The following is a 288,358-nucleotide window of genomic DNA, read 5'->3' as shown; positions in this document are numbered from 1 at the left end:
TCAGCCAGCCCTGGGTGGCAACCTGGTTCCATCACTCACGCCCAGCTGTGGGATCTCGGGCAAATCTCTCAGTGTGTCTGAGCCTCATTTCCTCCCTTGTTAACTAGGATGCTGAGGCCTTCCCCCGATCAGGCTGCCGTGAAGGTGAAGTGAGAGACAGCAGGTCACGTGCCTGACATAGAGCCTGCCTGGCACTGAGGGTGACCGCTGAGTATTGGTCCTGATCTCCCTCCATCCTCCACTGCGCCCACTTCTCTGCCTGGGAGACACCTACTTGTTTTTCTATGGCACATTCTTTGAAAAGTTTTCCCTGGATTCCCCTAACCCTTACCCCAAGGAGAACTAGTCACTCCCTCCTTTTATCTCCCATAGCCTTTTGCAACACCTTACTGAGGTCCAAGGTCACAGCGACATAAACATGTGTGTCTCTCCCAAGGTGGAAATTCTTGCATTCATCCTTTTATCTTCAGGGCCCAGAACACAGTGGTGCTCTGTGCATTCATTTGGTGAATGAATGAGTGAAGGCCTGGGCTCCCCAGAACTCAGAGACACCCTTCATTTTTCTAGGACCCTTGTCTCGTACCCCCAATTGCCCCAGAAGAGGAGTGGAAGGAAAACAGGCATCAGGCTTTCGTCCCTTTAGACGTGTGGTGCTTTTACACATGTGATCCAGTGCCATGACGTCTGCTCCGGGGTAGAAGGCCCAGCAGTTGCTGCAGCCGCATCTGCCACCCCGATCTAATGGGGGCTGTCCATCCCAAAGGAAGGAGAGGCATGCTCTTCCTGCAGGGTCATTATGCATGAAAAATTAAGGCGTCAAGCAGGAAGCTTAGCTCAGTACTCATGAGATAAACACGCATACCTCGTCCGCACAGATTGAGCACCCTGGCTCCTGTCGGCCTGGTGGGACCAGGGAGGCTGGCCTCAGACGGCAGGCCCTGTGGCTCAGCAGAAAATACCTGCAACTGAGGCTTGCAGGGGTAGGAGAGACGGGGTTCAAATCCCAGCTCTGTCACTTGAGGTTGTGCAAACCTGAGCCAACCTCCTCACATTTCTGAACTTCCATTTGTTCGTCAGTAAGATGGAGATAAAGAGAACTCTCGAGAAAGACCACTGTGAGGATTAAATAAGGTAACGTAGGTCCCTGGCCCTTTTGCTGCTCCCAAACCATCTGGGTCTCAGATCTGTGACCACTGCTCTAGCAGTTACATTGTTCCATAAAGTAAATAACTGAACTTGTTCACTGCCTTTCTGGACCCTTAAGGAATATTATTGGAGTTTGGAAAATGACAAAATGTAGGTGCTGGGCAGCTGCTAGTTTCACTGACTGGGCAGTAAACACCAATCCTAATAATAGTAGAGCTAACAGATGAGCATTTCACGCGTGTCAGGGACTGTCCTAAGCATTTTACACACATTCATTCGTTTAATCTCGTCGACAATACTGTGAGGCTGATGTATTATTTTCCCCATTTTACAGAGGGAGAAATTGAGGCCCAGAGAGGTTGAGCAACACGCGCGGTTATACAGCTGGTTAGTGGCAGAGTTGGGGTTTAAACTCAACTGGTCACACACCACAGCCTGTGCTCTGAACCATGAGGCTCTCCTGCCTGGAAGTGGCTCATTGCGCTTTACCAAGCCGATGGCATTTACGGCTCTGACTGCTGTAGCAAACGACCACAGAATACCCGGTGCTCGGGGAGCACTTACCGTGCAGGACACACCTTGCTGAGACTTTTCTTTGAATTGTTCCAACAGTCTTATGAGACCAGGACTATTATTTGGATCTTCTAGATGAGGAAACCCAGATACAGTGAAGGCAAGGATCCCTTCCAAAGTGACACAGAGAATGGGTGGCGGAGTTGAGATCTGAAATTCAGCAGAAACCAAACTTAACCTTCACCCAGGTTATTACAAGTAGAGGATGGTGTGGGTGCATGAGTATTTGAAACTGACCAAGCTTAAGTCCCGGATGTCAGTTACTACTCAACTGCTATAACTCAAGTCCAGGACACTGAGCAGTGCATCTGTCCAGACCTCACAGCTCTCCCCTGCTCCCCAGCAGCCGCTTGAGGTCGGGGCTCCTTCCTGATCCCCTGCAGTTCCTCCTGCATGGCCTTCAGCCTCATACCCCTCCTCCCCTTAACCAGAGGCTCTCCCTGGGGCAGGACTTAGCCACCTGGGTCCACAGCCTCCAGCAGGGCCTTTGGTTGGAATTCAGGAGGTCAGAGAAATTGGAAGGGAAAATTACATCTCTGTGCTCACTGATCTTAACTGAAATCAGGCATTTCCTTTAGTTGTAGGTCACCCATGGAAATAACTGATAAATTCCTTATCACTTTATATAGTTCCAATGGTATTTCCAGAATACCATTCACACCTATCATCACTTTGAAATTATGGTGCTTATTAGACCTGCCGTTGCATCTTCTTATTTAGTGCCTTAATAAAGAAGCATGTATATTGCTAAACTATAAATGTGTTTTTGATACTATTTTAAATATAACTAGTACACTTTGTAATCTGTGTATTTTTGTCCTGTGCCTTGAAAACAATATCCCCAAAAGGAGTCTATAGGCTTCAGTAGACTTCCAGAGTCCCTGGTTCATGAAATATTTATAGCAATACTTTGAGATAGGACTCTATTATTGTCTCTTACAATTCCCATTATATTGAAGAGAAAACTCAGGCACAGAGAGGGCAGGAAAACTGCCCAAGGACACACAGCCAGTAGGTGAAGAGCAAGGATTAGAATCCAAGGCAATCTATGTCAAAGCCTGCCCTCTTGGCCAGCACTTTGGGTCAGGTCCCCTAAGCCCCCTTGCAGGCCTCCAGACCATCCCTCCATCTGGCACTTTCTTCACTGGAATGTAATTATTGCTTTATCTCCTGGCAATCCCTGAAGGACCCTTGAGGGCTGGGACTGGTTTCATTCATCTCTGAATCCCTGGAAACTAACCCAACACTCAGCCCAGAAAATGTTCCGAATAAAAGGTTTGAATGAATGTGTCTCCAACCCATAAAGCCTCATACATGGTTGGTGCAAAGACCCTTTTTTTCCTGACAGAATTTTACAGCATTAAAAAAAAAAAAACCACCCAAATAATTTGTCCACATTTTATAATGACATTATTACAGAGTCGTACATTTTTAGAGCACTTTTGATGTTGCCAACAATTTTTATATCCCTTTGACTTGAACCTCAAGAGTAAATTAGTCTGGACAGGGATGAGGAACTTAGTTTCACAGAGAAGTCAACGGAGGCTCCAGGCAGTAAAGCACAAGGCTGAAGGGCATAGGCTGCGGAGGCCGGCGGTGGCCCGGGTTCAAGCCCAGCTCCACCACTCACTCCCTGGCTGACCTCCTGCAAGAGCCTCAAATCTCTGAGCCCAGTGGTCTCATCCATAGAATGGGTCAGTAATAGCTACCTTATGGAATTGTTGTTAGGATTACCAGAGAGGATGGGTACCGTTTAGAACGAGTTTCTGGAACACTGTCAGGACACAGTAAACTGTAGCTCTCCTCCAATACCAGTGGAAGATGTTCCAGTGCTGGCATTATCACAGGGCTAATGTGTGTGAGATCGCACACTGTGGTGGCATTAGAACTGGATTCTGGTTCTGGCTCAGCCACATGCCTGGAACAAGATTCTAAACTTCTCTGGAACTTATTTTCCTGATGTGCAAAATGAGGAGGCAGGATGGGGTCAGGTGCAGGGGCTCACAATTCCTTCTTCACCTGTGCACAATCCATTAGAAAGTCCAGTTTACTTATTTTTTTAATGTATATTTTATTTTATTTTTGACCACACTGCGTGACTTGCGAGATGTTAGTTCCCTGACCAGGGATTGAATCTGCGGCCTCGGTAGTGAAAGCACGGTCCTAACCACTGGACAAACAGGGAATTCCCTAGAAAGTTCAGGTTAGAGAGAGGGTGGGATCCCTTGCCCTGAGCCCCGAGGAGCTTTTGGGGCACTGCTTGAAGACAGAACAACTGGTTTAGCCACAGGTCAGCACCAGGGAGAATGAGGGCAGGATTAGGCCTGTAGGCTTGTTTCCTTTGGGGTGTGTGTGTGTGTGTGTGTGTGTGTGTGTGTGATGTGAGAGGTGAGAGGAGTTAGCGGATTTCAGTGTCTTTAGATGGGGTCCCCCTCTAGAAGGTAACCGAGTTTGATCCACGTTCAAGCTTCTCCAACCCAACTCTTGCAGTGTATAATTCTTTAAGGAGAGGCAGAATCTCCCCCATTCATCCTCCACTGCAGCCCCCTTCCCAGCCCTGATCTGCTTCCTTCTTCCCCCCCAACCTCTTATGATTATGAGCCTTAGAGACTCCCGCTAGCATAACACTGCTGCAAAGGGCTGACTACCCAGGGCCTCTCTGCCAAGGGGCTCTCTTGGGAGCCAGCCTTGACCAGAACTGGTGGAAGCCTGTCCTGTAGTTGCATCCATGAGCCCCCATATAAACGGCCTCCTGAACTTTATATTGTTAACCGTGACAGGGGAGACCAGAAGTGTGGGAGAGGAGAAGGGGGTCATCCCAGGCCATAACAATACTGGAGAAAACCTATTGAATAGACCTACTTCCCCAAATGACTTTCCTCGTGCAAAATTGTCTTCTATCATTGCTGGAAAAAAGGTTTTTAAAAGAGGTTAACATGTGATTTAATGAATATGGTGTAATAATGTTCCTTGTATCAAATTAAAATTCTAAGATGGCCACATGAAACAAGTGCATTTTGAGTATCCAACGTTATGCATTATTATTATTGGGCTGCTTGATTGCCCTACATACTTGGGAATGAAAGAAACAGCTCCAAGTCCTGCATTTGAATTGGTAAGCATCACCTTCAGAAAGCAAATCTGAGCAGACCAGGAGTGGGCCCACCCAGCTAAGAAAGGTCCTGGGATATTAAGAAATAACTTTATAATAAAGCAGAGGTATAATGGAGCAGAGAGACAACAGCACTGGTTTCGTGGGCACAGCAGATAACAAGGGGTATGTCTGAGTCTGGATTCTAGTGGCTTTATCCTTTCGCTATGCTACTTTAGGCAAGTCACTTCACCTTTCTGAGCCTCCGTTTCTTCACAGTGTTATTTAGTCTGGATAAAGGACTGTTGTGAGTGTAGGACCACTGTGTTGTTGAGCTGGTGTGAAGATAAGTTGAGGTTATAGATGTGAAAGCACTTTGTAAAGTATGGGCCATTGAGTTCCAGGATTGAAGATAACTGAAAGATCTTATGTTGATTTCTTCCTTATTCCCACCCCTCCCCCACTTCTGAAGCCCAGCTGCTGTCTATAATATTTAATAAGAGTAAGCCACATTTATTTAGCACTTACTAAGGGCCAGGTGTTATTTCACTCAGTTCCAGTGTAACTTTATAAGTATTATTATTAACTCCATTTTATAGACTAGGAAACAGAGGCTCAAAATGGCTCGTAAGCTGCCCAAGGTCACAGGACCAGTAAGTGGCAGGGATTTTTTTTTTTTTTTAATGTAGTGGAAAGAGCACCGGTGTGAAGGCAGCTTAGGGTTTGAATTCCAGGGCTTATGCTCTCTGTGGCCTGGGCAGGTTACTTTTTTTAAAAAAATTAATTAACTAATTTATTTATTTATGGCTGTGTTGGGCCTTCGTTTCTGTGCGAGGACTTTCTCTAGTTGCGGCAAGTGGGGGCCACTCCTCATCGCGGTGCGCAGGCCTCTCACTATCGCGGCCTCTCTTGTTGCGGAGCACAGGCTCCAGATGCGCAGGCTCAGTAGTTGTGGCTCACGGGCTTAGTTGCTCCGCGGCGTGTGGGATCTTCCCAGACCGGGGCTCGAACCCGTGTCCCCTGCATTGGCAGGCAGATTCTCAACCACTGCGCCACCAGGGAAGCCCCAGTGGCAGGGATTTAAACCCAAGTCTTTCTGACTCTAAAACCTCTTAGTTCTTAGGCTGTATTTGCCTCTAAATATGCCTGACAAGCTGCTTCCAAACTGTGCTTGAATACCTCCAAGGAAGAGGGGCTCACTCACCCCTGTTCCCATCCGCACAGTCAGTGCTCTCCCCGACACATAAAGCATTATTGCGGTGATCTGTAAAACAGAGCGATTGGAGAGGATGCTTGCTTAAGATCTATTCCAGAAACATCATTTTAAGAGCACGTGCATTTACAGACAAATTCAGCCTGGCTACAGAAGAAAGGATTAAAAATCTGTATGAAAATGGAACACAGCGAGTAAGAGGTGTGTGTGAATGGGGGCAATTAATCCTCTTTTGCCAATCGCTGTAAAAAAAAAAAACATTGGCTGGACAGGAGGCATTTATTCCCTGCAGACACATAGTGTGATTTTGAAATATCTCCACAGAAGGAAAGATGACTGAGGAAATACAAATCTAATAAATGTGCAGGGCAAAAGAAAAAAGGGGCTTCCATAAAAGGATTTCTAAACCATATCAAAGGCTTGTGAGGTCAGGGAGGGCTGTCGGAACATTACCAATTAGAGCTAAATGGGAAACCGGCTTAAATCTCAAAATTAAAGATGAAGAGCAGCAATTAACCTGTCTTCTAACAGCAAACGCAGCCCTTAATGCTCAGGGTAATTTAATATTTCAAAATCATGACCACAAGCATCTAAGGCTCCTGTTCAACAATATAACATGGACAATAAAAGGCTCAGCAGGACTTTGGCTAGCATGGGTGAGATGGCACAGGGATAATGCCGGTCCAGGGTGACTCTGAAGTCACAATGGCACAGACACAGTTAGAACTCACCCCAGGACATGAGTCCACAAGGCTCGGCTCTGTTTTGCGAAGACCCATTCTCTGGCCAGCAGGAACCTTTTGATTTGTGTTTCTTGTGTTTCTTGGGCTTTAATAGGGTGGATTGTGCTGATGTGAGTGGGCACACATGACGTACACCCACCGTGCTCAGAGGGTCCACAGACTATTCCAGTGGATTTCTCTAAAGCAATGTTCTTACCCTTGGGGAGCTTTGAAAATGCCTTACCCCAGGGCCTTCACACAGACCAGAAGGCCGGGGCATCAGTATTTTCTAAGGCTCCCGGTTAATTTTCATTGGTACCCAGGGCTGAGAACTGCTGCTCTGAAAGATTGTGGGCCCAACAAAGAAGAGAAAGTGGATGTTTGCAACATGGTCAAGCCTTGATTAGACTCCAACCAACGGGACGGCACCTGATATACTGACCGTGAGCTGTGCAGATGAGAAAATGGGTCCACGGAAAATTTTCCAACAGGCAGGCAGGAAAATAGGGAGCTAAATAGGACAACCACATAGAGTTCAGCCCCTGACAGTCTCAGAGCATAAAATCTACGGCTGAGAGTCTGGGTTTCCTTGCTGCCAATGGATATTTGTGGCCACTCCGAATGTGCGAGGCCCCAGTGAGTGGCTGGCCTTCCACAAGAAGGATGAAGCTGAAACGCCCCGCCGGAGGGCTCCAAGCCCCGGGGCCTGGTCCCCAGCCAGCTTCCCCTTCCTTCTTCATTGCCTGGGTGACAGCATGGGGCGCTGGGAAGGTCACCAGCTCTGCAGACAGATGGACTCCACCGATGCCCAGAGACACCATGAGAGTGATCTTGGGCAAGGAGCTCCACTCTCTGAGCGTGCACAGTTTCCTCATTTATGAAATGCAGGTAATAATAGGACTCACAGGCGTGGTGTGAGGAGTGCATGAGATCAGCTATGAGAGCCCTCAGCGTGGTGCCCGGCACGCTAGGCCACACATACGCGAGGCACCGCAGAACACCCCTTCATGGACCCTCTTGCCACATGGACCAGGTATGTGCCCTTCCGTGTACCACCCCACGCTTCCCGTCTCCATGCTTTTGCCCAGCCAGGTCCCTCCTCCTGGAGCACCTTTCCTCCTCATCCCTTCCTGTCCAATCCTACATTATTTGCCCTGAGGCTGCATTAGGCTCCACCTCTTTTCTCCTTTTGTACCTTCCTCATCCCAGAATTTTAGGTTTTAAACCCTCCAGTGGGACTGTTCTCTCCTCTGACCATTTACCTGGGCCCCTACTCTGCAATGACCATCGTCTTCCTGATACACACCATCACTCTCACCTACACTGAGAATTCCCCTGGGATAACATCTGTGATGTTTCATCCCCCGGAGGACAGTGTGGAGTCCCAGAAGAAGTGTGGGCTTTGGTACCCAATCTTCTCCACAAGCCTAGGAGGTAGGTCCTACTATTATTCCCACTTTACAGATGAGGAAACTGAGGTGTAGGTTAAGTCACTTGCCTCAAGTCAAATAGCTAGTTCATGAGTGGGACCCAAATCCAGCAGCCTGGCTCCAGAGTCCTGGCTCTTAGCCACTTTGGGATATATCCTTGCAGAGTGAGATTCGCCCTGTGCATGAGAATGAATAGGAGGGAGGGAGGACCAAGGAGACTGGGAGGTGGAGACACTGTGAGTTCTAGCTGGAGCAGGGAGGCCTGTCACCAGCATCAGGGGGCCTCAAGGTAGACACAGGAGCACTGAGTTTCCCTTTCCATTCCCGTCAGTGTGAACCACCAGGGGGACAGGGTCAGAGGCCATTGGTCAAGCATCCAGTCTGGAGTGACACCCACTGGAGCCCAGAGACTGCCCAGCCCTCCTCCAACCCACCCCAAACCCTTCCCCCAACCAGAGGGAAGGGGCCCCGGACATCTAGAGTGATGGGGGTGGTGACATGAAGGGGAGGACCACACCCTGACCAAGGCCAGACCGGAAAGAAGAAAGCCCCTGTCCAGCAGGGTGGCCGTGGGACACAAGCAGGGACGCACCGTGTGGTCAGTGATTCTGTGGGCCAGAGCTCTGCTACAACACCCTCCGCCGTCGTCCTCCCTCCGTTCTCACGGCCGGGCTCCGACAGCCTCCCCCGATGCCCCGGCCGTGCTCCTCTTGACCGCGGCCCTCCACACATCTCTGTAACAGCACTGCCCGCCCAGTGTTATGCTTACTCCCATGGCCTGTTTTACCCTCTGGGCTGTGCTCTTCCTGAGGACGGGTCTGCTCTGCTCATCCCTACCTCCCCCGTGTCAGCGCAGTCGGGCCTCAATAAGCCACGGCCGGCGGCATGGATGGTACTTTCCGTTGGTCAGCTGGGCCTGCTGATTCAGATCACCTTGACCTGAGGGGCACAGGAATCCTGAGACCCGGCCCGGCCCCTGTGTACCCCCTTCCCAGTGTCTCCTGGCTCCATCATAGTCATTAGTTGTGGGGTCATGGGTTAACTTCTCTGAGCCTCCATTTCCCCATCTGTAGAAGGCAGCAATCACACTTGCCTTCCCGAGCCATCCCAGGATATAATGAGCTACCACTTAGCAGGGGCTTGCACAGGCCTGGCAAGAGAGACCCTGGGCAGTCACCGGTTCCCTGCTGGGTCTTCCCTCCCAAACTGCCATAAGCGAGTGGCTTCCATTTGGCCCTGCTGGTGTCCCTCTCGCAGTTTCTGGGTGCAGGGCTCCAGGCCCATCCTGCAGGCCCCCTCTCCCAGCCCCCTTCACTATGAGGGGCGTGAGAATTAAGCCCAGCCCTTATGGGTGTCCCTGGACCCCTGCAGCGGGACTCAATTCCTCCACGGGCCCCCCCGCCCAGTGAGGGCCCTTTGCCGCCCCACTGTCACCTCCTCCAGGAAGGCTGGCTTCTTGGAAGGGCATCCAGGGAGGGGGACACCTGGGCAGAACCCCAAACTGCTGCTGCTGGTGGCCAGGTGCTCCCGTCCTGCTCTGAACCCCAGCAAAGCTCCTGAGGGGCCTCCGAGCTACAGCCCCAGTGGCTGGAACCACTCCTGTGTGGAAACAGGCAGCACAGACAAAACCAGAACAGGGACAGATTGGAAACTCAGAGCGGCTTTAGGCCCAGGAACCCAATGTTCAGAACAGAGCGCAGAGCAGGCTCGGCTCCACAGAGCGGGGAGGGAAAGCATTTGTCTTTTTTCTTTTCCCAAGCCAAACAGAAGCAGTTTTTTTCCAGGGCTTGGCCTCCTCACCAGTTAATGGATATAGGTCTGCTTCTGCCACCTATAACCTTAGAAAAAGCAAAAGGACACAAAACTCAACAAGGTGTTTTTCCAATTCCCAGGACAGCCCCTTGGGGCTTGTTTTTTTTTTTTTTTTTTTTTTAATTAACATCTTTATTGAAGTATAATTGCCTTACAATGGTGTGTTAGCTTCTGCTTTATAACAAAGTGAATCACCATACATATACAATATGTTCCCATCTCTCTTCCCTCTTGCATCTCCCTCCCCCCCACCCTCCCCATCCCACCCCTCCAGGTGGTCACAAAGCACAGAGCTGATCTCCCCGTGCCATGCGGCCGCCTCCCACTAGTTATCTATTTTACATTTGGTAGTGTATATATGTCCATGACACTCTCCCACCCTGTCACATCTCACCCCACCCCCTCCCCACATCCCCAAGTCCACTCTCCAGCAGGTCTGCGTCTCCACTCTTGGGGCTTGTTTTTACATTCACAAATTCCTTCTGTCTTCATGGCAACACAGAGGTAGGTGAAGATGATTGTTTTCCTTGTCTAATAGATGACTAACTGGAAGCTTAGAGAGGCTAAGTGACTTGTCCCTGGTGACCCAGCTAGCGAGGGCTGGGCTGGAATTTAAACCCATCTCTCCACCAACCAGGAATTTTCCCATTGTGTCCTGGGGGTTCTGGGGGTTCTGGGGGAGGGGAAGGGAGTTGCCGGGAAGAAGAAGGAGCAGTTTTGGGTTGCAGTGATTGCTCACACAGATCAGAGCCCTTGAAAGGCTGTCCAGAAAGCAGGAAGCGCGGGACGGGAGGAGATGCAATATTCACACATGGGTTAATTTCTGTTCCTGTTACACATTAGAGATATTTTTCCTCTGACATATCAATTGGGCTTCCACATAAGATTTCATTTGAAGAAAGGGATAAACAGCTTATAAATAATTGGAAACCAGTGCACCGAACCAAGTCAGGTCTGCGGCTTGTGCCTGCTGTATTGGTTTGTGATGAGGTGATTTTCTGCACGATGGTGTAACAATAAACTTAAAGATCTAGAGAGGAGGCTGCATGGTGGAGGAGAAGGTCCGCATGAGTTGGGTAGGGGCAGGGCCTCTTCACTGAATTTGAATTTAAAATCTTTAGCTATTAAAAAGTGGGCAAGAGTCCCCTAGATGTTGGCCAGACCCAAGCAGCCACTTCCCAGGACAAAGCTCAGGGGAAGGTTTTGTAAGATTTGGGCTGCGAGGCGTGGCCCTCCAGGCAGGTCAGCTCCCTAGCCCCTGCCCATGTCTCTGAGCTCCTGGCCGGGCTAAGAGGCAGAACTGGTACCAGCCAACACCCAGCCATTGAGCCCTGACCCTCAGGCAGTGGGTAACGGGGTTTCCCTCATCCAAGCAAAACACCTCAGACTCCTTGGGCACCTCGGGTCAGCTGGGCAGATGATCTGGCAAGGCAACTTAAGAAGTTCAAGGAAGTCTCTGAAGTTGCTCAGACATCTGCAGAGGCTAAAACAGCAATTTCCTCTCGGTGGCTGGACATGGCGTTCCCAGAGGAACACGTGGCCCCCAGGTGCCCGTGGGTAGCCCCTGTCGCTCCTGACCCTTTTCCTGCTGCCTGACCTGCTCCAGAGCTGATGGTTCACACAGCAGGAAGGACCAGGGCCAGAGTCACCGAGATCAATAAGGCATGGTCCCTGCCCCTGAAGATCAGGGGCCATGCCAGGAACATCTGTCCCACCAGCCAGTGGCTCCTGGAAGTAATGACTATAGTAATGAGTACAGTAATGACTACAATTTATTGAAGTCATTTGTATGCATTACCTCATTGAATTATCATTACCCTCCAATGTAAGGTGAGTCCTGTTTCTAGCTCCATTTAACAGATGAGGAGACTGAGATACAGAGAGTTTAACTCAAACAGTAAGTAAAAGAATGGAGACTTGAATCCAAGTCAGAGGCCCAACCTTTACTCTTGACCAAGCTCCACTGTCCAGACCCAGGGTGTCTGGAGTGAGACCCCACCCCCACCAAGTCCATATGTCTTAGTTTCTCTACATCAGACATTCTCAGTGGGGGCAATGTCATCCCCAAGCGGGCAACAATTGAATTGCAGGAGGTTGCAAAAAATTTACTTTTTTACATATAAAGCACACATATGGATACATCATATACCGGTAGGATTAAAAATTAATGTGGAGTGCAGTTAAGAACTAAGTGCCTGGAATATAATAGGTGCTCAGTAAATGGTCACTCCCTCCTTTTGCTGCCCACTGGAGCCAAATGTGAATTGGTCCCACTGGGAGCTTTTGTGTATCAGCCCCAGTCTCCACCTAGTCCCACCCAGCTCCCCCTTCCGTCCTTCAGCCCTTGAGGCTGAGACCCTGGCATGCTCCAAGCCCGAGTCTGCACCCAGTAGGACCCGAGTTCATTCCCAACACCCCTGGTTCCTCCTTGGAAACCCCAGCTCCCCAGAGTTCCCTGTTGGGACTTGTTATAGGTTAAACAGGTACAGGCTTAGCTCAGCTCAAATGAAACTTGAACACTTTAGGTCGTTGTTGTCAATTCTCCCAACACAGGGAAAAAGGTAATTGTCAATTAACAAGCCCATCAACTGAGGCGGGAGGAAAATCAATAACATGGACCAATACAGAGCGTTCTAATGCCAGTCAGGATTCCAGGAACCGGAGACTTTCAAATAGGTACATGGAGTAATTGGCTTCTCCCTTGTGACCCATCCCGCGGACTCTACAACTCTCCAATTAACATGTACCATTGACAGACACACAATTATTTGGGTTCACTGTGCCCCAGCCAGTGTTTGTTCAATCAGAACTTGCAAATACGTGGGAAGTGCACAGAATAGCAAATGCAGGATGGCTCTGGGGGAAGCCAAACAGTGAGTGGGTCTTAAAGGAACCCTGGACTTGGGATTTCTCTTTCAGAGAGCTGCCCTGAGTCTCAGCTCTGATGCTGGCTCAACCCCCCATTCTGGCCAGTCCCTAACTAGACCTGTCCCCGTCCCCACTGACAAACTCAAAGGGGGTTGCCCATGACTTAGAAGGTATTTTCCCCTCCAGTCTAACAGAGAGGAGACCATCCCACTCCCAGTCCCATTAAATAGCTGGGTCTGTGCCTATACACAGGAGGCTCCTTCTGCCTGGAAGATCATTCTGACCCATCCATAACAGCCTCTACATCCTCAGAGATTTTTCCTGGACCTCCCTAGGCTAGTTCTGGGGCCCTTCCCCCATTCAGCCATAGCACCACGGGCTCACTTTGATCTTAGTACTTACACCATTGGGTTACCCCACTGATTTGTCTCCCGGTTTCCCCTCACAAAAGAGTAAGCCATTTGATGTCAGAGACTGTCATTCATTCTAAACATCAGCACTTAACATAGAAGGTGCTTAGTAAACGGTTGTTGAATGGATGGATGGGTAGGTAGTGTAAAAGTGAGTGGGCAAGTGGATGGATGGATTTGTGGGTACATGGCACAGGTAGGGAAAGAGATAACTGGTTGGGAATGAAGATGGGTGAGAGGGTAGAGGATAAGTGGAGGGCATGCATTGGGTTGGGTGGAGAGAGTGGGAGGGTAGGTGGGTGGTGGATGGAAGGATGGGTAAAAACTCTAATGAGGGGTTGGATGGATAGTATGTGGGTAAGTATTTAAGGCCATTTAAAAGTGCAGTGTTTAGGTGTGTGGGTTCTGAAGCCAGATCTCTTGGGTTGAATCTTAGCCCTGGTATTTCCTGGCTGTAGGGCCATGAGCAAATGAATCATTCTCTTTGGGCCTCAGTTTTCTTATCTGTAAAGTGGAAATAAGAAGAGACCTCTTAAGCTTGCTGTGAGGACTAAATTATACCTATGAAAAACTTAAAACAGTGACTGGCACAAAAAAGGACTGAATAAACATTAGCCACTATAATTTTTACTATTATCATTATTACTATTAATAAGATGAGAAGTGAATGGATGCATGGAAGGATGGATGAATGTGCAGATGGTTGGGTGGATGGATAGACGGAGGGATGATTTGACAGGAGAATGGGTAGATGGATGAGTTAATGCATGTATAGATGGGTGATGGATGAATGGATGGATGGTGAGGGAGGGAGAGAATGGAAAGAGGGATGGATAGAGGAATGGATCTCTGTGCCAAGGGTAGTGGATGGAGTTGTTGCATGGGAAGCCCCCCTCTGAACTCACCCCGAAGGTATCAGAGACTGCTGTCTACTGAACTCTCTCCACTTATCCAAGTTTAATTGTTCCCACTGGGAAGTCCTACTGGATTCCTCATTCCCAAACACACAGGCCAGCTCCTGGTATGGTTCTTGATAATTCACAAATGCAAGCTGTCTCTCTCTGAGGGTCCTCCTGGTACTGATCAGCTGAAAACTCATAGAGCCATGCCCCACAGCTCAGACTGATTCTCCTCCTAAATGCTGACACCCCATGAGCCTGGTCTGAATGTGCTGGAAGTCCAAGTTTGAACCCGAGGGAGCAGGATACAGCTTTGCCTCTATCACTCCGTATTACTTTTAGGTCATGTAATTGCCCGCAGACTCCCAGGCAATTGAAGGAATTGACTGAGCATCTACTATGTACCAGACTCTTGGCCCTTATTATCATATTTAATCCTTATTACAACCCCAGAAGGTAGAGTGTAATTATCTCTGTTTTACCCACAGAGTCAAGGACTCACAGTCACAGAGATTAAGTGGAAGAGTGAGGGTTTGAACCTGGGTCTCGTACTCCAAAGCCCAGCTCTTTCTACAATCCCAGCCTTCTTGGGGTCCTCAGAAGGTCTCACCCCCATTTCCAGGGTGCATACAAACTGCTGCTTGGGGACAAAAGCTGGAACTGTGCCACAATTCTAGACAAAACAAAAAATGCCTTCTAGGGATAAAATCATATTTCTTATTGATTTTATGTTAGAACAACTTGGCCGGAAGACATTCTGTTTATCAGTTTAAAGAGTTCAACTATCACCCTCTCCCCCTAAACCTACTCCATATGATGGTGATGGACATGAACATATATCCCCTTTAGTTGCCAAGGATACCACTCTCTGGTGTGTTATCTCCCCAGTGGAAGTGGTCCTTGTACTGGTAAAGTGGGTGAATCAGCTCTTCTCTGCCCTGTCTCATGGGTTGACGGCTAATCCTGAAATTAGCTTCAGTCGTGACCCACTCTCAGGGCTTCTGAGGCCTTAATGGGACTCTTGAGGACCAAAGACCCTCAGAAATCATGGGTGAATCCTGAACTGTTGAATTCCAGGCACTGTGCCAGCCAGGTGCCTCTCACATTGTCTCATGTATAGAGTCTAATACACCTTCTGGCCAGGCAGAGCCTCCTCCCTGAGCAAGACTAGAGACTCTTTGAGGTAATTATTAAATATCTAAAAATTTGGAGTGCTATATGATGTTCAGAGCACCATGTCACCAGATCCTCAAGATAGCCCCAATACAAAAAAGAAAATTATAGACCTGTCTCACTTATGAACTTAAGCAGGAAAATTCTAAATGAAATATTAGCTAATGGGATTCAGCAATACATTTTTAAAAATACATCATGATCAAGTAAGGAGTAACTCAGGAATTCAAGGTTAGTTCAATATCAGAAAATTTATTATATAATACAGCATACTAACAGATTAAAGGAGAAAAATCAGAGGATCATCTCAAAAGATGCAGAATGCACTTAATAAAATTCAACACATATTCATGATTTAAAAAAACAAAAACAAAAATTCTTGGAAAAGTAGGAAAAGAAGGGAATTTTCCTAATCTGATCAAGTGTATCTACATTAAAAAAAAAGTAAGCAAACATTGTACTCAATTATAAAGTTTTAGGCATAGGTCCACTAAAGTCAGGAACAAGATAAAGATGCCCTCTATCACTGATTCTGTTCAACATTGAACTAGAGACCCTAATCAGTGCAATCAGAAAGAAAACATAAGCAAATTGCATATGAATTGGAAAGAAGGAAACATAACCGTCTTTACATTTCTATATAGAAAATCCCAAAGAAAACACAGTCTTCTAGAATGAGTAAGAGAGTTCGCTATGGTTGCCCAGTATAAGTTCAATATCTAGATATCAGTTGTATTTCCATTCACTTCCAATAACCAATTCAAAGCTCTAATAGGGCTGGGGACTTGGAGGGTGGAGGGTAGAGCCCCAAATAGAAAAGAAGAGAAGATGCTTCAGCTGAAGACCAGGCTTAGCGTGATGCAATTGCCATTATTTCTTCATGGAACCCATCCTGCAGAATATCTGTTCAGGTGTTGTGGAGTGTTAAACCTTAGCTGGGTTTTGGCCAGGAGTCCCCATTCCTGGCAGAGTGCTCTAACCTTGCTGAGGATGTGGGGCATCTGAAGTCAGTCAATCAATGTCACGATACATCTTTTTAGCATAACTGCCAGCCAGAAACTAGGAAACGCTCCCTCAGTTTTTGCTTGGAGGCTGCTTTGTGGAAGTTAACTTGCTCCTGGCCCTTTTCAGCCCTCTTCTCACTGAATCACAGGGTTTTAGCAATGCGAGGGAATCCAGAAGCTATGTCCTTCGTCACTGGAGAAGTTGAAGCACAAAGTAGTGAGGTGACCAACCCAAGTTCCTATAGCCAGGAGCAGCAGAGCCTGGATTACCCATCCATCCACCCATCCATCCATCCATCCTTCCATCCACATATACGTGCATGTGACCCCTTCAATACACACGCACACCCACCAAGTGCTAGGCACTATGCTAAATCCTGGGGTAACCGTTGTGAGTAAGACAGACCCCATCCCTGATCTCTTAAACTGCACAGTCCTGAAGAAAAGACAGCCATGAACAAACACATTGCATTAATAAAATGTGCACAAAAAAGAAATTAAATGACCCAGAATGAAAACTGTGAGAGTTGTGAAGGAGACATTCATGGTGCTGGGAGGCATTGCGGGGGCAGTCAGACGTTGCTCCAAGATGGGCTTAACATATAAGCTGTGACCCAAAGAAGCCTCCACTAAAAGACAAACAAACAAACCAAGCTGTAATAGAAAAAAAAAAAGACTCCTTTGAAAATAGCAAGCCAACCTGAAAGATACCTGGGGATAAATCTAGCAAAAGATGGGCCTGACTTTTATGGAGAAATTTATAAAGCATTACAGAAGGAAATAAAAGAGCTGGGAAGACTGAGGGGACGATGGGAAATGAGGAGGAGGGAGAAAAGGCAGGCAGGAGGGCTCCCCGATGCCCACGCCAGGTGGACTCTGTATGCACTGAGATAAAAGTCAATGGAAAAAGCAAAGAACAATTTGGATTCTGGACTCTGGGCTCTTGAGGAAGATTTTCTTTCCGGTAATGGGCTGTACTTTCATGCCTGCTTGTTACAAGCATAGCTAATGCACAGGCGATTTTGTAACCAGCTTTCTTCCCACTTAACAATATAGCGTGGATATTTCCCATATCATTAAATAGCATTTGATGAAAAACCATAAGAACGGTTCCCCAAGGCAGACAAGCATGGGTGTTTCCTCTATTCCAGAGATGAAGAGGACCCGGAGGGGTGGAGGAAGGAGGCTAACATTCGTGCAGCATCTATTACATGCCATCTAATTCTCACACCACACTGGGATACAGAGCTTTTCCCTTCATCTTGCAAAGGAGGAAAAGGGGGGCAGGGTGCAGGTTCCAGCTGCTCGGTCACAGGGCCGGGACTTGAACCTGGGTCTCCAGGAGTCTTGGCTCTGTGCTCTTTCCCAAGCTGAGGGAGCGGACACACCATGCCAGTCCTTCTTTGTCTCCCTTAGAGTGCTGTCACCCTGCTGGGTGAATGGACGCTTGTTCAGTCACTCAACACGTGAGTGAAGAGGGTCTACTCTGCCTGGCATTGTGCTAAAACTGGGGATGCAGCGGGGAACGAAACCAAGATCCCGCCTAAGGTTCCTAGGACTGATACAATCAATTACCACAAGCTTGGCAGCTTAAGACAAGGGAAATTTATTGTCTCGTAGCTCTGGAGGCAAGCACTCTGAAGTCAAGGTGTTGGCAGGGTCTTGCTCCCACTGCAGGCTCTAGGGGAGAACCTTCCTTGTCTCTTCCAGCTTCTGGTGGCTCCTGGAATCTCTTGATTTTTCCCAGCATCACCTCCTCTCTGCCTCCATTTTCATGTGGGCTTCTTCCCGGTGTCTCCATGCCTCAAATCTCTCTCTCTTTTCTCGGATGTGGCATCAATCATTGGATTTAGGGTCCACCCTAATTCCAGAATGATTTCGTCTCGAGACCCTTAACTTAATTATATTTGTAAAGACTGTTTCCAGATAAGGTCAAATCCCAGCTATAGGGGTCAGGACTTGGACATATCTTTTGGGGAGACAAAATTCAACTCATTACACAGACCCACATTCTAGTGGAGGGAAATGAAGCACAAGTAAATATATAGCATGTTAGATGGCAAGAAGTGCTATGCCAAAGAGGGGGGAGAAGAGAGAAAGAAGACAGAATACGTGGGGGAGGGCGTTGCCGTTCTAAATGGATGCTTAGGGCATCCATTTAGATGGATGGTAACATTTGAAGCAATGATGTGAAGGTGGTGACAGAAAAAGCCATCTGCTTGGAAGGTGTTCCAGGGAGAAAGAATAGCAAGTTTAAAAAGCCCCAGGGAGAGAAGAGATCTGGAAAGAATCAAGCACGGAGAAGAGAAGGAGGGAGGAAGTCCAAGCAGTCGTGGGACCAGCACCAGGGAGGGTCTGTGGAGCTTGGTTACTCCAAGTGAGATGGGGCCACTGCAGGGTTTGGAGTCGAGGTTGATATAACTGGCGTGGAGACCAGTGAGGAGGCAACTATAAAAATCTGGACGAGAGAGGCTGACTTGGACCGGGGTGGCAGGAGTGGGGGTGGGGAGGGTTGGTGGGGTTCCGGGTACCTTTTGGAGGTAAGGTCAACAGGATTTCCTGACAGATGTGAAATCTGCAAAAAAGAGAGGAGTCCAGATAACAGCAAGGTGTTTTGGTCTGAGCAACTCAAGGATGGAGTTGCCATTAACTGAGTTGGAGAAAGTCTGCGGGTGGGGCAGAATTGTGGGAATGATTAGGACCTGAGTTGTGGATGTACTGAGTGTGAAGTGTCAGTTAAGAAGAGACGCTGGTTGGGGAGTCGGATATTTGAAGCTGGGGTTTGGGACAAGGTCTGGTCTGGAGCTAGAAAGGTGGGCGTGGTCAGCCAAGAGACACAGTTTAAAGTCACCCCAGCATGAAGAGACTGAAGAGGGGAACCAACAAGGGAGGCGGGAAGGCATGACCAGTGAGGTGGGAAGAAAGCCCGGGAGGTACGGCACCTTGGAAACCAAACGAAGAATGATTTCAAGAGGAGGAGGTGATCAATTATGTCAAACGCTGCTGCCGGGTCAAGGGAGATGAGTGCAGGGGAGTGGCTCTTGGGGTCTTAGAGGTCTTTGGGGTCTTTACTGAGAGCAGTTCCACTGGAGTGGTGGGGTGGAAGCTGATTGGAGCGGGATTAAAGGGAGTGCAGGAAAGAAACTGGAGAGAGCCCACAGAGACAGCTTTCATAGTGTTCTGATGAAAAGAGGAAGAGGGAAATGAAATAGTACCAGAGAAAGGAGTGAGGTTCAGAGATGTTTTATAATTTTTTAGGAAGGGAGAAATAACAGCCTGTTTGTATGCTGGTGGCAGTGATCCAGCAGAGAGCGGAAATTGGCTACAGAGGATAAAACAGAAAATCTCCGAACGATGTGCTCCAGGGAGCCAGAGTGGGTGGGATCCGGGACACAGAGAGGGGTGGCCTTAGACTCAGAGACAGTCCGTGCTGGTAATGGGGGGAGAGGGGGAGGCAGAGGGCTCGGGCTCGTGTGCTGGAAAGTGGGTACATGGGAGGCAGGAGCTTGTGGAAAGTCTCTTTTTCGATCGCTTTTATTTTCTAAGGGAACCAAAGTAAGACCTTCTGCTGAGGATGGGGATGGAGGAGGAAGTGCTGGGGGTCTGAGGCAAGAGGAGATGGCGGGTCTAGGAGAGGGGATAGGGGAACGTGATGGGGAAATAAATAACTCGATCACAGGTAGCATCAAGGGCCCGCTTGAGAGTTGTTTTCTATGTGCTGGTTGGAAGAATAAGTGAATGAAAGAGTGATTTTGAGATCCACGAGGACAGGAAACCCTCTCCTTTTTTTTTTTTTCTTTTTCTAAACATCTTTATTGGAGTATAATTGCTTTACAATGGTGTGTTAGTTTCTGCTTTATAAAAAGTGAATCAGTTATACATATACATATGTTCCCATATCTCTTCCCTCTTGCATCTCCCTCCCTCCCACTCTCCCTATCCCACCCCTCTAGGTGGTCACAAAGCACTGAGCTGATCTCCCTGTGCTATGAGGTTGCTTCGCACTAGCTATCTATTTTACATTTGGTAGTGTATATATGTCTATGCCACTTTCTCACCCTGTCACATCTTACCCCTCCCCCTCCCCATATCCTCAAGTCCATTCTCTAGTAGGTCTGTGTCTTTATTCCCGTCTTGCCACTAGGTTCTTCATGACCTTTATTTTCCCTTAGATTCCATATATATGTGTTAGCATACTGTATTTGTTTTTCTCTTTCTGACTTACTTCACTCTGTATGACAGACTCTAACTCCATCCACCTCACTACAAATACCTCCATTTCGTTTCTTTATATGGCTGAGTGATATTCCATTGTATATATGTGCCACATCTTCTTTATCCATTCATCTGATGATGGACACTTAGGTTGCTTCCATGTCCTGGCTATTGTAAATAGAGCTGCAATGAACATTTTGGTACATGACTCTTTTTGAATTATGGTTTTCTCAGGGTATATGCCCAGTAGTGGGATTGCTGGGTCATATGGTAGTACTATTTTTAGTTTTTAAAGGAACCTCCATACTGTTCTCCATAGTGGCTGTATCAATTTACATTCCCACCAACAGTGCAAGAGGGTTCCCTTTTCTCCACACCCTCTCCAGCATTTATTGTTTCTAGATTTTTTGATGATGGCCATTCTGACTGGTGTGAGATAATATCTCATTGTAGTTTTGATTTGCATTTCTCTAATTATTAATGATGTTGAGCATTCTTTCATGTGTTTGTTGGCAATCTGTATAGGTTCTTTGGAGAAATGTCTATTTAGGTCTTCTGTCCATTTTTGGATTGGGTTGTTTGTTTTTTTCATATCGAGCTGCATGAGCTGCTTGTAAATCTTGCAGATTAATCCTTTGTCAGTTGCTTCATTTGCAAATATTTTCTCCCATTCTGAGGGTTGTCTTTTGGTCTTGTTTATAGTTTCCTTTGCTGTGCAAAAGCTTTTAAGTTTCATTAGGTCCCATTTGTTTATTTGTGTTTTTATTTCCATTTCTCTAGGAGCTGGGTCAAAAAGGATCTTGCTGTGATTTATGTCATAGAGTGTTCTGCCTATGTTTTCCTCTAAGAGTTTGATAGTGTCTGGCCTTACACTTAGGTCTTTAATCCATTTTGAGTTTATTTTTGTGTATGGTGTCAGGGAGTGTTCTAATTTCATACTTTTACATGTATCTGTCCAATTTTTCCAGCACCACTTATTGAAGAGGCTGTCTTTTCTCCACTGTATATGCTTGCCTCCTTTATCAATGATAAGGTGACCATATGTGCGTGGGTTTATCTCTGGGCTTTCTATCCTGTTCCATTGATCTATATTTCTGTTTTTGTGCCAGTACCAAACTGTCTTGATTACTGTAGCTTTGTAATATAGTCTGATGTCAGGGAGCCTGATTCCTCCAGCTCCATTTTTCGTTCTCAAGATTGCTTTGGCGAAACCCTCTCCTTTGATCACTGCTATATATGTTTCCAGCCCCCAGCACACAACATGGCGCTTGATTCACGTTTATTCATGATTGAACAGGTGAACAAGCATGTGACTGGCGAAAGGAAGGGGCTGTTCTGTTTGAGAGTGTTTTTCTCTTGACCACAATAATCTCCTCTTAGAAGATGGAGTGAGACCCTGGGCAGCTGTAAGACCCATGGCACCAGCGATCTTGCAAGAAGTTAATTACCTCTGGGGTGTTTCTCCTTTCTGTTCTTCGTGGTGGAGAGTGAGCCTTTGTTCCTGGCAACCTCAATTAGCTCCTGCTTCTCCTGAGTTCCCCTCCTTGACTAGAAGACTGATGCTGTGGTCGCCAGCCTGTTTCTGGGCAAGTGAGGTAGCCTGGCTTTCCCTGAGGCTAACCCACCCTCTCAGACCCGAGACACCGCTTGTACTGGGTGTGCTCAGGGATGACAGCAAGATGGTGCCTGACCCCTCCTACTCCATCCCCGTGGATCAATGGTTTGGACAGTGAGGGACTGACCTGGGCTCACTCCGAAGCCCAGGCTCCAGGCCCCGCCCACAGTCCTCCCCACCCCTGAGGAAGCTCCTCTCCTGGGCTCTTCCCCCAAGGCAACCAGGTCCTGCCTGGGCATCTGCTTCTTCAGCACCTTGGGCAGCAGTTCCCATCCTGTCCAGACAGGGGGCCTTTGACCAAACACACTGGGGCTAAACCCCAGGAAGAGTCTGGGGGGTGGGTCTCCAGCATCTGTAGTTTAAAAAGTTCTCCAGGTGTTTTTGAAACACAGTCATGATTGAGAACCACTTCATCATCCATAAAATACCTTTTTCATTATGAGTAAAAAGCAAAGCAGTGTGGACACTATTTATCCAGCAGTCATGATGTGTCCAGAACGTTAGTTATACCTTCTTTAACCTCCATAGCTGTTCTATGAGGTAGGTATCATTAGTCCCATTTTACAGATGGGGAAGCAGGTTCAAAGAGGTGAATGAACTTGCCCTTGGGTATTGAGCTGGTAAGTGGCAGAGCAAGGGTTTGAACCCAGATCCATATGCCTCCAAGGTAGCTTCCCATCTGTACCTGGCACGTGGTGGGCCTTTATTCACAGGGGCTATTTATCTGTCTTCTATCAAGTATATAGATAATGATAATCCCAGGCAGAAAGAGTGAAGTGGGTTTTTTACTGGACTATAGACATAGTCGTATAGTGGTCAGATAGATGATGTAGTCCATCCTACCTGGAAGGTGTGAGGAGGGCTTTGTGAAGGAGGGGAGAGAGTATTTGAACTGGGAATTTAGGAGCCACTGAAGGCCTAGGAGGAGGAAAGGGATGTGATCAGAGCCAGACGAATCAAATTGGGGGAGGAAAGGAGAACAGGCGGTAGGGAGACCAGTTGGGAGCCTACTGCATGGAGAGGCTACTGCAATGGTGCAGGCGGAGAAGAGGGGACAGGCAGGAGTCCAGCTGCAAACAGGCCAGCAGAAGGCATACAGGGCAGGCCCCTGTGCCTGGTTGCCTCTCTGCTGGAAAGCCAAGCTGTTTTCACAAGGCAGCTGGAAGCGCTCTTGGCCAATCTCATCTCCAAACGACAGCATTTCATTATCATTTTAGCTTTTCTTGGGCTTCATCAAAGGCTACGAGTGTCTTGAAAAAGAGAAGCATCTCTTTCCTCAGGTGAGGGGAAAACACGCCAGAGCTTTCTCTTCTAATATAACCTAGACAAGGAGATGCAGCTGAACTTGGCAGAGCCTGCTGGAGAAGGCTAATAGACTCGACGAGAAGAGAATTATAGGAAGAGACAGCTCCAGAGGGTGGTGGGGTAGGGAGAGAAAGAGGCCCTAGGACTGCCAGCCCCAGGTGGGCGCATAGGGAGCTGGGATCAGTGTCGGCAGGAGAAGTAGCCCCAGGGCCTGGCTGGGCTCAGCTTCTCACCCGGCTAGAAGCTTCTCCATCCGAAGAGCAGAGACATAAGACCCCTCGCCCCCAGCATCCTCTTGGTGGCTTTCCAGTGATCCCATTAATTATGGAGGCTGAGGGACTAGAATGGAATCCATAGCGTTTCCTGCATGGGAGTTCTCCGTGGGGGAGGATGGAAATGACCTAGAAACATTTTGCCAGGAAAAAACCAACCAACCAACCCACGCAGCTTTGACACTCCCACCAGAGGCGGGGAAGGGGGCGGAGGCTCTCATGTGTATATGCGGTGCTGTAAAATATCATCTCAGGCAGTTAGCTGTCCCATGGAACATTTGGCTTAGACCACGGTGCTTTGCGTTTATAAAATCAGGTTATTTTCCTTCTGCCTTTCATAAAAACCAGCACTGGTCTCCGACTCACAGGCTCAAAACAGCCTGCGCTGGTTGCAGAGGCCAGGAATTCAGCGGTGGCACAGGCTGGAACTGTTCTCAAATAGGAAATCGAAGACTGGGAGACAAAGGAGGGGAGAGGGAGGGGGAAGGGAAGGCAGAGCAGGAAATAGATGCCGAGTTAATGTTCAGCCAGGACTGAGGCTGGCTCCTGGGTGCCCCTGAAAGGCTTCTCAGACCCAGGAGCGAGGAGGGCAGGGCGTCGGCCCCCCACCGGCACCACCAGGCTGCTCGTCCCAGCTCCTGAGTTTTAGGCCTTTGCCCTGTCGCGCTGAGCGAGGGGCTGTCACCTCCACTGGGAGGGTGCCATCACTCACAGTTGATATGGTGGCAGCAGGGCTGCGGGTCAGCTGGGGCTGTGGAGGCAGGGCTGGTGGGGGCAGAGGCCAGGGGAGACCAGGGGAGGCTGCTGAGAGAGGTGTTCCGTGTTCTGACTTGCCTCTCTCTCCCCCTGCCCTCCTTTGCTTTGTCTTCCTTTTTCTATCTTCCTTTGAGTCTCTGGCTCATTTGATCTCGTTGCCTCTGTCATTCTTTGTCTCCACCCCTCTTCTTCTGAATCTCTGACTCTCTGAAGAAAAATGGCTGAACTTGTTAAACCAGAGACCAAACACCCCAAAGGGCCGGATGTATGAGAAGGGAGCACGGCTTTCACCTCTGGGCTCTTCCTCTGCCGCGCAGTGGGTTCCCGTGGAGAGGAAGGGCAGGGAGGGAATGGGGGTGGCTGAGAAAATCGATGCAAACCATGTCATTTTCCAGGTCTGGTGACAGGGGCTGGAGGGCTGAGAAGGGCAGGGAAACCGAGTAGGGCCAGACACTGGCTCCAACCAAGGCCGGACAACTAGTGTGGCCACCACCCTGCAGGAGGAAGCAGCCTGGGACAGGCCACGATGCCCCAGTGAAGTCAGGAGGCGCTGAAGCTGCAGCCTGACAACCAGCGGGACCCCTCTGCCTTTGCATGGAGTGAAACGGGGCATTTCTGGGGGTGAAGCACAAGGACAGAAGGACAAGGAAAGAAGGCGCCAGAAGTAGGGGCGTTAGGAATGTCATTTCATCAATCCTCCTAACTGCCCCGTGAGGGGTATTCTTCTCATCCTAAAGGTCAGGGAGGCTCAGACAGGTCACGGACTGTGTCCAATGCACCCAGCTGGGAGGAGCAGGGCCAGTTCCTCGGCCTGGGCTTTTTCTAGTAGTACTTCTTCCTGTAGCTGATGGAAACCCAGCCCGTGGTAGGTTCAGAGTAAAGGCAATCAGGTGAGGATGAGCCCAAAGGCGGGGAAGATGGAGGGAGGAGGGGGAAGGGAGGAAAATGCTGTGGAGACTTGTGTCAAGAGACCTGTCCTCCAGAGCTCACCTTTCAGAGGCCGCTCGGGAATGCAGTTCATTGTGCCCATGTCCATTTTGAGAGGTGGAAATGTTCTGTTGCTCTGAGGAAAGCAGAGGGGGGAGGAGGGAAGAACTGACAGAGGGAGACAGAGAGAGGGAAGCAGAGTCTTTCCCGCTTTCTCCCGCGCCGTCCTCCCCTCCCTGGAATGCGGGCTTGTGGGCAGCCAGGACAGACAGAAGACAACATTTACTGAGCCTATTATGTGCCTGTGCTATGCTAGGTGTGGTCACAGAGGCGCTCTTTTCACTGTCATAACACCTTCGTCCTTATTTTACAGAGAAGTAAACTGAGGCACAGAGAGGTTGAGCAATTTGCTCAAGATCACACAGTTAGTAAGTGGCAGAGCCAGAGCTGACCCCCTCTATTTTCCATGGCCCCAAGCTCTGTCTTTCTGTCTCTCTCTCTCATTTCCAAGCATGGAGCTGGGGGCAGGTGGTCAGGGTGAAGGAACACATCAGCCAATCTACTCAGCCCCTAGGCTGGTTGGGAACAGCAGAGCCTGAGCCAGGCCTGCTGGGGCGGTGCCCACCACTGGGAGAGGAGGAGACAAATGACAGAGCCAGCCCAGGGGCAGCCCAAGCCGCCTCCTTCCCGGCACCCCGTGCAGTCCAATGAACTATAATTTGTAATAGCGGCAGGCCTGTCTGGGCCCCTCCTTGGCCGGCTGGAGGAGCAGGCTGTGCCGGGCATCTTCTCCAGGGAGCGGGACCGAGGTCACGCGTGGCCGTGGCAGGCGGGGCGGCTGAGCGTGGGAGGGCTCTGCAGTGGGCAGGGCCCCAGCGAGTCTGTGCTACAGTCCCCGGCTGAGAGCTGTACGCCTTCCTACCCTGGGCTAGGATGCAGGGTGTGCTTTGGGCCCCCAACCCCATGGGCTGGAGGGACAAAGTGGGAGCTTCCACAGCTCCACCTGGACAGGCTCCGAGAGGGAGAGGGTACCATCTGTGAGGGGTGCAGAGAGCCAGACGAGCAGCTGGCTCCAGGCAGGCCCGAGGCACATGTTCCTTGCACCTCCATGTGAGCTGACATCTGACCCTGAGACATTCGTGTGACGTAGTGGCACTCACCACGTGGCTCTAACATGAGCCCGTCGCGTAGCGCTAACATATGGCTGCTATACCCCTAGCATCACGCCCAGCCCGAGCGACATGCACCCAACTCTGACACGCTGGTAAGAATGAAACTCGAATATGTGCTCCTGACATTCAACGCTGTTTATTTCACCCATGACTTATATATGGCTCTCACCTATGTTAAAAATTTTGGAACCAATTTTTCAAAATCAGGAGATTCACGTACAAATTGGAAGCTCTGGCTCTCTCGGGTGCCTGTTCCCACGGGGCTACACTGGCTGATGCTGAGCATGGCGCCCCCTCCAGGCAGGGCAGGGCTCTCACGGCTGACCAGGAACTCTGCCCTGCCCACTTCTCTCATTCCCACTGCCCTCTGGCCCCGCAAAGCCCAGGGCCTGGGGTCTGGGTCTACCACATGCCTGTGGTGGCCCCCATAACACAATCCTTCTGGTCCTTGACAAAAATGCAGCCACTTCCTAGCTCAGGAAAGGATGGAGGCAGACTGCTACAAGCTAGGAAGCCTTATCCTGGGTCCTTCATTACTATCACTCTGCAGATGAAAGATGATGTATTTCTCCAAGGGACACCCGATTGGACATGCAGAGCCTGTCATGGTAACAGATGGAGTCCCCATTTCCTGCCCCTGAGCTGCCAGGGAAGCCTCTTGGCCTGTCCATCATGCTCAGAGAGTCAGATCAGGCCATCCTGGGCCTAAGGAGGTGGTTGCCATGGGAACCAGGGTTGGGGCTGGGCTGAGGAAGGCACGGTCTTATCCCTTCCCAGGTTGCATCTCCTTTTTCACTTCTGCTTCAAGGAATGTTTGTTGAGCACCAGTGATGTGCCAGGCCCTGTATGAGAAATGGAAAGGGGACTAAGATTCAGACCCTTGCCTTAAGAAACTCATGGTCCGATAAATTAGGAGCTTGGGATACACACTACTGCATATAAAATAGATAAGCAACAAGGACCTACTATATAGCACAGAGAACTACATTCAGTATCTTGTAATAACCTATAATGAGAAAGAATTGGAAAAAGTTATATACACATATATATGTATATATATAACTGATTCACTTTGCTGTACACCTGAAACTAACACAACATTGTAAATCAACTATACTTCAATCAAAAAGAAAGAAAGAAAGAAAGAAACACATGGTTCAAGGAAGAGACAAGAACAGACCACATGTGCCCACACAGCCTGGCTGGCTTTACAGTTCAAGGTCAGGGAGAAGCCCAAGTCGAGCGCTGAGGTTGAGAAAAGCCCTTCAGCGGGGGCAAAATCAGGATGATTTCATGGGGAGTGTGGCTTTTGAGTTGGGCCTTGAAATGTTTCACTAGGGAGAGGGGGTGAGAGAGGGTGTTTGGGCAGGGGCTGGGAATCGGGGGAGGGAGAACAGGAGAAAGGTGTGGAGGTAGGCAAGTACGGGGTAGGGAGGGCCCATCTGGCTACAGGAGCATGTTCAAAGGGGCTGATCTGCAGGATGTTAAGATCCTCCCTGGTCAGATACATATGGGGAAGATTGGGTTCATTTCCAGGAAGGCGTAGCGAATACAGAATCTTCCAAGTTTATTTGCCCACAGGCCCTCCCTCTGCCCCCTCTCTTTATATTTGCAGCTGGGGGAGCACCCACTGGGTAGGGGAAGGGGGTGGCAGAGGAGGTAACGTGCAGAAGCCTGGAAAGGAGGCAAAGCCAGGTCGTGCAGGGCCTCGGGTGCCAGGTAGCAGCTTTGCTCTGCAGGAAATGGGAACATGAAAGGTTTCTAGGCAGAAGGTGACATTAGCAGGTTTGCTAACGTTTTAGAAAGATCAGGGACCACTGGAAGAGGAAGAAGAGCAAGGAAGGGGGGTGAAAGGGGAGGGGATGAGGAAGAAGGCTTCGGCCCTGGACCAGCAAGAGGACGGGAGAGTGACAAGGTAGGTGGCAGTGGACGTGCGGAGGGGCTGGAAGGGAGAAGCATTTGCTGGCATCTCCGTGGGGTGGCAGGGCTTGCTGGCTTTCCTCGGGGAGGAGAGTGGCCAGTGGTTCCCTTCTTAGCGATGTGGAGCATTCCAAGCCTCTGAGAAAGCTGGCCACCCGCATGGGAGAGGCATCCTCCAAGGCAGGGGAGCCCGCGTTCTCTGCGGGAACGGAAAAGCCAACAAGAAGGACGCCCTAGTTGTGCGTACTTGAACTCCTGTACCTCCATCTCTTCAACTGAAAAGGGGATAGAGACAAACTGGGGTGCGGGGTGGCTTCGAGGGTCAAGGAGCCGTGTAGCACCTTGTAGATATTCAGGGAAAGTTATTCCCACGATGCTCAGGACAGCGGCTTCTTAGGAGCTAAGGTTCTGGAGTGGGGCAGATTTGGGATCACACTTTAGCTTTACTCTGTGCTAACTGCATGGCCTTGACCAAGTCACCTCCTCCGTAAACCTCAGCCTCCTCATCTGAAAACAGGGCCAATCACAGTATTCCCCTTGGGAGTGGTAAGGATTAAGTGAGAGATTGCACTATCGTATAAGGTGCTAAATGGTGCCTGACGCAGTAAGCGCTCAATAAATATTAGCTATTATTAATTTTTAATATTAATGAAGAGTTATACTATTTGTCATTAAAGTCCAATTTGGATTTATATTACAGAACTTTTAAATGCGGTTGTATTACTTTCAGGTACAAACAGTGACCCCTGTTGGGCTACTGCAATATTGGCAAGGAGAGTCTTTGGGGGCTGCCTTAGCCCCTTTGGGCTGCTATTATAGAACACCACAGACTGGGTGGCTTACAAGTAACAGAAGTTTATTTCTGACAGTTTTGGAGGCTGGGAGGTCCAGGCTCAAGATGCTGGCAGATGCAGCCTCTGGTGAGGTCCCGCATCCTGGTTCATAGATGGTGCCTTCTAGCTTTAAACTCACAGCGGGGAGGGGGCAAGGGATCTCTTCCGGGTCTCATTTATAAGGGCACTAATCCCTAAAGGCCCACCTCCTAATACCATCAGAATGGGCATTAGGGTTCAATCTATGAATTTGCAGGGGGACACGGACATTCAGTCCAGGGGTCTATGTTAATCAATGGATAATAATAATTTGAAATGAATGACTCATTCCTATATCTTAAAAGGTGCTTCTCAAGTGCTTAAAAGTTTCTCCTGTTGGGGGCTTCCCTGGTGGCGCAGTGGTTGAGAATCTGCCTGCCAATGCAGGGGACACGGATTCGAGCCCTGGTCTGGGAAGATCCCACATGCCGCGGAGCAACTAGGCCCGTGAGCCACAACTACTGAGCCTGCGCATCTGGAGCGTGTGCTCCGCAACAAGAGAGGCCGCGATAGTGAGAGGCCCGCGCACCGCGATGAAGAGTGGACCCCACTTGCCGCAACTAGAGAAAGCCCTTGCACAGGAACGAAGACCCAACACAGCCATAAATAAATAAATAAATAAATAAATAAAAGTTTCTCCTGTTACATAGTTCCAGTGAGCCCTTAGAATATGGACCCCTATGCTTACTTGCTGCTCGGGGCTCTTTAGGGAGTAGTAGGGCCAAGGTCCAGGTCTGGCCCAGAGTCATCACCAGCCAGGAATGAGTGTCAGGCAGGAGAGGGGCTGAGGAAAGGCCCGACCTCTGACAGCATCGTTCAGAAAAAGGAGCAGACTGAGGTCAGGGGAACCCCAGTGGCCTCTTCCTGGCAGCCAGGGACAGGGCCAGAGTTCGTGGCTCCACTCCCTGAGTGATGAAAGCACGAGGGACCTGGGGTCACCCACCAGCCAAGCCTCCAGCCGCCTGCTCCTGGTGAACTGGAGTTTCCTGCAGGTCCCTCTGCTAGCTTTCCACTAGATTCCATTCTTGCTTCCTTCAGAGCAGCAGAATCATAGGTGGGTACCTTGTCACCCGGCTAGACTACCCTTCTTGGCCCTCTTTGCAGTAAGGTCAAGTTCTTGCCAATGGGATGTCAGCCAAAGTGATGTGTGCTTCATCTGAGGCAGAGCCTTTAAGACAATAGGCCCACCTCCTCCTTGATCTCCTCCCCCTGCCCCCCCCCAGCATCAACCAGGACATGGCTGACACCCAGCCTCACCCATGAAAATCTACACAACCCTAGGGAATGGTGGGGAAACAAGATAGAAGGAATCTGAGTCTCCAAACGACTGAGTTCGGTGATCTACCCGCCCAAAGCTTTACCAAAAAAAGAGAAAGAAATTTCTTTGTTCTTTATGGTACTGGGTTTTGGGGCAGGGGGGATGGGAGAGAGTTTCTTTGTCATAGCAGCTTAGCTTCCTCTAACTAATACAAGGAACTTCCAATAAATATGACAGAAAAGAATAAGAAAGTGCAAGGCAAGTCATTTCTGAATCTGGGACCATTGGTGTCCCTTCTATAAAACAGAGCTAACATCCAGTATTACCAGTTTACGTCTAGTATTTTTCATTGAACTTCGACCATATGTCCAGGATAAAAGGAAAGGTAGGGATACAAAGAAATAGAAAACAACAAAAATCTTCCAACTCCTTGACCCATCCTAGTAGGGCCTAGCTCACCTTGACCAGTCTCACGACACACCCGTGTCCCGGTTTCACAGGGTCCACACACTTTCTCCAAACAGGCTGTGAACTTTAAAGGCTCTAGGCCTCTGCTCAAGCTGTATGCTCCACTGGAATGCCCTTTCCCTTCTTCCTTGCTGGTGAAATGCCCCTCATCCTTCCAGACTTCCTCTGGGGTACAGTTAGATCTTCCTCGCTGGGTCATATTACCAGGAAGGTGCACATCCCTCTGGTTTCTTTTTAGGTAATAATCAATTTCCAACTTTCAACTACTAAACTTTGAATGTCCAGTACTGAGTGCAAGTCCTGGTAAAGAACAAGTGCTCAGAAATGTGCACTCATCTGACAAACACTGATGAGGCCCCGTACTAAGGATAAGAGGCACAGTCGTGAAGAAAACATACACCTCTGCCCTCAGGCAGCTTATATTCTAGTGGGGAAAACAGACATTAAACACACACACACACAAGCCAATATATAATTACACATAGTGATGACTGATGTAAGGAAACAAACAAGACATGGGACTAGAACACCATGGCTGATGATGGCTTTTCAATGGGATGTCAGGGCACGCCTCCCTGAGGAAGTGCCACTTAGGCCAAGACTTCAAGGGAATGGGCACTGGGGAGGTGAAGGAGGGTGTCTGGGGTGGGAATGGTGCTCTAGGCAGAAGCCACAGTATGTACAAATGCTCAGAGTCAGGAAAGAGCTCCATGTGTGATTTGTGGATAATGAATGGGGGAGCGTGGCAGGAGATGGGGCCGGGCAGCGTGAGGATTTGGGGTTTTCTCTGCTGAGCACCCAGCAGCCATGGAAGGGCTTTAGGTAGAGGAGTGACCCTCTGTGGCTTCCATCAGCAAGAAAGGAGGTTACCGCAATGGTCCAAGCCCAACAGGGTGGAGCTTTGGACTCAGGAAGTGGCCATGGTGGAGGAGAGAGGTGGGCAGGGGGGTGTTATGGGAACAAAATTGAGGTACTGGATGTGGCAGTTAAGGGAGGAGTTTTCTGGAAGAGGGGAAGGATGGATGGAAGAGAACAAGGAAGGGAAGAGGGCTTGCGTCTTCAAGAAATGTATCTGGCAATCAGTTGGAGCTATAACTGATGGTGTGTCGGGAAAGCTGGATGACAGGGCAGAGTTTGCAAGAGAACGATACCATTGGCCCCTTTAAACAAGTGCTGTCAATAGCCGGGTGAGGGGGAACGGAATTTGTGAAAGACTCAGGCCTGTAAAGAATGGAAACAACCTGCACATCCATCACTAGGGGACTGGTTAAATAAATTCAGGGTCTCTTTATAACAGATGGTGTAACTATATGGATGGATACGGAACTGTCTCCAAGACTTACTGTGAAAAAACAAGGCACAGACAGTGGGCATTGCACGTGACCATTTGTATTGATATTAGAGAGGGGGAAATGTATGAATATAAATATACAAATATAAAATATAAATATATTCTCTTCTGGAATAAAAATAGACTATCTCTTAGAAGTACCCAAGAAACTGAAAACATTGGTTGCCTCCAGGAAGGAAAACAAGAGTAGAGAGAGACTTTTCACTCTTTATCTTTTTGTGCCTTTTGGGTTTTCAACCATGAGAATGAATTAACTATTAAACAATTAATAATTATTATTAAAGAATATGTTCCGGCTTAAAGATTAAACAGCTGTTACACAACATGTATAGATCTAAGGAGCTGCTGTCATGGAGGACTTCTGCCTGCTCTGACGAGGCCCCACCGATTACTTCCCCTCCACCCCCCATTGCCTCACTCCCACTCTCTGGTGCTGGGGACACAGCAGTGAGCTAGGGGACTCCTGGCTCTTTGCCTTCCTGTCCTATAAACCCAGGTGTAAAGTAGGACTCTGGTACCAGTCTCAGGGTTCTACAGCTTTGATTGGTGCTATTAAAATTGATTTTCTTTTCTTGAAATCACCTAATATACAGAAAATATATGGTCAGTTCCACAGCAGCAAATAGCCTAAATCAACACACTCCAAGGTCAGAATCCCAAAGCAAAAAGTTTCCACTGAAAACAGTACCACGTGTCACCCACGGGAGCAAACCCCCTTGTGCCCTTGGGAGCCCAAACCTGGTGAACCCAGGGAGGACCCAGCCCCTGCTGGGGAGCCCCCAGAATTCTGCACATGGGTGGCCCCTAATGGACCAGTAATGGGTCCTGGTGCCCAGTCCAGAACAGGGCAAGGCACGAGATGGGAGAGGAGGAACGTGCGACATGATCTGCAGGACCCAGAGCTGAATGAAAAGGAGAGGTCCCTGCTCAAGAATTCGTAGAGATTCCAAGATGGCGAGAACAGAGCATTAAAGCAAGCACAGGGCCCCATGTGACTATACAAGTCCCACACCTACAAAGCTGGTCTTGCAACCACGCTCCAGGGTAGGCAACCCAGAGGAGGCTCAGATGAGGTTGAGAGAGACACCTGGGGCCACAGGCACCTTAGTGGAGGCACCAGGATTTGAACCCAGGTAAAGGTCATGCTTCTTGCACACACTGCCCCCTAACAATAGTAATCACTGTCACAGGCACTCACTCCATGCAGGGCCCTGTTCTCAACACTATCCACGTATTTGTTTAATGCACACAACCACCTGCTATGTATATTAGTATCTCTGTTTTTACAGATAAGGATGTAAGCACAGAGAAGTGAAGTAACTTTTCCAAGGACACACAGCTAGTGAATGGCAGAACAAGGGTTCAGGTCCAGGGGGTCTGACCCCCAAAGCCCACTCTCACCGCCACACTCTCCTGGGAGAGGTGGTTCAGGGGTTCAGGGGGCTGAAATCAACCCAGCCATCCAGAGTGGGTGGGTCAGACTTGGGAGCAGAGCAGAAGAGGCCAGAGAGGGCTTTCCTGTGACCGGTTTCTAGATTTGTCTGGGACCACTCAGGAAGTGCTGCATCATCGCCACAGGCCCATCGTGCAGGTCCTAAACACTCTGTTTATAGGAAAACGGGCAGCCACATCTTCACTGATGGCCTCAGGCTGATGGGACAGCAGCTTGCAAAGAGGAGGGAAAAGGTAACGGAAAATGCCGAGGGAAGCTTGAATGTTTATTCCTGTTCCAGTGTTTCTCCCATGAGGACAGGCGGTGACTAACACCAGGGAGAAAAGTCCCCACTCCTCCCACAAGTGGCATCTCTATGCAATGGACACATGAGCCTGCCCAGCCCACAGGCACTTGCATGTCCTTGCCGGGGCAATGGGACACTGCAGAGGGGTGAGGAGGAGTGGGCATCTGGCAGGTTAGGGCAGGAAACCGGCCTTTAATAACCTGTGGCTAATGGGAAAAACAGTGCTTTCGTGGGAGGCATGGTGGACCCCAGAGAAGCAAGAATTAGACTGGCTAAATCCTCTCTCTCTCTCATCACAGTTCTGTGGGAGCCCTGAGCTGTGTTTACCACATGGTTCATCACATCCTCACCCAAAACTTGAGGAATAACTACGTTAGTATTCCCATTTTATCAATGGGGAGGCTGATACCCTTGAAACAGTAAGTAACCTGTCCAAGAACACCCAGACGACAAGGGCCAGAGCTGGGATTCCAAGACCGGTCTGTCTGACTCCAGTGAGTGAGTGGGTAACCACCGTGTTATGCCACCACACTAGGTCACCTGGGCAAGTTTCCACTTCTGCATCTGAACCTGAGGGCTGAGTAGCTACAGCACGTGGAATTGTGTGAAAGCTAAAATAAGACACTGTATGGAGAGCTCCTAGCACGGCAGCTGGTTTATAGTAAGTGCTCAAGAAATGAGCTGCAGAAAAGAGCCTGCTTGGTTTCAGGCTAGTCAAACCTCCCATATTGGGTATGAATCCACTTGTAGCAGGTTGTATGATTTTATTTTATCTCAGACACCCAGAGTTTGGACCTTAAGCTTCAGCACACTAATGGATGTAAATGAGATGCAAATTAAGCTGTCCTCGGATATTCAGGAAACCAGCTACTGTGACTATAGCTCTCTCTTCTTCTTCTTCTGGAGATCAAGGGGATGGGCTGTCTCTGAAGACAAGCCAATGCTCACATCTGTCTGAGTTACTGGTCATCACCAGTAAATGGCATCTCCAAGCACTTACCATAGCAGAGGTGCTTTCAGGGCCCGATTCTGGGCATCTCCTTTTCTCTCTGTGCTCTTTCAGGAGCCAGGTCCTCACAGGTCTTCATCAGACCCACTGAGAAGATATGGTGAAATTTCCTCTTACTCAGGACTCAGTGACTGAGAACCACTCCAAATGGTTAGCCCTGCTGGAAGTGTTCACACGACAAGGGAAATTAGCACAACCACAGGGGTAGATGGAGCTCTGCATAGTAGGATGAGATGCAGAGAGGCAGTATGTTAACGTCATGCAAATGCCTAGAGGTAACGTGCACAACGAAATCAGGTGGGTGGAAGGAAAGCACCAGCACAGCCCAAGGACCCTCAATGTGTGGAAGCAGTAGGATCTGGGGTGAAGGTGAGCACTTGCCCTGTGTCCAGCTGGCCTCCCCCACTATGCAGGAGCTGCAGGCCCAGAGAGCCTGGTCTTTCCAAGGAAGCTGTACATCTTGGCTTTGAATTTGACATTCTTCATTTCTGGTTCAATTTGTTGTAATACCATTAAGCTTAACAAAAGTTTGAGGTTTTCTGACTCATGGGCCTCCTGTTTATAGAACCTCTTATATGAGTGGTTCTCAACCTTCCCTGGGGTCATGGGACCTTTGAAACCACGATGAATAAACTCAAAAGGAAAGCCATGGTACGAGAAGATAGTTGCAACTCATATAACTGCAAAGGACTGGTGTCTAGAATATATTAATACAAGAACAAACCAAAAGTCCAATATGAATCAATCATAAAAAAAAAACATACAACTCAATGGAAAAATGGGTAATAGACCAGAACTGTGCTTTACAGAAAGGAAACCTGGATGGCCAATAAATATACAAAAAGTGCTCACTCTTACTGATCATTGAAGAAATACAAATTAAATAAAATTACCAATACACACACACACACACACACACACACACACACCAGATTGGCAAAAATCAAAATGCCTGACGATAAGGACAACAGTGAGATGTGGAGGAAACGGAACTCTCATCCACTGCTGAGGGGAATGTAAATTGGAAAAACACTCTGGAAAAGAATCTGGCACCGTCTGCTAAAGCTGAATGTGCATACACCCCATGACCCAACAATCCCTTTCCAGTTACTTTCCTTACACAAACTCCTGCATGCGTGTAAGACAATGTCCACAGAACATTATTCATAAAAGTCAAATCCTGGAACTCTCCCTCTTTTCCAGAAACCGGTGGGCTGTGGCTGAGTTACGCAATGCAAGACAACAGAGCAACGGAGCAAACGTCCGGGTTCACACACGACCTCAAGGATCGCAAAAACAATGTCATGTGGCCCTCGGGATGCAAGTCCGAATATTCACCTTCAAAGTTCAAAGACAGGCAAGACCAAACAAGATGTTGTTTAGGAATAGGTTCATAGGTGGGAAAACTATAGAGAAAGCCAGGGAATGATAATTTTTTAAAAAATCAGGAGAGTCGTTACCTCTTGGGGGAGGAAGGTGGTAGAGTTAAAGCAGGGCTCACTGGGGCGTCTAGGATACTGACAGTGTTTCTGAAAGGAGAGAATTGGTACACAACAGTTGTTCCATTGTTCTTTCCATTATAGAGTACACTTTGTATATTCCTCTTTGTGTATATTTCATCACCAAATAAACATAAAAATCAATCTTCCTTCTTTCTGCCATTTAAAAAAAAAAGATCTGATGAAATGTAGGGATCCTTTTTCCAGAACTATGAAAAACCACCCAAGTGTTCCATCTCAGTGCAGAGGGCTCAGAGAGCCCTTCGAGGTCCTCTGTAGGAAGAGCTCACATATGCTGCTACAGCTGATTCACACAACCGTCATCCCAGGAGGTGGGTAGCCATCCTTATTCCACCAGCGCAGCGATGCAGCTCAGGCTGCAGCATGGAAGGCAATGTTCCAGTGCTGGCAGAGCCAAGCCGGCACCCCTAAAGAGGAACTCTCCACATCTGCACGGCCTCCCACCTCCAGCCTCAGGACCCTTCCCTCCCTTCCTGGAGCCTTTCCAGCTCCCAGATCCTAGCAACCCCGTTGCCTCCTCAGGGCAGCAGCTTCGGCCGGCATCCCTACTTGCTGGGTCTTCTGCAACCCCCCAAATCTCAATCCTTTGGGGGAGAGAGAAGTATGGAAACACCAGAAGGTAGCTAATTGCTCGTGTTACAAAGAGTAATCTTGCTTTTTAAACCTTAGGAGGATAATGATCTGTTTTTGGTGTATTAAAGTTTAATTGTTTAAATGGGGGAATAAAAATCAACTTCTAAACAGGGGAGCCTAGGAGAACAGACTTCCTAGAGAAGCAACACTGTGAGGCAGGGGAAGAAGACTCACCATGTGGCTTGGGGAAGCCACTTATTGTCTGTGGGCCTCAGTTGCTCACCTGTTCAGTGGAGAAGTTGGGCTTCTAGAAGATGCCTGAGAAATTTCCAGCCCTGACATCCCAGGGCTCTAACTACCGGCTTTACTTGCTCCCTTCTGGAATTATATGAGACAAGAAAGGTCTTCCTCATCACAGTCCGGTGCCTGGCACGTGGTAGATGCCGACTAATAAAGTTGTGGACCTGTACTCTACGTGCTCCCTATTCCTCGCAGGGCTTATCCCAGACACAGGCCTTCAGCCGGCCCTTGACATTGCTTTCCTCATCTATAAAATGGAGAGAATATCTATAAAATGGGAATAGGGCCCATGTGAGTTATAAAGAATGTGAAAGCCCTTCCCCAGTGCCTAGGACATATTACGTTCCATCTGGTTCGTTCCTATCTTTCCTTGTCCTTCTTCCTTGGCCACCTGAAATAGTGCCTCTGTTCTGGCTGAGCTCACATTCCCCCAGCACACACAGAAGCTGCTCCATCCCTGAGTCCCACCACCATCCCACTGGATGGCCCAGGCCGTGGGGAGGCAGGTCCCCATGCTGTACTACAGGTATGAATGGAATGCTAAGCCTCTCCACCCCCAAGAGGTCCTAGGAGCCTCTGTTTGTTAGACATGGTTCCCAGAGCTTGTGGGGCCCCAGTACAGTACCAACTGCAAACCTCCCTCCCTTGGGGCCAAAGCCCACAGATGTTGAGTTAAAAGTGAGGGCAAGGGACTTCCCTGGTGGCTCAGTGGTTAAGAATCCGCCTGCCAATGCAGGGGACACAGGTTCGATCCCTGGTCCGGGAAGACCCCACATGTCGCAGAGCAATTAAGCCCGTGCGCCACAGCTACTGAGCCTGCGCTCTACAGCCCACAAGCCACAACTGCTGAGCCCGCGTGACACAACTACTGAAGCCTGCACGCCTAGAGCCCATACTCTGCAACAAAAGAAGCCACTGCAATGAGAAGCCCATGCACCGCAAAGAAGAATAGCTCCTGCTTGCCACAACTAGAGAAAGCCAGCGAGCAGCAACGAAGACCCAGTGCAGCCGAAAGTAAATAAATAAATTTATTTAAAAAAAAAAAGCAAGGGCAATAAATCCATCTAGTAAATGAAACACACTGTAATGGATCTATCAAGTTCCTTGAAGTGTAAAGAAAAATGAAATAATGAAACAAAGAAACGAACAAAAAAGCAAGAGCAATTCTGACTGGAGAGTGGTTCTTTTGAGGTGTTGGTTATCAGGGGAGGTCAAAAGAGGGGGTCTGGGGGAGAAGGACAGAGAGAGGAGAGAGCAGGACAAAAGAGGAGGAAGAAGAAGGGCGGGAGGCAAAGAGGTGGAGAGAAGAAAAGGGGGTAGAGGGAGACAGAACGTAGGAAGAGAAAAGGTAATTTCGGGTCCTGGTGCTAAGAGCTTTGAATAAATTGGATTTGGCATCAGCAGCTTGCCTTGGCTTCTCTGTCTGATTTGGTCTGGGTGAGGAGGCAGGGGTCAAGACTGTGAATCCACACTGACCTTCAGATAAGCTGATTGTTGGCTAGAGCTGCCCACCGCGTCACTCACACTCAAGAGGAGACACACACGCAATCTCTTGGGGGCGCAGACTGCCGAATGGGGAAGGGGGGGCGGCTGCATTCCTAGACTGAAGGTCACAGCTCCTGCCAGGTGGCCCTCCCCACAGAGACCTGGGGGTGGTACCCGGAACCACTGTCACCCAGGGCACTGAACTGTCCCTTGAGATTTCCCTGCATCCCACCCAGATCTTCGTGAACAGTCCCTTTATTAAAGTCTCCTCCAGTTACCCAATTTGAGTGAGAGCCCTGTCTCCTGCTGGGACCCACCTGAAATAAGCACACAGTTAGTGATCCTCAAGTCAGCCCTGCCTCCAGGTTTTCCCATTTCCAGATAAGGAAACTGAGCCCAGAAGCTCAGAGAGGGGAAGTGACTCGTCTGGGGTTGCAGAGCTGCTAACGGAGAAGCTGGAGTTGGAACCTGCATCTACTGGTCCCCAACCTGGCATCTTTATATAACTCTGGTTTCCTAACCAGAGACAGACACAGACACAGAGACAGAGGTCCAGCAATGGAGGACCAGGCCAGAGGTCAGGAAGCTCAAAAGCTAACACTGTCACCACCCACCTGGGTCCTCTCTAAGCTGGAACCTCAGAGGCAGCTGGAAACCTACCTTCCTCACGTCCCAAAGTCCTGTCAATTCATTCCATCAAAATGTCTCTGTGAAATCTTCCATCTCCACTGCCAGTGTCCTATTAGCCTCTTCCTCATTCCCTCCTGCTTGGACACAGCCAAAGCCTCCTGCCACCATCAGCCTCACTACAGTGGGACGGATCTTTCTAGAATGCCTACCTCACTTTGACATTTCTTCCTAGAATCTGTCTCTGCTTCTTCACTGCCTATGGGATAAAGTCCAGACTCCTTGGAATCAAAACCCTTCCCAGCCTGGCCTCTGCCGACCTCCCCCAGCGGCCTCCTGACTACCCCACAGGGCAGTCACCAGAACATCTGCAGTTATGCACGTGCCCTGCTTTCCCACCTCCGGGCCTGTGCACAGACTGTCTCCTCTACCGGGAGCGCCCTTCCAAGTTCTCTGTTCCGGGTAAACTCCCATTTCTCTTTCAAGATCAAGCTGAAGCGTGATTAAGAGGAGGGTCTCCTTAGTTCCCGCTCCACCACCACTTCCCTCGCCTCACCCTAACAGCCCCACCCACCAGACCATCTCCCCCACTATTGTCCCCAGAATCTTTCTTCCTGCCTCTGATACAGCATTTTTTTCTGCTATGTCAAAAATCCCTCTGGGAGTGAACCCTGGCAATAAATCTAAAATTAACCATGGATTTCTTTATGCCACATAATAATTGCTATTGTGCCTTTCCCCCTTGCTGTTCCATGAACTTCTGAGGGCAGGGATGTATCTCTATGGCCCCAGGTCAAGGCCTGAACCCTAGCAGTGCTCAGTACATCTTGCTGACTAAGCCACTAAGATGAATGATCCCCGACTGTATGAATAAGGAGTCTTTGGACCTGAGGCTGCTGTGTGGTCTGGGGCAAGTCCCTGAACCTCTCTGCTCCCATTTCCTCTTCTGGAAGTCTGAGTAGTAAGACCTGCCACTTGCTCATAAACATATAACTACCCTTTTCCTCTCCTTCCTCAGAGCTCAAGCCTTCTCCCAAGTGCTACAGCACTTTATGTTTTATGTTTATCCAGAGCCTTCTTTTAAATTCTCCTCTTTGAGTTTCCCTAAGTCCTCCTGCAGTTGATTTATTTATGCTCAGAGGAGAGCTTGTTGGATCACAGAGGTGCCGCTGGCAGAGCCTGGGAGCCCCCATGCATGCCCATAAGAGTTCTCTCATCCATAAAGGATTCTGGCTCCTAAGCAAGCATGATGGGCCATGAGAACACACAGGCCTTCTTGGTACCCACAGGCATATGACGGCATCCCGGACTAAGACCCCGAGCTCTGTGGAAACCCAGCCGGGGGAGATCCTGGACAGCACCCCACCTCTTCATAGAATCATCAGGCAGCGTTTGGGGTGACAAACATCATTCTCCTCTTGTGATACACTTTTCCCTGTTTCCACCCCTGCCCCCCACCTCCCCCAGTCTTCCAATAAAGGTGCTGCCCCTCCCTGAGGCAGAAGTCATCCAGAAGCAAGGCTGTGTGAAATATCAGGCTGGTGGCGGACACCCCCTGGGAAGACCTGTCCTCCCCTGCTGCCTCATTATAGCAAGCTTTCTCACACACTGCCTCCGATTCACAGATCCCAGGAAGCCATCCACTTACAGTAACGTGACTTATGATTTATGGTTATGATTATGATTCCCTTCTCCCCCCTCCCTTTTTTTTTGGCAAAACATCTGATTTAATGGGGAAAACGCTATTCAGAGGAGCTGTGGGCTGTAAAAATGCAATAGCAGGGAAAAAATGCTGCTAATGGTCTCTCCTACTAACAGCTACAGAGATCAGCTCTCAGGGCTGAAACAGAGGCTTCTCAGGAACTGGCCTGTGACATTCCTGCCAGTGGCTGAGAGAGACCCAGGCTCAGCCCCAGCCTGGTATGGTGGCCCAGGAGTCTGGGACTCCCTCTAAGGCCTGTCTCTGCCTCCTAGCCAGCCCATGCCTTTCATCACCTCCTGGCCCCCACTGTCAGTGATGGGAGGGGGCAGGGACCCTAGACTCTGGGGCCAATAGCCTCTTGCCAGGGTCCTTGGCTAAAGGAGACAGCCAGCAACTGCTGCCAGGGCTTTCAAGCCTACCTCTTTCCTCCAATTACAAGATGAACAATCCTGACCTAGAGGTGCTTTTACCTACTTTAACTCCTCTGAGCAGCCTGGGGTGATGGGAGCCCTGCTGGGTAGCACCCAGGATGCCTGGGTTCCGGGACTTGCTATATGACCCTGGGCAAGTCCCTTCCCCTTCTGGGTTTGCTTCTCTGTAACATGAGGCAGCTGGACAAGATCTCAGGGGCTTCTGGGTAAGCGGGGTAAGCAGTATGATGCCTATGCTCTCTTCATTGGAATATGAGCTCCACGAGGGCAGGATTCTCTTACCTGCTGTGCGTCCAGCACATAAAGTATAACACCTGTCACCTGGAAGTCATTCAAAAAATATTTGATGTATGAATTCTGCAGAGCAGCAAACTGACGGCCTGAAGGCTCAGGGGCAGAGGTTTCGGAAGGAACTCAGAGCAACTCAGAGGTCCCAGCTGAGGTAAGAGCTTTTCCAGGGTTCCCCGGATCCGCGACCTACCCCCTCTTCCCCCATAGGAATCGCCTTCATTTTGCTTGAAAGAAAGTCACATTCCTGGGGCTGATGCTCCCAGCCTCAGGTCTGCCAGTGGGGTTGCGTCCCCATGATTCCTGCTTCCCACGTCCTATCGAGAGGCAGGCCTGGCGCGTGGGCTTGCGGCTCAGGCCCTGGGGGCTGCTGCGTCCCTTCTAAGAGGCTCAGTCCTGACTTCAGGAGTCAGTTGTTCCGAGCCCATGTCTGGATGGGCCTCTTGAAGCTCTGGCTGCCTCGGCAAGCAGAGAGCAAATGGGCAGTTTCCAAAATCCAAATCTTTGGCCTTTGATGGTTGAAGGTCAGGATGGATAAATGGACTAAGGAGACCTCAGGACAAGGGAGGTTATGAGGCCAGGGGCCTCGACTGGATGGGCCTTAAGTGTCCTGCTGCCCCATGTGTGCCAGCTCGAGGGAGCTGCAGTGACCTGAAGGGCCTAAAGGAGAGCGCAGAGGACCTAACAGCCTTCTCCAGACCCAGCTAGTCTTCTCCCCTCCCCACGCCGACAAGCTCCACCCCCCAGTGTCCAGGCATCACTTGGCAGAGGCGGGTCAGGCTCTCCCTTCATCCAGGCCTCTCCCCTGCGCTCTGGTAATTGGAGGCTTGCCTCTTCTGCTCCTCCCTGTAATGTGTCAGAAATCAAACTCAACATCTCCCCCCAAACCTGGTCCTTCCAGGGGCTCAAGACGAGGCTGTGGGGAATCTTCATAGGCTCCTCCCTCCCCTTCATTTCCTGCCTCCAATGCCCCGTGAAGCCCTGTGGATTCTGTCTCTTATTCACCCTCAGTGGGCCCCTCCTCTCCATCACACTGCTATTGCCCCTCTGCTGGCTCTATCCCCCTCTCCTGCCTCCATCCCCCATCTCCTGTTTCCGTTCCCCCTCTGCCGGTTCCGTCCCCCCTCTCCTGGTTCCGTCCCCCCTCTCCTGGTTCCATCACCCCGCTCCTGGTTCCATCACCCCGCTCCTGGTTCCGTCCCCCCTCTGCTGGTTCCATCCCCCCTCTCTTGGTTCCATCCCCCCTCTCTTGGTTCCATCACCCCTCTCCTAGTTCCATCACCCCTCTCCTGGTTCCATACCCTCTCTCTTGGTTCCATCACCCCTCTCCTGGTTCCACCCCCCTCTCCCGGTTCCATCACCCCTCTCCCGGTTCCATACCCCCTCTCCCGGTTCCGTCTCCCCTCTCCCGGTTCCGTCCCCCCTCTCCTGGTTCCGTCACCCCGCTCCTGGTTCCGTCCCCCCTCTCCTGGTTCCATCACCCCTCTCCTGGTTCCATACCCTCTCTCTTGGTTCCATCCCCCCTCTCTTGGTTCCATCACCCCTCTCCTAGTTCCATCACCCCTCTGCTGGTTCCATCCCCCCTCTCTTGGTTCTGTCCCCCCTCTGCTGGTTCCGTCCCCCGTCTCCTGGTTCCATCACCCCTCTCCTGGTTCCATCACCCCTCTGCTAGAGAACTTCCTGTCAAGCCCTTCCCGGTGGCCTCTGCCACTCCAGTCTGGCTCTTTCACCAATGAGGGACCTGAGGGCAGTCCTCCAGCTGAGATCCTTTTCTGAGGGGGATGAGAGTGTGGGTGGGGAGGCTGCTGAGGCAGGGACAGTACTCAGAGGCGGGTGTGAGGCACGAAGGTCGTCTTGTTCTCCACAGCCAAGGTAGGAGTGGATTGGAGAGAAGGGAGGAAATGGAGGATGAGGGAGGGACCTCAGAGGCCCACCCTAGACCACCTGGCCAGCCCAGCTTGAGAGGATCTGTACCTTCCTCTGCCCTCACACAGGGAGCTCCAGGGGCCCTGTGAGGCCTGGGCGCCAGTTTGCAAAGCCCAGAGGGAGAAAGGTTGCTGCCTCATCCCTGCATTCGGAGAAACAGTCGGGTCTTTGTAGCAATCACTTGTTCACGACTGTCTCAAATTCTACTGGTGGAAACACCGTAATTGAACGGGCTGCAACAGGAGAATGCTTATGACAGGACAGCGAGGGAAGAGAACAGATGGCAAAGTGGCACATTCATTCCGGCTATAGCCACTTAATAGGCTCCCCCAGCCCCGCTCCCCCAGCCCCACCCGTGGAAGGGGTTTGGCCAACAAAAATGCTGTTTCTGGGCAGCCTTTTCCTGCAGGGTTCTTTAATATTCTTGCTGCACTGTGCTTTTGTTTTTGTTTTTAAATGGTGTTTGGACCTTCCTGAAGCTGTGACAACCTTCCAGCCTCTTTTGCAAACTCTAAAAGTGACTTTGGGGGAAGAAGAGGTGGAAACAGGGCAGAGTTGGGTTTCAGTAGAGAAGCGGCTGAGGCCCAGAGTGAGTAAATACATGAGATGGCGAGAGCTCCTCCACCTCCTGTTTGCACCGGGGTGCAAGTTGGCACTGAGTTAGGATTCCCGAAGGGGAGAGTTGGGGAGATGGTGGCTACATCCCTAACCTAACTCCAGGGGCCTCATGGTGCCGGGCTGCCAGGGCAGGGGCCTCCTCGGGGCCAGCCTCGTGACAGATGATGGCTTTCCTATGTCAGGGGTGACAGCCAGTGGGAAGGGAGGACCCTGCCTAATTGCTTTTAATTTTAAAATCCTGATTTTACTAAAGGAATCTCCCACCATAGTTCCCTAACTATCCCAGGGGCTCAGGGAGAGGAAGAGACGCCTTCCTCTCCGGGAATAAAATCATATTCCCACAGAGGTGCCGTCAGGACTCTGAAGGGAAGGGTGTAGCCGCTCACCCAGGGATCCCAGAGCTCTGACTAGCATCTCCGAGAATGAGACTTGCCCCTGGGGGACACGTGGAGCCACCCAGGACAGGAGGCAGGTCCCCTCTGTGACCAGATAACCTGGGGCCAAATCCTGGCTCCTGGAAGCCAGGGAACCTCTCTGAGCAAAGTGTCCTCATCTGTAAAATGGGGCTGCTAGCTCCTGGCCTGACCACCTTCCAGGAGCCTTGTGAGGCTATCGAATATGAGCATGATGTGACAGTGCTTTGGCGGTGGTTAAAACTTGTGTGCTGTCAGCAGGGTTTGTTCCTCTGCAACCGGCAGGCTCTGCTCGCCAAAAATTGCAGTGTTTGTGAAATTTGCACCAGTCAGGTGCACGTGGCCTCAGATTCTAGTTTGTTTCCCTCTGCCGGGGTAAGGGTAGAGGACATGGGGGTGTCCTGGCAAAGGCTGCAGACAATCTGGGCTTTGCGGTGGGGGGGAGGATTGATCACCAACCACCACAAATAAATGACAAAAAATGTCATTTTGATCATTTCTTCTGTGCCATGCACTTTACATCCAATATCTTTTCTAATCCTCACCACAACCCTATGGCAAAGAAACTATGCTTTTTCAAATGGGGACATTGAGGCACAGAGTGACTCAGTAACTACCTGCAGGTCACACAGCTGGGATGGGATCCCAGGACTGTCTGAGTCTGGAGGCCACACCCTCCACCACTAGGCAAACTGCCTCTCTGATTGGACAGTGGCCCTGGTGACCCACAGGGAAGAGGACACCAGGTGCTGCTCTATCTCTTCAAGGAGAGTGCAAAGATCAAAGAGGCTGTGCGGCAGATATAATCACTGTATCAGTTAGCTGCTGCCGTGTAACAAACCATCCCCCAAATTAGTGGCTTAAAGCGATAGCCATTTGTTACTGCTCACAATCTACAGTTTGGCTGGGCGACTCTTCTGTTCTCTGTGGTGAGGCGCAGGCTGGGAGAGGACCCTGCTGTCCTTGGCTGTAGGCTGATCTGGGATGCCTTGATGCTTCTCCACAGGTCTCTCAAATCCTTCCAGCAAACTAGCCGAGCACATTCTTATGACAAAGGCAGAGGAGCAAGAGGGACATGGAAATACAAGTGCTTTTTCAAGCCCTGCTTGCGTCAAGGTTGCTGCTGTTTCATTGGCCAAAACGAGTCACAGCCATGCCAGAGTCAGCGTGGGAGGACGCTACCCAAGGGCAAATGAAGAAACCAAGGCCAGGGGAGGCCAAGGCCACCCACTCGTAAATATCAGAGCTGTCAGGATTCTGAGGCCAGGATCCTTAACTTGGGGTCTGTGAACTTGGGTGGGAAAGAAATACAACTTTATGTTCACTCACCTCTAACTGAAATTTAGCATTTCCTTCAAGTGTGAATGTTAAGTAACATACCAGTTATATTAACAGCACCTCTGACTTTGTCACCAGTCAAAATCACAGATATTTTCATGTCACGCTACACTTGTGGCAGGTATCCTGAAATATCGTCCGTGCTCATTACTGCTTTGAAAGTACAGTGGTTATGACACCTGATGTTAGGTCTCGTCATGTAATGCGTTAATAAAGAAGCACATACATTGCCATCGCCCAATTTAAAATTGTTTGATAACTTCTTTTTTTTAAACGAATAAAATTGGCTTGTTTTGTAATCGTGAATATTTTATGCATTTAAAAACACTGATCTGAGAAAGAGCCCACAGCCCTGACCAAACAGTCACAGGGATCATGGCACAGAAAAGGGTAAGACACTCTGCCCCCAGCCTGGGCTCCTAACCCCTGGCTCATCTTTCCTTTTCCTCCTGAGCTCAGCAGAGTGAGAAGCTTGGACTAGCCTGGGGGTTTGGCACACTCGGGCGAGGCCTGCCTCTCTCTTTCTCTCCCTGTCCAACTCTCCCCCGCCCTTTCCTATCCCTCGGCCATGCAGGAGTTAAACGGCCAGTTCTCTGGAGAACCCACTCTTCCCTTTTACAACCAAGTCAGGTTTGTGCCGATTTCCAGGCACCAATTATGGGCCAGCTCTCTCAGACCAATTAAAATGTGCAGGTGCAATAATGTCGACATCAACAGTCTGAGGTTATCTCAGCAGATATTTTTCATGAAATATTTATAAGAGACTCTGGCGATGTTAACCCCTTCCGTGACCATGCCTCCCCTCTCAGGCAGGGCCCTCACCAGTGGAGTGAGAGCCTGCGGAGAATGAAGGCAGAGAGGTGCCCAGAATCCTGCAGTGATGCGGGGAGCGGGCGCTGAGAATGCCCGGGAGGGTGGGCGGGGAAAAGGACTTCTCTGAAGGTGTTTAAAAAAAACAGAATCCATAGAATTAGGCTAATCAAGTGGCTGGTGTTCTGGAGAGCGCCCATGTGGGTTCCAGAAGACCCAGGTTTTAGTCCGGACTCTGCCATGCACTTGCTGTGTGACCCCAGGCAAGCGAGTCACTTGGCCTCTCTGGGCCTCCATGTCATCATCTGTAAATGGAAGGAAACAGCCCCACCCGGTACACCTCACATAGCTGCGGTGGAAAGTACACAGCAGAGCAAATGGGAGAGGCTTTGGAAAGAGTTCCTGCCTGCAGGAGCTTCTTTCAAGGGGCTCTGGCTCCCGAAGCAGGTGACCTGGGCTCTTCAGCTACCAAGAGTGGGATGTCGATGGCACGAAGTGAGCGTTGATGAAATGTTTGTGGAATGAATGCATGACCAGATTTGACCACTTTCTAGCTCTGTGACTGGCTGTTAAGGTCTGTCAGCTTCAGTCTCCTTGCCTGTAGTAGGGGCTCCAGGTCCCAATCCCTCAGGGTCGTCCTGGGGACGAGTAAAGACACTAGCTCTTTGTGAAGCGGAAAGACTTCCCCCGCTTATAAGGGTAGTGTCTGTGAGACTGGACAAGCTTCCTCAGGACCCTCCAAGGAGGGTCTCATTATCCAGCAGAGACAGAGCTGCCAGATGGGGCTGACGGTAATACTGGCCCCGTTTTGCCTGCCTCCCTGTCTCCTTGAAGGAAATGCTAAATTTCAGTTAGAGGTGAGTGAACATAAAGTTGTATTTCTTTCCCACCCAAGTTCACAGACCCCAAGTTAGGGATCCTGGCCTCAGAGCCTGACAGCTCTGATATTTACTAGTGGGTGGCCTTGGCCTCCCCTGGCCTTGGTTTCTTCACTTGTAAAGTGGGCTTGGGAGGTGGGCTGAGTGGGCTTTAAAAACTGCTCTGCCACTTGGGTGTGCCTGGGGAAGTGGCCGGGCCTCACTAAACCTCACTGGCTGCAGAGTGGGGCTCCTGGCAGTACTGTCCTCAGGCTGCTCTGGGGCTGGCCGAGATAGTGCAGGCAAAGTGCCCAGCAGAGGAGCTCAGTATGTGGTAGCAACCCCAGGGTGAACCTGGTGCTTTGACGTTCAACCCAGGCTGCCCAGAGGCAGATGGGAAGCCTGTGTCTCCCCCACCAGACCTCGAATGCTCAATACGCTCAATCTACTGTCCCGTGTGCATCTACTGTCCTGGCCTCTGTTGCTTCCTGCCATCGCCCAAAGAGGGTCCTGAACTCTGGAACACATCATCTCCAGAGTAGGGCTGCTCTGGGACATTTTCAAGTCAGTACCCACCAGGCAGCTGTGATGGAGAAGCCAGACAGGCCCATGTGGTGACTGGCACGTCCCTGCCTTGGGTGGAAGTGCCACCTTTAGGATTGTAAATAAGTTCCCAGCTCTCCCACGGCATGTGCAGTGATGTCACCTCCCCTCCCGCTCCCCGTGCCTGCTGAGGGGCCTCATGTTCGAGCATGAGGCCTCACCCCGACTCTGTGCTAGTAATGGGGAGGCCGGACCGTCCTCCAAACAGACAACCCCTTTAGGTCAGTAAGGTGGGAGCAGTGGCTGACCTCGGCCCCCTGGCCCTCTCTGGGCCTCTGCCTAGACACAGAAGGTAGAGGGGCATCTCCTGTTTTGTAGTGTCAGGGAAGGTTGCCATGGCTACCTGGCTGTTCTGAATCCCATCCAGCCCAAGCCCCACCCCCTTCCTTGACTGGCAGGTGCAGAGCTGAACAACAGCCCCTCCGCGTCCTCCTCTGCTCTTAGGTGCAAAGGCATCCAGAGCCCTCTGGAAGGGAACCCCCCCATCCCCGATCCTGGGGGAACCCTCCATTCCCCAGGAGACCCCTCTTCCTCTGGGATTTGCTGTGGGCCCAGCGGCGGAAGCCATCCTCTCATTTTGGAGGCACGTAGGGCCCATTAGTGCCAAAGTGAGCAGAGAGAGGGTGCCTCGGGGGAGCCGTGGTTGTGGGGCTGAGATGGGGGGGTGGAAACATCCGTGGGGAGCGCATCCTGCAGGTCCAGGCTGGGTAACCGCGGGGGGACAAGAGGGAACGGATGGGCAGGGGGCAGAGGGCCAATGGCCCCTCTTCTGCCTGACCGAGTGGCCCTGCCCCTGCCCCAGGCCCCTGCTCCCCGGCTCCCCTCAGTCCCTCTGGAAGAAGTTAAAGGGGAGCCAGCGGGCCTGAACGCCTGCTCTGTGCCAGTTACTGTGCCTTGCTTTATGGACACAACCCCACGCCATGTCACAGTGACTCTCTGAGGTGGCAGGAGTGCTGTCTGAGCCCCATTTTACAAACAGGAAACTGAGGCTCAGAGAGGTTAAGTGATTTGCTTAAGGTCACGGAGCTAGGAAGTGGCAGCAGCAGAATTCAAACCCAGGCCTCCCTGATATATGAGGCCTCCGTGAACTTCCCACTCCGAACCTGACCCTCAGAAGCCTGCCTACCAGTAACTGAGATGTGTCTGTGTGCCAGGCAGCGTTCTGGGCTCCGCAGGTCTCACACCTCCTTAGATCCCCATGGATGCTCTACTTTAGAGCCCAGCGTCACACAGCCTGGAGTGGGAATTGAACCTGATTTGTCCACCTCCAAAAACAATGATCTTAGTTCAATTCAACCAATGTTAATTAAGCATCTACTATGTGCCCAGCCTAGACCTAGTGGGGCTATGGCAGTAAACAAAAACAAGACACCCCAGCCCACCCCACCCCCGCCCTGGGGAGCTTACTTTCTAAGTGGGAGAACAGACAAAAACAATAGAAAAAGGTAAATCACCTAATATATTAGAAGGTGGTAAGTGCTGGGGAGAAAGTCGAGCAGAGTAAGGGCGGGTGGGTGAGCCCGGAGTGGGGTAGGAGGGGGACAGTATTAAAGACAGCAGACAGAGGAGACCCCAGTGAGAAGGTGACATGTTAGCAAAGGCTTGAAAGAGTTGAGGAAGTGAGCCAGGTGTATAGCAGCACCTGGTACATAATAGGTGCTTAGTAAATATTTGCTGAAAGAAGGAACAAATCCCAGGATCCACAGGTGGAGAGGTAGTTGCAAGCTATTCATAAATAGTAACAGTTACAACACATCAGCTAACATGCTGCTCCCCTCGGCATTCTGCAGACTTTATTTATGGCGTGTGTGGACGCGGCATGGCATTCTATGCTCACTAACTGTTTGTGGACTTAAAGATGAAAGGCATGCAGGCCCGGAGGGAATGCCTAGTGCATCGCCTGGGACCAGCTCTGGTGTGAGCTCCTCCCCCAAGACAGCTCAATCCTGCGCTCTCTGCGACTCCTGACTTTTCTGTAAGGGGGAAAACTGCCAACCACAGACATGCGTGCTGGGCAGAGACCTGTGGGCAGGCCAGACGGGCTGGGGTGGCGGAGTAGGTGATTGTGGCTTTGTGGTTGGGAGCTGATCAAGGGGCCAGGCCCCTGGCTCTGAAATGGGACCCGGGTTCCTCTCAAGCCTGCTCAGGACATTTCAGCACCGCGTGGCACACTGTTTGCTGAGAGGCGAGCCGAGATGGTATTTCTGAGGCTAATGCCCAGCAAGATGTGGGCAGGGGCATGGGGGTTGGAACATTATCTGCAGACTCGGCTCGCAGGGGAAATCCTGATAGTGCTGCAAAAGTAAACTCTGCTTTCCTATAATTAGATACATATTTATTTTAAAAGGTTATAATTTCCTACCGGTTTGCTGCTTGGTAAATACAGAGTTTATTTTATTTTATTTTTTCCTTAACTGCAGCTCAGGAAAAACAAATCCAGGTTTGGACTTGAATAGGGATGTCATGATGATCCTGGGCAGCAGTTTTCTTCCAAACCCCAGCAAAGCCAAGAGCGAGATGGGATGGAGCTGGAGTCAGTTTGGGGTAAACAAGATGTGGGGGGCAGGCAGAAGGGTCAGAAAGAGGCCTGGGTGTAACTGGAGTGACATCATTACTGCCCTGCAATTCCCTCCTCTGTGCTTTCACTCCTGCATCCCCCTCTGCCTGGAATGCCTTTCTTTCTCCATAGCTGCATGTCTAAATCCTACCGATCAGGACTTCCCTGGTGGCGCAGTGGTTAAGAATCTGCCTGCCAATGCAGGGGACACGGGTTCCAGCCCTGGTCGGGGAAGATCCCACATGCCGCGGAGCAACTAAGCCCGTGCGCCACAACCACTGAGCCTGAGCTCTAGAGCCCGCAAGCCACAACTACTGAGCTCACGTGCCACAACTACTGAAGCCCGCATGCCCTAGAGCCCGTGCGCCGCAACAAGAGAAGCCACCGCAATGAGAAGCCCGCGCACCGCGACAAAGAGTAGCCCCCGCTCGCCACAACTAGAGAATGCCCGCACGCAGCAACGAAGACCCAATGAAGACAAAAAAAAAAATTCCTACCTATCAATACATGGATGAAAGGCTGCCTCCTCTGGGAAGCCATCCTGGATTCCCCTGCTTGCTGAGAGCTGTCTTTAGCCTGATTTCCCACAGCCCGTCCTCAACTCATCTAAGGCAGCTGTCACAGTACATTGTGGTTACTTGGTGCTGTGGGTTGAACTGTGTCCCCTCTCAAAAAGATGCATATTGAAGTCCTAACCCCTGGTTCCTGTAAATGTGACCTTATTTGGAAATTGGGTCTTGGCAGATGGAGCTAGTTAAGAAGAGGTCATATTCAGTTTGGGGGGAGGGCCTAATCTAGTATGACTGGCATCTTTATAAGAAAAAGAGGAGAGACACAGAGACAGACTCACACGGAGAGCGCCATGTGACAACAGACGCAGAGACTGGACCGATGCAGCTGCAAGCCAAGGATTTCACAGCCTCCACCGGAAGCTAGGAAGAGGCAGGGTAGGATTCTACCCAGAGTCTCGGAGGGATCATGGCTCTGCTGACACCTTGATTTTATTTTATTTTATTTTATTTTATTTTATTTTTAATTGAATTATGGTTGATTTACAAGAACTCCAGTGTACACGTTGATTTTAGATTTCCAGCCTCGTGCACAGTGAGAGGATAAATTTATGTTGTTTTAATCCATTCAGTTTACGTTACTTTCTTATAGTAGGCCTAGAAAACTAATACCCTGGGGTATAGGCCTTTTCTTTCTCCTGGAAAGTTCCCTACTGTAACACAGCGTGGCACAGTATCTGTGCTCAATTAACACTGACTGATGAGTGAATGGTTGGATGGCTGTCTCTCTGGAGAGGAGGATCCACATCTGGCTGGTCTTTGTGTTCCCAAATGCCTCGTATGGACCAAGGTACTGGCCTAGTTCAGGTCCCTGTGGCCTCCAGTCTGGGTCACCACAGTAGACTCCCAACCGGCCTCCCTGCCTCCACTCTTGTCGTCCAGCCACTTCCTCCAGCTTCGCTGAACTCTTAGGTCATTCCAAACGGATTGGTCTTTCCAGTCTCTGGGCCTTTGCCCATGCTGTGCCCTTGGCCTAGAGTGGCTGCCCCCTCCCCCCACAACCCGCCATCCACCAGGAAAAGCCCCACCCGTCTTTCAAGCTCCCCTGCACTTTCTGTGTGTTCTGTCTCTAGGATAGCTCCTTTCAACCTGGGTTACAGTTACCTGTTTCCTTGTCTGTCCATCCTGCTGGCCTGTTAGTATTTTGAGGTGAAAGATCCTTTATTTCCCATCTCCGTGTCCCTGTGCCTTCCCACAGAGGAGGGGCTGGTGGGTGCCTGAGGGCTCAATGAGGGTATGAATCTGGGCTAAGTGGCAAGAGGAATGGTCCTCCCTTGTCTTAGGGAGCTTGTGAGATGATTTTCACATCTGCCCCACTCCCTTCCAGGGCTTGGGGTCCTAAAGGACTGGGAGGCTTGTGGGGAGACCTGATGGGCAGAGCTGGAAGGAGCTCTAGAGCGGCTTCCTGGTTGCCCTTCTCAGGTCTGAGATGAGGGAGCAAGATCAGAGGAAAGGAGGAGGCTTGTCCCTGCCCATGGGGCCATGTGCCCAAAGCCCCAAGATTTGCCTGGAGCCTCTGGTGTGCTTACTTAATAAGACTCTTCAGCATTAAGGGCTAGAACTGGGGGATCTGATGGGGAAAAGAAGGAAGGAGAAGAGAACTTAAGTCCTTCAAGAGGAGATGAGAACTCAGACTTACAACACCTACACGTGCCAGGCCCTGGGTGAGCTGCTTTGACACTTTATCTAGAATTCTCAGCACAGCCCTAAGAGGCAGGTACTATTTGCAGATGAAGGAACTGAGGCTCAGTTGCCCCAAGTCCCACAGCTGGTAGAGCTGGGATTTGAACCTAAGCCCACCTGGTCCAAAGCTATGAGCTTTCTACTACACTGTGTTGTCTCCTCTATGAAGGGCACTAGAATTGGCCTCAGAGGTGGCCAGTCCAAAGGGGCAGCAAACCCTATGTTCTCAGATGCCTGGAGAACATCTTGTAATTTGGGTTTTTCAAAATGGAAGAGAAGGTTCTGGGGTCCTCAGGGCCTTGAGGAAGCTCTTTTTTCCACTGGGGCAGTTAAGTCAAGTGGAGGAGGGTAAGGATACAGGCTAGGGGCACAAACTTGGAGGATTCCATCCACAGCATGATGGGGCCACCACGAGAGGCTAACACAGAGGTCACATTAATGGGGGTGCAGTGTCCAGAAGGAGGGAGGTGATTATTCTGCTAGGCCTTGCAGGGGCCAAACAATGGTCTGAGCAGGGTCCACTCCTGGGACCTCACACTGAGAGAGACACTGCCTGGTGAGGGAGCTGGGTATTTTTCACCCAGAGAAGACACAGCAGGAAATGAGAACTGTCATCAATACCTCAAGGGCTCTCCAGTGGATGAGCAATTAGACAGATTCCTTCTGGTTCTAAGAGCTGGAGCGAGGACCAGCAGCTGGAAGGTATGGGAAGCCAGACTTCACGTGTTTCCTATTAAAACACAAGGGGCTCCTTTGATGGGAATAAGATCTCTATCACAGGAGTCATTCAAGTGAGATGGCAAAAAGATGAGTCAGCATGAAATTATGAGTTGGACCAGGTGCCTCACCACAGATGATGAGAATGTCTGGCCTCAGGAGATGCTCATAACTTTACTCTCATTATGATATTTTCTATGGTAATACATTAAGTACTTGCTAAAAAGTCAGAGGCCCTGGTTTCTTGAATCAGGCATTTCCCTTGATAGAGAGGTCTGAGAATCTGCATTTTAAGGTGATTCTGATATGCAACCAGGTTTGAAGGTCACGTCTATGAGGTCATGGGGGCAGCAACATCCCTCAACCCCTTCCCCCAATTCACATTATAGAGATGCTCAGTGTCTCCCACTCAGCCCCTCAGCCCCTCAGGCCTTCAGCCCCAGGCCTGATCTGCTGCAGGCCAAGGGGTGTTGACTGGCTGAGGCAGAGTTTACGCCGGGTTGCTGGTTCTTTTCCATCATGATCCTCTAGGGAAGAAGGAACCTGGTCTGTAATATATACAGGGTGGGGAGAGGCATCTCTGAGGCCTGGACTATTTCTCTGGTATGTTTGCCAATAATAGGGGGTGGTGGTTAATTATATGTGTCAACTTGGCTGGGCCATGGTGCCCAGATATGGGGTCCAACATCATTCTGGATGTTTCTGTGAAGGTATTTTCAGATGATATTCATGTTTTTTAAGTTGGTGGATTTTGAGCAGATTGCCCTCCATAATGTGGGTGGGCCTCATCCAATCAGGTGAAGACCTGAATAGAACAAAAGACTGACCTCCCCCAAGCCAGAGGGAATTCTGTAGCAGACAGCCTTCCAACTTGAATCACATCATTGGCTCTTCTCTTGGTCTCTAGCCTATTGACCCATCCTGTAGGTTTTGGACTTGCCAGCCTTCATAATCATGTGAGCCAATTCCTTTAAATAAATCTAGTATATGTACGTATGTATATGTGTATACACACACACACACACACACACACACACACACACACACACACCCCAACCATGATACCTGGTGGTGTAATATATATATACACACATACGCACATTCACACACACCTTGTTGGCTCTATTTCTCTGGAGAATCATGACTGAAACACAGGGCGACAGACCAAGGCAATCAACAGAGGCATCCCACAGAGCCGAGCTCCCTGGGCACCAGGAACTGCCAGGCATAGAGGCGGCACAGAGAATGCGAAAGCTCATTCTGCCAAAACCATTTCCCTCTGCTCTGAAGTCGGTTTCAGAAACGCAGGGCGCTGGCAGGCAGGGAGATTATATGAAGTTCCTCAGAACATTCTCGGGAAATGCAGAGTGAAGCCAAGCCAGAAACTCAGTAATTGGGGAGCCGGCAGGTGGTCTGGGACAGCTGATTGAGAGCGCATGCCTTAACCTGTCCAGACACAGGAGGGGATGCAAAAAGTGGGGGAGGGAGGGAGGGAGCCTCCAGAGAACTTGGAAAAACTAGATAGAGACAGAGACCCACAGAGGCCAGCTCCCAAATCACCCCGAGAATCGAGGTGAGGAAAGTTCACAGAGAATCTTCCCAAGCCTTTGAGATCCCAGACTCTCAAATCAAAAAGACCTAGGGGGTCATCCAGTCCAGCCCTCTGCCTCCAGACTGGAGAGCTGGCAGCCCAGGCCAGTGGGACCCCTATATTGGGAGTATTTGCAAAGAATATCAGGGAGGAAGAGAGGAAAGAGGGGAATCGTGATGACATGATGACCATGACCTTAGCAGGTTTTGAGCACCCAGTGGGTCGCAGGCACTGACCTCAGAGCTCTCCAAGCACCATCCCGTTGAATATGGACAGTAATAATACGCAGTATATACTATTCCTGTGCCCGTTTTACAGATGAGGAGAGTAAGGCCCTGGTAAAGTAACACCCAGGTAGAAAGTGAAAGAACGGAAATTCACACCCAGATCAGCCTGATTCCAAAGCCCTGTTCTTAATCACCAAGGAAGGAAGAAGAAAAATGGGTGGAGGGGAAGAAAAAGAGCGGAATTCTGCCACTTTATGAATAAGGGCCCAGGCCCAGAAAGGACAAATAACCTTCCTGGGGTCTTGAAGCTGGTGGTGCAGGCTTGATGTGAAGGTTGCAGAGCTGGACTAGGGGCCAAATAGGAAAAGATGCGGGAAGGAGGGCCCCAGGCCTGGCTGGTCCACCAAGCCCAGCAAGTGTGTTCTCAGACCCCAGAGAAGGACTCCTGCTAAATCTCCCTCCTGACAACCCTGGCATTCTACCTTTTGTGGCCTTCTTCTCCTGGATTTCTTTTTGAAGTATTGATACAAACACCCCAGAGAGGCATGGCACTTTGGGGTCCAGCTCGAACACCTTCAGCAGGGGTGCATCTATCTGGTAACTTTTTACAAATGTCTCTGGCACCCGGAGGTAAAAAAAATTAGCCCAACTTCAGGCTACCCCTTGAACGTAAGTGTAGGCAGTAAGTCAGAGCAAGATCCACAGAGAGGGCAGCCTGGGGAGAAGGGGAAGTAGCAGGAAGGGGCTGTCACAGGTGCCTGGTGGTATCCCCTGGCTCCTCAGATCTGCATTCCCTAAACTAAATGCCATCCTTCCTCCCCAGACCTCATCTTCTACCTGGCCGACGGCACTGAGATTCTGGGAGTCATCCCCGATTTGCTTCTCTCCCTCCCCCATCCTGCCAACAACTGTGTCCTGCCGATTCTACCTCCTAGACTGACCTAGAATCCTACTTCTCATCCCTCCCCTGCTACCACCTAGTCTAAGCCATCACTTCTTACCCGGACTAATGCTACCACCTTCTACCTGGTCTCCCTGCTTCACCTGTTGCCTTGCACCCGTCCATTTTCACTCAATAGCCAAGTGGTCTTTTTAAAACACTAAAACCCTTTCCATGGTGCTCCGCTATCTGCAGGACAAAGCCCAGACTGCTGAGCAGCGCTTACTAGGTCCTCTGTTATCTGACAGCTACCCACTTGCCTGATCCCACCTCCTGCCACTGCCCAGGACACTCTCCACTCCAGCCATCTAAGCTCACTGGGGTTCCCTCACCTGCTCTCCTGCACCTCCCTGCTTTTGCATGTGCTGTTCCACCCCCTAGGTTTCTCCCTCTTCCCCATCCCCTTGCCCTTTTGTGGAGCCCACCGTTTAAGAGGTAAGCCAGGCATCATCGCTTCTGGGAAGTCTTCCGGGATCCCCCCCCACCCCCGCCCCTACAGCAGGCAGATGGCCTGGCCTCTCGGCATTCAAGGCAGTCTGCACGTTCCTCCACACTGTTTTTAATTATGCGTTGACTTGTCTGTCTCAGCTAGACTGTGAGCATGTGAGCTCTTTAAGTAATACAGGGATTGTATCTTTCTCATCACCAGTGACTAGCTCTGGTTCTGCCATGTAATTAGAGTTCGACGAGCATCTCCGAAATGAAGGCAGGTGTATAAGACGCCATAATGCCAGGTAGAAGGTGGTCAGAGATGAGGTTATGATGAGAGGTACAAGGGAGAAAAAGGGGTTGATTCTAAGTCTTTCTGGAAGTGCTGGTATTGGAGAGGGGTCCCAAAGCACAAGCAGGGTTTCAACAAGCAGAGATGGGAAGACAAGAGGGAACTGGGGGCTCTGCTAACCGTTTGTATAAACACAAATGTCAATGCTGACATTGCAGGCTCAGAGGCAGGTCCGAGACCCAACCTTAGCATCCAGTCCACAGGTGTCTCTGACCTCGCCCTTCCAGCCGTGACAGTAGGGGATCCGGATCCCCAAGGCGGACTGCTTTTCCTTTGGGCCACTGGAAAAAGCAATACATTTGGGCCTTTAAACAGCTTGGCCAGATTCTCCATTGTCCTGATTTGCCTTTATTCACAATGCAGCTTGGTCTCACTCAGCACTCTTTTCTATTTCCTTGTTATATCCTCTATGGGCCCATGGCCTGCAAGTGGCTGGAAGGGAACCAGAGCCTCAGGGCAGTCAGGGTTCAGGAAGACTCAGTGGCTGAGCCTTTCCTGTCGCTTGGGACCCTCTGCTCTTTGGGGCTATGTGGATACGGGTGGTAAGACAAGTTTCTGTGCTAAGAAGAGTATTTGGACATCTTGACAAGGTCTCTATATTAACCAGGAACTTGAACGAGTGTCGCCAGAAACCCACAAACAAGAAGGCATATTTTTTCCCCAATTGGTTGTTCGTATTCAGGAAGCTGGCTGTGGGCTGGGAGTTAGCACACATGCGTGCAAGTCGAAGCCAGGCAATCATGCCCCTTGGCTGACTGGCACTGGGAGCTTAGCTGAGCAGAGGCTCACCTGGTGCCCAGGAGCACAGGATCAAGAGATTTGCTTTGCTGGCAGTTCAGCTGTGCTTTTGATTAAGCAACAAAAAAAAATGTAAAAAGCAAAACCAACAACAAAACAGAGAAGAAAAGTTATTCAAGGTGAAATGGTTAAGTTGGGGGGACTTCCGATGTCTGAGAAACCAGAGCATGCTGCTTTTGGAACCCACCCACTCTTGGGAACAAGAAGGGGGTGGGTGAAGAGGAAGGGAAAAGAGAGGGAGGGAGGGATGGACTCTTCTGGAGACCTAGATGCTAAGCACCGGGCTTTGCCTAAATTGAGAGGCCAAGGGGCAGAGTGGTTAAGATAGTGGGATGCCAGAGCCAGTCCATCTGGGCTCAAAATCTGGCTCTGTCCTCTCCAACTCTGTGTCCTTGGACTCTGCTTAACCATTCTGAGTCTTTTTCCTCAGTAGTGAAATACAGGTTGTTATGAAGATTAAATGAGCAAATACATATAAAGAGTTTAGAACTCAACCTGGCACATAGTACGTGTTCCCTAACTGTAGGCTATTATGATTATATTAACTTGTTTAATCTTAACCGTAACCTATGAGGTATATGCTTTTATTCTCCTTGGTTCTCAGATCGGGACAGACTCAGAGAGAGAAATTCCCTGCCCAGGTCACACAGCTGGTAAGAGGCAGGGATGGAACCAACTCCAAGCTGGACAACCTCCTTACACCTGTGGTGGGAGCCTCCTGCTCCACCGCTGACTCTGGCTGATGACAGGACTCGTCCTGGCTCCCGAGATCTCAGTCCCATAACGGAGGCCCCATTCACCCCCAACACATGACCCCACATGATGGGGTCCGTGGAACACAGTGGGTCTTCCTTGGTGAACCCCTCCCTCTATTCTCCTCACAGATGTAGGAATCATGGACCAGAAGGGATCACGGGAGCATCCTGCGGACCTTCCTTCTCACCTGGGATGACAGAGCAGTGGGCTGAGAGTCAACAGATTTGGGTTCCAGCCCCAGCTCTGCCACTAACCCGATGGGTGACCTTGGGTAAGTCACTTTCCCCCTCCCTAAAATGAAGGAGTTGGATTCAACCATCCTGAGCTCTCTGAGACTCTATGTTTACACTTTCGAGGATCAATGTCACATCTCACATAATAAGATGAAAAAGTGAGTGCTTCAGACAGTTGACCACAATCAGATAACCCATCTGTTAAGTGCCCCTTGGAAGCACATCCATTTAGGACATACCATCAATTCAATGCGCTTTGGGAAGAGTTAGGAGAGCAGGGAGAGAACCACTGCTTACTTTGTACACCCCGGATTTGATGCTTCCCCACTCGAGAGCTCATGTAATCCCCCCACTGCAGCCCGGACACACAGGCACTGTTGGTGATGTCGTTTTACAAAGGAGGCAACTGAGACTCACAGAAGTCAGGTCAAACCAGTAGAGATGACCTTTGAACCCATAGATTTCTGACTCTAGATCCATGCTCCTTACAAGATTCCAAGCAAACCAAAACTTGCAAGCAAACACATGACTTCACTTTTTTGTTCTTTTTTAAGCAGCTTGCTATTCTTCCACAATCTCCCCTCCACCTGCAAAGCAGGAACCGAGATCCAGTTCATATTTTACCGCCCCCAATCCTGGCTGCCCTGGAACAAAACAGTCTGATCAGGGCCTGGAAAGCTTGAGTCTGAATGTCCAGCACATGGCCGGTTGGTGTCTTCTGAAGTCAGCCAAGCTGGAGCGTGCCTGGGGGCTGAACGATCATGTCCCTGGTGTCGCAGAACTCACCCCTCATGTGTTTCCCATCTTCCACGGTCCTCCTGTCTTATCTGGGTTCCTTCTTTGCAGGCAGTTTACCAGATATCCGCATCAACCGCGTCCGGTGTATCTGGCCTGGTCCTCCGTCCACCGGTGGGGGTGGGGGGGAGCCACTGCCCCTTCCTGCCCCTCCTTGGGCAGCAGAGCACCCAGTGTCTTCCAGGCAGAGTTGGGGGCTTTGGAGTCAGGCATGCCTGGGCCCACAGCCTGGCTGTCTGCCTTTTATTGATCATGGGATTCTGGCAAATCACCTCAGTCTTCTGGGCCGCACCTTTTACGTTTGAAAAATGAGGGGACTATTGCCTCTTAAGAGTGATATACAGATTAAGGTGCACAGTGCTTTAGATCCAGCTTTGGTGGAAGCACCAGAGGGGCTGCTGGGAGGGAGGAAGGGCGAGGATACGGGGGTGAGGGGCAGGGCCCATTGGCGCCCCACCCGTCCCACCGGAGCAGCTCCCCTGGTGTGTCTGGTTTAAGTGGCAGGTTTGGCTTGTGAATTTGGTTGGAGGAAAGGGTGATGCAGCTGAAAGTATAAAATTCGCGGCTGTAGTTATTTCGTGGAGGTGCTGGGCACCCAGCGAGCACTTTATAAATGTTAGCGCTCTCCCCTTTCCTTCCTCTTGCCCCCATCATTTTCTCCCGCTGGATTCGTTATTCAGTGGCTCAGCTAAAAAGCGAACCCAAATGAATGGAGAGAAGGCAGCAGCGGGAAGAGTACGGAGTGCTTTCAAAATATCATCACCCTGGGGGGAAGTCCACTGTCGGGGGTCGGGATGCGGGTCAAGGAGGCTGTGACCCAAACACAACAAATCATGTCACAGACCCCACAGCAGCTCCACACCAAGGGCCTCCTGCCTGCGATGAGCCCCAGAAAAACACCGGCGCAGACCCCTGCTCCGCCCCCAAGCCATTCACAATAGGCTTTCCTCCTCCTCTCCTGAAGGGAGGACCCACAGGGAAACAGAGAGATGTGAAGATGTGTGAAGGGGCCCAGGAGGTGGGGAGGCCCGAGTGAGCTGGCCTGGCTGCGTCTTTCAAATGCGCAGGGTATACTGGACCGTAAGGGCTCCATGAAAGAAGAGAACCTGCCATCAACCGGGCATAGTTTGCACAGATGCTCTGAAAACACAGACCCGCTCCAGAGAGCAGCTCCGCAACTGGAGCCACAGCGCCACCTTCAGGCATACATCCACCTTGCATTTTCCCTGCAAAACCACTTCTGGGCTCCAGGGAATATGCTGGGGGCTCAAATCCAATACGCTAATCCTGCAAGATGTTGTGTTGCTGATATGCTGAGACAGATGAGCTTGGAGTGGGAAGAAAGGTCATTGCTAACAAGTATATTGATGCCAGGATGTCGGGACCGTGCTCCAGGCAGAAACTGGCAGAACTGGAAGCCAACCTTCCATCTTAGAGACAGGGAAACTGAGGCTCACAGACCTGCCCTCAGTTACCTGGTGAGTTGCAGGCAGAGCTAGGACCTGAACACAGGCTCTTAAGCATCCCATGCCTCTCAACTCGGATGGCTGTTTACCTGTTAATTCCACAACAACTTCGCCGTGTAAGAGATAGCTGCCATGAGCCTGCAACACACACTACAGAGCGGTTTCTTCTCACTCTGAAGGACCAGAAGACGAGGCTGAGGATGCAGCTTCAGATAAGCATCAGAATGTGGGCTCCATGGAGCCCGAAGAGAGGCCTCTGCTCTCATAATGGATGTGAAGGGGTTTCATTCATAGGAGTCACCTACCTTCCTACACACCCTCACACGCAGCCTCTCCATCTGGCAAACTCCTCCTCCCTTTCATGACCTACTCACAAACTGCTGTCTTGTGAGGCCTTCTCTGACCCATTCTCCATGCCAGTGGAAGCCATCATTCCTGCCTTGTGCCACCCCTGTACCTGCCTGAGACATTGCTCATTGGAGGGATGCCCCTGTATTAGGACGATTTGTGTGTCTATTTATCTAGATGGGGAATTCTGGCCAGGAGCCAGATCTTATTCTTCCCTGTGTCTCCAAAGCCCAGCCAGAGCCAGGCACAGAACAGGCAGGTACTAAAAAAGTGATGGATGATGGATGGATGAATGGATGGATGGAGGATGGATGGATGGATGGATGGAGGATGGGTGGATGGACTGGAAATGGGGTAAGTCTAATGGATGGGGTAGCGCTCTTTAATATCCTAGAACAGTAATGGCATCTGTTCTAAGGAGACACACATCTAAGAGCTTCTGTTTCTACGCCAACGCCAAAAAAGCATAACTGCAGATGTACATGTGAAGAGGAGTGGTGTGTTGACATCACCTGTTAGCCCCTCCTTCTAACTACCTCTTTCTCCTGGTGCCCCAGGGAACCTGGTAGAATTCAGACAGAGATTATGGAGGTATAGTTCCTGGGATGCCTGTACCAGAATCACCTGGAGAGGTCATTAAAATGCAGGTTCCTGGGCCCTGCCCTCAGGGATTCTGACTCAGTAAGTCTGGGGCAGGGCCTGGGTATCTGAATGTTTAATTAGCCTCACCCAGGTGATTCTGATGCATAGGTAAGTTTGGCCACCACTCACTAAAGAGGAACAGCATACAGGGACATGCCAGGAATTGCCTTTGCTGACTGGCCCATCCAGAGAGGTTGAAAAATTGACCTGAAGTCCCACAGATATTAAATGGCAGGAAGTGCCTGGAGAGTCCTCTGACACCTAGAGGCCTAGAGGGAAGGAAGGGCCTCTGACTCCTCCCACCCCCACCCCTAAACCTGGCCCCAGCCTGAGGAGGCTGGACACTCGCTGAAAGGATGGCCTTCCCCTACCCCACAGGCCGCCGTGAGTAGGGCCTGCCTTGTGCTCTGTCCCCTCGCAAAGCCCAGAGTGGCAGGGTTTACCCCGTGTTTACCAAGGCATAGAAGCCAGCAGCTGTTTTCAGTGTCTGTTTCTACCTAAACAGAGCTGTCACTCCCAAACACGGGTTCTGCCAGCAAACATGCCCAGACCTGGAACGCTAGCCCCAGTTGTGTTCAGGCTGGAAAGAGCTTAAGGATGATGACAGAACCAGAAGATCGTTCTGGACCCGGGAATGGCCAAACATCCTGGCAACTCTAAGTGGGCAAGCAGCCCTCCCAGGCCAGCTGGGGAGCTCCTCTGGAAGGAGGGGAAAGGGCCCATTGGAAGGCAAAAGAAAACATACAGCATCACCCAAACCCCTGCTTCTCCCTGTGTTCCAACAGGACCTACTCTCCGGCCATACTGGGCCTTTTGTTGAGCACCTACTATGTGCCAGGCCCTATATTTGGTGCCTTACTGTTTTGGTTCATCCTCACAATAACTCTCAGGAAACAGAGAATATCGTTATGCCAGTTTCACATATAAGGAAACTAAGACCCAGAAAGATAAAGTGACTTGCCCAGATCCTGAGCTGGTCAGACTAGTTGCAGAGTCAGAACTTCAGTTCAGGTTCCTCTGCTTTCTTCCAGGTTCCCTTGCTGCCAGCTGTGTTACTCCCCACGTACAGCCCAGGCTGTCCGGCCTCCCTGCCTCTGTCCATGCTGCCCCCCCAATCCAGAACACCTTGCCCCCGACAGCCACTGACCATCACCCTCCTGCTTCTTCAGACCCAAGTCACAGGCCGCTTCTTCCCCAAAGCCCTCCTGGATCCCATCTCCCATCAGAGTAGAGAAGTTAATTGCTACCTTCCCATAGCACATTGCCAGACTAGTATACAGCTGCATTTTCATCTGCCTTATAATCGCTGATTTCCATGACAATCTCCCTAAATCTAAGTCTCCAACCCCGTCCCCCCCACCCCCCAGATCCTGCCCACTACAGCCCTGCCCCAGGGCCGAACTCAGTCTTTTTCCCTCATCAGGCTGTCCCTTTGGTGAATCACAAGTTCCACCGCCCACATGTAGACTGAGTTCAGGTGCCCCCGCCACCACCCTGGCCAGCAGCTGCCGTCACCATTGAGGGCAATGCAGTCCATTGGAGGTCTAATGGAGGAGCACTGAATTCTAAGCTAGAAGACCTAGGTGTGAGACTTGGCTCTGAAACTCATTCACCATGCGGCTTTGGCTGAGCCACTGGGCCTCAAGCTCCATCTGTAGAACGTGTGGGTGGATGGAAGAGATGATCTCTCTGTTCCGTGGCTCTGTCAAGCACTGACTGTGCATTGAATGGAGCATCCCCTCTGGGGCATCTGCATCCTTATCAAGGATGTAATCCATTGAGCCCTCAGAGAGGCCATGGGGTGCCTACCTGATGGAGACGAAGGCAGGCTCAGCCGGAGCAGGTGGTTCTCACTGCGAGTGAGAAGAGACAAATTCGGGTGCGCCAGCTGAAGGGCCTTGCGTCCCAGGAAAGGAAGGTGGAACTGATGCTGTGGGTGCTGGCCCCTCGCAGGCAAGGACAGGGAAGTGGAGGTTGGGACCACTCAGCTGGCACTGGTGTGGGGGGTGATGGGAAGGGAGCTTTGCCCTCCCTTAGACACCACTCAAGAGGCTGCTCGCTGTAGGAAGCCTGGTTGTCAAGAGACCAGGTGCTGGGCCAGCATAAGTGGCAGCAGGATTGAGTAGGGAGAAATTCTGGAAACATCTCAAGAATCTCTAGGACCCAGTGACACCAGCATGCGGCAGGGAGGAAAAAAGGAAGCAAAAAGATGGCCCAGAGGTTTGATCCTGGGGTGGTGAGGTCTGGAGAGTGATGGGCAGACAAACCCGTCGAGGAACAGGATGAGGGCCTGGGAGGCTGGTGCTGAGGGGAGAGGGAGGGGCCCAGGACAGAAGACCCGGCTTCCAGTCTCCTCTACTGCCCTTTACCTTGAGCAGGTCACTGTTCCAGTCTGAGCCTGTTTTGTCATCAGAGAAATGGGGGGAAGAATCCTGCTTACCTGACAAGGACGATGTGAGGCTTTCAGGCACCAAGGTATGTATGGTGCCTTGCATGGTAAGGCACTCGTAAACAGTGATGAGTTCGCCACCCACTTGTATTCCACAGTGTAACAATAATAGCTGGCATTTATTGATCACCTGCCATATGTGCCAGGCGATGTGATAAGTAATCTGTTTATCATGATCTGAACTCTTCTTCCCCCAAACTCTACAAGACCCCTTGCATTTTGTGGATGGTATACTGAGGATCAGAGAAATTAGACAACTTTCCCCAAATCCCACAGCTGGAAAGGGGCAGTCACCGTCACCAAGCTTTAGTCAGCACCTAACAGGTCCAGCTGGAGCACAAAGGGTGTAAAACCTGGCTTAGGTCTTCAAGGTACCTCATGGCAGCTACCAGCCTACAGAGGAACAGAGCTTTAAATATTTGTTCTGGAATTCTATTCTCTCTGCTGTGAATGTTGCTAGACAGGGGACAAATATCTCCTGGCTTGACTCTCTGCGAGCTGGGCACTGGAAAAGGATGTCAAGCCCTGAGACCATTGTTCACGATCGGCGGCTGCACCCGCCTGCCCGCCTTTTATCCAACTTCTCTGGGTGCTATTATTCAGCCCTCACCAGGAGCTGCAAAGCAGTTAATTACAGAAGTATAATCCCCTTCGTCACAAAGAGCTGATCTTCTAGGGTTGCGAGAAGATAAGATTTATGCCTCTTTCAATTCCTTTATTCTCTCATCAACATAGATTCATATTTCAGTTTCCCGCATCGGAAACAAAAAGGAAACCTGCTCAGCCCACTGCTGCTGGAGAGAGATAAATTAGGCTACACAAAGAGCCAGTCCTATAAACTCAATCTCTTTCCCTTCCTTTCATGTTGGTGATTATAAACAGAGTCAAGGGCAGTTGAAATATATTCCTCTGCCTGCCTGCCTGCCTCGTCCTACTCAAAGAGAGGAGACAAGCGCGGCGATAACAATCCGATGGTACCAGGGAAAGAGGGGTGCGGGCTCCCGCACGATCTGACACCGGCCTGGTGAGCAGATCGGATAGAAAGACCTTTGTTTCCTGCCACTCCCTGGTCACAAAATTGTTTCGAAAGGCCACAGAGAGAAGCTGGACGCTGGGCCACTGTGAATGCTTTCATTTTCTTGATGGCAACATGTGCGATGCTATTTGCTCAAAAGAAAGGGCCTTGCGATTTGGCGGCCCACGTGGCGGGACGGTGCCAGGGCCCCCGGCCAGTTTTAGTAATGCAGACACAGGTCGGCCAGCGGATCAGACCGCAGAACAAGGCCAGTTTTAGCAGCCCTGAGGAACAGATTCCAGGCTCTTCAGAGAAGAAAAAGCCCACTTACTGAGAGCAGTCCCCAGCGAAATGATATTATCCTTCTACAGAGCAATCGGGGTGGGTTATTTTGATCACTGGCATTGCCTTTGCACTGCTTGTGTTGCGTTTTTGGGCTTCGCTGGAGTTACTAACTGTCGAGGGCTCCGCTGGCATGGGAGGAACAGGGGGACCACAGAAATGAACTGATTTGCCCAAGGAAACAGAGCAAGTTGGTGGCAGAACTGGGGATGACAGAGGTTCTGATGGTAACAATTGACCAGGCACTTACTGCAGGGTGCCAGGCACTTGCCAACTCCCAGAGTCCCCGTGCCAAACTGCCACTCGATGCCGCCTCGATGTGCTCCTTTCAGGCGTCCTGACTCTCCTCAGAGGCTTTTCAAAAAGTTTCTGATTGGGGGAAGGGAAAATCTAATTTTTGAAAGATCAGAAAGGGAGAAAGGGAAGAAAAGAAACTGAAAAACAACAGCCAAGTTGGTCTCTGCAATAAATGTCATCCCACAAGATGCAAGACAAGAGTCTTTAATAGACTTGGAGATTCAATTATCCCTTTATATTTCCAGCAGGCTGGTCGTCGTCTCAATCATTCTTTCACTGTAAACACACCCTAATTCACAAATAGAATATAAAACAAATCATGTTTGAAAGCTGTGTCGCTTCTGAGCCACACACACCTCGTCCCCGGCTCCCAAGGGAAGAAGGTTAATAAAAGGCTTGGGCACTGTCTCCAGTTCAAAGCCTGGGGCCCGTCTCACAGATGGCTAGGAAGTGCGCTAGGAGGCTGAGGCTGAATCAGTCTTTTCCATTCTGGGGCTTTTAATGGCTGTTTGCCTCTCTGCTCCCAGATACCCTCCCTCAAGCCTCCAGAGGAAGGATAGCAACTCCTGCCTCTGTCTGGATCATTCCGATTATTTTTTCCAGAAGCCTTTCCAAGTGTGACATCGCAGGTGAATGCCAACACTGTCGATTCTCTAACAGCTGCCAGGGGAAGGACACGGCCCACCCAGCCCCGGTTTTCTGGGAAGCCTGGCCTTTCTATGGGGCTGCACCTGCCTCGCCAAGAGGGGTGTCCCAACCCTGCACAGCGCCTACCTGTCACCTAGCTCCTGAATGAACTTCCCTTCTCATTCCATTCCTCTCCAGTGTTTTTCTTTCTTCAGCTTTCATCATTTTTTTTAAGTTATAAAAGTAATACCTGCTCTTTGTAATACATTATTCAGTTGAGTTGTGTAAAGCAGAGGTTTCCTCATTCTTCTATGACCCAATTCCACGTTCCTGAGTAGCCAGTTACCAACAGACTCATGTGTGTCCCTCCACATATTTCTTTTCGTTCATGTAGATGTTAAAGATTACCCTGAACCCAATTTTTGCCTTTTTTTGCAAATATGGGATCAAACCATATATATTTCTCTACAACTTACTATTTAGAATTAACAAAAGAGACTGGACATCTTTTCAGGTCAATACAGAGATGCTGGGTTCATTCTGTTTAATAAGGTTGCATGCATGAGATTACGTAGATGGCTGTACCATAACTTTCCAAGCCATCCTAGAACCCTTGGCTCTTCCAGATATTATGTCTCCTGGATATCGTGATATTATATCATGCCTACCCATCCTATCTATGAAAGCCATGGCTTCCCTCCATCTATAAACTGTCCATCTTTGGCAAGGCCCTTTCCAGGCTGGCCCAGCCTTAGGGAGAGAACTCCTTACTCATATGATGTTACCAGAAGCAGTCCCTGCCAAGGGAGTCCTGGCCTTTCAGGCTGGACTCAGACAGAATTATAAAAGCGGGTTTCACTGCCATGAAATCTGGACTTCCTTTCGTCAATGAAAAAAACATAAAAGTATAACTAAACCTTTAAGACGTCACGAGCAGGCATGAAAAAATACTACACGTAGTCCTAGACATGACTACAATACCCACCAGAAAGACTTCAGAAAACAATCCCTGAGAACACAAAAAGAGGCTGTTTACCAAAGAACGATTTTTATAATGCTCTTGCTGCATTTTATTAGAGCGGGAAGAGGCCTGCAGTGGAGAAGGCTACAGAAGATTTCTGTGCTCATTGAAACTGAATGCTAAAACAGCCTGGGTCTGAAACGCTTCAAAACTGGAAGTAAATTCTCAGAGGCAAACTGCTTTTCTGGAGCTCTTTTATGGAAGTCACATTCAAACAGTTTTAGAAATCAAAATGAAATCTCACAAAATGTCTTAAGAGTTTGTATCCTTAGAACTAGTGATTTTTTTTTTTTTCTGGGACTCTATCCCAAAGAAATAATCAGCAATGCCAGCAAAGATACAAGTCAAAGGATGTTTATCCCAGCATTACTTATAATGAAAAATAGAAAACAAGCAAAATGGTCTACAACAGGGAAACGTAATACTGCACAGCTATTTAAAAAGATGTGTACAAAGGGTTGAATATTACGAATAAATGCTTATGTTATGATGTTAAGTAAAAAAGAGGGATAAACTGTATATTAAAACTGTGCAAAAATATACATAGAAAACACTGGAAGGAAAAACATCCACCTATTAACACTGGTTATCCCTGGGTGATAGAACGATGTGTTATTTTTCTCCCTCTTCTCTTATACTTTTATAAAAAATTTATAAACTTTTCTAAAATGAGCCTGCATTATTTTTATAATGGACTAAATTAAATAGTCTTAAACCACACACAAGATAGAACTGACTCTACTATTTTGGGGATCACGGGGTGGTATGTATGAGAAGAGATGGGTGTGGCTAAAGTTAAGGGTTTTCTGGGATGGGGGGCAGTGATGAAGAAAGTCCCCCCACTTTCTGGCATCTTTAAGAGTGTGGGTCTTAAAATGAAATATTTTCTGCAGAACAAGCAGCAGAAATGTCAAAAGGATGATACTGTCAATTCACTCAACATGTAGTGTGCATCTACTACATGCCAGGAACTTGGGGAAATGACCAACTTCGCATTCTAGTTTATTAAAGAACAAGACTACACTTGGTCCCCATCACCATACATGTAGCACGCTGATTATCTTGATTTTCTCTCTATTGTTCTCAGAGAGGCAAACAAAAAGAAAAATGAACAAGTTGTGATTTGCAATGGATTCAAGAAAGAATATATTGGAAGTAGCCCCAGGACCTTCAACTGACTCTGCTAAGAGTGTGTGTTTTTCATTAGAGACAGCTCGGGGAAAAGATGCAGGCAGGCAGTTATCAAACTAAGGTTTGCAATTTCTGCTGTCTGTTCTGGAAGTTCTTGACTGATTTCAGCAGGACCATTAAACAGTTATTAATCCATTCATTTAGCAAATATTTATTGAATACCTACTATGTGCTGGTGCTACTCCAGGAGCTGGGGGTAGTGCAACAAATCAGAGTCTGCCCCACTGATAGCACTTATATTCTAATTCAGGAATAGGCAATAAATAAAAACATAAACTACAATCAGCCAGGTCATGATCACTGCTATGGAAAAAAATAAATAAAACCAGGTTACGAGAATAGAGTGAGAAAAGTCTATTTTCTAGATAGGGTATTTTAAAAAGTGCTCCCTACAAAGGTGACATTTGAGCAACTATCTGAATAAACTGATTGAGTGACATGAACATACAGAGTAGTTTGCTATGTTGAAAGAACAAGTGCAAAGGCCCTGAGGTAGGAACGCAGCCGGAAAACCAATCTGGCTGGAGCACTGCAAGTGAGGAGGAGAGTGGACAGAAACTGAAGTCAGGGATATAGCCAGGAGCCAGATCATGTAGAACATGGTAAGGACTTCAGATTTTATTCTAAGAGTAAAAAGGGCCCCTGGATGATTTTGTGATGGGGAGTAAAGTGATCTAAGTTTAAAAAGATTACTCTGGCTACCATATGGAGGATGAGAATATAAATAAAAATTCAGACTAGAAAGCTATAGCAGAAATCTAGTGAAAGATGATGATGGAGATGGTGAGAAGTAGTAGGATTCAGATATATTTTGAAAATGGAATTCACAGGATTTGGGGATAGACTGAATGTGCGGCAAGAACAAACACACACAAAACAAAACAAAGGGGCTTCCCTGGTGGTGCAGTGGTTGAGAATCTGCCTGCCAATGCAGGGCACACGGGTTCGAGCCCTGGTCTGGGAAGATCCCACATGCCGCAGAGCAACTAGGCCCATGAGCCACAACTACTGAGCCTGCGCGTCTGGAGCCTGTGCTCCGCAACAAGAGAGGCCATGACAGTGAGAGGCCCGCACACCGTGATGAAGAGTGGCTCCCACTCGCCGCAACTAGAGAAAGCCCCTGCACAGAAACGAAGACCCAACACAGCCAAAAATAAATAAATAAATAAATAAATTAAAAACAAACAAACAAAACAAAACCAAAAAACATATCAAGGAAAATTGTAAGGTCTTTAGCATGAGAAGCTGAGTAAATGGCGGTACATTTAATGATATGGGAACCCTGGGGGAGGACTGGATGTTTTGTTTTGTTTTAAGGGAACATAGTGGATGTTGTTGGTACCCAGCCCACATCCGTAAGCCTTTCCACTTCAGTGCACACTGGTGGACTTCCGACTGCCAGCATTTGCATGTCTTTGCCTGAGAGCTTTCTCCCAAGCTGGAGAATCCACTCTGTGTGCCCAGCACACTTTATGGGAGCAGCCCTCAATAACTGACACTCAGAAGGTAGTGCATAAATATCCCCACTTCCTCCCCTGGTGGGATGGGGGAACGGTGGATAAATCTGACACATGTGCTCTACACCACTATTTCTCAGGGTTCACCAGTGGGATTAAGCTCCAGTCACCACAGTATCAGCTTGCTTGATAACACATCCCTTTATTGGCCTTTTCCCCTTTCCAGCTCATTCTCCCCAATTCCCTACCAATGGTTCCTGCACCTTCCAAATAAATTACCTACACTTGAATCCTTGACTCTGGGTCTGGTCTGGCGATTCCAAACTAAGATGGGGAAAACAAGAGCATCTTCTAATTCCTTACACCCTGTATTTTTTCACAGCCACTGATCATCTCATCTTTTGGTTATTCTTTCTCATCATCTCTACTAGAACAGTAGTAGCAGAGTCAAGATAATCAGTGAACCATACGTGGTAGAGATAAAATGGAGTAATTTTAACAAGCCAGCTCGCCACCTGATCTCCCCATCCTGATCCCTGGCCTTTTCTTCTCCAACCACTAAGTTCAGCTACTCCACCTTGCTTTTGCATTTTCAAAACCAATAAAAAATAGAAAGCACAATGCTTTAAGACCATTTAGGGAGATGTCAAAATGGAAGAGGCAGGAGAATGACAGACCTTTTCTGTCCCCTCCTTCACTGGACAGTTCAGTAAATGCCCTGTGACATGAAGACCACAAACTATTAGCAGCAGCAGCAAATGCTATTTATTGAGCATTGACTCTAGGAGGAACTAAACTCTCTCATCAAAAGCCAGGGAGCAGGGAGACCTGACTTGCCGTATGCCATACCTCCTGGGGAAGCGTGCTTGTTTGTAAAGTCGCATTTTATATGTCACAAATGATTCAGAATCATCACTTTCCCTTTCCCTTCTGTTGACATGGATCGACTGTGGGAGGAGGTGGTTTAAAAAAGCAAAAGCTGCACAAAGATCTTTTGGTTTGAGCAAAAACGCTTGTTACAAATGCACTGCTGTCAGTGACCATCAGGCATGATGTGATCACGAGCATCCTTTCTACAAAGGAGAAGTCAACAGACACACAGTTCCACTGGCGGTGAGGATGCTGAAATCCAGACCCCCTGGCGGATCAAGGGGTCCTGAAGACCTTGGAATCCATCGGATCTGGGATCACACTTCAGTTTAGCCACTTACTAGCTGGTGACTTTCGGTATGTTATTTAGCCCCTTTGAGCCTTGGTTTCCTCATGAGTTAAGTGGAGAAAATATACCCACTTCATAGGGTGGCTGAGATAAATCACGGCCCGCAACAAGCAGAGCAAGCACGCCATCGATCTTAGCTCCCTTCTCTAGTTAACTATTTGTGCTGAAGGCAGCCTGGCAAATCTACTGTGACTCAGTAAAGACCTGAGAAAACCAGCTCAGCGATTCTCAGAAAAAAAGGACTATACCCACCAGTAATGGTTCTTCCCCAGGCCTTCTGTGCTTCTTCTGAAGGCCTCCTCTGCTGGAGTATGAGCTCTTCCTGAACACGTGTCTTAACGCTTCAGTATCCTCAGTGCTGATTAAAGTGCTTGGCCCATAGGAGGGGAGCAAGCTTGGTGTCGTGGAAATAGCACACTTTTGAGTTAGACAGGTCTGGGCTCGAGTCACAGTTCTGCCACATGCCTTTGAGCAACTTGCTTCCTTAAACCTCAGGGTCCTTATCTGTAACATGGGTGATAATAGCTACTTTAAAGTGTTGTATGAACTGAGATAACAGAGGTAGAGCCTAATACCAGTGCCTGGCAATTTGTAGATACTAGAAAAAGAGTTAGCCTTTATTAACAGACATTTGCTGAATGAACTCATGGATAAAAAGAACTGAACTCCATTCAGTTAACAATGTACACACTCCCTGCCCCAGACATAGTAGGAACATGCCATATCACATTTTCCTTTATGTCTCTCAAGATGTAGCCACAGGTCTTTCTTACAGTAACAAAGATTTCTGCAAAACACACCACCTGCCCCGCCTCCATCCCAATGTGCACATAGAAGGAAAATCTGGTTACAGATAATGCTGAGGGAGTCTCACAACCTCTCCCCCCTCCAAATACATTAATTACAAATGGAATTCTCCGCTTTACAGTGAAAGACCTGACAGACACCACCTAAACCAAGTGATCAAGGTTATCACCAGTAAAGAAACATACTGGCGGCATGGAGCCCAATATGGTACACTGAGAAGGACACAGCATTTCTATGAAGGTTTCTTGCAGAAACTTCAAAGCCCCAGTCTAATCATGAGAAAACATCAGGCAAGTCCAAATTGAGGGACAGTCTACAAAATAATGGACAAGAACTCTTCAAAAGTGTCAAGGTCATGAAGGACAACGAAACAAAGAGGAATTGGCACAGGTTGGAAAATAGGAGACATGGAAAATGAAATGCAATGTAGGGCCCTGGATTGGATCTGAATAAAGTTTGCAGTTCAGTTTTTTGTTTGTTTGTTTGTTTTTAATGTTGAGGGCAGCCTTGAAGGGGAAAAGGACTGACAAAAGGTTCAACCCAGGGGTGAATGGAAGAGAGAAGGTTAATCCCAGGAATTTGGTGACCAGCTGGGGGTGAGAAAGTTTTATCAAAGGATTAAAGTCTAAGCTCCATTTTTCCCTCATTTTTTTACACCTGAGCGCCAATGATAGTCACTTTCTCTCCTTCATCCCTAGCCCCTCCCATCCACCTGAGTCAGAGAATAAATCTGAGCCACTTCCACATAGTTTCATAGCAGCATAATTTGCTCCTGACATTTTCATCAGTTCTCGATATAAATATTAGATGGCATAATGTGGTAAAGTGCTTCTTAGACAAAATATGTCATTTAGGTGGAATCACCAAATTAGGATGTAGCCTTCGGCTCGAGGTTTTCTAAGAAGTAGCCCCCCTTGCTCCTCAGGGAGGAGGGGACCCCACATACTTAATTTTAGTTAAGTCTGAGTTGTAAAGTTACACAGGAGTCCAACTAAGGCTTTCATTTTATATTTGAGGAAAACTGGGGTCCATGGAGGGAAAGTTGCTCAGGTTCACCTGACGGGGTGGTTTAATAGAACCACTGCAGGATGGCACGCTGCCTTCTCCAAGCTGCTAGCATTTACTGCAGCCTTATTGTCCTGACTAAGAAGGAGACTAGCTTACAAGCATTACACAGCAGCAGACATGTGGGCCCCACCCAGACCTCTGATTCAGACTCTTTTGACACTGTATCCTAAGCATCTGTAGCAGGAAAATGTTCTGGAAGATACAGGTACAACATAGCGGATGCTGAGAGCCGCTGTTCTTCAAGCTGGACCGTGTGTGGGTATGTGTGTAGGCACACGCACATTTTAGGATTTCTAGGCTATATCTGAAGAGCTGCACTCTATCATTTCCATGTTCCTTCACTGATCCCCTGCCTCCCCACCTCGGACAACGTTCCTCTTGCTTCTCTCCATTCTGTGTCCTTGCCCGTCTCGTGTCTTAAGGTCTACTCTAAGTGGTATTTGGTCCCCTGACCTTTCCCAGCCTTCCTATGATGAGATGGTAACAGCTTGGTGCCAACAGAATCCATTCATTCATATATTCTTTCATTCATGTATTGGAGACTATTTGGGGCCCTGGAGACAGAGTAACACACAAGAAAGACCAGATCTTTACTTCCATTAAGTTTACATATTAGTAGCAGGAGTTAGTCAATTAATAAAGGATGAAAGATACAAGAGTAGCTATCATGAGGAGTGTTGGGATGAAAGTGAATCAGGATGATGTGATAGGAAGTAATAGGAGACTAGTTTGGGTGGTGAAGGAAGGCCTATTTGAGGAGGCAGCATTTAAGCTGAGAGATTCAGCTCTGCAAACACCTGGGGTTCCAGGCAAAGGGAATAACTAGTGCAAGGGCCCTAAGGCAGGTCCAAACTTGGCAGACTGAAGAAAGACAGACAGTGTGGTGAATCACAGTGAGCGGAGAGGTGGAGAATGGTCACAGATGAATCCAGATCAGGTAGGGTCTTATAGGGCTCAGCAATTAGTGTGGGAAGACAATAATGGGTGGTTCTAGGTAGAGAAGTTACAGAATCTAATATATGCTTTAAACAAATATTTTGGCTGTTATGTGGAGAATGGACTGGGGAGGGGGGAGCTTTGGAGGAAATGAGTCATGAGATTAGAAACAGGGAGACCAGATTAAGGGGGCTTGCAGTTTACCAGGTAAAGGATGATGGTGCCTGGGTTAGAAGGTAGAGATGTGAACAGCAGATGGTTTTTGGATATGTTTTGGAAGAAAAGCTGATTGAACTTGTTGATGGACAAGCTGTGGAATGAGAGGAAGACGGATTCAAGATTACTCTTGGGTTTTTGCCTTGAGCACATTGATGTGTGGTGTTACCACTGGTTAAAATAAGGAACTCTGGGAGGGGAAGAGGGTGGAAAATGGAAATGGAGAGTTTTATTTTAGATACATTAAGTTTTTGATATTAATGAACTAACTGAAGCTTCCATCTCATACTTTATATGTATTACCAGACACAGGACCATGAGATCCCAGACGTTGCCTTCCTTTTCAATTCCTTGTTAAGCAGGAATAAAGTGAAAGATAACTGAATAAAATATTCAGTCTTTTGTAAAACACTTTTATGTTCAGAGGTTTGGTAGTAGAGCCACATCCTTCCTGGGCAGGCATAAGTAGCCAATCAATCATGGTGTCACAGCAAGCAATTGTTCAGGGGGCAAACTAATTAAAAATTTAATCCCATGATTTTCATCTTAATCTCTTTTTCCCATAGCTTTGATCAATGCCCACAAATACAATTTAGCAGCACTTTTCATTTAGATAAATGACTGAGTGGGGTACCTAATTAGTCTGTTTGTTATGAACCAATTGATAACTAAAATTACATGCTAATTACTAAAAATTGCACACTAATTTTTAAAGCACTTTATTAGCGCAAAAGCTATTTTCTGGCTATCAAACGAAATGTCCTTTCTATGTTACATTCATCAATTGTTCAAACCTATTTCTCTTGACTTTCTAAAGTCAAGTCACAGCGTGCTGTGTACGTAAACAGTGCGCTTGAGAAATGTCTGCTCACCCTTACCCCACACTATAACACAAGCAATAGCGAAAGTTGTACCAATAGGAAGATTTCATGAACTTCTCAGCTACTTGGGAGCTTCTGCTGTACCCTGACAAAACAAACAAACAAACAATCAGGCCATGAACCACATAAAACAACTAAGCAAAACTGAATGTGGGGATGTGATGAGTAGTTGAGAAAGGGTGAATTTTGCAGCCCGTTCCAATGTCAAAGTCATTGCTGAGGACGAGGGACCATGGCTCTGCTCACTAGATCTGCAAGTCGGGGGATATTCATTTGGTGACCATCTTTCTTATCACCTATAGCAAAATGTCTACTGCTTTCAAGTCCCACGGCATCTCTCAGGAGCCAAAATCCTTACGTTTCTTCAAGTAAAAGAGATCATTTTAAAAATAAAAGTCAGTGGCTCTGGTCTCCTGCAGTCTTTTCAGCCCCCTTTACAGTGCTTTCTCCCCTTGGGTTTTCACTGCCATTTCAACAAAGGGTGAGAAAAGTGAAGAACGGTGCCGGCCACTAATGAAAACCAATACAGACCCCTTCTCTTGCTGGACATGACCCCAGAAACAGTTGGAAAATTTACCAGCAGGTGTGAGTGGTGGCTGGCCCATTTCATGAATAAATCTTAAATCTTAAAGGAGAAGAAAATGGTTTTCAGGCTGCTAAGGCCTGTGTACACACACATTTTATGGAGATAAGTCCTGGTTACTAAGCATCATTGCCTCTGCCCGCATATTGCATCTGCCACTTCCAACAGCCCGATAATAATAATAACCTGTGCCGGGGTCAGTTTTCAACTTACTCTCACTTGTCTCCCGGCCACCTCGCCCCGCCTCCGTCCCTCCCCTCTCCTCCCTCCCCTCGGCCCCTCCTCTCACCGACAGGCCGCTGGCCGCTGGGTCAGGCAGAGCTGGAGCTTAGGCAGCAATAGAAGAGAAAAGGAACAGAGACTCCTCGTGTTGTTAGCGTCCGAGGGTCTCCCGGGCAACCGGAGAGGCAGTGGTACCGGCTCAGCACCGGAAACGGAAGTCGGGCGCGGGGCTCGGTCGCCGCCTCGTTGCGTGTGGCGGATGGGATTTCCGCGAGGTACTGAGCTCCTGCTGCAGGGCAGGGGAGGCAGCGCCGCCTCTCACGCTCATTCTCTCGTTCTGTCGTTCTAACGAGTATTTACTGACCTCACTGGGTGCAGGGCAGTGTGTTGTGCTCCAGAACCCAGTGAACAGGACCCACAGGGTGCTTTCCTTCCTGACAAAACTCCTAAGACAGACACGGAAGGACTACCCACGTGGTGCCGGCGGAGGGTTTGAAGCACGAGGCCCCAGTTGGTCTAGGGGCATCTTTGGAGGCTCTTTGGACTTTGGTTACTTGGGCTAGGGCCACAGCGTAGAGAATAGAGGGAGGGAGGTTTGGAGAGGTAGTTGGGATGTATGCCGTGGCAGTGGTGGATTGGATGTGTGGAATGTGGAGAGTTGGGTGACTGCCAGGCTTCTGGGCTGATAGCTGGGTGAATATTGGAGTTACACACACAGGAAGGGAACACAGGAGGAGAAGCAGATTTGTGGGAATAGTTTGGTTTTAGACGTGTTGAGCCTGTGGGACCCACCAGTGCAGAAGCTCAGCAGCCATGGGGTGTGCCCGTTTGCATCTTCTAGACAAGAGACCTGAGCTGGAAGTCTGTGTCTTAGGTTGTACATGGGGGTAGGGATGGAGCAGGAGCATGGAAGAGATTGCCTGGTGGAGAAAATACTATTTGGGAAAGAGGCCCAGCCTTCCCCTGCAAGAGCTTCTCTACTTAAAGGAGAAGAAGAGGAGGATCGGGTAGCCTTAGGAGAAACACCCAGGGAATATGACATTGCAGAAGCAAGAGAAGAGCGCTTCAAAGAAGTGTAGTAGACTGGGCCATTTTTCTCGAGAAGTTAGTGAGATGAAGATTGAGAGATGCTATGACTAAATAGGCATTGCCATTAGCTAGAGCAGGTTCATTGGAATGGTGGGAGGAGACCAGTTTAGAGTGAGTTGAGGGGTGAGGGTGATGGTGAGCAAATGGAGACAAACAGCACAGACAGGCCTTCCAAGAAGTTGCCTTTGAAGAAATGAGAAGGATTCTGGAGGAAAGATGTTAATGTTTTTCTTTTCTTCTCTCTCTCTCTCTCTTTCTCTTAAGATTGGAGAGACATAACCTTGTTTAAATTTTGATGATGATGAAATAAAATTCATATTTTAAGGCAAGGTAAGAAAAATTTTAATGACATTTTTTTCTCCCCACTTGGGCCTTCTTCCTCCCAGCTAGTGTGCATTGTGCATCTGCGTTATGCATTAAGCACAACTCCCCGATGGCAGAAATAGCTGCTCAACCATAACGTTCAGTTTTTCTTCTTCTGGCACCAGCTATGTAACTCTTCAGAAGATAACATTACTTACCTATGACCTTATTAATATTATTAGGTATATTACTTGTATTCTTCCTATTTTACAAGATTATTGTTTCATGCATTACCAAATACATGACTGAAACTTTGATAAAAATATTAAGACTAGGCAACTTGAAACAATTGGCCAAATATGTAGTCCTATAAGGTCAGTGATCGTAATGTGTAACTCTAGATATGGGAAGAAGCAAGAAGAGGGAACCATTCCTGAACCATGACAGACTAGTAAGGCAGGTGATCTAGAGGCTTTTGGCTACTGTCAATAGGGCCTAGTCCAGTAATAGCCCATTGAGTGGCCTATCAATGAAATCCTTGCCTGACCTGGGTGTGAGCATTCCTAGCTCTGTGGGACAAATTGGTCACAAAATGCCTCCCAAACCTTGGTCGAAATTAAGACTAAAAGGGAGGGGATTGTAAAAGAGTGTTTCCCACCATCAAGTTCTACAAGAATCAAGTTATAGCCACTGCAGTCACTGACCTACAATACACCCTGAAAGGAATTCAGGGCAAAGGTCAGGATGAGGCATTTTGTGCTCTGGGAAAACTGGAGGAATTGGCCCTCAGATAGTTAGATATTTTCATGAGAAAATTTTATGAACACAGTTTCTTGCATCTTCCCATACTTAGAAAAGCACTAAAACCATTAACTGTGATATCTGTTCTTCACAACCAGCAGTAACCTTCTACCAAGATGTGTGCTTGATTGCATGTATCCCTTCACCAAAATCACATATATACTGGCCTCCCCACTTACCTGTTTGGAATAGCCCTCAGAGCTTTCTCAAAGACTGTCTCCCGGGCTGTAATCCTCAGGTTGGCTCAAATAAATGTTTCCATTTCTTTCTAAGGTTGACAATTGATTAATTTTTTTGCTGACAATGAGAAGGAGCCAAGAACTTTTGGTGGTGATGATCACGTGGCCAAACTGACCCATTCCCAAGAGTAGTTTATGAGGAAGAGCCTTAATAAGGCAGGATGAGAGGAGAAGGGGGTATGCAGAGCACAGGTGGAGGGGCTGATCTCAAGCAGTAACCGGGAAAGGAAGATGGAAGGCGGCAGGCACATGGAGGTTTGTAGGATTTGTGCTGTTGAGCAAGCTATGCATTTCATAAGTCCAGAAGGTACTACTGACTGCAAGGTCATCCTAATTTTGAATGGTAACTATGACTATTAAGGAAAGAGTGCTTCTTTCTAATTCACACAAAGTGGCCATAGCAGCCATGGGTAGTGGGAGTTTAGTACTGAAAGTTGAGGTACTTCTGGTCTCAGGGTGTGTGTTCACCTGGGAAAAGGAGGTGAGATCACTGAAGGAAGAGAATGGAATCTCTGAGAGGTTTGGGGACAGTGGAGAAGGTGTGGCTAGTTGCTGGAGTCAGGGGAAGGCAGATGATAGCCATGCAGATCCCAGACAAGTGACGTCTGTATGGGCAATGGATGAAATCACCAACGTTCACATTATCTCATTTTCTTGAGGCACTTCTAGCAAAGAGAGTTAGCTTTTTGCCAGAGGTGTAACGTCTTGGCAGGCGGATTGGGATGGTCTAAACCTTGCTAATCATCTTGTCTCCTACGGCAAGCTTGTTTTCCATTTCTTTTGAAGGACACTGGGATGCTGCCCCTATTTCACAGGGAAATGTTTCTGTGAAAGTGGAACCATAGACCAGCTTTTTAAAAATGCATCAGGACTTCTGCTTCAAGGAAGATGGAGTAGATGTACTTTCCCCTCTTTCTCCCACAAAGTACAACTAGGAACCCTGGACATTATATAGAAAACAAGTCTAAGAAGACTCTGAAATGTGGAAAGAAGACACAATGACTAGGAACCATGAGACCCAAGAAGCAACATGGGGACAGGGTACCTGGGTTTTTTTGTTTTGTTTTGTTTTCCCTCCATATCCTAGAATTGGAGCTGAAGAAACCAGTGGCCCAGAAGTGCTAAGGGATTCAGACCAAGAATAAAGCCCCAGCAAAAGCCTGCTCTCTCTAACTAAAGGACCAGGAAAGGGACAGCCTGGCAAGACAGAAAACCTTTTGACAGTAACTGCTCTACTCCAGCCAAACACCATACATGAAACAAACAAACACCAACACCATGAAACAAACAAAAAACCAGTGCCCTCTCACCCATGCCTGCTCACCCAGGCATACCTCGGCGATACTGCAGGTTTGGTTCCAGACTATTGCAATAAAGTTTGTATTGCAATAAAATGAATCACAAATTTTTTGGCTTCCCAGTGCATATAAAAGTTATGTTTACACTATACTGTAATCTGTTAAGTGTGCAATAGCATTATGTCTTAAAAAAAGGTGTACATACCTTAATTTAAAAATACTTTATTGCTGGTCTTTCCCCTTCTCAGAAGAATGTGGACAGTAATAGCTCTAAGAATCCCAAAGAAGGAGAAAACAGGAATACCACAAGGAACAACATTTAAGAGAAGTGGATATTTAGGTGCTGACCTTACTTCTTATCTCCTCTGCATGTGGGTCTGGGTGATGTAAGGGGGAAAATTAATTGGCAAAATATATTGAGTTTGAACTGGAAAAAAAACCTCATTGCTAAAAAATGCTAACCATGATCTGACAACACAGGGTTGCCACAAACCTTCAATTTTTAAAAAATGCAGTATCTGAAGTGCAGTAAAGTGAAGTGCAATAAAACAAGGCACGCCTATGTCTAAATGTATGTAGAGGAAATGTTTAAGACAATTATAAACGAGAGAGGATAAAGGGAATCAGAGGATGATAAGTTTACTCCACTTAAACAGATAAAACTATAACACCAGTTGAATCTAATATTATGTAAATATAAAGTTTAATACCTAAAGCAACCACTAAAAGAGCTATACAGAGAGACATCAAAAATACTACAGAAAAATCAAAATGGAATTATTCTTAAAAGTTCAGGTAACTCACTAAAAGGCAGGAAAAAGAAACAGAAATTAAAAACAAAGAACAAACAAAAACTGGCAAATAAAACGATATGTTAAGCCCTAACATATCAATGATTACATTGAATGTAAATGGTCTAAATTTACATTTAAATCTACCAACTAAAACATAGATTGCAGCATGGGTTAAAAAACATGACCTAACTACATGCTGTCTGTAAGAAACTCACTTCAAATATAACAATACAGGCAGACTGAAAGTAAAATGATGGAAAAATATATATCATACAAACAATCAAAAGGAAGCAGGAGTGGCTATATTAACATCAGATGAAGTAGATTTCAGAGCAAAGAAAATGACCAGAGATAGAGCAGAATATGGCAAAAGGTCAATCCACCAAGAAGACATTGCAATCCTAAATGTGCATGCATCAAACAATAGAGCTACAAAATATATTAAACAAAAGCTGAAATGAGAAATAGACAAATGCCAAAAAAGAAATAGACAAATACACAATTAAAGACTTCTCTGTCAACAATCAATAGGACAACTAGAATCTAATCAGCATTTATAGAACGCTCCAGCCAACAACAGCAGAATGTACATTTTTTTCAAATGCCCATGGGAAATATATCGAAATAGACCATATCCTGGCTGTAAAACACACTCCAACCAATTTTTAAACATTAAAAATCATTCAGAGTGTGTTCTCTGACCACAAAGGAATCAAACTAGAGATCAGTAACTGAAAGATGACAGCAAAATCTCCAAACACTTAAAAGTAAGCAACACACTTCTAAATAACATGAGCCAAAGAGGAAGTCTCAAGGGAAACAAAAGAATGCATTGAACTAAAGGAAAATGAAAGTACACATGTCAAAATATGTGGGACAGAGTTAAACAGTGTTGAAAGAAATTTATAGTTCTAAACGCAAACATTAGAAAAGAGGAAAACTCCCCAATTAATAACCTAAGCTCTCACCTCAAGAACCTAGAAAAGGAAGAGAAAAATAAGCCCATCACAAGCAGAAGGAAGGAAATAATAAAGAGCAAAAATCAGTAAAATAGAAAACAGAAAAACAATAGAGAAAAGCAACTAAAGAAAGAACCAGTTCTTTGAGAAGATTTTTTAAAATGAACAAACCTCTAGCAAGACTTACAGAGAGAGAGGGAGAGGAGATACAAATTACCAATATAGGAATGAAACAGAATATTACTACAGCTTCTGCAGACATAAAAAAGATAATAAGGGAACACTACAAACAACTTTACACACATAAATTTGATAACTTAAGTGAAATGGACCAATTCTTCAAAAAATGCAAACTACCACAATTCACGCAATATAAAATAGATCATTTGAATGCTCTATAACTATTAAAGAAGTTGAATTTGCAATTTTAAATCTCCCAACAATGAAATCTCCAGGCCCAAATGATTTCACTGGAGAATTCTATTAAGTATTTAAAGAATAATTCACACCAATTCTATACAATCTTTTCTAGAAAATAGAAGAGGAGGGAATACTTCTCTATTCTTCTTATGAATCGAACATTGCTCTAATACAAAAACCATACAAATAAAAAGAACACCACAGGCCAACATCCCTCATGAATACACACACACACAAATCCTTCACAAAATATTAGGAAATAAAATTCAGCAATATGTAAGGAGAATTATGTGCCATGAACAAGAGGGGTTTATTCTAAGGATGTAAGGCTGGTTCAATATTGTAAAATCAATGTAATTCAACATATTGCCATGCTAAAAAAGAAAAATCACATGATCACACCAATTAATGCAGGAAAAGCATTTGAAAAAAATTCAACAACCATTCATGGAAAAAAGCTTCAGAAAAATAGAAATGGAGGGAAACTTCAACTTGATAAGGAGCATCGACAAAACCCAATAGCTAGCATCATATTTAATGGTGAAACACTGAATGCTTTCCTTCTGAGGTCAGAATAAGGCAAGGATGTCCACTCTTACCCTTCTTATTCAACATAATGCTGGAAGTTCTAACCAGTGTAATAAGGCACAAAAAGAAAATAAAAGGTGCACAGATCAGAAAGGAAGAAATAAAACTCACTATTTGCAGATGAAATGATTGTCTACATAGAAAATCCCAAGGAATCTACAAAGAAAAGAACCCCAAAATTTCATAGAACTAACAAGTGAGGTTCTGCAAAGTCAAATGAAACATGCAAAAATCAATTATACTTCTATATACTAGCAATGAACACTTGGACATTAAAATTAAAAATACAATACCACTTATAATCACTCAAAAATATGAAATAGGTATAAATCTAATAAAACTTGGAGGATTTCTAAGCTAAAAATTACAGAATGTTGATGAAAGAAATCAAAGATCTAAATAAGTGGAAAGACATAGCATGTTCATGGATTGGAAGAGTCAACATACCTAAGACATCAGTTCTCCCCTAAATTGTTATACAACTTTAACAGTTCTTACCAAAATCTCAGACAGGTTTTTTGTACATATGAACAAGATTATTCTAAAAATTATATGGAAGAACAAACTAGAATAGCAAAAACAATTTTGGAAAAAGATGAATAAAGTGGGGAAAATCAGTCTACTTGATTTCAAGACCACACTATCAAAGCAAAGTGGTATTGGCAGCGGGAAAGACACAGAGATCAATCGAACAGAATAAAAAACCCAGAAATAGACCCACACAAATATGCTCAACTGATTTTGGAGAAAGGTACAAAAGTAAATCAATGGAAGGATAGCCTTTTCAATGAATAGTGCTGGAGTAATTGGTCATCCACAGGAAACGAACAAATGAATAAAAACAAAACAAGACCCCTAAACCCTCAATTTAAGTCTTACACACAAAAAATTCACTCAAAATGGATTACATACCTAAATGTAAAACATAAAACTATGAAACATTTAGGGAAAAATAAACAGGAGAAAATCTTCAGGATCTAGGGCTAAGCAAAGAGTTCTTAGACTTGATACCAAAAGCATGATCTATGAAAGGATAAATTGAACTTCATCAAAATTAAAAACTTTTGCTCTGCAAAAGACCTTGTGAAGTGGATAAAAAGACAAGCTACAGACGGGAAGAAAATATCTTCTAACTATATATGTGATAAAGAACTAGTATCTAGAATAAAGAACTCTCAGAACTGAACATTAAAAAAAAAAAAAAAAAGAACATTCAACTAGAAAATGGGCAAAAGACATGAGACATTTCACCAAAGAGGATATACTGATGGCACATGAAAAAAATTCAACATCATTAACTATTAGGGACATGCAAATTAAAACCACAGTGAGATAGTGCTACACCACAATCAAGATTTTTTATTATGAAAATCTCAGTCTAATGAGTTTAGCACTATTTATCAGAGGAAAATATTTGAAAATTAAAGAATTTTTGAATTATATAGTTCTTTGCAGGTTCAGGTTTGAATTTCTTGTTTGAGATGCTGAATTAGATGTGGAAGCTTTCAAGAGGCATTTTATAGGATCCCTTAACCAAATTCATTTCACCATCTGCCTAAATTTTTACAAAGATTTCAAGTGTCCTCTAATTATAATCACTGAAGGCAAGAGAACACTGCTTTCTTTGTTCAACATGTTTATTAATAAATTAACAAAATGTTGGGGCAAGTATTATTATTACCATTTTACAGGTGGAGAAACTGAGGTTTACCACGATTCAACCAGAGTTGACCTAAGTCAAAGTTGGAGCTTCAAAAAGTGACCACAGGGCCCCTTAAAGGGCAGGGAGATTTCCCTCTGGGCTGCCTTAGTTGTGCTTCCTTGTGCTGCCAGGAGCGGCCCTCTTCCAGGTTATTTGCTCTTCGGGACCTCTCTGGTTTGCCTGGCTCTCTCAGATTGTGTCATGCTTCTCCTTGCGATATCCATCTTTGTCTGTGCCAGAGCCAAAGCCCAGCCCCTGCACCCTGCCTTGCTCCTTTGACTTAGTTCTCCCTGTCCTAATCAATCTCGCCTCTTCTTGTCCTGATAGGGGTTCTTGACCTCTTTTGTGCCAGGGACCCCTTTGTCCATCCGGCAAAGCTCATTGGCACTTCAGAATCATACTTTTAAATGCTTTTGATACCTAAGATTACAGTTATACTGAAATACTATTATCAAAATCTTTTTAAAAATTGTGATAGAATAGTATGTATGCTTCTCTATTAATATCTTAAATAACAAGTTTTAGCAGTGGGTTTTGTTTTTGTTTTTGTTTTTAACATCTTTATTGGAGTATAATTGCTTTCCAATGGTGTGTTAGTTTCTGCTTTATAACAAAGTGAATCAGCTATACATATACATATATCCCCATATCTCCTCCCTCTTGCATCTCCCTCCCACCCTCCCTAACCCACCCCTCTAGGTGGTCACAAAGCACCGAGCAGATCTCCCTGTGCTATGCGGCTGCTTCCCACTAGCTATCTATTTTACACTTGGTAGTGTATATATGTCCATGCCACTCTCTCACTTCGTCCCAGCTTACCCTTCCTCCTCCCCATGTCCTCAAGTCCATTCTCTACGTCTGCGTCTTTATTCCTGTCCTAGCAGTGGGTTTTCTAACCAGTTTTGAAGGGCAGATGAGCAGAAACTTAATTTCAAGCTATCTGCAACAACTATAATACGATAGGAAAATATCTGTGATTTCTATGGAAGACAGTAGAGACTGATAATATTACTATGCTTTGTCACCTACTTTGCAAAAGTGCCAAATTTCAGTTAGAAGTTAGTGAACATCAATATATCTTCCCCCATCCACGTTCACAGACCCCTTGTATCCCCTTCACGACCATGTTAGGGGCCTGTGGACCCCAGAATAAGAGGCCCTGAGAGCAGAACCGTGGAGCAGGGAGCTTGGAAGCAGCAGGTTTTGCAGGCAGAGAGAAAGCTGATCCCAGAGCCCCAGTTTTAAGTTCATGACAATCATCTCTCCATTTCCCTGATCAAGAGCTACAGCGGGGCTTCACGCACTGCTTAACATTCCGAGGAACTTCAAAATCAGCTGCCTGGCAAGAATAACTTTTAACTCTTAGATTCAGGGCAGAGTGTGATATCAAAGGCCTGAGCAAAAGCTTTGCAAATTTCCAATTTTCAGTGATCTGGTCTAATTCCTTGGGGCATTTATTACAGACATATTTTTTTCCCAAAGAAAATTATTTTATGGCTTAATGGGAAAGTAACCACCCAGCCTACTCCCTGCTGCTTCCACCAAAGCCCCTGTCAGAGCCCCTGTGGTTCCTGGCCTCAAAGAATGCCCTGCAGTTTGCGGAGAGCACACAGGCTCTACTTTAAACAGATCAGGCCCTGTGTTTTGTCATTTGTGAAACTCTCCGTCTCCCTGTGGTCAATTAACTGCTGACAATTCCTTCCAGCGCGCCAGGGCCCAAGGCCCTCTTCTCTCTGCCTCATTATTTTATATATTTTGAAAAGCTGGCTTTTTAAGTTAAAGATCAATTTTACGGCCTTTTTGGTGGGGACGAGGGAAGAATACTTGCTCTTGGTAGGAAAATTGGAAAACACAGATAAGAAAAAAAAATCCTCCAACATGGTTCTATCCATTTATATCCCATCAGCAGTATGTGAGAATTTTAGTTCCACCTTTTTGTCAGAATTTGGTGTCTTCTGTCACTTTCATTTTAGCCATTATGTTGACATTTGCATTTTGTGTGTTTATTGGTCATTTGGCATCCTCTTTTTTTAAGTACCTATTCAAATCTCTAACACATTTTTCTGTTGCTTTGTATTCCTTTCTCTTGTTGATTTGCAGGAATTTTGTATAAATCCTGTATAGATAACAATACAATAATATTCCATTGTCAGGTATATGAATTGCAAGTATCTTGCAAATATATTGTTTGCCTTCTCACTCCCTTAACAGTGTCTTTTAATGAACAAAAGCTCTTAATTGAAAAAAATTCAGTTTTTTTTTTTTTTCCTCTGTGATTGTTGCTGCTGTTAGGAATTTTTAAGAATGCATTTGGGTAGCCTCACTGAAATTAAGATGTGTTGATGCAGGGTTTGGTCTGCTTAGCCTGTCCTATGTAGGACTTAGGCACCCAGGAGAGGCCTGTGTGTTGCTAGGAAAGCATGGTCTCTAGAGCAGTATTACCCAAGAAAAATATAATGCAAGCCACATGGGTCATTTAAATTTTTCTAGTAGCCACACTTAAGGAAAGTAAAAAAGCAAACAAAATTAACTTTGTGTTGGTGGAATATTTTATTTAAGCCAGCATATTCTGGAACCCAGGTCACTTTCATATTTGAAAAATTTCCCTGCTTTAGTGTTTCAATTTAAATTTTAGTCACACCAGCCACACGACAAGTGCTTGGTAGCCATATCTGTCTGGTGGCTATCACAGCAGATCGCACAGGTTGAGAGGTTGACAAGGAGCTCTGGACGCAAATGACCTAGGTTCCAATATGGCTCTGTCACTTAACAACAACAGCTGACTTCTATGAACTGCTTCCTCCATGCCCGGTTCTGTCCATAAGAACTAAAGATCCTGAGTACTTAAGGCATACCAGTACTGTACATGCATTATCTCATTTAACCCTGCCCAAACCTGATGAGGGGGTAATATTCTTACCGCCTGTGATGGTTAATTTTATGTGTGAGCTTAGCTGGACTCCAATGCCCAACTGCTTGGTCCAACACCAGTCTAGATGTTGCTGTGAAGGTATTGTTTAGCTATGATTAATATTGAAGTCAGTAGACTGATTAAAGCAGATTACGCTCCACAATGTGGGCGGTCTTCATGTAATGAGATGAACGCCTTAAGAAAGAAGACTGAGGTCCCCCAAAGCGGGAGGAATTCTGCCTCCAGAGTGCCTTTTGACTTAGATGGAAACATCAACTCCTGCTGGAAGGTCCAGCCTGCCAGCCAGCCCCGCAAATTTTGCATTTTTCAGCCCTACATTCGCATAAGCAAATTCCTGAAAATAAAATCTCTCTCTCTCTCTCCATATATACACACCCATACGCACGTGTGTATGCACATATATGTATATGTATATATACACACACATATACTATGTATTTAAGATATAAATCCTATGGGTTCTGTTTCTCTGGAGAACTCTTACAAATACCCCCACCTCTTCTCTTTTCCTTTTATTAACATGTGCATTTAAAAAAAATTAATTTATTAATTTATTAACTTTTTTGGCTGCGTTGGGTCTTCGTTGCTGCGCACGGGCTTTCTCTAGTTGCATCGAGCAGGGGCTACTCTTCGTTGTGGTGCGCGGGCTTCTCATCGCGGTGGCTTCTCTTGTTGCAGAGCATGGGCTCTAGGCACGCGGGCTTCAGTAGTTGCGGCCCACGGGCTCTAGAGCACAGTCTCAGTACCTGTGGCGCACGGGCTTAGTTGCTCCAGCGGCATGTGGTATCTTCCCGGACCAGGGCTCGAACCCGTGTGCCCTGCATTGGCAGGCGGATTCTTAACCGCTGTGCCACCAGGGAAGCCCCCACCTCTTCGAATTGCCCTCACTGGGGGAACGGGAGCAGCCTGGCTCCAGATCCCATACTCTTAACCTCTCTGCCTCTTCCAGTCATTAGGAAAACTGCTAAACTTCTACAGATCTCAATTTTTTCCATTGGCAAACTAAGATGAATAATAATACCTACGCTGTAGGGTTGTTATGAACATTATTCAGGAAAATCTAAAGCACCTGGCATGTGGTACGTATTCAATAAAAATTACTCTTATTTGTTGATGTCTTCCATCTTCAAACACTCTGAGCACAATTTACCCCTGGTTGCACTGTAGACATCAAAGACTTTAAAGGAATTTTAGAAAAGTATATTAAATTAGACTTATTGATGATCTTTATTACAGGCACTTTGAGAATAAATTTTTGCAACGCTCATGTCAATAAAAATCACTGGTTTTCAGTGAGTCCCCACCATGTGCCCAGCACTTGCATTCCATCATCTATTGAAATCCTCACATGAACTCTACTGGGGAGAGGCAGTGTCATTTCCCAGTTTACAGATGAGAAACGGAGGCTCCAAGTGACTGAGAAACTCACCAAGCTTCTAAGTGACAATCCCTCAGGGAAATCACTTCCCTCTCCCTTCATATCATCAAACCATCAGGTTATTTGTTTTCTTTAATAATCCTTTACAAAATGGCACATGAGTGAATTGAAATTAACATCAAGTCCTTGTGGGGAAATTGAAAACTTAATCATTCCCTCCTTCTCCCTCATTTTTATCTGCTGCTAGGTGCACACGTCAGTCATTCAGCTTTGAAACTGTCATATGATCTTATAATTCTTTTCTTTGCAATTTTGTGCAGATAATCCTAAAGAGGATTTTTCATATTATTGTGTATGATCGAAATTGAATGTAGCTTTAAAAAAAAGTGAATGGTTAATAACTGAGAGAGCCCTGTGTTCTTTGGAAATATTTGTTGTTAAATGAAAAGAGACTTCAGAATATCAATACATTTCATTTTGTTTGTTTTCCTCCCTCTGTTCATTCTCGTATTCTTCCCAAATTGCTGTAATCCACAGATTAATTTTAAGGTATTTCTTTGAGCTATGTTCATAAATGTCAGGTTTTATAGAAAGATTATTCTTGCATGTTTTAATACAGTTTTCTCCTTCATTCTCCTCTCTTTGATGTCAGGTTTTGTATAAATCCAGTTTAACATGATTTTCATTTGTGAGGCTTAACATAGAAACCGTTGTACTGCTGAACCAAACCTCCTTCTGTTTTTCAATGATTATCTTTTTCTGTCAAAATAAACCAAGCCCTTTAGTCTGAGGATTTGTAAAAAAAAATGAGTCTAAAAAATAGAAATCAAAGCTTAGAGGGTGAGCTCAGATTATATCTAAGTGCTCCTTTATTTTTGCACCCACACTTCTGTGAAGTGCTTTCCGTAGGCTGGTTATGTTGGCTATTGAAGGGAGAGTGTATTCTTGAGTGGAAATTCTATGTTGTTTGTTCCGAGGTTGGATATTGCAGTAGTTCTTTAGTGCATGGTCTTTAACCTCTGAGTCTGGTACTTTTACGTGCATGATTTTTGCCTGGCATAGTTACATTAGGCTGTTTTAAATAATTTAGACTCTAATTTCTGTTGGAACAGATACGTTCATAACTGGACCACTAACACCTGTATTTCAATGAAAGTGCTGTGTAATGACCAAGGGCATCACTCCCCCGTGATACTGTCCCTCTTCCTCTTCATGACCTCTTCCCTTTCTCTCATTTTTATGAGCAAATCTTTGTTCTATCTCTGGGAGCTAACAGAATATAGCAGCAGAACTGCAGAGAGGGTGCTTGGGAGAGTCTGAATTGATTATGCTCAAATTACAATCCATGCATATTTATTAAGCTCCTGCTACATGCAAAGCTTTGTTCTGAATCCTGAGTATGAAGATCAGCATGGTCTCCTAAAATATTCCTCCCTGAGGTATAATTTACTACTACGTTTCTTGTGGTTAATTAAGCAATGTACATCAAAGCCTTAAAAATATGCATATCCTTTGATTGGGTAACTCCGTCTTTAGAAGTGTAACTTAGGCAAGTAAATGAAGATGCAGGTTAATACTTAACCAAAAGGATGTTCATCACAGTTGTTTAAAATAATGAAAAGTGGGAAATAGCCTAAATATTCAATAGTAAGGGATTGATAATTAAGGTAACTGTATGCTCTGTTCAAAGAAAACACACACAGAGACCAGACTTGAAAATTCCCTGAGCAGACAAAACCAGTTTAGTCATACAAGCAAAGCTTAATTTAGCTTATTTTGCAAGACAAAAGAGGCTAACTTGACCTGGATCACTTCTTGCTTCTGCCTCTGAAATCATAATTGAAACTTAAATTTTTCCCCCAAATTGAAAAGAGGTAACCACTAACCAATTCCCTTTCTTTTAGGAAAACTCTAATATTGTAACCAATCACTGTGAAGAATAAACATTCACTGCCTCCACACTATATAAGCTGCTTTATTTTTATTTTATTTATTTTTATTTTTTGGATACACTGCTTGGTATGTGGGATCTTAGTTCCCTGACCAGTGATCGAACCCGTGCCCCCTGCATGGGAAGCACAGAGTCCTAACCACTGGACCACCAGGGAAGTCCCTACATAAGCTGCTTTATAACAATATAACTTTGAGCCTCATTCCACATTTTGGCTTGAGTGCTCCCACTTTGCAAACTGTCTGTTTGGTGTATGCACAATAAACTTTTACTAATTACTACTTCAGTGATTCATTTGTTTTGCTTCTATTCTTTCTGAACTTTTGACAGCCCATACAGCGGAATATTATATAACCACTAAGAATGAGACTATAGATTGTTGACACGAAAGGACGTTGATTATACACTGCCACATGAGGAAAAAAAGGTTACAGTGGAGATGCAGTGTGTGATTCCATTTTTGTAAACGAACATATGAATATATTGTGCTCATAGGGAAAAGGCCAGGACACTAAGCAAATGTAAAGAGTGGTTATTGTTGAGCGGTAGGATCATAGGTGCATTTTTATTTTCTTGCTTTTACTTTGCTTACCAGCATTTTCTAACTTTTCTCCAGAGATTAGGTATTGCTTTTGAAATCAGAAAATCCTATAAAAGTTATTTTTAATGCAAAATCAATTAAAGAATCCATCTGTGGGCCATTATAGGGCAGCAGTCTATGCAGGAAGGAAGGATGGACTCTGGTGGACACTCAGGTGTCCTGTCTGTGCTTTGCTGTCACCTCTGTCCTCCCTCATCTGACCCTTCCTGCCCTGCCTAGGGCTTTATTTCTTGGCTGCAGAAAGCCACACCCTCCTTCTTGCTCAGTGCAAATTACAGAACAGCCAGCTCAGTCCTGGCCCAGACAGATCTGAGTTTGGTTTTCCTCCTGCAACAAGAAGTCTAGCACCTTGGTGTCTGGCCTCTTGGACTTGGTCTTAGGAAACCTCTTCTAAGCAGAATTCAAGATAAAAGGCAATCTCTGAACCTGAGGAACTCCAGGCCTGCAGGGACACAGGCAGCATCAACTCTGGAATATGGATCATGGATTTCTGTCACCTACGGGGAAACATGACTTTGAGCCTGGCCACAGGGCTTGCTCTGGTCAATGGACAGGACATGACACTATTAGTGGATGTGACATGATCACACCCTTGAACTGGGCTTGACATGATCACACCCTTGAACTGGGCTTGACATGATCACACCCTTGAACTGGGCTTGACATGATCACACCCTTGAACTGGGCTTGACATGATCACACCCTTGAACTGGGCTTGTGCACTGCGCATGTCTTCTTATGCTCCACTGTTTGCCACAAGACAACATGCCCCCAGTAGCCACGGCCCCTTCCCTTGGGCACCAAGGTGAGACATGGAGAGCAGACCACCCACACCAAGTAGCCACTGGGCCAAGGAAGATGAAAGAGAGACAGTGCAGATCTGAACTCACACTGCAACCTGGAGAAACGGGAGCCTGGAATCAGGGGTCCCGCCCAGCCCAGCCAAGTTGCAGCGGACCTGCCGATCATGAGTATGAGAATAAAGGATTTTAGTTTTAAGCCACTGAGTATGGGGGTGGTTGTTATGCAGCACTGTTGAAGAAATAGCTGACTTATACAGTTTCCTCTCCTTTCCTTCCAAAAATATTTGACTATGTGCCAGGACTGGGCTAGGGGCTGGATACACTATAACAGTGTATAGACCATTTGATTTGCACAACACACCTGTGTAAAAGATCTGACCACTGTCATCTGTGTTCTACAGATGTGCAAACACTGCACAGAGAAGTTGAGTCATCAGTGTGAGGCCACAGAGCCAGCAAGTGGCAGGGCTGGAATTGAAACCCAGGCCACCGGCTCAGGAATCCCTGCTCAAGCTCCTTCTACTCCCAGCTTCCCATGGTCACTCTGAGACAGAAAAACCCTCACGTGTGGGGGTGACTTCAGCCTGTAGGCTGGCTGTGACTGTGGCAGGAATAACATGCGTGAAGTGTGTTGTCAGGAAGCAGCTCCTTCCCTTGCCCTCTGTCCCCCCTCCTAGCCTCGAGCTCTCAGAGGAGACTCACCTTTATAAAGACGATTTCACAGGGATAGGGGTTGGCCAAATACCTCCTGCGGGCCAAATGCACCCACTGCCTATTTTTGTATGATCCTATTTTTGTATGAACAAGCTAAAAATGCTTTTTACATTTTTAAATGGTTCCAGAACTATCAAAAAAGAACATGTTGACACATGAAAATGTATGAAATCTAAATTATTTTTCTTTTTTTAAATATGCTTTTTTTTTGGACTAGTTTTAAGTTTATGGAAAAATTGAGCATAAAGTACAGTTTCCACATACCCCCTTACCACCAGTAAGGAACCTTACCAGTTTCTTCTATTATCATCTTGCATTAGTGGGGTACATTTTTTACAATGGATGAGTCAATATTGATACATTATAATTAGCTAAAGTCCATTGTTTACATTAGTGTTCACTCCTGGTGATGTATATTGTATGGATTTTGACAAATATATAATGACATGTATCCACCATTACAGTATCATACAGCATAGTTTCATTGCTGTAAAAGTCATCTGCACGTGTACATAGCCTTCACTTATTCATCCTTCCTCCTTCCCCCCAAATCCCTGGCATCCACTGGTCTTTTTACTGTCTGCATAGTTTTGCCTTTTCTGGAAAGTCATGTAGTTGGGATTATGCAGTCTGTAGCCTTTTCAGATTGGCTCCTTTCACTTGGTAATATGCATTTGAGTTTCCTTTGTGTATATTCATGGCTTGTTAGCTCATCTCTTTTTATTGTTCATTGACATCCCATGTCTGGATGGACCACAGCTTGCTTATCCATTCACCTACTGAAGGACATCTTGGTCATTTCCGAGTTTTGGCAAATAAGAATAAGTTTGTTATAAACATTTTCATGCAGGTTTTGTGTGGACATAAATTTTCAACTCATCTGGGTAAATACCAAGGAGTGTAATTTTTGGATTGTATGGTAAAAGTATGTTTGGTTTTGTTAGAAACTGCCAAACAGTCTTCCAAAGTAGCTGTACCATTTTGCATTTCCACCAGCAATGTATGAGAGTTCCTGTGGCTCCACATCCTTGTCAGCATTTGGTGTTAGTGTCTTGGATTTTAGCCTCTCTAGTAGGTATGTGATGGTACCTCATTGTTGCAGTTCCCTAACGACTTATGATGTTGAGCATCTTTTCATATGCTTACCTGCCTTCTGTATATCTTCTTTGTTGAGGCGTCTGTCCAGATCCTTTGCTTATTTTCTAACTGGGTTGCTTAATCTTCTTATTGTTGAGTTTTAAGAGTTCTTTGTATGTTTTGGATATCAGTTTCTCCATCAGACTTATTTTGCAAATATTTTCTCCCAGTCTGTGGCGTGTCTTTTCATTCTCTTAACATGAAATTCAAATTTTAATGTTCATAAATAAATTTATCGGAACACAGACATGGTCATTCGTTTACTCATTGTCTATGGCTAATCTCATGCTATATCAGCACTGTTGCGACAGAGCCCAACAGCCCGCAAAGCCTAAAATATTTACTAACTGTCCCTTGACAGAAAACTTTGTTGACCTCTGATTTATGGCATCATTTCCATTTCCTCCTTTATGAGCCTGTCATTCCCAGAAAAGCAGTTCTCATGAGCAAACATTACTGACCACAGACTCCCTTCTGGAATGGCTTTCTTGAAGTGTGTGGCTCCCTTCTGCCCAACTGGCCACTTTCTTTTTCTTTTGTACAGCTACTCTTTCATGGTTTGGTTTTGACTACAGAAGGCCTTGCTGAAGTCCATTCTGAATGGAGAGAGCACTGCTGGGGCAGCCAGGGCTGTCCTGCCTTTGGGGTTCCAAATCTGTTCTCCCCCCTCCGTGTGGGTCCAACAAGTGCCTCTCACTTTCCCACGGCCGGCCCTGGGGCCGCGTCTTTACAGTACAGAAAGTCCATGGCCCCCTGGAGGTGAATCCTTATTACTACAGGGACATCAGCCCTAGAGGCAGGAACTCTTGCCAGCTCACCTCCTAAACGGATTCCCACATTCTCCACCTCCCAACCCACCCCTCAGGCTCACTTTTGTGTCTGGGATTGAATTTCCTTCCAAAGTTTTGAGGATCTCGCTTGCAGAATTTTCTCATCCGATTTTTTCCCTCCCAACAGCAGGAATCAATTCCAACACGGGGGTGTCAGATAATTGAAACAAGCTCCATGTCATTTGCATTTTTCAATTTCCACATAGCTGCCAGTCTGATTTTTTTCCCTCCATATTTCTTGCCTTTTGAATTTTTTTTTCATGCCTTTAACATTTGGTCCTATTTTTTTCGTTTTCCAATAAGCAAAAAGAATGTAAATCTAGAAAAATGTGGGCAGACGTATGCTCTTTTTCTTGCTAAGTTTCCACTCTTCAACTATAATAGTGTGACAACAAATAAAGAAAAACAGAGAGAACTTACACATTCTGTCTGCTCTCTCCTCTCCTGCCAGTTATTTTTGAAGATTTGGCATCTGATGTAAATCAGTATTTTCCCCCTAACTTGCATCTTCTGTCTCCTACCAGAACATGGGAGCTCAGGAGGGCCATAGCCTGCCTGGTTCCTGGGTGTTAATAAAAATAACAGCAATTATCATAGTTTATTGAGCACTTACTATGTGCCAGCACTTTGCCAAGTGCCTTTACTTTTAGAGATGCTGAAAGGAAGATAAACTACTCAGCCCTCTACGCTGCTTTCCCTTACCATGGCTGGAAAGGATGGCTGATAACCCTAGACTCTGAAATCCGATGGCCCGAGTTCAAGTCTTGGCTTTGCCACCCACCAGCTATTTCACCTTGGGCATGTCACCTCACTTTTCTGAAGCCCAAATTTCCCCATCTATAAAATGAGGATTGATAATGGCACTTATCTCATAGGGCTGTTCCGAGGATGACATCTTTTAATATTGGTAGCGCTTTGCACTGTGCGTGGCATGTGGTGAGCACGCTGTGAGACAAGGTAGGAATAAGTAGCTGCAGTGGGCAAGCCTGTGCCAACCTCCTAATGGTGAGTACTACTCCACCCCTCTGCTTCCTGCCCAACCTGCTGGGCACAGGAGCATCCTAGTGAGAGAGGAGGAGGTCTGCCAGCTAAAGCCAACACACAGACACACAGACACACACAGACACACAGACACACAGACACACACACACACACGCACTCAGAGCTCTTATACAAAAAGTGCATTTGGATTAATTCCTAAGTATTACCTTTTCTGTAAAACTTGTCCAATCATCCCAGGAGCTCCCCAAGGGTTTAAGCCAAATATGTGGGTAACACCCTTGGTCCCCCCTTTCTCTGCCTCCCACCCCCACCCAATCAGCCCAGAAGCAATTCCCCAAAAATGTATCCAGAATCTGTCCACATCTCGCCATCTTCATCCTCTGAATTCAAGCCACCCCCTCCCCCCATCACTCACTGAGGTTCTTGCAGTTACTGCCTCTCTGTTCTCCCATGCTCTTGCCCTCTTATAATCAAATGGTAGGGCCTCTGGGAAATATGTTCTTCTCAGATAAAAGTGACATGGCAGGAGAAAATCCTTTCCCTCTGCTTCTTACTTCCTGTCTAGAATGTAGATTGTGATTCACGGAACCAAGGTTCCCACTTTGTGACCAGGAGGAAAGGCCAAGAGAATTGTGGGAGTGTAGACCCAGAGTGCTGTCAATTTCAACTACTTATGTGAGATAATTAAATAGCTTTATTGGTTAAGTTGGAGGTTGGCTAACTTTTTCTGTAAATGGCCAGATATTTTCAGCTTTCCAAGCCAACTCCTTATTTCTGCTGTTGTAGCAGGAAAGGAACCATAGGTGACACATAAAAGAATGAGCATGGCTGGATTCCAACAGAACTTGATTTACAGACACGGATATTTGAATTTCATATATTTTCACATGTCACGAACTGTTCCTTCTTTTGACTTTTTTTCTAGCCATTTAAACTGTAAAAATCATTCTTAGCTCATGGGCTGCATGAAAACAAACGGTAAGACAGATTTGGTCACTGGGTTAAGTCACTGTCTGTGGGTTTTCAGTTACTGGAAGCTGAGTGCCTTCTAGATGATTCTGTTATTCAACTTTCCATTTCACAGATGACAAAGCATCCAGAGAAGTGACACAGAGCAAGTGTGTGTCAGGGCTAATAAATCTAGGTTGCAAAGCTCTTGACAAGTCCAGGATTTTCCCCAGGATACAGTCCTGTTTCCTGCTCATTCACACACTATTTATGGCTCTCTTTCTTCTAGACTGTGACATTTTCCTTGATGTAGGTGATTGCATTTCACTCACACAAAATATATCGAGTATTCACCTTCATTGAGGACCTACCACATGCCAGGCACTTTACATTATTTAATCTTACAAGCGTGAGGCAGATATTATTCCCATTTCACAGACGAGGAATTGGAGGCTCTGAGAGGGCTGCACCATGCCCAGGTTCACCCAGGAGTAGAAGGGGGGCACCAGTCCCACCCAGCCCTTCCTGCCACAACTCACCTCCTCTCATGCTTCAAGGCTCAGCGCTGGTGTGCCCTAATGAAGTAGACGTGACCCCTCTTCTTCAGCCACTGAATATGTGCAAAGGAACCCTGACAGAGCACAGAGAGACATTTCTTTTCTGAAGTTTTATTCTGCTAAAGTGGGCTGGTTTTTTTTACCTCTTCTAGGTGGAGCTAGCAACAAGACCAAGAGAAATGATGCCATGACATTCATCACCTTGGTCACTAGAGGGCAGCAAGAGGCCATGTGCCAAAGCAGCTTGTAGCCTTTTCTCTTTGGTTCCATTGAATTCATTCATACAAGTTTATGGGAAACTTGGGGGAAGAATATGTTTCAGCCTTTTATTCCAACATCCTCATTTTTCTGATGGAAAAAATGGAATCCCACAGGGGTCAGGTTGTGACTTTGGGCACATCATTGTCTGATTTTCACCTTGGTGCTGTCTTTTCCCACCTTCGGGACCCCGGACAAGTTATCTGAGCTCCGTGCCTGACCTTCCTCATCTCCAAAATGGGAGATAATAACAATGCCCGTTTCCCAGACTTGTTGAAGAAATCATTAATTTCCTAGGGCTGCCATAACAAATTGCCATAAGCTCGGTGGCTTACAACAGAAATTTATTCTCTCGCAGTTCTGGAGACCAGAAGTCCAAAATCAAGGTATGAGCATGGCTGCGCTCCTTCTGAAGGCTCTAGGGGAGCATCCTTCCTTGTCTCTTCCAGCTCCTGGTGGGTCTGGGTGTTCCTTGGCTTGTGACTGCCTCACTCCAATTTCTGCCCCTCTCTTCTCAATGGGCTTCCTCACCTGTCTATGTGTCTTTTATATGAATTCTTGGAATTGGATATAGGGTCCACCTGGATAATCAGGAATGATCTTGAGACCCTTAACTTCATTATGTCTGCCAAGGCCCCTTTTCCAAATATGGTCATATTCACAGGTTCTGGAGGTTAGGATGTGAACACGTCTTTTAGGGGCCACCATTCACCCCACTACAACCAAAAAATGAATGCATGTCACATGCTCAACACAGAGCCAGGGACATTGTAAGCACTCAGTTGATAGGAGCTGTTACTGCTGTGCATCTAGGGGTTGTGTCTGAGGTTAAACTGTGGAAATGTATCCAACACAAGAACAGAAACCCCAGTGTAGAAAGATCAGTCACCCTTTCCCTCAGGCCTCTAAGGCTGGCGGCCCAACTTGCCACGCTGCATTCTCCAACTTGACCAAACTTGTTTCTGCTTTCAGAGTCCCCCAATTCTCTCTGTTATAAACAGGCTTTTGGCAGAAACCACCAATTATTGCAAAGTCTGCATTTTGCTTCACTAAAATCAGGCTTGAGGTGATCACTGGTCAGAGCTGAGGAGTGCAAGTTACACAACAGCCCACATGCAGGAGGGGGAGAAACAGCCAGCAAAGCAGTCAGGATGTAGCATCATCTTGTTTGGTTTCAGGCCCAAGCCAGCTTGTCCTCATTAGGTAATGTCAGGCATCAGGTTGAAAGGTCAAGGTAGTTTTTCACTGAAAAGAAAGGAGATTGGTTTCACCCTCAGAGTCAGTTCCATGACTGAGCCAGGTGGGGTGCGTACAAGTGTCAGGGGTACATCTGGTTGAAGAAGAATAGAGAAAAAAGAATGGGTCCAGGGCTGAGGAGGGTGGGGAGGTCCATAGAGGTGGAAAAACAAAGGACAGCTACACTGGTTTCAACCCTGATGGGCCATGTGACTGCTCAGAGCCTCAGTGTTCTCATTTGACAAATGGGGTCATAGCAGGAAATACTCCTTAGGGACTCAGTGATGTGTGGACACATTGGTGGTACTAAATGGTGCTGATTGTTTTTTCCACCACTACCAGAACAAAGAATAATGGGTGACAAGGCACTTTTGGGGTACTGGGAAGATCCAGGACAGGACAAGGACCTGAGCTCTGAGCTAGACCTGTGTCTGGGCTGGAAATGATGCAGAAGGGGGGCCCTCACAGTATTCAGAAAGCACAGGGGGAGCCCTCTGAGCCAGCTGAGAGGGTTAGTTCTTGAGCCCATAAAACACCTTCTGGAGGTAACATCAGAATAATAATATTTCATGTCTGCTGTGTGACCTTATTTTCACCCCTAGAGACCCCAACCCCACCCCGCCAATAACTAGTGTTTGAGGTCCTTGCCAGAAGTGCTGTTCGTGTAACGATGATGTCAGTATGGTGTCATTGTCCCCAGGCTGATGGAGCATGTTTACCTAGTGTCCCCAGCCCCGCACAAAACTGCACTACAGAGAGCAAAAGTCCACAACCCCCTCTCCTTATCACACCAGCTTCTGGGACCCTCGCCCGCCAGAAGCCCACCTCAGCTGATCTGGGCTTTATTTTAGAAGCTATTTGCTCACCTGGCTGAAGGGAGAATCTTGAGTTAAGAGGCGAGTATAATTTTAGCAAGTGTTCCTTGTGTTACATGGGTTCAGAATGACTGTGGTCTTTCTCTTTTCTGGAAAATTGCCCACTTTCCCCAGTGTAATTATTTTCTTTTAAAGCTGAGAAGCACAGATCACCCCCACAGCCACCCCTTAGATCTACGGCAGTGAATCTGCAGAACACTAAACACAGAGAGAGTATCTTAAAGCAACAAGGGAGGAAAAATTGTTACACAGGAAAGACAATTATAGAGACATCGGACCTCACTAAAACCCTAATGGAAGTCAGAAGATAGTAGAATATTGTCTTAAAAGTGCTGAGAGAAACTGTCAACCTAGAGCTGTACAACTAATGAAATGATCTTTCAACCACAAAAGCAAAATATAAAACAGAGCACTTGCTACTAACAGACCTCCCCCAAAAGAATACAAATACTTTTACTTCTCCCTTTCCAATTTGGGTGCCTTTTATTTATTTTTCTTGCTTAATTGCTCTGGTTAGAATTTCCAGTACAATATTCAATAACAGTGATGAAAGCTGACATCCTTGTCTTATACCTGATCTTAGAGGGAAAACTTTCAGTCTTTCACTATTGAGGATGACGTTAGCTGTGGGGTTCTTTTTTAGTAGGTTGAGGAGTTCCATTTCTGGTTGTTGGGTGTTTTTATTATGAAAGTTGTGTTGGGTTTTATCAAACGCTTTTTGGCATTAATTCATGTGTTTTTTTTCTTCATTCTATTAATGTGGTGTATTATATTGATTTTAATATGTTAAATCATCCTTGAATTGCTGGGATAAATCTATTTGGTCATGGTGTATAGTCCTTTTAATATGCTATTGGATTCAGTTTACTATTTTGTTGAGAATTTTGCATCTGTATTTGTAAGGGATATTGATCTGTAGTTTTTTTCCTTGTGGTGCCTTTGACTGGATTTGATATCAGGATAATGTTGGCCTCATGTAATTAGTTAAAAAGGTTCCCATCTCTTCTATTTTGGGGAAGACTTGTACACCCAAAATGAAAAAGATTGCTGAAAGATATTAAAGGAAATCTAAAAAAATGGAAAAATAGCCTGTGTTTATGGATTGGAAGAATTAATATCATTAAGATGGCAATAATCCCACATGATCTACAGATTCAATGAAATCCCTTTCAAAATCCCAGGTGCATTTTTGGAAGAAATGGAAAAGCTTATCCTAAAATTCATATGGAATTGGGCCCCCAAATAGTCAAAAAAATTTTTTAAAAGAACAAACTTGGAGGACTCATACTTCCTGATTTCAAAAGTTACTACAGAGCTTCAATAATAAAAGCAGTGTGGTACTTACATAAGGATGACATATAGATTAATGGGATAGAATTGAAAGTCTAGAAATAAACTAATACATATATGGTAAATTGATTTTCCACAAGAGTGCCAAGACTATTCAATGGAGGAAAGAATAGCCTCTTCAACACAGGTGTTCAAACAAAACCTGTATACAAAATTCATAGCAGCACTATTCACAATAGCAAATAGGTGGAAACAACCCCAGTATCCATTAACTGATGAATGAATAAAAATGTAGGCTATCCAAACAATGGAAAATTGTTCACCCATAAAAAGGAATGAAGCACTGATACAGGGTACAACATGGATTAACATTGAAAGCATCATGCTAAGTGAAAGAAGCCAAACACAAAAGGTCACATAATTTATAATTTCATTTGTATGAAATATTCAGAATAGGAAAATCCACAGAGACAGAAAACAGAGTAGTAGGTGTCAGATGCTGGGTCATGGGAATGGGAGGAATGAGGAATCACTGATTAATGGGTGTGAGGTTTCCTTTTAGGGAAAATAAAATGTTCTGGAACTAGATCGTGGTGAAGGCTGCACAACATTGTGAATGTACTCAATGCCACTGAACTGTATACTTTTTAAATGGTTAAAAATTTTGTTATATTTATTTTACCACCAAAAAAAGTTTTCCAATAATTAAAACTAGTACTTAAAAGAACTTTCCTTTGTTATATGCATCCATGTTGACACAACTGGTTCACATCTTTCAGAGGAATGATATGGCTTCAAAACAAAAGCATATCGGTTTCAAAACTATGGCCAAGTTAAGTAAATTTGCTAACTCTTGTGTCAACTGGATATTATTAACATTGAATTCCAAGAAGTATTGCATACTCTAAACTTCTCACTATCAACAAAGTGTTCTTCATATTTTTCTTGTGCAACCCTACCCACCGGTACAGCTGTACAAAGTTTCAGAGAGGACGGACTGGGTAAGCCAGTCTTGGGGTTGGGTCTACTGGATGCTCTCACTTTGACAAGCCCATGAATGTTTTTATGTTAGTTTTCTCTTTTGTCGTTTTTTCAATGACTGTATTATGAAAAAGTACTGTGTTTTAAAAATAGGACATTTGAGCAGGTGCAAATGAAGGAACTCGGTCTCTCACAGGCGAGTCATTTGCTGTGTCTAAGAACTGGCCACCCTCGGGAGGGGTAAACTCTCCCAGGCCAGCAAGGACACAGATACATCAAGACTAGAGAAAATAAGAAAATTAATAACAGTAGACGTGAGTGGTCCCTGCCTGGGATTGTTGGGACAGAGAAGATGGGACCAGGTCAGCCTGAATGACTCAAAGTGGGGTCTGGCAGTGGGGAGAGGGTTGGTGGTGGGTGATGACAGGCAAACCAATCAGTCAGATCCACGGCGAGGCTCCTTATGGTGAAAGGTTGAGACCCTGACAGAGGGTGGGGTCAGCTGAGGAGGCGGAGCCCAGAGATGGGTGGGGTCTGGGCGGGGTTTAGGCTCTAGGAGCTGAGTGCGTGCTGGGGTCGGTGAAGAGGAAAGTCAAGGCGTGGAGGTGAAGAATGTGAGGTCCGGAGGCAGATGCGCGCTGGTGGATGAGAGGGCCCCGCTTGCTGACTGAGAACCAAAGCTCCGTGAAGGGCTGCTCAGGCCCCGGGAGAAGGTGGAGGCTGGAGGTGAAGTGGCCTGTGGTGGCGAAGGCTCAGGCCGAGGAGCCGGGATGCCGACAGGGGCACAGCGGGATCAGCCCCCCAAAGGATAGCCGGTCCCTCTGTCGCACGCCTCACAGCAGGGATCTTGCCACGACTGTTGCAGAAAGCTGCCCTCACATGGGGCCTTGCTCCCCATGTGTGTGTCTGCGGGATACACAGCTGTGGCCAGAATCAGGACGGGAACAGGAGGGCCTGGCCGAGGTCACATACCCCACACCCGTGACTTCCCAGGGCCCTTCTATACCTCATCCTAAGGTTTCCTTTCACATCCCCTTCTCTAGAGGCTCCCCTTCCGTGTCACCTGCTAGGAGGACGGATCAGGGAAGAAGGGGGAGCAATGACCCACCTTTTCCTACGAGAAAGGGGGCCCCGCACCACCTCAGCTTCCTCCGGGCAAGCTGATGAAGGCAGGAGCAAAGGGGTCTTATAGGAGTCCTAGAAGAATGTTCCTTTCAGATTAGACCCCGAGAGCCCCAGGAATTCGCATACGGGATAAAATGATCAATGACCACTGGTGAGAGTGAGGCTCTCGCGTACAATGCGGAGTCGTTTGCACTGTGGTCTCTCCTGTGAGCCTCACAACAGCAGATGAGGGATGCAGACCAGATGCCATCTCGGAGCGGGGAGCCTGAGACTTGACCTCCAGAATCAACCTCTGCAGCTCACAGCGCCACCCAGTGGCGAGACCCATTGCCCAGTTCCACCCTTCCTTCAGTCCTCTGCTTGGGTAGAGCGGGTAATCGCCAGATTCTCCTCCCGTGAGCCTCTCCTCCAGGGGTTTTCCTAGAATATCTGATTAGAGGCTTTCCGAGGCTCAGGGCTGCTCTCTAGATCAGCCCTAATGCAAAGGAAAAGCTGTATTCAGAGATACCCAAGACAAAAGTCAATCGATGCCCAAGGTTCATTGATGTCCAGGAGACTCTGTTCCAAACTCTCTTAAGAATCCAGTCCATGGACTGGATTTTCTGAATCCAATCAGAAATCAGAATCCAATCAGATCGGATTTACTGAATCACCCTATTTGGGTTTTTCCCCTGAGGCTCCGTGCCACACTCCGTGTGTGAGCCCTGAATGGAAACCCTAGTCCCTCCTCTAACCCCTGCTCTGCCCAGTCTGTTCCCTGGAAGTGTGGATGCTGGTCTCATCTTTCCAATCCCAGGTATCCCTCTACACCAAATAATTGACTTAGAAAGTCAGGGAGAAAACAAGACAGTCTTTGCTGGGACGGGGCCTAGGCTTTCCTTACCCAATCTGTGTCTTCATTGTTCTTCAATATTAGTAAAAATGGGTTCCTTTGTAGGAAGCAAGAAATAGATGGAGGAGCCCTGCCACACAGGAAGTAGAAGACAGAATCAATTCTCCCAGAAGTCGGGCTTGAAATCAGCCATGGGGCACTTGCCCCCTCAGAAAAGAGTCTTTGCCAGCCTCAGGCAGCTGGGCCCTGGGAATGTACACTGGAGAGCTGAGTTCTAGGCCCGCATCGCAGAGCTGTGGCACCATCATAAAGCGTTCTTGATGGAGGGGGCGGGACGCAGAGAGGAGGTGACCCCACTGCCCCAAGCCCACCATCCAACCTAGCAGATCCCGCCATTCTTCTCTGGACTACTCTCTTTTGTAAAGCCATCATGGTTTTCTATTTAGTTCACATAAAATCTAGATGTCAACTGTGTCCACCATTCAGCTCACTCTGGCTAAGAAAGGATGGTCAATTTCATCGAGAGAGCTCCAGATTCAGGGTCAGCATTCCAGAATTGGCCACCCGTGAACGAGGAACCTTGAGCAAATCATTCCCTGCTCTGAGGCTCAGATCTTACAGCTGTGAAAAGGATTGGACTGGACCAGAGTTTCCTGTGGAACACTCTATCCCAAGAAGACAGTGAAACTTAGGGGAAAATAAGTTCCAAGGTCAAATAAGTAATTTTGACTGTAACCCCCTCTTTGCAATTCCAATGCACATGAGGATGTTAAGAGACCTAAAAATGCCCTACAGTAAAGAAACCAATTTTCTTCAATCCGACATCTTCAAACTTTACTGACCACAGAGTGTTCCCCTCCTTTTATGTGGAAAATCAATTAAGATCTTAAAGAATATAATTTGCAATGGATTAATTTGGGAAATTATGAATGAGCTGATTGCTAAATTTGCTTTAAGCTTTAAACTCACCATACTTTTGAAAAATAGGAGTCCTAAGTTAAGAGATACTGTCTCAGTATAAAAATGAACTCATTATAAGACAAGTGGGCAGTTATAAACCAGAAGAAACTCTGTTTGCTGACCCCAAAACAGAGCCATCCAGCAGGTGGAAGAGGAAACCCAGCCTGGCTGGGGGAGGGCAAGAACCAGCCCACATGTCCCAGCTCCTTTCCTGGGCCCCTGGCCCAACGCAATGCCCTCTTCTCAGGCAGGAATCCAGACAAGGTAATGAGAGAGAGAAAGGGCTGCCTTTGTTTCTGCCCAGAGACCATCACCTCCTTTCATCTTCATGAGAACATTGTTATAAAAGACCCCTCCTTTATTTCAAAGATGATTTTACAGAACTGATCTCAGTTGGATGTGTTCCTGATTGGGCTTCTTTTTCCAATTGAGAGAATTGTTTTACATTGACGTAAAATAGACCCCTTTCATTCCCTTGGTCCCTTAGTCTCCTGTGTTGTAGATTTGGTTCATTCCTTCATTCTCCAAAATGTTATACCTGCCCTGCATTGGACATGAGGACTCACCAGGAACCCCAGCAGCTAGTCCCGTGTTGGCTGTTTTAGTCTGTACTTTACTCTTTACCTGTCTATGCACATTTGTAAGTCCTCAGATATATTGTAAGTTCACTGGGGCAAAGCCTTGTTCTTCTTTGATCTCCGACAGTGCCGGTAACAGTGACATATAAAGACATGTGACAGTGCCCACAGCGGTGACATATGCATATCTGCACTTGTGTGCACTAGGCATCTCCCCACATAACTGCTGAGTAAGGGAGAGAAAGAAAGAATGAATGCCTAGACCCCAGCAGACAGTTGGTCTAGACTATAAGATGAAATCAGTGTCCCAAGAGGTGGCAGAGTAGATCTTTTGGTCTATACAAAGTGGATTTTTGACTGTTTCTCATTTAATAAGCCAAGCACTCAAACAAGAAGATGTGGGCCTGAGAATGGATCCCAAACCACTGGAAATGAATTATCAGATGCCCACGTCACCTTGGGCATGTCACATAGAATATCGGAGCTAGACCCTTGCCCACTCTAACTAGTCATCTTGGGCACATTACTCCCTTTCTCTATCCTTCTCTTTTTTACCCTAACATGAGGATATCAATAATCCCTTCACAGAGATCGTGGTGAGAATTAAATGGAATGAGGTACAGAAGAGTCGGCATATTACATGTAAAGAAGCAAATTAATTCTGCAATTTCAACTCTATGTGTATAGCAGAAAAAAATTTTTAAAGAAGGGCATGGAAAGAAAAAAGCTTCCCAAATTAATATAAAATAGAATGAAAATATAATAATATAATTCTCTGGAACAGGAAAAATAATTTAAAAGTTTAGATGGAAGAATAAATATTCAAGAATTGCCAAGAAAATTTTTGGAAAGTCATAGTGAGGAGGAACTTGCCCTAGGAAATATTAAAACTTAGACCTAAAGGCACTACAATGAAAATAAGTCTGATTTTGCCACCAAAAGAAAGGTAACATTTCAATTCAACGGGTTGAATAGTTTATTTACTAAATGGTGCCAGCATAATTGGCAGTACACCTGGATTGAATAAAGTTAAGTCCTTTCTGTACACTGTCTACAATAATAAATTCCAGATGAATTAAAAACTTAATGAAACAACTTAAACTTTAGAAAATTAAAATAAAATGTAGGAGTGGGAAGTACTTAATTGGATAAGGTATGACACCCAGAAACCATAAAGAAAAAGAGGGACAGATTTAATTTTATTAGTGTTTGATTTTTCTCTATAAAAAATGATGCTACTAACAGATTTGAAAGATGAATACTATACTGGGAGGATGTATTTCTAACACATATGCTAAATAAAAGTGTACTTGTAAAGATCTCCTACATATTGGAAAGAAAATGACAAACAACCCAGTTAGAGAATAGATGAAGAAGAGACTTCCATTTTCAGAAATATTTTGGAACAAGTATTCAGAGGAACCCTTCTCAGTATGTACAGATCTAAAAATGCGTGAGAGAGTATAAGTAAAATTATTTTTCTTTTTTATTTAACATCTTTATTGGAGTATAATTGCTTTACAGTGTTGTGTTAGTTGCTGCTGTGTAACAAAGTGAATCAGCTATACATATACGTATATCCCCATGCCCCCTCCCTCTTGCATCTCCCTCCCACCCTCGTTATCCCACCCCTCTAGGTGGTGGCAAAGCACCAAGCTCATCTCCCTGTGCGATGCAGCTGCTTCCCACTAGCTATCTATTTTACATTTGGTAGTGTATATATGTGAGGACACGGGGAGGGGGAAGGGTAAGCTGGGAAGAAGTGAGAGAGTAGCATTGACATATATACACTACCAAATGTAAGCAAAATATTTTTAAAAGCATGACTGAGCTGGCAGTAAAGTCAGGGAAGCAATGAGAGGGCAGAAACTATAAGAAAATGCTGACCAGAGGGTAAGCAAGTGCTGGAGTCAGTGTTTACTCAAAGATTTCTTAAAAAATGAAAACTAGAACTACCCTATGACCCAGCAATCTCGTATCTGGGTATAAATCCACAAGAGTTGAAGTCAGGATCTCAAAGAGATCCTGCACTTCATGTTCATTGCAGCATTGTTCACAGTCGGCAAGGCATGGAAGCAACCTAAATCCATCAACACAGAAAGGGATAAAGAAAATGCGGTATATACATACAATGGAATATTATTCCGTCTTTAAAAAGCGGGAAATCCTGCCACTTATGACAACATGGCATAAACCTGGAGGATATTATGCTAAGTGAAATAAGACACAGAAGGAAAAAAACTATATGATACCACTTATCTGGAAAATCAAAAATAGTCAAACTCATAGAAACAGAGAATATAATAATGGTTGCCAGGGGCTGGGGGTTATCAGGGGGAAGGTGTTAGTCAAAGGGTATAAAGTTTCAGTTATACACAATGAATAATCCCTAGAGCTCTATTATACTACATAATGTCTGTAGTTAACAATAGTGTACTGTATACTTAAAAGTTTGGCACATCTACTGTTGTGTCCTTCTCACAAAGAAATAGGAATAATAATATAGAGGGTGGAAGAAAACTTTTGAAGGTGATGGATATGTTTACGGAATAGATTGTGGCGATGGTTTCACAGATGTATACTTATTTCCAAACTCATCAAGTTGTATACGTTAAATATGTGCAGCTTTTTAAATGTCAACTATACCTCAATAAAGTGATCTAAAAATAAAATAATTTTTTTTAAAAACATCTTTTTTATTCCTGGTGGTTAAAGCCTGAGTTTTAACAGGCCAGGAGGTGCAAAGGACGGACACAGAGCCTGGGACACAAGGGGTAGGGAAGTCACATTAGAGACCCCACATGAAGTCAAATTCCACAAGAGAGTGTGTGAACTAGAATATACCTTAAACATAAAGACACAGAACGTTTAAATGAAAAGAGTGGAAAATGATACAGGATGCAAATTTGAACCAGATAAAGACTGATGTGACTATACCTCAAAGACTATAGGTCAAAGAAAGTATACTTTACAACAAGAAGCATTTCCAGATAGAGGGACATTATGTAAGGATGAAGGGGTAAATATACGAGAAAGGTATTACAGCCCTGGATCTATGTGTCCTCAATGTCTTAACTTTAAAATGTAGAAAACACAAATTGATAGAGCTTCAAAAAATAATAGGAAGAAACAAACTCACAATCATAGCAAGAGACTTTAATATACTTTGCTCAGTTCCTGATAAAACAACCAGACCAAAAAAAAAAAAATTAAGAATATAAAAGATCTGAGAAATACACTTAACAAATGACCCAATTAATCTATTTAGAGCACTGCAACTGACAGTGACCAAATCCGCAGATTGTTCAAGTGCATGTGATACATTTGCCAAAATTTACCCTATGCTGGTTCATTAAAAAAAGCCTCAGATTTTTTCAAAAGATTGAAAGCATTTAAGGTACAGGTATATTTGCTGATTACTATAGAATTAAGCTAGCAATCAATAACAAAAAGATAACTGGAAGATTACCAACTGCCTGGTAATCAAACAATATATTTTTATAATCCATAAGTCAAAAAGGAAATAACAACAGAAATTAGAAAATATTTTGAAATAAATTGTATGATGGTTAACCTTATCTGTCAACTTGACTGGGCCATGGTGCCCAGATAGTTGGTCAAACATTATTCTGAATGTTTCTGCAAAGGGTTTTTTTGGATGAGATTTCCATTTAACTTGGTAGACTTTGAGTAAAGCAGATTACCCTCCATAATGTGGGTAGACTTCAACCATTTAATTAAAGGCCTGAATAGAACAAAGACTAACTTCCCCCAAGCAAGAGGGAATTCTGCTAGCAACCAGCCTTTGGACTTGAACTGCAGCACCAGTTCTTCCCTAGGTCTTCATAATCACCTGAGGCAATTCCTTAAAATAAATCTCTCTTTATAAACATACACATATCCTATTGGTTCTGTTTCTCTGGGGAACCTTGACTAAAGCAATGACAATAAAGATAATGCATTTGGTAGAACTACTTTGGAAAACTGTTTGGCAGTATTTACTGAAGTTGGACATGCACCCATCCAGTGACCCCCAAATCCCTTCCTGGGTAGATGCACATGTTCACCAAGAGACATGTGCAAGCATATTATTAACAACACTATTAATAAGAGCAAAATACCAGAAACTACCCAAATGCCCACCATTTAAATAGGTAAATAAATTGTGGAGCATTAACCCACTATGGAATATCACACAGCAATAAGAATAAATGAGCTCTAGCTACCTGCAATAGCTTGGATGAAGTTTGCAGCATGATGAACGTTAAACAAGTCAAATCAGAACTGGGAGAGATAGGAAAACAGCTCTAGATTCGGGGAGACTAGAGAGACATAATGGGTAAATGCAGTGGGTAAAATCCGACTGAATTTCAGATTTTTTAAAAAGCTATAAAATACGTTTTGAGGATAATTGGAGAAGTTTTTGGATAGACTGTATGTTGGATGAAGTTATTGATATAATACTCATGTTCTTAGGTGTGGTAAAAGTGATGAGGCTGAATAGGAAGATTCTTGGGAGATGCAGGCTGAGGTGTTTAGAGGTGAATACCATGATGTTTGCAACTCACTTTTAAATGGTTTGGTAAAAGGGAAATGTGTGTGTGTCTGTGTGTGTGTGTGTGCATGTGCGCGTGTGTATTTATATATAGAGAGATGGCATCAGTGTGGCAAAATGTTAACAGATGGTAAATCTAGGTGAGAAGGTACATGGGTACTCATTGAATTATTCTTTTAACTTTTCTAGGAGCTTGAATTTTTTTCAAAAGTTAGTTAAAGGAAAGACAAATGCAATGCCTACCAATTATAGAAAATGCGTAAAATAAAACATAAAGAAAGAAAAAAACAGAAAATCCAAATTGACTTTTTATGGTTATAACCTGAAAATAAATTGTATCAGTAGAGCAGAATATCTGCTATCCTTGTCTTTATTTAATATTGAATTGGAGACTCTAGTCACTCAGTAATAAAAGAAAAAAGAAATGAAATAAAGATTGAACAGGAAGAAACAAAATTATCTACACAGAAAACCCGAGACTCTACAGACAAATTATTAGAACTAAGAGAGTTTGCCCATGATTGTTGCATATAAGATCAATCAGCAAAAATAAAATGTGTTTCTATATCCTAGCACTATAGAGCTAGAAAAAGTAATTTTAAAAAGATTCCATTTATAATAGCAACAAAAATAGGTAAGCAAAAAATAAATCTAGCAAAAGATTTACAAGTTGCTTTATGTAGCAACCAGTGAGACTTTATTAAAAAAAAAAAAATTAAAGAGGGCCACAGTAACAGAGAGATAAGCTTTTTTCAGAGATGGTAAGATTCAGCATCATAAATATGTCAATTTCCTCCAAATTAATTTCTAAATTTGATTCAATTCCAATCAAAATCTCCAAATGGTTTTTCATTGTACTTGGCAAATGGATTCTAAAAATACATATAGGAGAGCAAGAATAGACAAGACAATTTCGAAGTTAGTGGCGTTTGTCCTGGCAGGTGTTAAGACAATATAAGGCCAGCATAATTAAGATAGTGCAGTGTGTTAGGTGCAAGGATAGAAACGAGAACCAGTGGAACAGAATAGTGAACCCAGAAACACATATGGAAACTTTATATTCTCATTTGAATATGGGAACTTTACACTTGACAGAGGTGGCATGGCAAGTCAATATGAAAAGGACAGGCTAGTCAATTAATCGATTATCTTGATGGAAAAGATAAAATCAGGTCCCACCTCCAATCAAGCACATCAGCAAACCCTGGTGAACTCATGACTTAAATGTGGGGGAAAAAGTTTAAAACTTCTGGAATAAAATATTTATAAATATATATAAATTATATATTAAAAATATAACAATATGGTAATGTATTCATTACTTTAGAATAGGAGAGGTTTTCTTAAGCAATTCACAAAAAGTACAAGCCATGAAAGAAAAAATTTGACCATCTTAACATTAAAAATGTTTGTGTGCCAAAAGTCACCACAAACAAAGTGAAAAGATGATCTCTAATTGGGGGAGGAAATCTGTCACACAGATGACGGACACAGAATGAGGGTCAGTGACACATGAACAACTTCTGTGAAGCAGCAGGAAAAAGACAAGCAAGCATCAAATGGGCAAAATTCACGAAAAGACATTTCTCAGAAGCATGAAAATCACCGATAAAAAGATGATCATCTCATTGGTCATTAGGGAAATACAAATTAAATTGCATTATGAGTTTCCATTTTCCTCTCATTATTAGTAAAACTGTAGAGTCAGATCACACTCCGTGATGGCAAAGGTGAAGAGCCATGGAAAATCGCATTTGCCACCATGGGTACAACCTTGTCAGACAGCATTTCTCAATAATTTAAGGGGTGCATATCTTATAACGTTGCCGTCCACTCTCGGGTACATTCTAGAGAAACGTGTGCAGGAGGAAGACATACAAGAATGTTTAAGTCAGCATTATTTATTAGAGCAAAAACTGGAAACAAGTTCACTCTTCATCAGCGTGAGAACAAATAACTACTTTTGGTACACTGGAAAAATAAACGATTACACACCAATAAAAATAAATGAACCAAGGCTATAAATACAGCATGAATAAATCTCACAAACATAAAATTGGGAAGAAGCCAGAGTTAATAAAAAATGCATACAATCTAATAATATTTATATGGAGTTTTAAAATTTGAAAAACACTATAAATGGTTTATGGCTACTCACATATATAGGAAAAATACAACAACACACATGAAAATAATAACCATCAAATCCCAGACTTTCCAGATTCCCTTTAGAGAGAAGATAAGGATTGGAGGGAACAGAGGGCTTTATTTGTGTCAGTAATGGTTTCTCTCTTATCCTGGCGGGTGGGAACACAGATGCGTATTATATTCTCCTCTGTACTATTTTTGCTATCTCAAAATATTTCATAATAAAAAAATAAAGAACATAAAATAAAACACAGAACCTGATAGAAAATGAACAAAGCTACTTGTAAATGCCAGAGACTGGCTCCACCCTGAAGGGCATGGAGAGGACGCTGCAAGATGACTGGTCCCACCTTGGGCAGGATGGGGGCGGGAAGGAGAATGAAGAACACAGTCTTCATCTGGCTTAGGTGTCTGATGCACAGGATAGTGGTGAGCCCTGGGATAGTGGGAAACTTCTGTTACATCACAAAGCTCAGACACCTGCCAGAAGTCATGAACTGTTTGAAGTCCTTTCCAGGCCCATCCTGGCTATAGGGAATCTTACCAGTCATTTATGCGCAATTATGACAAATATTTATTGACTAGTCACTATGGGACCAAGAAAGTGGAGAAACAATAGAAAGGGAAATGGACACAGTTCCTGCCATTGAGATGACAGGCTAGAGGCTGAGATGGGCCTTAATCTAATGGTCACAGAAATAAATATGTGTTTCCAGATTGTGATAAGTGCTATGATGGAAAAATCACAGGGTGCTATGAGAAAGCCCACAAAGTCACCCACATATAGTTTGGGGGTCAGAAAAGTTAGCTGAGGGAGGGACATTGGAGCTGAGGTGTGAAGGATGAGAAGGCATTAACCCAACAAAGAACAGGGTAAAGGGTTCGAGGCAGGAAGAAGCACCTGGAGATAGATTCTGGGGGAAGGGCAGCGGGCCTGGAGCACAGGCCACGGAGGGGCGAGGCCAGAGGAAGCAGGAGAGGGGACAGAGCAAGGTCAGGCAAGGTCTCCTAGGACATGTAAAGATCTTTAGCCTAAAAGCAATAAAACGACATTAAATTATTCTGACATAATCAGACTTGCATCTTGAGAAGTTCACTCTGCTGACAATACCAAGTGCTGGCCAGGATACTGAGCACCCAGAACCTTCCTCCATTGATGGTGGGAGTGCAAAATGGTCCAGCCGCTCTGGAAAACAGCCTGGCTGTTCAACATATATTTAGCGTATGACCTAAGAGGAATGAAAGCTTATGTTCACACAAAAACCTGTACATGGATGTTTTGTTTATCATGGCTAAGAACTGGAAACAACCCAAATGTCCTTCATCCGGGGAAAGGATAAACAGTCAAACAATCTGTGGAATACAGGTACAATAAATAAATCAAAGGAACAAACTACTGCTATACGCGACAACGTGGATACATCTCAAATGTATTTTGCTAAGTGAAAGAAGCCAGACACAAAGAGCTCCATTCTGTATGATTCTATTCATATGGCATCCTGGGAAAGGCAAAACTACAGGACAGAAAATAGACCAGTGGTTGCCACGTGTTGGGGTTAGGGGGATGTTGTTGATTACAAAGGGGCACAGGGTGGGGAACATTTTGGGGTGATGGAGATGTTCTCTGTCTTGATTGTGAGAGGGTCTACACAATTATATGCCTTTATCAAAACGTATAGGACTGCACACTAAAAGGGGGCGGATTCTACTGCAGGTAAATTATGCTTCCATAAAAAGAAAGGAAGAAAGGAAGGAGGGAGGGAAGGAAAGAAGAGGGAAAAGCCCCACCCACCTTGCCCATGGGGAAGCGATTAGAGAGGCTTCTGGTCCATATGGCTGTTTGAACTTCCATTGGAGTTCCCCTCCCCCTCAACACACAGAGTGCTGGATACCTACCTCCACTGGACTGCAGGGCTGAACCTGAGAGCAAAGAAAGGGAAAGTGCCAGGTGCCAGAGTCAAAGGAGGTCCCAGAAGTCTGGGAGGTTAACTGGAGCTGACTTCACTGCCTGCTCCCGGCCCTGCAGGAGCTCTTGGTGCCACCTGAAGCCATCGGAGAGCATAGATTTAGAATGGTCCTAGCACTCTGGGACCTATACTTGGAGAAAGAGGGTGTGTACAAAGAAAGCCTGCCCAAGCTGTTCGCTATCCTGTTGGGAGAAAGCTGTACCAACTCCTTGGTGAGGTGCCATGAGGTACCCTCCGTGCATCCAGCTAGCGGGGGTAGTCATGTATCAGACCCCAGGGCTCACAAATGCAGCTTAAAGGTTTGGGTGTACAACTTGACCTTTTTGATGAAGACAGGGTAATATGTCCTGGGATGACCCCCTGCCTGTCTGTATATGTTAATTACCCATCTATCTCCCCACCTCAGTCTCATAAAAATCTCATCCACTTGCCAGCATAAGGGACAGCGAGCCAGAGAAAGAGTTCATTTAATTTGTCACCGTTGGCTTTAGAGCATAAGGAGGCCCTACAGGACTCCCACAGGAGTCACCTTGAGTGTCCTTGAGAATGAAACCAAAAGGCCAGGGCTCTACTGAGCAGGGCCGACGCAGAGAACGGCACGGGCTCTGACCGTGACGCACAGCTCCAGGGCACATTCATAGCTGTACTCCAAGGTGAAGGCGGTGCCCGGGAGCTGTGCGGGGAGGTGATCGTGCATCCACAGGCATCTCTGCTTTTGCAGAACGGATGACCGAGTCTGAGCTCACAGCTCCCTGGGACTGGGTGTGTGACTGCAGCCAGGACAGACTAACCTCTGAGGACTTCTCCAGACTCGCTGCTGTGAAAACTCCGAGGTTCCCACTGTGGAGAACACTCTGGTCCTCTATCCACAGGCACCACCCCCACCCCCATACTGCCTCTGCAGTCTCTGGAGTGACAGCAAGGAGGACAGCGTGCCCATCCGCAGAGCATGAAATGTGATGTCCAGAGAGCAGCTGAAAGGGGTTTACAGCATGTCTATGCCAACTGCCCCCTGGTAGAAATTCCCTCACAGCTTCCAGAGGTACTTGGAGCACTTGCCTAGTGCTTGCGTCCCCTCTTGTCTGGTAAAGGCATGCAGCCGTTCCTTTGATCTCGGGTCTGCCACCTCTCCACATGTTTCTCATGAAGAGACCGACCCTCACACAGTCCCTCCCTCAGGCCGTGTGATTGGTCCAAGGGGCCGGCGCACCACCCAAGCTGGGCCAATCAGGCACCTTCCCTAGGATTTTGCACATGGGTGTTGGCAAAGAGAAAACAGTTCTTTCCTGTTAAACCAGGAACTTCAGGATTGGCCTCCAGACCTGTCAGAGGATTCTGAAGGAAGGGGAGGTCAAGATGAAACATGGAGAGACGAAAACAAAGTATCTTGATCCTGCTCGCATCCCTGGATCCCAGAGACCCTCAGGATAATTCTGCCCCTGCCTTTCGTTGGGTAGGGTGGGTGAGCTAACAGTTTTCCTGTTTTGCTTAAACTAGGCTCAGATGGGTTTCTGTCCCTTGTCTCTTAAAATTACAGAGGACTCACTGCCCACAAGGCAGACTGTCCTGTTGGCCGGTGCTCAGATGTGGGGAGTTTCTCCTCAGGCTGGAATGAGCCAGAATCAGCCTCCCCCATCACTTCTCCCAATGTCTTTGGAGGGAATTGGACCAAATACCCTCACTCTCAGGAGAGTCCTACAGACATCTGTAGGGAGCCGTCCTGGTGGACGGTGCCCTGGAAGGTCCCTCTGGCTCTAACTGTCTGGACCTCTAGCTCACCCCAGACACCTGTTCTTGCCTTACATGCCAAGTCCTCAATACCCGTCACGGACTGTGGCTTCTTCATCACTGTCGGGACACTGCCTGGTGTCACATGTGCAAAAAGACATTGGTGGCAGGTCTCTGAGGGTCTGCAAGAAGTCCGAGAATTTTGCTCATCTCAGCTGCCCCCTATAAAAGGATCCACAGGATAATCACACATCTCCTGCCCCATTCCCATGCCACCACTGTCACCACCGGTTACCACCACTACTAGTATTGCTCGCTACCATTTTTTGATTGCTAACCAGGTGCAAGTCCATGTGCTAAGAACATTTCATATACTGCCTCCTTTGATCCTGACAACAATTATGCAGTAAGTATTATTAATCCATTCTGCAGATAAGGAAACTGAGGCTCTGAGACAAACTTCTTGCCAGGGGTCCTGTAGTTAGTAAGAGGTGGAGCTGGATTTGCCCCAGGTCTGCTTGACTCCGAGCCTGTGCTCCAAACTGCTCCCCTGGGCTGTGGTCAGTGATGCGGTAGGAGGCTGCCTATATACAGCCTTTCCAGGCCTGGGTGTCTCCAATCAGTGAAATGGAGCTGATGGCAAATGCACACACAAATACCCGCCTTGGCCAGATAACGGAGCTCATGGAACTTGAGCTGCTGAAAATAAAGATGCTTCGTAAATGATTATTAGTTCGAAACATGAACGAATAAAGACTAGCCTCATTGGCCACCTTTTATTCATTCTCAGAGTGTCAGGCAAAGAAGACTCAAGAGAGAAATGCCAACTTCTTCCTTGACGGGCAGGGAAACTGAGGCCCTAAAAAGAGGGTGGCTTGCCAGAGGTCACCCAGAGACTCCTGGCTAGCTGTTTAGTGTGCCCTCAACTGTACACCAAACTTTCTCTTAATCGTATCCCCCAGAGAAATATATTCCAGGAACTAAACAATATTCAAGACACCATAGAATAGCCAGTGGGTCTGTCTTAGAAACCCAGTGGCTTCTGTCTGGCTCAGGATCTTCCTTGCTTCTACTCTTCCTTTATCTTTTTCCTTTTCTCCATCTCTATCTCCCTCAGAAAGTCATCGAGTACCTGAACCGAAGCCCGACACTGGAGGCTCGGGGATAAATAAGACAAGCTGGATGCCCTTAAGGCGCCCTCAACCCAGCAGAGGAAGGCAGGTCCCACACGGGCGCCTAGGCCTGTCCTCTTGTTTCAGATGGGCGGTTAGCACCCCACCTGGTGGGAAAGCACAAAACAGGATTGACTCCAGTGGAGGCTGTAGAAGCTGCAGGGTAGAGGGGAGTGTGCAGAGGGGCGGCCGGAGACAGGGGCCCTTAGAGAGAAGGTGAAGGTGTGGGCCAGGCTTCTGAGACCTTTCACCCCAGTGGGGCTTCCTAACATGAGGCCAAGGGGTGCGACCTGAGCAAAGCGTCATCAAGGCTGAGGCGTTACTGGGGTCGGCGGCTCCTGCCGTCCCTTCGCCCTGAGATGGGCTGACTCGAGCGCCGTGTGGCGAGCGGAGGTGGTTGATGCTACGTGTTTGGGGTCAGACACACCGGGCCCTCGAGACCACTGCTCCCAACACACAGTCCCGCCCGTCCTGGGGTGCAAGGCTGCTGCTCGAGACACGGGTCAGTGGCAGAACCAGGCCTGTCGAGTCCACAGCTGGGGAGCAAGTCAGAGGAGCCTGCAAGGCCGAACAGAGGGGCGGGAGGTGCTGTCAGCAGGCCTTTGCGGGATGTTTGTTAACGAGCCCCGTGGCACCGGGAGTGCGGCCCGCTGACCGTGGGGTGTTTACAGGCTGCAGCAAATAGTGATTTTATGGCTGGGGGGTGCAGGCAGGAAATTGGAGTTTTATGGCTCACTAAACATCAATAACAAACCCAGTTAGAGACTCCATGGCCCTTCAGAGGCCCAGAGCACTGAACAAATATTAAGTAAGAAACCCATCATTCCAGCTCCCTCCTGGAGAAGCGCGTCTGCCTAATACTCCAGCCCAAGCCTTCTTTCTTCCAGTGGGAGCTGGAAGGCCAAGTCCTCTTCGTTTGGTTTAGCTAGCTTTAGTTTTCCATAGAGACAAAGATTTAGCGATGCTTTTGGCTGGAAAAAAAAGAAAAAGCTACTCCACCAAAGGGATGAAGTGAAAGGATGAATCACTGCAGTGTCAATTGCTTGCATTTTAGAGCATTTTACAGTTTTTAAAGAGTGATCACGCTCAGCCTCTCACTCGGCCCTCATTGCAGTCCTCGAGGGAGGCAGGGATACTCACCCTCATTTTGCAGATGAGGAAACTGAGTTTTGAAAGGAGGAAGGACCTGCCAAAGGTCAGTAGGTAACTGGTTAGTTACGTTATTTGGGACTCTGTTGGTTGCACGTCATAGAATTTCTTTTTCACACTGGATAAGACAAGGGAAAAAAAAAATTCAGCGACTCATGTAACCAAAGGTTGGGCTGATTTCAGGCGTAACTGAATCCAGGAATCGGCATTTCCTCTCACCTCTGGATTCTGCTTTCCTTTGTGGGCTTGTGTCTCAAACAGACGCCCTCTACAAGGTGGCATCTGGCACGTACTGATTTGCATTATTCTAAACAGTCATAAATCCCAGTAGAAAGAGCTGCTTTCTCCTTTGGTCTCAGTAGAATTCCTAGAGTTGAGTCTCATTGGACCAAGCGCCTACTTTGAAGCAATCACTGTGGCTATGGGGATGGCATACGCTGGCTGCCCAGGCCTGTGCTGTGGCCACTCATGAAGTCCGTGGGCTCTGCAACCTGTCATTTCAGAGCCTCCTGTTGGAAAAAACTAGCTCCTTGCCCTTTGACAGTGAGACCAGGTTCACCAGTCAATGAGTTAGGTATATAGCTCTCCATCACCTTTTTATTGCTTCATCCTAAAAAACAAGTGAGCCCCCAGGGAGAAAAGAGAGGAAAAACTTGCAACATGGAAGAGAAAGTGTTGGAGGACAGAGAGAAGGAAAATTGCTCACCGAACTGAGAAAGCATACTGAGACCAAAAAATGAGGCAGGCAGCTCCATAAAGTCAATGGATCAGTTTATTGTAGGGTAACTTACAGGGCGGGATCTGGATTAGGCAGACAGTGACCCAGAAGCATTCCCAGCTGCACTCCGCACTGCCAAGGGGCCACTGGGACAATTTTCTGGTTAACCTAGGGTATGGGGGTAGGTGCTTGGAAACAGGACATGCATTCCTAAGTCAAGATTTACAAATGGGTAACTAGTCTCGTGGGTGCCAGGAATATGTCAGGGGAGGTTTTCTTCATTGTTTGGGGACTAACAGAGCGTAGAGGCCACCTGGTCCTAATGATTATTAAACAAAATCTATTAACTAGAAAGCTGTTGATGACAGAGAAGTGATTTACTGCACAGTACAGTCCTGGGTAGGGTCAGTGAAAGGACAGGAGAAACAGTAAGGGCCCAAGATGACATCAGTTATGCTACCAGCCATACAGAAAGCATGTGATAAATAAATGGTAAAGTTGACTCTAAAGGAAATGGAGCTGGTGCAGGTAATAGACAGTAGTTTTCAAAATTTCTGCAGAAAGCTTTGAGAAGATGTTGCAACCAAACAAAGCAAAGTTGCTATAATAAAGAGCTCTTGAAAAGTGAAAAGATGACTGCCAAAATTAAAAGTTAATTAAAAGGTTTATTTATAAAGTCAAGGGAATCCCTAGAAGGTAGAACAAAAAGACAAAAGGATAGAAAATATGAGGAAAAATGAGTGACAGGAAAGACTCATTCAGAAAACACAACATCTGACTAATTGGAGTTCCAGAAAAAGACTTGGGAAAATGAAAAGTACAAAAGTATTCCCCAGGACAACAGACCAGGTATTTAGACTGAAGGGCCCACAGAATGCCCAGCACAATGAATGGAAAGGGACCGACATACACTGTAGTGAAACTTCCAAACCCCAAGTGTAAAGAGTAGATCTTGTAAAGAGTAGAACTTCTAAAGAGAAACAAACAAACAAAAAGATTGCTCTCAAAGGAATGAAACTCAGATTGGCATCGGAAACTGGACAGCAGAAAAGAAAATGGAGCATACCTTTAAAATTGTGAGAGAGAACAATTTCCAATCTAGAATTGTATGTTCAAGTGGTCAGTAGCACTTATTAGAGTCTTAAGTTAAGAAAAAAGACATTTTCAGATTTACCAGGACCCAGAACATTTGTCTCTCACAGTCATTTTTCTGAGGAAGTTACTTGAGGATGTGCTCCAGCAAATGAAGTCTTCTTCCTTGGACTAAAGAAAGAGAAAAATGTGGCACACAACCTAGGAGGTTGATTGAAGGAAGTTTCAGAATTCCAGCTAAAAGAGTTGGCCTGGAGAGCAATTAATCCAGTTGGAAAGAAAGAGCGGGACGATTCTAAGAGGAAGATACCCAGAAAAATAGGGAGTTGAGATTTTATATATTCATAGAATTTGGTACCACATAAAAGGGTATTACAAGCAATTACAAAGAAAAAAAAAAGTAAGACAATGAACCAAACAAGAAGTTAAGGAATATAACTCCCTGAAAGGTTTAATACAGAGGGGAAGACAATGAACTCAGAGCCAGACTGCCTGAACTGGTGAAATCCAGCTCTGGAACTTATCAGCTGTGTTATGTTATATAACCTCTCTGTGCCTCAGTTTACTCATCTGTATAATGGGGATGGCATTCATACAAAATAGGACTGTTGAAAAAAATCACATGAATCAATACATGGAAGTAATTAGCACAGTGTCTGTCACATAGTAAGAGCTCAGGACATTTTAGCCATTATTATTATGGGTTTTCATGAAAGAATCTATTGGTTGGTGAATAAAACCAGCCAATCAAAATAAAACACTCAGAACTGGAAAAACTGTAGTGATTATTGTGTCCATTTAATTGTAGAACAAGAGTGCTGGTTCAGGTCATGTAAATTATCTTAACAAACACACCCAAAATATATATGGGCTCAAACATGACAGAAGTTTCTGTCTGGATCACATACATTCCAAAAGAGTTGTTTCCTCCTCGACAGCAGCTCTTCCTTAATTGGTGATTCAGGGCTCCAGGTGTCTGCCCCATGGTAGTCAGCATGGGCGTCCAGGTGCCCTGGGCTTGCATACATGGGATGGGAAGGAGCATGGAGGATCACCCGCTGCCGTTTTCACGGGCCAGGGAGTTGGCACACGGCACTCCTGCTCACAGGCCATCATCTAAAGCGCAGGTGCATCTGATCGCAAAGGACACTGGGGAGTGTAGTCCAGTTGTGAGGGAAGAAAGAAAGGGTGAAGGATTTGGTGGACAACATCTGTCACAAAAGGCTTGTGGTGTCAGACAGAATGTCGATGCTATGAACTTGGACAAAGTGAATAATAATAGTATTCAGAGATGGGGAAGGAAAGTGTGAACATTATTAAGGGTGTTAATTTCCTCCTCTTTCTTAGCAGGGTATCAATCTCTTCTGCTTCAAAATAAAACATGGAGTTCTTAAAAAACACTATAATGACTGTAATCTCCTAATTTTTCCATGCTCTGTTTTATCACCTTAAAAGAATCTCTTCAATTAATATCTTGTAGAGAAGAGCAATTTATCTGAAGCTCAGCAATTCATTTAGCATAACCTCAATTTCCTTTTCTTCTGTTAAATTCAAGTAAAATTAAATTCAGTTCTTGAAAATTTTTTTGATGCATACACATCTTGATCTCAAAGCTTACTTCGCACTTCTCAAATCCTGAAAGTAAATCAGTTCAGACCTGCACCCCTGGAAAAGCTCAAGCAGGCAAGTGGGATCCCAGTACAAGCATGAAAAGCCCTCAGTCACTGCTTGGCTGAATGATGCTCTGGGTCCACTTCCAAGGCCTCTCTGTCAGCTGATGTCATGTGATCTTGAGAGGAGGCTCGTGAAGGTGCGGTTTCTAAGGACGGCACCCCTAGTCTCTGCCTTGCACCTTCACGGTGCACTGGGTTTCACGGCTCTGCGGGAAGGAGCAGAGGAAGTGGAAGGGAGAGGTTGGGGCTGGGAGGACCCAGGCCTCTGCCTGCTGGTTTCCATGAAAAGGATTCTGGGCCAGAGTTTAGGGGGTTGCTGGAACTCGCTGATGTGGATTCTCTTCTCAAATTTGCAGAAATGCTGGCAGGTAGCACTTTCCAGGGCAGGAAGTGATCACTAAAGAAAAAAAACAAAACAAAACAGGGAGATTGCTGGAATCAGCAGATTCTAGAGGATTTGTCCTAAGTGCTTTGCAAGCAACCCTAGCACCCCCTCCAGCCCCCATCAAAACCACTCAACATTGCTGATGGAAAAATAACCCAACTGTTGTCTCCCAGGGGCCTGCACACCAGAGACGTGGAGGTGACTCTCCGCTCGTGATGGCTGCCGTGTGAGAGTTTTCTGACTGGTGTCCTGGAATTGTATGCTTGGTGTAGACTGCATGAACCCTTGATCCACCAGCCAGCCCCCTGAGAGGCCTGCATCCCGGGGCTCACCCTAACCCAGCCCTCTACCCCGACTCAGGCTTGGGACCCTTTGTCCCAGGATTGATGAATCCTCCAGCAGGGGAACAGGTCTGCAGTCAAACCGTGTGCTGCTCACCCAGCCCCACAGAGATCTCTACCCCCGAGAACCTTGATTGTCATTCATTCATGTCAATCAGTCATCCATTCAGCAGGGATTTATTGAGGACCAAGCACTTTGCTACAGTCTGGGGATACATCGGTGGACAGAGAAGCAGTCTCTGTCCTCGTGGCGCTTATATTCTAATCAGAATGGGGATTTTCAACCTCAGCACTATTGACATTTTAGACTGGATGAGTTTTTGTTGGAGTGTAGGGGCGGTCCTGCGCCTTGTAGTATGTTTAACAGCATCTCCACCCTTTACCCAGTAGCCGCTCCCCCTCTCCAATAGTGGCCACCAAAAATGTCTCCAGACATTGCCAAATGTGCCCTGGAAGGCAAAATTGCCCCCAACTGGGAACCACTGAATTGGAGAGACACACATACACATACACTCACGTGTGCATGCGCACACACACACACCCTTGACAATACATCTAACACAAGGCTCACCATGGAGAAGGTCTTAGACAAATGCTGGGTCCCAGGGTTTGCCATCAGGACCCTTACTAACCAGAGCTAACACTATTTTGTTGCCAGGCACTGTGCATAGATTACCTGATTTATTCCTTACAACGTGACAACCCCAGTATTAACCATCCTCACCCCATATGGCAGATGAGGAAACTGAGGCTTAAAAGAAGTTAAGCAACTCACCACAGCTAGTAAGTAGAGTAGCTGAGATTTGAACCCAGGCAGTCTGACTCCGGACCTGGCCCTGTTAACCACGCACACTCTGTAAACAGCAGCAGATTTGTCTAAACTGCACCCTCAGGATGTCAAGAAGTTGCGATGAGATTGTGACGGGAAAGCACAGGGCAAACTAGTGAGAGAGGTGAGCAATTTAAAGGTGAGCGTTTCCAGTTCGGGTGCTGGGCTGGCAGTGACAGCAGCCATAGAAGAAACCTGGGACCAGTTTTAGTTTCTCCTCCTAGTCTAATTTAAAACACGTTATTTCAGGGCCAATAAAAATCTATGGTGGATGAAAGTGCAAAATCACATCACTTCTTTAGGATAAAACTATAGGGACTTCCAAGAAAGTGTACGTTTACTGCAATCCTTAGAGAAACTCTGATTAATAATAACGACAACAATAATAGTAACAACTAGTATTCGTGAGCCCCTTCACATGCAACGATTGCTGTTCCAAGCCCTTTGCTTGTGTTAACTCATTTAATCCTTACAAAAGCCCATTATATATGTGCAGTTTTTAAATATCAATTATACCCTAAAATCTATTTTGAAAAAAAAGAAATAAAATGAGGATTAAGAAATTGGGCAGTGTGAACAGATGCACATTTCTCATTAGTGAGTAATCCTAGTTATTTAACTATAAAATAAATATTATTTTTCTTTTTTAAAAAAGCCCTATGAGGTTGATTAAGGCAATCAGGGGCTGGGAGAGGGAAATGACTTTGCTATCATTTCCTGCAGTGAGACCCACAGAGAGGGCGCAAGCTCAGGCCCACACTGGGTATCTCTTAGCCTCTGAGGTCAGCGGATGGAGCTCCCAAGAATGAGGTGGCTATGGATGGAGGGCACAGTGAGATGCCCAGAACTGAGGCAAGGGCAATAGCAGCAGCAGGCAGTGGGGGATGGTGAAGCTTTCTGGACAGAGTGTGGGGTGGGGGTCCCAGGATAGCAGAGAGGATCTGGTCCTTGATTCTATCCTGAATCCAGGTGACTTTCCTTCGGGGCAGCTAGAAAAAGCCTGGAGACAGACACAGGCAGGGATACGGGTAGTGTGCAAAGATGGTGCTAGAAAGTTGGTGGGGTGTAGGGAGACAATGATAAGAAAGAACCCAGGGCTCTACTCTGCCCCCCTCCCCAGGCACAGCCAACGTACTGAAGTTTCTCAAATTATGGTCCATGGACCACCCACACCAGCACCACCTGAGGAGTTCACTGGAAAACATATATTTCCCATGTGAATTTAAATGACAAAAGACTTATTAAAATAAGAAATCTTACAGAGTCATGGGCTTGTATGTTTGTCCCATTATGTAAGTGGGAGAAGAAAGTCCAGCAGTCCTGTCCTGATCTGACAGAGCATCTTACAAGCATTTATGCTCTTTACGAATACAGAGATGCCCATTACAGCATTATCATCAGGGAAATGGCTGGTCCAAACTGCAGGTTTCTCTTTAAAGATTATTTTCACAGGACGTGGCAAAAAAAATCTCCAAAGTCTCAGGAGTTTTACAAAATCCTTTTGTTCAAATTATATTTCTGCTCAAATTATGTTTTTGCAGAAAGATTTATATCAACAGGAAACAGAATACACGGGCAATAGGTTCACAAATATTGACATGCTCTGGTTATCTATTGTGATGTAACACATAGCCCCAGATCTCAGTGGCTTAAAACAATACTTTGCAATTATCTCTCATGTCTCTGTGTTGATTGGACTCAGGTCTCACTTGGACTCTCTCAGACAGCTGCATTCACATAGCGGCTGGGGCTGCTGTCATCTGAAGGCTCGACTGAGCTGGACATCCCACATGGCTCACTCACAAAGCAGCCTATATGGGCTGTCGGCTGGGTACTCGGCTGGGCTGTTGACTGGAGCTTCTATACAAGGCTTCTCCATGTACTTGGCTTTCCCAGAATTTGGAAGCTGGGCTCCTAGAGGGAGTAGCCCCAGTGAACATTCCAAGAGGCCCAGGCAGAAGCTGGGAGGTTTCCTATGATTTAGTCTTGGAAGTCTCAGAACATCACTACCGTGCATTCTGTTGTCCAGCAAATCACCAAGGCCAGCCCACATCAAAGGTGAGGGAAACAGACTCCACCTCTCGATGTGGGGCAGCTAGCAATGGTGGGGAGGGAAGGAATTGATGGTCATCTTTGGAGATTATCAGTCACATCCACCAGTCCCCACAATGCATGGAACCAAGATTGGTATCTTCATAAATGATCTCAGTTTTACATCGTATCAAATGAGATTATTTGCAAAAGAAAGACCTCACTCTCGCTATAATTATAGAAAAGAGGGGACGTCACCTTCATTCATTTCTGAGATACTTTTGTTAATTATGAACACTTCAGATTTTGAAGGTAAGACCTAGAATGTAATTAGTGTTACAAGCGATCAATAAATAACTCTCAATTCTCTGACAGAACCAGAGCAAAAGATGGTAATGAATTTTCCTTATGAGCAACAAAGTAAGGGAGAGATCTCATTCATCTTTAACACTGGGTGCACCAGTGACCCCAAAGCAGCCTCCTTAGTAGAGACGGGGCCCAGAAATTGGCATTTTGTCATTTTTATTCACGGTTTTTATTCATAGCATTAATTCTCCTAATTAGAATCCCTTCCAGGCCTGTTGATTAATATAAAGTGTCAAGATGATATTGATGACAATAAGCGTCTTGTTATTTATTTAGCACTTAGCTACCTAAAAGTACTTTTCACTGATTATTCAATTTTGTTTCACAATAATTCCCCAAACCTCCTCTGCTGTCTTTGCTCTGTGACATCAGATTGACCCTGGCTTTGTCTACAGAGCTCCTCAAATTCACCAACTTGACTTTGCCTCTGAGATTTCTTCTCCAACATGGCATTAGTCTCCTCCAAAACACCTCCCCACTTCCTCCGGCTCCACCTCCACCTGGAAGCTCATGGTGATTTGAATGAGGGGAAAGGATATTATTCTTCATGAGGACCCCTTAGGCCCTTCACTAAACAGCCAAAAAATAAACTTGTGAAAGGTTTGGGGGGCAGCAGAGAGAGCCTGGGGGGAACCCTGGATGTGAAATCACAAGGTCTGGAAGCTTGGCCCAGCTCAGCTACAACGTCCTGTGACCCGGACAAGGCCCTTCTCCTCTCTGGACCTTGGTGTCCCCAACTGTGAAATGAGGGTATCAACCACCATCAGTGGCTTCATGGGTGCTTAAGAGCAGCTTTGAAGCTCCTCGGAGGTCCTGCTGTGTAATGTAGGACCCCACGTGATTCTTCTCCCCGCTCCCCCTTCTACCAGAGCAACTTGTCTTTCGTTTACAAGTTGAATTTCCACGTAAAACTGTGTGTGGGGAAATGTTTTTCAATAACAACAATAAACAATGCTTCTCCTGGACCATATGAGCTCTAGTTTTCCTTTCAGCCCTAGCATTTCAATATAAAGGTAATAATTTCTAACAGTCCAGGGCTAACCACGGGGCCAAACACTTCCCATCCGTTATATTACTTAATTCTCTCCGTTTACAGATGTCAAAAACTGAGCCGCATTAAGATAAAGTGCTTTGCCAGGGACCACCCAGCTGGTTCCCTAATGGGACCTGGATTCCCTCTTGGGTAGCTGGTGCCACCCTCTGGCTTGACCACTCATGGTTCTACTTTCCAGCCTGACCACTGGCCCAGACTGCCGCAGACCAGGTGTCCAGGGGTTCCGGCCACGGCTCCTCCCACTCTCCTTGGCCCTGTGGAGCAGTTTAAACAGTGCCAGGGGTTCCAGGCCCTCCCAAGGGTGGGAATAGGGCCGGGGGTGGAGGGAGTAGAGTGGTGAAGGGAACCTGCATAGGGCTGTGCACAAGGGCGCAGCAAAGCCTCAGGGCTTGGGTCAAGGCCCACGGGCAGGGCTGTGGGGCAGATCAGGGTCCTCTTTGCCCACTCGCCAGATTTACTGAGGTGCTATTATGTGCCAGGTACTGTTACAGGGCTGGGATACATCAGCAGATAACACAGACCCATATCCCTACCTTCCTAAGGCCTATATTCCAAAGTGGAGACTCAGGCCATCAAGACAGATAAGAAAGGTAAGGAAAATTATGTGGACTATTAAATAATGTTAAAAGTAAGGCAGGAAAGGGGAGTAGGGAGTGATAGGGCAAAGGGCAGAGGGCTGGTCATTTTAGAACAGAGAGGCCTCAGAGAGAAAGAGGGTGATGCAGGGAGTGAAGCCCTGGAAGGGAGAGTCCATTCCCCCTGTGTCCTCCAGGTGGCAGCATGCTCCCATCCATGGACAGCACTGGCGGGTCCTCTTCACAGCCCCCGCTTACTATCCCGGGGAAGCTTGTTTAAGTCTGACACTTCGGGACCCAGGGCTGCTGGGCCCATCTAAAAATGCTGGTTAAAATGGGGAATCCTGGGGCTTCCCTGGTGGCGCAGTGGTTGAGAATCTGCCTGCCAGTGCAGGGGACACGGGTTCGAGCCCTGGTCTGGGAAGATCTCACATGCCGCGGAGCAACTAGGCCCGTGAGCCACAACTACTGAGCCTGCGCGTCTGGAGCCTGTGCTCCGCAACAAGAGAGGCCGCGATGGTGAGAGGCTTGCGCACCGCGATGAAGAGTGGCCCCCACTTGCTGCAACTAGAGAAAGCCCTCGCACAGAAACGAAGACCCAACACAGCTAAAACTAAATAAATAAATAAATAAAACCCAAAAGTTTAAAAAAAAAAAAAATGGGGAATCCTAGAAAACAATGCACAAAGCACTCCTGGGGTGTGAGTCTTCTTCTGTGCTTTGATCTGGGTTCTGGATAGAACGGGTGTGTTCATTTTGTAAAATGAACTAAGTTATACTTATGATCTGTGCTCTTATTGCCCATGGGTCATACTTCAATAAAAAGTTAAAAATGACACACACAACTTAAGGATTCTATTTTAATGTAAATCATAGTTTTTATTATTTATCCCATCTCTTGTTAATTAGAGCTCCATGCCATCTTTCTTAAAGTTTCTGAAATGTATTAGTACAGATAAAATGCTCAGAGCCCTTCATGACATGCAGCAAGCACTTCATAAACGTTAACACCGTTTCCTTTTGTACACACCATGATGGGTCACCTGTGATGTCCAGTCTCACTTTCTTTACAGTGGAGGAAGAGCTTAGATACACTTGCCTAACAATTTGACGGCAGAATCCTAGAATTTTACAATTCCCCCCAACCCTTTGCAGATAACTTGCTGGTACTTATTTTAATAGAAGTTCTGAAGGCAACTTACCTTTATAGGTCTTTCCAAAGTATTTCTCTTCACGCTTCTATCTCATTAGTTGACATATAAAGTAATTAAAGTATATAATTCAATAATGAGATCAACTGGCATAAAAAGATTTGGAGATGAACACAACTGGACTGGAGAGCTTGGACTAATCTGGAAAGTTGGTTCTGTGGAGGTTGGACCAGAGAGCTATTACTTACCATTTTAAGCATTAGGGTCCCCAGGATTGATTCTTACACGATTATTAATGGGCTAGTGCACCCATCAGGCATTGCTGAAAGTGCTTGGCGAGATTGCCTTTGGGAGCCAGGAATAATGATCAAAGTCATTCATTACACCACTTCTGTGCACCAGGCCCTGTGCTAGGTGTCTTCCACACCCTCCCAGTAATTCCGTGAGGGCTAAAATACCATCTACCACTTGAAGTTCTTGATGTGGATCAAACACTCCAAAAGTCAGTGGCTTAAAATGACTCATAATCTTCAGTTAGCTCCTAATTCTGTGGACTGGCACAGTTGGCTGGGCTCAGCTGGGTGGTTCTTCTGGTGTTGGCTGGGCTCAGTCCTGTGTCTGTGGCAAGTTGCCAGGCAGCTGCGCAGCTCTGCTTCTGTGTGGCCTGGGGTCATGCAGACAACTGGGCCACTTAATCGTTCATCCTCCAAAAGGCCAGCCTGGGCTTCTTCACATGCTGGCTGGACAGGATTCCATGACAGAGAGTGGAAGCATCCAAGGTCTCCTTAGGCTTAGAACTGGCACAATGTCATTTCCACCAGTCTATCAGCCAAATTAAGTCACAAGGCCAGCCCAGATGAAGGCGTGAAGCAAGAGACCCTCACTTTTTTGGAAAGTCATAATATTGCAAAGAATTATGGGCATAGGAAGGGGAATAATTGCAGCCACCTCTGCAAATATACTACACTAATTTTATAAATGAAAAAAACTAAAGCTCAAGCAGGTTAAGCTGACTAATCTATCCAGGGTCTCTCAGCTCATAAGCAACCAAGATAGAATAATACATACCTGTGGGACTTCAATAACTACGCTTTCCACTAAGCTAAGCTGTTTTATTGAGAAATTAAAGGGTCTGGAGCAAATGGGATCATTTTAATATTCATTGAGTATCCTCTGTTATTTACACAGGTTTAGATTATCCTCACAACATCTTCATGAAGTGTAGATGATTGTCCCCATTTTACAGATAAGGAAATCAAGGCTCAGAAAACTTAAGCTTATCTGCCAATGGATCATATAGTCTAGTGAACACAAAGACAAGGGAATTGAATCTATTTCTTCTGATTTCAAGTCCACTATTCTTTCAGTCATGCCAAAGATTTTTCTGGGGTTCTGGGGTCCATGAACTTCTAGAAGATGTCACATGGTCCTTGAACAATTTAGAGTTACATACAAAATTTCATATATATTGCATACAAACACTTTTCTGAAGAAGGAAATAGCTTTTGTTCAATTCTTCCTCCCAGCCAGGCAGGAAAAACCCTCCAGACAAAGCCTCGTCATCTTCATATATTCCAGAAATCTAGAGAGAAAGGGAGCCTTTAGGTCAGCTCCATGAGATATTGGATGTAGTTGAGGAGCTCTACTCCTGAGAATAGGAATATGTTGCTTCATCGTGTGCTGATACGGAATCGGGGGTTTGAAAGAACACTGGGTTGTTGAAGGTGACCTGCCAGGGCACGTGGCATCAGCAGTGGTCAATAAGCGAGGCTGTGATTTGCTCAACTCCAGAATATTTTTCTACCTTTCGCCGACTTGGATTTCTGTATCAGGGGCCCGCAGATCCAACCCCTTCCTCCTTTCTGCCTTACGATGTGGCCCCAGAATTGCTCGAAGCTGGCGGCAGTTGTCGTGGGAGTGGGCCTCACTCCTGGACCTCGATGGAGCTCCTCACCTCCTTGCCCCTCTGCCAGTGTCTAGCCCTCTGAGGGCTGCATCACTCAGCTGGGGGCCCGGGAGACCCACCCCCTTATCCCAGGCAGCTTCCTACTGCACATCTTGCCTTTAGCGGGGCCCAGGGCTTGGGGAACCTCCAGTTAGCAGCGGCCCAGCTTGGAGAACCACAAGGTCACCAAACGAGCGAGCTAACAACGCAGAGCTGGAAAGTGGGGTCCGGCAGAGAGAGAAAGTGATTGGCCCCCCACACCTCCCTCTCCTCGCGCCACAGACAGAGCCGGCCCGTCACACGGCTCTACGTGTCGTGAAGGAAGCTTGGCAGCCCTCTCCTGGATGCCCGCTGCGGCCTCCTCTCCAGTGCACCAGCGTCCACATTGTCCCTCTTGCATCTGTTCTCAATACTGCAGCCAGAGGAGTCTTTTCAAAACACGAATCTGATCACATCATGCTCCCCTGCCTGAAAACGCTGAGTGCCCCTCCCTCATGGCCCACAAGCCCTGTTGTCCGGCCCGCACCTCTCCCTTCAGGCTCATCTCACACGGAGCTTCTGCCACTTGTGTGCTGGAGCCGCTCCTATTGGTGAATACTCAGGAATTTTTTGGCAGCTGGAAATTGACCATGGTGGAAGTATTTACACCAGAGAAATCAACAAATGCTAAAAATCAATCCCTGCCCCCCAAGCTGGTTGGCCAGCACACTGCTGCCCCCTGCCCGCTGTGCAGTTCCATCACAGGGTCCCTGCATGTACTGTTTCTCTGCCTAGAACACTCTTCCTTCTTAGCTGCATTAACTTAACTCTTTTAGACAGAAGTCCAAGTGCTACTTCCTCCGGGAAGCCTTCATCGGTGTCTCAAAGTCAAATCTCAACCTTGAACCTCTCCTTCTTAGCTTGTATCACAGTTGTCATTTCACATGTACTTGTGTGATGAATGACTATTGTCTGTCTTTCCCGTGGGAACGTAAACTCCATGGCGAGAGAGACCATGCTTGGTTTTGCCCCCTAGCTTTGTTCTATCACTGAGCGTGGTGCCTGGTACATGGTAGAAACTCAGAAAAGTTGTTGAGTGAATGAATGAGTTAGAGAAATATGCACTGGACAGGAAGTCCTAAGCTCTGGCTTCTGTGGCAAAGACAACTTTTGCTGTTTCTCCTCTGTATTTCCCAGTCTCCTCTGTTATGTTATCAAATTCTGACTGATCAATGGGGTGAAAGCCATGTACTGTTTCCAGCTATGGCCTCTGAAATGTCACAAGTGGTCTTCAATTCCCTCTCTTTTCTCTGTCTGCATGGCTGGAATCAAAGGAGTCACAAGACAGAAAAAGCCCAAATTCCTGAGTCACTGATTAGAGATGAACTGCTCACACAGGTCCCCTGACCCCCCTTAAACTGTGATAGGAGCAAGATATACTTTTATTGAATTAATCCCTGAGGTTTGAAGTTATTTTTTATTGTGGCACAACCTAATCTACCCTAACCTAAAACACCTTCCCAGCTCTGCCATTAACTCCTTCTACCCTGCGGCCAGCCACAATCTCTCTGGGCCCCTGGTTTCCTCTTGGTAAAATGAAAGGATTCCACATAGTGATCTCTGAAATCCTTCCGATGTTAAAATTCAGTTGTTCTGCTTGTATATTTCCTCCCTCTTGCCTAACACTATAGGCAGACACCATAAATGTTTGCTAAATAAGAGTACCTCTTACATTTGAAATCCTTCCCCACAGATAAAAGCCTTTTAATATCTTAGAAATTCAAAGCAGTTGCTCAGAATATTTAAACAACAACATCCAGCATCCAGCAAGTAAAATATCCATCAAAATCACAATGGTGGTATCCTCATCAAGAGGCTGGGGAACTGTCAGAGATCTACTCCTCAGCCTTCCAGAAGCTCCCCCCCCCAACCCCCACCGCCCGCAAGCATCCTGCTCTGTCTTCCCTTGGCAGTCTGGTGGCCCCAGCGTTCCAATCATTTGCAAGCCTCATCCTCAGACTCTGTGTTTAGCCAACTCTCTCAACGGCCTTTCTCAATAGAGACGATCTCATTTTTCAAAGGATCCCGCTAATGCCTTTTCTTAGAGAGTTGTCATTAAGGGCTGCTGCCTGGATATCAGGAACCAAGGAGCAAAAGTCACATCTTTGATGAGATGTCGCCAAGGTGACCCAGAGTCCTAATGACTTAACCGTGTTTCAAATCTTCTGAGGTCTAGCCTAGCTCTGCCATGGGTTCACTGTGTGTGAAAGAGGCAAAAGCCCAGCTGCTCTACTTGGGCTGGGGTCCCTCTTCCTGTTAAAAATGAAGGTCACTGCAGCTGCTAACATCTCAGTAACCATAGTAACAGAGGACCACATGACAGATGTCTGATCTCCATCAGAAAATGTCTGGTATTAAGTGTTCTTCATCCTTTCCCTCACCCCCACCCCAGATCTTGTTAGGTGGCATTGAAGTTCTCCCAGGGGACCAGCTCAGGCATGGGAAATCTGGACTGAGAGCATTAATTAAACCTCTTATTTCCCCAGAACATTTTGCATTGCCAGGCCCGGGAGCCAAGAAAACCTCCCAGGGAAGCTCTTATGAGAGAGAATGCTAACTCTACCACCAGGGAAAGAGTCACTTCAGCTCCACAGCTGGCAGCAAATGAAGCTCAGTAGGAAAATATGCCTGGCATACAGCAGGCACAGAATAAATACTTGCAAAAGAGTCAGTTGAATCAAATGGAGCTCATTTAGCAAATGGGATTCCTCTGGAGCCACTGGAAGTCCTGCATGAGATCATGTGAACCATTCACCCTTTTCAACAGTTCCTGAGTGCCTGTTGCATGCACCCATGGGTGATAGTATGGAGGCTCTAAAGGTATTCATTTGCTGAATGAATCCCATGTCCCCAGGACTGTCTGGGGCTCGAGGGCAGGTTGGGAAGTATGTAGAGGGCAGGGATCACATCACAAAGGGCTCTGGATTCAACTGGAGTCTCTCAGGTTTATTGCTGCAGAAACTTTGAAAGCTTTTATGCATGTGAGTGACAGGATCAGCTCTGCATTTCAGAAACATCCTTTTTGATGCCCTGTAGGGAAAGGATTAGAGGGAGACTATTGTTTTGACCAAAGAAACAATGTTCTAGGACTGCTGAACCCAGACCTTAAGAGAACTGGCAGCTTCTGCTTCCTTCCTCTTCGAACCTGGCTGCCATGCCGTGAGAAGCTCCAGCCACGCGGAGGAGAACCCAAGTGCTCAATACACAGCCCAGCTGTGCTCTGGGCAGCAGGCAGCACCTACTGCTTGCCATGAGGTATGCCATCTTGGATGTCCCAGAAGATATCAAGTTGGTAGGAAAACTGACCAGCTGAGCCCAGTCAACATGAGAAGTCACAAGAGAATTGTTCTTGGGTTTATTTACTACGTCATGGGTTTATTCTGCGTAAGTAAATAACAAACAGTGGAAGGTACCAGATGGTGGTCATGTCTCGGGCTCAGCAGAAAAGGTTTGGTTGGAATGATCATAGATTTGGGAGTCATCAGCTGCATGGGAAGTTGAGAGCCCTGTTTCAGATGAAATCACCTCCACTCCTCCTCACACATGTCCAGCATGCTTAGGGCACAGCCGACTCACAGCAAATGCTTGCTGAATTAAATGAAACCCTGCATAATGAAAAACACTGGAAATCCCCGTTTTGTGATTTAAGACAGTCCTCCTCATGCCTGGAATTCTAATTTCCCCTCACTCTAAGCACGCTTATTTTCCCCCCTCTCTGAATCAAAGTGTGTACTCCTAGCTGCTGCATGCGATACTCTTATCATTCTAAGAGAAGTCCTTTCCTTGAGGGTGGCATGAGGACTTGGAATCTGCATACCTGAGTTTGGGTTCAGGATGACTGGATTTTTCTAGCTGCCCCACCTCCCCTCTGAGCCTCCGGCTTCCTCATCTGTAAATGGAGATGAGAATATCTGCAAATCTGATTCGGTAATAATGGCAGATTACCCGGTCACGGCTAAAGGAAGTGCAGATGTGAAAAGAATCATTGCAATCATCTCCACCAGGACGCGGTACAGCCCCTCTCCCTGGTGGTAAACACAGCAAGTTCGGGAGATAGGAAATCTCCAGCTTTGTGTGCTTGAAAAAGCTCCTGTTGATTTTCCAGCCTCCTCGGCCAGAGAGGGTGAACAAAGAAAGGGTTAGCAGTCTGGTAAAACGACCCCCTACTCAGATGGAGTCTCAGGCCTGGGTTTGAGCCCCGGTTTCCCTGCTAACCTAATGCACAATGTGACCTTGGCCAGCTCCTGCCCTTCTGGGACCCAAGTGTCCTTCTACGTAAAGCGTGAAGGATGGCCCGAGATGACCTTCACGTCCCTTCCACCTGAACGGCTCAGGCTCCGGTTAGGGTCGGGGGTCCGGTCATATGCTGGAGGGGAGGGATGCTGGCTGACGCGGAGCTGAGCGCGGGCGCACCAGCTCGCTCCGGGTCCAGCCTCCTGCTCTGACGTCCTCGAGCCGCCCTCCCTCCCCGCCCCTCCGGCGGCTGGAGAGCGGCTGGCGCGCCCGGATCCCAGGCCCGGGAGGTGCGCGGCGGCGGGACCCAGCCCCGCGCGGGGAGCGGGCACCATGGTGCTGTCGGTGCCCGTGATCGCGCTGGGCGCCACGCTGGGCACGGCCACCAGCATCCTCGCGCTGTGCGGGGTCACCTGCCTGTGCCGGCACATGCACCCCAAGAAGGGGGTGTTGCAGCGGGACCTGGACCCCGATCCGGAGAAGGCGAAGCCCGGCGTGCTCCGGTCCCAGCAGGTGAGCGGGGGCGGCGCCTTGGTCTCCCCGGGCCGGGTGGGGTCTCCCGGGCAGCGGCGGGGGAGTGGGTGGCAGGCAATGGTCGGCGTTCTTCTTTGCGCGATAGAGCATGGCAGGGTGTGGGGACCGCGGACGTGCTCGGGGTCCCTCGGTGGGGTGTGTGTGGGGGGTCCTGAAGGCCTGGGGGTGGAGGAGGGGTCGGGAAGGATAATGAAGGGTATGGGGGGCTTGCGGGGACAGGAGAGGAACCGGGACAGCGAGCGCTAAAGGGGCGGGCATGGGAGGGAATGGGAAAGGGAGCTTGGATGGGAATGGGGCTGGGAGGGGATTTGGGGGCTGGGAGGCGAGCGTGGGGAACTTGGAGGAGTAATAAGACCGGGACGCTGTGAGGGGGCTGGGGGAGCGGGCTGTGAGGGTTAGGGGAGACTGAGAAGGGAATGGTGCAGAATGAGAAGCTCGAATTGGGGGGAAGAAGAAGGGGGGCTGTGAGAGCGAGGAGGGGGGCCAGTTGTGGGCTGGCACAGGGAGAGCACTGACAGAGTGGAGAAGGGGGAAATCCACCAAAATCCAGAGAGCAGGTGGCCGCTGTCGCTGCAGTGGGAGCTGGGGAGGGGCAGCTGGGCTGGGTGTGCCTGGGGTCTGGAGAGGCAGAAGAATATGGAGGGGCCTGCAGGACCCTCACCCTGTCCTAGCAGCTCTCAGCTCCAGCCAGACTGAGCGAGTAGCTGAGACCTCCCCGAAGGTGTGTCTGGAGATGCCCCTGGAGACAGGAGGCCTTTTATCCCATGCATCAGCTTGTCCCCAGCGCCTCTCTGGGCAGGAAATGGGTGGTGTCCCCATTGTACAGAGCAGCAGAAGGGATCTGGGAGAGGTTTGGAAGGACTGTGCTACATGGGCTGCGATCTCCAAGACACATTCCCAAGGTGGCGAGTGCAAAATGTCCTCTGGAGACCCGGGAGGAAGTCTGGCTGGAAAGACTGGAGGAAGGCAGGCCCTGGGGCAGGGGGTGACTTAATGACTTCCCAAGGCCCTCTAGGTTCCTTCCAGAGCTTAGAGTTCCAGGGGAGGCACTATAAAGCTGTGATTCCACCTTCCTTTTGCCAATTAATTATTCAAAAGCTCAGACCCAGTTGCTCGGGGCCTGTGTCAGTCACTGAGAGTGGAACGAAATGGCTGCTGTCCTTGACGCACTTACAATCCGAGAAAAGTGACATTGACACCGGCAAGAACAGGAGCCAACTGGGCAGTGGGATGTGGGACCCAGAACCATCTGAAATGGGAGTAGTGGGCTACTCGCTCCAGGCGGGCACAGGGCGGGGGAGGGGGTGTTGGATGAGCCCTTCTCCAGACGTTGGGTCCTCAACCTCCTATCCCATCCGGCACGCTTCAGGGACAGCCATTTTTCTGCCTTTCACAGTGGTGGCCCTTCAGGCACTGTCTCCTCCCCTTCCCAGAGAGAACCGCTGGGGACAGTGTTGGTGTAAGTGACCTCCGGAGTCCTTTCCAACTCTTTGTCTTACTAAGGACCAGTAGCCGACGCAATGGTCAATGATCTGTTAAAGACAAACCAGATCATGCGTCTCCCTGGCTTAAAATCCTCCACAACTTCTCACTGAGCTTGGAACAAACACAGCAAACCAGAGCCTGGCACGTACTCTGTGCCAGGCTCCTTTCTAAGTGCTTTACACTTAATGCATTTAGCAACTCAATGAAGGACTTATATGATGAGCCCAACTTAAAGCTGAAAGAGCTAAAGAGAGGGTGAGTGACTTGCCCAAGGCCACACAGTTCGAGAAGTTTTAGAGCCGGATTCTAGCCAAGCTGGTCTAGTTCTGGAGTCGGTGCTGTTAGCCACTCCACTCCACTTCCTCACCTGCTTGATGTGGCAGGTGTTTACCTCTCCAGCCAAGCTCATGCCAGTTGCCCGCTTCATGGGCCGTCTCAGCTTCCCTGGATTTTTTGATCCTTCTTGAAGACATCAACCCTTCCCATTTTCCTCTGGCTTTTCACACAGATGGCTCCTTCTCATCCTTTAGGTCTCTTTCTGTTTGAATTTTACCTCCTCAGGGAGGATTTTGTCTACGGCCACGTGTAACAAAGCCCTCTCTTCCCCATTACGTTCTCCATACCATTCCTTCCCAATTCTTTTGTAGCACTTGGGACAGTTGGATGTGATTTTTCATATCTACTCACTTGTACAATATTTATTCCCAGCACCTACTCAGTGTCTGGAACCTAGTAGGTGCCCAATAAGAAACTGTTGACAAATAAAGGCATCCCAGTGCCCAGCCATTGTGGGTGATTGTCTGAGTTATTTCTTCAAATGTGGATGCATTTTGCAACCACTGTGCAACCCAGGGCTAGCTCATAGGGACACAATAAACATTTGTTGATATGTGAGACCCATCCATTCACATCCCTCACTTGGCTCCCTCAGTGACAAGGATTTGGGCCCCTGGGGCTGAATCTGTAGGTGTGAATGTGATGAAATTGAGATCTCACAATGTCGGTTGGCTGCCATTGTGCTCAGACTGATTCAGCTGCTGACCCAGATAAAGTACACAGAGAAAAGACACTATGTTGACATTTCAAAAAAAGTAAAGGAGGTGGTATTAGGGGTGGCAGATGGCAGCAGGGTGAGGGGCGTGGCACATGTTGACAAAGAGGAGGAGAGTCAGGTAAGGAAGCCTCTCTGAAGATGTTCCTTAAACAAAGAGGGCATGGGGGCTGGGGAAGAGGGTTCTAGATTCCTGTAGCCACTGACAACTGGGATGTCTCTGGGATATAGAGTGACCGCCCATGTCTCTATAAGTCGCTGATTGTGGTTGCTGGAAAAATTCCTTGGATTTGTTGGCCATGCCTGGGAATCCAATTTCTGGTCATGAATTGCAGTGATTTTGAAAAGCACTTTGAAGCTTTCCCTGAGGGTTCTTAACCTGAGGTCCACAGACCCCAACAAGGGGTCTATAGCTAAACTGTAAGGGGTTCTTGGTCTTGGAGAGGAAAAAATTGTATCTTTCTTTTCATTAACCTCTACATGAAGCTTAGCATTTTCTGTAAGTAGGAGTATAAACAACACACCACAGGAATATTAGCAATATCTGTGACTTGGTCCTCAAGGGAAATCACAGAGAGTTTCAGAACACAGCACAGCTGTTGCAGATGCTTTATGATAACATTTATGCTCATCTCTAATTCTAAATTATGCACTTATTAAATCCCCCGCTAGATCCTATTATTTAATGAAAGAATAAAGAGGCACACATATAACCATTTCCCCGATTGATTTTATTAGATGTACTGTTGTAGTCCTATGTCTTTTATTTGCTGCTTTTCAGACATTCTTCTCCAGACAGCTGAAGGAATCCATCCAGCATCTCCACCATGTGGGAGGTGGCGGAGGGTGCAAACCCTCAGTCACCGCTGTTCATGCCTCCAGCCAGCTTCAATTCATAATTTGTCTTGGCTTTTCTGAAATATACATTGTGAACCCTTTATCCTGCCTTCTTACACAATCCCTCACCCTCACCTGTGTGCAGCCTTTCCAGGGAGGAGAGGGATTCAGTTTCACTACACTGTCCTTGTGATCTGGCAGCATCACCTGGGACCTCCCTCCCTGTGGTCAGCCCAGCTTTCAAAGCTCGGTTATTATACAGTGATTACTGGATGCTTAAGCCAGAAGGCAGAGCAGAGAGGCAGACACGGTGTGTGTGTGTGTGTGTGTGTGTGTGTGTGTGTGTGTGTGTGTGTGTGTGTAATATCTTCGCTTCACCGCTGCTGCCGCATCTCTTAGCAAGAGGCAGCCAGACCCATTGGTTCCTTCCCCCAGAATTTCCTTTTCACGCTTGTCTGCACAGGCTGTCACTCACAGCATTTCTGGGTCCTTGCAGAGGAAGCCCTCCTTTTGGCTAACCTAAATAACTACAGAGCAAGTAAGGGGAAATGTCAGTGCCCTGACACGTTAGCACGAGTTGCAGTCCTGTTCTCAGAAAGCTTTCATTTCAGGTCTGATTTTTCTTCCCATCTGGTGCTTGCCTTGCTTACATGAATCTTCTCAAATGAGTCTCAGAGTTCCCAGGGTAACCCTGCTGCTGTCCCCTTGAAGCTATGTGGTCAAAAGCTCCTAGCTCCCAATGCTACTTTCTACCAAACTATAAAATCCTACCCTCCTTCCAGCAGAGTTGAGAAGGGAAGTGGCTTTTGATGGAACACCCTGTTAGTTCATTCAGGCTGTTATAAGAAAATACCACAGAGTGGGTAGCTTATAAAAAAAGTTTATTTCTCATAGAGCTAGAAGCTGGGAAGTCCAAGATCAAAGTTCTGGCCAATCCAGTGTCTGATGAGGACCAGCTTCCTAGACTCTTGGATGTTACCTCACTGATGGAAGGGGCAAGGGGGCTCTCTCCTGCCACCTTTATAAGGGCACTAATCGTATTTATGAAGGCTCCACCCTCATGGCCTACTCACTCCCAAAAGCCCCACCTAATCTATGACAAAGGAGGTAGGGATATACAATGGAGAAAAGACAGTCTCTTCAATAAGTGGTGCTGGGAAAACTGGACAGCTACATGTAAAAGAATGAAATTAGAACACTCCCTAACACCATACACGAAAATAAACTCAAAATGGATTAAAGCCTCACCTCCTAACATTTTCACAGTATTGATTCTTCCAATCCAAGAACATGGTACATCTCTCCATCTGTTTGTGTCATCTTTGATTTAAGGGGACACAAACATTCAGACTACAGCAAACACTAATAGATTCAAAGTTTTTAAGAAATAATTTAAACACATGCTGTATTTTTATCAAACAACATATGTATAGTGGAGTCTTCCCCCCCACCCCCAAGATCAAGGAGTGTATTTCATTTCCCTTGTATCCCTGACAATATCCGGTGTGATAACGGGCACATGATAACCCTTCAATGTATATTTTGAGTTAAATCATCATATCGTGACATAACACTGAATAAGAGAGTGAAGATGCAAAAGAATGCACATGGTTAAGCTTCCATTTCCACAAGATTTGAATTCAAGCCCGTTTATGTCTGGGGTTTCCGCTGGGGGCAGGTAATGACTGGGGCAGAGTCGGGAGCTTCCCAGCTTTTGTTTATAAGCTCTGCCTCTTGACGTGGTGCTGGTTACACAGCTGTGTCCACTTTATGAAAGAAAATTTATCCAGCTCTACATTTATGATTTGTGTACTTTTCTGTATGTAGTTATAACTCAGTAAAGTTTTTATTATTTGTCAAGTTGTGTTGTAATGTTTGTGAACACTGATTTAGTATCAAGCCACTATTTATTTTTTTAACATCTTTATTGGGGTATAATTGCTTTACAATGTTGTGTTAGTTTCTGCTCTATAACAAAGTGAATCAGCTGTATGTATACATACATCCCTATATCCCCTCCCTCTTGAACCTCCCTCCCACCCTCCCTATCCCACCCCTCTAAGTGGTCACAAAGCACCAAGCTGATCTCCCTATGCTATGCAGCTGCTTCCCACTAGCTATCTATTTTACATTTGGTAGTGTATATATGTCCATGCCACTCTCTCACTTCATCCCAGCTTACCCTTCCCCCTCCCCGTCAAGCCAGTATTTTTAATACCAGGATGATTTGGGGATTATAATCAAGAGATGTGGCCCTCCTTTTTGTGGTCCATTATGCATCACCTCCCTGGCCCTGTCTGCCTTCTTCTGCTATGCCTGTGGCCACCTCCTCCTTCGGACTAGGGACTGGAGAACATCAACGTGGCCTGATTAACTCTCCCACCTGTTTTCCTCTTCCTTAGACCACTGGAGCAACATCCTCTCAGATCACTTGTCTGAATGCAGACTTGTCAGAGTGAGGATGGATCAGAGCCCCGATCTGCATTTCATCAGCTAATAAGCTCATTGACTAAAGGTTAATGAACACATGCTAGGCACTGGGATGCAGCAATAAAAAGACAGGTGTATGCTGTTCCTTGCAAGTGGGGAGGTAGACAGTGAAGCCAGCAGTTGCCGTGAAGCGTGTTACAGTGCTACCATGACAGGTGAGGTATGGGGGACCATGGGAAACCCTTAGGGTGGGAATCCCCACCTTCGGCCCAAAGTAGAACTTTCTCCAGTTCTCGTTGGCTACTCTGATGAGGTCTCCCCTCTACATCAGTGATCGCAGGAGGCCAACATGAATTGCTAACCCTGCTCCTGGAACTGATTTGACTCTGGACTGCCATAAGGTCTGACCTCTTTGGATTCTCAGTCCTTTTAAAGAATTGATTTCTCAGCTGATCTCCTGGCTGGTGAACTTTCCTGTTCATATAAACAAACAAAGAAACAAAAAATAGATCCGTTTCCACAGAATAATAAAGAATAGTGATAGCATAGCTAACATTTATTGAGTTCTTTATGTGTGCCAGGCTCTGTTCTAAGCTCTTTAACCATATTAATTTTATCCTCACAATAGCCCTATGAAATATGCATAATTATTACTTACATTTTACACATGGGAAAAGTAAAACACAGAGTGCTTAAGTAACTTACTCAGTGGCAGAGCTGGGAATCAAATTTAGGAATTCTGGTTCCAGAGCCCACACGTTTGACCACTAGGCTGAAGATTAGCAGAAAAAACTAGTCAAAATTTTACTTGAGCCACTGCGTTTCCCCAGATATGGCATAAAAGTGTCTACAATATATGAATCTTTGCAGGTCAAAGATTTGCAGAAACCTTTCCCAAAGCTTTGGATGTCTTTGCTGCCTCTTGCTTCCACCATGCTTCAAGCACCGGGTGCAGCCCTGGGCCCTCCAGAGAAATTTACACAGTAAACATGTTTGGGCTGGTCGCTTAGCAACAGGGAAGACAGTATGAATTTTGCATCAAGAAATTAGCATAGATTATTTCAAGGAGATGAGCGCACGCCCACTGGAAACCCTTGGCCCTTTGAAACATAATGTGGACTTTTGGTCTGTGTCCATCAATCCCTTCCTGGTGGCAGGTCCCAGACCCGTCACATCTTTTTCCCTTTGTAGTTTCTCCTCTGGTTCAGCATGTAGATAATTCATGTTCATGGCTCTTCTCTTCATGTGATTGACGGTTCACTAGCACCTTTTGTTAATTCCAGCAGAAAGTACTGCTGCATCTTTCGACATTTTTAGACTTTCAGATACTAGCCCGGATTATCTGGGGTACAAGAAGAGGAATAGAGAGTCCATCAGAGCACAATGGAAGAAACACCTGGACGAGAAATCAGAGGGGCTTAAGTTGAAGGCAGAAGGAAGGGGAGAGACTGGCAGGATCGGGAAGCAGCAGACCCAGAAGACAAAGAAGAGGAGACAAGTTAAAGAGTGACTGGGGCTTCCCTGGTGGCGCAGTGGTTACGAATCCGCCTGCCAATGCAGGTGAAACGGGTTCGAGCCCTGGTCTGGGAAGATCCCACATGCCACGGAGCAACTGAGCCCGTGCGCCACAGCTACTGAGCCTGTGCTCTGGAGCCCGTGAGCCACAACTACTGAGCCCGCGTGCCACAACTACTGAAGCCCATGCGCTTAGGGCCTGTGCTCTGCAACAAGAGAAGCCATGGCAATGAGAAGCCCATGCACTGCAGCGAAGAGTGGCCCCCGCTCGCCGCAGCTAGAGAAAGGACCTCGCGCAGCAATGAAGACCCAACGCAGCCAAAAATAAATAAATAAAAAAAATTAAAAAAAAAAAAAAAAAGAGTGACTGTCCCAGCGTCAGAGACCAGAGGGAGAAATGAGAATATGCGTGGAGGATCCCTGCGCTGTCCACGCTATTGACCTACAACTTCCCCAAAACCAGTAACAGCTTATCTCCGACTTGTTCCTTGATGTTACTGCATTCACTACGTCCAGAGCTCCTTTCTGCCAACAAACATTGGGAAACCCTGCTTTGAGGATAGAGAAGAGCTTCACAGAAACGGGTTTTAAGGACTAAGGGATTCTTGGACTTCCCTGGTGGCACAGTAGTTAAGAATCCGCCTGCCAATGCAGGGGACACGTGTTCAAGCCCTGGTCCGGGAAGATCCCGCATGCCGCAGAGCAACTAAGCCCGTGTGCCACAACTACAGAACCTGTGCTCTAGAGGCCGCGAGCCACAACTACTGGGCCAGCGAGCCACAACTACTAATGCCTGCGTGCCTAGAGCCCGTGCTCTGCAACAAGAGAAGCCACAGCAATGAGAAGCCCATGCTCCGCAACGAAGAGTAGCCCCCGCTCGCCGCAACTAGAGAAAGCCCGCACGCAGCAACGAAGACCCAGCACAGCCATAAATAAATAAAATAAAATAAATTAATTTTTTTTAAAAAACTTTAATAAAAAGAAGAGAACTAAGGGATTCTGAATGTACGTGTCTGAATCAACACACATGTGCCTACAAAGGGCCCCCTATAACCAATTTGTTAAGAAATAATGAGTTAGGAGATTTCTAAAGGAAAACAGATGAAAAAGCTAGATCTATTCCTTCCTCCCATCTCTCTCAATTTTGTTTATTGAGCGCAGACCTGTGCCAGATACTGTGTTGGGGCTGGGGATGCAGGAACCGCCCCCTCCTCAATGACACAGTGACCTTTCTCAGCCTTCATGAAACTTACATTGTAATGGGGGAACCAGAGTTAGTAGAAGAAGAGCACAGATCAATGAAAATGTGTGATGGTGGCAAGTGACCTAAAGAGAAAGTTCTGGTGCTATGAGAGGGTAAGGTGGAACTGATCCAGGCGAACAGGTCAGGGAAGGCTTTCCTGGAGGGAGTGATGGCCAAGCTGAGAGCTGGCATAGGAGGGGAAGTTAACCAGGGCAATGGGGAGGGGTGTGAGGGGTTTCAGATAGGAATGAGGCCGTGCAAAGGTCCTGGGACAGGAGGCAGCCTAGCACTTAGGAGGGCCCAGGGAAAAGTCAGTGTGCCTGGAGAGCAGAGAGAAAGGATGCCCAGTGTATATGATGAGGCTGGGGAAGGGGACAGGAGTCTGGGCAAGCAGGGTATTGCAGACCATGGGCAGGTTCCTCCATTCCTTTATTCATTTATGTATCAAACATTTATTAAGGCCTACGTAAGTGACACTGACCTGTGTACTGACAGCGCGGAGGCTACAGTTATTTTCAAAGCTTTTTAAAGTTAAGGTGAAATTCACATAAAGTTAACCATTTTAAAGTATACGAATCAGTAGCATCTAGTACATTCACAATGTTGGACGATCACTACCTCCAGCTAGTTCTAAGACATTTTTATTCCCCCTGAAGAAAACTCCATCCCCATTAAGCAGACACTATTCCTCTCTCTCTCTGCCTTCAGTCTCTGGAAACCACCAATCTGTTTTCTCTCTTTATGGATTTGCCTCTTCTGGACGTTTCATATATTTGGAATTTTAAAATCGGTGACTCTTTGTGCCTGCCTTCTTTCACTTAGCATAGTGTTTTCAAGATTCACCCATGTTGTAGCGTGTATGAGGAGTTTATTTCTCTTTATGGCTGAATAATATCCCATTATATGTACATGCCTCACTTTGTTTATCCGTTCATTTGTTGATGAACATTTGGGTTGATTCTACCTTTTTGGTTATTGGAATAGGGCTGCTATGTACATTCCTGTACAAGTATTTGTTTGCAGACCTATTTTCAATGCTCTCAAGTATCTACTTAGGAGTGGAATTGCTGGGTCCTATGATAATTCTATGTTTAACTTTTTGAGGAACCTCCAATTGCTTTCCGCAGCAACTGCACCTTTTACATTCCCACCAGCAAGGCATGAGAGTTCCAGTTTCTTCACATCTTTGCCAACACATTATTTTCCCATTTTTTGTTGTTATTTTTTGTTCTTTATTATAGTCATCCTAGTGGGTGTGAAGTACTTTCTAGACGTTTACTTTTTAAAAAAAATCCAAACTCTTATTTTTAAAATCTTCATCAGTATCTTGAACGTTTTCAATGAGCATTTCTGCTCTGTATTGAATGTCAATTACAGAGAATCCACACGGGCACACCCGTAAAAGCATGTCATGGCCCCTGAGTCTCACAAGAGGAGTGGAGTGGGCAGCGGTGCTGGCTCCCCTGCTCTCCCAGCAAATCTGCACCTGCTACTCCATCCTTTAAATACGGTGCATATTATCACTGTCACCTTCCTCATTCTTTGCCCCAAGCTTTAGTCCCTCGTGGGTCCCAATCTGCTTCACCTAGGTTCCTGGGGGCCCTACAAACCCAGGTCCAATTGAGGTGCTATTTACTACCTTTCAACATCGTTTCCTCACGTTGGCATCATCAGGGCAGTGTGATGCCAGGAGGAGGAGCCTGGATCCCCTACCGTATCCATTCACTGCACACACACAAACTTTCCCACCAAGGAGTTCCCTAAGTGCTAATTAAACAAAGGGTGTTTTAATTGATTCATATTATAGAACATTCCTGGGAGAGTTTTACATGGTGTTTAAGAGCATTACAGCAATACACAGTGATATTTGGGGAAGCTGTTTGAGGTTTTGGGTGGACTTGGAATGCATTATAATTTTCCCCATTTAAAATAGTGGAATACAAGCGACTGCTCTCTGAAATTCACTAGCCAGCATGTTTCCATGAACAGATTAGAGTCAAATAATGAGGGGTGGTTGCATGTATGAATATGTGCACATGCATATGTAAATGTGAATATGCACATATGCATATATGAATGAGAGAAAGGGGAGGAGCAGCGCATGGAAAATCTGTGAAACTGAGCCTTAGTCTTAGTCCGTCTGGCAGAGACCCTAGGGTACCTTGATGTATTTCATTGACTCCCTCCACCCTCCACTCATTAAATCCAAGACATACTTTTCCTTCATAGAAAAACTGAGCAGGCTTTGCAGAGAGCAAGAGAAGTGAGGAGAAATGTTGAATGACTGCGTGAGTCATTGGACGGATGGATAGATGAATGGGGAGGAGATTCATGGGGCCACCGTCTCTGCTTGCAGCCAGAATAAAAATCACAAGCACAGAAATGCAGGGGAAGGTGCTGAGCTTGTGGAAGAATCTCTGTGCTCAGCTTCAGTGACACCACGTGGGATCAAGACAGGCCTGGAGGGCGTGGTGGCTTCACTTTGTATTGGTTTCCCTACCTTCAAGCCTCTGTTCATGCAGCTGACATTGGAGACAGTTTAAAAAATCTCCCGTTGCAAAGACCAATGAGTTAACACCCTGGGGGGACCATGTTTTACTTGGAAAATCATCATAAACCACGTCGTTTTGGGCTTGCTGTTAAGAGTGGCCTGATGAGAGGGATGTAAGTTACTGAGGCAGGAGAGTGAAGACTTTGTTTTTCAAACAGAATTAAGAATGATGTTTTGGTGAGTTCCCTGGTGGTCTAGTGGTTAGGATTCAGCAATTTCACCACCATGCGCGGGTTCAATCCCTGGTCGGGGAACTGAGATCCCATGCAGTGCGGCCAAAAAAAAGAAAAAATGATGATGTTTTGGAGAGGAATGCATTTGAAGATGAAGAGAAGGTTGGGGAAGAGCAGTTTGGTTGGGCAACTAGAAGACTTGCTGGAAACAGCTGCAGAATGAAGCTTAGAATAACTTCAGAGAGCTCTAAGCTCATTCCGTGTTTCAGATCCCCCCTCCCCTCCACCCTTTCTCACAGTGCACTCCCCAAGCATCTTAGAATGTGTTTTTATTTCCAGCACAGTCTGTTCACAAAGAAAGGGCAAGGATACCAGAGAGACGTACATACAGTGAAGGCAGTGATGGTACGTCAAGAGACGAAACTCCATAGGAAAATGTCAATGTGGTCTCAGGGCATTTTGGCACATTCCCTGCAAATGCATCATCTAATAAGCCCGTCTCTTACCTTGCAAGTGGGACGGATCCTTTAAGTAGCAACAGGACTGTCGCCCTTTGTGTGACAGCCTCATTACAGCCCTTTGTGTGACAGCCTCATTACAAAACTTGCAGAGACAAAGGACCAAAGGACAGAAAGGAATGAATAGGAGCATAAGTATCCCGTTGGTAACCACTACATGGTAGACTTGTGTTTGTTTTTGGATACCCACCAGTATTAGTTTTAGGTAAGAACAATCTAGCTTTTTGAGATGACTCAAAAGAGGAAATTACCTGTTAGAATGAAAATGTTCATTTCAGGATCAAGCCACTGAGATATAACAGGAAGCAAATTAGACTTAGACCCCAAACCTGAATTTGAATTCTACCTCCAGCATTCTCCAGCTAAATGACCTTGACCATTCCAAATCCCACTTTCCTCATCGACAAAACAGAGGTGATAACAATAAGGTTCTCTACGGTAATATTAAAGACTAATTGAGACAACGCTTTTGAAAGCACCCAATACTGTCAACACCAGTCACTTCTCAGGGTATATTTTAGGTATCTCTGAATCCTTTTCTTATTTATCCTTTACCAAAGCAATGACTTGTCTGTATGTTCATTACATAGGAAAGAGAGAGTTCATAAAAAGTATTCCAGGGGGCTTCCCTGGTGGTGCAGTGGTTGAGAATCTGCCTGCCAATGTAGGGGACACGGGTTCGAGCCCTGGTCTGGGAAGATCCCACATGCCGCAGAGCAGCTAGGCCCGTGAGCCACAACTACTGAACCTGTGCGTCTGGAGCCTGTGCTCCGCAATAAGAGAGGCCGCGATAGTGAGAGGCTCACGCACCGCGATGAGGAGCGGCCCCCGCTTGCCGCAACTAGAGAAAGCCCTCGCACAGAAACGAAGACCCAACACAGCCAAAAATAAATTAAAAAAAAAAAAAAAAAGTATTCCAGATGTGAAAAATGAAAGCCCTCTGTTAGGATGGGAAGGGTGGGCATGAACATTACACTTCTAGGATATTCATTCATTCAAAAAATATTTCTTGATGACCTATCATGTGCAAGACACTGAGTTAGCAGTAGGGACACCGCCGTGACTGGGCAGACAACATCCCTGACCTCCTGAAGCTCGTGTTCTACAGGTAGAGATCTTCATTACACCATCATACAAATGAATATAAATCTAACTGTGTTAGGTGTGGTAAGGGAAGCAAGAGTTCTCTCAAGAAGTGATAACTCCTTAGTGCTCCAATCTTAACATATTTGGAGACTCCCTTAAGTAAAAACATTTTGAGCTTGTACCCCTTATACATGTATATTTAATTCTTTGTGAAGCATATGTAGGCTTCATATTATGTATACATATTGCTCTACTAATATATTGTGTCCATAATAAAACATGCACAAACATGGACCTTTTAAAACAATAATGCAAAAATAAATTATAAAATGAGATTCTGTAATTTTCTTCCATACACCAAATGGACTGTCTTGCACACCCCTGTAGCATACAGTTAGTGCCATTTACTAGGTAAAGGTATTGGGGATGAGCGTTTGAAGTCTTCTAGGCATAGGGCATGTGCAAAGGCCCTGTGGAAAGAAGAAATATCACTTAGGAGGGACTGAAAGAAGGTCAAAGTGGGTAGAGCACAGAGGGCACAGGAGGGAGTGACTGCAAGCAAGCGAGGTGGGTGAGGCCAGATAGCACCACACAGGGCCTTCTGGGCCACCATTAGTATTTGGATATTTATCCCAAGAGCAATGGAAGCTACTGAAAGGTCTTAAGTGAGATGTGACGTGGTCAGATTTAGGCCGTGAAAACATCCTTTTGGGTGGGGAAAGAGTAGAAATGGGGATACCAGGGAAACCCTGGAAAGAGACCTTGATGGCTTGAGCCACTGTGATGGCAGCAGTAGTTTGGAGAGATGTTTAGAAAATAAATTGACTGGCTTTGCCTGTGGGTTGGGTGTGGGCTTCAGGAAGAGAGAGGAGTTAGGGACAACACTGTTTCACTTAGGATGGTGGTTGCAATTAATGAAACAAGGAAGAGGCCATGGATTTTAAGTCATGAGTTCACCTTTGTGCAGGGTAAGTGTGAGGAGCCTTTGAGCTATCTCCATGAAGATGTCAGTTGTGCTGGTGGTTCCACAGGTTTGGAACTCACAGTCTGGCTGTGATATATATTGGGGAATAGCAACCACAGCCATGAGCATGGCTGAGACCGCCTGGGAAGAGTGCAGAATGAGAGGGAAGAGGGCCTAAGAACAAGTACCAAGGACACCAACATTTCATGAGACAAGGAGGGGTGGCCAGAGAGGAAGGAGAAAAACCTGGAGAATGTGATATCAAAATAATAACAATAACAAGAGAAAAACTTTTGAAGAAGAAGGGAATCATTGAGAAGTCAAGTAAGGTAAGACTGAAAAAACCCATAGGAATGAGACAGTGAAGGTTACCAGTGACCTTGGAGACCAACAGTGACCTCCAGTGGGCTGACGGGGCCTCTGGGAAAGTGTTGTAGAGTGGCTGGAAAGTGAGGAATAAGAACAGCACTGAGTATAGGCAGTTCTTTTGAGATGCATGACTGCAAAGGGGTGGAGAGGGCTAGGGCTGGGGCTGAGCAGGGGAAAAGAGGTCAAAGGAATATTGAGCACAGTTGAAAGCTGTTGGGAAGGAGCCAGTTGAAAGAGAAGGATGAACGTTCAAGAGAGAGGGAGAGAGAGATTAAAAAAAAAACAGCTAGTGTAAGGCTCCCACATGGGCGGATGGGGCGCAAGACTCAGATGGAAGGACTGGTCCTGGAGGGAGGGAGAGTGGGAGACACCTCCTGCAGTGTCACAGGACAGGGACGGGCACAGCATCTGTCTGGAGAAGAAGGGCAGGTCGCTGTGTCTGTTAACAGGACGCTAAGGGGCTTCCGTTCTCTTGGTTTCCTTTTTCTCTATGAAGGAAGTCAGAGGAGAGAGAGAAATTCCAAAATGTGGGCTTGAGGGAGGAGTTAGGGAAACAGTAGGATTTCTGGGGAGGACTGAGTTTAAGGTTGGAGATCATGAATTTATCATGGAACCATCCACCCTGTCTAGGTGACTCTCTTGCGGCACAGGGCTATTTGATGCAGCATCATGGTTTAGCAGGGCTCATCCACCACTGGAGTTTCACCACGTGGCATCAGGGAAAGGATGGGAAGGCAAGGGAGGGTATTGTTGACATCATGGCCCATTTTCTCATTTGATCCAGCATCTAGTATGGTGCTTTGCACCTCTCGAAGTTTTTAATACGTGCTTGCCAAACAGACACACCTGTGGGTTGGAAGCTTCAGGGCTTGAAGCTTGAAATGAGCTGAGGAAAAACATTTGACCTTTATAGTAAATTGGAGCCAAATATTCTGATATTATTGACCTTCCATGATCTAATCGTATTTTGTGACAACATTGCATAGACTGCTCGAATGTTGGCCCTTGTCATGCAGAAGGGAAATCCAATAGATTTGGATCCCATTTAAGAGAAGGAACAGCTACATCTAGGGATGATACTCACCAGGTTTGAGTCAGCCAAAGTGGCAGCTGGGACGAGAATATTAGAAGAAGCCCCCTAGTGGCTGTCCCTTCCTTGAAATCTCCTTGCTGCCGTCCCTTGAAATCTCCAAGAAAGTCCCATGGTAAAGAATTAAAAAAAAAAAAAAAGTATATATATAACTGAATCATGTTGCTTTACAGCAGAAATTAACACAACATTGTAAATCAACTCTATTTCAATAAAAAAAAAAAAAGAAAGTCACATGGAAGAACCAATCTGTTGCCCAAATATTGCTGTGACTGTAGACATCCAATGACACTCAGGGATTGTTTTCTTGGAAAAAGAAAGAGACCTGAGAGGTAATAATGGAGGTACTTTTCCTTGATGCAGCTCTCTTGGATTCTTCCTTCTCCCTACACATCGCTCCACCCCTAAGCATTGTCAACTCTACTACCTGGGAGAAGTCTTCAGCATTGGAGGCCCTTCACAGCCTGGCCTCAACATTCCTTTGCAAATCCATCCCTCAGCCCCAACCTTTCTCTTCAGCTGGTTTGCCAGACTCACCACACCCTGAGCATGCTCCCCTCTGTACCCAGGCTGCTGCCTTTCTCTCCATTTGAGATACCTCTGCCTCTCCTCTCCATAGTTATCCTTGAATGTTGGGCTGAAGCTGCTTCTCCAGGAAGCCTTCTCTGATCTCACTGACTTTGAGGAACTCCTCTTTAGGTCTTCTGTAGCACAGAGTCCAGACCTTTGGCCTTTTAATTCTACCTTCTTTACTTATTTCCCTTTTGTAAAGTGTGCATCAGGAGGAGCAAATAGCTTTCATCTTGCATATCAATTCTTATTAATTGGTAGTGGCTTCCTGGATCCCTGAGCTGAACAGGCTGTGTCTGATCACAGCAGGAAAGAACACTTTGATCGATTAGTCATGTCTGCCACGGGCAGAGGGTAGAAGAGTTGTAGCATAAGAGCCTTGTATTTCCATTTATGGAATATCTCACCTCCACCATTGGATGGTAAACTTCCCAAGGGCAGAGAATTATTCCGTGGTACGTAAGATGGTTGACTACATAGTTAGCAGGCAACAAGTGTGTGCTGATTTCTGTTTGGGCAGAAATCTGAAGGTTGATTAATTGGAGGGTTTTGGCTTAAAACCAAAATATAAGGAGAATCTAGTTAAACAATCACTGTCCTGTTTTGAAGCCTTGTTTTACAACTTGGCAGTTTTTTATACCACTGGGTTAGAAATTGATGTGCTTTCCAAATGTCTACACATGAGTGGAAGGAAGTCTTCAATTAGTGGTTTTCTGCACATTTTTTCTGAGCTGCATCACCTTTGATGGGTGCTATTCACATACTTGACGGGTTCTGCAGAATTCATCTCCTTTCTCTCCCACTCAGAAAAGCGTATTAGAACACAAATGTGTGAAAGAGGTATTGTTATAAGAAAAACCCTGAATGTGCTCTAATCAATTTTTTAAATGAGTCAAAAACTATCAAATTTCAGTACTTCAGCCATCATATGTAGTATACTGGCATAATAACAAGGTTGGAAATTGTTGCTTTTGTCAATGGTTTCATCAATTATCCAAGCATCATAGAATCAAGAAATCCTGTGACTATTCTGGAACAAGATCCTGAATTCAATGTCAAGAGAGTATATAACCACATTTTCCAACCTTTAATACCAAACTGCCTGTCTTACATTAAAAACATGGCTCGCATAAATCAGAAACTGAGAAAAAAAATCTAAAGTATCCAAATGGACACCGTTGCTTAAGACCACCGAGACCAATACCAAGTAAGCATGTGTGTTCCCATCTTATCCAAATTGATGATGAAACAGGGCTGAGATTCCCCTCCTACACATGGACTCAGTTTAAAGAAAGACTTTTTAAAAGTCTCTAGTGAACCAATACAGTGGAGGGGACAGTGGAATTTTAAAAGTTAAAGGCTGGTTGAGGGACTTGGCTCAGAGATGAAACCCATCATCAACAGCCGTGCTATGATAGCTGGAGATGGGAGGATAAGGATGGACAGATGGGGAGGGAAGGCTGGGTTTGAGCCCCAGTTTACTGACCAGGAGAGTTTTCTTTGCCCTTTTAAAATAACCTAGCTTTGAAACAATGTTTCTGATGAGTGTTGATGAGGTTATAACATAGTCTTGACCTTGTCGTGGCTCAGGTCACAAGTGAAACATATTTTCTGCAAAAGGAACGTCAAACCCAGATTCAGAACTGAGAGCAGGAACAAGGCTGAGGCCCAAACACTCAGGCGGGTCATTACAACAGCAACCAGGTGGGGAGGGGCATGGGGTCATCAATCTAATGATGTGAGATGTGACAGCACATCAAATGCAATGATCTGGACGTTTCCATTTTTACCAGTTTATGGTTGGTATCCAGAGGCATAGTCCGCAGGGAACCATGTTGTGAAATGTCATTTAGCAGCACTGGCTTCGTGGTGGACTCGTGGTCCAAGCCTAGAGCTGTCATACATTAGCTGTGGGATCCTGGACAAGTTTCAATGTCTCTGAGTCTCAACTTCCTCCTCTGTAGAGAAAGGAATTAAGTTATTTTTATTTATTAACACTAGGGTATAGAAAAGAGAAAACAGTAGGCACTTATCTCTAGGGTTGTGTGAGGGTCAAATGCAGTAAAGTCTGTTGCGCTTTGCAGAGCGTCTGGTGCAGAGGAAGTGGTAGAGAGATGGTGGCTATATTGCCCTTTCAGGCTTTGTGATGTAACTGATGGAGTCAATGCAGCACCACTTACAAGATTCTCTGGGTGGAATCTTGCCATTGTGTGGTTTCCAGCCCTGTGGAATTATTGTTTTTGAAATCTGCGTTTGAATTCTGTGTCCTCCAGAAGAATGGGGATAATAGCAACACTCATTGCCCCTCCTTTTCTCGTAGGGCTTTAAGCTTTGTTGGTACCCGCTGTTCTCTGAACACACTGCAGACTTTCATGCTGCTGCCTTGACCCAGAAAGCCCTTCCCCCACTTCTGCACTTGTCAAACTGCTGCCCGGGCTTCGGGGCGGGGCTGGGGGGCAGCAACCAAAAGTCAGAGTCTCTGAATCGTTATGAAATTCTCCTCCCATTATACACCCCACCCCACCCTGTCCCTTCCCCGGGCAAAGTTTGATGTGCTTCTACTCACTCTGTCTCGTGTTTCGCTGGTCTCCATCATAGTGATTATTATTATACTAATCCCCCCACCACCCACCCTCCTTCACCAGCCATCCAAGCATTGATTCCATCAATCATCACTGAACTGTTTGTGGGGAGCCGAGAGGACGTGACAGAGGGAGGTCGTGCCTGTGAGCAGCTCACCACACAAGGGGACGTTTCTCCATCTACCCTGCCTGGCGTTCTAGGACCTCCCCCAAACCAGGGCGTTCCCACATGAGCCTCAGGGACCACCTGTGTCACAGTCACCCTAGGGAGCTTCTTAGACACACAGATTCTTTAGGATCCACCTAAGACCTCTGAGTCAAGGCAAGGGAGGCACTTGGGAATCTGATTTTTACATTCTCCCAGATGAAATTTCTACACATCAAAGTGTGGAACCAGCGCTTCAACTCTGTTCCTCTGACTAAAGGGCATGCAGGGGCAGAGTAAGGGGTGGCCCAAGCAACAGTCTAAGGGGCACAAAGCATGGGTGAACAGTAAAGGATGACTACAAATATGAGGAGGTGGGAAAGGGCTGGAAGCAAGACAGAGCATGTAAACAGAGGACTCTGGAGAGAGCCAGTCTGGGTTTGAAGCTTTCCTCTACTACTCACTAGCTGGCTGTGCATCCTGACCTGTAAAATGGGATTGATCATAGCAGCACTTCCTGATAGGGTTATTATGAGGATTCAGTGAGCTCATATTGGAAGAGTACAGGGCACAGGTGGGCAGAACCACAAGATGGAAGAGGCTGGGAGGACTCTGAGTTTGGAGAACAGCCAGCAGACCCTTCAAGACTGAGAGAAATCAGCTTTTATTGTGTTCAGCCACTGAGGTTGGGGGTTGTTTGTTACATAGCAGGTGGTCTTCCCTGACTAATACAAGGTCATGAACAAGCGTCCTGCTAGCCAAGAAGGTTCAATCAGTTGTAGGTGCGTGCAAGGATGCTCCACAGAGGGAATGGGCAGAGAGGATCAAGGCTTTGGGTTGTTAAGAGCTTCTATAGCTGCACCTCAAATCCTCTTTAGAGGAGTTATCTATACAGTTGGAATGAATTTGGACAGATGGTTGTTCACACAGACTCTAGGAGTTGGTCCTTCCCTGGAAGCAAAATGACTGTTTCTCTCAGTTAACTTCTAGCTTGATTTATTGTATGTTGTCCAACATAGGAAGAAAGAGTCCTGCTTCTCCACTAGGGCACGCATGTGTGTGTGTGTGTGTGTGTGTGTGTGTGTGTGTGTGTGTGTGTGTGTTGGGGAGCAGAGGGAATGTGGTACTAGCCAGTGTCCTGCGAAATATCCCAAGTCACAAAATAAATAAGCGAAACTTTTCTGTCCTGATGGTAATTTAAAACACTTTAATACTAAAACCATCATATGGAGTCAAATACAAAAAGTCACATGAACTTGAAGATAGAACTGGAGATTTCAAGAAAGAATCCCAATTACTCCAGAAGACTTCCCATTCTCTGGAGTACGTGTTACCTTCGTCTGCCTCTGGTGCTGCTTTGGAAGGAAAGTTTGAGAAACACTGACCCAGAGACCAGTGGATCCTAACTGCAGGTCCACAGGCAGGTTCTGGGCTGGCCATGTGTAGGAATCACTTGGGACACTCAACATTCAGATTCTTATGCCAACCCCAGAAAGCCTAATTCAGCAGGTGGGCAAGAGGCGTGTGTTTGTGTGTGTGTGTATCTCTATCTAAATTTTATTGAGGTACTGTTGTCATATAGTGAAATGCACACATCCCAAGTCACTAGTTTGATCAATTTTGACAAATAGCTATCCTCTAGGCTGTAACCCACACTTCTACCATGCCTCTTACCACTCAGTTCTCCCCAGTAGCAATCAGAACCACTGTTCTGATTTCGATCACCATTCATTAGTTTCACCTGTCCTAGAACTTCATCTACATCAGTGTTTCTCAATCATGGCGCTATTTACATTGGGGTGAGATAATGCTTTGCTGTGGGGAGCTGTCCTGTGCATTGCAGGGTGATGGCTAGCAGCATCTGGCCTCTACCTGATAGCAAGCTCCACCCCCAGCTGTGACAACCAAGAATGTCTCCAGACATTGCAAGTGTCCCCTGAGTTGAGAACCACTGATATAAATGGAATCACACAGTATAGATGCTTATGTACTATGCCTTCTTTTGTTTACCATGTTTTTGCAATTTTTCCCTATTGTTGAGTATATTCACAATTCCTTTCTTTACTGTTAAGGAGTATACCATTGTAAGAATATGCCACAATGTACCTACCCATTCCCCTGTTGATGGACACTTGGGCTGCTTTCTGGTTTTGGCTAGTATGACTAAAGTTACTATCAGTATTCGTGTATAAGTCTTTTTGTCAACACATATTTTCATCTTCTTTGGAAAAATACCTAGGAGTGGAATTGTTGGGTCATAGGGTAGATATATGTTTAACTTTTAAGAAGCTACCAGTTGTTATTTACAATGGCTAAGACATGGAAGCAACCTAAATGTCCATCAACAGATGAATGGATAAAGAAGATGTGGTGCATATATACAATGGAATACTACTCAGCCATAAAAAAGAATGAAATCATGCCATTTGCAGCAACATGGATGGACCTAGAGATTATCATACTAAGTGAAGTTAAGTCAGAAAGAGAAAGACAAATACCATATGATATCACTTATATGTGGAATCTAAAATAGGATACAAAATGAACTTTTTTACAAAACAGAAACAGACTCACAGACATACAAAACAAATTTATGGTTACCAAAGGGGAAAGGGGGCTGGGGGAGAGATAAATTGGGAGTTGGGAATTAGCAGATACAAACTACTATATATAAAATAGATAAACAACACGGTTCTACTGTATAGCACAGGGAACTATATTCAATATCTTATAATAAACCATAATGGGAAAACTATGAAAAAGAATATATATATTCTTTTGTGCTAAAAAATATGAAAAAGAATATAGATACTGGTCCCAATGCATAAATCAAAAACTTTACATAGACTCCAGGGTCAAATAAATATTTCCAACATTCACCAAGGGCTTGCCATGCCAGCCTCTGTGCTAAGAACTTACACCCAGTTGTCTTTTCTACTCCTCAATCCAACCTCAGGAGATAGGCACTATTATTAACACCCTCTTTTATAGATGAAGACACCAGGGGCACAGAGAGGTTAATTAATCAGACCCAAGATCACACAGCGAGTAGCTGGCGGAGTCTGGACTCCACCCAAGCTGTCTTGTTTTAGAGCATGAAGTCTGACCACAAGGCTGTATTGCAAACTCTTGTACTCATGTTAGAGTGCATAATTACCAGTGTCAGAGCCCAGAGTGACAGAGGCTGGCAGGTCCCTGTCCTCTGACCCAGCTCCCCTCTGAGGGGGACTTTGCCGTGCTGAGCTTCAGACCCCGGCCACAATGGCCCGTGTTTGGCCTCATCTGAAAACTCTATGTTCAACTCTCTTTTACTCTGCCATCTCTTTTTTTAAAGTTCAAGTAAAAAGGGCAAAGCCATCCGTTTCCATTTCCAGTTGGGACTGTTTCCCCCACCCGTAACTTCCTGGATGCTGTGATGCTTTAAGATGGATGCCCCAGAGTGAAAACCTGAATTAATAAACAGTCTTTAGGTGAAAAAATTAATCATGTCACAAAAGGGGTCACCTGACATCTTTAGTAAGGTTAAACGTTTGTTTACAGATCATTAACTACATAATTAATTTCCTTTTTATCAACATAAGCCCCATAAAAAAGGACAGCATCTGTCTTGTTCACTTCGATGTTCCTAACACTTAGCGTAGGACCTGGCCTGTCGTAGGGCATCAATAAATACCTGTTCATTAAATGAAGGTTTGTCCCTCCCCACTCATACCATCTGTCTTAGCCTGGATGACAGGAAAGCTGAGCCTGCCAGAGGCCTCCGGGCTTTTCTTCATCAGCAAGTGCCATCCAGGGATGCAGGAAGGAGGAGAGGAGGAGGGGGCACGCACAGGGAGCATTACTGAGCCAGCTACCAGCTGGTGTCAAGGGTGACTGCTGGATCTCGAGGTGTCATCTTCTGAAATGTCACTGAACTGTTTGGGAGGAGTAGCGAGGAAGAAGGGAGGAGCCCACAGTGGTCGAATTCCCCCCACGGAGTTTTAACTCTTGACACATCCGGGTTGCCCTTGGGTGGACCCAGAGTGTCCCTGGGTGTCTCACACCTCAGCAGCCACAGAGAAGCCCAGGGCAGGTGCAAGAGGAGTGTGGCACGGGCGAGACATAAGACACTTTGGGGCTGTGCCTATGTGAAGCCGGTCGGTGTCCGCGCACAGCTGGCCACGTGGGGAGGAGCAAGTGGCTCATGGCCCCCGAGACAGGCGAGGAGGGAGAAGCCAAGGATACAAATCAGAAGGGGCTGATGCTCCAATGAGGGTGTCCCTCCCATCTCTGTACCTGCAGTGCCGAGCACAGCTGGGCATTCCCTAATCATTGAACACTTGCCTCCCCTGGAAACCTTCCCTGATTCATCCTGCATCTCTATTTCCAGACCTTCTTTTCTGGGTTCAAGGGGCATTTAGAAAGAGAATCCCACTTTGAAATCTTGCCCCTCCTACATCGGCGGTGTAAGGCTTGAACTCAGGTCCTCCCATGGGGTTTGCCCTGCTGAGCACCTCCTTCCTCCCAGGCATTCATCCGCTCCACCTATAATCCCTTCCCAGGCTCCCTCCCTCAAGTCCCAAACCTCTTTTCTGCTTCTTGGGCATTGAAGTTTAAGCTATTTAAGTGGAAACATAGATGCACTTGAAAGATGTGGTGGAACCAGGGTTTTGAAACGCAGCAAATAAGATTGTACAAGGGAACGAGATAGGTAATCAGCTGCTGCTTTCACTACTTGGAGAGGCTCGTGTAGTGGTCAGCAGACTCTGCTTCTCGCCTGGTCAAGGGCTATAAATCGTTCTCCACTGAAGGCAGCCATTGCCGTACAGCATCTTACCAAGGCAGGACAAGGACAAACAGTAAAAGAGGATGCCTTTGGCTGGATGCAGAGGGGCTCAGGGAGATGTTTGAGCCTTACGGTAGAGTTTCTCTACACCAAGGTCATGATCTCCTGTGATGCTCGATAAAATATGCATTACATCAGTTCAGGATGCTTTTGGCTGCAATTCACAAAGACCCCAATCCAAACGGGCTTCAACAATAAGAACAACATTATTCGTGTAACCAGAAGTACAAAGGTAGGACAGCTTTCAGGCTCAGTTGAGTCGGTGGCTTAATGACACTGTCATCAAAGACATAGCTTCCTTCTGTCTCTCTACTCTGTGGTTCACCTTGTCGGCTCTGTTCTAAGACTGGCTCACCTTGCTGTCGCGAGGCAGGGCCACACACCTCCTATTCAGCAGGGGAGAGAATCTCTTCTAGTGCCGTGGAAAGCAAGTCCTTTCATTCTGTCTGGGGTGGCTTCCCCAGGGCAGAAACAGTTCCCAAGATGATGCCAAGAATGAATAGAATCAGACCAAAGAGAACCCCCCTCCCCACCCTTGCCCCAGAGCTGGGGTGGGACCCAGAAAGCCTGGTGACCTGGAGGGAAGGTAGAGGGAGCAGGGAATGGATATTGACGGACACCCAAGAAAAGCCTAGCCCGCTGCAGGCTCCTGAGGTTCTCAGGGGCACACAAAGTGAGACCCACTGTGTAGGGAGGAATTCGAACTCAGGCTCTGCAGAGACTGGAGGTGACACAGACTGGACCTCACTCAAAACTGAGCCCAGTGATTATTTCCCTATTAAAAATGCAAAGTCAGCCAAATTTGATCAAACTGGGAATTAATCAACATAGCCCTTTTCTAAAATGATTGAACTGAGATGAAACCAAGTGTGAATGTAAAAGTGTTCCCTAGACCAGCCCAAGAGCCTCAGTTCTGGCCTCAACAAGTGACAGAACAGGGTGACTCTGAGAAGAGGATGTGGTCCAGTGGCCTGTGGGAAGCTGCCGCAAAGGAGGGAGTCTTAGCAACCCGAACCCCGCGATGCTACAGTTGCCACTTAGAATCCAGCATCCAAAAAAAAAAGGACTTATTTTTTTGAAAAAACAGCTGCAAGGCAGTGGAAATGACACAAATTGGAAGTGAAAAATATCTGGAGGCTTGATTATATACTGCTCGTCAGTTGTATGACCTTGAACTTCCTCCTTTCTCCATTTCTTTATTGTGAAATAGTATAATTAGCATAACTCAGATGAAATATTAGAGGCAAGCACCACTTTGTGGAGGACAAGAAGACATGGGGACATCGGTCATTGCTCTGTGTGTCTCCTCCCGGGGCCCAGCCTTCCTCCCCAGCCCTCCCTCTGCCTTCCAGACCCCCTCTCCTTCAAGGTCTAGCTCACGCCCTGGCTCCTCCTTGACCTCCAGGACTCCTCTGCCTGCCCCCTGCAGGTATCGTCTGCTCTCTCCCACCTGTTTGTTTTTTTTTTTTAAACCCTAAATCACAAAACAATTTATTAGTTTTCCTTTCCTGGGAGCATTAAATACATTTGAATTCAAATGTTAAATTATTTTAATTTGATTTATAAAGTAATTTTAGAACATTTTAATTTTTGGTCAAAAGTCCTTAGATTTTTTTTTTTTTAACATCTTTATTGAAGTATAATTGCTTTACAATGGTGTGTTAGTTTCTGCTTTATAACAAAGTGAATCAGTTATACATATACATATGTTCCCGTATCTCTTCCCTCTTGCGTCTCCCTCCCTCCCACCCTCCCTATCCCACCCTTCTAGGTGGTCACAAAGCACCCAGCTGATCTCCCTGTGCTATGCGGCTGCTTCCCACTAGCTATCTGTTTTACATTTGGTAGTGTATATATGTCCATGCCACTCTCTCACCCTGTCACATCTCACCTCTCCCCCTCCCCATATCCTCAAGTGCATTCTCTAGTAGGTCTGTGTCTTTATTCCCGTCTTGCCACTAGGTTCTTCATGACCTTTTATTTACACAGGCTGTCTGCTGCCTGCTTCTGTACTGCAGTCCCAAACTGTCAAATATACTCTTATTTACTCTCCTGTTTGTGATTGTCTCCCCAAATCACCTGTACCGGCAAATAAAGAACAGCGTCTCCCACCTCTGTAGCTCGGCTTGTGGGAGTGAAACAAGCCTTGAAATCACCTGTCTCTTGAGTGATAACTCAGAGGTGAAATGACCTGCCAAAAGTCACTCAAGCTCAGATGGTTGGGTCAGTACCAGAAGCCAGGCCCCTGGATGCCCAGTGACACTCTCAATGTGGTGGAGATGCAAAGGGGGCCTGACTTTGCAAATCATACAGCTCCTCCCAGGGTGCCTAGTCGAAATGTGTAATAATGACAAGCGTCTCTGAAGGGTGTGTGCTGCCTGGCAAAGGCTTGAAGGCAGAAGAAAGGTTGGGAGCCACTGGGGCAGTGGGCTTTGGGGCCAGGCTGGTCTAGGCTTGATCTTGTCACTGCCCGCACTCTCTGGTCCAGGGCATCCTTGGTCCATTGAAGTCGGAAGTGCTTTTCGAGCTCATGCGTGCCAGATGCACTCAGCAGAGATCAGGATAGAGGTGTCCTAGCTTGGGCTGCATTATAGCCTACTGGGCAGTGTTTCCAAGCGAGGAATGAAGTGTTTTATCCTCTCTAAGCCCCTTAGGGAGTTCTGAAGGATACGTGAGGCAATGCAGGGACTGCAGCCCTCAGGGTACCCGCAGGAAGTGGGTGTTCAGAAGAGGCTGGCTCTTGCTTCTCACCCCTTTCGCACCTTCTCATGGACTCTCCATCCATTGTCCAGTCAATGAGGATAGTTAGGAATGCTCCCGTCATCAAGTTCCAGCGTCCTTCAGGAACGGTTGGGGACAGAGTCTCAACCAGGGCAGAATGTCCAGGAGTTGTCCTGGGGTAGTGAAATGTACAGAGTGCAAACACACGAAACCTGAACTTTGAAACAGTGTAACCACCACCCCCCTCCAGGACTGCACACACTTCCCAGCCTCTCAGTCACTCCCGCCACTGGGTAGAGCAGCCTTGAATGCCTGGCCAGCCCCTCCAACAGCCGCAGAGCAGGGAGGGGCAAGCGGACAGCGTGGAGGGCAGGCAGCTCCTTGGGGGCTCTGCTGTGGGTTGTTACCTGCCTCAAACTGAGGGCTGTTTTGTGGGCTGCCCACCCAGTGTGCCAGTGTCTCAAGCTCTAGATCTGGTCGTCCACCCCCAATTTCCTGGGGACTGGGCAGGTCCCCAGTATTGCTGCCTGTTAAATAACTTTGAATCCCTCGAGTAGGAGAAATCTCAGTCCCCAGTGGAGGCAAAGATAGAAGATTCCACTCCTGTACAAGGCAGCCTTGCTTACTTAAGACTTGACAAGCAGGTGGGTCTTTGTGTAAAGAAAAGATGTGCTTTCCTCCAGGTGGACCTAGCCCTACCCCAGGGCACATAGCTGGGCAAGGGGTGCACAAATTGCATTTCAGCCCCCACTTGCTCCTCCTCCAGACATCTTTGTGCAGTGCACAAAACACACAACTGAACATGGCAGCCCTAGCCACAAGTATGTACTGTGTGCTCCCTGTGAGCAGACACTGCAGGAGCAAGACAAGACATAATCCCTGTGCTTATGGAGCTCGCATGCTAGTGGGAGAGACTGACCACAAACAGGCCAGGCTATGGTGAAAACAATACAGGGTGAGAGAGACGCTGTAAAGCAAAGCGCTGGATGTGGTGATAAGGAGGGACAGGCTTGGAGGAGGGACTTAATTTAGAGCTGGTGGAGGTGGGGGTGAATGGTTTGCAGGGGGTAGTTGGGGGCCAGAAGCCAGACCCAGGAAAAGTTCAGCCTGTTTGAGAAGCAGGTCGCTCAGTGGCTGGAAAGGGGTTTGGGGGCAGTGCCAGAAAGATGAGCAGGGCCAGGCTGGCCGAGCACTTACAGGTCACTGCAAGGAGTTTGGATGCCTTGCAAATGTCTGTGGGACCACAGACTTTTCTGAGCCATTGGGTGGAGAAGGGGTGGGGGAGGAGGAATAAGAGAGAAAGACTAGGAGGAGAGAAAACAGAGAGGCAGGGAGCACAGATGAGAGCAGTGGAGGGAAGACCACCGTGATAGGCCTGGGGAACGCCTGCGGGCACAGCTGTAGGGTACACAGGGGATGGATGCATGGGGGATGGACGAACAGGGCTGACATCTCAGCGGGCCCTGGCGTGAGTCATGATGTTGGGGATTCTGCTGTGCTTGGAGATGACATTTTGCCTTCCCAAGTCATGGTCCTCAGAGCAGAAAGCAACCACAGCCCTCCCTCTGCCTCCCCTGAAAGCTCAGGTCATCTACTGTCATTTCTGTGGGTGGGAACAGGCAGGAGATCCTCTCGTGGACTAATCAGAGTGATTTGTGTGTGCAGTTCAACGTCAAAAAGTCCACAGAGCCCGTTCAGCCCCGGGCCCTCCTCAAGTTCCCAGACATCTACGGCCCCAGGCCGGCTGTGACGGCCCCCGAGGTCATCAACTACGCTGACTACACGCTGAGGACCACAGAGGAGCCCGCTGCACCTGCCAGCCCCCAGGCCCCGAATGACAGCCGCCTGAAGAGGCAGGTCACAGAAGAGCTGTTGGTCCTTCCTCAGAATGGTAGGGCTCTCTGCCCCCCACTTTTCCGTGGGCAGTACTCAGCGAGGGGTGAAAGCATCTCTGTGGATGGTGGGCACAGGCAGCCCCAGTGTCCGTGGCATTGGACACTGGGCAAGCAGTGGGCACAGCACCTTGGAATGACAGCCCTTTAGCCCTTTATTCCCTGCATGCTCCCACATTGCGTCTCCCCAAGGCCTCCAACTTTCCACTGGGAAATGGAGAGTCCCTTTCAAGACGTGGGCACCGCTATAGAGAGGGGATAAAGAGCTGCGGTCAAACTACGGGCTTCAGAGTCATGGGTTTAATCTCTCCCTTTTTATATACCCATTGTGTCACCCTGGTCACGTTGCTAATCTTTTGGGGGCCTCAATTTCCTCGTATATAAAATGGGATCATACTATCAACTGCCCAGTAGGGTTGTTGTAAAGTGTAAACATAATAATGCATAGAAAGTGTTTAACTCAGAGCCTGGCCCAAGGATGTAATCAAAACATCATCATTAAAAAAAAAAAAATCATCATTATTATTGTCTCTATTCTCCTTCTCATCAGCATCAACATCAAGAATGTAACACCTTTCTGTGTACAGCGCTATGCTGGACGCTGGGGCAGATATGGAAGCAGAGACAGTGCCTAACCCAAGGGAGCATGCAGACTTTTATAAGGAGACAAAAAATCCAGCCAGGAGAACGGACTGTTACATGGTTTGGGGTTTTGTTTTGTGCGGTTGGAGAGGGAGATGGTGGAAACAGAAGCAGCGTAACTGGCTCCTAAGGCATCTTCTGGCCTGGGACCAGCACCACGCTGACCAGTGAACAGGTGCCCCCCACCAACCCAGCCCAGAACCACGGTGATTCTGCTGGCGTTTCTTCAAGAACAAATACGGGTGGTGCTGGTGGCAGGAACGAATCCTGGTTGGCTTTTAGCCTCCAGGTTTGCCAGCTCACATTAAATTAAAATAAACCCATTGAGGGCTTGAGAGCTTAAGCTTGGAGGGTGGGGAACAATTTGCATGAGGACCCTTGGGAGTGGTAATCAGAATCAGAAACAGAATCACAGGGGGGGCTCCTCTTTCCTGGGAGCCCCAGATTTCTCAAGGCTGGGATGAAGCCAGGCTTGGACACTCTCCACCAAGGACAGCAGCAGAGTACTTCAGAGTCTGAAACTTTGAAGAATTCAGAACACATCCATTTGTTTTCTCTTTCTGGTTCCTCATTCCTTTCCCCACCACAGAAGGCAACAACCACGTTCTGATTCCACCGAAATCTAAGAACTGATTGGTTCAGCAAATACTGACCAGAGGCCACGGTGTGCAGAGGGAGAGGACGCCAGATTAGACACTGTCCCCATGACGTGCGCAACTCAGTCTACTCCCACCATCAATGATTCGCATCAGCCCCTTTTAGAGCTCAGGGTCCCGATTCTTTTTTTTTTTTAATTTTTATTGAAGTATAGTTGATTTACAACGGTGTGTTATTTCCTGCTGTACAGCACAGTGAATCAGTTATACATATACGGGGTCCTGATTTTTGAAGCTGAATCTGCTTCTGCATTTCCCAGGGGTGCTGGGTTGGGTTTGGTCTCGGTTTGGTTTTTATTCTGAAGGCTGAAACAGTCTGAGACCCGAGAGCTCTGGGTGCCAGGCAAGCCCCCTCTGACACTGTCCATGTGCTGCCCTTGGAAGCCACCTGGGTCCTGGGTGGGTGTGTGTTTGGCTTCACACACTGCTGCTCACATCCTGGTCAACCCATTCCTTGCTTAGACGCACCAGGGAGATTCTTCACTACTTGCAGGAACCCAATAATGAACCGTTTTGGAAATTAAATACTCCTTTATATTTCTGCCATTTAAATTAGTCCTGAAAATCAAAAAAAATGTTAAATTCCAATTTGCTACAAGTGGAGTCTCCTTAGCTGCTGAGTCCTTTCATTCTCATTAGCTGCTTGACCAATGAGAACTTTCCAGATGTTTGGCTCCTGTCCAAGTGAGGGGCCGAGTGACCAATATTTGTAGTTTTCAGAACTTCTGAATTAAATTCATTCATTCAGCAAGTATTTACTGAACATGCACTAAAGTCAAATCCACTATCTCCAACCTTGCCCTCCAGTATCTACTCCTGCCTGACTGATTCTCTGACATTTATTTCCAGCCATGAACTCCCGGGGAGCAGGGATTGGACTCTGTGAGAGAGATGGAGCTGGAGATGGGCTGGGGAATGATTTGCTTGAAACAGGATGATCAGGACCACACAGTCTGTGACAGTTTCGCCTACTGAAAGCTCACCAGGGGCCAGGCCCTGGGCTAAGTACTTTTCTCAGTTTATTTCATTTAATGCTCACAGGAACTCCAGGAAGAAGGAACCGCTATCATGCCCATTGTAAAGATGAGGAAACTGAGGTTCAAAGAAGTCAAGTAACTTGTCCAGGGTCCCATAACTATTATGTAACAGCTCACGTCTGACGCCAAAGCCCACTGGGCTGTGATGGTCCCTTGAAAGGTAATGCCCGGGACCACAAGTGGTCCCCTGGTGCAGCCACCAAGGTTTTGCAACTAGTTAGGAAGCTTTGGGTTTGGATTTGTGGCAGAGATAGAAAAGGCATGATCCGGAAAACAGGACCCCAGCGTGGGTGGGAGTAATGGCTTGACCTTCTTAACAGGTGTGGTGCAGGATGTCTGTGTCATGGAGACTTGGAACCCAGAGAAGGCTGCCAGGTGGAACCAAGCTCCCAAACTTCACTACCGTCTAGACTACGACAGGCAAAAGGCTGAACTATTTGTGACGTGCCTGGAAGGTATGTTCTTAGCTGACTTTCACAGTCTTCTATGTGCTCGTCTCCCCAAAGCACCTGTGGCTGGAGGTAGCACTGGGTACTAGATTAGCACTCTGTAAAAAACAAGACCCTGACGTGTGTGATGCTCAGACACACAGGGGTTTTTCCTCTCTCTCAGATACCGGTCCAAAGTGGAGATTCCTGGTTGGTGGACATCTTTCCTCCAAATAGTGATTCAGGGACCAGGCTCCTTCCACTGAGGTCTCCTTGTCATCAAGCAGGTGGAAGGATGGGGAGAACAGGGAGAGGGCACAACTGTTCCTTAAAAGCTGTATCCTACGTAAGGTATGCATCACGCCTGCTCACTTCCCATTGGCTGGAACTTGGTCACATGACCACTGACTGCAAAGGAGGCTGGGAAATGTGGCCTAGCAGGTGCCCAGTTAAAAGAAGGAATGGGTTTTGGTGAACAGCTAGTCATCTCTGCCATAGACGCCTTTGACATTGGACAGGGCCTGTGCTAGACACAGAGGGTATTCTGAATGGTCAGCAAGGCTTTTGTAGTCCTTGAACCAATTAGTCTTTCCTACAGGGTCAGGATGTCCCTGGTCTCCCTACCCTGACAATTCACTTTACCATCAGCAAACAAAGCTAAGACTTTGCAAAGGAATCGGGGCTAAAAAATGCACTACTCTGTGGCTCCTGGAAGCTAGAAGCTGGGGACAGGATAAATTGGACTTTTGTGCTTAATTTTATTTTTTTGAGGGAGTGTTTTTCGTTTTTACTTCTTTTAAGATTTTTTTTAGTGTTTCATATACTTTCTTACATTTGGGCTTCACAGTAGTCCCATTTTACAGTTTGGAAACTGAAGTCTAGCAACATCAGGTGACTTGTCTAAGATCACTCCAACAAACTGGTGCCAGAGCCAGAACTAAGCCCAGTTCCCTCGAAGCTCAGTGCAGGGCTCTTTCTATTAGGACACACGGCCTCAGTTCTTCATCTTCTCTGCCTGGGTAACGCCAGCTACCGCTTCTCAAATTATCATTGAGGAACCAGTCATAAAAGCTCCACAGGTGCAAATTTCCACACGGGGAAGCCTTAAAAACACCAAAGTTCAGAATGTAAAACAGCGGTCATGAGGTAGCGGCCAAGCGATTTATATCACAGGTAGTTGTGTGGTAAATATTTAATGTAGAGAGCAAACGAATTATGGAATCAGCAGCAAGACTGATGAAAATCATCAGCAGTTTGTGGGCCCTGGCGCCTTGGGGGAATCTCAGAGTCATGAGGAGGAGCTCCGATTTCTAAATGTCTTGCTGAAAGGCGATTGCACGAAGCCAGTGTCGTCAGCCCCGGCGGGGTCTTTCAGACACCCAAGGTCATGACAGCTAAGCCGGATTCTGCAGCTCACAGCAGGGCCCTACTTCTCCCTTCCCCTGGTCCTCAACAAGCCCTACATCTGGCTGCTTTCTCCCCGGCTGCAGCTGTGACCAGTGACCATGACGGAGGCTGTGACTGCTATATCCAGGGCAGCGTGGCCAACAGGATGGGCTCCGTGGAGGCCCAGACGGCCCTGAAGAAGCGGCAGCTGCACACCACGTGGGAGGAAGGCCTCGCGCTCCCCCTGGCAGAGGGGGAGCTCCCCACAGCGACCCTGACACTGACCCTGAGGACCTGCGACCGCTTCTCTCGCCACAGTGTGGCTGGGGAGCTGTGCCTGGGCCTGGATGGGGTGTCGGTGCCTCTGGGGGCCGCCCAGTGGGGCGAGCTGAAGACTTCAGTTAAGGTAGGACTGCCTCTCCCCGGGAAAGGTAAAACCTGTTAGTGGCGCGTGGGATGCAGGACTGGGCCAGTGCTCATGGAACAAACTTCAGAGAACTTCCCAGGCTAGGGGCGGGGGTCTGGAGAGGGAGGCGGGGTATCAAAGTAAGGTGGAGTCTTGAATAGGGTGGAGGGCTGGAGCAGACTGATAGCTCAGCACTGGGGATTCCTGGTGTCTAGTTTTGCTTCTAGCTTGCCATGCACACGCCCACCCCTGGCCTCGCCATCATGGAAGACATCGCATGGTGAGTGAATTGGCTCTGGTGCTAACAATATTATCCCCATTTAAAACCATTCATACTCCCCATGCACCTAGTGTGGGCCAGGCAGTGCAGGGGAGAGGAGCGCCGGGCACAGCCCCTCGACTTGCAGAAAGTACAGGCCAGAGGGAGAAGTTGGAACAGTTGATGATGACAGTGATGTTGGCTATGACGATGATGATATCTGACATAAGACATCTAAGAGGGGCCTAACTGAAGCACTCTGACGGGGAGTCCTAAAAGGCCTGGTGTGCAGTGGTGCTTGTGCTGGGCTTTGAAGGAGTGACCAGTGCTGGGGGGTGTTGGTTGTAGCCTGGGATGGTTCTCCCCACCCCTCTGCTGCTGCAGAAGCCGTGAGTGGGAAACAAGCGTCTGCTGAGATGCTTCGCTGTTCAGAGAGAGGTTCCTTGCAGAGCAAATCATCATTCCCCACAGGCCAGGACAGTGAGGGGGGTCAAGGAAGGTCAGGGCTGCAGGACAGTGTGTGGCTATTTAGGCCCCCAGGTCCAGGCCTCATCCAAGGGTCTGCCATGATGGTGCCTAGAGGGAACCTTCTGGATGACCAGTCTCTCAACCAGCTGGTCAGTGCCTTATCTGGAGACTGTATAGCCTACAAAGCCTAAAATAATTACTATCTGGTCAGGAAAAGTTTGCTGACTCCCATGCTGGAGTAGTAAAAATACTAACAAAGACACTAATTTTTGAGCTTTTACCATCTATCAGTTGCTATGCTTCGAACTTTACCTAAGTTCTGTCCCTAATCAACCAGGTGGAAGTGACACCAGGACTATGGCATTTACAGGCAAGAGAACTGAGGCTTAGAGTAGCTCAGTGACCCGCGTGGGGTCGCCCAGCTGGGACCTGGCAAGCTCGGCCTTGAGGCCAGGTCAGTCTGGTTGTAAATCCCCGGTTGTCCTCCTGCCGCCATGGGATGTAAGTGCGCGACAGTGCACGAGACGTAGTCAGCAGGCGCCTTTCCTGATGAACTCCGAGGGAGGGGAGAGCACGCTTTCACTCCCCACCTGCTCCACTTTTTGCTGTGATATCTTCTTCGCCTTATCTTCCTCTCTTTCCCAGCCTCAGAAGATTGATAAACACTGACAGGCGCTCTCAGCTGGACCCAGGCTGTTCCCAAGCACACTCTCTAATTAGTGTGTGATTTGGGACTTGTGTGGAATCACAGCCTGGGCCCCCCGGGAAGAGGAACCCGACACTTTGGTTTATTCAGCTGGTAAACCAGCTTCCTCAGGAGATGGAGGGGCTCCACCCCAGGGCTTTGGAGAGTTTGGTGCTGCTCCAAAATGGTAGAAATGCAGCCTATCTGCACAGAAATCCCAGGCACCTAACCTGTTTCCATCCTTTCCCCTAGAAGAACAAAAGTTATTCATTCATTCCACAAATACCTTGCCCAGTTCCCACCATGTGCCAGGAGCTGGGGACACAGCAGTGATGAAGGCAAAAGACCTGCCCTCACGGCTCATCCATCCTAATAATCATCACACTCACGGTAGCTGTCACTGTTCCGCAAATGTGCTCCCACATCCACTTGGACCGCTGGCCTGCTTGCCACGAATGTGAACAATCTCAGAGGGCAGCGTGGAGTCAGAAGTCTGAGATGGGGCTCTCGGTGTATGAGAGAGCCCCAAGGCCAGGCTAGGGAGCCCCTTGCCCCCACTAGCTGGAGGGTGCGGGCTGATTTGAATCAAGTGGGTGGAGCCATCAGTTGCTGTAGCCCACATTTTTCTTCTCTTGGTCAGAATGGGTTAAAGGAGGTGCCAGCAGTGCCCCAGTTCTCACCGGAAGACACTCAGCCAAAAGTGGCATGTGCGTCACCAGGGACCACAGAGTGACCCACTCCAAGGGCAGCTGGAATGATTCATTGAGAGCCCAAGAGAAAGATGCAGGGGTGGTGGGTGTGGGAAAAAACAGAGGAAAGATGGAGGAAGAAAGAGGGTTATTTTTGTCAGCAGGTACTTCAAACAGCAGAGCCGAGAGGGCAGATGCTGTTAAAATTCTCCAGCTGTGGCACGGCCAGCTGGGCTCATCTGGGGCTGTTGGCTCCCTACACAGAGTTGATGAGCCCTTCACAGGCTGATGGGTCCAGGCCTCTCTCACTTGGTCACCCTGTGGCCACAGCCCAGGCCAACAACTGTGGACCTCCAATAAGTGATCTTGAATCAGAAGGCTGGTGCCCATCCCAGCTCAGCTGCCACCCCTCAGTACACATGCCTGAACTCAGTTCCTTTAGTGTGAAATGAGAGGTCTGTCCACCGAGGATGCTGGAGGACCATGGGTTTAGGACTGGGGCTTTGCTATCAGACCAGACCCCCATTCAAGGCTCAGTTTTGCCACTTACTGGCTACATGACCTCAGGCAGTGAAGTGCCCTCTCTGAGCATCAGGGTCTTATGCTTAAAATGGGAGCCAGGTCAGTATCCCTCTTAACTCTTGTTGTCAGGATTAAATGGGATGTCTCACCCTTCCTTCTCACAAATAGGTATTGTGTGTCAGCTGTGTGCTAGGTGCTGGGGATGGCTTTGTGGAGATGAAGGCTCGGGGGATAGATGCTGTAATTGCACCCAGCACAGAATGTGTAATGTTAGCTGCTACACTTAATGCCATTACCAAATTCCTGGCATCTCCCAGAATCATTCCATCATATGACTAGCCACTTAGGGCTAGTTGAATTGTTGCGGTCCTATTGAAGACATGTTTCCTGGATGAAAGGTGTGACCCTGGCAGAGGGCTGGCCAGCTACTCCATCCAGCTTCACTCCCTAAACCGAGACCGGCTCCCATTCACCCAGAAACAATGTTCCCACTTAATCATCTCAAGAAGTAGTGATTGTCCTTCCTTGATAACTAATGGTAATCGTCAAAGCAAGGGGACAGATGCTGTCGTGTGTGCCAGGCACTGTTCTAAGCCGTTAAATAATTACTCATTTAATTTTCACAACCCCATTGGGTGGAGATATTATTGTTCCCATTTTACAGATGAGGAAATGGACGTTTTGTAAAGAGAAATAACTTGCCTAAGGTCACACAGCTAGTAAATGGTAAGATTGGAACTGAAACCAGACAATCAATTCTATACTCTTAGCACTACCCCTGGGCTGTGACCTGCCTCCTGTGGTGTCTCTTTCACTCGTTTTTGTCCCTCAATGGATTTGTTGAAATTCCAAGCAAACTGTTGTAGGAATTTCAGTGGAGACACTCTGTAAAGCTGCAGATGGGGGATGGGCATGCTGGATGCTTCCCGGAGGCATCAGCACCTCCTGCAAATCACAGTTACTGCCAGTGTCTCTGGTGTGGTACCTCCCCTCGTATGCCCAGCCTTTTGTTGACACAGTTGGCCATTCTGTTGACCAAGCCAGGCCCTGCTCAGCATTAGTACATCGCATTATTGACTCTCTCATCCCTGCAGGGCCTGGAAGGGATTATTTTTTCAAGCAGAGTAATGACTTACAGCAGCCCGCTGCCCCAGGGACCTGATGAGTCAATGCAGTGGTTCTCAAACTCTGTTCCCTAGAACCCTAGGGCTCTATACAGTCGCCCCAGGAGCCGGCGGCGGGGGTGATGAAGGTGAGAGGGGGTCCAGGCCCTCTGGCCCTGCCACATCCTGAATGGCATCTCTTTGTTCTGTTTTATATGTTGGATTTGAATATAAACTATTTGGAAAATCACATTTTGTGGCAAATGAAAAAAACTTGTATTGAAACACATGCTACACAGAATTCCTCTGTGCCTTCCTCCCTTCTGCAAGGGTGGAGAAAGCAGTACTGATGGGTAAATAGTTTCTAGGATGCCCGTTGGATACGAGGCTAGTGTGATCCCAGCCTCAGCGATGGTGAGGGGGTCAGAAGGCATCCCTAAATGAGACTCACCTCCTGCATCCCCTCTTCTGTTTCAGGAGGCGTCTGCAGGAACGGGAGAGGTCCTTCTCTCCATCAGCTACCTCCCGGCTGCCAACCGCCTCCTAGTGGTGCTGATTAAGGCCAAGAACCTCCACGCTAATCAGTCCAAGGAGCTCCTGGGGAAGGGTGAGTGAGGTGTGAGAGGGGAGCTAGGGCCCCTCCCACTGCGAGGAATAGGTGCAGGGGCGGGTGGCACCTGGGAGGCAGTGGGCACAGGTGAGCAGGGATGTGGAACGTCAGTACGTTTGTGGAGTCAGCCTCAGCCGTGTCCTCCACCCCAAACATACACACCAATTTGGAAGGACACACTCACTTCTCTAAATTCACATCCATTCACTCCTGGGCCAATCCCACCCACTGGGGCCCAGGAATGAGCTAGCTGGGGCTCCCTACGTTGCAGATCCATGACGAGAAGAATGAGCCTTACCCATGGGTCATAGGAAGCCAAGGATCAGACTGTAGCCAGGGAGTGGAGTGTCTGGGCTGTAGGGAAAATTTAGCCCAGCCCTCGTCAACCAGACCTGGCTGGACCCACCTTCCAGGCAGGTGTCGGGAAGCCAGGGTTCTCCTTCTCCAGTTTCAGCTAGCCGCCACTCTACTCCCCCCACCCACCCTAGGCGCCTCTCTCTTCCCAGCCTTTGCCAACCTGCCATCCCCACACCAGCTGAGTGTGGGCGACAGCAGAAAGCGTGTGGGTGCACAGGCTAAGGCGGCGTCTGTGCATATACCCAAATAAACATCTCCTCAACACTCTGGAAGCCTTGGCTTTTCCTTCTGGATACCGCAGCACAGGCCGCCAGTCTTAAGGACCAAACAGCCTCTCCTGTCAGAGCAGAAAAGTAGCATTGGTCAGCCCTATGATACTTGGACCCGAAGCCAAGGGCTCAGAGCAGGATATAAATAAATAGATATTTATAGCAGCAAACAAATAAAGAATTGCCTCTGCATTCAGAACCTTTGAGCAAGAGATTTTTGGCGAATGAAATCAGAAGAGTTGGTCTGGCTGACAGATGCCTGAGCCAAAGGTCAGAATTCAATGCTTTTTCCTCATCCCCTCCAGACAATACTTTGTCTCCTGCTCTTTTTTTTTTTTTTTTAATCTTTATAGCTCCTGTCAGGACAATTACAGCTGAGCACTTTATCTCTCAAATATCTCTGCTGAAATAACAAACTAACCACCTGGGGGTGATAATTATAGCAATAAATACAGAGTAACAATTATTCTCACATTTGCTTCCGAAACCCTGACTACTGAAAACACAATCTGAGTCCTGCACCTCATGATGTTACCAGAAAGCTTGTCTAGTGACCTGTTGGCCAGTCTCCTGGGGTGGAGAGTTCTACTGGGGGTCAAGGCAGGCTGCCCTTACCCTCCGCATGAGGCCGGGATCCTCAAGTAAAACCTGCAAAAGAACAGATGAGAAGAACTCAACCAACCAGCAGGAGACCTACTATCTTAGGAACAGACAAAAATGCTTGGACGGAGAACCAAGGGGGTGAAGACGTAGGGATGGCTTAGTGTTTCTGGTCTGAGTTTAAAATCAAGCTGCAGGACGTCTGAGCCATCATCCTGGGCCTGGTTTGATGTGGGACGTGAAGGCACTCGGAAGGGCTCATGACAAACTTTCCTGGCTGTACCTTAGCGTGACCCTGTCATGGGCCACCTGATGACCAGCCACATATATTGTGCTATGGTCTGTTCTCCACATTTGAGGCAGGAGCTTTTGCCGTACCCCCATGTCTAGATCAGTGTCTGCCATATGGTGGGCATTTAATAGCTGTTGAATGAATACATGGCCCATGGGGTGGGGGGAGGGGTGGTAGAGAGGGTGCCTCAGTGCAGATCTTGAGCCAGAGACGCTGTCTCTCCATCCCCAAGAGGGAATATCATCCCAGGCCCCACCACGCCCCAGAAGCTCACTCTCGGCCCTTCTCTCTGTCTCTGTCCCCCTGTTTCTCCCCAGATGTCTCTGTCAAGGTGACCTTGAAGCACCAGGCTCGGAAGCTGAAGAAGAAGCAGACGAAACGCGCCAAGCACAAGATCAACCCCGTGTGGAACGAGATGATCATGTTTGAGCTGCCGGATGACCTGCTGCGGGCCTCCAGTGTGGAGCTGGACGTGCTGGGCCAGGGCGCCGAGGGGCAGAGCTGCCCGCTTGGGCGCTGCAGCCTGGGCCTGCACGCCTCAGGCTCCGAACGCAGCCACTGGGAGGAGATGCTGAAGAATCCACGCCGGCAGATCGCCATGTGGCACCAGCTGCACCTGTAGGCGGCCTCCCAGGCCGCCACCCTCCTCGGGCACAGCCCGCTCCCAGCCCCACTGTCCTCTGCGACCTCCTCTTGTGCCCCATTCGCATTCTGACACCAGAAGACAGATGTGTGTGCGAAGACCAGGACCCTCTTCCTCTCCCATCACACTCCTGTTTCTTAAAAACGAGCAAGGCAGGGCAGGGCAGAGACAGGACATTTGGGTCAGGAGGAATGCGTTTTGCTTACCTGTGTTATTGAAGAGACACTTATCATATACGGTCTGTGTGCAGGTTTTGCAGTGGGGGTCAGGCCAGATGCAGAGAAAGCTTAATCTGGGGAATAATGGATGCAAGGAATGTGGCTTTTTAAAAATAAGTGTGTCAAAAAGGATGACAGAAATGACGTATCCTGGATCATCTCATAAGAATTAGAGATTGTCAGGGTGGATGGAATCTTAGCCAGCATGAAATCGTGCTACTGACCCAAGGCACTAACTAACCCAGCAGTTCTCAAACCTTAGTGTGTGAAGAATCACCAGCAGATTCCCAGGCCCTGTTTTAGACATTCCGAATCCGTAATCCTGGCTGAACCCCAGGAGGCTGCATTTTTAACAAACACAGAGTAGTTTGCATGCCAAGGTTGGAGCACCGCACTTGGAGAGATCCCTTTTACAACATCCCAGACAGGGTTTCACAGTCCTCGTCAGGCCCCCAACACCCTGGGGCTGCCGGTGCCAATGGTGGACGTCTCAACTGTTGGTGTAAAATTTAGGAGCCTCCATTTTTAATGTCATCATTTGAATTCTTAATGTTTTCATCTGTGCTTTTCAGATCCTGCTCTTGGACTGAATTTTGTGCTTTCTATTGAATAATTGTATTGTTTCATCTCGAAATCAGTTTATATTATACTTGGGGAGACCTTCCCTGACCAGGAATAGGTGGGATCCCCCGTTAGTTATTGGATGCTGGTTTTCACGTCCACCAGCATCACCAAAGTGACCCTCTGAGTCAAACGCATCCCTTCGCAACATACCAGCCACTTGAGGAGGAATTCAGTTTGGGGCACATAGTAATTTAGTCTGGCTCTGTGGAGGTAGAGAAGGAAATGAGGTCTTTTGCAAATGTGCCCCTGTCCCTCTGTTTTTAGGACCTATCACTTTCATTAGTAAATAATGAGCAGCTAGGTTTCAAATCACTACCTGATTATTCCAAATAGCTGTCCACATCATTAATAACATTATGAGCCTTGCTGAGTGGTTATAATCTTTGCCTGGGAACCAGGATTCCTGGGTTCTGTTGTTGACCATCCATAAAATAGGACTAGTGACGCGGCAGCTCTGTCTCTGTGAATGATGTGATAGATGAAATTGTACTTGAGAGCTATAGGCATCCCTGGCTAGAGACAAACTCCAAGGCCACCAGCAGATCATCTTTAAGCTTCATGTTGGGAACTGACCATGCCTGGAAAGTGCCAGAATCATCCCAGGCATTTCCAGAACCATGGATTCTACATTTGGACTCTTTAATACCGACATCTAAACTCTGGGCCTTCAGATGTCACCCAGGCCCCTGACCTAAAAATGAATTCCTTTCCTTCAGTCCTTTAACAAGTCAAATCATTCTTGGTCTCTCCCTGAGAATCTGAGTAGAGACAGATCACCTTTGTGTCGTTATTTTCCCTTTCGGGACAGAAGTAGAAAAGCATTTAGAAATAATTTCCACCTGTCCCCTGAAGAAACAGAAAAATATCTAATCCCTCTCAAATGGGAAATTCTTTCACGTAACTGGAAATCTCTCTCATTAAGGCTGGCCACCGTCTGCCAAGTTTTTTTAGGCAAGGCATTTGTTAGTGGTTTCCTACGACCTGTTTTTGAGATCCCCCTCACCATTCTGGTCTCCCTTTTTTGGTTGGCATGCTGAAACAGAACAAAACATTCCCTATGTAAGCTGACCAGTACTCTCTTCTTGGTAACATCTTCTACTCCAATCTAAAAAAGTCTGGATTCTAGATTTAAAATCAGGAGACGTGGGTTCTACTTCCTTATAAGTCCATTCACCTGCCTTACAGTCACACCAAAGGATGTTTGAGGTGAGTTAATGGGGCCCCTGATCCCAGAATATCAACTCCACCCACAGTCATTCTATCATGAGGCATTCATTTCTTTGGATCTCAGAGGTTTAGTTTTCCAGAATCCAAACTAAAAGTTGCCTCTGATGGGAGTCAAATGTCACTGCTTAACATGTTAGGTGTCAGCCATCACCTCACTTAACAAGGTTGTATAGAAATGAGACAGATTTTGCAGGGGTTTTTGCCTGTTGTGTTCACTGGTATATTCCAAATGCCTAGAATAGAACTGGCTCATGCACCCTCAATAAATATTTGTTGAATGAATTAATGAATGAAGACTGGATAGGGGAGTAGGCAGGAAAAGACACATTTTTATGTAAATGGCATAAAAATCAGAGTCCTAGCTGAGTTCTCAATGGTAAAGTCATCAGGCACCTCAGCAGTTGGCCTAGAAATTCATGACACTGAGTGTTACCATTCACCTAATGACAATTTATAGCTCACTATGTAAATGTAATTAACGATAGATGAGATTATAAAAGCTGTGCTTTTCCACCAAAACTCCATCTCAGTGAATTTTAAATTACCCAGAGATATCAGACTGCCAGATGAAAAAACTTCACTAATCTTTGCATCAGCTTACCTTGTACCAGATACACTTGCAATTTACTACCAAATTAGAGTAATTGAGTCTGTGTGAACGCATCTGATGTTTTTTTTTTTGAAAGGAACACCTTGTCCTTTGCCAGGGAGCATTTTCTAAGAAGTGCATGAATCAGAGGTGAAAATAAAGTGAGAAACCATCTCCGACTGGGCTGTCGCCCACAAGGTGATCTGGCTGTGTCATAGATACATGGCGATGGGGTAGAGAATTGGGAGTCTAATCTCATTAATCTGCAACTCACTCCTTGCCTCAAATCAGTATATATTTGTTGAGTGCCTATTGATCAAGACCTTGCACGCATCTGTCCATTTCAATCTGAGATGTGACTCTTGGTGTGAATTCAGTGGCAAATCACCCCAAACAAAGCTATGTAGAGAGAACAATTTGGGAGAGCAGTTCTTCAGGGGCAATTCCTTTGGGATGTAAAGGAGTCCTGGGCAGTTTAAGCCAAATGGAGGTGAGGACCACCGAAAGAGAGACCTAGTCCTTGTGATTTGTTTTTGCTGCCTGTGTTCCTGTTGTCAATTCTAAGTGTGTGTCTGTTTTGCAATCATGAACCGAAGCACAAAAAGACGCATGAGATATTGTAGTCACATGTCTGGTGTCACACTTTGGAGCAAAAATCTTGCAGTGGTAAATAAATAATTTCCGACAGGGTCAGCTGCCTGGTGTTTTTTATTCCCTTTTACTTAATATTTTAGACATATAAAATGTAGAAAAAATAATTTGATAAACACTCATGAACCCCTGCCAAGTTTTATAAAACTTGACAAATACAGTTGAAATCCCCTCAGCCTTTCACTCAGGAGACCACCATCCTGAAATTAGGGTTTCTCACCTCAAGCCTTTATCTTTTTACTACCTGTACATGTAAACCCTGAGCACTATAGAATATTTTGTGTTTTTAATTTGAAATTGCATCACATTATTTTTGCTCTACGTTAAAATTTTGAGCTTTATCCATGCAGATTTATTTAGCTCTAGTCCCTTTATTTTTTTTGCTGCTGTATTATTTTCCATTGCATGAATATACCACAGTCCCATTCTCCTGTTGACGTATGTTTAGATATTTCTTTTCTTTTTTTTTTTCCGTTAGAGGAAATGCTGCTGTGAACGTTCTTGGGCAAGGTCTCTTGGGGATTTAACTTTATTCTTGAGAAGAAAAATCAGGTGGAAACTAGAGACTTTCTCTAATGTCCCCCAAAGTAGTACTCCCATCACTGGAAGAGTCAGGGCAGTGGCTTGGGGTTCACCTGTGCTCCAGGTGGTGGGCAGGGACAAGGGAACTTCCAGAATCCTGTCATCTTAGGCCCTCCTGGTGGCTGCTGGAGCCCTGGCTTCCGGAAGGGGCTCAGGCATTAAGCCAGGGGAAGGGCCTGAATTTTCAAGTCAGTAGGCAATCAGCCAGGTCACATGGAATTAAAACCAAAGGCTCTTAAAAAGGATAAATGAACCATAAAGAAAAGCTCTGCTTTTCAAGTCTGTGCATGTAATTCCTTATTTTATATCATATACATATTTGTTATCTTTTAATTACAGCCAGGATTTAAACTTCCATAATTAAATAGAAGTGGGTTTTATCCCACATAGCCAAATACTGTGTAGACTATGTTTCACAGGTAACAATGAATATGGCTCCTGGAGCCCAAAACTAATATTTGAGAGTCTGGATTTATATAAAAGAGAAATGGAAGAGGCAAGAAGAGTTCAGGAATCATTTTATATGGGGCTTTCCCTTGAACCGCCTTAAATAACAAACTCTGCTCCTGCCTATGAAATAACTCAAATCTAGAGCACTGCATTTAGGAGCTGAGAACCTGCAACCCAGCTGGGCTTTGTTACTGCCACCTTCATGGCCCTGGGCACGTCACTTGCCTCTGGGCTTGTGCCCGCATCTGTAAAATAAATTTGGACAAAATGATCACTCTTCAAGTTTGAACATTTTGTGATTTGGTAATTGAGACTTTTCACATTATCTCTGGCCCCCAATCTCATGCATAAAACGAACTAAACCCACGTACACGTGTACCTGCCTTCCCTGCCCCGGGCCTGGTGTCCTGACAGCCACCTGCTCCTCCAGACAGTATGTGATGTTACCTGAGGCTCTGAGTCAGCCTCTTCTCATTTGCTTAATTGCTAATGGAGCCAGTGGTAATTTTCCACCCAAGAGTTTCTATTTTTTCAGAGCCAGTTAGAAGCCCAACATTTCAAGAGCTTGGAACCCTGGCATGTGTTCTGTCTCCTTCCCTGGGCAGATGCCTGGCAAGGACAGAGCCATGGGAAGTGGCTGTGGATGGATTTAGGGGGTTGGGTGTTTTCTTGGTACCAGCCTTGGAGAAGGCCCCCTGTGCCCCTCCCTCATCTCCTGCAGGTGAGCCAGCACAGATGGTCCCTGGCGGGGACCTTGGCAGCTTCCTGAAGCCAGAGATGGGGGCAGGTGCCTACCTGGGAGGAGGTGGGAGGAAGCCTGTCTTAGGACTGGAAGCCAGATGTTACCATAGAAACCAGTCTACTGGTGGCTTGTCCTCAGCCAGGTGAGGTCTCTTCTCAAGGCAGACTCTGCTGGAGCCTGGTTTCCCATCCCAATTTCCCAGCACTCATTCTTGGTGGCTCAGGGCGAGTGGGTGATGGCAGAAATCCTGTTTCAGAAACTCAGGATTCAAACCAGGGACAGACGAGGAGAAATCTGTTCTTCCAGCCAAAAACAAACCAACCCTCTTTGCAGTCGCTTTTCCCTCGAGAGCCAGGTGAGTTGAGCTGTTGACCAGAAGAAGGTGCCCTGAGGCTCTCTCTCCAGGCTGAGAAGGAAAAGGTGAGTCAGGCAGAGGTCTCCAAGCCAGCTGTGGCATAGGTATTGGTAGCTCTGTATTAAGAGTCACAGGCAACCCCTCATCTGGGGTAGACCCTGGGATTCAGGGTGAAAGAAGGGAACCCTAAACTTCCTAGCATCTACTTCAACCTGATGTTAGAGGTAACAGTAACGATGATAATGACGCTGGTCACCATGTTGTTAAGCCTCTGCTCTGTACTGAGCCCGGAAGACGCAGACTCAGATAAATGACTTGTCCAAGGTCTCACAGCTTGTAAGAGGCAGAGGGGGAATTTGAATCTGGTACCACCCTAACCCTAAAGTTCAGGCTCTGACTTAGAGCCAGTGGCCAAGGGTTTTTACTGGAAACGTAACAGATGCATAGGCAGTAGTTTCACAATGCTACCTGGAACCACGGACTCAGAATTGCCACTCTGGAAGGAGCTGGAAAAGTTCTCTTCCCTGGGGGAACTTGGAATACCTGCCTGGGTGGGGTGGAATATTATCCAAAGGACAAGAGCAGGATGGAGTGGAGGAGAGCTCAAGTAAGCACCTCAGGGGCCGCCTCCACTTTGTAGAGAAGGGGCTGGGTCAAGGCCAGGTGTAGCCGGGTGTCAAGTGCTGGGGCATCCTAGTCAAATGAGGAAACTGAGACAGAGACAGGCAAAGTGGAAGAATCTGGGATTTCTACTGTGACCAATACAACATTGCTGGGATTGCACTTTTATCAGGCAAATGAAATTTACGTTCATTCATTCATCCCTTCGATAAACAATGATTAGGTGCCTACTATGTGACAGGAACTGCACACAGTGGTATTAAAAAGTCTCTACTTTTCCCTTATGGGCATTACAATACAGAGGAGGAAGACCAGACATAGAACACACACACACACACACACACACACACACACACACACACGATAATTACACAGTTCCAAAGTGAGATAAGTGTTATGAATGAAAATCTCAGGAGGAACAATGAATAGCGCCTTGAGGGTGGCGATTTAGAGGGCGTGGTCAGGAAAGACTCCCTCAGAAGGAAGCGTTTTAGCTGACCCTTAAAAGATGAGAAGAACTTGGCCAGGCAACCATCCTGGGGAAAACCATCCCAGGCAGAGGGCACAGGGTACTGGGAGGTCCTGTGGTGGGAAAGAGCCCAGTGAGCTTGAGGAACAGAGAGGAGGCCAGGGAGCACGGGCAGAGGAGGGCACAGGAGCCCAGGAGGTAGGCAGCGGCTGGACAAGGCAGGGCTGATGGGTCACGATCGGGACTTTGGATTGAACTCTAAGAGCAATGGGAAACCCTTAGAGGCTTCTAAGCAGAGAGGATACCACGACTAGAGCTGTGTTCTCAAAAGATCACTGTAGAAATGGTCACATAGCGGACCTTTGGGTCTTCAGGCCAGACTCCTGAGTCTTCTCTCTGGGGTGAACTTGTCTTTTGAAGCTTGGAGAGGGAAGCTGGGGCAGCTTGCCACATCCTCCAAGCCCCACTTTGGGGAGACCGAGCTCACAGCCAAGTGCAGATGGAATATCTTTCTTTTCCTTGCTTCCCAGCTGCACATGTGGGTCAAATCCGATGGCCAGCCGTGGGGCGGGGCTGACTCTGGTTCACCGGAGCTGGTTAGACATGGACAGCTGTTCCCCTTTGCTCCTTCCTTCCCACTCCCCCTCCCCTGGGAAAAGAAGAGAACCCCAACATTCTATGGAGACTGTGGAAAGGCCTTCACAACAGGAAGCCTCTGGGTGACCTAGGGGCTGGAAGGGACACAGGCTGGGAGGAAGATGGCGGGAACTGAGAAGCCGGAGGTTCAGAAAAAGGGAGAGGGAAGGCCCATGGCACGAAGCTGGGCTGGGGTGAGAAGGGGCTGGGAGGAGGAGGGTTCAGCATCCGGGAGGAAACAATACAACCACTTTTCTATATTTTTCTTGAATGTATGCCCATCTTCTTTCTAAAACAATTTGGGCGAAACGTCACTTATCGGGACTTCCCTGGTGGCGCAGTGGTTAAGAATCCGCTAGCTAATGCAGGGGACACGGGTTCGAGCCCTGGTCTGGGAAGATCCCACGTGCCGCGGACCAACTAAGTCCGTGCGCCACAACTACTGAGCCTGCGCTCTAGAGCCCACAAGCCACAACTACTGAAGCCTGCGCGCCTAGAGCCCGTGCTCCGCAACAAGAGAAGCCACCGCAATGAGAAGCCCGCGCGCACCAACAAAGACCCAATGCAGCCAAAAATAAATAAATTAATTAAAAAAACAAAAACAAAAACATCACTTATCACCCACCCCCGGACCAGTGCCATTAGCAAACTCCTGGGGAAGGACCCCTCCCTGGGGATTGAGTCTGCCAGTGGAGAATCATGCGAGGTAGTTGGAGGGAGAATTAGAACACAGTTTACCTGCAATAAAATCTGAGATTTTTGTGGGCTAAATGTGTGTGAGGGCAGAGAGATTTATTTTAAAGGGTTTTGGTGACACCTCTTTTTGGCCTGACTGGTGGGTGAGGCATGTAAGTTACCTGGTGGAAGTGGACTCAAATGGGGGAAAAGCGAGAACAGCAGGAAGGGACTTGAAAGAGCTCTTCCAGTTTCTTCTGACCTGGCAGGCAGTAGGCATCTCACCTGACACCCAAGCATGGGACTCATTCTGAATCGCCCTGAGCACAGGCTGGGAGAGAGGCAAGAAGGCAGAGATTCGACCTCCGTGAGTAAATTTAAATGCTTTTATTAACAATCTCCTTACATTACAAGGATAATATGACAAAAGGAAAGTTTCTGCGTACATATTATGATAAACCAACATAGCTCTATTTGTATCCAGTGTTCTAGGTCCCGTCACACAGGTACTATAAAGCGTAGTCTGCAAAATAATAACATCAAGAGTTGTTTTTTTTAAGAAAGAAAGTATTAACATATTAATATGTATGTGATAATAGACTCCTAGGTATTCCCCCCACCCCCACTGTGTTTTTCCTTTGTGATTGAAATGAAACGGTTCAGCAGCGTGGGGGGTGGAGAGAAGGAGAGAGATGGGGCTGAAAAAGACGGAATCAGACTGCTGGCTCTTCCGGAGAGACAAAAGTGAAGACTGAGGGTGCCCCGAGGGCAGCCTGGCCCTTGTCTTTTTGTGAGCAGTATTGTAACCGGCTGTCCTCCGCTGGAGGGAGGGCCCGGCGCCCTTGATGCCCCATGGTATGCTCTCTCTCTGAGGTACAGTGCATTGTGGGATTGCTACCCGGGGATGCCCATCCCCTGGCCACGGGTCTGGTCCACCGCAGAGGGAGGAAGGCTCGGGCCGGGCCTGGTCTCTCTTGAGCCAGGCACTGGAGGGTGTTTGGAGGCCCGGTTGGCAGCTAGGTGTGGCTCAAGGAGACCCAGGTGGACGTGGAGGGGAGAAGAGGTGGGCACTGTCAGAACAGACCCGCCCCAGACTGTAGGTATGGGGATGTCTGCTGGGGACTGAGGTACGTTGGTAAGATGGTAGGGAAGAGTAGGGCAGAAGTCAGAGGAGGCTCGGAGATGGGAGATAAGCGCCTTTGGAGGCCAAAAGGCAGAGGCTGATCTGGAGAGCAGAGGATGCCACTGCCCTCCGTCTCCCATCATCTGTAGCCCCTTCAGCTCCTCCTCCCCTACCTTCCCGGGGAAAGAAACGATCGAGAGAAACCTGGAAGTGAAACGGGTTTCTGATTCTGTCAGGGCTGCACAAGCCCTTCGTCATGCTGCCAGTGGCACCAGTGCCCCCTCAGGCCCCCAGACGTCCCGGCCATCTAGGGGTGGGAGCAGGGACAAACTGAGGAAGGCGCCCTCCCCAGAGGAAGTGAATGAGCTTGGGGCATCCGGCTTAGCCTCTGCCTCGAGTCACAGAATCAGAACAGTGTACGTGAACTAAACCTGCCTGTTACGGTGCCGGTGGGGTGAGGGGTCACTGGGCCTCCGTGCAGGAGAGGGAAGAGCGTTGTCCTGAGTACAGCCAGCAGTAGCCGCAGCTGTGCAAAGTGGGCTGGGCCAAAGCCCTGCTTCTGAACTTGAGTTGCTACTGAATTTATGAGTGTGCGGATATGTCTCTCTCACCCTTCCCCGTTAGCTGATGCCCCCTGCACTGGCCAGAAAGCCTCTGGATGGTGGGCAGCGCTGGCTGGCCATGCTGCCCTGGCAGACAGCGATGGAGTGGGTGAGGGAGGCCAGGACGGCTGTAGTTCAGAGGTTTGGCCTCTAGGGGGCAGCAAAAAGCATCTAAAGGGGGAGCGGGTGGCATCTTTCCTGGACCTCTCTTGGTCCAATTTGCACCTTTCCTATGGCCACAAATGCTGCTCATTCCTGTGAGGGGGAGGGTATTTGGGGAAACTGTGCAGTGGTCCCTCCACCAGGGGTCAGAGACCACACCCTACTGCCAAGCAGCAGTGACCACCCAAGCGTAGGCTTGTGGGGGGCGACGACTAAGGGGGCACTTCAGGGGGAGCTCAGGGGCTGAGTATCTCCTTCCAACCTCAGACCAAGCCTGAGGGAAAGAAGAGAAAGTGCACGGAGAGGGCCAGGGCCCGGCTCCCCTCCTCTCCAACACTCCGGGTCGGAGGCCCCGTTCCCAGCAAACCCTGCCTGCTCAGCTTCCCCGGCCCCCCTGCAAAGGCTCTGCCTCCTCCCTCTTCTCAAACGACAGGCTTTCCCGCTGCTCTCCCAGCTCTCTATAGACTCTATTTTTATATCTATTTAAACATAGAAATGTATAAATATATAGGATATTATTCATAGATATATAGACGGGATTTAATCTCTTACTCTGTGTGTATACGTACTGCATATGTCCATATATACAATATATATGCTGTAGCATTTGTATCATACACTGCACATACCCCTGCTTCCATGCACTCTCCTAGGGAGACTGGATTGCATAGGTATTTCCAGGGCGATACCACTTGAAGGGATGGGGGGATGGGGAGAGCCAGACGGAAGAGGAGGGCCGTACCATTTTCCTCCCAAAAGGGCACTTTTTCTCCCTCTGGCTAACACACAAAGATCACCTCAAAGGCTTCTTAAAATATCACAGCTCCATCCACTCAGCTAAAGCACCCTGTCTACAGATAGTAGAGAGAGGCCTTCCTCCAAGCAGGAGAAGGGCCCTGTGTATCTCTGGACATAATCTTCCCTCCTCGAGGTTGGAGGAGGGAGACAGCCTAGAGCCCATGACCCAGCACCACGTCCCCCAGGAGGCCGGCATCTGCAATGGGACTGTCCCGAGCTCACCTGCCCTCTGAACATGCCTTTCTTGTCTTAGGAAAAGGCACTCCCCACTTTGGCTGTCCCAGGCTGGCCTGGCTGGGCCTGCTGCTTGAAGGGGCAAGGGGATCCAGAGCCTTCTACCCAAACTGGGTGTAGGGACCAAGAAAGAACACGAATTCTACTTGGAAATCCACCTAGACCGGAAACCACAACCAGCTCTAGATACAGAATTCCTGTTCCTACGGGGAGTGGGAGAAAAAACAAAGGGGGGAGGAATCTAGAAGTTCTCTTTCAACCCCCAAGCCACTTCCTGGACGCCGTGAGGCTCCAGGTGAACAGCTAAAAAGACGCCCGCCCCACAGCCCAAGCTGGACCACGTCTGGTCCATTTCAGTCTCTCCACGATCATTTTCAGCACTCTACATGCTTTTGCCTGTTTTCTCCTTCTTGGTAACACTTCTAAACAATTGGAAAATATTTAAACATCATCTTAAATAATTACAAGGTCCCTTCTCCAAATCAAAGCATCAACATAAGCAAGTCAAGGAGAGGGGCCTCAGCAAGACAACTCAGCAAGGAAACAGGTAGCAGGGGTGGGGTGGAGACCTCCAGCTGTCCTAGATTCAGGGCCCAGCACCGAACGCGACCATCCAGGGATCCAGGACGTCGAGCCTGGTCTCATCCTCCAGTGAGGATGAGGAAATGAGGGTCTGCCCAGCACCATAGGACGTTGCCCGCAGCCATCGAAGAAAAAAAAAAAAAAAGAAAGCTGGTGTTGTGGATGCCCGGATTCTCATATTCAACCAGGCAGGCGAAACTTGGAAATTGGGACATGTCAAGAGTTACAGACAGGGCTGGGCTGTCCTCGGGTCTCAGAGATAGGTACAAAATGGCAATGGGTCTTTTTTTTCCTCCATTGAGGAAAAGCAGACCATTTTAATCACAAGGGCTTCTGGCTCCCGAGCTCTGCGATGTCTCTACTTGGCACAATTGGCCACAAACCTGATCTCACTTCCCGCCCCCTCCATGAACCGAAGAAAGTCACTAATCAGCCAACCCAATGAGGACAAGTTTCAATTCTAGAGACACAGACCTTTCATTCTAAGCCAATGGTTGTCACTCCTAAGCCAGGGGCTGAGTTTAAGGGCTCTGTCTCGTCCAAAGGGACGAGGATGCAAGGACCGCCTGGCCACAGCTTTTCGTACTTATCAAAGGGAGGTTAGACTGCCCAAGCATGCGGTTCCCTGGGCCAAACCCTGAGGGTCCCCACAGCCCAAGAGTCCTTCTCAAGGACACAGAAGAGTGGAAACGCCAGGGATGGAAATCACGGGTAATTGCATGCAGCATTCACAGGATAGAAGCACTGGAGCCTCCAAGGGGTAAAGACTCTGTCAATTGCAGTGGTGTGTCACCCAAATTGCTCCCTGTCCCAAGGCAAAGTGGCCTTCAGAGTGCCATGGGCACCTGGAGTTTTAGAGATGCCTTCCCAAACTTCAGGACCCGCCAGAGAGCTCATCCTCTCTGAGGTCTGGAGTCCAGCTGGGCAGGTGACGGCTAGCAGCCTCGTGCTGCTAGCAGCTGCTCATGCTTCTGGCCCAGAGGCAGGTGGCCAGCTCCTGCCCCTCTAAAAAGACAAGGTAGACACTGGCATTGGCCCAAAGGATTTCTTCCCCTCTGGATAAAAATTTGAGCTAATTTTGGCCACGGCCTCCTGAGAGGAAACAGTCGCAGCCCTGATGCGGTACTCAGGCAGCCATCAGCGATTCTCTCCTCCTGGTTTCCAAATGAGTGGTCTAGGGGAGGACTCCCTATCTCCTGACATAGTGGGTGGGGAGGTGCAGAGGGGGGCAGGAGGAGGCGTAAGGCAACTGTTGGCTAGAAGAAAGGATCCCGACTACTGTTTCTGACCCCTACGGAGGCCCACCTTGCCAGCCATCTCTGCCCTCAACCCATCTTAGTCTGTGCGATGTTCAAAGGAAGCTCCCACAGACACGGTGGTTTGGGTGTGTGGTGGAGAGGAAGTTGGGGAGGGGAAGGTGGACCCTTGTGCTTTGCACTTGACCACAGTTACTGACCCTGATGGGAGGAGGCGGATGGGGAGAGAAGACATCGGCCTAAAGTGGAGAAGTGGATGAAGCTGGGAACTTCAAAGCATGAGGAAGGGCTCTGGGTCTTTCCTTGCAAGTTCCTGCTAACTCTCTCCTTGTTCAGAGGAGGGTGGGAAAGTACGTGCGACTGGGGAAGGGGGTGAGGGGTGAATGTCACCAGGCAGGGGTGCATTGATTTGTTGAAGAAGGCAGCATATGAGGCCTGGCAGTGGGACAGTCGGAGAAAACCAGTTGGTTTTTTGTTTTTTTAACATGCTACATCACTGTTGAAAACAAACAAAAAAGTTTCAAAAATAATATATAATATATATAATATATTTATATAATGAAAAGCTATCGACTAGCAGCAATGACTCTAAAGTTATCTTAGCACCAAGACCATGGGGTGGGGGGAAGGGATCTGGAGGGGGTGAAGGTCTGGCAGGACAAGGAAGGAGGGGTTGACATGTTCAGTGTTGATGACAGTTCCACTCCGGTTCTCAACGGTGGCATGAGCCCTCGGAGACAAGATAAACCAAGAAGGAAGGAAGCCACCACAGTTTTCTAATGTCTGAGCTGAGCAGGTGGGGGACGCTGGAGCCATACCTGTGGCCAGATCACACCATCCTTTGCCCACCCTCTGCCAACGGAGAGGGATGGCTCCCGACAGACCACAGACAATGCAGCTTTTCCTCCCTTCCCCCAATATAACCTGCACCCACGATGTAGGATCTCTGCATATCAGATATGCATACAGATGTGGAAACATGGACAGAAGTTTTTAACAGCTCACGCACATTTTTTTAAAAAACTCCCTTGCGAGGTATACTGGTAATTAAACGAACAAAAGAGCATTGATCAAGACTCCTCTAGATTAAACCACTACTTGCCTCAGGGAGTAGGCGAGTGGCTATTTCTAAAGCTTATATCTCGGTGTGTGTGTGTGTGTGTGTGTGTGTGTGCGTGTGTGTGTGCGTGTGTAGGCTGATGCCTTGAGAGTCCTGTCTTACCTCTTGTGTATTCCTTTCTTTTAGGACGTCTCTACCCTGTTCAAAAAAGGAAGCGTTCGCCGGCATAGATGCATTACCCACTTTCCCACTACCTTCCTGCCAGGCTGCAGGGCTTGTCATCAGCCTTACTGCAAAAGAAGGACCCAATCTCTAGAGACTCTCATCGGCGTTATGCATAACCCAGGGCACAACTTGCATTGACATCTCCTGCCACTGAACTCTAGCAGGCATTTCTTGATTATTAAAGGGAAAAAAAAATACCCCCAAACACATTATATGATTATAAAGACAGAGTATAAATAATTCATGTAAATTGAATACATACTTTTCATTTTACTTGTTTTTAGCCAAAAATCGCTGCCCTACTGGGGTCTAGACTTCTTGGCTCTTCATTTCCCCCATATTCCCTGGATCTGAATGGGATTATATTATGTGATCCCACACCAGGTAAAACAGGAATGCAAAGAGCTCGCGCCCCACCCCCCGTTCCCCAGGATTTCAAGCTCGGTTGTAAGGCGATTTTGCCTTCAGTATAACAGGTAAAATGTTTAGGATCCAGGGGTCTGGAAGGAGGGATTCAACAGACAAGGGACAGGACAGGCGACACGGGTAGGGAGTGGTGGTTGTCACAGTCTGACCGACACTTTTGTTTCTGAGACAGTGAAGGAACGCTGGTCAGGAAATGAATGAAAATCTCTCAAGCTGAAGTCGGGTGGGAGAGGGAAAAGTCAAGTACCCCGATCCAGATACACAGCCCACCCCATCCCAAATGAGAGATCTGATTCCGCTGGACCAGCTGGTCAATGAAGAGGCCAAGAAACCCCCCTCATAAAACCAAACAAGAAAAAAAAAAAGGCAAGAACAACACACCCAAACCCAAACCCCTCAACCCCCAAACGAGAACAGAAACAAAATGAGCTACCTAAAGGTGATGACAGACCCGTCATTTTAGCTTATGCGGTTGGTTGACTGTGAGGTGGGAACACGTGTGGCCCCAGCACATGCTTCTGTGAGTGAAAACGAGTTTCCATGTGTGTTGCAGCTGCCAAGTTTTGTAGACGAGAGTCAGTTTCTGACATTATTCCTTTCCCAGTAGCTTCTGGTGGACGTGTCACCTTGGTTTTTAACATTTTTTCAGTGTGGGTTTATATATATATATATATATATATATATAATATAATATAATATATATTTATATAATATATCAAAGCTTATGAGTATAGATTAAAAAAATATTCAACAGCTTAGTGAACTCTGCGATCCGGCTCCCTAAATATCCGGATAAAACTCGGACCCGTGGTCCACGGTCTGCAGCACTGGCTTCTGTTCCAGCGCAGACATCCTGCTGAGGACCTCGGCCGACAGTGTGTAACTGTTGCCAGACTTCTCCTCGAACCAGCTGTCCAGGGCTCGCTTGGCATCAAAGTTGGCGATCGGAGGGCCGTTGACAGCGATGGTCAACAGGTCGCTGAGCTGCTCGAGAGTCAGGCGGGAGCGGTGGTTTTTGCGAACTCGCTGCAGGGCGTTTCGGCCTTTCTCGCAGCAAGCGGTGGAGGTGGGGAGGACTTTGAGGACCTGGATGATCTTGTTCAAGAGTGGAAACCTCTGCTTGTATTTGCAAATGTGGCCGATCAGGTCTTTGAAGCCGTTTTTGGTGTAGTAATCAGCCTTGAGTTCCCGCCACTCCATCAGCAGACTCCCCCGGGGGTCCAGCCCTTCCCTGCAGACATCCCGGGAAAAGGTGGGGATGGCCTCCAGGTGATCAAAGATCTGAACCATGTCCTCCTTGCCGTAGCTCATGAGCTCCTCGCTGTTCCTGGGCCAGGCGGCCAGATCAAACACCTGGCAGGCCTTCACGAAGATCCGGCTGCGGGAATCGAACCTCTGAGCCAGGATCACTTGGGTCTTCTGGCAGATCTTCTCCCGGATGGACTGGAACTTGGCCTCGGCCACCCTGAGGTTCTTCGTGGAGATCCCGTTGAAGCTCTCCCGGAAGTTCTCCTCGAACTCCTGCAGGTACTCCCCCGGAGAGTCGGCCAGCCGGCTGATCTCCTGGATGGCCTCCTCGAGCTTGTCATCCACCTGGGACACCAGGAGGTACTCGCCCTGGAAGACGTAGGCCAGGCGTGACAGCACAGCGATCACATCCAGGAGGAAGTAGATGAGCTTGATTGACTGGTAGTCCATGAGGAACTGCAGCAGGGCCAGCGCGATGGCCGAGGCGTCCGCCCTCTGGGTCTGGCTGCTGACATCCTTGAGGTGGGCCACCACCTCCAGGTAGTCCTTGATGAGGGCGTTGAGGACGCTCTGCTCTCCGATGATCCACCTCACAGCCCGGATGTCCCCTAGGAACTCTGTCTCCTCGCAGAGGGTGGATGCCGTGGACCGCAGCTCGCACATGAGGCGTGGCGAGTAACGGTAGAAACTCAGCAGCTGCTTCAGATTGTTCTCCAGCTCCTCCAGGCAGGGCAGCTCCTTCCCACTGATGGCATCCAGGACCTCCAGGTGGGGCCGGTGCACCATGAAGGGCAGGCACAGCAGCCAGGGCAGTGTCTTGCGGATCGTCATGAACATGCTGGCCCGCAGGCTGGCTGTGACGTTGGCCCCGTCTATGCCCAAGCCAACGGTGGGCTTCTCATCCTGCAGCCGAATGCCCAAGGCGGAAAAGGCCCGGTCAAGCGCCTGGAGATAGCTCTCTGTGCTGGAGAACCCCAGTTCCTGCAGGGACAGGAACTCCGTGGCCGGGGGCCCGTCGCTGCTGGTGTATTGGACGTAGACCGCCACGGTGTCAGCCAGCAGGTCGTCACTCTGTCCATCCAGGATGATGCTGAGGCACGGTGACTGGCGGATGCGCTCCACCAGGTCTTCGCGCAGCGCCCGGGCGATGTGATGGATGAGGATCTGGCAGTCTCCCTCGTTCATGTACTGGTCCACCACCTTGAGCTCGCACTTCCGCAGCAGCTCGGCCAGGGGCCGGAAGTCCAGGTAGGGCCTGCCCTCCAGGGCCAGGTGGTAGGCGGTGTTGAAGAGCAGGGTCATGTTGCGACACATCTCTTCCGTCTTCTCGGGGTGCATGCGGAGCTTGTACAGCTGCAGGCACTTCTTGTGCAGGTTGCTCTGGCTGTGCAGCTTGATGGTGTGGATCTTGAACTGCTTGGAGCCGATGATGAAGGCCGAGGTGCGGGAGGACTGCACGGTGTACTGGCGGCAGACGTGGCACCACATCTCGTTGAGGGTCGGGGAGTACCGCAGGAACCAGAATTTCTTCAGCCACTCCTGCTTGAAGCGCCGGATTCGGCGCCCGGTGGCCGACGACATCTTGGAGGGCTCATCGGTGGCCGTCATCATATCGTTGGAGACGGATTCGTCTGCCGAATCGACCTCCTGGTCGTCGTCCTCCATGATGGCAGGGCCGGAGACCATGCTCTCTGAGGCTGGAAGACAAATGGGAAAGAAACAGTTACACCTGCTGGAAAAGACACAGACGTTTCCAAAATGAAGGAAATAGGGCCCAAAAGGTAGGTGTCGCATTCTGTGAAACAGGAGCCGATCCCTATGACAGACTGAATCCCAACCTGGAATTCATTTATAAGCACTCTTGTCGTCCATGCCTGTCTCATCCTCTTTGTGCATTAGCCCTGGGGGCCACCACGCTCCAGGCTGCCTGCCCTCACATTCTACGAGTAGGTGCTCAAGGAACTTAAATGTTCTGTATCAACCGAACAGCACAACTAGGAGAGCAGAGCTGCTGGCGGAACAGAGCACATCAAAGGTTCCATAGTGGTACAGCAAGGACGTGGGACTCGTCCCACCACCAAGGTGGTCAGGGGAAGGCGTGCTGCCCTCAAATGAAGGGAGCTTGGGCCCCAAGCGATTTCAGGATCAGAATGCAGTGTAGTTAAGCTGCGTGCTTTGAATATCTGAAACACCTCATTCTGAGCTCAGGGGTGCGGTTAAAATAGGAAGTGCTATGTAACTTTCTAACTCAGCTGCACATGCGTACTGAGAAACCTTCCTTGTGGTTGAGCATCCCTAAAAGATGCAGGCAGCCAACAGAAGACGGCAAAGGCAGCTAAATGCCCTGTATCCCCGTCGGTAAGGCCAGGGGCTCTCCCCCACGGGACAGCCTGCCTGAGACTGGGAGAGAGAAAGATTGGATTTAGAAGTTGGGCTTTGGGGTAAGACACCGGAGAAGGGCAACGGGTCAAGAACACAGCACACACCCCTCCTGCAGCAGAACTTCCTTTATTGATGAGGAGGATACAAGGGCAAGACCCAAAGCCCCCACCGGAGCGGTAAGGCGGCCTGTCGGAGGCACCCGAGGGCGTGTGCTGCAGCCGGTACCCATCTCCGAGCTCCACGCCCCAGGTCTCCCCAAAGGTGGCTCCCCTGGGGAGCGCCAGGCCCCCCTCCACGCTGCCCACCGCGTGCTCTTCCCTCTGACAACAATCTCATCCACACCAACTTACCTGCGGGGTCTGAGAATTCGGGGAGCTCCAGTACCTGTGCTGGCAAGGTGGGGGGCTCAGGAAGCGTGCCAGACTTAAGCATGTCTAGTTCGGCCTGGAGTTCCCGGACCTTCTTCTTTAGGCGAATACAGTTAGGGCAAAAGGAGGTGGTGGGCAGCTCGTGAGGGTCGGATGCAAGGGAGGCCTCGGCGGGACTGTCGGCCTTGAACGACGAAGGCTCCTCCTCTTCGTCCTCCACTGGGCCTGCCTCCTTGGAAGCCCCTTGGGGGATCTTCCAGTCTCCTTCCCCCTGGGTCCGGCTGATATTCTGCACGCCATGTGACACAGTCATTGCACACTGACTGTAGGCGTCGTTCTGGTACTTGGGGACCTTCCTGATGACCAGCGAGGTGCTCAGTGCCAGCTGGTGGGCTTCTACCTTTGCAGATTCCAGCGAGGCCTCCAACACATCCTTGAAAATGAGGTCGATTTTCTTCTTCTTGGCCTGGGGGTGCGCGTCCCCCTCGTCAAAGCCACGCTTGTAGGGACTTTTGCCCTGTCTCAACACGGGGAGCTGCAGGGGACCCCTCAGGTCTTCTGGGTTATCCAGAGCCTGCTCAGACTTCTCCCTCTGCAACTTCTTCTCTCCTAGGAAGGAAAACCAGGGTGTGAGGAAGTGGGGAAAAGCCCCGAAGAGGAGAAACCAACAGAAAACGAAGCGCTCCTCTCAGGAAGTCGCTTGACACATCCCTCTGGGTCTGGCCTAATGGAGCAGGTGTGGCAAAAAGGGAGGTGGATTACTCAATGGATCACGGGGTCTAGAGTCAAAGGACCCGAAAAAGTGGGAAGAACTCTTTTTAAAGAGACTGTTTCAATGGAGCTTTATGTGTAGAAGCTCTATGTTTATAAGTTGAGCAAACGCTATAGGGGCAGGGAGTTGGAGGTTAAGGAACTTGCCATCCTGTCATCCTAGAAGATGACATCCCACGTGATTAGCCGGGTGGGTGGTAACATAGCTCAGCTAAGTGCATGTGGAGTCCCCATCCCTTCAGGCTGCTCCTTCAGTCCCAGCAATCGGAAGATGGCTGCTTCGACTTGGTAAAAGGTACACACGAAACACCGAGTCCCACTCCTTCCTCCTCCCTGACTCTTGGGAGACAGCCCTGTTAGGGCAAAGTCTGGCTTATAGCAACTATCCTTTCTAATTCTCCCAGGAACCGGAAACCTTGGGTTACGTGAGGAAGCACGGCCTGAACCTCTGTGGCTCTCACGGATGACTGAGGCAGGAAGAAAAGGGAAGTCGGGCATACCGACAGCGGCTGTGAGCTCCAGGATGGCAGCCCCCAGCACGATAGAGCACAACACGCCCACGCGGACCCAACACACGCTCAAACTACAGTAGCTGTGTGTCCTTACCTGACAATTCTAAGGACATTTCCTTTTCTATTTCTTTCTATCATGTAAATGACGTCAAAGACCTTGGTGAACGCCCCAACAATATATTATGTTAGCCTGATTCTTCAAAATGGCCAACACAGTTGCATAAATTGCTACAGATGTGTGGATGCTGCCTGGGGGGGGACTGATGCTAAGAGGGACCCTCAGAAGGTCCTGACAGCCGTCTATGGAGCTAGAACTCTCAAAGGCTTCCTAGATCAGGGGCGGGGCCCTGGGAGATGTGACTCTGACCAACGACTTGACCTGAATATATGTTGTAATTAGGCTTCTGAGAGCTGCGTTTGCTCAGGGCCTCCGAGTGAAGGCCAAGGGCTCTCCATGTGCAATCCAGATGTTCCATGCTGTGACCAAGCCTTGGCATCCCACAGCTGGCATGGGGTGATGTACCCTGGCCCGTGTATGACTCCAGGTTTCCCACAGGTCACAGCACAGAAGGGAGCAGCCTATTCAGGATGATCCTTTTCTGTCCTCACATGAACACTTAAGGAATGACCTTATCTCCTGAAGGCTCCAAGGCTCCTGAAACTCAGGCGGCTCCTCGCAGCCTTGTTTCTATAACATCTGAGGGGCAGATAGGGTGGAGATGAAGAGAACTTTTAAAAAATGCAACATGTTCGCCTTACAGATCAGACACTTGCCCATCAGAATCTCTGAAAGTCAAAGGCCACCCTTTCACTTTCTCATGGACCAATCAGGCAGCAAATAGCTGAGGATGTCAGGAGGTCCAGGATACGCATCACCGGGGATTCCTCATGCATCTCTACTCAAGGACAAGGTTATTCAAATTTCCTAGGATGAGCAGGCGATTTCTTTGGGCTCAAGGCTCCCGGAAAAATCTATGGGTCAAAAAGAATCTTTAAGCATTATGAAATTGATTCTAAAGCCTCCATAAAACATGAGGGAAACACCACAAAGAAAATCAATGACCCAAAGTAGACAAAAAACATAAATTCTTTGAATACATGTATTAGATGCATCCTATTCTTAAAAGATAACCACAGAGGAATAATTTATACTCTTCAGGAAGCAGTTCTGGGCTCCAACTAATGCTTCTATTTAATAAGAGCTAATAAGTCACGCTCTGGACTTCACCAAGGCTCCAGCCTCCAATTACAAAGAAGCCTCCTCCCATGTAAGACCTTGAGTGGTTGAGCGTGGGGAATGCCCCCTACAGAGCAGAACTGGCACACAGATCTAAGACACCACTAACCGTATCAGAGTCTGCCAAAGCTACAGGCTACAGGGACACACGTCTAAAGGCCACTGAGTTCCACGGCTGCTTCCCAAGGGCTTTAAGGCCAAGTCCACCCTCTGCTCTGGCCCTGCCCCACGGGGGCTTCCAGTTTCCTTCGTGTTTCCTACTTCTCAGCCTGGCCAGGAATAGACACTCCTTCATCCTGTATCTTCACACATCTTGGTTTATCTCATTTCAAGTCTGTCTGCCACGCTCCTTTGAACCACTCCTGAAAGCTCACGCCCTTCTCTGAGCGTTCCCCTTGGGTCTCAGGGCTCTCTGAGGATGATGCAGCTTGAGGTGCTCTGGAGTAGACACAGGGAAGAAAGAACATTACAAATCCAGAAGAATTCAAGAAGATCATGGCCAAGGGATGGAACCCATGTCCTCAGATATGACTTCTCTTGGTTTTCTCTTCTTCTGGTGATATGATTCTTTTGGAGATTTCTTGGTGGTCTTCATTCATTTCTTTTATCCATTCAACCAAGATTTATTGAGCATGTACTATGCGTCAGACACTTTTTTACATGGCATCTCCAGAGGTCAAGTGGAAACCACAGCAATCATGTCACAGAAACATGCCTTCCCAAGTATAATCGGCATGTATGTGCCTAACACCCAGCTCCAAAGAAAACAAGAGATGATGGTATCTATTGGGTCTCCTTTCACTGCTCATCCAATCACCAGATACCTTTTACCAAGTCAGGCAGCAGTTGTGCGCTCAACGTCCACAATTTGCTTTGCTCTGTTTTGGTTTTGAAGATAGCTTACTTCCAATGGGTCACTCTTACCCCCTTTTCATCTCTTCCCCTCATGCTCTAAATGAAGCTTTACTTCCAATAGGTAGATTGGTCAGAAACATGATATGGTGGGGCTTGGGTATAGGCTTGGTTCCCGGGACCAGATGGACTCTGGGTCTTTGGATGTGTGGTTGTAGTGTAAGGAAGGTCCTGCTGGAAAAAGGACCTTGGGCTCACCCGTTTGCCCTGGCATGGCTGAGGATGGACTAAAGAGGCAAAGGCCTAGGAGCTGGGGAGTATTTTAAACCACTTTCAAATGACTCATTTAAATGGAGCCTGGATGGATACCCACCCACCAGGCCACCACCCACCTCCCTCCAATCTTCTTCTCCTAACAGAGATTGTTCTTTCACAGCATATCATTAGGACTGCCAGGAGTGAGACCAGGAGGAAGCAGGGAAGAAACTAGTTTTGTCTGGGAGGCCTTATAACACTGTAGGTTAGAGCTTAGACCCTGGACTCAGACAGATGTGGGTTAGGAACCTAGCTCTGCCCCTGCTTGCCATGGGATTCTGGGTGAGTCACTGTATTTATCTGATGCTCAGTTTCTACATTTGTAAGGTGGGGATAATAAGCCACATGCTATCATTAGTATTAAAAGTTTACAACTGAGGGCTTACGATGGTCAAGACAGACATTGTTCTAAATGTGTTATGTATATTACCCATCTAATTCTCACTGGGCACTTATCGGGCAGGTGCTACTGGGATGATGACATGGGACACCACAGAAAACCTGCTTAGCACATATTAAGTGCTTAGTAAATGTCACCTATTACTGCTGCTATTATTGAGCCAGTGGCAGTTCACAACATCCTTCCATCAATTTGTGTTGGGGAAAGAGAATCAATTTTGATTAAACTTATATGCTTGGCATTGGAGACTTGTCTCTCTCCCTGATCCTCTGGAACGTCTATAATAGGGCTTCTGACCATGTCTGAGGGAGGAGGACACACTGGGTGGCTATGGCCAGTGCCAGAGCGGCTGCTCCTACCTTGCCCATCAGTTCCCCTGAGTCCCTCTGGGTCTCCCCATTGCTGGTGCATTGTATTTCCCATCGGTTTTCCTAGGAAGCTCCTAGAGAAGCATTTCTGGCCTCCCCTGGGGCTTGGCAGTGGGCGTGGCCCTCCCTTGGGTGTGGGCACTCACCTCTGGCCAGGTTGCGGTGGATGGTCTCCTGGGACATGCTGTGCAGGCGCTTCATGTATTCCTCGCTGTACCAGACCCGCAGCCGCTCCCCGGGCCGGATGTCCCGGCACGCCCGGAAGTAGATGCACTCACTGTGCTGGAACGCCAGCAGGTTCTGCTCCCTCTCCTCCCGGGAGATGACCACGTACCTGGGGGCGAGGGGGACAGGTGAGAACGCGCGGGCCACTCTTCAGTGAGTGCCTGCCGGTACCAGGCACGGTGCCGGGCAGGTGCCAGTGGCTAGCTTCCCATGAGCGTGTGGGCATCTGCAAAAGTCTACAGAGCAGCTGCCCCGCCAAGGAAAGGCACACCAGCTTTGAACCTCTAAGAATCTCTGTTTTCTGGGACTGGAAATGACACCTGCCCTTCCTACCTCCTAGGTTCTGGTAAATACAAGGTTCAATACCAGATATACAGGTGATTGGAAAACTATTCTTCACTAACTTTTAACCAGGCAGGCATTCCCAGATACCCGCAGGCCTCTGATGGTGGTAAGGGTGAGATCCTTGAACTGTTCTCAGAATGTCACAAAGCCTAGCAGAAATAACCCATGTGAAAAGGGTGCCCACGAGATCAATTAATAAATGCTGAAGATCAAAATCTTTAAAAATAGAGGGTCCAGTGGGGACAGGGGAGGTAGGTAAAGGCAAGGAAATGTGAGCAACCACAGGTTAATCCAAGTCATTTGAAGGTAAGGAAACTGAGGCTCAGAGAGGCTAAGTGACTTGCCTAAGGTCACACAGCTAATAAATGGGAGATTGAGCATTGAGGTTCATGTTTTTCCCACTAGAACTCACGGCTCCTATGTGGGCATGTAAAGCACCAACTCAGCAATGCCCAGATAACCTTTAAAGTTCTGTCAAACCCTCAGAATCTATGGACCTCACCCATTCTCCCTGAAATGACATTTCCAATATCCAACCTGCCACCTCACTCGCCTCCAAAAGGTGAGATGATGCAACATCTGTAGCGAGGTGGAGATGTACAGATCAAACAGGCAAGAGGAAATTATTTGGAGTTTTAGGGTTCTGTGCTATCCAAGTGCCTAGGAAATTTGTAGTCAAAAACAAACTTCTTTTCCTTATGCTATGATTTGTCTCAAAAGCCAGGGAAGAAATCAAAGTCTGTCCGACCGGCACAGCCCAAAGAACTGTACTTGGAGCAGTCCAAGGGAAACAGTAATTCACAGAAATAAATCCAAATGGATAATGAACAAATGAAAGGATTCAGCATCACTAATAAGAAAAGAGGCGCAAAGCAGCACATTGTCTTGTTGGCACAGAGAACTCTTTTACATTGTAAGCTCTGTATTGGTAAAGGTGGCAAGACTAGGGTCTCCCATACTAATGGTGGAGAATAAACTGGCACAACACTTTGGGAAACGACTTGGCAACATGGACTCAAACAAGTTTTTGTTCATTCATGTTCACAGCAGCATTATTCACAATAGTCAAAGGTGGAAGCAACCCAAGTGTCAACTGATGGATGAATGGATAAATAAGATGTGGTATATACACCCAATGGAATATTAGTCATCCATAAAATGGAAGGAAATTCTGACCCACGCTACAACATGAATGATCCTTGACGACACATACTAAGTGAAATAAGCCGGTCATAAAACAACAAATACTACAGGATTCCACTTATATGAGTAGTCAAATTCACAGAGACAGAAAGTAGGATGGTGGTTGCCAGGGGATGGGGGAGGGGGAAATCGGGAGCTAGGGTTGAATGGGTACAGAGCTTCAGTTGGGGAAGATGAAAAGAGTTATGGAGATGGATAATGGTGCTGGTTGCCCAACAATGTGAATGTACTTAATACCACTGAACTTTACACTTAAAAATGGTTAAAATGGTAAATTTTATGTCATTTGGATTTTTCCACAATATTTGTAAAATTAAAAAAAGAACACCAAAACGTTAAGACGTGGAGCAAGAACGCAAACTCTGCATACCACCACGCTGACTGTTCCACTGTTTGTAATGGAGCAAAAGCTAAAACATCTAAACTTCTGATACTAGAGAAACAACTGAATAAACCATGGTATATTTGTACAATGGAATGTTACTCATCTACAGAAAAATGTTTTCAAAGAATCTTTCATGACATGGAAAAATGGTCCTGATATAAGGCAGAGTGGGAACAATAGGACTGAAAGCTATTTATATTATGGATCTAATCATGCTTTAAAAACAAGCCTGGGTAAACCGCTTGAAGGAAATACACCACTGTTTTAACAGTGATTATCCATTATACATGGTTCTACTTCTTTGTAATTTTCTGTACTTTCCAAGTCTTCCTCAATAAGCAATTATTACTGTTACTCCCTCTCCCCCACCCCCTAAACAATGAAAAGACATACACCAACGCCAATTCCAGTACAGGGTGGCAGTGGTGATGGTCATGGTGGCCAGCAGCATTGGGAATCTACATTTGTGGTACCCCAGGCATAGCGCCCCTCACATACAATCTCAACTCTCCAACTGCAGAAGTCTGCCTTTTCTTCATACGTGAGATTTCTTCTGAATGTGCAAACTATTTTCTAGTCCCCAATTTAGCAAGAGTCTGGGATTTGACCTAGTGGTGAGCACGGCATGGAACTGAGGTAGATCCAAACTTTCCTATTCCCAGACACAGAAGGCAAACCATCCATTCATGTTTTTTCTAACAAGAATCACTTAAATCATAGAGCACAAGGAAAGAAGAATACAGTCTTTTCTTTTTTCAGTTTCTAAAGAGCCGTCAGGCTCTAAAAACTAGAATTATTTTCTCTGGCACTCAACTTTATGAGAAAAAGGTAGATGAGAAACACGTAACTATCAGGGATTTATTCCAAAGAGCAACTTGGTGAGGACGCCAGAAGGTTTAGAAAGATTCAAGTCAATTTCCCCTTCCAACTTCTGGTGTTTTCCTACCCAACAAGAATCGATATTTAGGAACAGAGGTCCTCTTGTATAGCACAGGGAACTATATTCAATATCCTGTGATAAACAATAATGGAAAAGAATATGAAAAAGAATGTATATATGTATAACTGAATCACTTTTGCTGTACAGCAGAAATTAACACAACACTATAAATCAACTATACTTCAATAAAATTTTAAAAAATATTTAGGAAGAGAGCTCCAAATCTTTGTATGGATCACGAAGTATCTTCAAAGATCAAAACTGGTTCAGCATCCAGTTGTATTTAGTTGTTCTGAAAGCTGGCGTTTGAAATAAGATATATATGGCAACTCTTATGAATCATAACAATCCATTCCCCCTGAGATGTTTACGCTATATCATTGTTTAGGTAAAGCTAAATGGAGCCAGCTAAGTCCCAACACCAATTACTTCTAGTCAGGTCTCCCCATTTTAAGTATTTTGCAGTAACACCCAATGGCTTGATCCACTCCCAGAATCCTGTCCCCACACAACAATCCCTGTATGAAGAGGCATGCCTGTCCTGTTACACGGCTGCGGGTGAACAAGAGCCCTTCCTGGAACAGAAGGCTTCCAGGGAGTGAAAAATCTTTCTATTTGAAGTAGTTTCCAGGTCACTACTTCACTGGGGGGGAAGGCACAGAGTATGTCAGAAGGGGGATGGAAAATGCATAGCACAGGCTGATCTGTAAACACTAGTGCTTATTTGACAGCTTTTCAAATCAGACCCTTTGAAGCAATCAAGGGGGTGGGTGGGTAGTGGTGGTGGAGGGGTGGTTCTGGACTGAAACTTTCATGATGATAATGGATTGTTTTTATTCCAAACTCTTTGCTGACCTTGGGTATTGGCTAGATAAGCACTAAGACAACACTTTTCAGACCTCACCCACTGTGTCTTATCCAGTGCACCATATTTTCTAGCTGGGTCAGGAAATGACTATCGGTTCCAACTCAAGAGAGAAAAATAACCCAAGGGGCATCCATTTTGTTGGAGGGGATAGACAAAGGCCAGGCTCAGACACTCTCACCCAGTGGCTATGCCTCCGATGGAAAGGAAGCTGCCCCAGTCACTGAGGCAGAGATGAGAAAAGACTGACCAAGAAGAGGCTGGGCTCTGTATTCTCACATGCATTGAGGTCTCTGGGCTGGGAAAGTCTTTGGGTCATGCATCCGCCCACTAGATGGTCACCCGGACTCTAACAGAACACCACGTAGCCAGCCCTTGGCATGGCTGGAGGCCTCAGACTCTTAGGAGGGATGTGCCCATCTTAAGCTGAAATTGGCTGCCCATTCATTTCCATCCACTGGCCCTAGTTTCACCTTCCTGTATGACATGCTAGCCCCACAATCCCCACTGAAGCCAAGAAAAAGAAACTGAAATCTTTTCCATCTGAAGTTGACAAGTCTCTTCATCTCTCTGTTCCCTTTGCTTTCAACTTGGCCCCTTTCCCTCCCCAGGACCAGAGGGAGAGGCCAGCCAGTCACTGCTTAGTACCCTGACCTTGGTGGGAAAGACCCTAGGCCCGGTTTCACACAATCTCTGTATCTCCTGGAGATCGGATAATCTTGATTTCCATGACCATGCTTTTTGGTCAAGAATGGCAGAGGATGACCTGGATTCCCAGATCTGGTTAAAGCAGGCTGGAATCTTCCAGAAAGTGGATGGATCCCCGGTCAGGACATGGGTATTTCCTGCCCGGGAGAACCTCTCCCTGTGACTGGAAGTAAGCCAGGGCAATGTACGGATAAGGGGGTCCCTTTCCTGCCGAGGAGAGTCCCAGGGGGAGCCAGAGGAAGCCATTTCAATTACTTTGAGAAGCCTCAACTCTAGGTGGGCAGGGCCTTACCTGTGACAGTCAGACACCCAGATCAGTGGGGAGGTGACCAAAAAAAAGTGAGTGCCTCAGGGTGGTCCCTGAAGTACCCTGGCAAATGGACAGCCCCTGACCCTTCTGGAGTCTCCTGCCAGAAATGGTGGGGTTTTTCCCCAGGACCCCTGACATACCTTTAGGGAAAAAAAGGTATAATTCATTGAGCAACATCTCACTTTCGATTTGCAGAGAAATTAAATATAGTGAAACGATTTCATATGTGGATGCTTTGTCTACCTCGGCCCATCAATTCCTTTCCTTTCCTCTAAGGGTGCTGAACACGGGGCATCTGAGAGCTGATGAGATCTGGGAAATGCCAGGGGCACTTGAGTCTCCCTCACCAACACACTTTTCCTCGGTCATCTAACCCCTGCTTTGGGGGCCTTGAGGTTTTCACAGGAAGCGAAGAAAGAGAATATACACCAAAGAAAGATCCTGGAGACCGGGTGTGTTCCAAGTGTGAGATCAATTTCTTTTTATTGCCATCTTAACAAAAATACTTGGGAAGGCAATCTTTGATTCCAGCATCGGAGGGCAGGGCAATGGCAGGCAATAGTCAAGCCATCGGGCTGTCGGACAGGGGAGTATTCAGTTTGGGGGAGCAGGAACCCCCAGAGAACCACAGATTGGGAGAAGGAGCCCAGGACACAGGGACGCTGCAGTTGTCCTCCATTCTCCCGCCACGGGGCTAAGCTTGGGCTGGGGTTAGAAGCAGGACTCCAGGAATGGCGGCAGCAGGCCCTGGGCATAGCAGTCCTCCCAGCCCCCACCCAACTATGGCTCTAGGGGGCAGGTGTGGCAGGATGGAGGGTTGGGATATGAGTCAGCCTCAGGCCAGGGAGCAAAGAGGACACACAGCTGAGCTGCACCCACGTCAGAGCTGAGCTTGCATCCGCCACTCCCCGCCTCCCTCCCTAACTCTAAGAACCCGGCTCTCTCCCCACACTCCAAAACCAAACACGAAGCTTCGAGATGTGTGTAGCTAATGCATACGCAGCCCAAGCAAGCAGAGGCAAGGCATGCTGGAACCTGGAACGGGACAGGAGCCCTGCTGGGCTCTGGAGGGGCCAGAGGAGGGGTCGCCTTCTGGATCCTGAGACCTAGGTCCTACTTCTCCCCAGCCACTGGCTGTCAGCCTTCGCGCCGGGGCGGGGTGGGGTGCACTCACACCCTAAACGCTGCCATCGCCTCCCACAGAAACCCCAAAGAGCTTGGCAGGGGCAGGAGCAACGCCCCTCCCAAGTCCCACATCTGGTCTCTGACAGGGGAGCTGGAGAAACCCACAGACCTGGCTTCCAGTCCTGGCCCCCTGACCGACTACTGTTTCATTTGTATGAAATGCAGATGAGGATGGTAATAATGATGACCGTAATACCCGACTTGGCTGCCTCTCCCACTGTCCTGAGGACCCACTGAGATCACACGTCTGCGAGCGCAGGGAGAAACATAAAGTGCTCTAAGAATGCCAGGTAGTCTTCCCCTTCCTCCGACGTCACCCCCCTCTTCTCCCCGCTCCACAAAAGGCAAGCATGGCAGCTGAGCACACGAGCGAGGGCAAGCGGAAGGCCAAGGCAGGGGCGCCACCCACCGGGGCTCGGAGCCCTGGGGGGTGGGGGGGACAGACCCCTCCTGGAAGGGCTGAGCTCTGCTTGCCCATTCTCGGGCCTCACCCTCCTCGAAAGCAGCCGCGTCAGGGCCGGGGTGGCTGATGCGGCAGCCCTGAGGATGGAGAGCAGGATTCCATTCAGATGCTCCCCATTCTCGCTCCCCCTTTCCCTGCAAGGCCTGTCGCTATGGGGTGCAGACCAAGAGGAGGCTGACCCCCCAGGCCAAGCAAGCATCAAGCAGGTAGCTTTTCCTGCATCTTGAGCACCTGCCAAAGATGAGGGAGTAGGGCTGAGCCCAGGGCAGCCAACCTGTACGCGGTGAGGAGATGACCGTCCCCCCAACACCCTACAAGGGTCTTCGATCTTGGACACAAGAGACTGGCCCCTGTCTCAAGGCCAGACAGCCCTCCTCCATCTCTCTTCCTCCCAGTGCAGACTGGCCGGCTTAGAAACTGTGCTTTCTCTTCCGAGACCTGGTAGTCCGTGCGTGGGCCGGCGCTGGGAGCGCCTCTGGGGGCTCCACTGGGGGAGCCTCGGCCTGCGGGGTGGAGCCTGTGGGCGCTGCCCCGTCGGGCCCCCGCTGAGATGCCTGGACCCCATCCCGGATCTCTGTCAGCGTCTGGCACATCTGGCTCACACGGCTGGTCAGCTCGGCCATGGCCTGGCCGATGGCCTGCATGCCGTTTGCCATGTCCCGGTGCACGGTCACCAGCTCCTGGCAGAACTGCCGCAACACCTCAGTCTGCTGGGCGTGGGTGTGGAGGAACTGCCAGTCAAGGCCTGTGCTGGGTGGGCTGGGGTGCGGCCGAGGGGCCCTGCAGGCGGCCTGGGCCTGAGGCGAGGGCCGGGGCAGGGCCTCGGGCTTGGGGCCCACTGTCTCGGACTGGTCGGAGGAGGAGGAGGAGCGGAGCAGGGTGGGCCTGGCCAGGCAGGCCTCTTCCTCTGGTGACGGCTGCAGCGGCCCCCGGAGTGGCTGCCTCGAGGGCCCGGGTGTCTCCTCATCTTCATCATCTTGGGGGACAAAAAACAAAGAAGGGAAAATGATTACAACTGCGAGAAAGAAGGCAGCCCTGGGCTCGGACGCACTCCCCAAAGTTACCTAGCCTCCCCCCACCCTGCTACCCCTCAGCCTCGTTCGGCACCTGCCCCCTCCACCCCCACCCGTGGAGAAGCACCTGCTCCCTAGATCCCTGACGTGCTCGGGCCAGGCACCTCTGGGGGGACAGGTGAGCATGAACAGTGCCCAGGTCCACAGGTCCCCTTCCTTGTACAGGAACAGTGACTTTCTAGTGGGACCCCAGCCCCAGTGATGGCACGTCAACCCAAGGGCTCACTTCCTCTCTCTGCGGCTCAGTTTCTGCAAAGCAAAGGTAACGACTGCTCTACCTACCTCCCCAACCACTTGCCCACCTAGCAGGGTTGTTAAGACTACACAAGAGGACAGACAGAAGGGCACTCTGCAAAGCTCGAAGAGCGACACCTGCTAAAAGGTACTATGATGCTCTAGGCCGCCCTGAGTTACCGCCTCCATGCGGCCATTTCTGAGCTGCTTGGGGCCACCTTGTGGCCCTGCTGGAATCTGCAGCTTCAGGTCATAGAGGGGGAAGCTGACAGGCTGGAGAAGGGAGGCAAGGGATGGCTCTGGGACAGACAAGCCCAGACGATGCAGAGCAGATCTACCTGGGCGACCAGCCCTGCCGCCCCCTCAGCGCCCCAAGGCAGGCTACCCGAGCAGACACATCCCTTCTACCTGGAGCACTTGACGACACACAGGGACCATCAGACAGACTGCTACTTGTGACCAGTCGCAGGGAGGGGCCCAGCCCTGCACACGCGAGTCTCGGCGGCTCTCTCATGAGCTGGTTCCCACAGCAAGAGTGAAAAATATACAGGCTGATCCTCCTGACAGGCACACCTCCCTGCCTGTACCTGGGGGGCTGAATTCAGAACCACCCCAGGGGAGGTGACAGGAAGACAGACAGATTCACGTTGCCCTGAGCCGCATGCCTCCGAAGGGTCCCGGCATCTCACTTGGGCCAGCACAGTAAGAGAGCCTAGAGCCTCATGACCCCCACTTGGCGGACACGCATTCTGGAAGGGCAGGGCTGAAAGAAGTGGGACGGGCTGCGGTGATGCTGCACCCTCCCTTTCAGGGCCTCATTCCACCCAGCCCCTAGCCAAGTGCCGTAGCAGCTGGGAAAAGGAGGCCTGGACCAGCCTGCGGTGGAGGGGTCCTGGGCCCCCTGCCCAGTTCAGGTCACATTTGGTAACCTCATTACCTTTGGTCTCGGGGAGACAGAAGGATGAGCAAGACAGAATTTAAGGAACAGACTTCACTAGATGCTAGCCTCCTTCTTTTTCTCATAATTAGGTAGCATCTTCCTGAAACTTGGGAATACACTGATTCAGCGGGAGCTGGCAGACCCAGGTTCAAGTCCTCATTCTGAATCTAGCTCTGAGACCACCTCTGTGTCTGGAGCTTAACTACCTCATCTGGACAACATGGAAGTCGGACCGGATGATCTCTTCCTTCTTTCCTAGTTCTTAATATCTGACTCTGAATGGCCACCTGTCAGGAGCCCCAGCCAGACAGGAAATTAGCAAGCTCCCTGCGGCAAGGGGCCTGGGAAGGGAAGGCTGGGTCTTTGTGAACCATCTTCCCGAGGGCTGGCGTCCCTGGAGCCCTGCTGCCCGGCTGGTCTCTCAGAAGCCAGACAGCCTCCAGCTGGGACCGCAGGCTGCGAGTGGGGGGCAGGTGTGTGCAGAAGCAGAGCTGAAGCGGGTGCAGCCCAGCAGGGAAGGGCCTCGAGTGCTCCCCCTTATTGGTGAGCCCCAATAAGCACTACAGCCCCAAAGGACGCCCCGTTTAGGCCAGGAGATTCCACACCCCCCAACCCCTGGCATCCAAGTTCATCCTGAGACACAGGAAGCAGAGGGGAAAGAGGGAGACGAATGCTGAGGGAGCAGAGGGGTGGAGGGGGCCATGGGGAGGGGACCCAGAGCAGAGAGGGAGGAGTCCTAAGGAGGGCCTCGGGGCGGGGGTTTGGGGGGAGGTTGGGCAGAAAGAGGCAGAGGGCAGAGAGAAGAGAAGGCAGCATGGCACCACGGAGGGGAGTGTGGAAATAACACAGAAATAAAGACACTCGGAATAGACAGACAGAAAGCGCTGAGCTTTTGGGGCCTGGGACTTGGCTGGCTTCCTCTCGCGCCCCTCCCCCTCGCCTGCTACACGGGGCTTCCCTGGCTCCTCTCTGTTCCTGGAACGTGCCAAGCGCCTTCCTGATGCAGGGCCTCGGGGCCTCGTACATGCTGTTCTGCCTGCGAGGCCCTCCCCTCCCCTGCGCTGCGCCCCACAGCCCACGCGTACCGGCCGGCTTAACTCTTCCTCACCCTCGGTCGCAGTTCAACTGTCATTCCCGGGAGCCTTCCCCAGCCTCGGTGGACGGCCAGTCCCCCACTCCTGCTCTCAGACAGGCTGTTACATAATTCGCAGGGTCGAATGCAACACGAAAATGCGGGCGCCTCGTTCAAAAACTAGTCTGAGTTTCAGGAAGGCAACCGAGGAGCAGTTAGCCCAGCTCCGGCCCTTGAGAGCGACAGGTCGCACACCCAAGGAATCAGCCCTGCTCTCAGGACCTCCTGTATTTGTCCTTCATGCCTTCTTTCAAATTTCCTTGCGCAATTATTTAATTAAAGTGTGTTTATTCTCACGAGTTTAAGAAACTTCCCAAGAGCAGGGGCAGGGTAGGTTTTATACCCATCTCTGTCTTCCCAGCTCCCAGCGCAACTCCTGGCACGGGTTCAGGAAATATTCTCGAATGAATGAAGGGAAAGAGGTAGACAGGACAGAAGTGGGGGAAGGAGGGAAGGATGGAAAGACGGGGCGAGGCAGAGAGGGACAGGAGAAAGAAGGCAGGTGCAGGGGACTTCGCCAGGGGTGGGTGGGGAACAGGCAGGCGGAGCCTGGGGAGGGGAAGCGGGCGGTACTCACAGCTGGTCGAAGGGCTGTCGGTGCCATCCAGTTCCACCCTGGGGAAGCCGTGCCCGGAGCGGGCTGTGAGCAGCGCTGACTCGATGGCCCTCTCATGGGCAGTGAGCACGATGGCGGGGGCCCGGCCCCCAGCCCCTGGGCCCGACAGGGACTTCTGCATGAAGGCCAGCTTGTCCTTGGTCCTCCGTTTCATGTCATCCCATCTGTGCTTAATGTCCTTGACGGAGCGGGGGACCTGGCTGACGGAGGTGATTTTCCGAGCTATGCCTTCCCAAATCTTGTCCCTGTCGGCATGGGACAGCCGCATGGTCTCCCTCCCAAAGAGAACCGCTTCGTGGTGGGTCACCTCCGTGACCAGAATGTCCAGCTCCTCCTTGGAGAACTTGGGCTTCCTCTTACGCTCAGCCAGGGGCACCACGTTCCTTGGGTTGAATATCCCACAAAGCACAATTGGGTAAATGACCGTCAACGCGGCAGGCCTCCTCCTTCCTAATTGCCGGCCCCCAGCTGGGGAGCCAGGAGGCACCTGGGCGCCCTCGCCCGCTCACCACCACCACACCCTCTTCCTAGCGACAGGCCCCTTCCACTGCTCCTTGGAGGGCAGGAGGAGACGCGGCGTACTCGATGCGAGTGCTGGACGGAGCCGGACGCCTTCAGTTTCAGGCCCTGCCTCGCCTCTGCCTAGCTGTGAGAGCCAGGGCCGCTCAGCAGCCTCTGCTGGTCCCACTCTCTCCATCCGGAACCCGAGTAACAACTGCACCAACCTAGGGGCTTGTTACTAAGGAGGCAAAAGCACAGCGATGTAAAAGAGCTTTAAAGCCCTCAACGGGAATAAAGGATCCTTATTGGGGTTAGGGTGAGGCCACTGCCTCTACAAAGCGATCTTTACATAGGGCCATAGACCCCAGTGGCTTGGAGGAAGACTTTTAAACAGTGAGACTATTTACAGTGGGCTTCCACGGGGTGTGGCCTCGCTGGTGGTGCCCATGATTAGGGCATGGCCACAGAAAGCTTGTTCTGTCCTGCGCCTCTTCCCCTTCCCATGCTCCCCAGTCCCCACCTCTGGGTGTGTACAGGCTCCCCTCGCACTGGAGCGCTGGCTGGCAGCAGCTCCTTTGGGGGTGGGCTGCTGTGCTTTTGGGCAGCTCATGGGTAGAATGTGAGGACCCCATGGGCACCCATCGGGAGACAGGTTCCACTCTGATGGAGACCAGGAATGACCTCGGCTTCCATCTGCACAGAGCAGCCAGGGGCCCTGGGCATGGGCACAGTGCAGCCCTGACCCCTCTGGCCTGGCACCTACCCTGGCTCTGCAACTCAGTATCTCCACAGTGTGGTTCTGTCCACTCTTTAACTCATGCCCAAGGTCCCAAAGATCCATCCAAGAGAAGAACCTAGGATATGGAGGGAGCCTGATTCACTCCTCTGGCAGGTGCCGAAGCCACAGCAAGAGACAAGGGCACAAAGATCCTTCAGCCTTCACCTCCCCCCCCCAGAATATCACAGCCCAGGAGGCAGGAGAAGAAGTCCGAGACTCTGTCACCTGGCCAAGACGGTGACAGGGGCCGGGGCTGGGGCCTGGGCCTTGCACTCAGACAGGCTTTGGATGAGAGGCTGAGTCTCCTGTGCAAACCCCGCTTCCCCCAGTACCACCTCCAAGACCTGCCAGGAAGACTTCATCCAGGGCTTCCTAATCTCACCATTTGGGATCAGGAAATTCTTTGTGGGCGGGGGAGGGGGCATCCTGGACAACGTAGGATCTTTATCAGCTTCCTTGCTTTCTGCTCGACAGAAACCAGCAGCATCTAGCCGCAGGTGTGACAGCCAGAACTGTCTCAAGGCGCTGCCAAATGGCTCCCGGGGACAAGAGAGCCTGTGCTTGTTGGCCACTGATTTCATTAAGGCAGAGCATCCCGCGTAGTGCTGCCATCAAGTCAACGCTCACCACGTGGGTGCCCATTCTCTTCCTGGCCTACCGCTTCGGGTTTGAGGAAATTAACCAACTCCACTCGATCATCTGCAAGAGCCTAAGCTGTGACGGTGCTAGTGAGAGCGTCTGAAAATTAGGAGGGGCTGTACAAATGCAAGCCATATATGAAGGGGAAAGGAGGGTTCCCAGGATGAACTGGCTTTCCCCTCACTCCAACTACCACCACAAGGCCATCTCCCTGGCAACAAACCATACACCCAAACCCAACCGACTCCTTGAATCTCTAATGAGATGAGGGCCCACCAGCTGTGACAACCCTGGCGCCACCTTGGATCAGAGTGGGTCTTGGAGCAGGAACAGGACAGATGCCAGGCCAGCAAGATAGCAGTAGCTGAACCCACCCCACACAAGGCCCAGGAAGCCATGCTGTGCCTGGTCCCTTGTGTACAAGCAGAAAGAACACTGGCCTAGACATTCAGAGATGTTCTGCCACTGACTGCACGATCTGTTCTGTTCTGCCACTGACTGCATGATCTTGAGTAAGACCCTGCCCGGCTCTGGGCCTCAGTTTAGCACTGTAGCATGAAGATCAGAACAGAGCAGTGGTTCTCAACACCAGCGGCGCATCAGAATCACTCTGGAGAGCTTTAAAAATTACCAGTGTCCTGGGCTCAGCCCCAGCCTGATTAAGTCAGAATCGCTGGGGTGCTGGATGTCCACTCAGTTAGTACAGATGATGAATCCCCTTCTTTGCGGTTACAGTAAAGCCTTGTCCCGGCCAAAGCTTCAGTGCAGAAAGGCCTGACCCAGACTGCGCTCAAACACACTCTCCTTTGCTTGCCTAGAGCCAGACCAGAGCTACAGGCCAGGGGTCTGGGCCATGCAGCCCATCTGACGACCTGCCGGACACCTGGTCCCCACTTCCCACTTCTGAGTCTTTGCTCACAATGTCCTCAAATGAAATCCCAGCCCCTTTGAAGGCCCAGCTCAAAGGCCCTCCCCACCCCTGCTTTCATCTGAGCCCTCCCAGCGTATTGTCCGTGCCTCCATCAAACAGCCTTATTAGAAAAAGCAATTTCCACGGCGGAAGGTGTGAGTCCTGGGAGGGCCAGGGGGGCAGGGCTGGGCCCATCCATCTAGGTCGCCCAGTACAGGCTCAGACTCGCCACAGGTGCTCAGAATGGGTGGTGGGTTGCATGTGCTAAGCTGACCTGCACCCGGCGGTCGGGGAGAAGAGGGCAGAGGTGGCCATCCACCTTCTTGGAGCCACTTTCAGGGCACGGCTGACCTGATGATGTGAAAGGGGGCTGGGGAGTGGGTGCCTGTCCCCACAGCACAAGGCTGGGGCCCGCCTGTCCCTCGGTGCCTCTGCTTCTGCACCTGTTAAATGACGATGAGGACAGTGGCCCCGACAAATAAGAGGGTGAATCCTTAAGTGCCCCGGAGAGTGCAAGCTGCAGCCCACACACCAGCGGGCAGTGGGGCGCCGGGGAAGGGGAGTGGAGAGCTCACCACGGCCTCCCCACCTCAAACCAATTTCTCCTCATTTGCTTGGCACGTCTCAGGGTTTAAATCCAGCAATCTCCCTCTTAGGGAGGCCCTGACTGCCCTCCCTCCAAGCACAATCCCTCCTCGACCCCCTAGCCCCACGGGGCACAGAACTGCACAAACACCGACAGTGGGCCTGATCCACAGCGCGGTTCTGCCCCTGGGTCCAGCCCTCCGAGGCCTCCCTTCCCTCCCCACCCAGCTCCTAACCCCCGTCACAGCTCCTGAATCCCAGAGAGAGGTCACCAAGGAGACAATGAGGCAAGCCCGACCTCCCACACTGCTGGCTTACCCCACCAGGCACGGCCCCCCAGCACACCACACAGGCCAGCAGCACAGAACCCAAAGGAGCGCCCTCGGTCCCAAGCTCAGCTCGACCGCCTCTGGGTGACCCTGGACCAGTCTCCTGCTCTCTCTGGCTGGCCGTGAAGGATCCTTCTGGCGCAAACTTCTGTCCCAAGCAATGGACAAAACCAGTCTAGCAATCGAAAACTGAGCTAGAGACTGTGCCCTTTTCTCTGGGGGCCTTTTAAACAATGGCTGGGGGCTGCCCTGGGATGATTCCTGCACCCCTCCAGCCGGAGTCTGCCTGTGAGAGGTGTCACAGTCCTGTGGCGGGGACACCCGCCCCCCATATGGGAATGCTGCCAGGAGCCTGGGGCCTAGGGCCTCCAGAAACACTGACAAGTGTGTCCCCGTACATGACTGGCCTCGCCACAGGCCTCCTCCAGAGCCCCCTGAGGGAAGCCTGGGGAAGCTGGAGGGTTGGTCCCCCAGAGCTAGACACATCCCTGCAAAGAGCGGTCCGGGGCCTTCAGGGACCTCTACGACTGGAGACCCTAAAGGCCCAGCATGCTCCCTTGGCCTCCTTTCCAGCGTTCGGGCAAGGCTCCCGGGAAATCAGCAGACAGCAGAACTCACCTCATCCAGTTGGCTTTAGTCTCATCTGACCCATCGATGGACTTGTAGCGGTTGTTCTTGTCCACAATCTGGAAGACAGAGAGACAGTCTAGAACGGACATCCTCGAGGGGGCTCTCGTGTCCCTGGACTCCTCTCCAGACCAGGGCCCAGGGACACCACACAGAACCTTCCCGTGCCCTCCCACTACAATGCCCCCACTGCTGCAGGACTGACCTCCCCACCCGAGCTGGGGCAGGAATCCCATCTCCCTCCTCTGTCTTGATGGAATACCCAGCAACATGGCCAACAAGTGGCATTTCCAATAGCATCATGTTGCACCAACAGTTAAATTCAGTCCTTCCTCTCTCTCTATGGTTTCCGTGGGAGACGGAGGCTGGCACGGGGTGACTCGGCATACGTGATTTCAGAGGGCTTCTCCTCTCCCCAGTCTCTAAATGTTCAAGAGCCTCAGGGTTTGCGATGGGCCCCTTCATCTTCTATAAAATTGTCTTTATTTCATCATCTCTTTCGAATCAGAGTTCAGCTGGATATGGAATTCTAGACAGATGAAGTTTATTTTCTTTCAACAAATAAAGACTGCCAAAAAGGCTGCCATAGGCACTTAAGCAACCTACTGTTAGTCTAGTGTTGTTCTTTCATGGATAATGTCTATAGTAAATTTTAAGACTTCCTCTGTATTCTTGATTTTCTGCAGTTTCACTATGTGGTTTTGAAATGGAGATTTACTTTTTAAAATTCTCCTCATTACTGGTCGAGCACATTACTTGATAAGGACTTATTTCAATTCTGGGAAATTCTGAGCTATTGTGTTTTCGAGTACAGCTTCTCAGTCATTTTCTCCAGTCTCTTCCTGCAGAATTTCTATTAAACATATATGGTAGGAGCCCAATCTATTCTCCATGTCTTACAACTACCCTTTCATAATTTTCCCTCTTTATCTTTCTGGCTGATGCTCTCAGAAAATTTCTCAGAACTCTCTTCCAATTCACTCATTCTCTCTTTGACTTTGTCTGGTCCAGAGTTTATCTGTCTACTGAGGTTTTTCCTTTCTTTCTGGCCTTCCTTTTTATTTTATTTTTTCCTTCCATTTTAAATGCAATGAATATTTTTCATTCCTAGGATTTTCAATTGGTTCTTTTTCATACCCATTTTTTCTTATTCTGCCTCTTTTTTGTTTCATAATGTTGTGTTCCTTCTTTTTCTAACAGCTTTATTGAAGTATAATTAACATATAATATACCATTTGATAAATTTTGACAAATGTATATATCACAATCATGATAACAAACATATCCATCACCCCTAAGAACTTCTTTATGGCCCCTGTAATCCCTCCCTCCTGCTTCTCTCCACATCTCCCTTTCCCAGTCCACAGGCAACTAGTAAGCTACTTTCTGTCACCATAAATTACTTTGCAGTTTTCAAGACTTTATACAAGTAGAATCAAATGGAAGGCATGTCTGCCTTCTTTCACTCAGCACAATTATTTTGAGATTTGTTCCTACTGATGTGTGTATCAGAGTTTATTTCTCTGTATTGGTGAGTAGTATTCCACTGTTTGGATGTGCCACTATTTTTTTTTTTTTTAATCTCCTTATTGATGGACATTTGGGTTGTGTCTAGTTTTTGCCCATTACAAATAAAGCTGCTAAGAGACATCACTAATAAATCTTTGTATAGAAACATATGCTTTAATTTCTCTTGGGCAAATACTTAGTAGTGGAATTGCTGGGACACATGGTAAGAATACATCTAACTTTTACGAAACTGCTAAACTGTTTTCCAAAGTGGTTGCACCATTTTACATGCCCACCGGTTGTGTGTGGGATTTCCAGTTGACTCACATCCTTGTCAATACTTGGTATGAACAGGATTTTTCATTTTAGCCATTTTGATAGGTATGAAGCAGTATCTCATTGTGGTTTTAATTTGCATTTCTCTGATGACTAAGGATATTGAATATCTTTTTGTGCACTCATTTGTCAGCTGCATTGTCTTCTCTGGTGAAGTGTCTATTCAAATCTTTTGCCCATTTTTTAAATAGTGGGGTTTTTTCTTATTGTTGAGTTTTGGGAGTTTTTAAAAAATATATTCTGGATACAAGTCCTTTATCAGGCATATGTCTTACAAATATTTTCTCCTAGTCTATGGCTTGTTTATTCACTCTTTTGGTGGTGTCTTTCTAAGAGCAGAGGTTTTAAATTCAAACAAACAAAAACTCACTGTCTTATTCTTCTTAATGGATGTTATCCTTACTTTATTTCTTTGAAGATCCTAAGGCTGTGAGTGTTAATTATCTATTATCCCTTTCATCCATAGTAACAGAACCCCTGGATTATAACCGAGTACCTGGCTACCTGTAATAACAGAATACATTTCTTGGCTTCTCCTCTGGCTAAGTTCTGGCCAATAGAATGTAAGTGGAAGTGTCATGTGTCATCTTCCTGAAAACTTCTTTAAAAGACAGCTGATATATGCACTTCTATTATCCTGCTGCCTGGAATGCAGATGTAATGGCTGGAGCTCTAGCTATCAACTTGGACTATGAGACTATAATCCAAGCATTGAGACAGTGATTAGCTGGATCAATCTTGGTTCCTGAGGACTTAATACAGGCTCAGAAGGTATTCATAGAAGAAATCTTAATTCCTGTTTTGCTCGAGCCACTGTTATTTTGAATCTCAGTGACTCACAGTCAAACCTACTCCTGATTCAGATCCTAGTTATTTTAAATTCATTTTCAGAATACGCTACTATCTTTATTTTAATTAGAGTGAATTCATTTGTCATTGTTTTTGAAGGCTGTCTTTGTTAACATTAATTTTCTTCATTAGTTTTGGAGGTTTGGTCCAGAGGCTCATCTTGAGTAGGAGTTTGTCTGTTACCTCTTGCTTTTTCTCATTTGAAGCAGTCAACCTGGCTCCCCTCTCCACCTCACCTGGGGCACTTCTATTTCATAGTACCCTACAGGAGCTAAAACTTGATGGTGAACTCTGCTTGCACTAGACTAGAGCCCTACTGGCCTTTGTTTGCAGTTCTGTGATCACTTCATGTTTCTCTCCTTCTCTCTCTCTCTTTCTTTTTTTCTTTTCTTTTTCTTCTCTTTTTTTGGCTGGGGCTCAAAGCGTGAACTCTCAGTCCATCTGAATTGCAAGCCCCCGTGCCCCCTCCACACACATTCTCTTTACCTATACTCTTTCTCTTGACATTCACATCCATTTCCACACTCTCAATCTGTTCATTACTCACAGATTTTCATCTCAAGCCCCAGGCGTGAATATCTGATTTCCCATGTGACACACCCCCTTGGATGTCTCCCTGGCTGCTCAAACTCACCTCAGGCCCCACCCCCAAGCCTGTTCCTCTCATTTTCCCCATCACAGTATTTGAAACCACCATCCACTCAGGTTTCAGAAAGAAAGTCATCCCTACCAAACCCCAGTGAACTGTACACTTTAAATGAATGAACTGTGCAGTATGTGAATTATATCTCCATAAAGCTGCTAAAAAAAAAAAAGGGAAGTCATCCTTCATGCCTCCCTCTCTTTTTTAAATTTTATTGAAGTATAGTTGATTTACAATGTTGTGTTAGTTTCTGCTGTACAGCAAAGTAATTCAGTTATACATACATATATTCTTTTTCATGTTCTTTCCCATTATGGTTTATCACAGGAGACTGAATACAGTTCCCTGTAATATACAGTAGGACCTTGTTGTTTATCCATCCTATATATAATAGCCTGCATCTGCTAATCCCAAACTCCCAATCCTTCCCTACCCCACCTCCCCTCCCCCTTGGCAACCACAAGTCTGTTCTCTATATCTGTGAGTCTGTTTTTGTTTTGTAGATATGTTCGTTTGTGTCGTTTTTTAGATTCGACATATAAGTGATATCATACGGTATTTGTCTTTCTCTTTCTGACTTACTTTGCTTAGTATCATAATCTCCATCCATTTTGCTGCAAATAGCATTATTTCATTCTTTTTTATGGCTGAGTAATATTCCATTGTGTACATGTACCACATCTTCTCTATCCATTCATCTGTCGATGAACATTTAGGTTGCTTCCATGTCTTCGCTACTGCAAATAGTGCTGCTATGAACATAGGGGTCATGCCCCCCTCTCTTGATCCCCACATATCTAATCCCTCAGCAAGTCCTCCAAACCAAATTTCAAAACTGCTCCTGTCTTCACTGCTTCCTGCCATCATCAGCTCTCCTCCAGACAACTACAAGAGGTCCCTACTAACCTCCCTGATGCCATTCGTAACTCTCTACTGATTCTCCTCAAATAAGCCAGAGGAATCTATTAATGTAAATTAGATCATGTCACCCACCAGCTCAAGAAGGCATACACTGTACTTATAATAAAATTCATACTTAGGTTCACTGCCTTCAAGGCTTGTACGACCTGGTCCCTGCCTACCTCCCAACTTCTCTCAGGCCTCTCTCTCCCCCTTCACTTTTCTGCAGCCACAATGCTGTTAAGAGTGAGACTTCACACTGCCTGCCACCTCTTTTCCCCACTCTTAAAACAATGATATTCATGAAATATTTCAAGCATTCAGAAATTATAGAGAGTAATGTAACTGACCACCTTGTACCCATCAGTGAGAGCCAACAAAAATGACCACCAGCCATCTCTGTCCCGGACCTCTGTCTCCTCTTGCTTCAGGAAAATACATAGATGTTGTTGAAGACCATCTCTGCCTCCAATTCATTCTCTTTCCCACCCTCCTTCCATCCTGAAGCTGGAAGGGAACCTTCTCAATTTTACTATACAAGGATTTATTCTAAAAACAACGTACAGAACCATTTTGCATGTTTGTACAGTTTACAGAAATGGCACCCAAGTGAATGTATTATCACTTTGGCAACTTTTTCTAAGTTTTGCATGGCTGGTCCCTTCTTATCTTTTGGGTCCCGGTTTCTGTCACTTCCTCAGAAGAAGTTTTTCTTGACCTGAACTTCAGGTAGGTTCTCCCCTTCCACACCCTGACCTCCACATGCCCCTCTCAGTATTATCTCTATAACACTGTCCTGTTGCTTCCTTTTAGAGACCCAATTGCAGGGTCTGTCTGCTTGCCAATGTGGTAATTGACTGCCTTCTCTTTAGACCATAAGCTGGTGACGGCCAAGTGCATGGCTATCTGCTCATGACGGTGGCCTGGCCCCGGTTCCTGACACGGGGCACGGCACACGGTAGAATACTGGTTGAATGAATGAAGGATTGGATGAAGAGCCAAATTATATACTGTTAATACTTGAGTAAAAAAAGGAAATGAGTGGCGTGCTGGAGCTGGCTTGTACTGGCTAACGAGAGCTGACTGTGAAATTTTCCAGAATCTCATGAACCAGTTGTGAAACACAGCCATCATTAAAAATTAAATTATAGGGCTTCCCTGGTGGCACAGTGGTTGAGAATCTGCCTGCCAATGCAGGGGACACGGGTTCGAGCCCTGGTCTGGGACGATCCCACATGCCGCGGAGCAACTAGGCCCGTGAGCCACAACTACTGAGCCTGCACGTCTGGAGCCTGTGCTCCACAACAAGAGAGGCCACGACAGTGAGAGGCCCACGCACCGCAGTGAAGAGCGGCCCCCACTCGCTGCAACTAGAGAAAGCCCTTGCACGGAAACGAAGACCCAACACAGCCAAAAATAAATAAATAAATAAATAAATAAATAAATAAATAAATAAATAAATAAATAAAAACCAAAAAAACCACCAGCTTAAAAATAATGATAATAATAAAATAAATAAATTAAAAAAAATTAAATTATATAAACTTAAAATTCAATACATTCTATTTTTACAAAGGTAATATATACCCAACGTTTGCTAATTATTTTACTATACTTTACAATATCAATGTTCTCGAGGGTATTGGCATCTACCGTATCTGCACGGTAGAAATACTATAGAATAACTGTCATGATATATCTCTTCCCAGCTACTCATTTAACGCCTTCATGTTGGCAGCTTGAAACCAGCCATGGTGGGAGCCTTGACATCAAGAAACTTGGCACATGTATCCTGCAGCACAACCATCAGCAAGCAGCAGGTTGCTAAGTATTTGCCAGCACATCACTCCGTATGTTTGTATGTGCACAGACAGTCTGGGAGATGCATTTCAAACTCTCACCTCTGGTTACCTCTAGAGGGGAGGGCAGAGGGAAGGAGGATGAAGATTTTCCTCTGTTTGTCTAGCTACAAGACTATACTGTCTCCGTGGCTTAAAACTCTCAGACAAAAAGAGAAAACATGCAGCTCAGGCTTCCCCTCCCCTGGCAATCTCCCCAGATGACACCCCAGTCTACAGGGACCTTCCCCTGGAATCTCATGGAACCCTGTACTTTATCATGATACTAATCACCCTTCATTATCATTTTCTGATTGCTCCTTTCTCTCTGCGGGGAAAAGAGAAGCATGTGTAGGTCCCGCAGCCAGTAGCAAGAGCACCTAGTGAGTAGTGTGAGTCATGGAGCCCGAGGAATCGGCTAGAGTCTCAGCGTCACCACTGACAAGTTGAGTGGTCTTGGGCAAGTGACTTCCCTGGTCAGGCTTCAGTTTCCTCCCCTGTAAAAAGGGGTAAAAACCAGCCTTGCAGCGCTGCCATAATGACTGATTTGGAGGCACTCCATAAGAGGTCGCTATTAGCACTGTGATCGTAATGGTGATTATTAAAGGGACCAAATGTTCGTTATGATTAATTCTGGGTGGTGGGGGTCAACAGTAGTTGTCATCAGACTTTCTGCAACTTCAGCTGGGCCGAGAGGCCTGAGTGGGAGCCGTGAGGGACACGGGAGCTGCCTAAGGTCTCTGTTGCTGGCTTCAGATCCCCCTAAGATCTCCAGGTTTGCTGAGGGATGTTTCTTGGCTTATCTTTCCTGTCAGTCAGGATTTTCTCCAATCGAGCATTCATTCATTCAGCAAATATCACCAAGGGAGCAGCTACAGTGACAGATTCGGGGGATAAAACGGTGATCTGGGAAGACAATGTCTTTGCTCTCACAAAACTCAGTCCAGGGAATTCAGAAGAGAGGCCACTGTGCTGTCTCGTGGTCAGTAGTGTGGTGGGGAATTCTGTGGAACACGGGAGCGCAGAGCTGGAGCCCTGTACCTGGTGGTCAGTGGAGGACTTTCTTGGAGGGCGTGGAATCCAAGCTGCAGCCTTGGAGAAGAAGAGGGCGAGGGGGTTCTAGGTGGAGGAAGCAGGGGCGTGCAGGATCACAGAGGGTATTTAGAGCACATCACATGTTACTGATGAGCCCTGCCATCGGAGTAGACAGCAGGCTGTGGGCCTCAAGTCCTGCAACTGAGATGGCCCACGAAGGGCCGGTCAGGGCCAGATGCTCGGGACCAAGCCCAAGAACACTGGTTTCCCAGCATCCTCCTTTGCCTCATCCTTCAAGGTCGATTCCTTAGCCCTTCTGAACCCAGCACTTCCTGGACCAGCCCAGACTCTGAACGTTGTGATGTGAGAAGGACTTTGATAACCTGGGCCTGACCAGAGAAGGACAACCTGCATGGTAAGAGGGTCCCTTAGACTGGAGAAGAAGAAGCTAGAGAAAGCAGATCCATCATCAAATGTGGGAAGGAGCACAACGTGGGGGAGGGCAGGCCAAACCAGGACCACTTAGAGGGACACAGGCCCGAACTCGGCGCGAGGAATATGCATGCAGAACGGTCCTAAGATACATGTTCTAACATGCAGAACCGTCCTGCAAGGGAACAAGCAGCCTTGTGAGGTGGTGAGTTTCTTGTTACTGGGAGTATTTAAGCAGTAGTAGGACGACTCGCTATCAGGGAAGTGGAAGAAAGAATTTCCCCACTGAGTGGAAGTCTGTCCTAAATGACGTATAAAATTCTGTCTAAGAATTTTATGATTCTATGTGGACAGATCCTCAGAAAATAATATAAAAAACATAAGGTTTGGCTCCCTGGGTCAAGCATGGGTCCATGTGGACTAGAACACTATTTCTGACCATGGTAATAATTAACAAAGACATCAATAATAAAACATCACCCGTGATGGAGCAATTTTACTGTGCCAAGTACTCTGATCTCATGAATTCTCACAACTCTATGGAGGTAGCTACAACTATTATCCCCATTTTACAGACTAGGAAACTGAGGTTCAGACCCAGTAGGCAACTTGTCTGAGGCCACAAAGGAAATGTGTGGGGCAGTTGGAGTTTAGACTCTGCAGGTACAGCCCTCACTCTTAAGCACTCTGCAGAGTGATGGATGTCACCCCAGGCTCCCCCAAATGACCTCATCAGAATCAACCAGGATCGTGTCCTGGGGCCCTCTCCGGCGGACTTCCAGCTCTGCTGCTGGTTTGAGCAAATCATTATCTTTCGCATACCGATGTGAAGATCGGTATTTTAACAGGGAGGAACATTCTGCTTTGCGGCAGAACATCTGCCACAATCGAGGATTCACTGTTGGACTCCTCTAAATGGTGCCATAACCAGGTGCTGCCAAGATTGGATTTTTAAAAACCTGATTTGCCTGCAACTTTCCAGGAACCCACTGAATCCATAAAACATTCTGATTTTCAGCTCTGCAACTCCTCTTGGAGCAAAGACGTTACAAAAATGATTTGTGAAGCCACTGACAGTTGACAAAGCTCTTTCACATGTCTCAGATGCTCCTCCCAGAAGCCCAGGAGGCAGGTGGCATCACCTCAGTCCCCAGCCACTTCCCAGGCTGGCAAACTGAAACGCAGAGAGATAAGGAGGCCGGCCTGAACTCGAACTTGAACTCTGGCCCCTGCTGTGCCCAGAAACATGGAATGAAGAACACTTAAATTGGAAGGGGGCCTCTGAGATTATTCAGGCCCTGGGTTCCTAACTTGGTGTCCATGGATGGACTTTGGCCAGGAGAATGGGGGGGCAGTCCCTTAAAATGTGCACAGCATTTTATGAATATATATTAGTACAACCTCCTAGGTATATGAGTATATGAGTATAACCCCCTAGGTATATGAGTATATGAGTATACGAGTATAACCCCCTAGGTATATGAGTATATGAGAATATGAGTATATGAGTATAACCCCCTAGGTATATGAGTATATGAGTATATAAGTATAACCCCCTAGGTATATGAGTATATGAGTATATGAGTATAACCCCCTAGGTATATGAGTATATGAGTATATGAGTATATGAGTATAACCCCCTAGGTATATGAGTATATGAGTATAACCCCCTAGGTATATGAGTATATGAGAATATGAGTATATAAGTATAACCCCCTAGGTATATGAGAATATGAGTATATAAGTATAACCCCCTAGGTATATGAGTATATGAGTATATGAGTATAACCCCCTAGGTATATGAGTATATGAGTATATGAGTATAACCCCCTAGGTATATGAGTATATGAGTATATGACTATATGAGTATAACCCCCTAGGTATATGAGTATATGAGTATAACCCCCTAGGTGACTCAAGAAGGCTCAAGAACCATGATCTAACCCATCCCCACACCTCCCGCACCACCATTTAACCGATAATGGAATTAGTACAGTCAGCGCTATGTATCTGCGGGTTCCACACCCACAGATTCAACCAACCAAGGATCAAAACTATTTTTAAAATTTTTTCCCAGAAGTTCCAAAAAGCAAAATTTAAATTTGCCACACACCAGAAACTATTTACATAGCATTTACAACAATTTACATAGCATTTACATTGTATTAGGTATTATAAGTATTCTAGAGATGATTTAAAATACACAGGAGGATACGTGTAGGTCATATGCAAACACTGCACCATTTTATAGAAGGGACTTGAGCATCCATGGATTTGGGTATCCATGGAGGTCCCTGGAACCAATCCCCGCCGATTCTGAGGAACAACTGTACGTACTTCCTTTCATTATTCTATTTATCAAATTTCAAAAAGGCCCTGGAGACCTGGTAAATGAGGCATGTTTACATACAATCCCAAATTCCACATCCAGGTTTTACAACTGTAATTTCACTCATCACCCCCAGCCGGTCCTGAAAGCCACGTGACGCTAACTGGAGATAATAAAGCTGCGAAGTGCTCATCACCTATTACACGCCAGGCATGCAACAAGCATGAATACTAGCAACTCGTGGGGTATGTTCCATTAGATTGTGCATCCCCATTTGATGGATAAGAAAACTAGAGCTCAGAGAGAACGGTGACTAGCCCCAAAACACGCTTCTTTCAAGTGGGAGGAATGTGAGTCCAGAGCCCTGTCACCGACGCAGACAGCTCTTCCTTTCCCAAGTCCCTCTGCTCTGCCTGGAAAAGGCACCCTGCTTTGGAACCAGCCGCAGAAACGACCACCCTCTACCCTAAACACCCTCAGCCTCACTCTCCTTGGTAATAAATCTGGTTGTTGGTGAAACTGATGAAATGAGCCCTTGGACCAGGACTTGAGGAGCAGGGTCAGGAAACTGGCCTGAATCCTGTCTCTTCACTATGCCTGACATGAGGGTCTTGGGGCAAGGGTGGGGGAGACAGCCAGGAGAAGGTGCCCATCTGGGAGGCAGCAAAAATGCAAATAAGAATGGGCATGCGGTCAGAGAGAAATTAGCTGGCAACAAACTTTATACATCATGCTACAGATCTGAAAGGTCTTCCTGGTTAACAAGGCAGAGGGAGGTGGTGACAGGGTGGGTGTGAAACTCACCCCGTGGGGTTATTCAGAACACAACCTGCACACCCATCATGGGCAACTCTCCCTAATAACCAGTGAAATGGACAAGAGACAGAAAAAAGCAGAGGAAAAAACCCAAAGGCCCACAAGGAGATATCGCTTCACACCTACTAGGATGGTTAGAATCAAAAAGGCAGGTAACAGTAAATGTTGGAAATCAGAAAAGAGAAATCAGAGCCCTCATATACTGTTGGTGGGAATGTAAAATGGTCCAGTTACTCCGGAAACAGTCTGGCAGCTCCTCAAACGATTAAACATAGAGTTACCATATGACCCAACAGTTCCATTCTGAAGCACAGACACAAGAGATGGGAAAACATATGTCTACACAGAAACCTGTACACAAGTGTTTACAGTAGCATTATTCATAATAGCCAAAAGGTGGAAACAACCTAACTGTCCACGCAAGAATGCACGGATAAACAAAATGTGGTATATCCACACAGTAGAATATTATCTGGCCATAAAAAGGAATGATACCTGTCACAACGCGGATGCACCTTGAAAACATTAAGCTACGTGAGAGAAGCTGGTCACAGAAGACCACATAGTATATGATTGATTTCGTTCACATGAAAAGTCCAGAATTGGGAAATCGATAGAGACAAAGAGTAGAGTAGTGGATGCCCAGGGCTGGAAGGGGAAGAAGAAGGGAAGAGGCGGGTAACAGCTAAAAGGATGGAGTTTCTTCTTGAGGTGATGAAAATGTTCTAAAACTGACTGTGGTGGTGGCTGCACACATCCGGGAATATACTAAAGACCACTGAATTACACACTTTAAATGGGTGAATTGTATGGTGCATGACTTCCATCTCAATAAAGCAGTTAAAAATATCTGCCAAATCTTCATCAGCAGCAATCAGACAAGGAAAAGGAAACAACCTCATATCACTGGCTTGAAAAGCCTTCCCCAAAGAAAGGGGCGTGTCGATGGCAGTGGGAAGACCAACAGATGTCACGTGGGCATCTAGACAGTCACATTCGGGGTTGGAGATGAGGAGCTCAAGCTTTGGTTCGAAGATCTGGTTCCACACTGCATGGCCTCGGACAAGTAACCTGGCCCTTTAAGCCCCAGTTTCCCAATCTGTAAAAGGGGGATAATAATACCTATCCCATAGAACGGTTGTGAGGATACAAGAATTAAGACACACAAATCCTTTAGTGCCCAACAAACAACAGCAACTGTTGTTGCTATTATTATAATGCTTGCCCACGAAACCTAACTAGCATTTGCTGAGGACCCACTGGGGTTTAAGTGGTGCTGCATTTGGCTCTGGGGGTATAAATCAGACAAGACTTCTCCTGGAGGAATTTCCAAACACCAGGAAACCCCTAAACCCCTATTATTAAAGCCAGAAAGTTCACCAGAGATTAGTGTTTCTCAAAGTCGGGTCTTTGGATACGTTCTCAAGATCCAAAAGTTCTCTCTAAGAATGTTTAATTCAATGTTTTCATTAAAAAAAAAAATCAATACATGGGAATCCCCATGAGATTTCTGCCCCACAAGAGTATTGTGCTTGTGGAAACTCCCTGGTGGTCCAGTGGTTAAAACTCCACGCTTCCACTGCAGGGGGCCTGGGTTAGATCCCTGATCTGGGAACGAAGATCCCGCAATCCCTATAGCGCAGCCAAAAAAAAAAAATTAAAAAAGAGTATTGTGCTTGTGACTGAGCTGGCACCCATGGTAGACTGAATTCTTGGCCCAGCTCTCGCCCCTCCCTATCACCCTGGCCCTGTGACTACGCACTAGACTCTGTCTTACAGGTGGCCCATACTTCTTCACTCCTTGACCTTGGGTTCAGCCACGTGACTTATTTGGCCAATGGGGTGTTAACACGCATGACGCAGACACAGGCTTGAAACGTGCTTGTGAGGGTGGGCTTGCCTCCGGGATGAGAAGAGCTTCCCCAGGGAGCCTCTGACTCTTCAGTCTGGGCCCAGAACAGACACACTTGGAGCAGACTTGGCCCTCGGTGAGGAGCCAAGCTCACCCTGCGGCTGGAGGCTGAGCAGCCCAGCCAAGCCCAACTCAATCAGCCCAACCGCAGGCAACCAGTGGACACACCAGAATCAATGAGGATCTGCAATCAACCAGCAGATACCCAAGCAAGGCTAAATGACTGTTGTTCTATACGCCAGGGGTCAACAAACCAGGGCCTGCAGGCTTAATCCAGCACCCCCCCAGTTGTTTTGTACAGCCCACCAGCTGAGAATGGTTTGTACATTTCTAAATGGTTGAAAATAAATCAAAAGAAGACTATTTCATCATGTGAAAATTACGCGGAATTCAAATTTCAGTCTCCATAAACAAAGTCTTACTAGAACACACACGTCCGGCTGCTCTCACACTGCAATGGCAGGATTGAGTAGTGTGACAGACACTGTATGGACCACAAAGCCTAAAATACTTACTGTCTGGCCCCTTACACAAAAAGTTTACAGAACTCCATTCAACTCCACTGCTTGTTACCTCGTAACAGCTGACTGTACAACACCAATTATTACTACTTGCCATGAGCCAATGAAAAAAGAACAGATACAAAGTTTAATATGTAAATGATGCATTCTGGCAAAGACTAAGAAACATGGTGGCAGTTGCATTAATGGAAGATTTCCCAGTGTTTTAAATAGAGACAAACAAAGCAAAGTGGCACATGGCACACAAAAGCACAGGCATGCCAAATGCGGAAGAAGCTGTATCTAAGTAGTCACTATAGTATTCACCCTATAAACAGCACGTTAGTTTCAGTAAAACATTATCCAACACAGGACACTGATTTTGTTCATTTGAATTATGTTGGTTTGTGTAGTTCTGTTCATTTTATATTTGTAAGTCTGTCTCGGTTTTACAGTTGTTTAAAAGCTATAAGAAATGTGTTTATCTAGTTTTTTATGTTTAAACCTTTTAAAGTAACTTTAGAATAAAATTAATGTAACACTGGGACCCCATAAACAATAAAAGTCAGACACCTGACCAAAGTGTACATGAAAAGATGTTCAACATCACCAGTCATCAGGGAAATGCAAGTCAAAACCACAATGAGATACCACTTCACACCTGTCAGAAGGGCTTTCACCAAAAAGACAAGAAATAACAAGTGTTGACGAGGATGTGGAGAAAAGGGAACCCTTGAGCACTGTTTTGGGAATGTAAATTGGTGCAGCCACTATGGAAACCAGTATGGAGGCTCCTTAAAAAATTAAAAATAGAACTGCCATATGATCCACTAATTCCACTTCTGGGTATTTAACCGATGGAAACTTAACACAAAAAGATATCTGCACCCCCATGTTCACTGCAGCATTATTTATAACAGCCAAGAAATGGAAATAACCTAAGTGCACATCAATGAATGAATGGATAAAGAATATGTGGATAGATATACAAGGGAATATTTTTCAGCCATAAAAAGGAAGGAAATCCTGCCACGTGCAATGGCATGGATGGGCCTTGAAGGCATTGTGCTAAGACAAATAAGTGACATCAAGACTAATGCTGTATGATCTCACTTATATGTGGAATCTAAAACAACAAACAAACAAACAAACCCTGAACTCATAGATACAGAAAACAGTTGGATGATTGCCAGAGGCGGGAGGTGGGGTGTTGTCAAAATGCCGGAAGGTGGTCAAAATAAATTAGTCCTGGGTATGTAATGTACAGCATGGTAACTATAGTAACATATATACATATATTGTAAAAAGTGGCCTCAATATAACAAAAGTGAGACACACAACTGCAGTGGAAGTGCTGAGGAGACAAGGAGTGTTGACGGTCAAGTGAGAAGCTGGCTTATAGTGAAAATTCAGAAGAGTTCAGAATAGTTTTTCATGCTTTATTTTTGTTCCATATAATAGAGTTTGAGAATTACAGACTCAGTTCCAGCCAAAACTAGTTCACTAGCATATTATATTTGGGGTCGGGGGGGATATCTTTGGTTTGGTTCATGATTCAGTAACCAAACTACCAGCATTTATAAAAGTTATACAAGCCAAGCCATTTAATGCTTCTGATATTAAGAGGAATCTTAGGGTTGATATTAAGAGGAATCTTAGGTTGATATCTTTGGTTTGGTTCATGATTCAGTAACCAAACTACCAGCATTTATAAAAGTTATACAAGCCAAGCCATTTAATGCTTCTGATATTAAGAGGAATCTTAGGGTTGAGGTACATATTTTTATTCCTGGAAAAGCTGATATTGAATCAATAGTGTTTGAAGATCCATAACATCTTAGAACATGAGACAAGCAGCTTTTTTCTAGCATCATCTTCCCCTTTCCCTTCTAAGCACACCCTGTACCTCTGCTACACCCCATTACCATTCCCCACCTAAACTTACACATGTGTCCCTGGGCCTTTGTACATGCTATGCCCACTGCTTGTGATTGTGTGTTCCCTCATTTCCTGACTCTGTTGGCCACTCACTTCAATGCATCCCTCAAAACCTAGTTCAGGCTTAGAAGCAAGGACACCCCAGGAGCAATGCACACACCTAGTGCCCAGAGATTTGAATTCTAAATACCATTTCTCACTAAAACAAATTAGAGCTCCTAAGAGAGATGGCTAGAACATCTTCTTTGGGACTTCCCTGGTGGTCCAGTGGTTAAGGCTCTGAGCTTCCACTGCAGCAGGCACGGGTTCGATCTCTGGTCAGGGAACTAAAGATCCTGCATGCCACGTGGCATGGCAAAAAAAAAAAAAAAAAAAACCACTTCTTTGCACAGAAAGTAAGGAAGTACTAAAAGAAGGACAAGAAGCCAGTCTGAACGGGCTCCTGTTGGCCAAATCTAGGGCAATTTAAAGCTCAAAATGAATAATGATGGGAACGGACTAGAACACACTGAAGAAAAAAAAGAATCCTTGAGTCCATACTGATACTAAAAATAACTTTAAGGAATGGGGTGGGGGAGAAAGTTGAGCACTTTTTTTTTTTAACAGAAGAATGTCAAGTCATAAGTGTAGAAGGAATGGTTAAAAATCATTTTGAACCATGAAAAATAATTGATACAGGCAAGAATCATCAATAGTTGCTAAAAGCACTGGGTTAAAGAGAAGACAAACGGACATCACGTGTTCCTGCTATCTGCAGTGCGGAAGACAAAACATCCTCTGTGCCAAGAAATCTATAATCTGAACCTATCATGAGGAAACAATCAGACAAATCTAAACTGTGGAACGTTCTGCAAACAACTGTCCTGAACTCTTCCAAAGCAGCGATATCGTGAAAGAGAAAACACAATGCAGGGAAACTGTTCTAGAATAAAGGAGGCTAATGAGACATGACAAGTAAATGCAAAGTGTGATGCTTGAGTGGGTCCTGAATGGAGGGAAAACTACCAAGGCCGTTACGCAAGGCAATTGGAAAATCTGAATATGGATTGTAGTTGAGACAGTACTGTATCCATGGTTAAATTTCCTGAATATAATAATTATATTGTGATTATATAGGACAGGGGTCAGCAAACTACTGCCGGCAGGTCAAATCCAGCTCCTCATCTATTTTTATACAGCCTGTGAGCTAAGCGTGGTTTTGCTTGTTTTTTTTTTTTAATAATTGAAAAGATTTTTTTCGTATAATTTCATTTGTTTGATTTTCAAAACTTGTGAAACTCAAATTTCATTTGAACTTATATGAAATTCACATGTCAGTGCTTACAAATAAAGTTTTATTGGAACCCAGCCACGCTCATTCATTCATGTGCTGTCTACGGCTGCTTTCATGGTACAAAGGCAGAGCTGGGTAGCGGTGACAGACACTGCCTGGCCCATGAAGCCTGATGTCTGGAACTACGTCTCAAACAGTTCAGAAAAACCAAACGAAAAAGAATGTGTGTGTGCGTGTGTGTGCACGCGCGTGCGTGCGCGTGCCTGTAGGTAGATATATAGAGAGAGACTGAAGCAATTGTTATAAAATGTTAGCAGCGGGCGAATCTAGATGCAGGGTGTGTGGCTGTTGATCATACTCTTCTTATACTTTTGTAGAGTTTGAAATTTTCAGAATAAAGAGTTAATAGAAATTAACAAATAAGCATGAAACGCACTTGCTCAGACTCTCACACACACACAGAAGCCCAAGCTGTTTCAAATGGGCCTTCTTTCCTTCCTGGACCAGCCCATTGTTCTTCCCCTCTCTGAGCCCCACCCAAGCCCCTGCTCCCGCTGACATCTTGCACTGTTGCAACTGTCTGCTCACACTTCATCTATCCCAGCTACTCGGGATTTCTCAGACTCTGTTCTGGAGGGCGTCATGAGCTTTTGCACATCCAATTTCAAGTTTTAAAATAAATCTCCATTTTTACGATGGAAGCTGAAATGGAAAACACTGAAACCCCATTTCACATCAGCTTCTCCCCAGAACAGTAGGAGTCTGGCAGGCAGAGAGGCTGGCTGACTGCGGGGGAGCAATCCCACCACACAGTGTCCTCTTTATAAGGAGGCCTGGGAAATCTCCCATCCAGTCTCTACCCGGAAAAGGAGACCTCCTTGGGAGCTACCTGGGACTTCTCGAGTTATGGCCAGAAAGCACCGGTAGCTAAGCAGGCTTGCCTTTCCCCAGTGGCTGCCGGATTTGGACCTTCTATAGCTAAAAGTGCACACACAGGTCATTATGGTATGCATTTTTAGCCTCATTCCTGGCTCCACTTAGGGTCTCCACCCTTGTTTTTCTTTCTTCTGTCTCTCTCAGTTTTAATATGCTATCATGTTATATTTGATATATGCTGCTAGGCTGCCCTAAATCCCTTCTGGAACGAGACTGGGTCTCAGTGAAAAACTGAAACAGAAACCCTGTGCTGGCCTCCTCTTTCTCTGCCTCTTTACCAAACCATATGGCTGCCTGGCGCTCCCCAAGCATCTCATGCCTGCAGCGTCGTCTCTGGCCTGCAGTGCCTGAGGGCAGCCTGGCAACCTTGGCAATGACTTATGGAGTCTATGATTTCCAGTGAGATGAGTAAGCAGAGGAAGGGGAATTTCTTTTCTAAACAGTCAGAAGTGAGAGCAAAACTCCTTCCAAGGAGGCCAGGCCATCAAGGAGAGATGCAAAGTGGAAATGGCCATTTGGTTCATCTAAACCCAGGCTCTGTCCCTGCAGCACACTGTACACAGTGGGACCAGCTTTCCTCCAGGTTGAGGGGAGATGGAGAGGGACCTTGTACTGGGCAGGAAGGATGAGTGGAACAGAGTCAACCAAGGCCAGGAGGTAGGCATAGGCCTGACAAGTAAGGGAGGTGGAGAGAACCAGGAGGCCGAATGAGAAGGTGGGTTCTGGAGGCAGACTGCCCAGGTTTGAACCCCAGCTCAGCTACTCACTAGCTGTTTAGCTTTGTGCAGAATGACTCATCCTCTCTGGGCCTCAGTTTTCTCAGCTGTGCAATGGATAGAACAATACCTGCTTCACAGGGGCATCGCTAGGATCAAATGAGATCATCCCGTGAAGTGCTGAGTACAGACCCAGACACGTAGTAGGCAATCAATAAACATTAACGGCTATGCTTATCCTTATAGCACCACCATCGTTTCTGCTGGAGGAGACTCTACAGACTGAGTTGTGGAAGGAAATGTGTTGTGTTGGACGGAGGCCAGAGCTTTGGAAGGCAGGCAGAAGGTCAAGAACAGACAAGTATAGCTTTGGGACAGGATTTGACAGATGAATGCAGTTTATTTAGGATGTGGAGTTTCCGGATCCTGGTCCAAAGTCAGGGCCGTGGTTCAGCCCACCTTTCCCCCTCTCGCACCATTCAGCCAACCCATCGTCTGAGCAGGCAGAGCTGTTCCTCATTCCTGCTTTGCCCCAGGTGAGGCCCCAACTGAGGACAGACACACAGACACACACACACACAGGCTTCAACGCCTCCCACTTCTCTGCATCACAAAGGTCAAAGCCTCCACGTGGTCCTGCGACCTCCAGCCATACTGTCCCTGCAAACATGCGCATGCCGCAGCTCAGAGGCCCGTGGAAGGAACCTCCAAGGAAGCAACATTGCTGCCTCTGGCCCTGCCCCTGAACAACAGGCCAGGACCAGATGGAGCTGGTCTATGACCACACTGCAAACTCCAGAGCTTCCTATTATCCCTTTTCTCCGGACCCGGACCCATGCCAGACCACGAACCTGGGGAAGCTACCTGCTTTAGAGACTCCAAGCTTTCCCGGCTGGGCTGTCCCAAGGGGTAGACTGTGGTGGGAAAGAAGGGGATCCTACTAGCCCTTCCCTGGGCATGACACTAAATTTTCTCCCCTGGGATTTTCCCGCAGGCTGAGAAGGCATCAGCCTCCTCCGCTGAACTCCTACCCATCCTTCAAAACCCATCCCCCATTTGCCCAGCCAACTCCCCTTCTCCCTACCCTTACAACCTACTGCAGCACCACAATCACCAGCAACACTCTGGGCTGGGAATAGGCCTCCTCCCTTCCCATCTACCTCGGTCCCCCCTCCCTGTGGCTGAACCAAAGGCTCTATAAATACAGAGGGCAAACTTCATGTATTTGTGTTACCTCCAGAACTTCCTGCTCAGTGCCCAGTGCATGGGAGTTGCTCTGTGTCTGTGAGGATAGATTGAATTTGGACACATAACCACATTCACTGCTCCCCCTCCTTAGGCATGTCTCCCCACGATGGAACTCCTTAAAGCCCCAGGCATCACGGAGGGATGCTGTCTTTGAAGGAACCCAAGGTCTGTCAGGTACTAGCTATGGGAGTTGGGGCTGCTTGCTTGACCTCTTCAGTCCTGGGTTCCCTTATCTGAACGAGAAAGGCAACCACCTCCACCTGCGGGACTGTTTTGTGGGAGAATGTGGTATACACCTGGCATATAATAATTGCTCAATGAGCAGCCAGACTTTGAAAACAAGCCAATCACCCTTGCTGGCTCCCCCTCCTCACCTCCCACTCACATCTCAATCCACAGCAATGTGGCTTCCACCCATGAAACTGCCCCTGCCAAGGACGCCAAGACCTGTGTGCCAATGGGCTCTCGATCCTCAAGCTTCTCGCCCTCTGCAGCACTGACCCCACTGCTCAACCCTTCCCAGGGCTTCAGCTGCATACATTTATACGCTTGGTTTTCCCTCCATACCCAGGCATCTGCCCTCGGCTGCAGACCCACACACACCGACGTGCCTCGGGACAGCGCCACCTGGGCATCTCGAGGGCACCTCCATCTCTACCCTACCCAACCTGAACTCGCCTTCTCCTCAGTCTCAGGCTACCTCTCTCCATCTCTCTGCACATTTTAGCAGATGTCCCCCCAAACACATAAGCCCACTGGATTAGTGTCCTACTACTGCTATAACAAACGGCCACAAACACAGTGGCTTAAAACAACACAAATTTATTGTCTTCCTTTTCTGGAAGTAAGGATTCCTAAAATCAAGGTGTTGGCAGGGCTGAGTTTTTTTCAGGTGGCTTGAAGGAAGAATCCGTTTCCTGGCCTTTTGTAGACTCTGCATGCCTTGGCTCCTGGCTCCTTCTCCATCTTCAAGGCCAGCAGCATAGGGTCTTCCAATCTTTTCTTTCTGACTCTAACTCTCCTGCCTCCCTCTTATAAAGATGCTTGTAACTGCATTGGTCCCACCCCGATAAGCCAGGATAATTTCTCCATCTCAAGATCCTCAACTTGATCACATGTGCAAAGTTCCTTTTACCATATAAGATAACACATTCACAAGTTCCAGGGATCTGGACATGGCCATCTTTGGAGAGCCATTGTTTGGCCTACTATAGTTACCTCCCTTCACCTGCTCCAAATCTCTAGGATATCCCTCCAGGGACAGAAAAAATGTTGGCCCACCTCCTTTCTACAGCCAGTGTCTCCATGTGAACCTTCTTAGGTAATATAAAAGCTTACCCATCACGCCTTATCTCTACTGTATATTCAATCATTTCTTCAGCTGGACTCCCTCCATTGGGTTTTTTAAGGAAGTTAATGTCTCATTAACAAACTCCCTTGACCCCAGTCTTCCCTCAGCCATCACCCTTCCTCTCTCCTCCACTTATTTCTAATCAAACTTCTGAGAAGTGACTATACCAGTCACCTCCATTCCAATGAGGTTCCCATCTCATTACTCTTCTGCAGGATTTCTCAGCCCTGGTACTGTTGACAACTGAGGCCAGATCATTCTTTGTTGTAGGAGGCTGTCCTATGTATTATAAACGGTTTACCAGCATCCCTGGCCTCTTACTTCTAGATGCCAGTAGCATATCTCCATCTTCAGTGGTGATGGCAAAAAAAAAAAATCTCCAGACATTTCCAACTACCCCAGAAAGGGGGCGGGGGGTATAAACTGCCCCAGGTTAACAACCACTGGCTTATAGTAACAGCTCTTGCTAAAGTCACCAATGACTTCCCTGGCACTAAATCCAGCAAACGCTTTCGAGCCCTTCTCTTGCTTGGCTTCTCAGCAGAGTTGGACATTGTTGGACATTCTGGCCTTCCCACCTCAGGCCACTCTTGCTCTGTCTCCCCTGCAGGATCAAACTCCCCTTCTGGACCGCTCACCGTTGAAGTTCCTCAAAGCTTAGTCCTTAGGCTGCTCTACCTCTCGCTCAGCCCATTCTCCCTGGGGGCTGCCCTCCAGCCCTCTGGCCCCACTGATCACCTATGCACAGGTGACTCATGAAGTAACATCTCCAGACGTCCTTTCCAAGCTCTGAACCCGTATATATAAAGCTGCCTAGTTGATATCACTACTTGGATATCTTGGCCTCACTCAACAAGATATATATCCAAGGCATCTCTCCAAACTCAACAAGCCCAAAACCCAAATCAGGATCTTCCCCTCAACCCAGTCCCCTTCTGGCATTCCCCATTTCTCACAGAAATTCACCATTCCTGACCTGTAGGGAGAGGAACGCTGCAGGAGTTGTTCACGACACTTCCCTCTCCCTTACTTGGGCCAATAGGTCTCTTCCCAAGTCAAATCTCTTTCATCTCTGAAACAGTTCACAAACCAGTTCACTTGTCTCCATGTCTCTGCCCCACCCTAGCTCAACCCTCCACCGTCACCAACTTCAAGAACAAACACAGCCCTCTGACTGGGGTGCAGACATCCATTCTTGACCAATGTCTCTACCCCATCAGTTCTCCAGCCTGCAGCCAAAGTCACCCTTTCAAAACATAAATGAAAGCTTTTCGCTGTTCTTAAAATGGAGAACGGAAGTCCCAGCTTGGCCCACTGGGCCCTACATGACCGAGCCGCTGTCTTCTCCAGGCCCATGTTTGCTGCACTCCAGGCACACTGACCTCCCAGTTGCTCAAACGTACTGTGCTCTCTTCTGCCACAGGACCTTTGCTCATGTTCTTCCATCCATCTTGATGCCCCTCACCCATCATCACCTGGTGGGAATTCTCTTCCTTCAATCACAGCTCAACTATTAGGAAGCCTTCCCCGACTTCTGGCCCCATCAAATCCCTTGGTTGATCACTTTTCTCCTAGCCCCACTGTCTCTCCATTACCTTTCAGAGCCATAATGTTACATTTATTGATGCTTATCTCATTCTTTAATTCCTTCCATCTTCCCCACAGTAAATTCTATGAGGGCAGGACTGATGTCTGATCTGGTCCACCATTGCGTCCCCAGAGCCAGCCCAGTGCTTGGCACAAAGCGGACCTTCAAGAGGTGTTTATTTAATGATAAATGAATCATCTTCCTACCCCCAGCCTGGCTCTCTCTACTGTCCCATGTCCCCCTATCCGTGTTCAAGTTTGGTGCCTGAAAGTCATCATTGGTAATCCTTCCTTTTCGAATCTGAAAATCCCTCTTCCTCACCTTCACATCCTGTCTATCAACGAGTCTTGGGGATTCTCCCCCCTAAATCTCTCTCAAATGTGCCCACCTCTAGCACTTGAGTTTAAGCCACCATCATTCCAGATGTGAACCCTCACTCCAGCCTTTTACCTAGAATCCCAATTCTCCATTCTGCAACCTACCATGTCACACCTCTGCTTGAAACGTTCCAATGGCTTCCCGTGGCCCACAGGATGAAGCATGCACTTGTCATGGCCTATGAAACACAGCACGATCTGGCTCCCACCTCCCTCTCCTGCCAGCTCTCGCTGCTCTGCCTCTCAGGCTCACTGCTGCTGCCACCCCCCCCACCCCAGACTTCTTGAGGTTCCTCTCTCTCAGCTGTTCTGCCTACACGGAGCATTTTTCCATCCCCCTTCTACTAACTGCTACTCATTCTGCAAGTCTCAGACCAGAGGAAATCTTGCCCAAACCCCTCAAGTAGGCCAAGAACAACAATAATAGCTGACAGTCACTGCGTGCTTACTAAAGGCAAGCACCATTCTAAGAACTTTGCAGCATTAACTCATTTCATCTTCACCATCAGCTATGATTATCCTGGCACAGAGAGGTTCAATGACTCATCCAAGGTCACATTAGATAGTAATTAGCAAACCTGGCTGACATGATGAACTCAGGCTCCAGGCCCCAAGTCCCAGAGCTCTGTGAACGCTGCCATCTCCCTGCGTACCCAGAGCGTCCCGTGTTCCCCCTTCAGAAGCAACTGTCACGTGTGCATGTATTTGTTCACTGCCTGTGCTCCCCACCAGACTGTCCACTCGCAGAGGGCAGGGACCGTGCCTGTCTTGTTGGAAGCTTTGCCTCTAGCATTGGGTATTACTGCTTTTTTAGCTGAACGTCATGCTATGCATCGCCACAGTCCCCAGCTCCAGGTCACCCACGCCAGAGGAGGGCTGGGGAAAACCCTTCATAAGTGTCATAGAATGGGCTGCCAGACACACGCATGAGGACTTATGGAGAAACTGCCCCACCACTGATTCTGTTGACTACCGCCAGATGGGGCTGCTCCGCATGGCCCTCGGCCACCAAGGGTCACAGGGGCAAGGGGACAGCCAGATCCATCATCCACGTGTCCAGGAGTGATGGCGGAAAAGCTCTGGGCCAGGCTGGGCCAGCGTATGGCTCCCCCTGCTGGTTTCCTTCCATGTTCGTGGCACCCTTTTCCGAGGCACAGCCCGGGAGACACTCACCAGCCACGAGAAGAAGCCAGCTGATTTGTCCTGGGTGGAGAGCTGCCCCTCATAGGGGCCGAAGATGTGGCCCTTGGGGATGACCTCATTTATGCAACGCACGTCATTCTCCCCACTGGCTTCCTTGACCACCTCCATGCCCTGGGGGATGGTGAGGGCCGCCCGGTCTGGGATGCCCACAGGCACCGGCGTGTCGGACACAAACACCGGGGGACCGTGGTTCGGGCACTCATCCACAAAGTACTCCTGGCAGGACTCGCAGACTGGAGGGATGGAAAGAGGAAAGAGAGCCTCAGTTGGGAGGTAGGACCCCCACGGAGGTGGCTGAGGGGCTGATGGGAGGCCCACCCTCCATGGGGGTCAGCGTAAGCCAGTGGAAAGTACACAGCATGGGACTTGGGAGTCCCAGCCCTGGCTCCACCCCAGCCAGTCACAGGCCCCTGAGTCTTCAGTAGTGATAACTCATTCCCCTCCCTGGGGACTCAAAGGACACACCCACCAACACCAAGGAAGTCAGTTTGAAAAAATAGAAGAAAGATCATGACTGGAGTCCAATAGGTCTGGGTTTGAATTGCAGCTGTGCCTCTGTGAGCTGTGGGACCTGACGCAGGCGGTACTTAACCCTCACCAAGTCTCAGTGTCCTCCCCTGGAAAATGGGACCAAATAATGGACACCTCAGTGGCTAATGGTGAGGATTAACTGAGGCCTGGACCTGTGTCTGGCACATAATAGGTGAGTGCCTATCTTCAGTATTCTCACTGCAAATTCCCTAAGCAGAGATGGGATGGGGGGTGGGGGGGTGAAGGGCACGCGGAGTGGCCAGGAGTAGCCCCAAGCTCCACTTACACCAGAAGTCCACTTGCTGGAAGCTTTTGGGCATGATGAGGTCACGCTTCCCCTTCAGTTTCCTGGGCTCCACTTCCATGGCGGAGGGGTCTGGTCTCCTAGAGCTGGCCAGGACAGGGGCCAGTAGAGAAAGCACAAAGCGATCAGAGTGAGAGGCTGGTGGGCAGGGAAACCAAGGACGTGGCCAGATGTGAGGCAGGTGGAGGAACCCCAGCCCACCTGCTTGTTCAGTGCAGTGGGTAGTGGAAAGGTAGGAGTCCTGAGACCTGGGTTCAGGCCTTCTTGGGCCACTGCTTGGGTTTTTCTAGAGCCTGTGCTCACCCCTGGTCCTAGGAGTTGCCCAGAGCAGAGTATGGAAGATGAGTAAAGCATGGGATGTCTTCCCAGGGTCCCCCATCAACCCAGCCCAGCAATGCCCCCCCTCCTCCCTCGCCTGTCCCCACATTGGGGCCTCACCAGGGTTGGCCATACTCCTGGTCGCGGAGCGGTGAGCAGACCTCTGTCTTCACCACTGTCACCATCTCCCCCACGGCCGCCTTGGTCTGCGCCAAGCACTCCTTCATGTTCTCAGTCATTCTGTCCTGGGGACGCGAAGGCGGGACCAGCACAGGAAGAGGATCAAAGAGACAGGGGAAGAGGGGTGAGTGGCAGAGAGGGCAAGCGGGGGTCTCCTGGAGCCTGGTTACCCCCCCTGCCATCCCCAGAGGAAGCGCTTGAGAACACAGACAACAAAAACAGCTGTAGCCCGGCCAAGAGGAAATGCCATTTCTATCCCGGGCTGGTCCTGGGGACGACTGGAGCCACCAGCCCCATGGGGTCAGGGGCCGGGAGTAGCTCAGGCCAGGAGGCAGGGCTGGGAAGCACAGCCTGGACCCCAAGACCAAAGGGCAAAGGGTATGAGGGACCCACAGGAGCCTCTGCACAGAACTCTGCAATGGGGAGCAGGGGAGGGATCGACTCAAGTCCAGCTGGGGCCAAAGGGGGCAGGCAGATGAAATGGGCCCTGAGCGCCTGGCTGCACAGCCCCTCACCCAGGGGCTGCCAGGGAATGCAGCCAGGCTCGCTTTGCCAGCTCAGAGCAGGTACAGGCGGGGCCTGGGGGTCCCCGTGTGGGCCGGCCCTGACTCCAGGCCCCACCCAGCTCTCTCTAGGGGAGTCTCCCTAGCCCGCAGCTTACCGCCCTCCTCCACCACCGCGCTGGGCTTCAGCCCCTCCCTTGGCACCCCAGGGTCCTCATGCCAAGCCCGGGGACACTCTTCGGGCCAGTACAGCGCTCAGCTCGGGCTGGGAGCGCGCTCGGCCCCCGGACTGGGCGAGCAGCGTGTGTGACTCACTACCCGGGGCCCCGCTGGCCACACCCCTGCTCCTCGGCTAATCAGCCCCCTGCTCCCCACCGGGGCCCCAAAGCCGCCGGCAGCGGGGAGGGGTGTGGGGAAACGTGACGGCCTGCCCCCTTCTCCGAGCCGGCGGGGACTGGGGGCGCGCGGAGGGGGGCGGGGGAGGCCCGGGCCGGGCCGAGAAGCCCCGCCCCAGCTCCCCCCGCCCCCGCCCCCGGGAACCCCCTGCTCCTGAAGCCCGCGGGTCATCCCGGCTGCGTGTCCGGCTGGGAAAGTGTGAGATCCCGAGATCCGGCCGGCACGGCGCACCGGCCGGGAGCAGGGGCGGCGCGGGGGGCCGGGGAGGGCGCGGGCTCGCTCTCTCCCTCTCACCAACCTTCCCGGCGGGGCGCTCCCTGCCCAGCCCGGCCCTGCCCAGCGCCCGCCCCCCGCCCGCCAGGCCCGGCATTCCTTGCGGGGGCATGTGGCTTCTTGCCGGCCCCGGGGGCACGCAGTTGGCTGGCGGCCGGGAGGGGGGCGCGCGGGGAGCGGGAGGAAGCGGGCGCCCGGGAGGGGCGGCGGGAGGGGGCCCCGCCTGGGAGGAATTCCAGCCCCTCCCGCGGGTCTCGTCCCCCACGCGGGCCGGGGGGCGCCTCGCGGGCGTCTGGTGAGGATGATAGCGCCGGGGAGGCTGGGCCCCGCGGCCCACCGCGCGCCCTCCCAGCCTCCGCAGCCCACTCGGCACGGCGGCAGCGCGGCCTGCGGCGCGGCCAGAGCGCCACCGCCACCCAAGTCGCCGGCCACGCACCGCAAGCCCGCCCTTCCCCACCTGCGCGGCCTAGGGTGGGGACCGGCGTCTGCGAGGGGCCCCAAGGTTGGTGCTTGGCTGACCTCATAGCCCACGAAATGGCCCCCCAGCCACCCGTGAGGTGGGCAGGGGTTGGGGGTCAGCGAGGCAGGAACCTAGGGCTGGAAGACATCCAGTGACTCGCCCAAGGTCACGCAGCCCATTCCTGGCGAAGTCTGCACTGGAGCCTAGGGCCTCCTCTGAGTAAATGGAAAACAGCAGGACCCCGAAATGTAAGCGTTTTGTTTCAGGACTGGTTCACTTTCATGCCACACCCTCAGCCCAGTCTTCTTCTAGAAGGATCACCCGAATCACCCTGGGGTGGGTTCAGGACTCAACCCATAGGTGCAGCTGCCAGGTGGGGGCAGGATCCAGGGGATTTATAAACGGTCACTGAACACCCCTGCCCTAAGGAGCACTTCTCAACCGCATGGACAACATTTACAGGCAACACATCCTGAGGCAGTTGGTCTAGAGTTTAGGAGCCTGGGCTCCCCGAGCCCACTGCTTGTGTTCAAACGCCAGCTATTGGCTATGTGACCCTGGGCAGGTGTTAAGGACTGAATGTTTGTATGTGCCCCCCCAGGAAAAAAAAAAATCCATAATCCCTATGTTGGATGCCCTAACCCACAGTATGCCTGTATTTGGAGACAGGGCCTGTGAGGGGGTGATAAAGGTTAAATGAGGTCATAAGGATGGGGCCCCAATCTAATAGGGCTGGTGCCCTTAAAGAAGGGGAAGAGACACCAGAGCGCCCCCTCTCTCTCCACCAGGTGAGGACAGTAGGAAGGCAACAGTCTGCAAGCCAGGAAGAGAGCCTTCACCAGGAACCAAATTAGCCAGCACCTTGATCTTAGACTTCCCAGCCTCCTGAACTGTGAGAAATAAGTGTCTGGTATGTAAGCCACCCAGTTTATGGCATTTTGTTATGACAGCCCGAGCTGACCTAGGCAGCAGGCTATCTAACTCCTCTGTGCTTCCATTTCTTCATTGGGAAAATGTGTCAAGTATTAGATTCTATCACAGACGTTGCTCTATTAAACAGACAGAGACATGTTTGGAGGGAGCTAGGGAGCTAGGCACCGTCTCTATACATCCACTGAAGAAAGCTCATCAAGAAGATGGGTATGCGCGGCATCATTAAGGAGAGGCTTTGAATTCTCTCCTTTGGATTGGACTTATTTTAAGTCAATCATTTGCAGACTCTGGCACTATAATAGGAACTGACCGCTTGGGACCATTTTGCATTGAGCTCTCCTGTTCTAGCCCCTCTGGCCTCCCCCAGCTTCACCTGTATGCCATGCTCCACCCTGCTGGGGGGGGGGGCCTGTGAACTTGCTGTGTATTCCACCTGGAACACACCTGGAAAACTCCTACCCATTCTTCAGCCCTCACTGTCCCCCCCCCATAATACCCTCTCATGTCCCTTTCCTCATGGCACTTGTCACTCTTAGAGCAGTCTTCTGTTAGTATGATTATTTGATGAATATCTGTTTCCCATAATAGATTAGAAGCTCCCCAAGGGCAGAGGGCAGGCCTTTTTGCTCACCACTGAATGGCCAGCACTTGTAACAGTGAGTGCCTGACGTCAGGGCAGAACAAGTGAAAGACAAGCCATATGCTAGGGCATAAACTTTAAGGAGGCACCCATTCTCAGGGTCATGAGCTTGCAGGATTGGCACCTGAGACTGAGTGCCTCCTTCAATTTTTGCACCCCTAGGCGCCTTGCTTGCCTTACCCGGGTCTCAGCCTTGCCTATCACATAGCATATTCTCAATAAATATTTACCAAGTGAATTCATGGCCAAATGACCCATGTCATAACTCACTGTCTCCCACCAATATGTCCTTCTGGCCCCTTTGAGTATCTCAACTCTGTAAGAGACCTCAGAGGGGGAGATAGGGTGGGTGGGCTATTGTTTTGAACCCTCTTCATGGGGTACTTTCTCGTGACCTCTGCCAGGCAAGGTGGGGGAGGCTGGCACCGAGAGGCAGTGAGGGACAGTGAGAGTGTGATGGAATTAGACTCCTGAGGCCTAGAGCCTGAATTTGATAATAAGTGTAAAGCATAAGCTGTGCAACCATGGGCATATGACTTCAACTCTCTAGGCCTTAGTGTCTTCCTTGGTAAAATGGAAATAATCAAAATTGTCCCAGAGAAATCACTGAGACAAAGGCTGGGTCAAGGTCTTGGAAAGAGCCAAGTGCTAAGGGTTTGTAAGGGATATTAATAGTAAACTGGTTGCCAGAGGCAAGGGGGTGAGCAGGAAGAGAAAGGAGAGGGGGGATGGAGGGAAGAGAGACTGGGGGAGAAGGAAAGGAGGGAGAAGTAGGCAATAGTAAGAGAATAAAGGCTGGAGGGGAAGAGGGAGAGGAGAGGAAATCAGAGAAAAAAGAAGGTGGAAAGGGAGAGGGAGACTCAGAGAGACAGAGGGAAAAGGCACACAGACATTTTTCTAAGTCTTAAATGGCCCTGGGGAAAACATTCCCTTATAAAAAAAAGCATTCATTTGAATCTCAAAGTATAGATGTCTGTGGGCCACTTACTTTCATGTCTTATTTTTCAATTACATCCCACCTTCATCCCATTAAAAAAATTGTGACGATTTATAACATAAACTCATACTCAACAGGACAGTTGAACAACGAGAGACCTCATGGAGAGGAGTGATGCCAATTATACCCAGAATCTGTGGTAAGATGTTTAATGATCTAGGTTTCCATTCAGTTCTGAGCCTCCTGGCAGCTAAGGCAAAAAGGGAAACACGATGGGTTACAAAGTACTCATTATTTGATACCTATTTATTGACTGGCTGCACAATTAAGTTCTTTTCATTCTTGGAGGGGTCCAGCTGCCTGGAGAACCAGAATCAACTCTCACTTACATAACTGGTGTGTATTACAACTCCTTTCTGTGTCTGTAATGAAGGCCATGGGGGCAGGGAGGGAGAAGATGGGATGTGGCAGGACTGAATGAACTTCCATTTGGGAAGAGAGGGAGAACACGGGCTTGTGTCCTTCATTAGGTCCAGCTCAGCGGGCACAGTAAGGCCCGAGCCAGGTGAAGCTCCAGCAACTGTTTCTGCAGACTGCTCTGGCCCTGCTTGCCCAGAGAGGGGCTTAGGGGAGGGGGGGGTGGCGGTCAGCAGGCCCCATAGAGGACTCCAAGCTGCTGGCAATGCTCCCTCTCAGCTGGCTCCTCTGAGTCTGCACCCGCAGAGATTAGGCATGTTGCAAACCCAGCAATGAGATGCAGACCCAAGAGGAGGGGGCAGAATGCGGCTCAGGAGCCTGCAGCTCTGTTTTCACTCTTGGCAGGTTGCCAGGGTCCTGGAATGCCCGGCAGCCAGTGTGGCCAGAGGACCAGGGGCCTGTACCCACTTGGGTACCCTAGAGGCTGGCACCATGAGAATCTGGCAGATCTGCTCTTGTACCCCCACAGCATTCTGTGTTGTCTCCCCGATAACAAAGGGACACGCAGTGAGGGGGCTGGCCCGAGTTACACAGTGACCTGGGCTGGGTATCCCAAGCCTTGGGTCTCAGTCCTGACTGTGCCATAAACTTTTATTTATTTATTTATTTTTGGCTGCGTTGGGTCTTTGTTGCTGCGCGCGGGCTTTTCTCTAGTTGCAGCGAGCGGGGGCTACTCTTCCTTGCGGTGCTCAGGCTTCTCATTGCGGAGCACGGGCTCTAGGCGCGCGGGCTTCAGCAGCTGTGGCTCCCGGGCTCTAGAGCGCAGGCTGAGTAGTTGTGGCGCACGGGCTTAGTTGCTTGGCCGCATGTGGGATCTTCCCGGACCAGGGCTCGAACCCGTGTCCCCTGCATTGGCAGGCGGATTCTTAACCACTGTGCCACCAGGGAAGGCCCTGTGCCATAAACTTTTTAGGTGATCCTGAGCAAGTTCCTGCCTGGCCCTGAGCCTCAGTTTCCCCTTCCTGAAAAACTAAAGTTCCAACATGGTTCTTAACAGTAAACCATGGGGATAATTGGGGGAAAGCACGGAATTATTACAGAGAGTTGTTGGATTTATATGTCCAGCAAGCACTGCCTATGGAAAGAATAGATTATATGCCTTGAACTGAGGCATAAGACAGATTTGCAAATGTATGTAGGTACTTTTGTGAGGAACTAAAAGTAAATTTATTTAACACTGTTATTGATTCATAGAAGCCCTATGGCACCATGTGTTTTGTTAACCAACTGATACCAGCACAGCCCTCAACAAGCTGTGTAACCTTGAGAAAATTCACTACCTGCTCCACCTCGGTTTTCTCATCTGTCCAATGGGACAGATATCAGCTCCTGTCTCATAGGGCTGTTTTACAGAGCATAGTGCCTGGCATGTAATAGGTACTCTATAGATATTAGTTCTTCTTATTGTCCATTTTATTTATTATTTTAAAAGTGTAGCACACATCAGGTGAGCATGTTGGTGAAATTTTTTTGACATTAAAAGAGGGCCTTGGGCTTCCCTGGTGGTGCAGTGGTTAAGAATCCGCCTGCCAATGCAGGGGACACGGGTTCGAGCCCTGGTCCGGGAAGATCCCACATGCCGCGGAGCAACTAAGCCCGTGTGCCACAGCTACTGAGCCTGCGCTCTAGAGCCCGTGAGCCACAACTACTGAGCCCACATGCCACAACTACTGAAGCCCGCGCACCTAGAGCCTGTGCTCCACAACGAGAGAAGCCACCGCAGTGAGAAGCTCACACACCACAACGAAGAGTAGCCCCCGCTCGCCGCAACTAGAGAAAGCCTGTACGCAGCAACGAAGACCCAACACAGCCAAGAATAAATAAATAAATAAATAAATAAATTTATTTTAAAAAATAATAATAAAAGAGGGCCTTCACGAGTAGTCAATACCCTTAATAGAGAAACACTTTCAATAAATCTATACTATAAAGATGCTTATCCCAATGGAAAAAAAAAATGGAAAAGAACGTGAAAAAGCAATCTGCAAAAGAAAAGAGACAAATGGCCAATATGCTTTATGGAAAACCACAAAACTCTAATACTCAAATAAATATAAGTTAAAACAAATAAATATCATTTCTCCTCTATTAAATTGGCAAAGATTAAAAATCTTGATATTAGTCAGAGTTGGCAAGTGTGTGGGGGAAATACCCTACATACCCTACTAGTTAGAATAGAAATCGGTGTAATCTTTCTGCAGGGCAATTTGGCAATGCATATGAAACGCCTTGAAATGAGCAAAACCTTTGTAGGAGCAGTCCCAAATCTAGGAATTTATCCTAAGGACATAATTAAGTTGTGTGCAAAGATTTACCCACAAGGCTGTCCTCTGCAACACTATTTTTAGTAGCAAAAAACAGGAAATAACTTAAACCTCGAAAACAGGAGAGAAGTTAATACATAACACACAATGAAATATTACACAGCAATTAACAGTGCTTTAGAAGAATATTTATTGACACGGAAACACAGGCTCAACATACTGTTAAAGAAAAACTGAAAGTTATGAAGTGAAAGAAGCCAATCTGAAAAGGCTACATCCTGTGTGATTCTAACTCTATGACATTCTGGAGAAGGCAACACTATGGAGAGAGTAAAAAGATCAGTAGTTCCCAGGGGTAAGAGGGTGGGAAGGGTGAATAGGCAGAGCACAGAGGATTTTTAGGGCAGTGAAACTACTCTGTATGATACTATAATGGTGGATACATGTCATTATACATTTGTCCAAACCCTCAGAATGTAAAGCACCAGTGAGCCTTAATGTAAACTGTGGCCTTGGGATGATAATGATGTCAGTGTAGGTTCAGCATTTGTAACAAATGTACCTGCCTCTGGTTTTAACTGTGTAACCAACAGTTGAATGCCTGCTGGAGTGGCCACTGGACTGGCCACATAGCTGAGGACTGATGGGTCCAAGCACACCCCCAGCTCTTGGAGTCTGGGCTAGTCCTCTGACTAATGCTGCTGTCCATAGTGGGGGAGGTTCTGGGGGTGGGGGCCAGGGAGCACAGGGAAACCCTCTACTTTCTGCTTGATTTTCCTGTGAACCTAAAACTGCTCTAAAAAATAAAGTCTAGGGACTTCCCTGGTGGTGCAGTGATTGGGAATCTGCCTGCCAATGCAGGGGACACGGGTTCGAGCCCTGGTCTGGAAGATCCCACATGCCGCGGAGCAACTAAGCCTGTGCACCACAACTACTGAGCCTGAGCTCTAGAGCCTGCGAGTCACAACTACTGAGCCCGCGAGCCACAACTACTGAAGCCTGTGCACCTAAAGCCCGTGCTCTGCAAGAAGAGAAGCCACCGCAATGAGAAGCCCGCACACCGCAACGAGAAGTAGCCCCCGCTCCCTGCAAATAGAGAGAAAGCCTGCGTGCAGCAACGAAGACCCAACACAGCCAAAAAAACAAATAAATAAATAAATTTATTTATCTATTTAAAAAAATAATAATAAAGTCTATTTTTTTAAATGAAAGTTGCAAAGATAGATACAAAATAATTCCATATAAAAATGTATATTTAGCTATACGGATTTGCACATACAGATCTGGGAGAATACATATTGGGATATCACTAGTGGTTAGTTGCGGGACTTATGCCAAAGAGAGTTTCTGTTTTCTTTTTGCTAAAGAGAAAAAAAGTCACTTAAAAAATTTCTAGAGGGCTTCCCTGGCGGCGCAGTGGCTGAAAGTCTGCCTGCCAATGCAGGGGACACGGGTTCGAGCCCTGGTCTGGGAAGATCCCACATGCCCCAAAGCAACTAGGCCCGTGAGCCACAACTGCTGAGCCTGCGCGTCTGGAGCCTGCGCTCCGCAACAAGAGAGGCCGCGATAGTGAGAGGCCCGCGCACTGCGATGAAGAGTGGCCCCCACTTGCCGCAACTGGAGAAAGCCCTCGCACAGAAACGAAGACCCAACACAGCCAAAAATAAATAAATTAATTAATTAATTAAAAAATAAAAAAGAAATGGAAACTTTGTTATAAAAAAAAAAAAAATTTCTAAAGGAACTCTTCATACTCATTTAGTTGAGAAATTGCCAGAGAAGATAATAACTAAGATTCTTCCATCTTTACCCACTTGTCAGTAGATACTGAGATCTAACCAACTATTTGGGAGGAAGGAGGAATCCAAATTAAAGACTGAACACCAGGCATATGTGTCACTTGATGCACATTCGATGAATGAAGGAATCAATCAATCGACCAGTTGAGCAATAAGGGCCCCAATATTTCAACCATGAAACACCTCTGTTTTAATTTTTTCTGATTCCCATTTGAAAGATTTTGTCTACCAAACATACTGCATGTATTGTATGATAATTCATTCATTTTCCTAGTTTTTCTAATACACACAGGTTATGTGATAACCAGGGTGAACACATGGGTTCTTTGCTGTCATTCTAAGCAAAAGCAAAGAAATCTAGCACATTCATTCACTTGTCCTGCTGATTACAGGGAGCCGTGCGATTTCCATTACACTGCTCTATGTTCAAAAAATAGCTCGGTGGATAGAATACTATGCAGAAGTGAGACTGGACCACAACTGCATGCTTAGTATAGATGAGTCATAATACTGAGAAAAGAAACGAGACCCCAAAGAGTACATGCCGTATGGTTTAATTTATATAGTTAAAAATAGGCAAAACTATGGTGGTTACAGGGGTTACTGGTTATCCCTGCAAAGAATTATGATAGAAATGGGCAGAAAAGGGGGTTCTGGGGTGCTGGCCATGCTCTATTTCTGGATCTGGGTACTGGCCCCTTGGGTGTGTTAAGTTTGTGAAAATATATTGAGCCATGCTCTTATAATATGTGCATTTTTTATATGTATGTCAATAATAACAAAGAAAAAAATCTGCAGGGGCCCTCAGGGCAAGGAACTCCCATGGCGGGACCTCCAACCCCATCCAGCCCTTGATTTTGCAGCTGGGGGAACTGCGGTCCAGCCAGGTGAGGCTCCTGCCTCAGTCATGGCAGATCTGGTTTCAGGCCTTTACCTGCACGGCAGTTTCCACTGAGCATCAGTGGTGCAGCTGGCCAAGGCCTGTAGAACACATTCTCCCAAGGTGGTTCCTCCTGCAGAACCTTTTAGAGGTACTATGTTGACTCCATGATGGTAAGACTTTGATAAGGAGTTGGAAGAAACAGTGTAAAGGTTCGTGAGTCAAATGGAGAAGCTGGTGAAGGATGGCACCTTTTTTTTCTGAGTTTCTTCTTACAGCAGATACTGCTAGTGGCTTACCTGGATCCCATTCCCCCTTTCCTCCCCCTAATGGAATTGGACTTTGTTCAGATGCTGCACCTTCCTCACTGGACCTACTGCCCTACCCTCGGGGGAAAGCACGCAGCCTTTGTTGCAAATGGCTGCCACGTCCTGCGGAAGACCCCAGCAGGAATCACCCTTAGGATGATGTTCCGCAGAGCAGCGGAAAGGTGTGGTATAGTAATAGATGTATCTGGTCTTTGTCCCCAGTTCCTGGAACAGAGCTCCTAAAACCCTTAGCATTTCCCAATAGGAGTGTCTTTTGTTATTCACAGGGAGCCGCTTGCTATCACACCTGAGTTGATGCTAATGAAGTGACTTAGGATGGGGCCCCTTGATAGACTTAAGATGGGGCTGATCACCAGAAAGACCAAGAGATTAGAGTTAGAACTTTCAGTCCCATCCACTGACTTGGGGGTGGAGGTAAAGACTGAACTCTATAAAAATTCTTAGGATTCAGAGAGCTTCGTGGCTGGTGAACACATCCAGGTGCTGGGAGAGTAGCGCGTCTGGAAAGGGCATGAAAGCTCCACGCCCCTCTCCCCATACCTTGCTCTATGCATCTCTTCCATCTGGCTGTTCCTGAGTTGTATCCTTTATAATAAACCAAAAATAGTAAGTAAAGCACTTTCCTGAGTTCTGTGAATTGTTCTCGGGAGTTATAGAACCTGGGGAGGGGGACGTGGAAACCCCTGATTTATGTTGGTCAGAAGTATGGGTGGCCCAGGACTTGCAAGTGGCGTTTGAAGTGGGAACAATCTTGAGGGAGTGGGCCCCCAACCTGTGGGATCTGTGCTCATTCTGGATAGTTAGTTTCAGTTGGTGTCGAAGTATCAGAGCATGGTTTGTTCGGTATTGGAAAACATACCGGAGACGGGGACTTTAAATGACATGGTTAAGACATTAAATCAACGGGTCCTGAAAACTGCCCTACTTCTGCACTTCCTGTTACTTCGTTTTACTCAAGCCTGACTAGGACAGGGTCTCTGTTACATGCAGCCACAGCCATCCTCACCGGTACCCTACCCTGCCAAAGGTGCAGGCTCCACCTACCCGCAGGTCCAATCGGGCTGGGATCAGAACTCCGCTGTGCCTCTGTAAAGCATCCTCCTCAGTGGTGCCTTGGACTACAAAGGGGCAAAGGGAGGGGCTGCAGCATTACACCCCCAGCCACCCCTCTCCCCTAAGCCCAAGATCTGACCTGCAGCTATAACCTGAGCTCTCTCTCTCATGCACTGCTGGTGGGAGTGTAAGACTGGTACCTCTAGGGAGAGCAGTTTGGCACTGGGAACCTTTCAAAAATGCACATAATCTTCGATCCTGCAATTCCACTTCTAGGAGTTTCTCCAAGACACATGTGTAAGGGTATTCACTGCAGTCTGGAATTGTAAGGAACAACGAGCGTGTCCATCTGGAGGTTGGTTAAATAACTGATGGCATATCCATACAACAGGCAGCTGTTTCAAAGAAGGAACTGATGGAACAAACTCCATCCCCTGCTTCCACTCTGCCCCTACTGTCCATTCTCCACCCCACAGCCAGGGTGAACCCATTACAGCCTAGGTCAGATCAGATGGCCCCCAGCTCAAAACCCTCCTCAGAGCCCCATCTCACGCAGAGCAAACAGCAAAGCTCTTCAGTGGCGTGCCAGCCGGACCCAGTCTGCCCTCACTCCCTCTGGACCTCATCTCTTCCCACTCCCCCTTCACGCCCACCACAGCCCCAAAGGCTGCCTTGCACAGCCTGCAACAAGACACGCTTCGTCTAGAGCCTTTGCACTGGCTGTTCCCCCTGCCTGGAATGCTCTTCCCCCAGGGACCCACAGGGCTCAGTCCTTCACGCCCTTCAGCCCTTTGCTGAATATCACATTCTCTGGCCACCTATATAAACTTGCAGCCCCCTTACGCTTTCTACCCCTCCTTCCTTGCTTCATTTTCCTCCAGAGCACTATTCACTGTCAAATATATGCAGTACTTATTTATATTCCTGGCTGGCTGTCTCCCCGACTAGAATGTAAAGTCCAGGAAGGCAGAGATATTTATCTGTTTTGTTCATTGCTGTATCCTCTGCCACTAGGAGAGTGCCTGGTGCAAAGTGAAGCACACAATACACACGTGTTGAATGGATTACATAATTCATGGTGAAAACAAAATCTTGGTAAAGAAGACTGTATAATTTGAGAGGCAGCAGAAAATGGTGGTTTGAGACCAGGCTGACTAGGTTCAACCCCCAACTGCGTCAACCACTGTGTGATGTCGGGGGAGTTCCTTAACCTCTCTGTACCTGGAGATATTAATAGCACCTACCTGGTAAGGCTGTTATGAGGATTAAATGAGTTAGTATTTGTTATCTACCTAGAATGGTGTCTGACACAAACTGAGTAAGCTATATAAATGTGTGTTACATAAAATAAACATACCCCGTTTTAATAAAATTAGAAGGACATACACATTCATATGTGCTTATGTATGCACGGAATAGCTCTAGGCTATGACAGCTGCTGTTCCTGGGATTGCGGGCTGAGGGAGGAAAATTCTCATTGAATTTTACACCAGATCCACGCATTTCTAATTTAAAAAAATAGATCAGCAATGCCTAGGAGTTGTCAATTGTTGAGGCTGGGTGATAGGTACATGGAAGTTTATTATACTCTTCTATCTTTTTTGTAGGGTAAAAAATTTTAGAGTACATATCAGTATTAATAGTCTAAAAAAGAAGTCCCAGGCTACCCTGCCACCTCCCCTCCCAGCATGCCAGCGAGTGGAACAGAAGGGGAGACTGCATCTGCTGATGGAGGGAGGGTGGGCGGGGTGGGGGTCGGGGCTCCTTCCAGCCACCTGCTGTCCCCACGGAGGGGGACCCTGAAGTCCAAATTCACTGAGTCCCACCTGGCTCCAGGATTCCAAGCACCAAGTCAACCACACGAGGCTGGGGGAGAAGGGCTGTGCTGGGAGCGCTGGGTCAGGCTGCAAGCGGCGTAGGGTCTCTGGGCTGAGCTACCAGGGGCTCAGGGAGGCCACGCTTGCAGATGCCAAAGCAGGAGGAAGGGAAGGTCTTGATGGAAAACGGCCTGGATGTGTACATTCATTTAAGGACACTCAGAGGCGGCCTGCATTGATTGCTTGCAGGCAGATGTTGGGAGACCAGATATGTCCTCTGGTGTCCCCAGCTCCTTACCCCTGTGATGCTAATGCAGAGGGCACACAGTCTTTAAGCAATCTGCCCCCAAGTCACACCTGCAGGGGTGTGACTTTAAGCAATCTGCCTCCTAAGGGGCAGGGCTGGGGAAGGTGTGCTCTCGCATCTTACTGCCTCCTACTCCCAGAGGAAGACTCTGGGAGATACAAACCCACCGCCATCCAGCCTGTGCTCGGCAGCCCCTCCCCCAGCTCCGTTCTCCCCGCCCCTCTCCACAGTGCTCTTAGCTTTCTCGCCTCTACACTCCTCCCGACCCACCCACCGACGGAGCTGGTGCCTCTATTTAGCCAGGTAGGACCCTGGTGAAACACCACGCGGTGTCTTGGCCACAAGGAAAGGGGTCCTACTGTCCACAGCACGACTCCCGGAGGGAAAGGCCCATGTAGGGAGGGGCTGCAGGGCCCTCAGGGGCCCCGTGGGCCTGGTGCCAGCCTTCACTTCTCCTGCAGTCTCCTTCGGCTCCCTCCCTCCTCCTTGTTCCACCCGGCCCTGCCATTCTCACTGCCTGTCTATTCACCCAGTCCTGCCCAGAATCTCAGAATGAAAAGAAAGCTCAAAAGTCACCTAAATCTTTGCTTCTCCTGGTGTGTTCCACAGACCAGCAATAGGGCCACCACACGGCACTTGTTAGAAATGCAGAGTCCCGAGCTCCACCCCAGACCCCCTGAATCTGAGTGTGCCTTAAAACAGGAGATTCCCCGCGGTGATTTGTATGCAGAGTTGAGTTTGAGAAGCACTAGTCTAAATTGCGAGAGGCTGGAAGCCACAGTGTATGTCATCACTGAGCGTGCTTGAACACCTCCAGCAGGGGACCAGGCAGCCAGGCCACCATCCCATCTTTGGACAAGTAAGGGGTGTGTGTGTGTGTGTGTGTGTGTGTGTGTGTGTGTGTGTGAGTGAGAGAGAGAGAGAGAGAGAGAGATGGAAGGGGTGGTCCGCCATGGGTCCTGAGCGTCCCCTGCTGAGTTTATCAGACTGCAAGCCCTCACCATTCTCTGACCTCTGACTGTGAGCCATTTCTGTAGCTAGTCACACAAGTAACTAAGTAGGTCATGGTGACCACAGCATGAATACTACCATACAACTGCTCGCTCCCCGGGGAAGGGGAACCAGCTTCTTTACCGCTTGCTACAAAAGGTGCCGAGCCCTCAGCCCTGAGCTCTTCCAGTGCAGTGTAACCCACAGTCACCGTCTGGGTCCGTCGTGTCACCCGATGGGACCTGGGGGCACAGTAACCGGTTCTGCCGTGCTCATGCTCCTGCTGTCTCCCGTGCTGGGGGTAACAAACTGTCTTGCTGATCCATGGAGTCTTGGCCACATGTAGCATCCACACCAAGAGACTGGGGTTCTTTCCTAACTATGTATGTGTGTGTAGGTGTGTCTGTCTGTGTGTGGGTACCATTAGTGGCCATTTATGAAGAATTAACTATCTTCCCACGTACTCCTGCAAAGGCTCACGCATGTGGGTTTATACTAGGACCTCGGTTTGAGGGGATTCAAAGGGAACCTGGACCTTCCTGAGCACCTGCTTTGTGCCAGGTCTTGGCCAGGTGCTCCACTTTTTTATTATCTCACTTAATCCTCTTCGCAAACCTGCAGGGTGGAGTCTATCCCCGTTTTATATTTGAGGAAACTGAAGCTCTACCAGCAGCTCAGTCTTGAAACAGTAACAAGCATAAATTATCTGGACACAGGCAATAAAGAAGAAAACAACGAATGAGATGATTTCGGAGGACACCTGTGAATGCGAGGCGCTGTGATCACTAATTATTATAATGATTGTGTGTCAAGCTGGACCGAACAAACAGTGTCCTGGGGCTTCTCCGGCTGGGCTGACAAGCTCCGCACGGAGGAGACACTGTGGAACCGTGACACTCCGTAGCGGGGGTTGGGGGGTGGGGGGGGGCGAACCTGGCAAGGACCAAGGACAGAAGACCTTCATCCTGGTCCTGGAGGAAAAAGGGGCACGGATGTGGCTGATGCCAGGCTCTGTGCCCGGTGTTCTACACATACCGTGGAGGATACTCATTTATTCGCTCTTGACTTTTGCATGCTATGGAGTGCCGGGCACTGTCCTAGGTGCTGGGACCCTAGGGTGAACTAGGTCCCTGACCTCGTGAGGCCTGCAGCCTGGGTAGAATGTCTGTAGGTTTCCCCACTAGCATCCATTACCCCTTCTGGCACCAAGCCCCCTGGTGTCCTTGGGGAGACCCCTTTTCAAAATGCTTCACTCTGATTGGTTGGCCCAAAGGCCAACCCACCAGTGCTTATATCTGCCCATCACAGTGAATGGTGTAGGGAAGGGTAAAGGGCCCAGTTAATCATGAGCTGCAGTTTTGGGGTTTTGGAGGAATCTGCTGGGAAGAGGGACTCTGAAAATGTAGAACGTAAGTACGGATCTGCTGGCAGCCAGCCACGGTGCCACCACACACGGCAGCCTGCCTATGAATGGAGCCAGTACAGAATAAAGCAGAGTAGGATAGACCGAGTCCTGATGACGCCGTGTGAGCCCTGGATCCAACTGTGCCTGAAGCTGTAGATGCTCCTGGACTTCTCACTTTGCGGAGCCCATAAATTCCACTTTTGCCTAATCCTGTTAGACTTGAAATTCTGTCTGATTGTATTTAGTCCTTTCAACAATCTACTGAGTACAGTTTTACTTTACTTGTTTTTCAGACAGAAAATGGAGGCTCAGAGAGGTTAAGTGGCTTGAATAAGGATGCACAGTAACTGTCTGGAGACTCTCCAAGTCAAAGCCCATGCCCTTTCCACTACTCCAAGGTGGCAGTCTAGTGTAGAGGGTGATAAACTGCAGTCGAGCGTGAGGTAGGGTCTTCCATGTCAGGGAGTGAAGGGACCTCCTAGGAGAGGTGGCCCCTGAGGGATTACTAGAACAAGACTTGCTCTTATCAGAGACAGGTCTGTAGAGAGGCAGCAGAGGAAAGGATCCACAGCTTACAAACTGGTGGCTGGGTTTTTTTCCAGTTTTTATTTTTGCTTTAGTTGCCAACTTTAAAGAAACATAAGATTTCGTGTAAAAACATGGATGTTCAGCTTTTCTGGAAAACCAGAAGCTCTAGCAACGCTAAGCAGGGGGTCCCACGTGGCAACAATTTGCCAGAGCTGGGCGATGGTGGCCAAATGGGCAAGGCACTTACTTTCCAGATCTCCGGCCAGCCCGTGTCATTCAGGGTCGTCCCCTGCCTGGGCTGGGCTGCTGAGTGTGTGGCCTGCATGGCAGAGACCAAAGTGCTGTGTAGACGCTGTCCTCTGAGAACCCAGCCTCAGGTGAGAGGAGGGCGCTGGGGAGGGACCACGGTGGCCCCCCGCCTCTGTCCGCTCTGGCTGCTCCCAAGTCCCCAGGGCCCAGAACGGTTCCTGGTAGGGGCTCAATGCACACTTGGCGGAGGGAAGAAGAAAATGAGAGTGTGAGCTGGGAGCTTCCAGGACCACCTCACAGCGACCGTATAAACCAACTCCAAGAGGCACCTTGGTGTAGAAGTCAGGAACAATGTGGGCTCTGGAGTGGGCACAAATTATGGCTCCACCACATACAACTGTGTCATCTGCGGAAGTTATTTTCACCTTCTGGGCCTTCAGTTACCCCTCCATAAAATGGGGATAATAATAGTCAGAGGGTTGTTGTGAGCAAAATGGTAAGCAGTCAGTAAGTAACTATTAGCCTGACTTCTTCCATGATTCACTGACCTGAGATAAATTCCTTCCCCTCTCTGAGCCTCAGTTTACCCGAGGTGGTTAGATTTGATTTTTGGCTTGAACTTACCAGCTCTGGTATTCTGTGACTATGAAAATTCAGCATTCCTGCAAACTCCCAGAGCTGAGCCACAAAGAAGCACCCTAGCAGGTCACAGGGGTCTCTCTGCTAAACCACTCCCCCACTGAGGTCAAAACAGACCTGAATGTCCGTCATGGTTATAACCATTTGATTCCAAATTCATTTAGATTTAGCCAAGTTCCAGCCACAGGACCTGCTGTGGCTCATTTACTCCAAATCATAACCCAAAGGCACAGGAACAGAGCTGCAAGGAGCCGGCCCTCGGGGGCCCTTTCAGGGATCCCAGGGTGTCCTGTGCTTGCTTCTGAGCATGCAAGCAGGGCTCGCTCGGCACAGGCGTTTCACTGCGGCTGGCGCCGGGTCATCCAGCTGGCAGAGCCGTTTCCATTTCTCTCACACGCCCCCGGATGGGAAATGATTCATGAAAACCAAGAAGGTAAAATTAGCCCAGAGGCTGCCGAGTAATTTATACAGCCAACAGCCCCAGGAGGGAGGGAAGGCCCCTGCTGCCAGCTCAGTGTGGCCTCCTGGGGGCTGGCGGAGACCAGCCTGGCCATCAGGAGCCTCTGCCTCTGGGGTCTTCTATTTCTGGACTCAGCCTCCAGGACTGCTGGCGAGGCTTCCGGAGCTTTCTCTGACCCCTTCCATCCCCTCAACAGATCTGCTCGTGACATTAGGGACCTGCTGAGTGTCAGCGGGTGGCTGTGGAGACACGCATGCGTTTCACCCTCACCTCAGCCTTGGGGGGAAAGTTTCACTTCCTGTCTCACAGGTGAGGAAACTGAGGCTCAGAGAGGCCAGGTGAGTGGCCAAAGATGTGTGGCAAAGCTCACATTCAAACCCAGATCTCATGGCCCCCAGAATCAGTGCTTCCCCCCATGCGGGGTGCTGTCTGCCGAACCCCAGTTTCTCAGGGTGGGGGCGAGGGAATGGACCTGGTGGGGTTCCCTGGCAAGCCCCACCTCATCCTGCCATGTGCTTCTCAGTCTCAGGACTATTTAGGACTAGGACCTGGTCCTTGACTCCAAGCCCAGTTGTCCCAACTGTCAAGGTGGAGAGTCCCCAGTATCCTAGTATCTTCAAAAGGGGATGAGAAAATGCCAGGCTGGGCCCTGAGCCATAAATCATACCCCTAAAAGGGAAGGACAGAACAGCAGGTATCGGTGAGCCCCATGGTCCCACTTCATGGGGCCAGACACCAAGGCCCAGAGAGGGGTAGGAACTTACTCAAGGCCACACAGCAGATCTATGGCAGAGCCTGGGATGGAACTGCATCTCCTGAGTCCCACTGCAGAGAGCCTACTGTCAGAGCTGTTCACAAAGTGAGCAAATCTGAATGGGGGTTCCCAGCACGCAGGGGCAGCTGAGGCAGGAGTCACCCGAGACCTCCAGGGGCCCTTGATCTGGTTCCTCCCCAGGCATCTGCCCCCAGTTTTGGAACCCACAGTGAGGAACTGGAGAGGGCCCCTCAGAAGGCGGTAGGTGAGACTCCACACCTGTGGGAACCTGGGTGAGTCACCTCGCCTCCCTGAGCCTGGATGAAAGACGGGTGCGGGGAACTGACAAGCAAAACGTGTGTGTGAACCACCCAGCAGGCTGTGAGCGTCCCACAGGAATACAGGGGTCCCGCACGAGCTCGGTCACAGCGCTCACCCTCAGCCCCTCTGGCCCCTGGCTTTGCCCAGAGGAAGCCCAAGGCCAGCCACGGGTGACACCCCACAGCCACCCATGCAGAGGGAACTTGCCTCTGTCCCCGGGGCTGGGCAGCTGCACGCCAGTGAGACAGCTCAGAGCCACACCCCACTCCCAGGACGGGTCAGAGCAGCTCAGAGGCACCGTCTCCCCAGAGGGACCGCAGCTGCCATGGGCCGGCCCTGAGCACAGCACTTTCAAACATCACCGCACTGGACCCTTCCCATCAACACTGGAGAAAAGGTGGCTGGGTCCTCACTTTACTGACACTCAGAGAGGCTGAGTCGCTTGTCCAAAGCCTCACATCCATTCACGCAATTATTCACTCGACAAGTGTATACCAAGGCCCACCATGCGCCATGCACGGTGCCAGGATGAGACAGGCATGTGTGGCCCTCCTGGCCGTGAGAGGTCTTGTAGTGGTTCATGGGCAACCTCGAGCCACTCTGCTGGGATTCCAGTCCCAGCTTCACCCCCATATGTCCTTGAGAAGTCACCTCTCTGCACCTCAGCTTCCTCAGTAAATGGAGAATAATAATGGTGTCTACCTCATGAGGTTATTCTGAAGATTAAGTGAAATATTATGGGTCAAGACTTAGAATAGCACCTGGCACATAGTAAGCACTCAATAAACATGAACAGTTATTGTTGAGCCAGGACGCAAGCCCACCTCCCTCTGACGCCAGCAGCCATGCTCTTAACTCAAAGCTAGGCCGGCTCAGTGTCCGAGGTGTGTGTGACCCATCAGCATGACTGGTGAGGGTCTACAGTAAGAATCAGAAGGTGGGTTCAAGTTTCCCCTCTGCTAGCCGCCAGCTCAGACCAGCGCCTGGGCCTTTCTGAGCCTTGCTTCCTCCAGTCTTAAAATGTACCCCGTGATGGCTGCTCTCCTGCCTCCCTGGAGAAGTACCCAGAGTCCCCAGGGTTGCTGCAGGCCGCTGCCCACACCACAGGACAGGCCCAGAGAGCGAGCCTTCTCCCCAGCAGGGCACATGGCTTCAGCTGAAGCAGCCACACTCTGTCCCCTGCCACCTCTGGCTACTGAGAGGGTTTGTGGCTGGTGCTGGGGAAGGGCTGGGCCCCGGGCCAGTGACGGTGCTTCTCGCCTCTCGGGAAATAATCCCAACCCTCTGTGCTCATTGACCACACATGCCACAGACCAGAGGGCAAGAGGTCAAGCAGGGCTGCCCCGCTGGGCACCTTCCGCCAAGACATCACGTTGGGTGGCCTCGTGAAAAAGAACTGAACAAGGAGCCAGACGGCCTGGGTACATTCTCAACCCTGCCAGCGGCTGACTGTGTGGCTTTGGGAAAGTCACTTGACGTCTCTGGGCTTCTGATTCCACATATGTGAAATGGCCTTGACCAAGCTGCCGACTTCAGAGAGTGGCTGTGCAGAGCTGGTTAGTTGGTGGCCTAAAGGTGGTTTCGAACCTGAAAGGGGGTCGGGGGGGGGATGGAGGTGTGAGAAAAAGAGCAAAGGGGCCATCCTTTCCAGCACTAAATATACAGTCACCTGCGGAGATTTGCCCCACGGGCTGAAAGGTAAACCCAGGCCTGGACCAGCCAGTGTGGCCCAGAGGGGCCCCGGGGCTCTCAGGGGAGAGCCTGGCCCCAAGCTGCTTTCTTCTCCTGCCCACCCTGCAGGCCAAGGGAGATCAAATCCCCGGCCACAACAGGCCCCATTGAGAGTCGGTAAATCTGCCCGAGGTGTGGGGTTATGTTACCAGGTTCCTGGCCACCACCACTAAGCGAAGGGTCAGGCTGACCTCCTTCCCTCCCAGTAGGCCCCGATCCAGAACCTACAGGACCAAGCCAGGCAGAAATCGGATCACCCACTGCATTCCCAGGCAGCAGCCTCCTCTGGGAAATCGGTGAACAGTGGGATGAAGCTGTCGCAAAGACCGGAGCCATCCCAGGCTGCCCACGGGAGCACAGGCCCTCTGCGCACCAAGGTGGGCCTGGACCTAACGCAGACAGGAGACCCCAGGGTAATAATATTATTTGGATTTTATGAGCATTTTGCACCTTATACATGTTAGTTTACTTGGTCCTCACAGAAGCACCATGGTACGCATGCTATTGTCATCTGTATTTTACAAAGGACGAAACTAGGCACCGAGAGGTTAAGTCCATTTCCCAGAAACACCAGGATTTGAACCAAGGCATCTGGATTCCAAAGTTCACTTATCACAACAGCCACCTGAGAGAGGAGTCATTCAAAAACACACCTTTTGAGTAACGCTAGAAAAACCCAAGTGTGAAAGAGAAAAGACTCCAGGGGCCATGGCCATTGTTTCCAGCTCTCTGGGGACTGCCAGAGGGCACAGGGGCAGATTTTCTCTCTGGCTAAAGAAGGGATTCAGGAATAGTGGGAGACCCACAGGGAGACATTTGGTTCTGTGCAGAGCCTCAGGGGACAGATTTTAAATATTGCACAATAATTTGTTAAAAATGCAACTGGCTCCCATAACCCAGCAGTAGCTGCTACAGATATGACCAAAGAGGCACAAGAATAAAATCAGAATTAACCTAAATGTCCAGCAGTTAGAGAATGGTTAAATAAGTGACGATCCTCTCCACTGATATACTACTGTCTATTAGTTTAAAAAAAAAAAGAAGAAGAAAAACAATATGGTAAGCTCACTGTGTAAAACTATGACTAGATTTCCTAGATCCAATGTTAAGTGAGAAAAGCAATTTGAAGAATGAAACCATTTGTTTAAACACACATATGCATGCACACACACACACACGCACATGCTATAATGGTACATATTCCTATAGGTTCTGTGTGCGGTGCATAGACAAAGATCTAGACGGATATATACCGAAGTAATAACAGTGATGATTAACCTTGCAGAGGAGGCTGGAATGCTACGGTTATCAAGGAGACTATATTTCACTTTTTAAATATTATTTGATTTTTTTACAGCAAAAATGTATCCGTATATCCCTTATATAATTAAAACATAGTAAAACAACATAAAAAAGACACAACGAGCTGTCTTGGAAACAGTGAGCTACTGGTCCCTGGAAGTGTGCAAGCATGTGCATTGGGGTGGAGGGATTTACCACAAGCATAGGTGGGTCTAGCCCTTCTGGACTTCACAGCCTCATCAGGGGAGTAGAGCAAAGCCCTTACTGTCCCTGCATCGTGAGCGGCTTTAAGGAAGCACAGAGAATCGGATCTTGGAGGAGGGAGAGGCCAGGAGTTGTGGACGCTCACTGTGACGCAGTCAGAGGCACACAGGCCAGCTACCAAGTCCACCTCCAGCTGTACAGCTCCACCCCTCCCCTTCTCCCAATAACACCCAGCCCTGGCCCCTCTGTCCCAGCAGCCCCCAGCCCCTGGCCAGCATGTCTGGCGTCAGCCTCAGACTCCCAGGGTGGGGGCCATGTCTTTGGGAAGACCTCACACTGGGGACAAGAATTCAGGAAGGAAGGAGGAAGTGGATGTAAAATGCTTATAGGGCTGAGCGCCCCTGACTGTGACACTGAGCCCAGGCAACAGCCCAGGTCACATGAGGAGCCCTAATCCCCTACAGGCGGATCCCTAGCCGCAGCCAGACCCCTAGCCCTAGTCAGGCACGTAACAAGCCAGTACCGGTGAAGCTCTTACCTTCAAGACAGCTACAGCATCAAGAAAAGAGTCAAGCGATATAGCTCTGAGTCCCAGCTCAGCCCCTGACTTCTTACAAGACCTTAACAAAGTCACCGAACCTGTGGAGCCTCAACTCCCTCATCCGCAAAATGGGCTCACAGTATCCACCTCCCAAACTTGCTGTGTAGATGAAACATCATCCGTGTAGCCCCTTTGTGAACCATACGGACTCCCACAAAACACACGGCCTCATCCATGCCGCGGACAGAAAAGGAGGTGGCAACATCTTATCGCCAAAGGCAGCCACACTTGCTGCAAGACAGGAGTGAGTCCAAAAGGGCAGGGGAGCCTTTCTTGGCTACTGTCCTGGGCCGAGGGCCAGGGTGCTTGCGGGGAGGGCAGGGAGCCACCGACAGGTGCCCGGGCGGAGTCCGGTTTCTACCTGAAACTGGGGGCAGGGTCTCCTGGGAGCCAGGCCGGCGTGTCCTTCCCTCACTGCTAGCCCAGGGAGCCGGGGCAGGGGCGGACGACAGACCCACAAGGGCAATCAAGGGGAGGAAGAGCAAAGCTCAGTCACTGCCAGAAGGGGCGAGCAAAGGGCCGGCCTCGGAGGACTTCACCTGGGAGGCAAAGCAGTACGGGCCACGCAGAACTGGCTCGGGGTCCTGTGAGGACAGGGGCTGCCGAGAAGCAAGAAGGTCCCACCTGGCACTCACAGTGAAAAGTGCCAGCTCTGGGAGAGGGTGGGGCAGCAGGACGAAGCCTGAGGTGGTCCAGCTGCCCCAGAGCTGCCCCCTCCTGCCTCAGGGAGACCCAGGGCTGTGGCAATACTGAGTCCAGCGTGGGGCCAGCCCACGGCACAGAGGGCCAGGGAGGTCTGAGGACAGAACCCTCCAAGCACGACCAAGGCCCCTGTCAAAACCAAAGCACCAAATGTAAAATAGAGAGCTAGCGGGAAGCAGCCGCATAGCACAGGGAGATCAGCTACGTGCTTTGTGACCACCTAGAGGGGTGGGATAGGGAGGGTGGGAGGGAGGGAGATGCAAGAGGGAAGAGATATGGGGACATATGTATACGTATAACTGATTCACTTTGTTATAAAGCAGAAACTGACACAGCATTGTAAAGCAATTATACTCTAATAAAGATGTTAAAAATATATATATATAGTTGGATTAATATCTACAAAAAAAAAAAAAACATCCCAATGACTCCTCCTGCGAACGCCTCCCCAGCCCCATCGCCTCCCCAGCCCCATCGGGCAGGATCCCAGGCAGCTGGACTCCCCGCTGAATGGCAGCCAGCCCGGCGGGGAGCTGCAGGGAGGGAGCCAGAGGCTGGGCCACCTTGAACAGGGCCCCAGGGAGGAGGGCGTAGGTGGGGCTGGTGGGAGGCGCGCTCCGCACAGCTCCCTCCTAGGCAGGCCGCCACGCTCTCCGTGGACCTGTGGCCACATGCAGGCCCAGGTGCACGTTGGTCTGTTCCCAGGGGCCCTGGGACGGGGCAGGTCGCCTCCTCTCGGAACAGGAGGCTGGGTCAGAGCTCAGGACCACAGCAGCGACTCCGCTGCCCCGACACTGCGCCGCTCTGCCAGTCGGCCCAGGTGGGGACATCAACTCTCCCTCATCACCTCAACCACGTGTTCACCGCTCAGGTCTCAAAGGCGGGCCTCAGCTCAGCTCTGGCCCATCAGAGGGTTCACGCAGGAAGCAACTTCAGGCTGCCGTCCACTGCTCACGTCCTATACGGACCCAAGCCATCACACACCAGGCTCCTGGCGCCTGGCCAACCCCCAAACTCAGCTACAGACCTCAGGCCTGGCTCCTCCCGCCCGCACTCACTCCTAGGCGGTGGCTGGCACAGCCCCGGTGAGCTCGCAGCGCTGGCAGCGTGGGGCGGTGGAGACAAGAGGGTTCAGCCATGGCCACCCGACCACCCCAGATGCCACCCCACTGACCAGGACAGCCTGGGAAGGCCTGCTGCTTACGCCAGAGGCCAGCCTGCCTGTCCAGCCAGGACTGACTCCCAGGGCAGCCAGGCACCGGCAGAGCTACGGGGTCTGCTTACTAGCAACCTACCCCACTGCGTACCAAGAAGCAGCCTTCCTCAAGGGTGAAGACCGAAAGGAAACTCCACGTGATGGCCCCTTCAGTCCTTTAAAGCACCTACTCAGCGTGACCTTACCTCCCACCTCAGGATCTCTGTCTCCAGGACAGTCTTTAGGTCTCAACTCCTTAGCCTGGCCTTCAGGGCCTTCCTGGGCTGGCCCTAACCTGCCCCTCCAGGGCCATTCAGCCACCTCTTCTCCAAACACCCTGCTCACGTGCCGTTCCCTGAACCCTGGGATCCTCATGTTGCCTGACTTTGCACATACTGTTCCCAGTGCTGACAATGTCCTTCCCTCTTCCTCCACCGGGCAAACTCTTACTCCTCCTTCAAGGTCCAGCTTGACATCACTTCTGGGAAGCCTAACTATGCTCTCCCTCCCCCACTGCCAAGGCAGAATACTTGCTCCCTTCCCCACCCTGTCTCTGAGCAGCAGGGCACTTCCTACCTTCAATCACAGTTAGGATCTGGGCCAGAGCTGCTCAAACTATTTATGGTAAAGAAACATTTTTTTTTTGTAAGTTTTCCAATCTGCTGCCCACTGATGCTTTTGTAAATTACAATAAAAAATGGCGTGGCAGTGTCAAGTTGCAATATGAGTTTCTCAACACTTACTCTAATGTCTGTACCTGTCTCACTGCAGACCAGTAACACAGAGCTCATGGACGGGCGGTAGTCTGCAGACCACCCTCTCCATGGCACTGGCAGGGCTCTGTGTTCCCGGCGCAGGGCCCATCAAATTATGTCTATGTTTGGACCTCCAGAGCCCAAAGGGGTGCTCCATGAACATCTACTGGCTCAAATATTGCATGGGAAGGTCCCAGCAACCCTGTAACAGGTGCACTACCTGTGCTAGGCATCCCCATTTCTCAGGTGAGCATGTAGAAGCACACAGAGGGTGACTGGCCTGATGTCACAACTGGCCCACATTGGATCTACCCAAAAAAGAATTCAGAGTAATGATAGTAAAAATGATCCAAGATCTCAGAAAACAAATGGAGGCACAGATCTAGGAGATACAAGAAATGTCTAACAAAGACCTAGAAGAACTAAAGAACAAACAGAGATGAACAATACAATAACTGAAATGAAAACTACACTAGAAGGAATCAATAGCAGAATAACTGAGGCCGAAGAACGAATAAGTGAGCTAGAAGACAGAATGGTGGTGATCACTGCCACGCAACAGAGTAAAGCTGGCCCACGCTGTACTCTCTCTGTACTGCCCAGCATCACAGGGGCAGACTTTTGGAAACTGCAAGCCCTCAAGTCCACCATTCCCTCCAGCACAGGCTCCTGACAGCATTTCCCATTGCAGTAACAGTGAGGTAGCCCCATGCAGTGGTGAAGAGCTCAGCCTCCGGAATCAGACCAGACCTGGGTTCAAATCCTGGCTCAGCCTTTCATTGCTGTGTGGCCTTGGGTACGTCACTTCACTTCTCTGGGCCTCCATGTTTCCTCTGTAAACTGAGGCTAGTAACATGAGTCAGGCAGCACCCTGCTTCAGGCAGAGCCCATACACACCTATAAGCCCCATTCAGGTTTGGCTGTTACCGATGTGTATAAAAGGCCTGGGACGACCCAGTCGGAAACTCTTGACCTGGATCTTCCCTTTCTGCTCCTCTCCCCGAAAGACCCCACATCTTCTCTTGGGAGTAAATTCTTCCTGGCTGCTGAGTTTGCTGATCTCCTTTGATGATCTCACCGCCCTGCCCTCCCCACCCCAGGCTAAGGGGCTTCTCCCTTCTCACCCTGCCCCCCTCCCTGGGACACCTTAAGCCTCTGATCCTCTTCACCTCCTCTCCAAATACCAGCCCCCTCTGGAACACAGCTGGTCTGAGGAGGGTCCCTGCACCACCCCGGGAAATGCCCCCTGTCTGGTTGGGTTAGAGCAGTGAAGAGCCGGGCTGTGAGGTGGGGTCGGGCCCCAGCCTGCAACTCCACCCTCACCCACCCAGAGCCCACCTGCCCTGTACCTTAGGCCATGACAACGTTGAGTCCACCCCAACTGGGTCCCGGTCGGCTGTCCCTACAAGAGGCTCACTCCCTGCTGGGGCTGAGGGTCCGGTGGGCTGCTCCCCATGCCCCTCAGCCATCCTGGAGCCTCTCAAGCTGGCCGTCTCCATCCCCTGGGCATCGGGCAGCAGGATCCCTTCCTGCTTCTCAGCACTTTTCCTTGGGGAAAGTACAAGATAGTGGGAGAAGCCACTCTGGGAAAGCTGACATCGTGGGCGTGGTTCCATATTTACTTGCTCAGTGACGTCCACTGCAGCCCAGCCCAAGACAAGTTGATATCCTGCCTGCCGATCCCTCTCGCCCCCAGCCCTGCCCAGGAGAAGGAGCCCACTGGTCACCAGCCCCTCCTACCCCGAGTTCCTTCATGCACATCACCCGGGGTTGCTGCCTCTGTCCCCTCAGGACTGGGTGAGCTCCTGCCGCTACAGATATTCAAGCAGTGGCCGGACAGCCTGTCCTTTTGGAGGGCAGGGCACCGAGACTAGGCCAAACGCTCTCAGAGGTCCCCATTCCGCTCTAATTCCAGGAAGTGGAGGCCTGGGGTGCGGAGGAAGAAATGCTAGATGTGGGGTTAGAATTTTAGCTCGGTCACTCCCTAAATTGTATGACCTCCGGCAAGTCACTTCCCATCTCTGATCTCAGTTTTTTCAGCTATAAAATGGGGGTCATGAGAGCTGGTCTGCCTGCCTCAGAGACTAATGATAAAGGATCTGGGAGAAGTTTGAAGTCAAGAAGAGAGTCCTGGGTTGCCCTTATGGATCAGGCGGGATGGGGAAGAATGAGGGGTGGAAGGGAAAGCCCTAGAAGGCACTGAAGGCTCCAGAAGCCCAGGCTTGCCTCACTTTGCGAACAGGGTCCCCACCCCTCAGCACCCACCCCTGATCTGAGGCTGACGCTGGGGAACAGGATGGCCAGCAGCCCTCGTCCTTCTCCACCTCCGCCCCCGCAGCCCAGAGTCATTGCACGGCAGGCTCTTGGCTTGTCCGGATGCGCCAGCAAGATCTGATCCACGAGGTCCCTGGGTGGGGAGAGGGTCCTGGGTGGGGAGAGGGTCCTGGGTGGGGAGAGGGTCCTGAAGCCGGCTGTGTAAACCAAGAGCTTATAAATCAAATCCTGGTTTGAAAGCACCCAGGGAACCTGCTGGGAATTGTTACATAACACAAGGAGGCAACCCCTAAAGCCTCCTTTGTTGATGTGGGTTTCTCCAGGTGATTGGAAAGATTAGATTATGACTGTGGGATCTGAAGCTAGTCACGTATCCTCTCTGAACCCAAGTTTCCTCATCCAGAAATGGATGTAGAAGAGACCTCACGGGGCCGATGTCAAGTGCCCTGATGCTCAATACGTGTTCCTCTTAACACGTGGTCCTGAAAACAGGGAGGAAAAGGTTTTCTTCCACAGAAGGTGATGCAGGACTGACATTACCGTCTCCATGTACAGAAAGGGAGACTGAGGCCCAAGCACGGTTGGCCTTGAACACAAGCCTGTGGGGGTGGGTAAGTGTCTGAAGGTGTGGTCCAGTCACCTTCAAGTAGAGACCCCCCCCCATGACTCATCCACTGTCGCACATTCAGGCACTGCTGTCCCCAGCAAGGGGCACAAGATTATTTCCGTGCCCTAGGGCATGCCTCCCCTGTGGTCATGACCTCACACCCGAGGAGGTGGCCCCGGAGCCGTCCCCGTGCCACACTGGTGCTCGGTGCTGCTTCCTCAGGAGCCTCTGCGAGGCCAGCACCATTATCACGCCTGCTGTGCAGATGAGGAGACAGGCAACCCCCAGACAGGCAGCCTCTTACCCACATCTCCCAGCTGCCAGGCGCAGGGGCAGGAATGAACCTGAGGTCACACCCGCCTCAAGGGCATAGCGCTGTCCCCGCCCACACTCTCCCTCTCAGTGGCCCCCACCAAGAGGCCAGCCCAAGGCACTTTGCTGCGTCTTATCTGGGGGTGCCATGGCTACTCAGAAATGAAGCCAGACACACTCTAGGAAGTCTGCAGCCCCCAGAACTGTGCCCCAAACCATCTGCACTGAGCCTCAGTGTGGAGGACCAAGTCCTCACCTCCTTCTTCCACCTTCCCTTTCGGAATGGCCATCACCATGCCCATCCTCATCCTCATCCTCTCCTACCTTGACTACTGTAACAGCCTCCTAATCGGCCTCCCTGCCTCCAGCCTCACACCCAAGTTGCTGCTGCTGCTGATTTCTGGGACCTGGACCTGCTCTCCACGTCAGCTTTCTCGTCATAAAACCCTCTGAGGTTCCCAGAGGCCCCACAGACAGAGTATAAACTCCTCAGCATAGCAGTCATAACCTTTCACAATCTGGCTGGGATAGAGCATCGGGGTTAGGTGGGAGGGCTCAGGAGCCAGAAGACCTGGGTTCAAATCCCAGCTGTGCTGCTTACCAACTGGGAAACTTTGGGCAAGTTACTCCACCTCTCTGAGCTTTGGTTTCCCAAAGGGAAATAATAGTGTCAGTAGAATGGGGAAATAATAGTACCAATATCAGGGTACTGCTGGGAAGATGAAATAGAAAATGTGTTCTGAAGTACTTTGCACATAGTAAGTGCTCAATTCATTCATTCATTCCACAAATATGAGGCCTTACTATGTGCTCTGCACTGTTCATGCAGCACTGAAGAAAGCTGACAAAACTCCCCGCTCTCCGGGAACTTACAGCATAATTAAAGGAGGCAGCCAAAGACAACATATTGATAAATAAGTAAAACACAGGGCGTGTTATATGTGCTATGCACTAAGGAGAAAAAAAGCAGGCAAGCAGAGGAGGATAAGGGGGCAGGGGTTGCAATTTTAAATGAGAAAGTGCCCACAAGAAGGTGACATTTGAGCAAATCCTGATGGAGGTGAGGGAGCCTGCCATGGAGATAATGGGTAAGAGTGTTCTAGCAGCGGGAACAACCAGTGCAAAGGCCCTGAGGCAGGATCAGGACTGGTGTGTTAGTCATATTACTATTATCATCACTGTTATTCTCTTTCTAGCCTCATCTCCCTCCACCTCCTCCCTTACCCACACTCTCCAGCCAAATGAACCACCCAAGCCTCTCCAAGCCATTCCGTGTGCTCATGCCTTTGTACAAGCCTCATCCCACACTAAAATGCCTCTCCCCTTTCTTTCCAACTCCTACTTATCCTTCAAAACCCAACTGAAAGGCCTGCCCCTTAGGGAAGCTTTCCTTGACTTAAGAGTCGATGGCTGTCTCCCTTGCATCCTTCTGCTATAAACTGTAACTGCCTGGTTAACTGCCCACCTCCTCCCACTGGTCTGTGAGGGGCAAGGACTGGGTTCCACACTGCACGCCCAAGCCCAGCACAATGCCTCACTGTGTGCACTGACCACCTGATGAATGAAGGAAGAACTGAAGGATGCCCCAGGCCTCCCCTCTTAAAGAGCCTTAGCCCCGGCGACGCCACCACGAGTGTGACTGCCCCTGTGAACACTGGCCTTTCCAACGCAGATACAAATCTGCAATAGGAAACAGGCTTTTTAAAAATAACAGCACATTTTTCTTTTTTCTTCATTGTTTTTTTTTTTCTTTCTGCACGGCTTATTTTTCTGGTGCAGCCCCGGGGCCAGCTGCAGGGAACTCCCTCCCAGGCCCCACTCTAAGAACATGGAGCTCTGGGGCCTCTAAGGACTCCCAGGCCAGAACAGGGGTGGAAAGGCACCAGATGCCCTGGCACCAAGGCCACCAGGCACCTCTGAGCCAGGAACCCCTTTTCTCAAACCCCAACGTTAGGTGGATGTTACCTCCTGGAAACTTTATAATGCCATGTGACATTTCCAAAGGGGCTTCTCCTTGGTGGGTCTGGGGTTCCCTGCCCTCACTCTAAGAGGGCATCCCGAGGGAGATGGCATCAAACTACCAGCGTTCCAATCCTGGCCACACTGCTGTGTAACCCTGGGTCCCTGCCATCACCTCTTGGGGCCTCAGTTTCCCCATCTGTGAAATGGAAATAATAATACCAACCTTGTTTTCTGTGTAGGGTATGTGACATGCTTAGGACCACACCTGGCACACAAGAAGCCCTCAGTAAATATTAGCTGCCTTCATCATCATTATCTTCATCTTCATCAGCCCTAGATCTCCTACTGTGTGGTCCCTTCACTGAATCATACGCTCCATAGATCAGAGACCTCAAGGATCTGTTAAATCTCACCCTCTTGGCCTTTCTGGAATTTTCCCTCGTACACTCTAGAAACATGGTCCTTCTGGGGCATGGACACCTGTTAAGTATGGGGAGCTTAGGATCTGCACTCTACGGGCCACTTTTCCTCCCACACCTGACACCTCCTTGCAGCTGGACCCACCTGCCCATACTCCAAGGAAGCAGCGTTTATTAATCCTGTCCTTAGCCCCCAGCACATTGTGAGCCCCCAGCCAATGCTCAGGGATTTATCAGAAGGTATTCCGTGAGCAGCTCTCATGCACAGACACTGGAGGTGCAGCGGCACACACACCCCAACCCAGGCCCTGCCCTCGCAGAGCTTACGGTCTGATGAAAGAGTGAGACTGCAAGCAGTAATTACAACAATAAATGTAAAATTGCTACTAAAACGAGTGCTATAAATGCGAGGTACATGGGGCCATGAAAGGCCCTAATAGGGAGTTCGACCTAATCTGGGAGGGCTTCCCTGAAGAGGTGACGCTAAAGCTAAAAGATGAGGAAGAGGCCTACGAGAGGAGTGGAATGCATGGTCAGGGCAGAGGGGGCAACATGAGGATAGCACCATGTTAGGCTAACCATGGTAAATAGGGGGAGGCAAGACGGTGTCCCCATAGCATCTGGAGGGCAACTTAAGGATTTCTGTCTTTCTCCTAAATACAGTGGGAGTCCCTGAAGGTTTTTCAGGCAGAGGTTGATAGACTCAGATTTATTTGTCAAAAAAGCTCACCCTGGCTGCTGAGGATGAGCTTTTCCTGTGTGTGTATACTTGTCTCTGCCTGGAATGCTCCCCTACTCTCTGTATCAGTCAGGACAGGCTAGGTTATGCTGCAGTAACAAACAACCCGTAAATCTAAGTGGTTGAAAACAACAAAGGCTTCATTATCACTCATGCTGCATGTCCATCATGGGGCACCAAGGGACTCCACTCAGGTAGTAACACGGGGACCCAGGCTAGCAGAAACAGCCACCACCCCACCTCCTGCCAGTTGCCACACCACAGGAAACGAGCACTCAGGAGGGTCTCACACCAGCAACTAGATGCTTTGGCCCGGAAGTGGCATGTGTCACCGTAGTTCACAACTCACTGGCCAGTCACACAGCCCCACCCAACACAAGGGGACCTAGATTCAACCCTACATGTGCTTGGATGAACTGGAAATATTTAGGGGGTAGCATTAAGGACCACCAGACACTCTCCCTCTCCATCTTGCCCTTCCCCGGCCTTAACTCATTCATTAGATCACAACTGTTTCAGTATTCCAGAAGGAGGGACCAGCATGTGCAGGCGAGAATACGGAGTACAGAGAGATCTAGGGGAGGTGGGAGATGAGGCCAAGGAAAGGGTAGGGGCCAGATTACTCAGAAGCTTCTAGGTTATGGTAACAATTTGGTTCTTTATCCCAAAAGCACTGGGAAGACTTCTCAGTGCTTTACACAAAAATGGGGAGCTTGCTGTGATCTTCTTTGGAACAGATCACTCTTACTGCCATCCTGAGACTGGCGTGGAGGGGAGGTCACAGGTGGACAGTTAGGAGGCTAGTGCTGTTGTCCTGGGGATAGACAGTGGTGGCTTGACCAAGACACTGGGGAAGAGAAGACGGAGAGGAGTGTACGGATTCAATTTATAGGTTAAAGTTCCCTAGATCTGGAGATACAGTGGATTGCGGTGAGGGAACGGAGACACAAAGGTTTCTGCCTTAACGACTAGCAGAATGGTGGTAGCCGTGGCCAAGATGAGAGCCCTGGAGGAGGTTTAGGGAGGAAGATGATGGGACAGCCTTGGAATCCATGTGTTGGTTATAACTGTGAAATGGTCAAGAGAACAGACAGAGGAGGCAGCTGAATAAACAGGAATGACTCCTGACTCCTCATTCAGTGGTCTTTACTTCCTTCATACTTGCCAATAATTTAGAACTAGGGAAACCTCGCCTCCCCTCCCCCACCCAATTTAAGTCCAGGTGAGGAAAGATTCAGATGATTGTAGTCTTAACTTGACACCAAGGAGAACAAATTTATGAAACACATCAATTCAAAGGGTCTGGAGGACAGAACTGTAACTCAGGTCAGAGTAGTATATAAGTGATGGTTGTGATGGCTGACCAAGGGCTCCTGGGACCAGTGAGGGGAGCCCCTCATCTTTGAATATGTCTCTAGGGAAGGGAGAGTAGACCCTGCCCCAGCTGTTCCTTGGAAGCCCCGTCAGTTTGGGACTGAATGGACCTAGGTGGGGCTTGTTGGACAATCCTGATATTCCCAAGAGAGTGCTCTGCAATAATCCCAGGCAGAGAGAACAACACTTCTTATATCATGTGTGGCCCCCGGGCTAGGCATTTTCTCTGTGCTCTCATTTAATCTCACAGCTGACTGGCCAGGCAGGCTTTGTTAGCCCCACTTTAGGGATGGAGAAGCAAGGTCCAGAGAGGTCAAAAGTAACCGTGCCAAGTCCAAAGTCGCATATTAGTATGAAGGGGAGGAAGGACTCCAGTGGAGAAGCCCCTTTTCATTAAACTAAAGCAATAGGCCTGGGCTCTATTCCCAGACACGTGCCCACACAGAAATCTGCTTGCCCACCTCTCAGAGCGTTGGTGGGTGAAAATCATGCCCCACTCCCCCTGAAAGGAAACACAGCCTGTTACTTTTGCCCCATGGACCTCACAACCCTAACCCCTTTCTTCCTCTCAAGGGGAAATGTGGGCAAAGGCCAGCTTGGGTGCCAGAGGCATCACGCTCCATGGAAAATTCTTTTGCCCCAGCACAGATAAAACCCCCATTTTATAGGGTTTCCAGGCATGGAGAGCAATCTCTCATTATTGCCTCCTGTCCCCGCGGACAAAGAACTGGGTGTGTTTCCTTCAACCACTCTAAATTATATACCACAGCCTTTCTCCACATGAAGCAAACGTCTAAGAAGAGAGGTTTAACATTTTTCTCCCCGAAGTCCCAGCCCACCCCTGGGATCTAAGCCCCTATCGCCCAACCCCATACAAGACACAAGCAACTTTTCCGCCAGCACTGCTCAGCGCTCGAGACATTTGTATTCTCCTTGCAGTCATTTGCCTAGGGCGTGCTGGCCTTGACCGGAGAAAGGTCATCGGCCGCTAAGTGCCTGCAGAGCAGAGCACCTTGGGGATCGCGAGTGGGGGATGGAGGCTACACTCCGGACATTTCCCGAAGAGTCTACACCGCAACTAAGATGGAAAATGTATTAAAGAAACAGCCCCCGGCGCGGCCACGTTTAGCGGGAAATCGTGCGGCGCGTGGGAAGAGGCCCCACTGCACCCCGGCAGGACCCGTGCCCCCCAAATCAGCCCCCGGGCGCCGAGCCCAAAGTGCCCCCGACAACTAGGCCAGCGGCGGCGGCGAGCCCTCCAGCCTTCGGCGCTCCGCCCCGCCCGTGTCACCGCGTTCTCATTCCGAACGCTCGGCCCGGGCGGCCGCTCCCATTGGTCGGCGGCCACATCCGTCAGCGGGCGGCACGTCGGCGCAGAGAAAAGGCTACATTGTAACAAGGCGAGCGAGCTAGGAGCTAGCGGGGAGGAAGGAGGCGGAGGGGCGGCCCCCGAATCCCACGGCGGCGGCGGCGGCGGCGGCGGCGGCGGCGGCGGCGGCGGCGGCGGCGGCGGCGGCGGCAGAGGCAGCGGCAGCAGCTACCTGCCGAGGGTTAACCCACCTCGGGGCCAGGGCGAGCCGTCCCCCCGGTCCGCGCCCGCGCCGCCCGGGCCCCCCGCACTGCCCGCGATGACTCCCCCGGCCGCCCGCCACCCCCGAGGCCGCTCGCAGCCCCTGCACCGGCGGCCCCCGCGCGCGTTGGCAAACTGCCGAGCGCTTTCCGAAGCCATTTTCAATGGCCACATTGGCTACCGGGGCTGACTCACCTTCCCGGGAATGCTGCGGCAGCCGCGGGGCCCGAGCGGCGCGGGCGGCCCGGCGGGCGGCTCGGCGGAGGCGGCGCGGCCCGGGCTGGCGGCCCCCGCGGCGGGAGCGGCCGCGCTGCGGACGCGCTGGTCCCCGGCGAGGCAAAGTTTCAGCGCCAGCCTCGGCGCGGCGGCGGCGGCGACTCGCTGCTGCTCTCCTCCCCTGCTTTGACCACCATCTTATTAGTACAGGAAATGACATGGAAAACGGAAGAAAGCGGCGTTTGGGGCAGACGCGGACCCCCCAATTCAGGGGCCGGAGCCGGGACTCACCAGCCGCGTCCCAACCCGGCCCCGGAGAAAACTCCCGGGGCCCCCTCGGTCCCCGCCCCGCGCCCTGCCCGGAGGGGGGAACCTGGCTCCTCGAACCCAAAAGGAGAGGGCGACTTTTATAAACCAGCCCGCGGAGAAATCGAGAAAAAAAATAATAAATGAAAAAAGAAAAGGTTAAAAGAACTTTCGAACTGGGACACTTTTTTTTTTGGTCGGAATTAAAAGTTCTAGAATTTTAAAAAGTCATTCCTTGGGGGGTGCTCCCCGGCTCCCCGGTGCTATCGCTGCCCCTTTTGAACCAGTCTGGGGAATAAATGCGTTGATGTTTTTAACCCTTTCCTGGCTCCGCCGCCCGCAGCTGGCCCCCTCCTGATCCTGTTTAACCCTTTGAATGCCCAGCTGTTCGGAGATTCAAACTAAAGTTGTAAAACAGGGGCATCCCGCTGAGAGCTGAGGGAAAGCGTCTTTGGGTGGGTGGGTGGGGGGGGGGGTTCGTTTAAAATGTTATTTACGTGGGGCTGCGGTTTTAAAGTCGCGAACCGCACGTGTTCTTCAAATGGAAATTTATTACCGGGATTGAGATTCTGAGAACCCGACGGGCTGGTCCCTGGCTGCCTTGGAAAAGATGTTTAAACCGCGCTCGCCTGCTCGGTTCCTCAGTTTCTCCATGTGTGAAATGGGATTTAACATCGCAGAGTAACAAGGTAGCAAGGAAAAGATGGGGCGGAATTTTCATAAAGACAAAGTGTTTAAAAGCTTGAAAGTCTTTCTCCCGCGCTTAGAAAACCGACGGGTTAGGATGGAGCAGTGGACACCGCGGGATGGCGTAACCGAGACAACCATTCCCCAAATAACCGTTTTCTCCTGGCGTTGTTGTCTGCAAGGCGAGTGGCCGAAGTGCGAGATGTATCCTGTCAGGGGAGGCTGCGCTGCTCTGGCTCTAAAACCGGGGCGTAACCTCCAGTAGAAATTATCCGGGAGGAATTCGACCCCAGAACCGCGGCGGGGCGCCCCCCAGACATCCTTGGAAGCCCTGAAAGGCCTGGCACAGGAGGCCTCCAGTGGGTACCTCCTTGCAATGACCTCCTCTCGGGGATGGAGTTCCCTGTCAATTTCTTTGCTGGCTGGGAGCCTCGGCCCCAGATGGCGTCCATGGTCAGACCCCAGGACATGCTCCTAGTTCTTGCAGTCTGGATGTTGGGGCTTGCGGGGGGGAGGAAATTCATGCACCACTTCATTTGTTTCCCTTGACTTTGGCATCACAAACACAGCTTCTTGGAATCGCCCATCTCTTACTTGCTGTGTGACCTTGAGTAAGTGACTTCCCTTCTCTGAGTCTCAGTTTCCTTATCTGCAAAGTGGGGCACACCAGTAACCCACGCTGCTGGCTCTGTGTGAGGAGCCATGAGAGTACTTAAGGAGCGTAGCACCAGATTGCTCACAGTAGATGCTCAAGTAATGGTAATTAACACGATAATTATATGACTCAATATAACTATAAAAGTTTCCTAATGTCTGTCTGTTCCATGCCAGGCAGAGTATTGGGTACTGGGGAGTACCAAGATTAGTTAGATCTGGTCCTTCCAGGAGGTCTTGGTCTGGCCAGGAGATGGAGGAACTCATGGCTAACTCAGATTGATTCAATAATTAATGCACACCCAACTGTGCTAAGCTTTATACTGGAGGCCAGGTGCTTGGGCAGGGAGGGGAAAGGACACTGAGGAGGGAGCCATTTGTTCCTTTTGAGGAGTAGGATTCACCAAGGAAATGATGTCAGAGGTGGGCCCTAAGAGGGGGTTTGGAATTTCCACCAGTGGTAGGATGGCATTCCAGGAAGGCAAACAGCACGGGCAAAGACATGGAGGTCTCAAAGTGGCCAGAGTGTGTGACATGTGGCCAGTTGTGAATGGAGTAGAGAGTGGGTGGGGCACAGGAACCAGAGATGAGGCCAGAAAGCCAAGTGGATAAAGACAGAACATGGTCACAGCCTCCAAAAAGCAAAAAGATCTTTAAGAGTAGGAGCTGGTGAGTGAGGCAAAGAGGGAATTTTTCCATGTGGTGCTGGTTTTCTATTTAAATCTCCCCATCCATTTGGCCTGGTCTGGCTTCTCTTTGCCAGGAACAGTCGGCCTTCAGGCAGCGACTCTGGAGTGGGGCTGGTCCTCAGGCATTGCAGGCCGGGAATCTTCAGGCGTCACACTTGGGGAGCACAGAGACACTGCAGGGTTCAGAGACCCAGGTCTGAGGTCCAGCCTGCCCCCCCATGCCGTGAAACCTGGGGCACGTGACTCTGCCTATCTGGGCTCCAGCTTCTTCCTGTGTGACACTAAGAGTTTGGACCAGGGGTCTTACATTCTGCCCTCAAGAAGCTGCCCTGTAACCACATAATCAAGACCAGAGCGCAGGAAGGAATCTGGAACAAGGCTGGGAGGGTTGCTGGGAGCCCAAGGCAGCCAAGGGCTGGCACAGGTGCTCTGGGTCAGTGGGCAGCAACTGGCCCCAGGGCCTGAAGGTAATCACCATAGACAAGTGGTCTGGACAAGGCAGGTCTTGTGAGGCCGTGCTTCAGCTGCCCTCTGAGGGCTGAGTTGGGCCTGAAACACAGAAGTAGGGATGGGAGTGGGAGCTCCACTCAAATTCTCTGAGAGCAAGTTGGTTGGGGGGAGGGGTGGTACAAAGGGGATTGAAGTGAATAGAGCACATGACACACACTTTCAGGGACCTTACCATTTGACTCTCTCAATAATCCAAGGCAGACCTCATCATCACTATTTTTACAGACAGGGAAACCATGCTCAGAGAGGTTAAGAAACTTGCCCGAGGCCACACAGCTAGTTAGAGGTAGGATAAGATTCAAATCTACATCTGCCTGACTCCATCGTTCAGTGCCTTCCACTCTTGGATGTTTCTAGTTTATCGTCCTTCTCCATAATGCAACTTTTCAGCCTAAAGGTTTGTAAAATACATCCCCCTGGTTTCTCCCTTGGGCATATCACACAATAGGAGCAGACCAGAACTTTGTGATGGGAGGTCAGGTACTTCATGACCACGCTCTACAAAAAATGTGTCAACAATCCCAGTCACTTGCAGGTCCCTGTGAGGATATTTAGATGCTCTAGGGGAATGAAGCTCAGCTCTTTGGAAGGAAAAGTCAATCTGAGGCCTTTCTCACCTACTAATAATAATGACACCCAGGTAAAACATACATACAACAAGCTGCAAGTTAAATGCCCCCCAGATCACTTCCACATTTGCTGTAAAACAAGGACAAGTGTTAATTGCATCAATTAATGACCCTTCCGAAAGCCTTGAGGGAGAAATTTCATTCAGGATTTAGTGCCTGGAAAAAACAAACTAAAAACCAACTGCATTTCCGCCGAGGAACTGGCAAGCATCTCCCTTGCTAATAAGAAGAGCTACATAACTGATCAGGTTTCCCTTTTTACACAGGCTGCCAGGAAGCTCAGAGCCAAAATCTACCCCCATTCCCAACAACTTTGGCAGTTGCTTCCTCCTCATTCCTCCTTTCCCACTTCTAATCCTACTGACTCAGCTTTGTTTTCTCTGCCATTTATTAAAGATGCCCCCCCCTTTTTAATGGTAAGAAATAAATATTTAAAATAAATCCACATTTGGAAGAGTTGCTGAAGGGAGCTGGATTCCATGGGCCTTGTGTTAAGCCAGGCACGGTTCTGTTCTGGTCTTGTCTTGTCCACTCGCCCAACAGCTGAGGGATTCCTCTCTTGGAAGGAAGGAGGGACTGGCTTAAGACCAAGGGATTCCTCGCTCAGCTGCTGACGACATCTAAGATCAAATGCCCTGCATCAGATCATCATGGCTATTTTTTGGTTCTACTGACAGACAGCTTGCCTCTCTCCTGGCAACTCCCCAGGAAGCATAAACCACTATCCCCTACCCATCCACCCCAAGATATCCCCCATTCGTCCCCCCCGTTGAGGTTTGGCAGGGAACAGCCTCCTCTTTTCTAAAGAAGCCACTGCCACTTATGGGCTGCTTACCACATGCCCAGCAAGGTGAGGTGATTAGGATGGAGGTTGGGGGTAAAGGAGCAACTTCAGAACCTAGGACAGGGAAGGCCTCTCTGAGAAGGTGGCATTTCATGGGAGTCTTGATCAATGGAAAGGAGTCAGCCTCTCCTACAGTGGAGTAGTTGAGTCCACTCAGCAGGGGACACAGCCCGTGCAAAGGCCCTGAAGCAGGAGCTAGCCAGGCTTGTTGTATGGGGTGGCCCGTGGCCAGTGTGCAGAGTATAGTACGGAAGGGGAGACAGGGAAGGTGACGAGAAGGAGAAGGGGTTGAATCTTGGCCATGCTTTTCCTTGGTTTGGTTTTATTTGAATATCAGTGGAAGCCACTGATGCTTTATAGCTGGGGAGACTCAGGGCCTGACTTATGTTTTCACACAATCACCTTGGCTGCCATGTGGCTACTAACATTGACCTAGTGGCAGGTAAGTGGGTAGGTATGTTCAAAAACCATCTTATTTAACTATCACACCCCCCACCCCCCACCCCGTTATGAGGTTGATGTGGACTTGTCTTTTTTCTGGCTGCCCAGCAACTGACTTCCCTTCCAGTGACTGGAGAAATTCCCACCTTCCAAGCCTTGCGGAGAAGCAGGGTGTGCCCTCCCCCATGCCCACTAGAGAATCTGAAAACATCAAAAATTCCCTTTCACAGTGCTATAGACTGAATGTTTGTGTCCACCCCTGCACCGCCCCCCCACCCAAATTCATGTGTTGGAACCTAATCCCCAGCATGATAATATTTGGATGAGGCCTTTGGGAGGTGCAATGGTCATGAAGATGGGGCCCTCATGAATGAGATTAGTGCCCTTACCAAAGAGACTCCAGAGAGCTCCCCCTCAACCCTCCCACCATAGAAGGACACAGAGAGAAGACAGCTGTTCATGAACCAGAAAATTGGTTGCCTCCAGACACAATCTGCTGGCATCTTGATCTTGGACTTCCAGCCTCCAGAACCATGAGAAATAATTTTCTGTTTTTATAAGCCGCCAGTCGGTGATACTTTGTTATAGTAGCTCAAAGGTAAGGCACAGATACATGATGGAGACTCAGCCAATTGGATGAGTTCCCCCACCTTTGAATTGGAAGCTAGTGACACGTAGAGGCATGAACCATGGACAGTCCTTTCTGGTGAGAGTAGGGGTGCAATACAGTCAGTTCTCAGGGGCAGGAGTGCCTGTAGCTGGATCCAGCGGAGCTGCGGGGCTTGTGGTGCAAGCTCTAGTACCTGTTGGGCAGTATTGGGCAGTGTCCTCACTGCGTTGGTTCTGTGGCATGATCTTGGCTATGGCTCTGCTTCTGTGCACCCCACACTTGGTTCTCCAACCTTCCAGAGGGTCATGAGCTACCTGAACTCTTTTCAATGTGTTCCTCTTCTGCTTAAATCAATGCACTAGTTATCAATTGCTACATAACAAATGACCCCAAAACTTAGCAGCTAAAGACAATAAACATCTATTCTGTCCCAGTTTCTGAGAATCAGGAATCCTGGGAGCAGCTTACCTGGGTGGTTCTGGATCAGAATCTCTCGTGAGGTTACAGTCAAGTTGTCAGCTGGGGCTGCAGTCATCTGAAGGCTTGCCAGGGGCTGGTGAATCCACTTCCAAACTCCCTCACATGTCGGATGATCCATTTGCCTGGGACTGAGGGGGGATTCCCAGGACGTGGGAATTTCAGCTTTAAAACCAGGTTGGCTCCAGGCAAACCAGGGTGGGTTGGTCACCCTATTCCTGTGGTTGTTGGAAAGAGGGCTTAGATTCTTGAAGTGGGCATGTCAATAGAACTGTTCGTGGTATGGCAGCTGGTCTCCCGTGGAGTGAAGGATGAGAGAGAGAGAGAGAGAGAGAGAAGAAAACCATAGTAGTTTATAACCTAATCTCAGAGTGGCATACTATCCCTTCTGCCACATTCTGTTGGCTACACAGACCAACCCTGGTACAGTGTTGGGGGGACTACACAAGGGTGTGAATACCAGGAGGAAGGCTCGTTGGGGGTCACCTTGGAGGCTAATGACCAGAATCACCAGAGCAATTTCTATTCCTTGCAACATTACGACCTAAGAAATTATGTAACTTGTAGACAATCACAAAGCTATTCTCCAGAATTCTTAACCATATATATAGCCAGGACAGTAGACCAAAGACACCCCCAGCTCTCAGGTGAGTGCCAACTGTAGAGCTTGCCTTGCAAACTGCTCTCCGTCATAGACAGGGCCTTCCTTGGTAGACTGGTAAAATCAAAGTTGGAAACATTGGTCTGAGTGCTAGTTGTTGGAGCTCTGCTTCCAAACTTGAGATTCTAGGCAACTCCCTCCATTTCAGGGGACCTCAATTAGCCCCAGATCTCTTCTCTAAGTCTCAGTCTCCTTATCTGTAAATTGGGTTGGGAATGTTGGATTCAATCATCATTCAAAAGACAAAGTATGTTCCTCGTGTTGTTCTTCTCTTCTTGTGCGTTAGTGATTGGAAAGGAGGGAGGGATGAAGATTGAGGCATTATAGAGGCTGTTTTCAACTTCCAGGAAACTCTAGGATAAGACCCTTGAATGCCACACATTCCTAAACGTGCAGGACCTCATGCAGATAGGGGAGCAGGTTCAGGGATGTGGGGTGGAACCACATTAAAACACATTTTAGCTCCAGGGAAAAAGAGAACTGCCTAAGAAATGGAGCCCTCCCCCCTCCAACCGACAACAAAAGGGGCTGTAGCTGCAAATGGTGAGCTTGCTTTAGTGGAAGTATGTAAACTGGGGTGGTGGGGCGGAGGGGGTTTTTCGAGATAATTTATGCCCATATCAGATGTTAGCTTTGGTGAGCTCCGAAGTCCCTACCACAGGGGAGTATTCTTGATTCTAGGAATAGTGTGGCCACGTTGTTAGGTGGTGGGCACTGTCTTGAAGATGGAGCTCTGGGCCAGGAATCAAGAGGTGTGGGTTCTGGTGCTCCCCCTACTATTTGGTCTCTGGGGGACTCCATTCAGGTCCTACCTCAGCTCAGAGCCTCAGTCTCGCAACCTGTAAAATGAGGGACCAATTTCCACGTGCTGGTTCATGGAACCACCTCTGTCAGAGAACTTTTCCCTGGTCCTCGAGAAGATGAAAACCATAAAGTAATGGAGATTGTTTTTATGAAGCTAAATCCATTCAACTTGAAGGATTATCTTTTAGTCAGAGTGTTGATGTGGTCTCTCTTATTTTGGTGTTTAAATGTTCTTTTATGAATGGATGTTAATAGCATATGTGAAAGTTGGAGGTAATTTTGTGGGGGATTTTTCCCCAGTGACCTTACTGGGCAAAATAAAGAGTTGACAAATGTATAGTAGTTCCCTCAATTATTTTGGAATGGATATTAGTGCATGAAATTAAGAAATATGGGAATCAATAGACTAGATGATTCCAAACAACCTCCAACATTGTTTCCCCCTCTTTCCCTCCCTTCTTTCATCAACTCACCCATCTGTCCATCCAATCCTAAAACATTTATTGAAGGCCTCTCACATACCAGAAAAAGAGCCACTTCCCACATGGAGCTAAGAGGGTCCCTGGGGAGACCAACATAAAGACATGTAAACAAATGCACATCTATAGTTCATATTTTTCTATCATAAAAATACTGAAGTAGACAACCTTAGATGTATATTTTGTGTGCTTCTCTCATTATCCCTTTGGAATAAGTTTCAGAAGTTTCAGGGTCAAAGTGTATGCCCAGCTTCACATCCTGAAACATTTTGCCAAATCGCCCTCCAGAAAGGTTGTACCAATGTCAGTTCTCATTGGCTTTGTGTGAGCCTGTTCGTTTCTCTAAACCCTTACGCTGAACATCATCCATCTGCTTAATCTTCAGTAATTTGATGTGCAAGTAAGCTGTCTCATTGCTGTTTCAGATCAATATTTAAATTGATATTGTTAGCAAGATCAGCATATTTTCATGTGTTTATTAATCTTTGTGCTTCTTTTGTGAATTGCTTATCACATCCTTTGTCCACTTTAAATTTGGGATCTTGTATCTTTTTATTGACTCATAAATGTAGTTTACATATGAAGGATAACAAGTCTGAAATCTATAACACGATTTATTTTCTCAATTCATAAGTTTTTCATAAATGTATTTATGATTTTTTTTTGCTATATGGAAATTTAAATGTTTTGGTTTTCCTTTATGGTTTTGTGGGCAGAATTAGAAAGATCCTTTCCTTCAGATAATTACAAAAACATGCCCTTAGATTTTTTTTTGTTTAATATTTTGAAAAAAATATTTGATCTACCTGGAATTTATTTTGGTGCAGAGTGTAACATAGGGATCTAACTTTATTTTTTTCCTTAGTGAATAGTTAATTGTCCTAACACCGATTATTGTATAATTCACCCATTTCTCATTGTTTTGCAGTGCCATCTGTATCCCGTGTTAAATTTCCATATCATACACATGCCTACTTCTTGTCTCTCTATTATGTATCATTGATCATTTGTCTATTTGCACAGTACCAAACTGTTCAGGTTACTATAGCTTTACAGTATATTTTAAGGTTAGACAGGGCACAGCCCCCACTTTGCCTTACCTTTTTATTTTAATTAACTGGTTCTAATTCCTAGAGGCAGAAATTTTAACTCTTAGATGGTATTTGCCTTCATATTCCAAATTGTATGTTTACATTGCTAGCTTCTGATTAATCAGTTTTAGACTTATGCATTGATTTTTCTGACATGGAAGATGAGTCTTCCATTCACTTACACTCCCTCTTCCCTGATGGCCCCCGCACCACTACCACCTTGGGCTCAACCTGGTCACATCTCAGTGTTGGCTTGTGTCCCTACTCAGTGTGTTCATTGTAATGACAATGTGAATGTTGCGAATTGCTAAGCCAAAGACACACTGTAATTACATTTCCTTGATTACAGCTTTTTGGTTTTCCTAGGGTTCATAATAGACATCTTTTTTCATTTGCTAAGTTTTTTTTAACATCTAAGATTTTACTCCAACACTATAGAATGCCTTTCACTACAATTTTCGACATCCTCAGACCTTTCAAATGATCTATCAGAAACTTTTTTTCCCTACAGACTTTTTTTCTTGTATAGTGGACCAGAAATCTTTCTGAAAAGAGTCAGATAGGCTATAGGCTTTGTAACTCCCTGGAGTCTCTGTCACATATTCTTGTTTTTTTGTTCTGTTTTTTCTACAACACTTTGTTCAGCATGTTTTGAGATTCATTCATGTTGCTGCTTAAACCAGCAGCTTGTCCATTTTTAGTATTGAGAGTAGCATTTCCTTCCATTGATATACCACAATTTTTTATTGTACTTTCTGGGAGATTTCCATGACCTTATCTTTCAACATTTAGACTCTTTTCTTAAAAAATTTCAGCTCTCAGGACTTCGCTGGTGGCTCAGTGGTTGGGAATCCACCTGCCAATGCAGGGGACACGAGTTTGAACCCTGGTCTGGGAAGATCCCACATACCGCAGAGAAACTGGGCCTGTGCACCACAACTACTGAGCCTGCACAATAGAGCCCGCGCAATAGAGCCCGCGAGCCACAACTACTGAGCCCATGTTCCACAACTACTGAAGCCTGCGCGCCTAGAGCCCGTGCTCCACAACGGGAGAGGCCGCCGCGGTGAGAGGCCTGAGCACCGCAATGAGGAGTGGCCCCCGCTCACTGCATCTGGAGAGAGCCCGCGCGCAGCAGTGAAGACCCAACGCAGTCAAAAATAAATTAATTACAAAAAAAAAAAAATTTCAGCTCTCATAGTTTAAATTTCCATCAAGAAACAAGATTTCTTGTTCTCTGTTTTTCTTATAGCTTCTTTTATTTTTAATGGATACAATGTTTTCACTTCTCTAGGAATATCTTCTTCCCCTCTATTCTGTGTATTATCTGCTTCCTTCAATTTCTTTCTCCCCTGTTTATTCTCTTTCATGTTGGGGATGTCTTCAAATGTCCAGTATCCTTGACTGCCTTTTCATATTTGAAAGTGAGGCACCAAGTAGGCTCTGTGTGTCTGGGAGGGTGGGATCTGTGAGCTTACTGGGGGCTGAAGCTGGCTGATTCCCCTGCTGGCATAGGTCTTCACTTCATTTACAAAGAATGACCCTCCACCCTCCTACCAATGGGTGTGTGTGCAGGGGACAGGGGTTGGAGTTGGGGCCAGTAAGTCTAGTCCTGGGCTGATGTCAAAGTGATGCCAGATCAGAGGGACCTCTAGTTTTGGACCTGGTTGGGGTGGAAGCTGGAGGTCTCAGATGTCTCCTTACTCATCTGTTTTCTGTTCAGCACTTTCCCACCTTCTTCAGTGCCTGCTGAAACCAAGTTAGACTTTCTGTGTCCATTTCTTTAGAAAAGGAATCTCAGGTGGTCTGCAGGGACAGGAGAAGGATAGCCCCTTGGCTACCATGGGTGTGGTTGAGATGAGCAATCTTGGGGTCTCACTGCATCTTGTATAAGGTTTTGAAAAAAGATCCCTGGATTTTCAGCCACAGGCTTCACCTCAACCTTCTTAGGGACCTGGTCTCTCCTATTCCTGAGCCTTTCTGGTGGTGAACAAATTGGCTTCCTCCTTTCCCATGGCCCCCACTGGGCACTCTTCCTTCTCGCGTTCTGCATCTCTTCCTCCAGCTGCCTCGCATCTGCTCACATCGTGATCTTAGGTTTCCGATGCTTACTCCTCTCATCCAAGATGGATTCTGTGTTGCATTTTTTCTTCTTCTTGTTTGAGGCTGATCTTCAAGAAGAGAGGAGATGGGAACCGCTTCACTTTACCTTAACTTTGTAGGCACCCATTAATCTTAAAAGGAAAATTTTGTCCTATTATCATCCAGTTATCATTCCAGGTAAAATTTAGAATAAAGTCGAAAGTTTCCCCTTCTTTCCACAACCCCCCCCAACCCCGTCAAAAATATCCCATTGGGATTTTTTTAGAAAATAGACTTTATTTTTTTTAAACAGTTTTAGATTTACAGAAAAGTTGCAAAGATATCACAGAGAGTTCCCATGTACTCCAGTTTCTCCTATTATTGACATCTTACATTAGTGTGGTACATTGGTTACAATTCATGAACCGATATTGATACATCATTATTAACTAAAGCCCACAGTTTATTCAGATTTTCTTATTTTTTACCTAAAGTCGTTTTTCTGTTGCAGAATTTCATCTAGGAGACCACATTACATTAATTATCACATCTCCCTGGGCTGCTCTTGCCTGTGAAAGTTTCTCAGACTATCCTTCTTTTTGATGACCTCAGTTTTGAGGAGTATTGGTCAGGTATTTTGTAGAATGTCCCTCTATCATAGTTTATCTGATGTTTTTCCCAAGGTTAGAGCGGGATTATGGGTTTGGGGGAGGAAGCCATAAGGATTTTGATGGAATGCCATTAAATTTATAGGATAATTTGAGAAGAATTGACATTTCCACAATATTGTCTTCCTTCAGGGATGAGGTACATTTCTCCATTGTATTCAAGTCTTCTTTTATAATCTTCAGGGAAGTTTTATAGTTTGCTTCTTATGGACCTATCATATTTCTTGTTAGATTTATTTCAAGGTATTTTATAGCTTTTGCTGCTATTGTGGGTAGGATCTTCACAATTACATTTATTTTCTAAAGCTACTGATTTTATAAATTTATATTCTGACTAGCTATCACATATTGTTTATAATAGCTCTGAATTAATACTCTTGAATTTTTTTGATAGAATATCACATGCAAATCATTATTTTTGCCTCTTCCTTTTAAATACTTACGAATCTTAGTTAATTTTCTTATATTATCACATTAGCTCCAAGACAGTGGTGATTAGGAATGGAGACAGCAGGCATTTTTGTTTTGTTACTGATGTCAGGTTTTCACTTGTTTTTATGATGTTTTCTATAGGTTTCTGATAGTCTCTTTCTTACATTTTGGAAATGTCCTTCTATTCCTATTTTAGTAGTTTACATTAGGAATGAAAATTGAATTTTATCAATGCCTTTTTTTGGTATCTGTCAGAATTAGAACTTATTTTTTCTATATTATCCTCTTATATAATTATATAGCCATAATTATTGCTCTGTTTTGTTTCCCTACATGGTGCCAATCTGCTTCCCAACCCAGGCACCCTGAAGGGAAACTTCTCTCCCAGCCTTTGTCCCCTACAGCTGGGGTGAAGCTCACCTAAGTCTCCCTATACCTCTGGCCACCCTCAGAGGCAAGGCACCCATGTGGAAATCAAACAATGACCCACATATACAACTGCTGAGTGAGCTCACATCAGCTACTGATGGTGATAAATCTAGTCCTTTGTTTATTTTATTTACTTATTTATTTATTTTTGGCTGCATTGGGTCTTCATTACTGTGCGTGGGCTTTCTCTAGTTGTGGCGAGTGGGGACTACTCTTTGTTGTGGTGCGCTGGCTTCTCGTTGCGGTGGCTTGTCTTGTTGTGGAGCATGGGCTCTAGGTGCGCAGGCTTCAGTAGTTGTGGCACGCGGGCTCAGTAGTTGTGGCTTGCGGGCTCTAGAGCACAAGCTCAGTAGTTGTAGCGCGTGGGCTTAGTTGCTCCGTGGCATGTGGGATCTTCCCAGACCAGGGCTCGAACCTGTGTCCTCTGCATTGGCAGGCAGATTCTTAACCACTGCACCACCAGGGAAGCCCCTAGTCCTTTGTTTAGAAATAGGAACAGACAGTGAAAACTCCCTGGATGTGTGAGAAGAATCAGTAAATTGAATAATCAGACCAAATGGCCCATGCTAAAGTAGAGTTAATGCAGCGAACAGAAGAAAACTTTAAATGTCTACTCCTATGTCCTTTGAGATTCATGAGTATATTGCATTGATAAAATAATCGCAGGCTGTTACAAAAAAGAAGCAAGTGGAAACAAAAAGTTATTGAGACTAACATTAACCTGATTCCAAAACTAAGAAAGCCTGTTAACACAAATTGCTCTATTATATGAGCAATTTGAATGCAGCAGTATATTAAAGGAATTACTTAACTTGACATATTTTACTCTAGGAGTTCAAAGATGATTTGACAATTATCAAAGCCAATAATGTATTGAATTTTTGCAAGTTATTGAAGAGATGGGACCCCCCTCCCCCCATCTTAATGTTGGTGGTTGTGGGTGTGCTCAGGTGGCAAAGACTTAACATCTGACTTAATATGCTGTCTGCACCAAATTAGACCTTAGAATTGGGGTGTGTGCTGAGGCCAACTGCTTTGCATGGAGGATCTGAGAAATTGACAGTTCTTAGATAGCTCCTCGTTACTTGTACTTATAGCCTCAGCTATGTGCTCTTTGGGGATCTGTATTTAGTTAGTACTAGAGTTAGTGCTGCAGGTGTCAGTAGAAGGGAAGGAGTTACCAAAGGAGGAGATTTCAATGCTGTGTTGAGCTCCATTGGCCAGTCTCAGAAACCCAACTAAAGCTAGTTCGATCAAAAAGAAAAACATGTTGGCTCATGTAACTAAAAAAAATCCATGATGAGCTTCAGGCATGGCTGGATCCAGGTGTTCAAACAATGTCATCATGAATATATCTTTATCTGTCTCTCAACCCATGAAGAAAACGCTATGGACAGAAAGTTATGAGGAGCAAAGATAGCAAGATATCCTGAGAAAAGAGATAGCAGAGCATTCAGAAAGAGAAAGTAAGCAATAGGGTTAAATGCAACAGGGACATCCAGTAAGATAAGAACTTGAGAAGGTCCTCCGATTTGGTGACAGGAGGTTACTGGTGTCCTTAACAAAAGAAATTTCAGTGGTATGCTAGGGAGGATAGCAGATTAGAATGAACTGAGGAGAAAATGAGATGTGAGGAATTGTAGAAAAAGAACTGTAGATTAAGTTTTTGAGCTATTTGGATGAAAAGCAATGGAGAGAAAGGGCAGGGTTAAAGGTTTTTTTGTTGTTTGTTTGTTTGTTTAAGGATGGGAGAAATTTGAGCATGTTTCCAGCCCATGAGACTGGAGCTAGTGAAGAAGGCAAGGTCAAAGGTACAGCAGAGAGGTGACACTACAGGGACAACTTTACCTTTAATTTGGGGGTGGTTGGGGGAGTGTGTGGCCCATTCTTAGACAGCCTGTTGCTCCTCTCTCCCCAGCAAGATGGCTGAGCCTTTAGTGTCTATCTGACTCCAGCTCAGCCTTTGCTGCTCCTGGATGACTTCAGGAATGGAGAGGTGTATACATCAGAGGATTTCTAAAGCATGCATTGCTGTATTTAGGTATTTCCCCATAGTTAGCTGGATTACCTTGGGTAAGTTGCTCTCCTTCTGAGTTTCCTGTAAGAGGTTGACCTCAATGTTCTTAGAGGTCCCTTCTCTTCCAGCATCACTTTGAAGTCAGACTTTGAGTAGCCCAGGGGCAGATTGTGAGAGGATTGTGGAATAGAACGAAATAGAAATAGAAAGGAAATGACTGTAGCTTCATAAACAATCACTCTACATTTTAGGAACATATCTTACCAATCTACAAAGTTCTAGAGAAGTACTTAATGATTCTCAAGGTCATTTTCATTTTTAAATTATTGTTTTAAAAATAACATTTAGAACTTTCTTCTTTATTTTTTATTATTTTTTAAAAAATATTTATTTATTTGGCTGCGCCGGGTCTTAGTTGCGGCATGCAGGATCTTTTAGTTGTGGCATGTGGACTCTTAGTTGCGGCATGTGGGATCTAGTTCCCTGACCAGAGATCGAACCTGGGCCCCCTGCATTGGGAGTGCGGAGTCTTAGCCACTGAACCACCAGGGAAGTCCCAGAACTTTCCTCTTTAATTACAAAAATAATACATATTCAATGAAGAAAACCAAGAGCAAAACATTAAAACAAGATAACCACAGTCTTACCACCCCGAGATAAGGTTCCTGGTCAGGTTCAGAGCTTGGTTTATGCCAGTTTGGTTTGGATGTGGTAGGAGGGATGCTGTGGGTGGATTGTGTATTCAGTGCAATCTCTCCCACTGCCACTCATTCCTCCTTGGTGGCAAAGCCCTGATTTTATTGGTGTTCAACCTCCTTGTGGCCACCTGCTCAGGGGAAGCAACCCTTCTATAGCACAGCTTCAGGGAATCCAATTGTGATTGGTCAGAGATGACAGTACGGTCTCATATCCCTCTCCTGTGATTGGTTTAGGCATGGACATGTGATACAGTTTTGGCTAGTGAGATACCGGGAAATGACTTTGGGGAAGTATTTCTCTTGCTCTAAGAGATCCACAGGAGGTGATGGTCCTCTCTCTGCTTCAACCTGGCTCTTTGAGGGGGAGATCCTGGAAGCTACTGCAACCATTTAGCAAGCAAGAAGGGACTAGGCTGAGAATAAAAACCAACACCCAGGAAGAAACCCAGGTCCTAGAAACATTATTGAACAACTTATTTAGCCAACCCTTATCTTTGGACTATTGTAATGTGAGGTAATAAATTGCTCTTATTGTTGGAACAAGTTTTAGATGGATGTTTTTTATTTGCGGCTGAAAGCATTCTAACTGCTGTAAATAGGATCACATTGCATGAATTATTTTGAACAGGCTCTTTTCATTTAGCAATATACCATGAACATTTTCACAAGTCAGTAACTTTTGGTCTATATTAGGATTTTTAATAGCTGCATTGTATTCAATATGTTGTGAGACATTTAGGTGTTAATTATTACTTTTTTTACCATGGTAAATAATGGTGTGATGACATCCTTGTGCATAAATCTTTGCATAATTATCTGGTTTAGGGATGATTTTCTTAGAGTGAAAT

At 48.1% G+C, this 288,358-nt stretch overlaps 2 protein-coding genes and 2 long non-coding RNA genes across 9 annotated transcripts; 2 read left to right on the top strand and 2 right to left on the bottom strand.

The window, feature by feature from the left end:
• Positions 1-76,162: 76,162 nt before the first annotated feature.
• LOC309636493 lies at positions 76,163-77,401 on the bottom strand. The gene is made up of 2 exons (XR_014250027.1): positions 77,213-77,401; positions 76,163-76,425 (listed from the first exon to the last, which is right to left on the bottom strand). It is a non-coding gene; the product is annotated as an uncharacterized lncRNA (long non-coding RNA).
• A 58,332-nt stretch (positions 77,402-135,733) lies between these two features.
• Positions 135,734-178,458, top strand: SYT13 (synaptotagmin 13). Its single transcript, XM_082410540.1, has 6 exons — positions 135,734-135,990; positions 163,832-164,057; positions 166,714-166,848; positions 168,312-168,613; positions 172,817-172,946; positions 174,785-178,458. Exons 1-6 carry the CDS (start codon positions 135,811-135,813, stop codon positions 175,087-175,089), a joined length of 1,278 nt encoding a protein of 425 aa, XP_082266666.1. The 5' UTR covers positions 135,734-135,810; the 3' UTR covers positions 175,090-178,458.
• Positions 178,459-183,321: 4,863 nt separating this feature from the next.
• On the bottom strand, positions 183,322-272,519 carry PRDM11 (PR/SET domain 11). Of its 5 annotated transcripts, XM_082410412.1 has the most exons (9): positions 240,347-240,427; positions 239,123-239,255; positions 237,866-237,990; positions 237,410-237,513; positions 236,563-236,825; positions 212,855-212,922; positions 198,017-198,204; positions 193,398-194,024; positions 183,322-192,362 (listed from the first exon to the last, which is right to left on the bottom strand). In XM_082410412.1, the coding sequence occupies exons 2-9, from the start codon at positions 239,207-239,209 to the stop codon at positions 190,198-190,200; spliced, it is 3,627 nt and encodes a 1,208-aa protein (XP_082266538.1). In that variant the 5' UTR covers positions 239,210-239,255; positions 240,347-240,427; the 3' UTR covers positions 183,322-190,197. The 5 variants fall into 5 exon arrangements, with proteins under 5 accessions (XP_082266538.1, XP_082266539.1, XP_082266540.1 ...); XM_082410413.1 differs by lacking the exons at positions 239,123-239,255; positions 240,347-240,427 and adding an exon at positions 272,282-272,519; XM_082410414.1 differs by lacking the exons at positions 239,123-239,255; positions 240,347-240,427 and adding an exon at positions 238,587-239,110.
• Positions 239,270-246,201, top strand: LOC309636894. Of its 2 annotated transcripts, none has more exons than XR_014250283.1 (4): positions 239,270-239,599; positions 240,346-240,467; positions 242,205-242,266; positions 245,618-246,201. It is a non-coding gene; the product is annotated as an uncharacterized lncRNA (long non-coding RNA). The 2 variants fall into 2 exon arrangements; XR_014250284.1 differs by having other exon boundaries at positions 239,270-239,805.
• Positions 272,520-288,358: the final 15,839 nt, after the last annotated feature.

The sequence above is a fragment of the Balaenoptera physalus genome, assembly GCF_965194825.1.
Source record: "Balaenoptera physalus genome assembly, chromosome: 10".
Lineage (NCBI taxonomy): Eukaryota > Metazoa > Chordata > Mammalia > Artiodactyla > Balaenopteridae > Balaenoptera > Balaenoptera physalus.
Note: the sequence above shows the minus strand (reverse complement) of the source record. Positions and strands in the feature narration are given on the sequence as shown.

What these genes read in the sequence shown, in the direction of transcription:
- PRDM11 (XM_082410412.1), bottom strand. Translation starts at nt 239,209, where the DNA reads ATGCCCCCGCAAGGAATGCCGGGCCTGGCGGGCGGGGGGCGGGCGCTG. An exon ending in CAGGAGTATGGCCAACCCTG is followed by an intron (nt 237,514 to 237,865) that starts GTGAGGCCCCAA and finishes TGTCCTGGCCAG; the next exon opens with CTCTAGGAGACCAGACCCCT. An exon ending in CCACCGCAACCTGGCCAGAG is followed by an intron (nt 194,025 to 198,016) that starts GTGAGTGCCCAC and finishes TTTCCTTCCTAG; the next exon opens with GAGAGAAGAAGTTGCAGAGG.
- SYT13 (XM_082410540.1), top strand. Translation starts at nt 135,811, where the DNA reads ATGGTGCTGTCGGTGCCCGTGATCGCGCTGGGCGCCACGCTGGGCACG. An exon ending in GCGTGCTCCGGTCCCAGCAG is followed by an intron (nt 135,991 to 163,831) that starts GTGAGCGGGGGC and finishes TTGTGTGTGCAG; the next exon opens with TTCAACGTCAAAAAGTCCAC. An exon ending in AGCTGAAGACTTCAGTTAAG is followed by an intron (nt 168,614 to 172,816) that starts GTAGGACTGCCT and finishes CTTCTGTTTCAG; the next exon opens with GAGGCGTCTGCAGGAACGGG.